General features: G+C 39.0%; 13 protein-coding genes across 35 annotated transcripts in view; 6 read left to right on the top strand and 7 right to left on the bottom strand.

Annotated features, from left to right (window-relative positions):
• The window catches only part of LOC131957201 (uncharacterized), a 14,138-nt gene extending 8,376 nt beyond the window's left edge, over positions 1–5,762 (bottom strand). The window contains exons 1-3 of one of the 3 annotated variants that reach the window (XM_059321932.1): positions 5,705–5,762; positions 4,227–4,425; positions 2,988–3,035 (exon numbers count right to left, since the gene is read on the bottom strand). In XM_059321932.1, the coding sequence (XP_059177915.1) occupies positions 2,988–3,035; positions 4,227–4,401 (223 nt within the window). In that variant the 5' untranslated portion in view covers positions 4,402–4,425; positions 5,705–5,762. Of the gene's footprint in view, positions 1–2,987; positions 3,036–4,178; positions 4,426–5,631 lie in introns of all 3 variants that reach the window. The other 2 variants (XM_059321930.1, XM_059321931.1) reach the window with 2 other exon arrangements.
• A 1,609-nt stretch (positions 5,763–7,371) lies between these two features.
• On the bottom strand, positions 7,372–23,313 carry LOC131957199 (E3 ubiquitin-protein ligase mind-bomb). Its single transcript, XM_059321929.1, has 14 exons — positions 23,182–23,313; positions 22,919–23,039; positions 20,909–21,144; positions 18,995–19,166; positions 18,572–18,687; positions 18,104–18,283; positions 17,221–17,360; positions 12,766–13,030; positions 11,688–11,859; positions 11,325–11,437; positions 10,285–10,476; positions 9,957–10,072; positions 9,464–9,574; positions 7,372–8,592 (listed from the first exon to the last, which is right to left on the bottom strand). The coding sequence occupies exons 3-14, from the start codon at positions 21,129–21,131 to the stop codon at positions 8,200–8,202; spliced, it is 2,193 nt and encodes a 730-aa protein (XP_059177912.1). The 5' UTR covers positions 21,132–21,144; positions 22,919–23,039; positions 23,182–23,313; the 3' UTR covers positions 7,372–8,199.
• Positions 23,314–26,093: 2,780 nt separating this feature from the next.
• LOC131957209 (uncharacterized) lies at positions 26,094–35,124 on the top strand. Its single transcript, XM_059321953.1, has 8 exons — positions 26,094–26,188; positions 26,934–27,101; positions 27,228–27,360; positions 28,569–28,683; positions 31,452–31,587; positions 32,227–32,407; positions 32,640–32,769; positions 33,352–35,124. Exons 2-8 carry the CDS (start codon positions 26,972–26,974, stop codon positions 33,493–33,495), a joined length of 969 nt encoding a protein of 322 aa, XP_059177936.1. The 5' UTR covers positions 26,094–26,188; positions 26,934–26,971; the 3' UTR covers positions 33,496–35,124.
• LOC131957210 (surfeit locus protein 2-like) lies at positions 35,114–41,346 on the bottom strand. Of its 4 annotated transcripts, none has more exons than XM_059321954.1 (5): positions 41,181–41,346; positions 37,199–37,356; positions 36,224–36,327; positions 35,943–36,116; positions 35,114–35,415 (listed from the first exon to the last, which is right to left on the bottom strand). In XM_059321954.1, the coding sequence occupies exons 1-5, from the start codon at positions 41,250–41,252 to the stop codon at positions 35,129–35,131; spliced, it is 795 nt and encodes a 264-aa protein (XP_059177937.1). In that variant the 5' UTR covers positions 41,253–41,346; the 3' UTR covers positions 35,114–35,128. The 4 variants fall into 4 exon arrangements, with proteins under 4 accessions (XP_059177937.1, XP_059177938.1, XP_059177940.1 ...); XM_059321955.1 differs by having other exon boundaries at positions 35,114–35,418; positions 35,946–36,116; XM_059321957.1 differs by lacking the exon at positions 41,181–41,346 and adding an exon at positions 40,876–40,897.
• Positions 41,347–41,386: 40 nt separating this feature from the next.
• Positions 41,387–63,433, top strand: LOC131957208 (axonemal dynein light chain domain-containing protein 1). 2 transcript variants are annotated; one of them, XM_059321951.1, is made up of 29 exons: positions 41,387–41,463; positions 46,740–46,912; positions 47,047–47,219; positions 47,402–47,502; positions 47,779–47,887; positions 48,102–48,187; positions 48,366–48,422; positions 48,684–48,789; positions 49,648–49,722; positions 49,958–50,052; positions 50,222–50,314; positions 50,502–50,568; positions 50,784–50,942; positions 51,316–51,444; positions 51,682–51,821; positions 52,248–52,329; positions 52,643–52,825; positions 53,526–53,577; positions 54,043–54,259; positions 55,509–55,538; positions 56,482–56,575; positions 56,912–57,102; positions 57,509–57,605; positions 58,099–58,287; positions 58,998–59,069; positions 59,182–59,340; positions 60,036–60,139; positions 60,522–60,642; positions 61,140–63,433. In XM_059321951.1, the coding sequence occupies exons 2-29, from the start codon at positions 46,807–46,809 to the stop codon at positions 61,284–61,286; spliced, it is 3,234 nt and encodes a 1,077-aa protein (XP_059177934.1). In that variant the 5' UTR covers positions 41,387–41,463; positions 46,740–46,806; the 3' UTR covers positions 61,287–63,433. The 2 variants fall into 2 exon arrangements, with proteins under 2 accessions (XP_059177934.1, XP_059177935.1); XM_059321952.1 differs by lacking the exon at positions 55,509–55,538.
• Positions 63,434–63,890: 457 nt separating this feature from the next.
• On the bottom strand, positions 63,891–74,594 carry LOC131957215 (uncharacterized). Its single transcript, XM_059321967.1, has 14 exons — positions 74,529–74,594; positions 71,937–72,169; positions 69,543–69,804; positions 68,151–68,292; positions 67,565–67,852; positions 67,034–67,242; positions 66,709–66,727; positions 66,399–66,509; positions 66,148–66,218; positions 65,291–65,933; positions 64,904–65,116; positions 64,653–64,714; positions 64,334–64,390; positions 63,891–64,199 (listed from the first exon to the last, which is right to left on the bottom strand). The coding sequence occupies exons 2-14, from the start codon at positions 72,161–72,163 to the stop codon at positions 63,924–63,926; spliced, it is 2,580 nt and encodes an 859-aa protein (XP_059177950.1). The 5' UTR covers positions 72,164–72,169; positions 74,529–74,594; the 3' UTR covers positions 63,891–63,923.
• A 14,892-nt stretch (positions 74,595–89,486) lies between these two features.
• Positions 89,487–100,121, top strand: LOC131957212 (uncharacterized). Of its 2 annotated transcripts, XM_059321958.1 has the most exons (3): positions 89,643–89,655; positions 92,535–92,580; positions 93,147–100,121. In XM_059321958.1, exon 3 carries the CDS (start codon positions 93,227–93,229, stop codon positions 97,958–97,960), a length of 4,734 nt encoding a protein of 1,577 aa, XP_059177941.1. In that variant the 5' UTR covers positions 89,643–89,655; positions 92,535–92,580; positions 93,147–93,226; the 3' UTR covers positions 97,961–100,121. The 2 variants fall into 2 exon arrangements, with proteins under 2 accessions (XP_059177942.1, XP_059177941.1); XM_059321959.1 differs by lacking the exon at positions 92,535–92,580 and having other exon boundaries at positions 89,487–89,655.
• Positions 100,122–101,678: 1,557 nt separating this feature from the next.
• LOC131957204 (GDP-fucose protein O-fucosyltransferase 1) lies at positions 101,679–107,314 on the bottom strand. Of its 7 annotated transcripts, none has more exons than XM_059321939.1 (10): positions 107,140–107,314; positions 105,987–106,059; positions 104,912–105,050; positions 104,680–104,795; positions 104,284–104,407; positions 103,583–103,760; positions 103,147–103,342; positions 102,930–103,061; positions 102,542–102,637; positions 101,679–102,442 (listed from the first exon to the last, which is right to left on the bottom strand). In XM_059321939.1, exons 3-10 carry the CDS (start codon positions 105,036–105,038, stop codon positions 102,254–102,256), a joined length of 1,158 nt encoding a protein of 385 aa, XP_059177922.1. In that variant the 5' UTR covers positions 105,039–105,050; positions 105,987–106,059; positions 107,140–107,314; the 3' UTR covers positions 101,679–102,253. The 7 variants fall into 7 exon arrangements, with proteins under 7 accessions (XP_059177922.1, XP_059177923.1, XP_059177921.1 ...); XM_059321940.1 differs by having other exon boundaries at positions 107,144–107,314; XM_059321938.1 differs by lacking the exon at positions 105,987–106,059.
• Positions 107,315–109,142: 1,828 nt separating this feature from the next.
• On the bottom strand, positions 109,143–125,031 carry LOC131957203 (uncharacterized). Of its 3 annotated transcripts, none has more exons than XR_009389039.1 (10): positions 124,846–125,031; positions 121,928–123,131; positions 121,279–121,412; positions 120,981–121,173; positions 120,609–120,735; positions 120,138–120,257; positions 118,962–119,049; positions 118,411–118,603; positions 110,707–117,799; positions 109,143–110,659 (listed from the first exon to the last, which is right to left on the bottom strand). XR_009389039.1 is itself a non-coding variant. In XM_059321936.1 (9 exons), the coding sequence occupies exons 1-9, from the start codon at positions 124,876–124,878 to the stop codon at positions 111,636–111,638; spliced, it is 8,256 nt and encodes a 2,751-aa protein (XP_059177919.1). In that variant the 5' UTR covers positions 124,879–125,031; the 3' UTR covers positions 109,143–111,635. The 3 variants fall into 3 exon arrangements, 1 of the variants encoding a protein (XP_059177919.1); XR_009389040.1 differs by having other exon boundaries at positions 109,143–110,903; positions 111,067–117,799; XM_059321936.1 differs by having other exon boundaries at positions 109,143–117,799.
• A 3,198-nt stretch (positions 125,032–128,229) lies between these two features.
• On the top strand, positions 128,230–190,390 carry LOC131957213 (sushi domain-containing protein 2). Of its 3 annotated transcripts, none has more exons than XM_059321962.1 (20): positions 128,230–128,377; positions 129,523–130,336; positions 168,387–168,569; positions 173,242–173,361; positions 176,722–176,865; positions 178,796–178,955; positions 179,264–179,518; positions 179,722–179,858; positions 180,033–180,184; positions 180,557–180,823; positions 181,119–181,396; positions 181,941–182,084; positions 182,428–182,577; positions 182,783–182,926; positions 183,464–183,589; positions 184,197–184,460; positions 184,971–185,150; positions 185,299–185,455; positions 185,618–185,710; positions 185,858–190,390. In XM_059321962.1, the coding sequence occupies exons 2-20, from the start codon at positions 130,064–130,066 to the stop codon at positions 185,940–185,942; spliced, it is 3,312 nt and encodes a 1,103-aa protein (XP_059177945.1). In that variant the 5' UTR covers positions 128,230–128,377; positions 129,523–130,063; the 3' UTR covers positions 185,943–190,390. The 3 variants fall into 3 exon arrangements, with proteins under 3 accessions (XP_059177945.1, XP_059177943.1, XP_059177946.1); XM_059321960.1 differs by having other exon boundaries at positions 129,407–130,336; XM_059321963.1 differs by lacking the exon at positions 128,230–128,377 and adding an exon at positions 128,398–128,492 and having other exon boundaries at positions 129,407–130,336.
• Positions 190,391–200,938: 10,548 nt separating this feature from the next.
• Positions 200,939–205,965, top strand: LOC131957207 (E3 ubiquitin-protein ligase PPP1R11). Of its 3 annotated transcripts, none has more exons than XM_059321948.1 (5): positions 200,939–200,998; positions 201,431–201,707; positions 202,530–202,635; positions 203,632–203,817; positions 204,964–205,965. In XM_059321948.1, the coding sequence occupies exons 2-5, from the start codon at positions 201,609–201,611 to the stop codon at positions 205,008–205,010; spliced, it is 438 nt and encodes a 145-aa protein (XP_059177931.1). In that variant the 5' UTR covers positions 200,939–200,998; positions 201,431–201,608; the 3' UTR covers positions 205,011–205,965. The 3 variants fall into 3 exon arrangements, with proteins under 3 accessions (XP_059177931.1, XP_059177933.1, XP_059177932.1); XM_059321950.1 differs by having other exon boundaries at positions 203,632–203,846; XM_059321949.1 differs by lacking the exon at positions 200,939–200,998 and adding an exon at positions 201,028–201,072.
• On the bottom strand, positions 205,732–231,082 carry LOC131957206 (abnormal spindle-like microcephaly-associated protein homolog). 2 transcript variants are annotated; one of them, XM_059321945.1, is made up of 24 exons: positions 231,021–231,082; positions 226,112–226,500; positions 225,780–225,942; positions 221,077–225,460; positions 220,784–220,876; positions 220,114–220,263; positions 219,653–219,889; positions 219,465–219,532; positions 219,190–219,331; positions 218,514–218,644; positions 218,180–218,355; positions 217,901–218,046; positions 217,461–217,546; positions 217,209–217,326; positions 216,981–217,081; positions 215,407–215,611; positions 215,216–215,286; positions 214,638–214,838; positions 210,179–214,501; positions 209,830–209,913; positions 208,504–208,696; positions 207,740–207,894; positions 207,179–207,328; positions 205,732–207,029 (listed from the first exon to the last, which is right to left on the bottom strand). In XM_059321945.1, exons 2-24 carry the CDS (start codon positions 226,429–226,431, stop codon positions 206,748–206,750), a joined length of 11,979 nt encoding a protein of 3,992 aa, XP_059177928.1. In that variant the 5' UTR covers positions 226,432–226,500; positions 231,021–231,082; the 3' UTR covers positions 205,732–206,747. The 2 variants fall into 2 exon arrangements, with proteins under 2 accessions (XP_059177928.1, XP_059177929.1); XM_059321946.1 differs by having other exon boundaries at positions 209,830–209,901.
• A 140-nt stretch (positions 231,083–231,222) lies between these two features.
• LOC131957214 (torsin-1A-like) lies at positions 231,223–241,762 on the top strand. Of its 3 annotated transcripts, none has more exons than XM_059321966.1 (3): positions 231,223–231,388; positions 238,145–239,700; positions 240,522–241,762. In XM_059321966.1, the coding sequence occupies exon 2, from the start codon at positions 238,191–238,193 to the stop codon at positions 239,697–239,699; it is 1,509 nt and encodes a 502-aa protein (XP_059177949.1). In that variant the 5' UTR covers positions 231,223–231,388; positions 238,145–238,190; the 3' UTR covers position 239,700; positions 240,522–241,762. The 3 variants fall into 3 exon arrangements, with proteins under 3 accessions (XP_059177949.1, XP_059177948.1, XP_059177947.1); XM_059321965.1 differs by having other exon boundaries at positions 240,057–241,762; XM_059321964.1 differs by having other exon boundaries at positions 238,145–241,762.
• The last annotated feature ends 5,738 nt before the right edge of the window (positions 241,763–247,500 follow it).

The raw sequence follows: 247,500 nt of genomic DNA, 5'->3' as shown, positions 1-247,500 counted from the left end.
CAATGCACATCATTCTCACATGTATAGTTACACCATAAAATGAATAATGAAAAAGTACACCAAGTTTCAAGACATTATCTCTGCAAACAGCTAAAACATTAGAGTTACAATAAGCAAAAATCTTGAAAAAACAAGTTTTGAGAAAATTAACTTTTAAACATTTAAAGTGCCATAAAAAAAATCTATCAGCAATATCAGGAAGAAACTTTTAGTATTCAAAGTTCAACATAAGCAGTTGAAAAATAAACCATTGCCAACTATAGTTTGCACATTCTTCTGAAGTTTTACCACTTATAATCTTATAGTGGTTTAGTTTGCACAATTCCGCAGTTTACTTGCACTAAAAGTTAAACCTTTCTGATCAACTATTGACATGTGTATTTGCTATTGTCTTTTTCCCAGACTAACACAAGCTTGATATAGTACATTTAGCATATTTGAACTATAGTTTAATACAAATTTGACAAATAATGTACTAATAATATTCACATACAACTTTAGCTTATGACGACCTTCACAATTCTGCTTGAAGAGGGTGAGCTCAATAACTTGACATCATAAGTTATTTATAGTAGATGGGCACTTTGCTGCTGTATTGCTCTTAAGTTCTAGTACAAACAGCATTTATCTTGCTAATAAAAACATAAGCAGCTTTAGTGGACTTACTTAGTAGTATCGCAGCAAAACTTTGCGCAACAGTATGTAAAATGATGAGAGATTCATTGTTTGTTTTTCAAATCCATTCACCAAGTAAACATCTGAATTTTGAGAAACTAACACCACTGTCTTTATAGATAACATGGCTCTAACATTGACATTATGATGTAGGTGTATCTAAAGTGAGCTTCTTGTAAACCATGAGGTCAAATTTACATTTCACGACATTAAATTTCCTTGCGGAAAGCCCAAAGTTTTATCCACAATGCTTGCACAGTCCTAATTGTGGCATATCTTCTGGATATGTAGATGTCAGCAAGCAAATAATGTAAGGGACAGTTATATTTCTTGATTCTTGTTTGCAGTCAAAACTGATTTGGGTTCACACACAACCAGCTTTTTTTGGCATTCATTGTAGGAATTGTTGGACTGTAAAATAAAAATAAAAGAACAACTTTTATTTAATTTTAAAAAGTTAATAATATACATAACTAGAATGACTAATATTAGCAGTAACTCATCCTATTGTAACAACCTAATAATGTCATAGTCAACAAAATTGTATTTTGAAAAACTAATCATAATGAGAAGTCAATAGGGCTTATATTATTATACTGACCATAGATCAAAACACAAGGAATAAATCTAACCATAAATTTAGAAAACTGCTTATACTAAAATTTAACCAATATTTATATTTTAGTCAATACTCAGCAAACACAGATGTTAATTTCTAAATATAAAACTACTATCAACTAGAATCTAGATCTAGAGTTCTAGACTATTCTAGACTAGATCTAGAAAATTCTAGATCTAGGTCTACTACAGTACTAGATTCGTGGGTCGTTATGACTGGGTTCTACAGTTTCATTTATTTAAAAATAGTAATTGACAAGCGTGTTTAACATTGGTAAATAGTTAACTAAATTAATTCTTATAAAGGAATTAAGCTGTACTAGACAACATATTAGTAGATTTAGAAACTAATGTCAGCGCGTCAGTCAGTGAAGTCAGTGAGATATCGCTGTGTGGTGGCATGGCGACTACACTAGATCTAGATTTAGCGTCTAGTTATTAAAAAAAAATTACCTTCAAATTTCTTTCGCTGAACAAAGTACTCCTGTCATGGTATCTGTTATTTCGAGCAATAACTGCATTATTTACACGTCATGTTGAAAACAAATGGTTTGTTATTGCAAAAATTGATGTGAAGACAATCACGTAGCCATGTTTGTTTGTTGACAAAAATCCGTCGAACTCGATCACTGCGCATGCGCAGAAAGGTCATTACTAAGGTACGGCTTGAGAATACAAATCGGACCAATGAAATCGCTTGATTTGCGAAATCTTTTATTGAAATATCACATTTGCAAGTAAAATAACTGTATTCGAATGTAGAGTATCGTTTACGGCTCAAACAGACGAAAAAAATGATATATAATATACTATATTTTTCTTTATAGTTGCTTTATAAAAATCAACTCAAAATTTCAGATATTTGATTAAAAAGTTGATTTTTTAAGCAGAGGGTGGTGTCTTTAAAATTATAATTAAAATAGAAAAATGTATCGTACAAGTATACTTGAAACTGTTTTCGATTCTAGGAATATGAAATTTATTAAAACATCAATTTCCTAAAAATATTTTTTTCCAAGTTTAATTAGCATTTTTTACATGTAGAGGCCCCTTAAATAGCATTGAATTTAAATGTTAAAGGGCTAGAACTCCGGAGGACTTTTGTTAGCAGGAACTTTAAACATGGTTGCTTCCCTTACACTGTAATATGTAAGAAGTCGAGCAAAAAAATTTGCTTTTTAAATGTTATTTTTTAAAATTGTGTTTATTCTGACAATTTTAAATTTTTTTTGTAAATTTTTTTAAATATTATATGGTGAATTTTGTTGCTTTACATATACATATGGTATTTATCATTGATAATAACTGTTTTAAGTCCAAAAATGAATTAAAGATTTAAAATTTAATTTTGTTATTAAATCTTTCATATTGCTTGATATTTTCATTCACCAAACACCATCAACCATCAACCAACGGTCAACACCAACTCACCAAACACCATCAACCAACTCACCAAACACCATCAACCAACCCACCAAACACCATCAACCATCAACCAACACCAACCCACCAAACACCATCAACCATCAGCCAACACCAACTCACCAAACACCATCAACCAACCCACCAAACACCATCAACCATCAACCAACACCAACCCACCAAACACCATCAACCAACACCAACCCACCAAACACCATCAACCATCAACCAACTCACCACACACCATCAACTATCAGCCAACAGCAACTCACCACACTGGGCATTGTCCAAGACCAGCAGATCAAACGCCCCCTGGAAACCTGCCCGCACCAAACACCATCAACCAACCCACCAAACACCATCAACCATCAACCAACTCACCACACACCACCAACCATCACCCAACACCAACCCACCATCAACCACCAACCATCAACCAACTCACCACACTGGGCATTGTCCAAGACCAGCAGATCAAACGCCCCCTGGAAACCTGCCCGCACCAAAACACCATCAACCAACTCACCAAACACCATCAACCATCAACCAACACCAACCCACCAAACACCACCAACCAACAGCAACTCACCAAACACCACCAAACACCACCAACCACCACCAACCATCACCCAACACCAACCCACCAAACACCATCAACCAATCGACCAAACACCATCAACCATCAACCAACACCAACTCACCAAACACCATCAACCAACACCAACCCACCAAACACCATCAACCAACCCACCAAACACCACCAACCAACCCACCAAACACCATCAACCATCAACCATCAGCCAACAGCAACCCACCAAACACCATCAACCAACTCACCAAACACCATCAACCAACTCACCAAACACCATCAACCAACCCACCATCAACCATCAACCAACCCACCAAACACCACCAACCAACCCACCAAACACCATCAACCAACCCACCAAACACCACCAACCAACCCACCAAACACCATCAACCAACCCACCAAACACCACCAACCAACCCACCAAACACCATCAACCATCAACCATCAGCCAACAGCAACCCACCAAACACCACCAACCAACCCACCAAACACCATCAACCATCAACCATCAGCCAACAGCAACCCACCAAACACCATCAACCAACCCACCAAACACCACCAACCAACCCACCAAACACCATCAACCAACCCACCAAACACCACCAACCAACCCACCAAACACCATCAACCATCAACCATCAGCCAACAGCAACCCACCAAACACCACCAACCAACCCACCAAACACCATCAACCATCAACCATCACCCAACACCAACCCACCATCAACCACCAACCATCAACCAACTCACCACACTGGGCATTGTCCAAGACCAGCAGATCAAACGCCCCCTGGAAACCTGCCCGCGCCAAATACCATCAACCAACAGCAACTCACCAAACACCATCAACCATCAACCAACACCAACTCACCACACTGGGCATTGTCCAAGACTAGCAGATCAAACGCCCCCTGGAAACCTGCCCGCACATTTTTCACCGTGCCAGCATCCCAGACGACCGTGACACACTTGTCTGGAACTGTCGTCTGCTGACCTCCTCCAATGTCCACCACGGTCCCCACGTGACCTTCACCTCCATCAGCGTCCTCCCACCTCCAGTCTGGTCCCCTGACCACCCTCAGGCCGACCTGCATCCTCCCCTAGGTCCTGGTCTTAATCTGGAAACAACATCACACACTTAGAAACAACATCACACACTTGAAAACATCACACACTTAAAAACAACATCACCCATTTGAAAACATCACCCATTTGAAAACATCACACACTTGAAAACAACATCACACACTTGAAAGCAACATCACACACTTGAAAACATCACACACTTAAAAACAACATCACCCATTTGAAAACATCACACACTTGAAAACAACATCACACACTTGAAAGCAACATCATACACTTGAAAACAACATCACACACTTGAAAACAATATCACACACTTGAAAACAACATCACACACTTGAAAACATCACCCATTTGAAAACATCACACACTTGAAAACAACATCATACACTTGAAAACAACACTACACACGTAAAAACAACACACAGTTGAATGTTCTAAATTCCAAAATTTAGACCCATTCATAACTTCTAAAAGATGAAAATAATGTTTAAAATCACAACGATGAACTAGATCAACTGCTCTAATTTTTGTGAATTCCACCTAGATCTAGAACTGCCACCTAGATCTAAAACTGCCACCTAGATCTAGAAATGCCACTAGATCTAGAACTGCCATCTAGATCTAAAACTGCCACCTAGATTCTAGATCTAGAACTGCCACCTAGATCTAGAACTGTCACCTAGATCTAGAACTGCCACCTAGATCTAGAAATACCATCTCCATAAGCCGTAAAATGACGAGTGTAACTGTGTCAAAGTTCGTGACCTCTGACCTTAATATTTCTGGATACAATCAACACATCGTATCGATTTGTAATCTATCGATTTATCGATCAGTTCGATACGTGTTGTATCTAATCAAGCGATACACACTAGCAATATAAACAAAAGGTGTTTGTAGAAATACTACAAAAGTAGTGTATGTAGAAATACTACAAAAGTAGTGTATGAATGCTACAAAAGTAGCGTATGTAGAAATACTACAAAAGTAGTGTTTATAGTGATACTACAAAAGTAGTGTATGTCACAGTCACACAATGCCTACATTTAACCACATTCTACACGAATAAACACCGCTGTCTGATGTTGGAGGTTCCGGGTTTTTAAAAAAAAAAATGAAAACTTACCAGAAATGTTGTTGCTGTTGTTTTTATTCGTCTCTTTATTGTCTTACAGTGAACAAAAACAGCAAAAAAATAAATTGTAATTGTAATCCTTATGTTTGGTACAACCTACCTAGAAATAAATGGAAATAAATCAAACACAGGCAGCACTGTCAAAAATAGATCTAGCGACACAGCGAACCTACCAGGAAGATTTCAGCGAAGAAAGTTTTACAAGTTTCAGTTTCCCGTAAAGGCGTAATCCAGTTCACAATTACTAATCGGCTAAAAATAGAATCGGGTATATCCCATAGTTTACCGCGTACGTACTGACGTATCCTGTTGTACAACAGCTTGCTACCGGGAAAATCCAATAAATGTTAGCGACTAGATAAGTGGTTCTTAATCTCGATTAAACCTCAGGGGTTCGGAGTCAGTCTTAGGGGTTCGGTGAGTCAATCTCAGGGGTTCGAAGAAGGTCAAGACACACACCCGACTCACATGATTCACGGTCGGATTTTATCAGTGTGGACGATAGAACTATTAAGAAGGGTTCGGTGAATGGGCATATAAAACTGATGGGGTTCGGTACTCCATAAAGTTTTAGAACCACTGTATTAGATCTACTGAGTTCTCGAAACCTCCTGTTTGACAGGATGTGGCTGGGTTTTTTTTTCAAGATAATTTATTTAAAAGCTAAAGAGTTACAAAAAGCTGCTGAATACAATCAGTGTTTTTTTTTTCAGACTTTTTTCTCCGGGGGGCACTTGAAATTTTCGAGGGGGCGGTAGACTTTCTTCGGGGGGGGGGGGGGGCGGACACTGTTAAAAGTATATATTTTCATTTCGTTCGGGGGGGAAGTAGAATTTATTCGAGGGGGGGGGGGGGGGCGGGCTTTACCCGCCCCCCCCCCTCCCCCGAAGAGATGCCTGGAAGAAACTCTGAATACAATTTGACAGTCAACGACACATGTAATACACAATGGAATGGCCGAAGATTAATGTTTTGTTTGATTGACAAAAAATTACATCATTCAAATAATCAAATCGGTTTGAGGGGGAAGTTCAGTGGGTCTGAATTGTTGACAAACATTTTCGCTTTTTTTTTTAATTAAAAAAAATAATTGTGAAAATAATAATTTTGGTTACAGCTATTGAATGGGGTGTGGAGGGGGGGGGGGGGGCAGAGGCGTCGCGAGGCGGGGGCGGGGGGCGGACCGCACCAGGTGACACCATTTAGGGGTGGGGGTGACACCATGACGTAAACATTCAAACTATAGAGAAAACAATGCTACACCCAATGCTACCCATACGTCACAGTATGGAGTGCCCTTTTCTCAACTCGACGTATGACTGTTACTGGTGGGGGGGGGGGGGGGTAGTTTAAATTTCGTGACCTCATTACATTAATGGTAATGACCTCTTTCTAAAAGAGTTTCAGTTCTATAAAAAGATGTCAATAAAGTGCCCATGTACACACTTGTTCATGCAGTAGTCACGGTCAAGTTGTCTAACCTTTCGTCCGACTTATCACTACAAATTGCTGGTTCACACCCTAGGGTAGCTTTTGTCGTTGAGAAATTTAAGAACAGCATTAAAAACAGATCGTTGTTGTATATGTACTGGTGACTGCTTTAAAAAAAAATTTAAATAATTCTGAAAATTTAAAAACAACTTTTTTTGTTTATTAGAAAACGTTACATAAACATCACAAAATAAATTTTTAAAAATGTTACATTAGTAAACTATCGTCATCAACAGCATCACCCCAACTGTTGCCGAACAAATCAGCCGGTGGGCCTGGGGAACATTAAAAGACAGGGGGGTGGGGCCTTACCCCCGAGACATTCGCAAGTTATTGCGGTAGGTTGACGTAAGTTTGCGGACATGAAATTGATTTTAAAAAATCGCATAATACACCTCCGACAACTAAATTACACTCGACGTTGAAACTGGAAAACCTCGTTAGATATAAAATTATCTTGCTCGATTTAGACATTGTACTTTAATTAACCTTTAAACTTTAATTAGTTGATGTTTATAAAACATTTTGTTTACTGTACCTCAATCAGATTGTTACGTTTTTAAAGTTTTTTTTTGTTTTACAAGATATCATCTAGATCACATCTGAGATCACTAATACTAGTTCTTTGGGACCTTTGGGGACCTGAGACCTCTGGGGACCTGGGACCTTTGGGGACCGTGTTTGTTACGCCACTTCACCACACTATGACACTATAAACCCCACCCCTATCGTCTAGCCACCCGTACCATCATTAAACAACAATATCAACTAGTTATCGTTTGTCACAGATAAACCAATACAAATGTTACAAAAAATGTATGTACATAATTTGTTGTCATAAATGTCATGTGACATCCAGGAGAACGTAACAGTCAAAGTTGTAAGTCTTCAAAACATTACATATAAAAACAACAAAAACCAACAACCATTTGTTGTTTTATTTTGTACAAGCTACTCTATAGGAAATGGACAAATGGAAGCACGAGTTAAAAAAAGAGATTATGAAAAAAATTTTTGTCTTAAAACATAAGCTGCTAGTAAAAGAGATCAGTTCATACATGACGTGGGTTTGTTAGGGGATGTATGTGCGTACATGACGTCAGTTTGTTAGGGGATGTATGTGCGTACATGACGTCAGTTTGTTAGGGGATGTATGTGCGTACATGACGTCAGTTTGTTAGGGGATGTATGTTCGTACATGCAGCTGTATAGGTGTTCCACAAACAGGACATGACGTCAGAGCCTCGCTGCACGGACCGCAGCAGACGATATGCCCGCAGGGGACGAAAGCGGTGTTGGCCTCGCTCATCTGACAAACGCTGCAGCTGCTCTTCTTGTGTTGACCCTGCGTGACCTCAACCTTGACCTCACCGCTGGCTGCCGGCGTGACGTCATCACACGCGGCCACGGCCTGCGTGACGTCATCGACAGACGTGAAGGCCAGTCCTGTGAAGGCCAGACGTTCCTCCACCACCCGCCTCACCCTCTCCGTGGACAGCCCAAGCTTCATGGCCTCCTGCACGGCAGGGCTGTCGACGGCTGTCTGCAGGTCAGCCTCACTGTACTTGACCTGCATAAAGGTGAGGACATTATAAGATCAGCGTCGCTCTACTACACCTGCACAAACATGAGGACATTATAAGATCAACGTCGCTCTACTTGACCTGCACAAAGGTGAGGACATTATAAGATCAGCGTCGCTCTATTTCACCTACACAAACATGAGGACATTATAATATCAGCGTCGCTCTACTTGACCTGCACAAACATGAGGACATTATAAGATCAGCGTCGCTCTACTTCACCTACACAAACGTGAGGACATTATAAGATCAGCGTCGCTCTACTTGACCTGCACAAAGGTGAGGACATTATAAGATCAGCGTCGCTCTACTTCACCTACACAAACATGAGGACATTATAATATCAGCGTCACTCTACTTCACCTGCACAAACATGAGGACATTATAAGATCAGCGTTGCTCTACTCCACCTGCACAAAGGTGAGGACATTATAAGATCAGCGTCACTCTACTTCACCTGTACAAACATGAGGACATTATAATATCAGCGTCACTCTACTTCACCTGTACAAACATGAGGACATTATAAGATCAGCGTAGCTCTACTTTTGTCCAGGATTTTCTAGATTTTGGCCAAATTTAGTCCAGCTTTTGCTAGATTTTGGCCAAATTTAGTCCAGCTTTTGCCAAATTTAGTCCAGCTTTTGCTAGATTTTGGCCAAATTTAGTCCAGCTTTTGCTAGATTTTGGCCAAATTTAGTCCAGCTTTTGCTAGATTTTGGCCAAATTTAGTCCAGCTTTTGCTAGATTTTGGCCAAATTTAGTCCAGCTTTTGCTAGATTTTGGCCAAATTTAGTCCAGCTTTTGCTAGATTTTGGCCAAATTTCGACCAGATCTACACACAAAAAACAACTTGACCTTGACTAGGATCTCTGGACTGAAGTTCTGTGTGTGACCGCTGGCTGGAAACTCCACCTCCACGTCGCCATCTTCTAGAACCTTCCGGACGATTCCAACTTTGTTCAGGCACTGTGGGAATATGGTGACGTAATGTGTGGGAATGTGTGGGAATGTGGTGACGTAATGTGTGGCATACATGTGGCAAAACGCAAAAATACCACAACGTAACACAATAATACGACGCCATTCCACGATAATATCAAAATTCCACACTAATAAGACACCATACCACGGTAATACCACACCATACCACAGTAATACCACCCACACCACAGTGATACCACACCATACAACAGACCTCACTCAAAACGACTAGCTTCAGTCTTGTGAAAGTTGCGAAAACACAACTGGACACCATCATTGTACCCTCACCTTTGTCCCGTTCGTGATTTATAAAAGAATTAATTCACGTGTCCTGGGACCATTTTTCCAATACATGTTGGGTACTTACTTTAGCTGCGTCTTCGATCCACTTGAACCGTTGTTTCTGTGTCCTGATTAAAGTCTTAAGGTCGGCCCTACAGAAAGTTTTGTCCCCGGGCTTCAGATAAGGCTCGTCAACTTTACCTGGGGGTGAAGTTTGAGTTTTGAGATGGGTTATTTATGTGATCACACCAAGTGAGAACACACACCCTTTGTACGAATGAACACCCCATGTGAGAATACACACTCCATGTAAGAATTATCACACCGTGTGGGAATACACACTCCATGTAAGAATTATCACACCGTGTGGGAATACACACCCCATTCATCAGACACGTGACACATTGACCTACCTAGAACGTGCAGGTGATTCCTGTAGTAAACCCCACCGGTTGCCGGCGTGACACACTTCAAATCTTGCCGGCCTCTGTGTCCGACACGGCAGATGCTGTCATAGCCGGACTTCCACTGAACTTTGACCCCGCTCCTGTAGGACCCAGCGGCGTAGTTTCTCACCTGCACTACCTCCCCCTCCTCACCCTCCCCTGTAACGAGATGGGGTAGGGGTGAGTGGTTGTTAACATTGTTAACGAGATGTTTACACATTTTTCTCGGCGAATTCACGAGGTAAAATCTGAGATGCTATAAATAGACACTCACCATTTAGGTGTAAAATCTGAGATGCTATAAATAGACACTCACCATTGAGGTCGTGCTATAAATAGACACTCACCATTGAGGTGTAAAATCTGAGATGCTATAAATAGACACTCACCATTGAGGTCGTGCTATAGACACTCACCATTGAGGTCGTGCTATAAATAGACTCACCATTGAGGTCGTGCTATTAATAGACACTCACCATTGAGGTGTAAAATCTGAGATGCTATAAATAGACACTCACCATTGAGGTCGTGCTATAAATAGACACTCACCATTGAGGTCGTGCTATAAATAGACACCATTGAGGTCGTGCTATAAATAGACACTCACCATTGAGGTCGTGCTATAAATAGACACCATTGAGGTCGTGCTATAAATAGACACTCACCATTGAGGTCGTGCTATAAATAGACACTCACGATTGAGGTCGTGCTATAAATAGACACTCACCATTGAGGTCGTGCTATAAATAGAAACTCACCATTGAGGTCGTGCTATAAATAGACTCACCATTGAGTTCGTGCTATTAATAGACACTCACCATTGAGGTGTAAAATCTGAGATGCTATAAATAGACACTCACCATTGAGGTCGTGCTATAAATAGACTCACCATTGAGTTCGTGCTATAAATAGACTCACCATTGAGGTCGTGCTATAAATAGACACTCACCATTGAGTTCGTGCTATAAATAGACTCACCATTGAGTTCGTGCTATAAATAGACTCACCATTGAGGTCGTCCCATTTCCAGTCGACTCCCCGGGTCACGTGAGCTCCCAGAAAAATTCCTTTGGCCTCGACCTTCGTCTCCTGGCTCAGGGCGCGGGCTGGCACCAGGACCCTACACGCACACACACACACACATGCACATACACACAAACACACACACAAACACACAATCACACACACAAACACACAAACACACAATCACACACAAACAGGGAGAGAGAAAATGGTATGGACCGTTTAGCTGAATAAAATTTACTTCTCATGGCCCGTCTAGCTTACAAATGTCAACCTGTCATGGCCCGTCTAGCCGTATAAAAACGTACCTGGCCATAGATGGCCCGTCTAGCCGTATAAAAACGTACCTAGCGTTAGATGGCCCGTCTATTCTGACAAAGGCGTGGCCCAAGTCGTGTTGGCCACCCATGTAGCACTGAGTACAAAGATCGTAGTCCATGCACTCAGTGCATCTCCATCTGATGCCAAGAATGTTTTTGCCAGTTTTACATTCGTCACAGTTAAAACTGTGTCGGACACCTGGGATAAAACGTGGATAAGTTCAAACTATGTCTGACACATGGAAATGTAAAAACTGTCTGACACATGGAAATGTAAAAACTGTGTCTGACACCTTAGATAAAAACATGGGGAAAAAATGTGTCTTGACACCTGAGCTGATTGTTAAAAAAAAATTAAAGTTTAATAATGTCTTAGTTGTGTGATTGTAAAAATAAAAATAAAACTACGAAGCTAGTGTAGATGATGTTTTATTTTTACCAAATGATGTTTTATCTTTACCTGATGACGTTCTATCTTTACCTGATTATGTTTTAACTTTACTTTATGTTGTTTTATCTTATGGTGTTTCATCCTTACCTGCTGATGCTTTATCTTTACCTGATGTTGTTTTATCTTTACCTGATGTTGTTTTATCTTTACCTGATGTTGTTTTATCTTTACCTGATGTTGTTTTATCTTTACCTGATGGTGTTTTATCTTTACCTGATGGTGTTTTATCTTTACCTGATGGTGTTTTATCTTTACCTGATGGTGTTTTATCTTTAACTGATGGTGTTCTATCCTTACCTGATGGTGTTTTATCTTTACCTGATGGTGTTTTATCTTTACCTGATGGTGTTTTATCTTTACCTGATGGTGTTTTATTTTTACCTGATGGTGTTTTATCTTTACCTGATGGTGTTTTATCTTTACCTGATGGTGTTTTATCTTTACCTGCAGGTGTTTTATCTTTACCTGATGGTGTTCTATCCTTACCTGATGGTGTTTTATCTTTACCTGATGGTGTTTTATCTTTACCTGATGGTGTTTTATCTTTACCTGCAGGTGTTTTATCTTTACCTGATGGTGTTCTATCCTTACCTGATGGTGTTTTATCTTTACCTGATGGTGTTTTATCTTTACCTGATGTTGTTTTATCTTTACCTGCAGGTGCCGTGTCCAAGACACGGAGATCGTAACTTCCGCTGGCGCCGACACGACAGCTGGTCATTATCCCATTATCCCAGACCACGCGCACGGCTCTGACTGGTATACCAAACAATCCCACCTCCATCTCCTGGACGGTACCCACGTGACCTTCACCTCCGTCAAATGTGTCGTCCACAAGGTCGGGGCCCCTCACGACCCTGTACCCGATGCAGGTTTTGGCGGGAGTTTGGTTGTCGTCTGTTGGCCGCTCGTGTTGTACCTACAATGGGAAATATTTGTGCGGGGGTGGTGGGGTGGGGAGGGGGGGGGGGGTAAATAAGTGAGGCGACGGATAAACGTGACTTCAAAGGTCTGGGGCTTTAAATAACAGGGCTACATGTATGCAGTGCCGGCGCCAGGTTATTTAACGCCCTAGGCAAAACTTATTAAAACGCCCCCTTTCACACAAATTAATTACTAAAACATATGTATAAGAAAACAATTAACTGGAAGCGACATATTGATTTATTAACAATTGCATACACGTTATAAGTAGACATGAAAATCAAATTTTACTTGCCTCTTTCGTCACAAAAGTTTGTACTAATTCCTTCAATTACAGTCTACGGGTCTACTCTGTACTTTACGACAATGCCCCCCCCCCTTTTTGCCCTTCCTTTCCCCCCCCCCCCCCCCCCCCCCGCTCTCCCGGGAGAAAAAAAAGTCTGTAAAAAAAATCTGTAAAAAAGGATAGTTCTCGTAGTGTTGGACTCTCTGTAGTCCTCCCAAGGTGAGTTCCAGAACGGAACTTACCTGTTTTAAGCTTGACTGTCTTTAGTTATATTTGTAAAATGTCTGTATTGTGTGATTATGTAACGATTTTTTTTTGAAAAATAAAAGGTTATTAATGTTATAGATTTTAGCCTACAATTGTTATATATGAATCCTTTAGGAGAGGGCAAAAAAAAAATATGAAAAAGACACATAATTAATTAGATTATTAATTTGCGAGTAAGACGGTTTTAGACGCATTTGTTGCATTCATGCTGTATGTCTACTAATATTAAGTATTGCAATCTACAACAGCTACAGATGTGTTTGTTTTTCAACTAGATAATGCTAAAAAACGTACCAAACTATTTAGTTTAAATCTTCTGTTCTATATAATTATTACAATAGCAAATAATATCTTAAAGTTGTATTTATAAGTAAGCGGTCAACCTAAGGTGCAGGAATTTGAAATTAATGTAAAGTTAAGCAACGAATTATCTCCCATTTGGAAGTTCAAAAACCAAAATTTTGTTCAAGGGAAATAACTTTCACAATAGTAGCTAAATTAACCTAGTGTAACTAAGATATTCTTGAAAAAACAGAGTAAAACTATTTAAATTGCATTACGTGATAATAAGAATCAATATTTTATATTATTTATATAAGCGTGTCAAAAGAATATATTCTGCTAATCGACTAGTTAACTGTAGCTTTTTTTGAAAGTCTAAACACGCTAGCATTATTTTAACATACTTCTAGTCAGTTTTGATGACATGCAACTAAGTGTAGGGATGTTAACTTGAAATAAAGACAAATTTTGGATCCCCGAAATAAAGGGACGCCTTTCAAGAAATTCAAATACGGTTAACTGTTTAAGACGTTGCTATAATTATCGATTATGTGTAAAAACAAATATTATTTGGAAAAACAAAATTTACGGTTACTTACAAATTCCAGCCTATTTAATATTATATATTAATACTTTAATAGTGATAATTAAGATTCCTAAAAAAAAAAAAAACTAAAGATTTCAGCTAGAAAACGCCTAACTTTCTTTGTTGTGTGATCAAATAAAAAATACGACACTTTAACACCTCGATACTTTATACCTACGAAACCATTATCAGCAGCCTTCCACCGTTACTCCCAAATCTAAACGATTCATCAAAACTTACCAAACAAGTACAATATTTTTAACATCCCGTCATTACAAAACACTATACACCAGAACAGATTTCTAATTCAAAGTAAAAGAAAACGAGACTTACAAGCCCTATTTAAAACCCAAAATCGCACGTGTTTTGGAACGCCCCGTCATGCGCTGGAGCGATCACTAAATCAACATTAAATACAGATACAGTTTGAAATGTTCGAAATTTAAATTACGAACATATTTAATCGTTTTCTACATCAATTATGTGACACCAAAATAAAAAGGCAAAATGACTAGTAAAAAGCGCCCCGTCCTTACTAAATTTAGGAGGTGGGGTTTCATTTTCAACATCGCGAATAAATGTAGGCCTGTATAGACCTAATTTTGGGGTGGGGGCGCAAAATTGTTAGTTCGTCCTAGGCGCCGAAATAGATCGCTACTCCTTTGTATATTACCATCTATAGTTTATAAAAGATAATCAAAGTTATAAATCATTAGGTACTTTTTGATAATAGCGATTAAACCTTTTTGCGCCCCCCTAGGGATGGCGCCCAAGGCGACCGCCTAGTTCGCCTTTTAGGTAGCGCCGGCCTACATGTATGAGGGGCGACATATATATGGGGTTACATATATATGTGGTTACAGATATATGGGGTTACAGATATATAGGGCTACAGCCTCACCCAACAGACTTTACCTCACCCAACACGACAGACTTTACCTCACCCAACAGACTTTACCTCACCCAACATGGCAGACTTTACCTCACACAACAGATTTTACCTCACCCAACAGACTTAACCTCACCCAACACGACAGACTTTACCTCACCCAACAGACTTTACCTCACCCAACAGACTTTACCTCACCCAACAGACTTTACCTCACCCAACAGACTTTACCTCACCCAACACGACAGACTTTACCTCACCCAACAGACTTTACCTCACCCAACACGGCAGACTTTACCTCACTCAACACGACAGACTTTACCTCACCCAACAGACTTTACCTCACCCAACAGACTTTACCTCACCCAACAGACTTTACCTCACCCAACAGACTTTACCTCACCCAACACGGCAGACTTTACCTCACCCAACACGACAGACTTTACCTCACCCAACAGACTTTACCTCACCCAACAGACTTTACCTCACCCAACACGACAGACTTTACCTCACCCAACACGACAGACTTTACCTCACCCAACAGACTTTACCTCACTCAACACGACAGATTTTACCTCACCCAACAGACTTTACCTCACCCAACAGACTTTACCTCACCCAACAGACTTTACCTCACCCAACACGACAGACTTTACCTCACCCAACACGACAGACTTTACCTCACCCACCACGACAGACTTTACCTCACCCAACAGACTTTACCTCAACCACCACGACAGTCTTTACCTCACCCAACACGACAGACTTTACCTCACCCAACAGACTTTACCGCACCCAACACGGCAGACTTTACCTCACTTAACACGACAGACTTTACCTCACCCAACAGACTTTACCTCACCCAACAGACTTTACCTCACCCAACAGACTTTACCTCACCCAACAGACTTTACCTCACCCAACAGACTTAACCTCACTCAACACGACAGACTTTACCTCACCCAACACACTTTACCTCACCCAACAGACTTTACCTCACCCAACAGACTTTACCTCACCCAACACGACAGACTTTACCTCACCCAACAGACTTTACCTCACCCAACACGACAGACTTTACCTCACCCAACAGACTTTACCTCACCCAACAGACTTTACCTCACTCAACACGACAGATTTTACCTCACCCAACAGACTTTACCTCACCCAACAGATTTTACCTCACCCAACAGACTTTACCTCACTCAACACGGCAGACTTTACCTCACCCAACAGACTTTACCTCACCCAACACGGCAGACTTTACCTCACCCAACAGACTTTACCTCATCCAACAGACTTTACCTCACCCAACACGGCAGACTTTACCTCACCCAACACGGCAGACTTTACCTCACCCAACACGACAGACTTTACCTCACCCAACTTTACCTCACCCAACAGACTTTACCTCACCCAACACGACAGACTTTACCTCACCCTACAGACTTTACCTCACCCAACAGACTATACCTCACCCAACACGACAGACTTTACCTCACCAAACATGGCAGACTTTACCTCACCCAACACGGCAGACTTTACCTCACCCAACAGACTTTACCTCACCCAACAGACTTTACCTCACCCAACACGGCAGACTTTACCTCACCCAACACGGCAGACTTTACCTCACCCAACAGACTTTACCTCACCCAACAGACTTTACCTCACCCAACACGGCAGACTTTACCTCACCCATCACGGCAGACTTTACCTCACCCAACACGGCAGACTTTACCTCACCCAACACGACAGACTTTACCTCACCCAACAGACTTTACCTCACCCAACACGGCAGACTTTACCTCACCCAACAGACTATACCTCACCCAACATGACAGACTTTACCTCACCCAACATGGCAGACTTTACCTGTAGCGGCATGAATAGACCAGGGGGAGGTAACAACAGGTTCATCAAGGCCGCTCGTTCTAGGCTGCGGTGTAGGTCATCTCCCATCTCAATGTCGGGCACTCCGGCAGGTGGCACCACAGACGGGGCATCAGACTGACCTAAACATACAACACCATTAGGGGTACGACAGGTGGGGCATCAGACTGACCTAAACATACAACACCATTAGGGGTACCACAGGTGGGGCATCAGACTGACCTAAACACACAACACCATTAGGGGTACCACAGGTGGGGCATCAGACTGACCTAAACACACAACACCATTAGGGGCACCACAGGTGGGGCATCAGACTGACCTAAACACACAACACTATTAGAGGGCAGCACAGATGGGGCATCAGACTGACCTAAACGTACAACAACATTAGAGGGCAGCACATATGCGGCTGTGCTAAACAAACAACATTGTGGTACAGTCTCAGTACACGAATGGTGCGACAGTGGACACTGTGAGACTGGTCCACAGGGAGATGTACTGGTGTACTTTACAGGGAGATAACTACACTACAGGGAGATAACTACACTACAGGGAGATAACTGGTGAACAATACATGGAGATCACTGGTAAATAATACAGGGGGATAACTACAATACAGTGAGGTAACTGGTGTACATTACAGGGAGATAACTACACTACAGGGAGATAACTGGTGAACAATACATGGAGATCACTGGTAAATAATACAGGGGGATAACTACAATACAGGGAGATAACTGGTGTACATAAAGGGGGGATAACTGATGAACAGTAGAGGGAGATAGCTGGTGTACAATAGAGAGAGATAATTACAATACAGTGAAATAACTACGATACAGGGAGATAACTACTATACACAAACCTAAGACCAGGAGATGATTCTTGTAGTAGAATCCACCACTGGCATCTTTCAGACATTTCAGGTGAACTTTGCCCCCTCGACCCACCTGGTGTGCGGTCCTCTGCCCTGTGGTCCAGGTAACCATGGCAACAGATCTGCCATGGGTCAGCTCTGTCACGGTGCCTTCATCTCCCACCCCCACTGGAACATCAAGAATTACAGAATCTGTACAGACGGTTGTACATGCCTTGCTAAACCAGTACAACTGGTTTTCATGTACAGCTACATTTTGTTGTCCATTTCCAGCTGAAGTGAATGTGATCTAACAACTACATTGTGTACTTCACTTTAATGCTAAACATCAACACAGAACTCGCACGAAGTGACGTTACAAAACCTACACAACTTTCAATAGTTGTACTAAGATGACCCCAGATAACATGAGCCTAATTAACAAGATGAACGCTAAAATTGTAATCAACGACTTACCCTCTGACGGCAGCGGTGACACCCAGTCCCTCCCCCTCCCCACGGTAGCGCCCACAAAAATGCCCAGCGCCTGCCTCCTCATCACGTGACTCTCACTTCTCTCAGGGACGGCAACACTGCAATCACATGACCTTCAACTTTAGCACGTGATGTATACTATGACATAACATGATGTACACTAACATATGACATAACATGATGTACACTAACATATGACATACACAGATGTACACTGACATATGACATAACCTGATGTACACTAACATATGACATAACATGATGTACACTAACATATGACATAACATGATGTACACTAACATATGACATAACATGATGTACACTGACATATGACATAACATAATGTGTACAGTCATTTGACCATACCACGTGACCTTTGACCTTCCTGTGTAAAATCTGACCTACCCTTCACTGGCCGGGGTGTCTAGTCGACAAAACTCATGGTCAAGGTCGTGTCTATCTGCCATGTAACAGGGCGTGCACAGGTTCACATCCGGGCACTCGCTGCACCGCCATCTTATGCCCTCTATGCCCAGCTGCAGGCACTCACTGCACATCACATCGGGATGTCTCACACCTGAGACAACATCAGTGATGTTACGGTTATGTGGTTAAATAAACCATGCGACAACATCAATGATGTTACTGTTGTGTCGTTAAATGAACCATGAGACAACATCAATGATGTTATGGTTGTGTGGTTAAATAAACGATGAAAGAACATCAATGATGTTACAGTTGTGTTGTTAAATAAACCATGAGACAACATCAATGATGTTACGGTTGTGTTGTTAAATAAACCATGAGACAACATCAATGTTACAGTTGTGTTGTTAAATAAACCATGAGACAACATCAATGATGTTACGGTTGTGTGGTTAAATAAACCATGAGACAACATCAATGATGTTACGGTTGTGTGGTTAAATAAACCATGAGACAACATCAATGATGTTACGGTTGTGTGGTTAAATAAACCATGAGACATCAATGACTGAAAGGCAGAAAGGTCAGATATGATTAAATGAAATTAAAAATTTGAAATTTGAATCGCTTGTGCTAATAGGAATACAAAAACTCACCAAACACCATCAACCAACTCACCAAACACCATCAACCAACCCACCAAACACCATCAACCAACCCACCAAACACCATCAACCAACACCAACTCACCAAACACCATCAACCAACCCACCAAACACCATCAACCAACGGCCAACACCAACTCACCAAACACCATCAACTAACTCACCAAACACCATCAACCAACCCACCAAACACCATCAACCAACCCACCAAACACCATCAACCAACTCACCAAACACCATCAACCAACCCACCAAACACCATCAACCAACCCACCAAACACCATCAACCAACCCACCAAACACTATCAACCAACACCAACCCACCAAACACTATCAACCAACACCAACTCACCAAACACCATCAACCAACCCACCAAACACCATCAACCAACACCAACTCACCAAACACCATCAACCAACCCACCAAACACCATCAACCAACTCACCAAACACCATCAACCAACCCACCAAACACCATCAACCAACCCACCAAACACCATCAACCAACCCACCAAACACCATCAACCAACTCACCAAACACCATCAACCAACCCACCAAACACCATCAACCAACCCACCAAACACCATCAACCAACTCACCAAACACCATCAACCAACCCACCAAACACCATCAACCAACCCACCAAACACCATCAACCAACTCACCAAACACCATCAACAAACCCACCAAACACCATCAACCAACCCACCAAACACCATCAACCAACCCACCAAACACCATCAACCAACCCACCAAACACCATCAACCAACCCACCAAACACCATCAACCAACCCAGCAAACACCATCAACCAACCCACCAAACACCATCAACCAACCCACCAAACACCATCAACCAACCCACCAAACACCATCAACCAACTCACCAACTCACCAAACACCATCTCACCAAACACCATCAACCATCAACCAACCCACCAAACACCATCAACCAACAACCAACACCAACCCACCAAACACCATCAACCAACTCACCATCAACCACCAACCATCAACCAACCCACCAAACACCATCAACCAACCCACCAAACACCATCAACCAACCCACCAAACACCATCAACCAACCCACCAAACACCATCAACCAACCCACCAAACACCATCAACCAACCCACCAAACACCATCAACCAACCCACCAAACACCATCAACCAACCCACCAAACACCATCAACCAACCCACCAAACACCATCAACCAACAGCAACTCACCACACTGGGCATTGTCCAAGACCAGCAGATCAAACGCCCCCTGGAAACCTGCCCGCACATTTTTCACCGTCCCAGCATCCCAGACGACCGTGACACACTTGTCTGGAACTGTCGTCTGCTGACCTCCTCCAATGTCCACCACGGTCCCCACGTGACCTTCACCTCCATCAGCGTCCTCCCACCTCCAGTCTGGTCCTCTGACCACCCTCAGGCCGACCTGCATCCTCCCCTAGGTCCTAGGTTTAAATAAAAACATAAAAAATTTAAAACCATAATTTTTTACTTTCTCGTAGGCTATATACGAAGTATAGAGAAAGTATTGTAATCGTGCAAAAAAAAAATCGAGATTTTTACAAATCTCGACGTTTTACACCTCACTGATACGGAAAAACATAATTTTGCAATCTTGTCCGTATGTCTGTGTGTCTGTCTGTGTGTCTGTGTGTCTGTGTGTCTGTCCGTGTGTAAACACGATAACTTGAGTACCGTTACAGCTAGGTTGATGAAATTTCATATATGTATTTTATCAAAATCGTAGATCCGTATCAACTTTTGAGCGATTTCCGATAACCGGAAGTGGTACTTTTCCTACTTTGAATTTTTCAAAAGCCTATAACTTGAGTACTATTTCAGATAGATAAATGAAATTTCACATGTAAGTAAAAGATCTAATTCTCTACCTTCTGTTAAATTTTGAGTAATTTCCGTTGACCGGAAGTAGTAATTTACGCTATTTCCGATTTCTCAAAAAACTAATGTAAATTTTAAAAGTACTAATAATATTGCGCACTATTATGCGCTTTTTTATAAGGCGTTCACTTGGTGTGCAATTAATTTGTCTACGAGATTTTATTCTATTTTTAAAACTTTAAGTATTTAAAATGGATTAAAAATCATGTCTATAGCCCGAGTTCCCATCCCCTGTTATTTTATATAAGAATATTCGAGAAAGTTTAGGGGAGATCACTCCCGGTTTATTTTAAATTGAAGTTATTGAAAGCTTTTATTAAAAATGCCAACTTCTGAGTGGGTTTTATAATTAGCTGTAAATCATCGTATTACAGCAACACTGTCTAAAGATATTTTCCCCGTGATATTCTTCGTTTTGATGTTCTCGTCTTGGTTTGTTATAAATAAATATCCACCCAGTTGTTCTGTCCATCCATATTTGCTAACCCACACACTTGAATGGGCGTCTGATATATTCCCAAGAAGCTGGCGGAATTTGCCTTTCCTGATTGTTTGGTATATAGATGCAACAACATGGCAAACAAATTTACGAATTGAGTCCTCAAACCCCACAATTCCAATAATAATTAGAAGGCTTGGATCATACTCCAAATTTTAAAACCATAATTATCAATTTTTAAACAAATTTAAATGAACGATTAAAACTATAATGATATTGAGTTGATTTATTTTATTCCATTTCTAGCTTTACTTAACTGAGTGACGCATTATTTTTGCAGCTTTTAGACGACTCTATTAAAATATTTTTTTAAAGAATTAAAGGAATTACAGTAAATAAATTATTTTGGTGAATTTCCCCTTTTAATATAAACAAATAGTTTAACTTCCGGGCAATAATATTAAGTGAGATCTGTATGTGCCATCCACTCAGACGTTTTATATCAAGGGTTCCCTCCCTTTCTATAACTACAAACACATCGCAAACCCAGGACGTAAATATGTTACAGGACATTTGTAGGTTAGATTAGAATAGGCTAGAATAGACTAGAACGTAGGGGAGAAGTGTATGTGTGAGTTGAGTTAACCCCGGGGTGTTTAGGTATTGTTATCCCAAGGTCGAGTCGGGTATAAAAGCAGAAGTGAACGATTGTTAGGGGCCATTTCGGTAAACACCAGCGTATAGGGCAGTACCGTGTAATGTGTGAACACGAGAACAAATAAAATACTAACATCGTCCTGCACCGTGTTTTGTATTGAATAAAAGCTGGTCTCGACAAAAGACAACACAAAAACTGATTGGATGAAATGTTGAGCACATACCTGGGTTGTAGACAACAGCTAGACGTCTGTACGTCCTGTGACAAAAACAGACGCCTGTACGTCCTGTGACAACAGCTAGACGTCTGTACGTCCTGTGACAACAGCTAGACGTCTGTACGTCCTGTTACAAACACAAACTCTGGGTTATGAGTCAACAACTAGAGAACGTCTGTTACGTCCTGTACCGAACACCAAGTCATAAAACACAGCGTACCGATAAAATCACTAAAAGTTATTTTAATATTTAAACCCCGAGATTTTACCTTTAAATTTTATTCTCCTGCTTACGTAACACGCCAAAATCTCCAGAAGTCCAACCGTCAAACATTCAATACTTTCTAGACTTTTCTATCCTGTGGAGTGAGTTACTAAACTTGTAGCCTATTCAACTTTCCACGAAGTATCGGGAAAACCCATAATTATTTTTTTTAAAAGACGAAATGTTAATTTCACGTTTCAATGAAATGGCTTATATCGCTTACGTGGGTTGTATATTTCATTGTTAGGTTAAATCAATCTTGTTACTATCTATTTCAGGTGTGACGATATATATATATATATATATATATATATATATATATATATATATATATATATATATATATATATGCAAATATGCGTGCGTGTGTGTTTCGTGTGTGTGTGTGTGTGTGTGTGTGTGTCTATGGGTCTATACACGTTAAAGTTAAGAAATAAATCAAATATTAAAACCTTTAAAATAACAATCTTTCAAACTCAACTGATTACTAAATTCAATACAAACATGGGTAGATAACTAGATGAAATACTGGCCCATGACGGTGAACAGTTGGTCATGGGTGGCTGGTTTCATGTCTGGGACTAGTCAGACCCCCACCACTTGACTTACTTGACTTAGTCCTCTTTGCTCCTTATGGAGCATAGGGCCTCCACCATTTCCTTCCATTTCTTCCTATCCTCGGCTATTAATTTTGACATCTCCCAAGACATCCCTATTGGCTTCAGTTCTTCAAGAAGACTCCGCCTCCAGGTCTGTCTTGGGCGCCCTCTCTTCCGCTTTCCCTGGGGGTTCCACTCAAGCGCTTGGCGTGTAACATTTGTGTGAGCCTTTCGCAGTGTGTGACCCACCCAGCGCCACTTCCTCCTTCTTATTTGCACACATATAGGCTCCTGCCTAGCTTTCCTCCATAGTTCCAAGTTCGGCACTTTGTCCTGCCATCTCAGTTTCAGTATCTGTCTAAGGCATCTATTCATGAAGGTCTGTATCTTTGCTGTGCTTGCCTTGGAGACTCTCCATGTCTCTGCTCCATACAGCAGAACTGCCTTGACATTAGAGTTAAATATCCTAATTTTTGTGGTAATGGAGATGGCCGAACTTTTCCATATGGGTCGCAGGACTGTGAAAGCGCAGCGGGCTTTATTAACTCTAGCGCGTATGTCCTCCTCTGTGCCTCCCGTTTTGCTGATCTTGCTGCCAAGGTAGACAAACTCTTGCACATCATTTACCTGTCTTCCGTCTATTGACACTGGAGCCTCCTGTTTATTGTTAATTCTCATCATTTCCGTCTTTTCTTTGTTGATCTTCAGACCTACGCGCTGCGAGATGGCTCCCAATGCATCAACTTTTTCTTGCATGTCCTGTAGCCTGTGCGAGAGTAAGGCAAGAACCCCCACCACTAAGAAGGTGAAAAAAAAAAATCAAGTCAATTTCAAATTTGAATTTTGCCACCAACCCAAAGATGACATTGAGAAGTGCATCAACTGGCCCTTTAAATGTCACCTTCGAATGACATACATGTCACAACATGAAATACACTTGGTAGAGGCATCGGTTAAACAACAGCATCCCATAAACTCTGGGCCCATAAGGACATTGTGTTCTATGTCAGGTCGAACTGTGGTTATCTAATGTATGGCCAGGGGTCCTAAAGTTTGGGCGTGTTTACAAGCTTTCACTTTGTTCACAATGTTCGTTTGTTTGTAGGTTTGTGGAAAATCTTGTTACTCATTTTTGGACATTTTCTAATGCACTTTCCAAATATGTTCTTCTTCGCTGTCAATGCAAGGATATCTATTTTGTTTTCTAATTAGACATTAGGTTGTCATTAAAATATAATTAAATAATTACTATGAGTCGACCCGCGGCGTATCATACGCCGCTATTTAGTTGTTTTATTTTCTACTTTTCAGTAATTCATAATTTGTGAATTCGACAGTATCAATGCTGCCACTGAAAATATTTGCTTTAAAACACTATCAGTTGGTCGTTAAGGACGATACCCCCCTCCTTTCCCCCAACCCAATCCTTACCCCCCTTCCCCCGGTGAAAGCAGCCTCCTCTTAGTTACCTCCTCTAAGTTTAAAATCGTTTCAAACTAAATTATCTGCCCTTAATAGCCGTCACTAAACCCGGCTTTACAAATGTAAACATTTAGCGTTAACCACAGTTCACCAGACCATGTAGGGGTGGGGGTGGTAGGGAGCGCGCTTACAGCTTGGTGTTTTCTATAGTCTCCAAGAAGAGAATTATATATACAGATATTCAATGATACAAGGGGAGATAACAAGATTAGATACTAGCGATGGCGGAATCAGCTGAACTGTTTGCCTCGGTTGGTTGATTTTTGCAACCACAGAGATAACGGTCGTCTAGCCAGCTACTAGCCGGGTTTTGAAGCAGATATTTTTAGTCCTATCCTATGTAGATCTTGGGACTTTTTCATTTAGAACCAATTACTAAAAAGTGGAGAGAAAAACACATATACAAATCTTTATAATACCAAGCTTTTAAAAGTAAAGAACATAAGAAAATATAACAAACTTTCTTTCTTTAATAAAAGGTTTTGGTCGCAAAAATTACACTACAATACTTAAGAGATCTCGTAAGCGACCAAAGCAATATTTTTTCTCCTATTTTCAGTGCATTTAAAAGCTTGTTTTTGTAAATATTTTTAAGTGCTTTCTTAACAATATAATTTGCATGTTAAAGTGTATCGCCGGTGCATAACTGGCTCATTCTCAAGATGTGTACAAAAAGATCGTATTAATGTATATGATGTATTGTCTATATCTTGCTTGCTAAACTTAAATTAAATTGGTCTACCACTTTGCGTATACATTAGTGGGCTTTTAAAATGTGTTCGTTTCGGTTTTGGTTTGAATTCTCGGAATAGTTAACGCCCCCCTCGTATGATATACAGAAGTAAAGTAAGGTCCATACAATAGCGTCGCCAGGTCACACATCCACTTGCTGGTTATCTCATGGAGTTTAATTGTCTCAAGGCTTGAAAAGTAAGTACGTAATGCTAACAATTATATCAGCAATTTGATATATAAGTATGTATGTATATATATATATATATATATATATATATATATATATATATATATATATATATATGTGTGTGTCTGTGTGTGTATATATATACATATATACACTAGCGTATTCATTTTTTGCATGTTTATGCGTATATCCAAGCTTCAGTGGCTTAGACAATACTGAGAGAGCCACCTAATACAAAAGCTAACGTGTATAAATTATTTTGCTAAATCCCCATCGTTGACTTTTTTTTGTCCTATCTTGGAATACTAGCGTATTTTCATTAGCATTTGTTTACTTATTGTTTTTCGTTTCATTTCACACACACACACACACATATATATATATATATATATATATATATATATATATATATATATATATATATATATATATATATATATATATATATATATATATATATATATATATATATATATAGTATGGGGGCATCTTCCTCTTGAGTTGGCCCCGGGCATCTACATAGGTCTGCACGCCACTGATTAAATTTAAAAGACTACAGTAACTGTACCTTCAAAGAAAAAATTTCTCGCCCCTTCTAAATTTATCGCTAAAGGGAGGGAATAGAAATATGTCGTGTCAAATTGAATACGTTTTACGCTTTTAATTAAACATTTTTCATTGCAGCGTGTGATAAAAATGTTTGAATCTTACAATATTTCAGTAGGCTATTTGTTATTGTTTTTCTACCTAAAGGTGTCTGATGATTTCGGCCCAAAAGTAAACAATACGCCATGTACAACGCAGATCGGCGCCAGTCATGGGATACGGAGCGAACTAATCGTGACGTCATCCAGATGTTACAGTATGGAGATATCATACGTTTTACCGGGCCCTACGTCACCCACTGGGCTGTTTACGTCGGTAAACTATTATGTTTCACTGATTATATAAATATAAATATATATATATATATATATATATATATATATATATATATATATATATATATATATATATATATATATATATATATATATATATATATAGGAAATAGTGTAGTGGTACATGTTGGACGCTTTGATGAGAAATCTGAACTCGGGGAGATAATGAAAGAAACAATCACAAATGTAGTTGGAGACTACCAGATGGAAATATGTAATGACTGGGATGGAATTCACCGGTAAGTTGGCCGTACAAACAGTGATCATCTCTCAAAGCTAACTTTTTTGTCCTGGTGGTGTATTCTATTTTTTTTTCTTTCTTGTATTTTAATTATCTTTTAAGCTATAGCCTTATATATATATATATATATATATATATATATATATATATATATATATATATATATATATATATATATATATATATATATATATATATTGATCATATAATCGTTGATCCTTCTTTTATCAACTCTATTAGGGTTAGCTGGCTAGTTAATGTAAAAAAAACCGGGAGTGATCTCCCCTAAACTTTCTCGAATATTCTTATATAAAATAACAGGGGATGGGAACTCGGGCTATAGACATGATTTTTAATCCATTTTAAATACTTAAAGTTTTAAAAATAGAATAAAATCTCGTAGACAAAAGAATTGCACACAAAGTTAACGCCAAATAAAAAAGTGCATAATAGTGCGCAATATTATTAGTACTTTAAAAATTTACATTAGTTTTTTGAGAAATCGGAAATAGCGTAAATTACTACTTCCGGTCAACGGAAATTACTCAAAATTTAACAGAAGGTAGAGAATTAGATCTTTTTACTTACTTGTGAAATTTCATTTATCTATCTGAAATAGTACTCAAGTTATAGGCTTTTGAAAAATTCAAAGTAGGAAAAGTACCACTTCCGGTTATCGGAAATCGCTCAAAAGTTGATACGGATCTACGATTTTGATAAAATACTCATATATAAAATTTAATCAACCTAGCTGTAACGGTACTCAAGTTATCGTGTTTACACACAGACAGACACACAGACACATAGACATACGGACAGAATTGCAAAGTCCAGTTTTTACGACTCGATAATGCATAAAACGCCAAAACGTTTATATATTTGTATTTATAATTTTTGCCTGATTAAAATAAGTCCTCTATACTCCGGATGTGATGAAGGACTGAGGAGTAAAACGGTGAAAACTGTCAAAATTTCATGCTATTTTTGTGCACGATTACAATACTTTCTCTATACTTCGTATACACGAGAAAGTAAAAAAAGTTCCAGGTTTTCAACATTTGGTATAGTAAAATACCCTTAAGATTAATTGGTAAATATATCAAAACACTGTACAGACCCTTGAAACTTCAAAGTGGGTTGTTTTGAGCTGCCAATGTTTTTACTACTGTTGTTATCAAGTGCTAAATGATTTTCTTGTAATGACAGAGCAAGTCCAAAAGAGGACATCGTGAAAAGGGCTCTAGAAAATCTTGGTCCCACAATGGACGATGCTCAACAGTTCGTCATGTTTTGTCGCTATGGTATACAAAGTACTCACCAGGTTTGTTGATATACAGAGCAGTGGTGGTGTCACCCCTCCCCCCCGTAAGAAATATATATATATATATATATATATATATATATATATATATATATATATATATATATATATATATATATATATATATATCACTCTAATTAATCATTTAATAAAGTGAAATTATCATTTTTCTGAATATATATTGCAATTTTTTGCCTTGGTGTCACCCTTCCCTAAATGGTGTCACCCGGTGCGGTCCGCACCCCCCCCCCTCTCGCAAATTCTCTGATACAGAGTACTATCCATGTTTGTTGACAGAGTACTCACTAGCTTTGTATCCACAAGGTTTGGTTGCTGTAAAAAAAACTGTGAATTTTAGACATGAAAAAATGTGTATTTACTTAGATTATAGTTTACATGTACAGGAAATGCGAGTTAGGTCTTGAAAAATAGTAAAAATGGGGTTTTAACTGTGTCGATGTAGAAGTGTGTTTGAGACTGAGGGTCAGTAGCATAGCGAGGGAGGGGGGGCGGGGGGGGGGCGGGGGGACATATGTCCCCGGGCGCCAACCTTAGGGGGCGCCAAAATGGGTTGGAAAAATAAATTGAAAGGTCGAGGGGGGTACAAATTGAAAGTTTGAGGGGGGGGGTGCAAATCGAAATCTTGGGGGTGGGGGTGCAAATCGAAAGTTTACGGGGGTGCAAATCGAATTCTTGAGAGGAGGGGGTGCAAATCGAAAGTTTAGGGGGGTGCAAATCGAATTCTTGAGAGGAGGGGGTGCCAATCGAAAGTTTGAGGGGGGTGCAAATCAAAATCTTGAAGGGTGGTGCAAATCGAAAAGTCTGTCCCCGGTCGCCGGGAAGAGTCGCTACGCCCCTGCTGTGGGTCCAGATGTTTCTAATTCTGTGTGAACAAAAATATATTGAGATTCATTATTAACCTTTTGACCTGTATTCTGTGTGAACAAAAATATATTGAGATTCATTATTAACCTTTTGACCTGTATTCTGTGTGAACAAAAATATATTGAGATTCATTATTAACCTTTTGACCTGTATTCTGTGTGAACAAAAATATATTGAGATTCATTATTAACCTTTTGACCTGTATTCTGTGTGAACAAAAATATATTGAGATTCATTATTAACCTTTTGACCTGTATTCTGTATGAACAAAAATATATTGAGAATCATTATTAACCTTTTGACCTGTATTCTGTGTGAACAAAAATATATTGAGATTCATTATTAACCTTTTGACCTGTATTCTGTGTGAACAAAAATATATTGAGATTCATTATTAACCTTTTGACCTGTATTCTGTGTGAACAAAAATATATTGAGATTCATTATTAACCTTTTGACCTGTATTCTGTGTGAACAAAAATATATTGAGATTCATTATTAACCTTTTGACCTGTATTCTGTGTGAACAAAAATATATTGAGATTCATTATTAACCTTTTGACCTGTATTCTGTGTGAACAAAAATATATTGAGATTCATTATTAACCTTTTGACCTGTATTCTGTGTGAACAAAAATATATTGAGATTCATTATTAACCTTTTGACCTGTATTCTGTGTGAACAAAAATATATTGAGAATCATTATTAACCTTTTGACCTGTATTCTGTGTGAACAAAAATATATTGAGATTCATTATTAACCTTTTGACCTGTATTCTGTGTGAACAAAAATATATTGAGATTCATTATTAACCTTTTGACCTGTATTCTGTGTGAACAAAAATATATTGAGATTCATTATTAACCTTTTGACCTGTATTCTGAGTGAACAAAAATATATTGAGATTCATTATTAACCTTTTGGCCTGTATTCTGTGTGAACAAAAATATATTGAGATTCATTATTAACCTTTTGACCTGTATTCTGTGTGAACAAAAATATATTGAGATTCATTATTAACCTTTTGACCTGTATTCTGTGTGAACAAAAATATATTGAGATTCATTATTAACCTTTTGACCTGTATTCTGTGTGAACGAAAATATATTGAGATTCATTATTAACCTTTTGACCTGTATTCTGTGTGAACGAAAATATATTGAGATTCATTATTAACCTTTTGACCTGTATTCTGTGTGAACAAAAATATATTAAGATTCATTATTAACCTTTTGACCTGTATTCTGTGTGAACAAAAATATATTGAGATTCATTATTAACCTTTTGACCTGTATTCTGTGTGAACAAAAATATATTGAGATTCATTATTAACCTTTTGACCTGTATTCTGTGTGAACAAAAATATATTGAGATTCATTATTAACCTTTTGACCTGTATTCTGTGTGAACAAAAATATATTGAGATTCATTATTAACCTTTTGACCTGTATTCTGTGTGAACAAAAATATATTGAGATTTATTATTAACCTTTTGACCTGTATTCTGTGTGAACAAAAATATATTGAGACTCATTATTAACCTTTTGACCTGTATTCTGTGTGAACAAAAATATATTGAGATTCATTATTAACCTTTTGACCTGTATTCTGTGTGAACAAAAATATATTGAGATTCATTATTAACCTTTTGACCTGTATTCTGGGTGAACAAAAATATATTGAGATTCATTATTAACCTTTTGACCTGTATTCTGTGTGAACAAAAATATATTGAGATTCATTATTAACCTTTTGACCTGTATTCTGTGTGAACAAAAATATATTGAGACTCATTATTAACCTTTTGACCTGTATTCTGTGTGAACAAAAATATATTGAGATTCATTATTAACCTTTTGACCTGTATTTCAAAACCAACAGAGGCCGCTGACTCACTCAGAAATGTGGTATATAAAGGCATTAGGAGATAAAAACAAACAGGTCTTCTTCCAGTTGAAACCTGGAGATCTCATAAAAATAAAACGTTCGATGTTTTATCATTGGGCCGTTTATATAGGTAAGCTGCAAATGAGTCTAGATCAGGGGTCGGCAACCTTTTGAGACGGGAGAGCCAAAAGCTACAATTTACAAAATGTCCCAGTTTATAAAGAGCCACATTATTATTTCAATAATAAGGTGTTTTGGGGGTGATGGGGTGGGGCGGAGCCTGAAGGAAACTCTAAATGCGACTTTTGTCAGGATTGAGATTAGGTGCATTGTTTAGGGGTATGGATACGACTATATTTAGTATCAATGTGCGGTAACTACGTGTAGATCAAGCCTAAATTTTATTAAAATGCTGATTCTGGATAAAAATGCGTTTTCAATGTCATTTTTCGTTTCCGGTTCAATTTGAGGTTAAGGAGGTGGCTTTGGTTTTGGTTTAGAGTAAAGAGACTACACTATTAACCTAGCGCCCGTTGTATTTCTCCCTTAACGGGCCATTTATCTCGTATTTTAATATTTGTGCAAGGAGCTGGAGAGCCGAATTTTGACATCAAATGAGCCGCATGTGGCTCCCGAGCCGCAGGTTGCCGACCCCTGGTTTAAATATAGAGCACATATCACATATTAATACTTAATATATACTATACACTCATATAGGCCAATATATATATATATATATATATATATATATATATATATATATAAACAGGTGGTGGCGATGTAATACACGTTGATGGTGAAGACGCAACTGGACGCAGCGGTGGTAGCGGAACAATTTCTGGACTTTGGAGCGGATACAAGAACAGTCGAGTAAAAAAAGAGAAAATCTGGGATGTTGTCCGAAAGGATACAATGGAACTGGATAATGGAATGGATAAAGATTCTTCTAAGTAGGTCGTTGTTTTCTTTTAGACATGGATCGGATTATCTTTCAGCGAATACATTTAGAAATTCCACCACGTACAAAGATATTGAAAGGGAATACATTAGGAAAAAACATTATTTTTAGGAAATCAGAATGGCCTATCAAAAGGATGTTGTTTTAATGAATTACTTTTTGAATGAAGACCTGAAGACCGATTGTTTTTTATGACTTTGCTACTGTTTATCTGACATTCACAGACCATTGGATGGTGCTGAAGTAGTCAGACGTGCAGTAAGGAAGCTCGGCCCAATCCAGTACCATCCGGCCTTAAAGAACTGCGAACATTTCGCTAAATGGTGCCGCTATGATGCAGAGAATTGTTCACAGGTAGGCTTTTGTAACGTTTCTTAACATCGTAGGGGTCGTCCATTTTCGGACGGAGGGTGGGGAAGATCTCTCTAGACGTCCACAAGCTAAATTTAAAATCATTGAGGTCAAATCAGTTTTCAAAAAAAAAACTTTTTTTATCACGCAAACATACTATAAGTGTATAAGGCCTATGAATGTAAAGAGATCGCGGGAAATTTTTTTCGAAGAAATGCCTGGAAGAAACACTGTTAGCACCTCCCAATTGAAAATGCTCTTAATTACAAACGCAATTTGTTTCTACAGTAGCCTTTTTCCTTTTACAAAGGAGATAGGGTTAGACCTAGTATAACCAGCTACTGTTTAATACAACTAGTCAATTTTTGCTAAAAACGTGGCGAACACCTTTCAATACTGGCAATGTTTCTTTCTGTAATACTAGTCAATATTATGTTAGTTGATTTTTTTTTAATTAAATATTTAGTCATTTTAGAATTTTGTGTGTGATGTCATTTTAACCCCCCACCCACTTTCTCATCGTTACAAAAATCCGACACCTTCCTCCCTGTTGTGTTTCATGTTTGAATGTTTTGTTTGTTTCAGAGTAAACCATATATGGTTGTTGGTGCCGCCTTAGGTGGGATGTTGCTGGGAGGGCCTATGTTTGGCCTACTGAGCGGGTTGTCCGTGGCTGCTAAGATGGCTTACAATAACAACCAAGAGAAAAAACGCTCGTTTGATAACTAAATCAAAATTTTTCTCTGGGTAGAAAATGCATTTCAATTTTGTAAACGCCTTAAAGAGAGGTGCCACCATAAAGCTACCAGTATTTTAGTATTTTACCAGAAAATGGTTTTCATCTCATCTTTTAGAAATGTTTCTTTACATAGCATGAAATAAGTTTGTTGCATATAAGAATGTTGAACGCCTGTTTACTACAGGCTTACGCAGAAGGGGGGGGGTCTTTTCAGGGATGAATTCAAATAAAATTGATCACAAGTTCCAGCTACGAGATCAAATCTTGACAGGAACTACCAAATGTGGTTACAACAGTCAGCACTGTGACATAAAATCTTTTCACATTCAGTGATATTAAAATTTGTTTGACATGGATTACAAAGTTAGTTTTGTTGTATTTGTATCATTTGTGTGACATGGATTACAAAGTTAGTTTTATTGTATTTGTATCATTTGTTTGACATGAATTACAAAGTTTTGTTGTATTTGTATCATTTGTTTGACATGGATTACAAAGTTAGTTTTGTTGTATTTGTATCATTTGTTTGACATGAATTACAAAGTTTTGTTGTATTTGTATCATTTGTTTGACATGGATTACAAAGTTAGTTTTGTTGTATTTGTATCGTTTGTTTGACATGGATTACAAAGCATGTTTTGTTGTATTCATATCATTACATTTTTACATTGTATCGAAGCATGGCTATACAGCTAGTATTTATTTATATACCTCAAGAAACTACCTGTTTGTACAGTTACCTTGTTAGAATGTCAATAAGCTCACATCACAAAGCAACTTCCCATTGAAATTTATTTGAAATGCCGTTAACCTATTCCACCTGCAAGCTACCACATCGTTTTTTGTTATTATGTGGTTTTTAAATAAGAGAAATGTATGGATAAATGACAAATATTGTATAAAAATATAATAAAAACAAATGTAAAGAAATAATCAGAGTTTATGAGAGTATTTACCTAGGAAATCAGCGTACTTACAGTATATGATAAACTAGGTGTAGGGTGAAGGAGATAGGCAGAGGCGCTTCAATTACTTAACCACGGTCCATCAAATGTTTCTTTCTTTTTTTTTCATGTTCATGCCCAAGACACATGGAGCAGATGAAGTAGAGTTCATCTGTTTCAGATCAAACAGAAGGGATAGTGTGGTCGCACTATGCCTAGCCACTTTTGTTTTCCCTAACGTGAGTTAGGTACCCATCAGAGCTGGGTGAACTCAGGGACGTTCTACTAACTTGGACCAGGATTCTAACTCGAGACTAACAGGTTAGCAGTCAAGCTCTCTACAACTAGGCCACGCCATCCCATACAGTTAATCACGCAGCCACGTTTTAACTACACCATAGCCAAATGCCAAGCTATGCTAGGTGCCTTTATGTGGCAACTACACCATAGCCAAATGCCAAGCTATGCTAGGTGCCTGCATGTATCAACTACACCATAGCCAAGCTATGCTAGGTGCCTTTATGTGGCAACTACACCATAGCCAAATGCCAAGCTATGCTAAGTGCCTGCATGTAGCCACATATAAATATCGCTAGCAACATATGTTGCTAGTTAAGTTGCTGTTTTAAATTAATTAGCATTTAGAGAAAAAAATGAATAAAAATAAGTCACAAGTTATTTAATTTTTTTTCTTTTTTTGTTTTTTAACACTGTGTTCTTTAACCTGTTCTCCACTTTTTCGTTTCTTTTTTTTCTGTCCTTGAACTTGATCCTCTAACTTCTGCAGCTTCCCTGTGCTACCTGCCACAGGGTGGTCAGTGCCATTGTCCAACACACTCATGTCATAATCTGATCCCTCCTCTACATCATCATACTCTTGTTTTACTTCCCCTGGTGGCTGGTTTTCTGAGGATTCTGTCCCTTTGACTCTCACCTCTTCATCATCAGAAACATCAAAATCTTTGGCTGGTTGATAGAGAAAAAAAGTAAAGCAACATTATTCTACACAATTCAGTTGACAACTGTAATGAAAATGTTTCCTGGCATAGTATAATTCAAAGTATTCAGGTGAGAGTGAACTAGCAAGAGAGAAATCTCTTTATAACAACAAGAAGTTTGAGACAAATAGAAACATCTGGAAGCTGATGGTGAAACAGACAAGATACAAGTAATAGAAGTAGAGCATGAAAATAGTGGCTTCAGTAAGGCTAACATGTGAAGATGAAGATAGGACACCCCAACACAATGCTGTGGTAGACAGACAGAACTAGCAGCCTCAAAACCCAGAGTCTAAACAAATCAGCTGTAACTGTCCTTATATTGTAACAGTCTTTACATTGTGACTGTCTTTATATTGTAACTGTCTTTATATTGTAACTGTCTTTACATTATAACAGTCCTTATACTGTAATAGTCCTTATATTGTAACAGTCCTTACATTGTAAGGTTTTCAATTTTTAGACCTGCTACCATATGTTTTTTAGAAGACATACCAGGGTAAAGGTCGCTTAGGTCATCATGACCCTGAGCGTCCATGCCGTCCGAGCTGTCTTCAGACCAGAACTGCTCCCCCCCACTGACACTGTCGTTGTCTGACGTCACCATCTTCTTCTTCCTCCCACCACTCCTGGGAACAAATTTCTCACCTGTCTCTTGGCACTTGTGCCCTGCAACCAACAAGAAATGTTACATAAGTTCCTTACAAATTACATCCAGGTCCACTATAAAAAAAATGTTTTAATTTATTTTGGAAAGATGAAAATATGAGACTAACATCTAGCAAGCGCTCTCTTGAATTTTTTCCCATTAATATGCCTCTCTACGTCCTGGGGTGTTTTACCAATGTGGCGTAAAGTTAAAGTACAAAACAGCTCATGTCTGAAAATAAAAAGATTTTAAATGAATTTATGAAGTGTCGTAAACAATTTTAGGTTGTAGTTTCTTGTAATCTTGTAAACTCTGTGTTTTGAAGTTTATGAAGTGTCTTAAACAATTTTAGATTTTAGTTTCTTGTAATCTTGTAAACTCTGTGTTTTGAAGTTTATGAAGTGTCTTAAACAATTTTAGGTTGTAGTTTCTTGTAATCTTGTAAACTCTGTGTTTTGAAGTTTATGAAGTGTCTTAAACAATTTTAGATTTTAGTTTCTTGTAATCTTGTAAACTCTGTCTTTTGAAGTTTATGAAGTGTCTTAAACTTAAACAATATTAGGCTTTAGTTTCTTGTAATCTTGTAAACTCTATGTTTTGAAGTTTATGAAGTGTCTTAAACAACAATTTTAGCTTTTAGTTTCTTGCTACTTTGTAAACTCTGTGTTTTGAAGTTTATGAGAATGTTATCAACTTAAACCTCAAGGAACAGATTTATCTGATCTACTGTGATATCTACAAGGTCAAGTCACAACACTGGGGTCAGTGAGCCACACATTACAGGCAGATGAGCCACACACTACAGGCAGATGAGCCACACACTACAGGCAGATGAGCCACACATTACAGGCAGATGATTGTTTACTTACAAAATGAGCCACACATTACAGGCAGAAGAGCCACACACTACAGGCAGATGATTGTTTACTTACAAAATGAGCCACACATTACAGGCAGAAGAGCCACACACTACAGGCAGATGATTGTTTACTTACAAAATGAGCCACACATTACAGGCAGATGAGCCACACACTACAGGCAGATGAGCCACACACTACAGGCAGATGAGCCACACATTACAGGCAGATAATTGTTTACTTACAAGTGTTTCTTCTTGGAGCTGGGAACAATGTGTGGTTTGTGCTGGTTGTAGTCGTAGGTCTGAAGACATCTGGCTTTCTTGTATTTTTTCCCTTCAACATAGGATTTAATAGCATCTGCCTGGGCTGGCATTTCATGGTTTGTTAGCTTACACTTTACCTTGATTTTTAAAAATAAATGACTTTAACAATGTGTACACTGGCATTTCATGGTTTGTTAGCTTACACTTTACCTTGATTTTTAAAAATAAATGACTTTAACAATGACACTGGCATTTCATGGTTTGTTAGTTTACACTTTACCTTGATTTTTAAAAATAAATGACTTTAACAATGTGTACACTGGCATTTCATGGTTTGTTAGTTTACATTTTACCTTGATTTTTAAAAATAAATGACTTTAACAATGTGTACACTGGCATTTCATGGTTTGTTAGTTTACACTTTACCTTGATTTTTAAAAATAAATGACTTTAACAGTGTGTACATTGGCATTTCATGGTTTGTTAGCTTACACTTTACCTTGATTTTAAAAAATAAATGACTTTAACAGTGTGTACACTGGCATTTCATGGTTCGGTAGTTTACTCTTTACGTTGATTTTAAAAAATAAATGACTTATCCCACTTGCTGCCTCTCATTGCCATACTAATTTCCCTGTCTTATAGATTTTTACAGTCTGTATCTTATTCTTTGTAACGAGCCGGCCCGCGGCATAACATTTTTTTTCTGTTTCAAAAAAAAAATTTTTATTTATTTTGTAATTCATGGTTTCACTAGTTTAGTGAACTGAAAGTAATTTTAAGTCTGGAGTTTAAAGTTTATAGTTTATAGCCTACGAGCCGGCCCGCGGCATAACATACGCCGCTATTTAGTTGTTGTTTTTTCTACTTTTCAGTAATTCAAAATTTGTGAATTCGACAGTACCAACGCTGCCACTGAAAATATTTCTTTAAAACACTATAAGTAGCTCGTTAAGGACCATAACCCCCCCCTCCCTTCCTTCCCCCTCCCCCCCCCCCCTACGTTTAAAATCGTTGGCTCTGCTTGTAAACATTTAGAGTGAACACAGCTCACTAAAACCATGTAGGGGTGGGGAGGTAGGGAGCGCGTTTACAGCTTGTTTTCTAGTCGCGTTTGCAGCTTGTTTTCTAGCGGCTCCCAGAAGAGAATTATATATATAGATAATTGATGTGAAAAACGTTTTTTAATTGATCCATTTCATTAATTTAAAAAATAGGGCCTATCTATAAGCCATAAAAAACATTGTGGGGCGGCATGGTTGGGTTGTCTTGTTGATGAACTGTAGACAGCAGAGATGTCTTGGGAAGCTGCATAATCAACAGCCAGGACCGGACAAAATGGTAGGTTAAGGTTGAGGCCCTATGCATCACAAGGAGTATCTTTTATCTCCGTATTAACTCTCAAAATTTAAATCTAGGCCACTTCCTTATAAAAATTTATAGGCCTAGAGCCTAGTGAATACATTACATTTCATTATATATCATTAGTCAATAGTCTCATAGACATAGTAAAGTTAAGAAGACATCAACTGATCAAGTACTTAACTTTAGTATTAGTTTACTATTTTGTATAGTAGGCCTATTTTAGTAACTACTAATTACGTTGTTAGTAATAGTAGTTAATAAGTTTGTAGGTCTACTTTTGTTTTGTGATAGAATAGAACTCAAGTAATGTAATGTTTTCACCAATTGTAGTATTCTACCAAATGATGAAGTCAAGTTGCAAAATATGGTTCCCAACTTCTTTAATGATTTACAGCGATTCTAAGAGAGTTGTCTGCATAGTGTGCATCTAAGTTAGACTATAACATAACAGCTCTCTGTAAATGTGTAGTAAATATTACCCTTGACCGTGTCCCACTAACTCATTGCCCCTGGTTCCTGGCCCAATATATAAGTCTAGACTACCCAACCCTTATCTGTTTATCATTTAATTTAACAGGAGTCAAACGATCATGAATCAGTCCCTGTCCAGTCACTCAATGTTAGAGATAACGTACGGCCACTCTGACCTCTCAATAACCAACCAGATGGGTTAACCCCTTCAGGTCCCCAAAATATCTCTCAATAACCAACCAGATGGGTTAACCCCTTCAGGTCCCCAAAATATCTCCCAATAACCTACCAGATGGGCTAACCCCTTCAGGTCCCCAAAATGTCTCTTGCCTAATGATCCTGATGAGTATTACAGTTAGCAATGTCTCACTACAGTCATCTGAATCATGTCCAAATTCACCTGCGTGTCATGAACAATGATACTATTGTGTCATGAACAATGATACTATTGTGTCATGAACAATGATCCTATTGTGTCATGAACAATGATCCTATTGTGTCATGAACAATGATCCTATTGTGTCATGAACAATGATCCTATTGTGTCATGAACAATGATACTATTGTGTCATGAACAATGATCCTATTGTGTCATGAACAATGATCCTATTGTGCTGTCTTATCTCTTAGTTCTCTTGCAATCCTCATCTACAGCAAACTCACTTTACTCTTTGCAGTGTATGATATAATTATAATATAGATCTAGGCCCTAGAGCACAGGCCATACATTTTATGTTATTATTATAGCATGGCTCAGTGGTTCTTAACTATATTAAACTAATCAATAATAAAAAAAATTCACTGCAGTAGTACTTGACTTTCAACAGTACTAGATCTAGATCTAAGTGCTTCTAAATTCAGTTAAAATTCTAAGTGCAGCCTAAAAATTAAAAACTAAAATTTAAGGCCTACTAGATCTAGATTCTAGATCTAAACCTAGATTCTACAATCTTCACTTCCAGCTTTGGCCAGAAGATAAATCTATCTTATAATCAAATATAATCTAGATCTAGTGATTTTTTTTTGGCTCCACTCGCTAGTGATACTGAATGGAGAATGTTTTGGTTAAGTTAAGGCACAGAACTGTGCATGTGTGTGATATGTGGCTTGATCCCTTGAAAGGAGAATGTTTATAATTATTAATTATATTATTGTTTTGAGTGAATATTTAATTTTAAGTTTAATGTAGGCGTAGGCCTAACTAAAAAAATATTATCACTGTCACTGTCAAAGATTCAAAGTTAGATCTAGATCTAGATTTAGATCTAGACTAGATCTAAGTCTAACTTTGTAGTAAAGAACTAGACTAGATCTACTAGATTACTAGATCTAGAATCTCTAGATCTACTTCATCTAGATCTAGATTCTAGATCTAGACTAGATCTAGATTCGGTAATCCCTTAGTTTAGCGTCGGAAATTATCGGGTAATGTTTGTTGAGTCTCGGTAACTAGAGTTACGGTAAACCATGGTTTATTTGACCATTGAAATATAAATAAATTGAAAGTCGATTGTAGTAAATTAATGTTTTAATTTTTTAAGTTTAATCGACAAAAGGAAACAAGAATAAATATAATATTAGATTTAAATTAGTAGATCTAAAAATAAAAAAAACATATATTAATATAAATATAAATAATGAAGTCAAATGTAGGCTAATAATTATTAATTTAATGTTTTTTGCTTGCAGCGGATTTGCTACCATTAATTAATTAGATCTAGATCTAGCTAGATATCTAGCTGCTAGGCCAAGTAAAAAAATCTAGATTACGAAAATAGTAAAAATGATTACAAAATGTAAAAATGATTACAAAAATAAACCTAGATCTATCTAAATTTTAAACATTCTGTATAAAAATAAAAGATGACACCAAATAAAGTATGGTTTACAGTACTTCCGGTGAATTCCGGAAGTGTGTGACAGACTTTGGCATTGTTTTACTGTTTTTTACTGCTATACGATTCCGGAATAATAACCGACGCTAAACTAAGGGATTACCCTAGATTCTAGTCTAGAATCTAGATTTTCTAGAATCTAGATCTAGACTCAATCTAGAGTCTAGACTAGTCTAGAGTAATCTACTAAATCTAGAGACTATTCTAGACTAGAACTAATTCTAAGTTACCTTATTTTTCTCTTCGATGTATTCTAGAGAAGAATGCGATTTCAAAAACTTTTTTATCTCTTTAGAAGCCATAATGTTAAAAAAATAACATTAATAAATAAATAATCCAGACACTAAATTAACAGTGAAATAATTCTTGACTCGATAACTAAACCATGTGTTTTGATGCGTGTATTTTGTTTTGAAATTTCCATTTCCGTATCCGCTTTCCATGACAACGTAAAAAGCAATATGGAAGACCAAGTATTTGAAACTGTATAGATCTAGATCTGGATCTAGACTAGTAAGTAGTGTAGCCTTTAAAAAAATTGCAACTTAAATATATCTAGATCTAAATCTAGGTTGGTTAAATCTAAATCTAGAGTCTAGATCTAAATCTTAGAGAAGATCCAACGTATTTCTAAATTTTGCAAATTATTTAGATCTATACTCTATAGTATAGTATTCTATAGTTAGGGCTAGGCCAATAGCAGGCTAATAAATATAGCCAACAACGTTACAACGTATGTAGCCCAAAAATATTAATAATACCTAATGCTTAATACCTAGTGATTAGATAGTTAGATAGTTAGTTAGTAGATGGAATTAATTTAATACTAGTAATCTAGTATAGACCCGAGCGAGAAAAGTCTCAAAGGTATATGAGAGGCCCATTAAATAATAAATATTTTGAAAATCATGCATGCCATGCAGCATGGCCTAGTTAAAAATCCTGTCTTGGGGTTTTTGGACTTTAATAAATTTGATGTTTTGGTAATCTATTGTTTTAGGTGCATACAATTGGCAGAGGCTAGTAATATGCGATAAAATTGCCTCTTTGTTGAGGCTTTAAATAGAAGTATATTGATTGTAGGTAATCTATCGTTTTGGGTACGTAAAATCGCCCGCGGCTATTAATGTACGAAAACGTTACCTCATTGTCAAGGCTTTAAGGGGCCTCTACATGTAAAAAATGCTAATTTAACTTGGAAAAAAATATTTTTAGGAAATTAATGTTTTAATAAATTTCATATTCCTAGAATCGAAAACAGTTTGAAGTATACTTGTACGATACATTTTTCTATTTTAATTATAATTTTAAAGACACCACCCTCTGCTTAAAAAATCAACTTTTTAATCAAATATCTGAAATTTTGAGTTGATTTTTATAAAGCAACTATAAAGAAAAATATAGTATATTATATATCATTTTTTTCGTCTGTTTGAGCCGTAAACGATACTCTACATTCGAATACAGTTATTTTACTTGCAAATGTGATATTTCAATAAAAGATTTCGCAAATCAAGCAATTTCATTGGTCCGATTTGTATTCTCAAGCCGTACCTTAGTAATGACCTTTCTGCGCATGCGCAGTGATCGAGTTCGACGGATTTTTGTCAACAAACAAACATGGCTACGTGATTGTCTTCACATCAATTTTTGCAATAACAAACCATTTGTTTTCAACATGGCGTGTAAATAATGCAGTTATTGCTCGAAATAACAGATACCATGACAGGAGTACATTGTTCAGCGAAAGAAATTTGAAGGTAATTTTTTTTTAATAACTAGACGCTAAATCTAGATCTAGTGAAGTCGCCATGCCACCACACAGCGATATCTCACTGACTTCACTGACTGACGCGCTGACATTAGTTTCTAAATCTACTAATATGTTGTCTAGTACAGCTTAATTCCTTTATAAGAATTAATTTAGTTAACTCTTTACCAATGTTAAACACGCTTGTCAATTACTATTTTTAAATAAATGAAACTGTAGAACCCAGTCATAACGACCCACGAATCTAGTAGACCTAGAATTCTAGATCTAGAATTTTCTAGATCTAGTCTAGAATAGTCTAGATCTAGATTCTAGTTGATAGTAGTTGTATATTTAGAAATTAACATCTGTGTTTGCTGAGTATTGACTAAAATATAAATATTGGTTAAATTTTAGTATAAGCAGTTTTCTAAATTTATGGTTAGATTTATTCCTTGTGTTTTGATCTATGGTCAGTATAATAATATAAGCCCTATTGACTATTCATTATGATTAGTTTTTCAAAATACAATTTTGTTGACTATGACATTATTAGGTTGTTACAATAGGATGAGTTACTGCTAATATTAGTCATTCTAGTTATGTATATTATTAACTTTTTAAAATTAAATAAAAGTTGTTCTTTTATTTTTATTTTACAGTCCAACAATTCCTACAATGAATGCCAAAAAAGCTGGATGTGTTGAACCCAAATCAGTTTTGACTGCAAACAAGAATCAAGAAATATAACTGTCCCTTACATTATTTGCTTGCTGACATCTACATATCCAGAAGATATGCCACAATTAGGACTGTGCAAGCATTGTGGAAAAAACTTTGGGCTTTCCGCAAGGAAATTTGATGTCGTGAAATGTAAATTTGACCTCATGGTTTACAAGAAGCTCACTTTAGATACACCTACATCATAATGTCAATATTAGAGCCATGTTATCTATAAAGACAGTGGTGTTAGTTTCTCAAAATTCAGATGTTTACTTGGTGAATGGATTTGAAAAAAAACCAATGAATCTCTCATCATTTTACATACTGTTGCGCAAAGTTTTGCTGCGATACTACTAAGTAAGTACACTAAAGCTGCTTATGTTTTTATTAGCAAGATAAATGCTGTTTGTACTAGAACTTAAGAGCAATACAGCAGCAAAGTGCCCATCTACTATAAATAACTTATGATGTCAAGTTATTGAGCTCACCCTCTTCAAGCAGAATTGTGAATGTCGTCATAAGCTAAAGTTGTATGTGAATATTATTAGTACATTATTTGTCAAATTTGTATTAAACTATAGTTCAAATATGCTAAAATGTACTATATCAAGCTTGTGTTAGTCTGGGAAAAAGACAATAGCAACTACACATGTCAATAGTTGATCAGAAAGGTTTAACTTTTAGTGCAAGTAAACTGCGGAATTGTGCAAACTAAACCACTATAAGATTATAAGTGGTAAAACTTCAGAAGAATGTGCAAACTATAGTTGGCAATGGTTTATTTTTCAACTGCTTATGTTGAACTTTGAATACTAAAAGTTTCTTCCTGATATTGCTGATAGATTTTTTTTTATGGCAATTTAAATGTTTAAAAGTTAATTTTCTCAAAACTTGTTTTTTCAAGATTTTTGCTTATTGTAACTCTAATGTTTTAGCTGTTTGCAGAGATAATGTCTTGAAACTTGGTGTACTTTTTCATTATTCATTTTATGGTGTAACTATGCATGTGAGAATGATGTGCATTGTGTACATTTTTATTTTTAAGAAATTTCATAACTTGTATGCCTTGTTTTGAATGATACATTTTTTATAAAAATTGAAAAAAATGTTTCTTTTACATTTTAATGAAAACAAACTGCTACTGTACACTCTAGAATGGTTCTAGTTAAATAAACAGAAATAAAACCATCATTATTTGTTCACATTATTGAAACATTAGATTTGTAAAAAAGGTGTTTTTTTCAAGATGGCCGCCGTTACCATGGCAACCATGCATAATTAGGTCCTGAGAATGTGGAATTTTTATTTACAGTTGCTAACTATTAATAATAGTATATTGTTACTTGCTTATCTCTGCTGTGGGCTAGTTTGGTTTACAGGGTGTAGTGGCCCCTTAATAGAGGTGTATTGTGATATGTTTGTGTCAAATATTATAGATAAATGGATAATAAACCTAAATCAATGGCTAAATATATCAATATATTGTCATTATTGAATATAGGCCAGAAATTAACTTTAAACAGCAGTGTCTGCGAGCAAGATTTGCTAGATATAAACAGCAGCCATGTGTAAAATAAAGTGGCTTCCCCCTGAATCTTATAAAAATAAAACTTAAGCAAGATGGCTGCTATAGTAAATGAGCATGGTTGCATCTTTTGGAAACATAGCTAGTCTTCATTTATTACGGAAAAGTTTTAATTCAATTGTTTAAAAACAGATACATAAATGAAACAAGGAAACATTTTTGTATTTTAAAAAACATAAATCCTCCTCAAAATGTGAAATAATTATTAAAATTTAAGGAGTCACCTGTTTTTCACATTACAAGTCGCGGGCGATTTTACGTACCTAAAACGATAGATTACCTGATTGTAATATATTTTTGTCATTTATTAAAGATAACTGAATAATAAACCAAAATCAATGGCTAAATTTATCAATACTGACGAATTTAATTTTAAACAGCAGTGTTTGCAAGCAAGATTTGCAAACATCTGTAAGTTAGAGTGGTTTCCCCTGAATATCTAACTATAATTTACCAAAAAAAAACTTAAACAAGATGGCTGCTAAAGTAAATGAGCTTGGTTGCATCTGATGAAAACATCTGTAGTCTTTATTTTTTTTTACTGCAAAGGTTTTATACAAATACTTAAAAACAGGTACATTAATAAAACTTTTAAAGAATTTTGTAATTTTGAAAACATAAATCCTCCTAAAAATGAAATAATTACAAAAAAAAAACCATTTTACTTTTTGCTTGTAATGGCGATATAAACAATGGCATCCTGCTATTTGATAGACTAGCATAAATTTTATTGTAAACAAAAAATGGCAGAACTAGACAGTGGAGTAGCGAGGTCGGTGTCACCCTGTGCGGCACTTAATGGTGTCACCCCTCAGAGGCGTAGCGACCCTTTCTCTATATATTTTGCTATTTTTTGCCTTGGTGTCACCCCCATAAATGGTGTCACATGGTGCGGTCCGCACCCCCCCCCCCCACTACGCCACTGGAACTAGATCATATGGTTTAAAGTTGCATTGTTATTTAACATTTCTAGATCTAAATCTAGGTTGGTTAAATCTAAATCTTAGAGAAGACCCAACATATTTCTAAATTTTGCAAATTATTTAGATCTAGGCCAATTTTTAAAAACGCTTGGCGTGTCACATTTAGGTGAGCCTTTTGCAGCGTGTTAGGCTAGATTAGTATTACTTTTATCATGCCTAGTTTAGCCTATAGGCTTACTATGTAGAACAAGACTATACACTAAAACTTACTATATAGCTATAGTCATTTAAAATAGGACTAATAAACTGTATTTTTTAATTTTAGGTAACTAAAGAAAAGTGTTAACTGCTCACATCTGCTCTTATACATTATATAAGGGGGGGGGGGGCTTACATTAACGACACCATGCTTTTTTACCTCCCACTCGCCCATCATCAGACATGTCTACAAATAGTTAATCCCTCCACCCCACCAAAATTGACATAATACTCACTACACCTCAGCAGTTTGTTAAACAGCTGTTTCTTTTTATTAACTGAACTGGGTCACTACTAGGTTTATTGATAAATTTTTACCACAATTTGTAAATTTCTTTTTAAATTACAAATATTTGATATCCTTTCACAGAACCCATTCCCCTGAGAGTGTGATGTTAAATTACCATTCCCCAGTCTGATGTTAACTTATAGATGACCCCCAAATCATTTTGATTTTCATCAGAAAATATAATATTTAATAATTAAATATTGTAATATAAATTACTTTATTTAATAGAAGACTGTTTGACACTTTTGTATTATACTTCAGTCCCAGGTTAACATAAAGTAAGTTCAGCTACGGAGAAAACATAAAGTAAGTTCAGCTACAGAGAAAAATGATGAATTCTGATGGTTGTTTGCAAGTGTCTGTCCCAAGTCCTACCTTTGTCTCCCAGCACAATGAAGACAGGATTTTGGTTTTGAGCGAACAAACCAAAAATGGTGAGTAAAAATTTTTGAACATCCATTTATTATTTTTGTAATTTATGTGCTGATTAAAAAAAAATTTCAAGCAAAATCAGACTTTGTTCTGTAAGTTGTTCTAATAACTTATATTACAAAAATAAATGTTCCAGGAATTCTGCCAGAACTTCGATCCAGTGCCAGTATTGACAAGAGGAAGCCACTACCAACGTCCTTACAAAGTGATTTTATACCAGAGGACATACTGTTTGCCTTGACACAACCCCCACCCAGCAAAAACAAACTTGGCCCTGTGACGTTAACCAGAAACCTGAACACATCTAATGTATACACAATGCTTATATCATTTTTTTTTTCATTTTAATTTTTAACCTATGATAAAGTTATCTTTTTACTTCTCAGTATTTAATAACTTATTTTTATCCACAAAACTCATGCATAATAAGTATAGATGAGGGTTCACTTACAGGTTTCTAGTATGTAAATATAACCCTGGTCATATTTTAGGGATTGTCTAGACCCCCGCCAGCTAATGTTTGGAATCACAAACGGAAAGAAAGACTCAAACATCTGGTGGAGAACACACCCTGTGCCTGTGGTGCAGGAAAGTAAGCAGCCTATAAATAACTTTTTGTTCAGTCTTTCAAAAGTTAATGAAGAAAAGTCAGTTAGCTGAAATTTTTATTTTTCTACACTTAAAAAATTTGTTGCACTTATTTAAAAATCAAAGTCAAGCTAAAAATGTAGCTTTATAGAGTATCAAAGTCAAGCTAAAAATGTAGCATTGTCAAAGTGTTTGTTAGACACACATTATTTTTCTATAGAGTAACAAAAAAATTGTCACTGTGAGAAATTGTCAAATGTGTGTTCAAAATTATTTTTAGAGACATCTCATTTTTGTATGATGTGCCACAGCCAAAACCCCACCCAACCCCACCAGACCGTATTGATAAGAGCGCAGTTAGAAAAGTAGATGACCCAGCTGCTAGCAAGGTAAAATTCATTAGTTGATAACTACAGCTTTGATATGATGTAGGTAATTTTATAGGCAGTATGAAATGACAAGAAAATATTTATCAAAACTGCCCGTTTTAAGTTTTTTAGATATGAAATATTCCAAAAATAAATTATGACAAAAATTGAATTGATTAATGTAAAATGGTAAAATTTGTTTTATAAAATCTATTTTAAACTTTTTCATCAACAGCCTCTTCATCTTCCCGACACACTTATACCGGATGAATACCACATTGTGAAAAATAAAGGTGTCATTGGCTTACAGTATCATGAAGAGTTAGTAGCCTTGATTCCCTCTTAGTGACATCAATGACTTCATTTCTCAACTGAGTTCCTGTTCTTGATGCTTTACCAATTGAATATTTTAGCATTTAAAAGTTTAATTAATCTTTTTATGGTTTTTAAAGACTACATAGATCGTAACATGGAATTTTTGTTTTGTTTTAAATCACAGTATATACAGCACAAAGCCAGAAGACCATGAGAAACATTTGGTAGTTTTCCCATCACTGTAAGTAGCTTTAGATAGATTGTTTTTGTTTTTTTAAATCTTACCCACAGGATCTGTTGTTTGGGAGGGGTTAGCCATGAACGTAGATCTCATCTTGACCAATGGCTGTCCATGCATGGTTTTGTTTTCATCATATAGGCCAACAGGGTTTTAACTTTTATTTTGGTAAATTAAAATTTAATGAATTTTTTAAAGCATGAGCAATCAAATAGTAAATTCTTGAGCCGTTAGCTAAGCTGTGTATTGTATCTGTTGGCACAGGAAACCTGCCAGTAGATTTGAGGTGATGCAGCTAAAGGCAGCTCTCAACAACATGCTGGACAAAATTGGAGCTAATGATTTGGAAACAGGAAGTGGTCCAACACAGGTGAGATAATTACATAGGAAGTGGCCCTACACAGGTGTGTTGCTTACATAGGAAGTGGCCAAACACAGGTGTGTTGCTTACATAGGAAGTGGCCAAACACAGGTGTGTTGCTTACATAGGAAGTGGCCCTACACAGGTGTGTTGCTTACATAGGAAGTGGTCATATACAGGTGTGTTGCTTACATAGGAAGTGGTCAAACAGGTGTGTTGCTTACATATGAAGTGGCCCTACACAGGTGTGTTGCTTACATATGAAGTGGCCCTACACAGGTGTGTTGCTTACATAGGAAGTGGTCATATACAGGTGTGTTGCTTACATAGGAAGTGGTCAAACAGGTGTGTTGCTTACATATGAAGTGGCCCTACACAGGTGTGTTGCTTACATATGAAGTGGCCCTACACAGGTGTGTTGCTTACATAGGAAGTGGCCAAACACAGGTGTGTTGCCTACATGTTCATGAATTGTCATTATGGGAGCTTAAAGAAACCAGTATCTTAATGACTTGTTTGAATAGGAGCTTAAAAAAACAGTATCTTAATGACTTGTTAGAAGCTCATATTCACCCATATCTTAATGATTTCTTAGAATTAGATGAGCTTAAAGAAACCAATTATAGAAAATAAATGATGATGTACATAAAAGTGTATTGTAATTGTAGCCTTATGAGACTAATTTATATTACTCTTTCATCTTCAACATTCAAAAACAGATTGTAATAAATCGTAAAATTCTGAACATTTAATCAATATAAACATGTAATCACTTATTTTTGAGTTGTAATAGAGGTATTTTGTTCACTTGTTGCAAAATTCCAAAACTGCTAGATCATATCAAATGTAAATTTGTGTCATTTGCAGATGCATAACTTGTTAGAGCTGATCAAAAAAGAACAAAATATTTATAATGTTGTGTTCCATGAGCTTATTCGCCAGGTAAGTCAAACATTAAGAAAACAATGGGAGAAAAATATTTCGTACATTTTAAAAAATATCTTTATCATAATAAGTGAAACTAAAGCTGTTATTTAGGTACAGTATTAGACATGTTTCAAACTGTTGTAATTTAAGTACTGTAACAGAAGTGCTGTTCTAATCACAGATTAATAAAAGTTTTTTAAAAAGTGTAATGTTTAAGTAGATAATAACAGAAATGCTGTTTAAATGACAGACAACTGTTGAGTGTGTGGAGAGGGGCGAGCTGCTTGCAGATTTAAGGAACAGATACAGTGACCTGCTCAACAAAATACCCCAGCAAATTATGAGGTCAGAGTTTTAAACATGTTTGATAGCTTTATACAAATTATGAGGTCAGAATTATAAATGTGTTTGATAGCTTTATACTCTGGAACTATGTAATGTACCTTTGTCAGTGTTAAAAGAACACTTGATGTGATATTGCTATAGCCTGTAAGCATTATCTTTTGTTCTCTAGTCTCCACGAGGAAGTGATGGCACAGAGGGCTCTAGACAGGAGACTTACAGAAGAGCTCATGAGGTTTAAGGGGACCATCGCATACCTCACCAGGTACCTCACTTTTTTTAGTCACTGATCTCTAGGATAAATTATGTTGCTTAAACTTACTATTTTATTTGAGTACCATTTTTTTCCTTGTTCAGAAAGAAGTCTTTCGTCTCTTCTGCATAAAGTTAAAATTTAGTTAAATGTTATTAGCGTAATTTATCATCATTCAATTGTGTGTTACTCTCTTCAGTGAACTGACAGATGTGAAGGAGCATGACATGACAGTCACTAATGAGGCACAAAAAGCACAAGAAGATGTATGTAGATCTAGTTATGTTGTTAACATAGTGCTATTATTATTTTAATTACTAATGACAAAATAGCAACTTAAATGCAATTTAAAGGGTTGACATTTGTTGTTACTGTAAAATATGATTGTAACAAAAATGGACTAAAATGAATTTTTTAAAGTATTTATGTTCTGGTTACATTTATTTTATATTTTACCCCCAACAAAAACTCCATTTTCTAGCTACGGAGTGCCTTGGCAGAATCCCAGAAAAATGCCAGTCTTCTGGCTGAGTATCATGAACTGTACGAGCTTCAACGCCAGAGACTGGAGAGGCAGGTCTTCATGCTGTCAGAGGAAAAGGAAATCTGGAGCACAGCAGCTTATAGTCTGGCACTCAAGGTGAGTACACACAGATATGTGGCACACAGCACACAATTCACTTAAGGTGAGTACAAACAGAGATGTAGCACTCAATTATATGGGTGAGTACACATACACATAGACATGTAGCACACAATTATAACAATATTAAGGTGAGGACACACAGAGATGACACACAATTATACATTTTAAAACTTTTTACCTTTTGATAAAAGTATGTTGTAATGCAGTGGTAAAGTTAAAGCCTGGAGAATTATCTGTTAAAATACATAAACATGATAAAGGCATTGAGTTTTTACTTAAAATTTTTATTCCAAAGTATCTTCATCTCTATTAGCCATATGAAATTATTGCTGGTATTTATTCATTATTTGAATGCACCTCTCACCAGCTAACTGAAGAATATCAACTGAGCACGGCCAAACGTCTGCAACTGAGTGAGAAAGGTTGGGTCAAAATGGCCAACCACTTCACCATTTTGTTGAGCGACCGGGACACGGACATGCTGACTAAAATTCAGGTGTTTTTAATTTGTTTCAGCTTTTACATACATTCAAATTACTAACTCATTTAGCTCAAATAGCCAAATCATTTAGCTCAAATAACCAACTCATTTAGCTCAAATAACCAACTCATTTAGCTTAAATAACCAACTCATTTAGCTCAAATAACCAACTCATTTAGCTCAGTGTATCAAGAGAATGCAGTTATTGTGACTAGGCTGATAGCTTGAATATTTTAACAATGTTTGTCGCAGGGGTTTGTGGAGAACTGGAGGGACATGATAGAGGACTTCAACATTACACTCAAACACAGGGAGGACAGTATGAAGGAGAGCTTCAAAAAGATTAAAATTGGGATTGAAAATTGCGGCAAGACCTTTCAGCAAAAATTTATGTAATAATTGCTTCAACTCTAGATTCAATAGTTAAGAAGACCCACTGATTAAAACATTAGATAATTCAAAGATTTAATGTAAAAAAGCAGACATCACTATTTTTTACTTGTCTTAACATCTATTTTTTTTATATTTTTTCTCTTGTTTATCAAGTAACTAAAAATTTTAAATTGCTAAATAATTGAAAAGAAATAGTTGTATAAAGTTTATTGCTACTTACTATGTTGCGCTTAACATTATATTTAAAATGTGATTAATTTATGTTTATATTGATTATGTTTAAATAAACAAAAAGATATCAATACATTAGAAATTTCAATTTTTTTAGTTCAGTAAAAATCCCTTTTACATAAATTAATTTGCATTTTATTTTTACGTTGAAATATTAGATGTAAATATTTCTGTTTCCTGTTTTGGTTTAAAAGTGATTTAGAAAATGGAGTTGTTAAGAAACCTGATGAGGAGTATGTGCATTCTTTGGTTGGGATTGTTAAAAAGTGGGATGATGTAAGTTTGAAATTGTCAATCTATAATGTTTCTTTCTATTTCTTAAAATTCAGAAATTTGAGAAAGTATTTATAAATCTTATATAATAAACCCTCTTAAAATTTCTCTAAAACTGTGCATAAAAATGTATTTATTTTAAATCAAACCCCAAGAAATTGTGTACTGTAAACAATTAAAGGCCATATCCTTAAAATTGCATTTTGGAATTGGAACAAAACATATAAATTTTATTTGCATTTAAATTGAATATGTAAAATTAGAAGTTAATTTTATTTTAGTTGGTCAAATGATTAAATTCTTTTTTTTTTCTAAGCTAATTATCAAAGAAACTGAAATGTATGGGGGAGATAACCTACTCAACACGCAAGATGAGTTGTCTAGAATACAAAGAGAAATGGAAGGTTGGACAGATTGTGCCCTTAAAGTATTTCGTCGTCATCGCAGGAATGATGGGAAGACTCATCCAGATCAGGAAAATATGATCGCTTTAAATGAGGTAGGCTTGTGTGTTAGTTTGATTTTTATTTCATCTAGATCAGGAAAATATGATAGCTTTAAATGAGGTAGGCATAGGTGTTAGTTTGATTTTTATTTCATCTAGATCAGGAAAATATGATAGCTTTAAATGAGGTAGGCATGGGTGTTAGTTTGATTTTATTTCATCTAGATCAGGAAAATATGAGGTAGGTGTAAACTTTACTGGACTATCATTAGGGAAGAGGGCAACATTATACTTATTCCATGCACACCAATAAGACACATTAATGATAGACAGTTCTACCCAATACTTTAGACAAATTAATGATGGACAGTTCTACCCAATACTTTAGACTCATTAATGATGGACAGTTCTACCCCATACTTTAGACAAATTAATGATAGGCAGTTCTACCCAATTCTTTAGACACATTAATGATGGACAGTTCTATCCAATACTTTAAACTTATTAATAATGGATAATTCTACCTAATACTTTAATTATTATACAGATATAACTTGACTAATACTCAACTACCTCAAACAAAGTCTTGTCTACACTCTCAATACACACATTCTATCAAACAAAGCTCCCTCTTGCCACTATTCTATGCTCCAACTGTCTTAAGACTTGTCTAATACATCATTCTTTACTTGCCAATATTCTATTCACCAACTTTCTCAACAAAATTTCTAGTGAGCATATAATTTTTTTGTAGGAAGTTGAACAGTTGCTTTCACAGTTCAAACATAGGATCACTGGAGAGAATGGTAAATTTCATTCTGTTGTTTCATATTCTTTGTATGTTGGCTTTTTCACAGAAATGGTAAATTTTATTCTTTAATTTCACATTCTTTGTCGGTTGGCTGTATCAAAAAATCCTGAATGTTGTCCTGTTTTATTCTTTTTTCACAACACTATTATTTCACAAATCTCACAGTTTTAAAAAAATGTGTTGTTGCACTGACACCTTTTAAAAAAAAATTAGAACACAATATTAAATTGTCTGTAAAATAAATTATGTCCACTATTGTATTTCTCACCACTAACATTTTACAAGTTTCAAGTTTTTGTTGGAAAGCAAATGTCAACTAATACTTTTAATGAGTAAAGTCAAGCCAGTTTTACAAAAGTGAATTGTTTGTAACAATTTGTCACCTAATGGAAACTAAAGCTCATGCTTAGTGCATAGAACAGAATTTTTTCTTGCCGTTAACCAATTAAAAAAATTTCAGGTGTGGCAGCTTTAACAATCCAGTTCCAGAGTTCTTTAGAAATTTGGGAGGCTCGTCTGGTCTCCAATTCTCACGGAGTTCTGGCACTGCAGGAGTCAGACTGGGGCAACTTCTACCAGGCTCTAGAGGACTGGGCTGCCCTCCTAAAGCAGGCCATAGACCTTGTTGGCACTACACAGAGAGATGAGGACAGGCGCGACGATAAGCCACACACCAGGTACAATACAATATTTAACTATAGCACACACACACACCAGGTACAATACAATATTTAACTATAGCACACACACACACACCAGGTACAATACAATATTTAACTATAGCACACACACACACACCAGGTACAATACAATATTTAACTAAATCACACACACACACACACACACCAGGTACAATACAATATTTAACCAAAGCACACACACACACACACACACTAGGTACAATACAATATTTAACTAAAGCATATAAGTTAAGTAGAGCTACGATAAAATATTTAAATCAGAAAAACTAAACAAAAATACAATTAGAAGTATTTTTAAAAGCTTTTTTCTTTATGATAGATTTTTTAAAACTAAATTAAGTTGATCTTAGTTCATCAGCCAAGCTGTGTGGCTAATTGCCTCCATTTTTGTTTCATCTTTCACAATTATCATCAGATAACACCCTCTTGCTGCTCTTGTGTGTTGTGCTTGAATTTATATCATGCCAAAACATATTGTTTTACAAAAACCAAATCTTTTCTTAGCTATATTTTTAAAACTATATGTATGTTAAGTATGTGTTTATAAACTAAAAGATATGTGTATATTTTAAACAGCATGACATATTTGCAAGCTTATTATAGTAGTTTATTTTTTTTTCAAAATATTTAATCTTTTATGAAAAAAAATATTAATTAAAATAAATAGCTAATACAATGGGTAAAAGAAACCTCAAAAATACTCCATCAGGGGCGTAGCGAGGGGGGGGGGGGCGGGGGGTGCGGACCGCACCGGGTGACACCATTTAGGGGGGTGACACCAAGGCAAAAAATAGCAAAATATATAGAGAAAAACTTGAGGCAAATCGAAAACTTGAGGGGGGGGGGGGGGTGCAAATCGAAAGTTCGAGGGGGGGTGCAATCGAAAATTTGAAAGTTTGTCCCCGGGAAGGGTCGCTACGCCTCTGGGGGGGTGACACCATTAACCATTAAGTGCCGCACCGGGTGACACCCGACCTCGCTACGCCACTGTACTCCATACTACCTTGTTGTTGTTTTACAACCAGTAACACTACTTACTGAAGGAAACATTCAAATGTTATTTAATTTCTTGAAACACTTGATGTCTTTTCCTTGGACTACAGAAGATGGTGACTTTACAATGTGTTAGTTTTCATGTTTCAGGACAATCTCCTAAAGACCAGTTAACAACCAAACTTTCTACTTTTTTGTTCTAATCTCACTATGCTAATGGTTTACTTTTCAGTCCAAGAAAAGCAAAAGGATTTCAGAATATGTAACTAATATATAGTTGTTTTTTTTCTCTTCAGATATTTTGTTCTTAAAAATGTTTTGATTATCAATGTTTTATTTTGATAATATTAGTACAGTAGTAGTCCATTTTGAGCCCTATATTTTTAGTTAATTACACACTAATTTGTTGTTTAATGTTGTTGTTTTTCTGAAAGATACTTCTTTTATTTGTTTCATGATATTAAAAAATGTAGGCCTACTAAAAAATAAATTATCATAACTATGTTAATTACATTAACAAAACATGCATGCTTCTTGAAAATCTAGTGATTTTAATTCTATTGAAATTTTCAGCTGTCAGCTTATAGCTGTGAAATATTTACTAGTTCCTTAAAAAATGTTTAACATAAATTAATTATTAATTAATTCATCACTTGATGTTTTTGTTTTTTTTAATCAGATTTACTAATATTGTTTAATTTAATTTAATTTTTTTTAATTTTTAAAACTTTTTTAATACTTTTAAATCTTTCCTTTTCTCTCCTTAAGTTAAAGTATCTAATCATGAAAAGCAAAATGTATCTATCGGTATTTTAAAAAGAAGTTTAATCACAATTTCTAACAAGAAAAGCAGTAGTAAAAACTGTTAGGAGACATCATCAACAACAGCAGCATATAAAGAGATTATGTTCATTGATAAATATAGGCTGAATAGAATCTGAGCTAAACAAATATAAATACTTTATTGGATGAAGAAAGCATTGTTTAACATTAATGGTTCATTTTGACAAATATTCTGAGTTTTTTTTTAACAATGTGACTTTGTGCCTAATGTATTATTCATTATATATAATCAGGAGTTAAATACTTCAAATACATTTACTTAACATTCAAAGTTATTTAAAGCATTAGATGATTTGTTGAAATCATCAAAAAATCTAATTAATGTAAATTAATGTTTAATTACTTCTAAATGTTTCTCATAGAGTGGACATCCATAATGTTGTCCGTAAAACACAAAAATGGGCAACAACTGCAAGCAACTCCATCGACAGTGAAGATGCCAAAATGGTAGACCAGGTACGGCCTGCCTTCACTTTTTTAAATGAGTTTCTGGATGAGGTTAAAGGTTAATTGTTTATTGGCTTGTAAATCTTCCTGTCATGGGTCACTGTCTTCCCTCCTGGTGCAGGTGTCCACCCTCCATAATCTTCCTGTCATGGGTCACTGTCTTCCCACCTGGTGCAGGTGTCCTCCCTCCATAATCTTCCTGTCATGGGTCACTGTCTTCCCACCTGGTGCAGGTGTCCTCCCTCCATAATCTTCCTGTCATGGGTCACTGTCTTCCCACCTGGTGCAGGTGTCCACCCTCCATAATCTTCCTGTCATGGGTCACTGTCTTCCCTCCTGGTGCAGGTGTCCGCCCTCCATGCCGACATGGTCAAGTGGATGGTGCAGATTCTGCTCCGTCTGGCCCCAGACAAGGAAGGCAACTCTAAGGAAGCTGGCGAGATGGCCCTGCTGGGCAGCGCTTCCATCCCACAGCTGACTGAGGTGGCTAAAACTTTGTTTGAGGCCTTAGAAAATTTCTCTAACTCGGTAACACTGTAAGTTCTAAATGTGTGACAATTATTTTTTGTCATACATTGTAAGTAAAGCTAGTAGATCAAACTGTGACTATGGATGTGTTGTGATGTTGTTTTATTGTGTTTTGTGCTGTGTTCATGATTTTAGCATTTTAATGCTATAAATTAGGACTCTTTTGTTACAAGAATTTAAAACCAGTTTTTCAGCCTTTTGTGTTGTTGTTTTTATATAACAAATTGGCATGTTTTCACTAAAACAATGTAGGTTTCTAGTTATAAATAATGGGATAAAATATTCACCACTATTTCCATTTGTGATGTAAAATTAGATAAAATGTTGGCTAATGTTGCAGTTGTGATGTTATAAAATGTTGACTTAAGTTGACTATTGTTGACTGATGTTGACTAAAGTTGACTACTGTTGCAGCTGTTGTAATGGGATTGTGATGGAGAACACACAGAGAAGGCTGGAGAACAACGAAGACAACGCTGACCATGAGCAGAAGGACCTCAAGAGACTCAAGGTAGTGGTTAGATCCTACATGTCATATTTAGGTCCTACATAAGTCATGTGTCAGGTCCTACATAAGTCATGTATTAGGTCAGGTCCTACATAAGTCATGTGTTAGGTCAGGTCCTACATAAATCATGTGTTAGGTCCTACATAAGTCATGTAAAAGGTCAGGTCCTACATAAGTCATGTATTAGGTCAGGTCCTACATAAGTCATGTGTTAGCATCATTTAAGTGCAAATATTAATTTAAAAATAAAATATTTTACATAAAGAAATACAGCTTATCATTTTAAAAGTTGTATTGATATGCAGCATTCTAATTTTACTTGCCCCATATGGTTTTCATAAAACCAGGTTGATTTTTTTTTAAATATAAGTAGTAATAACTCCAGTATCACTAATATGTAATGTTTTAAATGCCATGGTTCCCCCACCTGAAGTTTTTCTTGTCTTTTGAATGGTTCCCCCACCTGAAGTTTTTCTTGTCTTTCTAATGAAACCAGACAGAGTGTGATGACTGGATACACACGGCTAAAATGTTAATCTCTGAACTGACTGGGGAAACTATTGGGGACCTTTTCCCTGTTAGGATGGCCACCAGCCTGTCCAAGGAGTCTGAAGCTTCACCGCAGGAAGATGCTGGCACCATGAGTTTACCTGAACCAATCATGGTGCGGGATACCAAAGATGAGGTACTCATTTTTTTTAAAGTTTTCTTTTAGACCAGATGGCCCATGGTGCAGACAAAGCTTCTTCTCTGGCCACAGTGTGGTGATGTAGTGTGTATGACAACTGTGTACATGGGGCCAATCACTGCATGTGTCTGTGTGTGTGTATACAGTAGTAGTGTGCAAGGCCGGGTTTGTTGGTGTGGATCTGTTACATGTAAAATATGAAATCTTTAAAGTCAAATTACAATGGAATTACATTTATTTTAAATGGAAAGGTTACAAGTTGTAGTAAAAATATAACCCAATAACATGTTTTTTTTTTGCCTGTTATGTGTTGTGTTGAATAACATGTGCATCTGTTTCAAACCTTTTAATAATAAACTACGGTCAATTAGTGTTGTAATTTAAGGACATGGATTAGCTAACAGATTAAGGACATGATTTAGCTAACAGATTAAGGACATGGTTTAGCTAACAGATTAAGGACATGGTTTAGCTAACAGATTAAGGACATGGTTTAGCTAACAGATTAAGGACATGGTTTAGCTAACAGATTAAGGACATGGTTTAGCTAACAGATTAAGGACATGGTTTAGCTAACAGATTAAGGACATGGTTTAGCTAACAGATTAAGGACATGGTTTAGCTAACAGATTAAGGACATGGTTTAGCTAACAGATTAAGGACATGGTTTAGCTAACAGATTCTCACCACATTTTATAACTACCCAGGGCTTGACTCCTGAAAAAACAATTAGCAAAGTAGAAGAAAGGGAGACAACTCAGTCTGCATCATTGGATCAGGTAGTTTTAAATTACTTCCCTTGTATAAGCGAAACTTTTTAAAAAGATTTTATTCTGTAAACATAGTTTCCAATTGTAAAAGATTGAAAAATGTTATCAAAAAAATTCCTAGTCAGAAGACAGGAAACAAACAGCTCTAGTTGAACCAGGTGAAGCTAAGACAGGTGAAGCTAAGACAGGGGAGGTGAAGACACCAAAACTTGACAACATTGAAATCTTGGGCCAAGACGCCAACACCCACAGACTCAGCATAGAGAACGAGAAGGCTCAGGTAAAAACATTTTTACCCACTAACCTGTCTTATCACATTTTTACCCACTAACCTGTCTTGTCACATTTTTACCCACTAACCTGTCTTGTCACATTTTTACCCACTAACCTGTCTTGTCACATTTTTACCCACTAACCTGTCTTGTCACATGTTTACCCACTAACCTGTCTTGTCACATTTTTACCCACTAACCTGTCTTGTCACATTTTTACCCACTAACCTGTCTTGTCACATGTTTACCCACTAACCTGTCTTGTCACATTTTTACCCACTAACCTGTCTTGTCACATGTTTACCCACTAACCTGTCTTGTCATATTTTTACCCACTAACCTGTCTTGTCACATGTTTACCCACTAACCTGTCTTGTCACATGTTTACCCACTAACCTGTCTTGTCACATTTTTACCCACTAACCTGTCTTGTCACATTTTTACCCACTAACCTGTCTTGTCACATGTTTACCCACTAACCTGTCTTGTCACATTTTTACCCACTAACCTGTCTTGTCACATGTTTACCCACTAACCTGTCTTGTCATATTTTTACCCACTAACCTGTCTTGTCACATGTTTACCCACTAACCTGTCTTGTCACATGTTTACCCACTAACCTGTCTTGTCATATTTTTACCCACTAACCTGTCTTGTCACATGTTTACCCACTAACCTGTTGTAAAATATTTTGTCCCTACAGGCATTGGGTCAGGTTCCTGTCAAACCTGAGGTGGACGGAGCGCCGGACACAAAGAAAGCGTTTGAAGCTCTAGCAGCTGTACAGACACTTCAGACCCAGCTCATGTGAGAAGTTTATTTATCATCACACATTACATGCTAGCTAGTCACACATTACATGCTAGCTAGTCACACATTACATGCTAGCTAGTCACACATTATATGCTAGCTAGTCACACATTACATGCTAGCTAGTCACACATCACATGCTAGCTAGTCACACATCACATGCTAGCTAGTCACACATCACATGCTAGCCAATCATTCATCATACATCACACACTAGCCAGACATTGATCATACATTACACCTCTTCTGTAAGAAAGATTAACTATCACCTACACCTCTTCTGTAAGAAAGATTAACTTTCACCCCCACTTCTTCTGTAAGAAAGATTAACTATGACCCCTAGCTCTTCTGTAAGAAAGATTAACTATCACCTCCACAGATCAGCTGAGCTGAGAGCACAGGGAGCAGAAGAGAGAGCTTTTCAAGCCGAGGCCAACATTGTAGCACTGGAAGAAAAGATCAGGGCATTAGAAAAACTCATTCAAAAACAGCAGGAGACGGTGAGCATTTTCTTATGGATTTTTTTTTAACTGATCATTTTAATAGTTTAGATTTAATTTTAATTTTTTTAAAGTTTTTATTCAACCTGTACCTGAGTGAGTACCTGTTATTGAGTGAGAGGTCAAATGTAATATTAAATAAGTGCTGCAGCTCAGAAGACTAATGTATAAAGTACAACACACTAGGTCTCCACTGCCTCTTATAGATTTCTCCCACACCTAGTTACTGTCTCACCCAAATCAAGAGCACTAGTAACAAACAAGGGTTAGGTTTGTGTTTGTTATATAAGCAGCTACAATACTATTGTTATCCAAGTTGTTGTTTTTTTAGTTTTGCTCAAAAAAAAGACATTTTCAGTCAATGTAAAGCCATTGTGTAGTTGTCCTTGCTTTAGCTGTACCAGTCCTATACTTCTCACACCTTTGGAAACACACCTGCTCAAGAGGCTATTCAAACCTTGTGAAATATTTTAACACCTGCTTATTCCATCCAACAGCCAACCCCTGAAGCAGGACCCCCCCAGACCCAAGTGACAGCCACCCCCACCCCAGCACTGACCCCCACCACAACAGCTGGGGGTAAAGATGAGAAGAGTCCCAGGAAATCAGGGAAGGCTAGCAGTAAATCCACAAAAAAGAAATAATTAATTAACTCAAAAAAATTAACCCAAAAAATTAACTCAAAAAACTTTTATTGAACAAAATTGAAACTAGTGTTAAAAATACTTCATAGCAAACCATAATCAACAAACATAGTTTATAGTATTGTCTTCAGAATGTACATGTACAGTGGTTTTTTTTTCATTTAAAGCACTTAACCCTTTACAACCTACATTTAATACAACAATGTTATTGTTAACAACACATTCTTATCACAAGCCTTCACAAAAATCTAGAAGTGAAGAATAAAAAGTTACATAAGACTTTGTGATCTGTAAATTGGAAATGTCAGTAAAAAATATTGAAAGACTTTTAAATAAATGATAGCATTGCACATAGTTTAAATACTGGACGATTAAACAAGTTACAAGAGCACTGTGGTATAATGTGAATGCTACAATTTGAATGGACAAATAAGGAATGATATAAATATGGAGTATTTAATATGATCACATTGACAGATTTTTCTAGTATGTTATACTGCCAACATCATGGCTATTGAATTGACATTGAAAGATTTCTACACTGAAAGTTGGCTAAGGAAGTACCTGGCATAGGAAAACATCTTTAGTTTGTTTTAAATTTATTACTGTGTATGTTTGTTGATGTATGGGGGCATAAGCTTTGGCTGATACAGAAACCTAAGTGTGATAAATGTGACAGAAATAAGAACATTCCTGTTGTCAAATATTAAAAAGTTACTTACAAATGTACACAAGTAAAATTGTTAAAAATGAATTTTTTTTTATTTGCTTAGCAAATTTTCTTTAAAAAAGCAAGAGATTTTCAGTCCTCACAAAAGGATAGGGTAATATATTTTTTCTAAAAATTGTTGTTAGCATTGCAATTGCTGAGCTTGAAATTGTTTCCAAAATTACTATATTGAATCCAGGTTGCTAAATTAGGTACATTTTTTAACACATAAAACAAAGTAGCTTTTTTCATGTTAAAATTATTTATTTATAAGTGTTATTGTTAAAATTAAGTTAACAATTGCAACTGCTGATTTTTTGTTTATACATCATTTAGATTTTATAATTACAGATTAAAAATGTATGTATGTAACTTATGTTGTATGTATATACAGGTCAAAACTGCTGAAACAAGAAGCTACAGCATTGATTTTATATTCTTATCTTTCTTGAACTAGTTTACATAGTTATCTATATGTGATATGTACATTGTTTCCTGAGAATTTTATTTATATACAAATATACATGAGTTTTTTGTTATGTGTAAATGTTTTAATGTTTTACTTTTTTTTAAATAAAGAAATATTTACAAGGTTACTTTGTTATATGTAAGTTTTAAGATTTTACATTTTTTTTGTAAAAAAGTATTTACAAGCTTACTTTGTTCTTTTGTAAGTTTAAAGGTAAAGAAATATATACAAGCAATTTCCCAGACTGAAGTTTTGATCTATCATACATATAAAATATAATTTTTATTTACATCAATGAAATTCAACTTTCTTTGAAAAAATGTGTTTAGATAATGTTGTACTAAATAGTACTAATAGGAAATATGCAGAATAAAGCAAGATTATTTATTATAAATAAATTTCTTTGTCTAGTATCTTTAAAAAAAAGAAATGTGCTTATAATAAAAGTTTCTTATGCTGTAAGTTTGTCTAATCCCTGTATTATGCCCTAGATTACATTATTATAATGTACAGCCTCAGAGGCATTCAGTTTCCTCTATCTACTGTTAACAAAATGTACAGAAAAAAATTTCTCTAAATGCCTCTTGACACAAAAAACTTAAGTATGTACATGGAGGACAAAGAAATGTTGATGTAAAATTTTATACAAATGTTTGACATGGAGTAATGTGCAAACATATATGACCCACATCAGAAGTTAACTATTTCATTTGTCATGTCAATATTTAACTTTGTGTAAGTAAACAATTTTTAAAATAACATCACTTTTGTAAGCGTTTAACTTAGTGTCAGTTAAATATTTTAAAAATAAAATATTTTGTAAGCGTTTAACTTGGTGTAAGTGATTCCTTTGAAAATAAAATATTTTGTAAGCGTTTAACTTGGTGTAAGTGATTCCTTTGAAAATAAAATAGTTTTTATACTGTCTTGCCAAAACTAGTTGCAATAAAATTCAAATACGGACATTGATCTAAAGTGTTTTTTTTATATTTACAGATATATTTCACTTATCTTTTTATTAAAAACCTAAAATGTGTTCTTCCTTTAAAACAAATTTTATGATATTTGGTCCAACTTAAAAAAACTTTAAATCTTTAAAATTCCTAAAATATGAATTTAAAATATTTGAAAGCTAAAACAAAATTTAAACCCTTTACCAGTTGATAAAGAGACATTACGCCCTTTTTATTTTAATTTACTTATCCATATGTTATAACAAAAGAAAGACAAACCAGTCAAAACCAACCTCACATCTTATAACCTAGGCCCAGCTACTTACAACAATGATCTAAAGCCAACTTCACATCTTATAACCTAGGCCCAGCTACTTACAACAATGATCTAAAGCCAACTTCACATCTTATAACCTAGGCCCAGCTATTTACAACAATGATCTAAAGCCAACTTCACATCTTATAACCTAGGCCCAGCTACTTACAACAATGATCTAAAACCAACTTCACATCTTAGTTACATGATCTCTGCTAGCCCTGTACTGCTTCTTGCCAAAGGAGAGTTTGGAAGACAAAGCAGAAAATATTGATGGTGACTTAACATGTGTTTCATCTGACTGAGTGGATGAAGATGATGCTGTGGATGATGCCATTGATGATGCTGTGGATGGTGTTGATGAGGATGTAGATGAAACTTGCATGGAAGTTTTGGAATCAAGTTCTGCCTGTTTCACTGTCTCGTCTGCTAAAGCTGACTCCAGTATAGCACGCCTGCGGTGTGACTGGCGATACAAACAAAATTAAAGATTATTTCTATGTACTCTTGATTAATATCTCAACTCTTGGGTTTAAATACAATATTTACTTAAGAAATTGTCACAAATAATGTCTTTAGGAATGTCAAAGCTGTCAATACCTGTCGGCCTCTTGAGGTCCTGTTACGTAGAAAATTGTCATGTAAGTTGCCGTTCATCTAAAATTGAATCAAAAATAAGTTTCAACTACACTATTTGAAACATGATGATGTGATCAAAATAGTTTCAAATACAATGTTTGAAACATGATGACATAACCAAGTTAAGAAAAGTCAATTTTAAAAAGCTAATTTTAGGATCAAAATTAATTGGGTTATTTTTGCTTTGATTTCTATAAACAAAATGTATATTTTTAAACCCTTATAATTCATTCTCTAGAAACAGAAACTTTGAATGTCTATAGTGAATCAAAAGACTGACCTTTGCCAAATTGTCAACATCCTCATATATAGCTTCATCAAGGCCTTCATGATTTGCACAACCTGCAACACAATAGTTTTATGTATAGTCTATTTTTACATTTAGCTTATAAAGATAATCTATGCAGGTCTATTCTTACATTTAGTTTATAAAGATAATCTATGCAGATATTTCTGCACAAAAGATTTACATCTAGTTTAAACAAGACAGTAAATAAACTTTAACTGATGCTGACTTAAAAAATGGTTTACCAATCTTGCTTTTTGATCCAACTGTTTCCTCAAAATACATGTTGATTGGCTGGGAATGGTCAGGTGACTTGACTGCTGCAAGCTGAAGGGGTGTGGCGTCTGCTTTACTTGAAGGGGAGACAACTGGTACATTTTTGTTGCTGTTCTTTCTTGGCAGAGGGGGTGGGGCTAGGTTTAAGGTTGAAGGCCTCTCTGGGAACCTAGGAGAGACCCCTGAAGGTAAGGGTGTGGTTTGTGGGGTGGAGGCAGCAACAGGAGGGGAGGGAAGGGGTGGGGGAGTGGATGGAAGGGGTGGGGGTGTGGATGGAAGCTGGGGTGGGGGTAGTGGCAGCTTTGGCCGCTGCATGTAAGGGGGACTCAGGACTGGCAGTGGAACATCATGCAAACACTTGACCTGAGAGGCCTTGCGCGCTATTTCCTCAACCAGCCAGGTCATACTCTGGCTAGTTGTCAGCCTGGAGTCATCAACTAGCTCTGTCACGCTAGATCTCCTAGACTTGGATGGGGCAGAAATATTCTGAACAGAGTAGGCCCTTGACAGCGGGTTGGCGAATGATATTTCTTTTTTCTTAGATTTCTTTTGAGATTCTTGTGATTGCTCAGGATCTTTTTTTCTACCCTGCGCCATGAAGAGCTTCAAATTTTGGGCCAACCTGGGAGGTGTGCCTGGCCTACCAGAAGATTCATTAGAAGACCTCGATGATTTGGACGTGCTTCTGTCTAATGTTGCTCTCTGTTGGGAGGACAACTTATCTGTGGTGCTGGGAGACCCTGACGAGGATGTGGAGGGGGGATCAGAGTCCAAGCTATGATATCTGTGATGGACTACCGTCTTGGCCGAGACCCTGATTCCATTGGATAGGGGAGAGAATGCTGATTGTTCCAGCAGGTTGCTGGGTGTAGATTCAGTTGCTCCACCCTCTGGTGACTTGAGAGTTGTCTGCCCATAGGTAGTTTTATCAACTGGTGTTGGTGCCAGTTTTCTTTGAATAAACACAGGTGGTGGAGAAAGGCTTGAACTCTCTTTTTCCTGCAGGAATGGCAAACATTATTTGATTTAAATTATATTAATTAGAATTTTTTACTTGTTTTTTAAGGTTTTAATTTTTTCAAAGAAGTAGTTTGTTCATCTAATAAAGCTAGTTTTCTCATCTACCAATTAACAAAGCTAGTTTGTTCATCTACCAATGAGAATGAAGCTATAGTTTTTTCATGAAACAATAAGAATAAAGCTATGATCTCACCAAACTGTTGCTTTCTTCTCCAATAGAACTCATGGAATTCTGACTCTGTTTTCTTGTTTTTCTGCTAGTATCTATAAAATAACATTTTTAAAATTTTTGTTAATTTTTATTTTCAATTTTCAATATTTTTTCAGTAAAGTGTCATCAGTGGTCCCTAGCTGATGCAGAGCTAGGCTTGTCAAAAACAAGGATCACACAATGAAAAAGTTTGTTGCCAAATGAACTATTACTTATACAGTTATGTTCCCTACCTTGGGCCATATCAAGAAGAATTGTATGGCTAGGTCCTCTTAATCCACGGAATAATAATTCGGTAGGGTTGGAGTATTCTGCAGACATTGTCATGTACATCTCATCATCGTCTGCAATAGAAACAAACTTTTACTAAAACTATTTTTTTAAATAATAAAATTTTGTAAGTTTTTTCAACACTATTTAAAAAACATTTTTCACCAAACAAAAAAAACTAAAACTTTAAAATTGGGTAAAAGATTTAAGAAAATTAAATGACACTGTACTTAATTTCATAAGAAAAATTTGCAAGTGACACCAAGTACTTACATGAAGCTGTCTGTAAAAACTAAGGAGAAAAAAAAATTTACCATCAATTTTTGTATTCCTTTTATTTGATTACTAGTTACAAATCTCAAAATATGATTTTTTTTCTATTGATAGTCTTTAAATTACTTTCAACGGTAAAATTTAAAATGCAATACCTCTATCTTAGTCCTAAAATTTTAACTGTAATAGCTCTATCTTATTCCTAAAATTTAAAATTTAATACTTCTATCTTAGTCTTAAAATTTAACATGTAATACCTCTACCTTATTCCTAAAATTTAACATGTAATACCTCTACCTTATTCCTAAAATTTAACATGTATTACCTCTATCTCAGACCTGAACAGCTGCGCCAAGTTTTGATGATTATAATTTGCAGCAATTTCTTCTGGCGTAAAGCCATCCTTGTTACGTATCCCTAAAGCCATGGAGGCCCACGGATGTCTGAGAAGGTTTTCAGCCACAGCGTACAGGTTGAACTTGGCTGACATATGAAGCAGTGTAGGCAGCTCTTGGTAGGAATTCAGCATAGAGCCTGTTACAAGTTCAATGTCAAGTGGGGTTTTTCAAATGTTACTTTAAATAATTACTATAATACATTTATTAAGTTTTAAAATGTGATTTTTTAAAATCTATAGATTAATCTAGCATAAAATTAAGATCAAAATTAAGATCATTATTTAAAAAATTATATACTGATTAATTCTGACATGACTTGTGAACTGATGTTTACAACTAGTATTTAAATACAATCATACACATAAATATGTATGTAATTACAACTTGTAACGATTGATTACATTGTTATCTATGTAATTACAACAATTAACAATGAATTGATTCATGTATTTACTGACCACTCTCACAGCTAATGGACTCGATCCAGCCCATCATGATACGCTGAGCTTCAGACATGGTCTTGACGTGGACCTTGAACTTGAACCAGCTGGCCAGCTTCTCGTCCAGGGCCTCGGCGGAGATCTCATCCAGCTGCAGGGCTTGACACATGAACTCTATGGGGTTAATCAGGTCCAGCAGGAGGGACGACAGCAGGTGCGCTTTGTTGCGGTAATTTATTTCATCTGTTCCTAATGATGCTCCTTCGTTTGTGAATATCTCAATGGCGACTGAATTCTGGGAACTTGCTGGAACATTTTTAACACACACAAAATTATTACTCCATTAGTATTTAATAAGTATTTAATAATTTAATAAGTATTTAATAATTCTGAATGTTAGTAAACTTTAATTTGAATTATTCTGTATAAATTAAAATTTTATATATTAAAAAGTTGAGATACAGAATTTTATAGAAAATAAATCCTTAAACATGAGCAGGAACAATTTGCAGTGGAAATTTAGCTGTATTGTAAACATTTTAAAATTATGTGCGTGTAATGTAGTTCTACTCTATAGAACACAAAATGTGCTTTAAAAACCTACCTGGGACATTAAATTCATAAAGACATTCAGAAAACTTGTGGGCGATAATCTCATGTCCGTTCTCCAAACGTAGAGTGAGTTTAGATCCATCAACATTCTCAGGTAGCTTGTCCTCTAGTAGGATAAATCTGACGTCGCCAGCCTGTCAAGTTTGGTTACATTAGCGTCAGATGTAGTTGTTGACTTAATGTGTCAGATGGACAGTTGTTGACTTAATGTGTCAGATGGACAGTTGTTGACTTAATGTGTCAGATGTACAGTTGTTGACTTTATGTATTAGATGTACAGTTGTTGACTTAATGTGTCAGATGTAGTTGTTGACTTAATGTATCAGATAGACAGTTGTTGACTTAATGTGTCAGATGGACAGTTTGTTGACTTAATGTATCATATAAATAGTTGTTAACTTTATGTATTAGAAGTACAGTTGTTGACTTAATGTATCAGATAGACAGTTGTTGACTTAATGTATCAGATGGACAGTTCTTGACTTAATGTATCAGATGGACATTTGTTGACTTAATGTGTCAGATGTAGTTGTTGACTTAATGTGTCAGATGGACAGTTGTTGACTTAATGTGTCAGATGTAGTTGTTGACTTAATGTGTCAGATGTAGTTGTTGACTTCATGCGTCAGATGGACAGTTGTTGACTTAATGTGTCAGATGTAGTTGTTGACTTAATGTGTCAGATGTAGTTGTTGACTTAATGTATCAGATGGACAGTTGTTGACTTAATGTGTCAGATGGACAGTTGTTGACTTAATGTATCAGATGGACAGTTGCTGACTTCATGCGTCAGATGGACAGTTGCTGACTTCATGCGTCAGATGGACAGTTGTTGACTTAATGTGTCAGATGTAGTTGTTGACTTAATGTGTCAGATGGACAGTTGTTGACTTAATGTGTCAGATGTAGTTGTTGACTTCATGCGTCAGATGGACAGTTGTTGACTTAATGTGTCAGATGTAGTTGTTGACTTAATGTGTCAGATGTAGTTGTTGACTTAATGTATCAGATGGACAGTTGTTGACTTAATGTATCAGATGGACAGTTGTTGACTTAATGTATCAGATGGACAGTTGTTGACTTAATGTGTCAGATGGACAGTTGTGACTTCATGTATCAGATGGACAGTTTTTGACTTAATGTGTCAGATGTAGTTGTTGACTTAATGTATTAGATGGACAGTTGTTGATTTAATGTGTCAGATGTAGTTGTTGGCTTAATGTGTCAGATGGACAGTTGTTGACTTAATGTATTAGATGTACAGTTGTTGACTTAATGTATTAGATGTACAGTTGTTGAATTAAACCTAAAGTATAGCTGATTTTACCACTAGGCTTAATCATGTGTTTAAAACTTCGCTATTGATAAGAAAAGATGTACATACCAAAACTGGCTTGTTGGGCAAAATGTGACACTTCTTTAACTTTGGTATGGGCATGTACACATGCTCTTCCTCCAGCGCTGATATCAAACTGATCATGCATTGGTTGAATGATTCACGGGTCTCCCCCACCTCCAGGTAGCGCCAGGTGAGGTCACTGTTGTTAAATATGATGGAGACTTGCTTTTGGATTTCTTCAACTGCCACAAAGCAGCCAACAGCGACAGGCTTGCTGCCAGCACCCAGGTGTGTGGTGAAAGAGGGCCTGAAATGGTGATATACAATTGTTATAATGAGCTTCTGATGATATAGAATTGTTATAATGAGCTTCTGATGAGGATATACAATTGTTATAATGAGCTTCTGATGAGGATATACAATTGTTATAATGAGCTTCTGATGATGATATACAATTGTTATAATGAGCTTCTGATGAGGATATACAATTGTTATAATGAGCTTCTGATGATGATATACCATTGTTATAATGAGCTTCTGATGAGGATATACAATTGTTATAATGAGCTTCTGATGAGGATATACAATTGTTATAATGAGCTTCTGATGAGGATATACAATTGTTATAATGAGCTTCTGATGAGGATATACAATTGTTATAATGAGCTTCTGATGAGGATATACAATTGTTATAATGAGCTTCTGATGAGGATATACAATTGTTATAATGAGCTTCTGATGAGGATTTACAATTGTTATAATGAGCTTCTGATGAGGATATACAATTGTTATAATGAGCTTCTGATGAGGATATACAATTGTTATAATGAGCTTCTGATGATATAGAATTGTTATAATGAGCTTCTGATGAGGATATACAATTGTTATAATGAGCTTCTGATGAGGATATACAATTGTTATAATGAGCTTCTGATGATGATATACAATTGTTATAATGAGCTTCTGATGAGGATATACAATTGTTATAATGAGCTTCTGATGATGATATACCATTGTTATAATGAGCTTCTGATGAGGATATACAATTGTTATAATGAGCTTCTGATGAGGATATACAATTGTTATAATGAGCTTCTGATGAGGATATACAATTGTTATAATGAGCTTCTGATGAGGATATACAATTGTTATAATGAGCTTCTGATGATATAGAATTGTTATAATGAGCTTCTGATGAGGATATACAATTGTTATAATGAGCTTCTGATGAGGATATACAATTGTTATAATGAGCTTCTGATGAGGATATACAATTGTTATAATGAGCTTCTGATGAGGATATACAATTGTTATAATGAGCTTCTAATGATGATATACCATTGTTATAATGAGCTTCTGATGAGGATATACAATTGTTATAATGAGCTTCTGATGAGGATATACAATTGTTATAATGAGCTTCTGATGATGATATACAATTGTTATAATGAGCTTCTGATGATGATATACAATTGTTATAATGAGCTTCTGATGATGATATACAATTGTTAATGAGCTTCTGATGATGATATACAATTGTTATAATGAGCTTCTGATGATATAGAATTGTTATATGAGCTTATGATGATATACAATTGTTATAATGAGCTTCTGATGATGATATAGAATTGTTATAATGAGCTTCTGATGATGATATAGAATTGTTATAATGAGCTTCTGATTATATAAAATTGTTTTAATGAGCTTATGATGATAATATAGGCTTGTTTTAATGAGCTTCTATTATGCTGAAGTGCTTGTACAGTAATACTGCTCATTATGCTTATAGTACATCATGGCCATTATTTATAGAACAATAAACCATGAAAACATATCTCCCTGGCTTAAATTAAGGTATAATGTAAGAAAGAAAGTTAACAAAAGCAAGTATAAAATTGAGTAGTAAAGTAAATATTTAGGTTTTATCTTTTTGGATAACCAAAAGTGTTGAATGGGTCAGCGAAGTGGAAACTAAAAGAATCAACCTTAAGGGTTTATTTATTAAACCAAAGCACTACAACAAGAGTTAAGATGTAAAGATATTTGCCAAAATGGCAGATGTAGTATCATGCAGCAAATCATAATAAGCTCATTAACAACTTTAAAGGGCTATCAACATGTAAATGACATTTTGTAATGTATTACTTCCCTTTTTAACTAAAAAAAAACGTAAAAAATAGTTTTAAAAATGATAGTATCTGTAAGTAAGTACTAGATCTAAGTATTAATCTTTGGTGTATCATTCAAACAAAAAAGCACATATATTATTAGTCATAATATAACTTGTCTAGTTTTAATTTATAAACAGTCCTTTTAATTTTATTGACACAATTACCCCCCCCCCCCCCCCCCCATCATCCCCACCACCATTGCCTCCTGACACCATTGTTTGTAGGAAACTGATCTACTGCCTCACACACATCCGATATTTAGACTGACCTCTCGTCCTCCGTGGTTGTGTTCAAGTACTTGAGCATGCCAGGGGTGACCAGGAGCACCGAGATGTCCGCTTTTGTCATGTTGGCCAGGCTGGTCTGGGAAGACGAGCGGCGCTGTAGGTCGTACAGGTCCACCGTCAGGTTGTACCGGTCTCCGGAAAATTTGGTGATCATTGACTCGGCCACGGGGATACCGTCACTGACGTGAAAGATTCGGAAGTCAGGCATTGTGGTCTGAGGAATAAAACACGTATTGTAGGCTTAGGAATAATCAGGCATTTAGGCTGAGAAATAAATAGGCATTATATGCTGCAGTGGCGTCGCTTGGTCGCGTGTCACCCGGCGCGGCACCTCATGGTGTCATCCCCCCCCCCCTAAAATATATAGGCATACGTAGGCCTAAAGATATATATAGTTGCCATTGATGTCACCCCTTCCCCGATGGTTGATTGATTTGCACAATACTTCATCAAGTGCTTAATTAAGAAAACAGAAGTTAATACATTGTAGACAGATAAAACAAATATACAGAAATGATTTAAATGTATCCGGTCCAGGCAGGTACTTGGGCTAGGAGAGGATATTTAATTTATCGCTTGTGGAAACCATTTGTCACTCTGAACATTACATTTTTTTTAAATATAGGGGGATGCATTGTAAAAAAAAATTATAACTGTAAAATACTAAGTGAAAATGAATACTAATACTATGTTTATTCTTCATTACAATTGGAATTCCTCAAATACTAAAATAGAACCATGACTTCCAGAGTCGCGTGTTTCCGACCATTTCTATTGGCAGTTGATTGGTCGTTGAGTTCACGTGGTCACAACATATGAAATTATGTGGCCTGTAGTGGGCCAAGCTTCATTTCTTTTTAATATGTGAGGCACCTTCCGGAGCTGGAAGGGCCAAAAAAACATTTCTACACCAACACACGTGTGTGTGCACACCAACACAACACACGTGTGTGTAAAAACCAACACACAACACACGTGTGTGTAAAAACCAACACACAACACACGTGTGTGTAGACACCAACACACAACACACGTGTGTGTAGACACCAACACAACACACGTGTGTGTTACTGTGTAGACTCCAACACAACACACGTGTGTAGACCCCAACACAACACGTGTGTGCGTAGACACCAACACAACACACGTGTAGACACCAACAAAACACACGTGTAGACACCAACACAACACACGTGTGTGTAGACCACAACACGTGTGTGCGTAGACACCAAAACAACACGTGTGTAGACACCAACACAACACACGTGTGTACACACCAACACAACACACGTGTAGACAGTAACACAGTTTTAGTTTAGAAATGTGCTTTAAAAACATGTACATTTCGATAATTCACAAAATATGTTTGTATGCCTATAACACTGAAGGAATGGTCCAACTGCAGGCTATAGAGGATACATTATTCTGGTAATTGGCACACGCCCTACGTAAGAAGTTTTGGGAATCAGCCTAGTAGCAAGGCCTTTTGTGACAACAGAAGTAAGACCCACAACAAAAGTACGGAGTACCTTGACTTGAAAGCCTGTCTGTGTGACCAAATCAACAATGTGTAGTTAACATTGTTTTGTGAACTGTCACGTGACCGATACCTTGCGCAATGTGTCCCAGTGTAAGACAGTAGCACCGGGACTGTACGATAGAAGGGGGGGGTCAATGACCTTGAGTACACTCCAGAAATACCATTGGGTGTTTTGAAAAGGATAATTGGAATTAATTGTAACTATTGGCGTGTAAGAAGAAATTAACTGGGGTACGGCTCAACTTTGGGAAATCTTAACACAGATTTCTATATTTAATATTAGGTAGGCCTATAACACGTAGATAATGGATGGTTTGAAATTGACCAGTGGTCTGTTATCGCGGAATGTTTAGAGATCCAACACAAACTGATATGGTGACCAGTTTTGACCGATCAAAACACCCGCTATGTGTGGAGAAAGCTAGAGTTGGACAAGATGTTTGGCTTGTGAGTCTATTCACACGTTTTGTTATTTTTATTTTGCGTGCCTAAAAAGCCTGCCAAATAAGATAGTTTCCTATAGCCTATACCAAGGGAGGGGCCTTAAGAATGGTTTTCGCGACACTGCTGGTTCTTGTGGGTTATCAGTGCTTCTTTAAGGCATCTCTGGGGTGGGGGGAGGGGCTTTTCCTAATGGAGCACCCCAAAATACTAAATAGTAACAAATAGCCTATAAGGGGGCCTATACAATTATACCATGGGAACTTTCATGTGCCCCCCCCCCCTTACGAAGATAAAATGTTTGAAACACACCCTAGTTGGGATAAACCTTCGGAAAATAAAAGTCAATAACCTCTAGCATAACATACAAGACAAATTACTACCTGCAGTTTCTTTTAAATTTAAAAGCACTTAACTTGTAGGCACAGTTAAGCTTCTTTTAAATAAGACTAAAACTAAAACTGCCTAAAATTGAACGATTATTATATAGTCCCGGAACAGCGCATTTTGAAAATACGAATTTTCACTTTGTGTGTGGTCAAGTTTGATTTAGTTTAATATTTTAAAAATAGAAATAACATAAAGTACTTACCTTTCCTTTAGTATCCCAGTAATGTTAAAATAAATAAATAAATAATCCGCTGTACCCCTCGGAGGTCAGTCACAGCTCCATGTGTGCAGAGAAATAAAAGTTTGGCTTCTTAAACGTAAAAACACCAGCAAAGTATTCCAAATGTTTACAAAGTTTCGAATGTAACCAGTGATGAAACGGTCAGCACATAAAGCTCAGAAATATTTGTGTATCCAGAGATTAGAAATGAAGGTATCCCTCTTGCGATACCACAAGTAGGTCTGTTTAAGTGTTGTCAATCAGGGATAGATCTGAAATGACTGGATGGCTTGCGTGCTGAGCGGTCAAACCCGCCACCCCTATTCATCCACGAAGGGTGATCCAAAACGAGGCCACGACGCGCGTACTGTCCGATCAAAACAACACAACAAGCGAGTGAAAGCTGAGTGACGTTGTTGACAAACTGAGTTTGGGAGATTATGTGGCGTTGGCTGTCCTATCTTGCCGGATTTCGTTCAAGCGTCGATTCACCCAGTCCACCCCCACCCAACCCCTCCCTCCCCCGTCGATTCACCCAGTCCACCCCCACCCCCACCACCCCCCCCCCTCCCCAAGATGCTGAAGTCCCTCACCCCCACCCCCTCACCAAGATGCTGAATTCATTGTGTCCACCACCCCTCCCCAAGTTGCCTATCTTTTACAGCTTACACAATGTTAGGCAAAGTGTGTTCCTGACCCGTACACCCGCAAACCTTGAGCCAAGCCCCCGGGGGTAGGGCAAGCCTATACGTCCTTGGCTAGGGCGACTTGAAATTTGTTCTAGAAATAAAGCTTCAGTATTATAAAGAAATAATGGTAGTGGCCTTTATCGCAAATTGGGGGGGGGGGGGGATTGTTTCAGAAATAGGCATACTTTGTAGGTGAACGGAAAAAAGTCACAGGAAAAAAAAAAACACAGAAAAAAAGTCAAATATATATTTGTGACTTTTTTCCTTTGACTTTTTTCCCTGTGTTTTTTTTTCCTGTGACTTTTTTTCCTATAAACACTTTGTAAATCTATTTTTGAAATAATAAGTCACTGGAAAACTAGTCAAAATGTGTATTTGCATGGAATTTGTTAATACGTTTAATAAGTAATTACAAAGTAGAAATCAATATATGATTAATTAAGTTAATCTAAACATTGTATATGTATGTGCGTAGGCTATATTTACAAATCACGGGAAAATATTTAGTTTGAAGTCTGAGAGCTTTACTTCAGTTATAGAACTGAATAGAATGTTCCATGATATTTAGTTTGTGTTCAAGTTTAGTGCCCACGTAACAAAACACAGGATCTAGACACAGTACTGAGGGCGTCAACAAAAGACACAGTACTGAGGGCGTCATTGATGCATGACGTCAACAAAACACAAAGTGGAAGGACGGGGCCGGCCGTGGATACATACGTAACATTTCTTCTATAGTTAATTTTTGTTATAATAATATGCAACAAAACTATAGCGTGCTGTACAAATTATATTTGAGTATATTTTTCTTGAGAAGTTGAGATGAAAGTCGAATTATTATCGTAAACCATAATGTCTTTAAACTAAAAAAAAAAACACCTCCCACTACTAAATCTACATGAAACACATCGTGCTCATACATATAAAATACATTGAGAAAAAACTGCAATAAAATATCAGCCATTTCTGGTCAGGTGATTTGAAACAAAAAACAAGCTCATCGGTTGTGTTAAAAACAGGATCAAAAAATCTTTATTTGGGTTGTGTTCTAGTCAATTCATGACAGAGAATTTTGAACAAGTAAATAATGTATTGGGCTAAAAATTAAAGTTGGACATTTTAAATTAAAAATGTATCTCTTAAGACATGTCGATCTAGTTTCTTAGAGTATCTATTATCTGACAAATGTCCTCTTGCTCTCATTATCTCTATTGACGTCAGAACAAAGATTGTACTCGACTGGCGACAAATTAGAAGTGAAGGGCGACAACTGGGGGGGGGGGGGTGGCAACAATTCCTGACAAAACCTTACCACATGTACACGCCATCCTGATGGTACCTCTTGTTCCATTTTGTTTGTGTCCGTCCTTGTGTCAGCTTTAAACCATCCGTCCACTTACCGGGGCATTGTCCTGCTTGACCGGATATTACGACATAATGGGATTAAGGTTGGTTTAAACCTCGCTACACCTGGGTAAACTTACAAGTCGGGGAGATCAAAGGACTATCTACAACTGCTGTTCGCACATTTCATTTTCCAGGGGAAGTAATTCGCGTGTGAGATAACTCTTGTTTATATCTACAGATACCACTGACCGCCTCCCCCCCCCCCCTACAGCTCTTATATCGTATCAGCTGTAATCAATTTAGCGATGCTTTGTCTTGACGTTTTCTTTACCAAAACAAGACGAGAGATGTTTGTGTACTGACACTTGAATTATTTATTTACTGATTTAAAACCACGCTAGTCAGGGCACTTATACAACCATAGACAGACTGGCAAACAAGTTTTACAAATGACATCAGTGTTTCTTCCAGGCAAGGCCCCTCACCCAAAGAAAGTCTACTCCCCCCCCCCCCCCCCCCGAGCGAAATGGAATTTATATAGAAAATATATACTTTCAAGAGTATAACCTCACCCCAAGAGCCTAACCTAGCCCAGACCAAGGACTAGTCTACTTGCAGCCCATACAACTCAATATACTCCAATGGCGTGTGTATCCCCCCCCCCCCCCCCCCACACTTGTCGTCTTCTCGTTTTACATTCAAATTTCCCCTCAGTAATACATTTAGTTTTTTTAGACTCTAAATGTCTAAATCTAAAAAAATTAGACTCTAAATGTCTAAATCTAAAAAATGTAGACTCTAAATGTCTAAATCTAAAAAATTTAGACTCTAAATGTCTAAAGCTAAAAAATTTAGACTCTAAATGTCTAAATCTAAAAACATGAAAAAAAAATCTGCGTTATATTAATATTAATTAAATTTAAGAACACACGGACGTTAGACGTTGTCTTTTTTTAAAACAGGCAACCAATCGATCTAAAATTGATTGATTAATGAGCAGGCTGTGGTGTATGTTTAGTGCAATTATCTCCCCTACACAAACAAAACGTTTCATCCACTGAGATCTGTAGGTGAGGGGGAGGGGGGTGAATGGGGGTGGATGGGGCATTGCACACAAAGAAAAATTGACATCGCCATATCTTTGTTAAATATATTGAAGTCTACTTTTTAAATTTTTTAAAAATATTTTGAATAGAAATGTGAATAAATCAATTTCTATTTCCTCTGTGAATCAATTCCTCTTCATAACGAATGCAACTCTGTTTGAAATAACTTCAGTAGCTACGACAGGGTTAGATTTGTCTACATATTATTTAGATTTGTCTACATATTATATAGATTTGTCTACATATTATTTAGATATGTCTACATAGTATCTAGATATGTCTACATGGTATCTAGATATGTCTACATATTATTTAGACCTTCATATCATGATTAAATGGGTACGGTGTAGTGAATAGTGTGTGTTTGTGAAGATGTGGGACCCTAATGTGTTAGTGATGATGTGGGGCCCTGTTGTATGTGGGACCTGGTATGTTTGTGAAGATGTGGGACCTGGTATGTTTGTGAAGATGTGGGACCTGGTAGGTTTTGTGATGATGTGGGACCTGGTATGTTTGTGAAGATGTGGGACCTGGTAGGTTTTGTGATGATGTGGGGCCCTGGTATATTTGTGATGATGTGGGGACCTGGTATGTTTGTGATGATGTGAGGCCTGGTGTGTTTGTGATGATGTATGTGGGGCCTGGTATGTTTGTGATGATGTGGGACCTGGTATGTTTGTGATGATGTGGGACCTGGTATGTTTGTGATGATGTGGGGCCCTGGTATATTTGTGATGATGTGGGACCTGGTATGTTTGTGATGATGTGGGGCCCTGGTGTGTTTATGATGATGTGGGACCTGGTATGTTTGTGATGATGTGGGACCCTGGTGTGTTTGTGAAGATGTGAGGCCTGGTATGTTTGTGATGATGTTGGGCCCTGGTATGCTTGTGATGATGTGGGGCCCTGTTGTATGTGGGACCTGGTATGTTTGTGATGATGTGGGACCCTGGTATGTTTGTGATGATGTGGGGCCCTTGTGTGTTTGTGATGATGTTGGGCCCTGGTATGCTTGTGATGATGTGGGGCCCTGTTGTATGTGGGACCTGGTAGGTTTTGTGATGATGTGGGGCCCTGGTATATTTGTGATGATGTGGGACCTGGTATGTTTGTGAAGATGTGGGACCTGGTAGGTTTTGTGATGATGTGGGACCTGGTATGTTTGTGATGATGTGGGACCTGGTATGTTTGTGATGATGTGGGGCCCTGGTATATTTGTGATGATGTGGGACCTGGTATGTTTGTGATGATGTGGGGCCCTGGTATGTTTGTGATGATGTGGGGCCCTGGTGTGTTTGTGATGATGTGGGACCTGGTATGTTTGTGATGATGTGGGACCTTGTATGTTTGTGATGATGTGGGACCTGGTATGTTTGTGATGATGTGGGACCCTGGTATGTTTGTGATGATGTGGGGCCCTAGTGTGTTTGTGATGATGTGGGGCCCTGGTGTGTTTGTGATGATGTGGCACCCTGGTATGTTTGTGATAATGTGGGATCCTGGTAAGTTTGTGATGATGTGGGGCCCTGGTATGTTTGTGATGATGTGGGACCCTGGTATGTTTGTGATGATGTGGGGCCCTGGTGTGTTTGTGATGATGTGGGACCCTGGTATGTTTGTGATGATGTGGGACCTGGTGTGTTTGTGATGATGTGGGACCCCGTTGTGTTTGTGAACCCAGTGTAGACAGAACAAAAAAATTAACACAGAACACCCCTTAGAAACTTTAAATGTATTCATGTGACGCCTAGCTGTGAAACCAGGGCGGATATGACGCAGTGATTTGACTCGGACAATAGTTGTAAAAATAGAAGCAAGTCATTGATGTTTTTATCTAATGAAAAGATGGAAGAAGTTGAGTCTAACATCTGTTACCCCCATCTCTTTATCCTCCCTTAACCCTAATATTGTCCAATGGTTAATATTTAGACGACAACGGGTAATGCCTACATTAATGTTGTGTGGGCCAAACTCAGGATGCCTACATTAAAGTGTGGACATACGGTGGTTGAAACATCTGGTTTCTCCACCCAACCTGTGTTGTGTCCAGCACTAGCAGGCCTGCAGTCAGGCAGGATGAGACTCCAGGATGAAAATGACGCTGTAAATATTTTCCAGACTAAGTTTGTATGTAGACCAACGCCTCGTGTTGATGTTATCTGCTCTTCTACCTCGTCTAGCGGTGAGTCGCTGTCTCGTTTCGACATCTGATTAACTCAAGTTTTAACTCCCCAGACATCTGATTTACTCAAGGTTTAACGCGTTAGACATTGTCTAATTAACTAAAGGTTGAACGCGTTAGACATCTGATCAACTAAAGGTTTAACGCATTAGACATTATTTGATTAACTAAAGGTTTAGCGCATTAGACATTATCTAAGCTTCAATCGACATATTTTATCAATTACAGAGACCATCTTTCTTTGTGTCTACCGGTATTACAAACAGCCCCACCCTCACCCCGCCTCACGACATATTTTGCAAAACATCCTTAATGAAATAACTAAGTAGGTTTAGACGTATGCCCGCGAGAAAAACGTTTCGGTTCGATTTTCCATCCTCTGTAATTGACCGTCCCCTCAAACAAAGAGACAAAGAACTGTGACTTACTACAGGCTAGAAAAGCGCATCCAATCTTTGCTTCGCGGAGGTTCTCTAGTCCTGGCGACAGATGTGTTTGTGGGATTGGCGTTTGAATTTAGCTTCATAGAACTTACTGATGTTGCCAGATTCTAAAAGTTGTGATCACTTTAGTGACGTTAAATATCGTGATGAAAGGAATATGTTCCGTGTTTTATTGACGTGCTATAGAGGCTGTGTGTAGGCTTTAATATATGTTGTTATGAAAAATGTAACTGTAGGCATTCAAGTCAGACTTTCGTTTCATATATACTCGACATATGTTGGTGTTTTTTTTCTGGCAAATTCCATTAAGCTGTGGGTATGTAGCACCTTTTGCATTTTATGTACGTAATGAGGATGTGTTCAATTCAAATCTAACTTGTACACACCACTTTACTTACACACGAGTATTTAAGCACACTTTGAATGGTGTTGATGGGGTTCGATTCTAGTGTTGAATGGGTCCCCAGCTTTTGAATGACCCCCGCCCCGAGCTAGAGCCTTTGGATGAAAGCAAATCCTTGGCTAGCTTGTGGCGGCCTCCCTCAATCGAGCTAATCTAACACAGGGGGCAGGAGATAAAAGACTGGCGGGGAAGCAAAGACTTCATTGCCCATGTCATAAAACAAATGGCCGAAATGATGTCAAGGTCACATACGGGTGTCAAACGCCCGGGGCTGTGTCGACGTCACAACAAAAGTCGGGTGGCGGGAAAAGGTAGACAAAAGCGTTAATGAGGCGCCTTTCAGCAGACGTGGGCCCGTGGGGCGCGTCGAATTTCTGACCTATTTATTCGGAAATTGTTACACAACACGACCTTGGGTATGCCTACTTCTATAGGGTACTGGGAGAAACAGCTTGTGAAAACCTATTGTGGCGCCGCCTAGATCCGGTTTGAGGCATATTAACCCTAAATGACATTACATAACGCAAGCAATTTAACCCAAAATAAACTAGCGGGTAATCAAATAAAATATCGAAAGGCAACTTTCGAGCGTCTAGGAATAGATTGAAGCTCTAAAGATAGCACTCTCTGCATTGGTTGGTTCATCTCTGGTCACGTGACCGTTCAAAATCTTGTCAGCTCTAGTGATGTCAGTCCTAGAGGAAAGCCGTCCATTCCTGCTCTAAACGCTTTCTTTCAAGCACCTCTTCGGGGGGGGGGGGGACTACCCTCCATACTATATATATATATATATATATATATATATATATATATATATATATATATATATATATATATATATATATATATATATATATATATATATATATATATATATATATATATATATATACTTCAACAAGTGTCAGCCCCTTCGAAAGTTTTAAGCGACCTCTCACCCCCCTGTGAAAATATCTGAAAGAAACACGGACGTCTAAAGTAGGACCCTCTTGATCCAAAGCAGGACTGTCCAGTTTTCCGACTGCCACGGGCCGGACAGTCCTGAGTTTGGTGAACTCACAACAGCTGTACCAAATACATGCACGCACGCACGCACACGCACACACACACACACGTGACTGTCAGACAAAAAAGTAGTTTTTTTTTGTCTTTCCAAACATTTTGATCACGCGACCAGGGCGCTTCCTGTGCCAGGCAAGTATTCACATTGTGAAGTCAATTAGAAATATGAGTTTCAGTTAATACCGGTAGATAGTTTTCAAACATTCTACTGGCAATGTTGCATGTTGTAATAAAGCTTGAAGGTATTGTATGGGGAATTTATTGAACATATAAATGCCTACTCGCTACTCCCATTCAAAAACGAGCATGACGCTCGAAGCAACTCCAGCTAGTAGAGTTATGACCCTTTGCTCCGAGTTATGCCCTTTGGACGTAACTCGGCCTCTGAATTCTCTAATCCAAATCCGCGCATCATGAGTGACTTCGACCCAGATATTGGTCTTGGCTTAGGGTGACGATAACACCCATCAGGGTAAAGGTGAATGGGGAGGGGGTGGGAGAGAGTTCATGTGTACTTTGTGATATGAACTAGCCTACGTGTAATGAGTCTTACGTCACTGGCAGCTGCCCAGTTCATTAGGGCACGTCGACTACCAGATAAAACATTGTATAACACTTGAAAAAACTGACCGTCCTAAATATGGTACTGACCATCCTATATATAATACTGACCGTCCTAAATATAGTTCTGACATCCTATATATAATACTGACCGTCCTAAATATTGCAGTACTGACCGTTCTATATATCATAGTACTGACCGTCCTAAATATCATAGTACTGACCATCTTATATTTAATACTGACCGTCTTAAATATGGTACTGACAGTACTAAATATAATATTGACCGTCCTATTCATGGAACTGACCGTCCTAAATATGGTACAGTGTTACGCAATATTGTTAAGGATAGTCTATATGTTGTAGGGTGGTTGTAACAATATGAGGTAGAACTGAGGTCACCACAACTCACATAAAATTGAAGAGTTATCTGATCATATCATGAGGGTTCGAGAACAATATAGGGGTCATCCATAAATTACGTCACGCTTTTTTTGGATGATTTTTACCCCTCCCCCTCCCCTCCGTCACACGTCTTCACAAAAAGCCAGACCCCCCCCCCTAAATGACGTCACACCTCAGCCTACAACCCACCTCAAAATTGCAGTTGAATTTTTTAAACAGCTATATTTTTCCAAAATCTTGTCTGAACTCTGTCAAAATAGAGTATTTTAATCAATTGTTATTACAATTTATTAAAACAGTTTTCTAAAACGCAAAATAAAGTCTAAAATTCGTTTTCTAACATTGCTTTTTTATAATGCAAAAGTGTGACGTCGCACCATCTGACCCCCCCCCCCCCTCATCATACACCGTCACAAAATTGCGGACCCCCCCCCTACAAGTGTGACGTCATTTATGGACGACCCCATACCACATCAAGGAGTGGGTGGTGTATCATTGTGTTTATGTGTTGTGAGGGTGGGGTTGTGGGCAAAAGCCATGTTTATATATATATATATATATATATATATATATATATATATATATATATATATATATATATATATATATATATATATATATATATATATATATATATATATATATCGCGTATAACAAAACGTGAGAGCGGCCAGTGCACTATCCCAAGCACAATGTGTACATTCTTAAAGCCTACAAGGATGTAAACAAATAAAGACCTGTTTTATCAGTCCATATCTTTATCAACTTTTTTCCGACAAGGTATCTTGGGTTATCTCCCTGTATGTGATACTTAGGACACAGGTCAAGTCAGCCTTGTGGTTTCACGTTTTTTATTTCACGGTCGTCCTGGGTTAGTTCAATACTTGGATGATTAATTTTATAAGATCTCGTAAATATTTGATCACGTGCCCCAAACTAGGGTTATTTCATTGGTTGGTCAAAGTTTAACTGTCATGTCTTTATATCTGATCGAGGTTTAGCTGTATCTGCTTTATATCTGATGGAGGTTTAGCGGTATCTGCTTTATATCCGATGGAGGTTTAGCTGTATCTGCTTTATATCCGATTGAGATTTAACTGTCTTGTATTTATATCTGATGGAGGTTTAGCTGTATCTGCTTTATATCTGATGGAGGTTTAGCTGTATCTGCTTTATATCTGATCGAGGTTTAGCTGTATCTGCTTTATATCCGATTGAGATTTAACTGTCTTGTATTTATATCTGATGGTGTTTTAGCTGTATCTGCTTTATATCTGATGGAGGTTTAGCTGTATCTGCTTTATATCTCACCGAGGTTTAGCTGTATCTGCTTTATATCTGATGGAGGTTTAGCTGTATCTGCTTTATATCTGATCGAAGATCTGTAACTTACACGGCTACTCTACTGCATCACACGAAGACAAGGATGTGTCTGCTGTAGCCTACATCCCGTCTGTTACATGACGTATGCCCACAATCCTCCACATAGAAATTATGCCCACAATCCTCCACATAGAAATTACTGGGCCTCCAGTAAAACTATTTTCTATTTTTTTTGGGGGGGGGGGGGGGGCGCTCCAAAATACATTTTCTTTTGTCGCCAAACTTATTTTTAACATTAATTTAAAATTTACTTTTTTTCTTGTTTTTTTTTTTAAACCATTGTGCAGGTCGAATTATCTTGAACTTATATAGTTATTAAACACACATTTTTGTTTTTTTTTCGGCTAACTTCGTTAAAAAAATAGTAGCAAGTTCATAGCACCGAGTGTTGGACTTACGATGGGCTCCATATAGATAATAACTTATTAGGTCCTTATCAAAACATTAATCCATTCATGTATGTGAGATCATAATTTATGAATGGCCTTGCCTCCAATGTTTATTTACCTTGTCGTCGCTGCTTCTATTCTCGAGAGAAACTAGCAAGTGGATGGGTGGACGGACACAGCAGTCGGACAACCCTCATACATTCCAACACAGTGCATGAGGGAATGGTGAAGGACCGTCCTACATTCCAACACAGTGCATGAGGGAATGGTGAAGGACCGTCCTACCATCCAGATGTTATCCAGCGGAGAATGGATGATATGGATGAACATCAACAGGTCAGACAAATTCTTTTCTTTTTCCGTCTAGTCCCAGGGGACATTATGTGTGGGCAGAGGCGTAGCGACCCTTCCCGGCGCCCGGTACAAACTTTCAATTTGGCGCCCCCTCGGGAGCAATTTTTTTATTTGAATCCCCTCCCCTAAAACTTTCGATTTGCACCCCCTCAATCTTTCCATTTGCACCCCCCCCCTTCCAAAAATTATTTATAAATTATTTTTCTTAACCATTTTGGCGCCCCCTGAGGTCGGCGCCCGGGGACATATGTCCCCCCGTCCCCCCCCCCCCCCTTCGCTACGCCTCTGTGTGTGGGACTGGGGCATGTGAGGTAATGTGAGGGTCGAGGATGACATTTGTGACTTGAGCATTGAGCATGACATTTGTGACTTGAGCATTGAGCATGACATTTGTGACTTGAGGATTGAGCATGACATTTATGATTTGAGCATTGAGCATGACATTTATGATTTGAGCATTGAGCATGACATTTATGATTTGAGCATTGAGCATGACATTTGTGATTTGAGCATTGAGCATGACATTTGTGATTTGAGCATTGAGCATGACATTTGTGACTTGAGCATTGAGCATGACATTTGTGATTTGAGCATTGAGCATGACATTTATGATTTGAGCATTGAGCATGACATTTGTGATTTGAGCATTGAGCATGACATTTGTGACTTGAGCATTGAGCATGACATTTGTGATTTGAGCATTGAGCATGACATTTGTGATTTGAGCATTGAGCATGACATTTATGATTTGAGCATTGAGCATGACATTTGTGATTTGAGCATTGAGCATGACATTTGTGATTTGAGCATTGAGCATGACATTTATGATTTGAGCATTGAGCATGACATTTGTGATTTGAGCATTGAGCATGACATTTGTGACTTGAGCATTGAGCATGACATTTATGATTTGAGCATTGAGCATGACATTTGTGATTTGAGCATTGAGCATGACATTTGTGACTTGAGCATTGAGCATGACATTTGTGATTTGAGCATTGAGCATGACATTTGTGATTTGAGCATTGAGCATGACATTTGTGACTTGAGCATTGAGCATGACATTTGTGATTTGAGCATTGAGCATGACATTTGTGATTTGAGCATTGAGCATGACATTTATGATTTGAGCATTGAGCATGACATTTGTGATTTGAGCATTGAGCATGACATTTGTGACTTGAGCATTGAGCATGACATTTGTGATTTGAGCATTGAGCATGACATTTGTGATTTGAGCATTGAGCATGACATTTGTGATTTGAGCATTGAGCATGACATTTGTGATTTGAGCATTGAGCATGACATTTGTGATTTGAGCATTGAGCATGACATTTATGATTTGAGCATTGAGCATGACATTTATGATTTGAGCATTGAGCATGACATTTGTGATTTGAGCATTGAGCATGACATTTGTGATTTGAGCATTGAGCATGACATTTGTGATTTGAGCATTGAGCATGACATTTGTGATTTGAGCATTGAGCATGACATTTGTGATTTGAGCATTGAGCATGACATTTGTGATTTGAGCATTGAGCATGACATTTGTGACTTGAGCATTGAGCATGACTTTGGTTCGATGAGGATTGAGCATGACTTTGGTGATGACTTCTCCCCTGACACTTCTCCCCTGACAATACACCCCTGACTCTTCTCCCCTGACTCTTCTCCCCTGACACTACACCCATGACACTACTCCCCTGACACTACACCCCTGAATTACACTTTTCTTTAAATGTACTGTACAAGAGTTTAATTAACTTTAAATGTACTGTACAAGAGTTTAATTAACTTTAAATGTACTGTACAAGAGTTTAATTAACTTTAAATGTACTGTACAAGAGTTTAATTAACTTTAAATGTTCTGTACAAGAGTTTAATTAACTTTAAATGTACTGTACAAGAGTTTAATTAACTTTAAATGTTCTATATAATACAAGAGTTTAATTAACTTTAAATGTTCTATATAATACAAGAGTTTAATTAACTTTAATGTGGGGAAAGAGTTTAGTGACTTACAGAGTTTCTTCCAGGCATCTCTTCGGGGGGGGCTAAGCCCCCCCGAAAAATTTTTACCGCCCCCCCGAACGAAATGAAATTTATATAATTTATATAGAAAATATATACTTTTAACAGTGTCCGCCCCCCCGAAGAAAGTTTACCGCCCCCCCCCCCCGAAAATTTCAATTGCCCCCCCCCCGGAGAAAAAAGTCTGGAAGAAACACTGGTGACTTAGTGTGCGATAGGAGATTTGGAACAAGGATAACTTGACTTTTCAATGAAAGTCGCTGCCAGATAAACCTTATTTTAGTTCCCTCCTGGTCCCAAATCCATCTGCCAGGTTGTACGAGAGCGATCATTATAGTTGACCTAGATAAAACGGTTTTTTAAAAAAACACAATTTGTTGTCTGAGTAAACTTTAACTTTAAAAGAATATTTAAAATTTAAAAGCTTGAAAAATAGAAATTTAATTTTAAAAAATCTATGCCATAAAATTCGTTGGGGATCGGTCAAATTGGAAGATAATTGTTTTATTAAAAACTATTGTAATTTTATATGTAGGCTAATCCGAAACAAGTGAAAAGGTCAACATACTGAAGAGCAACGACCTTGACTAGGCCTAAAATATTTAGTAGTCTACATGTTTTTTAAATAGGTCATTCGATGATATTCGATCCATTTAGTACTTTCAGATTATTGTTTAAAAGAATTCGCTCCTAAGATAAGAGATAGCAGTTATCATACTATCAGTGTTACAGCTATTCGCCTAGCTGTGTAGTGGGGATGGGTGGGGTGTAGAGAGAAGGTTCGACAATATCATAAATATGGGATGCTGAATGTTCATAAGGTTTAATTTTACTAAAGGCTTTTTAAAAAAGAGCGGCGCATGTAGATCTTCTAGATCTAGTCTAGTTCCGGCGCCACAAAAAGTCACCGAAAAACTAAACTTGGCTTGTTTCAATGACGATAAGATCTATGGTAATAAATACAATTATGAAAAGAGCCATGCACGGACAGTAAAATGAAATTAAAAATATCGAAATATCTTTGAACCTTTAGATATAGATTTTTGGTGAGATAGGGAAAAAATAACGAATGAAGTTTTAAAATTAATTATCAATAACTTGACTTACTAGACTTAGACTTAGTATACTATGTAGAATCTATTTACCAGAATCTAGTCTAGATCAATATACTATATAGATCTACGTTATGGTTGCTTTATAAGTAGGCCTATAAAGTTAAACATGGTTTTAATTTTGTCTATGGCTGTTGCGGAAACTTAGCCTTTGACGCTGGCTGACAGAGATACTAAACTTAACTAAACTAACTAAATGAAACCGTCAAAAATTATGGTCTTAATGGTTGGATATTTAGATTATAAATTTAATTAAAGTATTTCTTTTCAACATTGTCCAAGTAGTTACCAGCTGGGGCGTAGCGGGGGGGGGGTGCGGACCGCACCTGGTGACACTATTAAGGGGGTGGCAAAAAATAACCAAATATATACAGAAAAATGATAATTCCACTTTAAGAAGTGGTTAATTAGAGTGTTAAATAGTCTTTTAATAGCAAATTTGATAAATCCCGGCATGGGTGGAAAGGGGGGGGGGGGTGGAGGGGGTGACACCATGACGTAAACCTGCTAATGATAGAGAAAACATGCTACATCAAGCTGTATTTATAACCGCTGTATTTATAACCGATATAGATAGTTTTATATCTGAGCATAGTTACATTAACTGAACGTTTCAAAATATGCCTGAGGTAAACGGTTTGGCTGAGTATCGTAATAACTTACATGTTAATCCATGTATAGGGGAGAGGGGAGGTAAAAAAATTTAACACATTAAAAAATATGTTAATACATACACATGCGTATATACATACTTATATAAATTCAAATTTGGCAGGCAATTGAACACGGGGGCCGGTACCGGTTGGCTGCAATGTCCACGAAGAAAGGGTCAAACTGACCTCGACTGACCGGCTTTTTTTTACCCCCTTTGATATTTTGTGAGGTCGTAGACCTACCCTGGAGGGTAACAGAAAACATTATTCCCGTCGGATAACCCCCTTTTCTGTCCAGATACCGTATTTTCTTATATAAACAAATGTTTGTGAAAAAGTAAACAAAGACTACATCATTTGGTATGTGTACAGAGGAGGTAACCTTTTAAGTAATAATTTTAAAATAATGTTTTTACTATTTTAAAGAAAAAAAAAACATCACAAAGTATAGCATTTGTTTGAATAAAGATTTCGTTATAAATTAAATTATGTATTGTACTGAAATTTAAAAAAAAAGTTAATTCCAAAAGTGAATCAATTAATTAATCATTCAATTTCTTACACGTTTTTTTTTTTTTTGAAAAAAAAACCGCACCGGGTGACACCCAACCTCGCTACGCCCAGAGTTTCTTCCAGGCATCTCTTCGGGGGGCTCCGTCCTCCCCCCTGGGAAATTTTAGCCCCCTCTCCGAAAATTTCAAGTGCACCCCTGGAGAAAAAACTCTGGAAAAAACACTGGCTACGCCACTGGATACCAGATATTTTTAGCTTTCTTTCTAAAGAAACCGGAAATCAACTTTAGTTGTTAGGCCTATCTAACTTCTCGATGATGTAAAAATGAAGACTAGGGGAGAAAATCTGACCCTTCTTTAAATTTTTAATACTAGATTCTAGATTTAGATCTAGATCTAGATATCTAGATCTAGCTTCTAAAGTCTAGTTACATTCTAGATTTAGTTTAACTAAATGGTTTATAATTTTTGTAGGTATGTTAAGAACTTAAGATCTAGTCTAGATTCTAGATTCTAGATTAGATCTAGAATCGGTAATCTATCGTTTTAGGTACGTAAAATCGCCCGCGACTAGTAATGTGAAAAACAGGTGACTCCTTGCATTTTAATAATTATTTCACATTTTGAGGAGGATTTATGTTTTGAAAAATACAAAAATGTTTCCTTGTTTCATTTATGTACCTGTTTTTAAACAATCGAATTAAAACTTTTCAGTAATAAATGAACACCGGCGATGTTTCCAACAGATGCAACCATGCTCATTTACTATAGCAGCCATCTTGTTAAAGTTTTATTTTTATTGACTTATAGCGCAAGATTCAGGCGGAAGTCACTCTATTTTACAAATGGCCGCTTTTTATATAGCAAATCTTGCTTGCAGACACTGCTGTTTAAAGTTAATTTCTGGTCTATATTGATATATTTAGCCATTGATTTATGTTTATTATTCATTTATCTATAATATTTGACACAAACATATCACAATATACTTCTATTACAGCCTTGACAATGAGGTAACGTTTTCGTACATTAATAGCCGCGGGCGATTTTACGTACCCAAAACGATAGATTACCCTAGAATCTAGTTCTAGATCTAGATCTAGATCTAGCTAGATTCTAGATCTAGAATAACACTACTTACTAAGTACTAAGATTATGTAGTTGCATTAGATTAGAATTAGTGAGTTTTATAGTTTTATACCTTATAAACCTGTTAATTAGAAGCTGAGAAATCATTTTTTTTGTTTTTTAATGAGGCGACAACACAAAATATTGTAAAAGGGAGATAACACATAAAACAAAACAAAAACAGAAAAATGATTTTAAAAAAATTGTGTTTGGAAATATCATATCACAATTTATCACAAATAGGCCTAAAATTTTTAATTTACAATAATATCGGCACCTGAAATAATAGGCCTACAGAAAATTTAATTAGGCCTAGGCTACAGCATAATAATTAGGCCGATTCTAGCCGGAATAAGATACGCATGCGCAATGGAGAGAAACTACGACTTGCCTTAGCGGCGATGTTTTCGATGGTACTGCGCATGCGTGTGTTTACAACCGCAGAACCCTAACACCAACCCTAATCCTATCCTTAACCCTATCCCTAATCCTAACCCTAGCCCTAATCCTAACCCTATCCCAAACCCTAACCCTACCCCTAACCCTCATTCTAGCCCTAACCCTAGCCATAGGTCACTGCGCATGCACAGAGCTATCTTTTGCCGACTAAGTGGAGACGTTGGGGAGAAAAATCTTCTTCCGAGTAGACACTTCGTAATAATTAGGCCTAAAAAATTTAATTTGCTATTATTTTGCGCATAATTACAAATTCTATAGGCCCTAGGGCCTACAAAATATTTAATATTAGGCTGTTCTTTCAAAATTTAAATTGTTGCAGAGCAGTATTTAAAAAAAAACTTAAAACTAATTATAAACATTACAAATATAAAAATATGTGCCCTGAAATGCAAAGAATAATAGTTAGGCCTTAATTAGGCTATAATTAGGCCTAATGAAAATCTGCTATAATTTGTGCATCAAAATATTTGAATGAATTCAATAGGCCTAAATAATTTTTCAAAATTTGTATTGCTAGAGAGCCTATTTTTATTAACTTAAAACTACTTTTACAAATATACACATTTCTTGAAAATGCATTAGGCTATTTACTGCTATAATTTGCACATCAAAATAATAAATTAATAACTTTTGAAATTTGTATTATTTGCGAGCCCTATTTTTACTAGCATAAAATTGTTGCTATAAATATCAATACTAATATACAAACATGCGCCCTCTAAATGCAACAAAGAAGAATTACTTAGGCTATAATTACTGAAAAATGTCAAACTTCAAAATTTAGTAGTAAGACATTTTTAAAAAGTTCGAATCCGGGTTCAAGTCAGTAGACCATCCCTGGTTCCACCCAACTCTGATGGGTACCTAACTCACGTTAGGGAAAGTAAAGATGGCTGGGCATAGTGCTGACCACACTATCTCTTCATAATATGTATAATAAAATGAATAACTCATCTCTAACTATTAATCAAAACTGAGGCCACTGTCCACAAGATCCACAATTAGAGAATTTAGAGGAATCTCACAGTCTTCCGAACTGTCCTCATCTCCTTCCCAGTAGCTGATGACAAAGTGATCTGGCTTGTTTTTGCTTGCTGGTAGCCTATCCAAAACCCTTCCTAGTTGACTAGATCTAGAATTCTAGATCTGCTGATCTAGAATCTACTACATAATACTTGTGACTTGACTGCATGTTGCTGTACGTTGTACACTGTACAGTTTTAGTACTGTGCACTGCAGAGAGAGAGACTGTAGACTAGTGTAGAGATTGTACTTGTAGTATTATTAGTCTTAAATTTAAATAGTCTTTAAAAACTTGAGTTATCTAGAATCTAGATCAGATCTAGGTCTACACACTGTACTGTACTGCCTGTTGCTGTACAGTGTACTGTTACTGGCCTAGATCTAATTTATAATTTAATATTTAGGTCTAAATATAGAATAGGACCTATTATTACTTAATAACTTTTACTATATTAATATTATTAAGCTTACATTACAGCTTATAACATCTGACTCTTCAAGAAAAATGTAATTAAGAATTCTACATTTTACTTAGGACCTTCTGGATCTAGAAATCTACATACTTTTTAAAAATAATTGTTAAAGTAAAAGGAGTTTTTGTATAAGTACTTTGTTAGGCCTATATGTTTATTTTTTCTTAGGGCCTAAATGATAGATTTACTTATATGATGCCTTTTAGTTTGAAACCTTTTCAAAATATATTAAAATGTAGCCTAATAAATGTATTTAATCTGTTGTTTTAGGTATGTAAAACTTAAACTCAACCTTGGTTTAAATGCTGTGAGAGAGGTAACCTACACATTGTCAATTAAATAACCAGTTTTAATTTTTAAATTAAAAGTGATTACTTGAATTTCAAGTTAGCGTAAAATTAAACACAATGTTTTGGGAATTCTATAGGCCAACATTTAACACTACAGAATTGTGCAGTTGTGTTACTTCAAAATCAGCTCTTGGAATATTTTCTTATAACTATTAGAACACCCTAACAACTCCTTAATTAATCATTAGGAATAATGTTAATAATTCTGAAAAAAGAAAATAAAGATAAGTCTATTTTAAACATTTAACACTTTGTTTTGTGTAGGCTTTCCCTCTGAGCAAAGTGCTGCAAAGTGACAAAGGGAAGCAATTCAAATAACTCTTTATCAATACATGGTGCTCAATACCATAATGCACTAGCTCATGATTTAGTATTACCCTCTTTAGTATTATACATTTTATAAAGATATTTTTTTGTATATCTCTTTGTACACATGACTGGCTTGGGACTAGCAATGAGTTAATTTACTTATTTTAAAATGCTGAGGGTAAGTAGGCCTAACTATCTAAAATATTATTGCATATATTTTCAGGGGAAATAACTACTACAATAAAATATAGTCACCCTGTTTCCTCATCATAATATGTAAGCTGGTTTCAAAGAGAGCTAAAAATGGACCACTTTGACTCTTATGAAACCCAGTATAAGCTGTACTTACAGAAAAATAGCCATATTATGAGGGAACCCCACCTGGATCCCCAGAATGGGCTGTTCCTACAGAACAATAGCCATATTATGAGGGAACCCCACCCAGATCCCCAGAATGGGCTCTTCCTACAGAACAATAGCAACATAATGATGACACCATACCCTGAAATAGCGAAAATCCTTGTTGCAGATCACAGTTTGTACCAAAGTGACTATCTTTATGGTCCCACACCACTTGAGGACCTGCAAGAAGCATTTCAGTCTCAAGTCTGCGACTCTGAACTTTGGGACACAGCTTCGTGTGAGCAATGGGAAACACCCTCAAATAACTATATGAAATATCCGGATTTTATGGAGGAAAATTACCCAGAGTGTATCATTTCAAGTGAATCAGAGGATGAAATGTTAACAGTCCATTTTGAGCAGCAGAAAAGTTTTAGGTGTAATCTTTGCACATTCTCAGCTGTACACCATTCTGGATTAAAAAGACACATGGCAGTTCATTCTGATGAACGTCCTTTCAAATGTCACATATGTACCTACGCTTCTAAACACAAAGATTACTTAATCAAGCACATAAAAAGGCATTTAGAGAAAGAAACAAAAAAGTCAGAGAAAAACTCTGGCGACCAGCATCTTGAACTGACCAAAATTCTCTCCATTTTGAAAAATTACAAAAAAGAAAAGAAGGAAGAAAAACATGTGAGTAATGTGAGTACATCTTCAGCTCATTTAAAAGCAGGAGCAGCACTTGCCCAGGAGCTCATAAAAAGAAAAGTGCGGGTGGTATTGACACGCCTCGAGTTGCCTTACAAGTGTGACACCTGTCATCTGTCATTCTTGACCCCTGCTGATCTAGGCCAGCATAACAAGCGTGACCATGTCAGCAGGGTGGAGGAGAATGTAGCCAGCTTTTCCTGCACTCAGTGCGCTGCAGTTTTGATCAACTTTGATGAGATGAATGCTCACATCCATGCTCATATTACAAATGAGTGGAACCAGATGTCTCAAGATGATCAGCTCAAAGAACAACTGTCTCCTGCAGGGTCTACTACTGTGCCAGAAACTCAGATGTCAGATGTAGAACCTGCTGTCCCGACAAAAGTAAACATGTCACCTACTATCCTGCCAAACATTCAAATGTCACCAGCTGAAGCAACAGTCGTGCCAGAAACTCAAATGTCAGATACAGAACCTGTAATCATACCAAACACACAAATGTCACCAGCTGAACTTACAACCCTGCCTCAAACTCAAATGTCACATATGGAATCGGTGAGCCTGCCTAAGTTTGAAATGTCACCTGTAGAAACTATTTCTGCACCGGTAGCTATCCTGTCTACAGCGCAGATGTCACCTACTCCCCTGCTTGAAGTAGAAATGTCTCCTATTGAACCGGTTATTCTGCCTAAAGTTAAAATGTCATCACTAGCACCTGCTAACTTACCTGCCACAAAAATGATATCTCTAACACCTGCTAACTTACCTGCAACAAAAATTTCTACAAAACAAGTTGCCCCACCCAAAATGAGCCTCAGGAAGAAAACTAGCATGAAGTCCCAGCCAGTGAGAAAGCCGAGCCTGAGGCCCACTTCCAAACACAACTCTTGTACTTTATGTCACTTCCAGTTTTCCTCTCCCACAAAGCTTAAGCTGCATGGGAAGTCTCATCTAGAAGCAAACCAGGATCAAAGTCAACTGTATAAGAATCTCATCACCAAGTCTCTGAGAGTCACAATAGAGAGATTAAAATTTCCACTCAACTATATGACAAGTGATCCCAACAACATGACGCATGATCCCAACACTGTGACTCCCAGCAACGTGATGAGTGATCCCAGCAACGTGATGAGTGATCCCAGCAACGTGATGAGTGATCCCAGCAACGTGATGAGTGATCCCAGCAACATGATGAGTGATCCCAGCAACGTGATGAGTGATCCCAGCAACGTGATGAGTGATCCCAGCAACGTGATGAGTGATCCCAGCAACGTGATGAGTGATCCCAGCAACGTGATGAGTGATCCCAACAATGTGGTGAGTGATCCTAGCAACGTGATGAGTGGTCCTAGCAATGTTGTGAGTGATCCCAGCAACGTGATGAGTGATCCCAGCAACATGATGAGTGATCCCAGCAACGTGATGAGTGATCCCAGCAACGTGATGAGTGATCCCAACAATGTGGTGAGTGATCCTAGCAACGTGATGAGTGGTCCTAGCAATGTTGTGAGTGATCCCAGCAACGTGATGAGTGATCGCAACAATGCGTTGAGTGATCCTAGCAATGTGGTGAGTGATCCTAACAATGTGGTGAGTGATCCTAGCAATGTTGTGAGTGATCCCAGCAACGTGATGAGTGATCCCAACAACGTGATGAGTGATCCCAGCAACGTGATGAGTGATCCCAACAATGTGGTGAGTGATCCAAACAATGTGGTGAGTGATCCTAGCAACGTGGTGAGTGATCCTAGCAACATAATGAGTGATCCCAACAACGTGATGAGTGATCCTAGCAATGTGGTGAGTGATCCCAACACTATGATGAGTGATCTAGTCCATTTTGCTCACCATAAGCTGTCAGAATGCAAACAACGTCCAAGGAAAAAGACTTATAGCTGTGTACACTGTGATTCAATCTTTAAAACTCTGGTAACATTGAGACACCACACAAAATTTGAGTGTCAAAATAAGTTGCAGATGACAGAAGCACATCCTGACCCTGTCATACAGATGACAGAAGCACAACCTGACCCTGTCATACAGACGACAGAAGCACATCCTGACCCTGTTATACAGATTACAGAAGCACAACCTGACCCTGTCATACAGATGACAGAAGCACAACTTGACCCTGTCATACAGATGACAGAAGCACAACCTGACCCTGTCATACAGATGACAGAAGCACAACTTGACCCTGACTTAGAAATGACAGAAGCACAACCTGACCCTGTCATACAGATGACAGAAGCACAACCTGACCCTGTCATACAGATGACAGAAGCACATCCTGACCCTGTCATACAGATGACAGAAGCACAACTTGACCCTGACTTAGAAATGACAGAAGCACATTCTGACCCTGTCATACAGATGACAGAAGCACAACTTGACCCTGACTTAGAAATGACAGAAGCACAACCTGACCCTGTCATACATATGACAGAAGCACAACTTGACCCTGACTCAGAATTGACAGAAGCACAAGCTGACCTTGACTTTGAAATGACAGAAGCACAACCAGACCCTGTCATACAGATGACAGAAGCACAACCAGATCAGGATTTGAATGTGGCTGGGCCGACTTTGAAAACATTGGAAATACGTTTGTCACCATTGAAACCAACATTTACGTGTCAGCAATGTCATTTGTCTTATTTCACAAACTGGGAGTTGCAAAAGCACAACAATACCCAGCATATCATACGGGAGCTTCAAGAACACAATACCCAGCATATCATACGGGAGCTTCAAGAACACAATACCCAGCATGCCATGCATGAGGACGGAGAATATGTTTGCACCCTTTGCAATGTCAGATTTCATGCTTTACAGGACCTAACCCAGCATGTGACCTCTCATGAGCAGGTGAGTGCAACATTTGAGTGCGCACATTGTCATTCAAAGTTTCATACTTTTAACCAGCTCAGTGAGCATATGCAAGACCATTTTAAAAATATACTTCCTAGTATTCCAAACCAAACTGATTCAACCACCCACAAGCAGGCAAAGAAGAAAAAAGAAAAAGCCATTGAATGTCTGCACTGTCATTTAAAATTAAATAGTTTCAAGCGCTTAAAAAAACATATCTTAGATCATATGGAGAAAAATGACATAGTTGAAAACAAAGTTTCAGTTACTTTAAATCTCCAGAGTTTAAAGAAGAAAAGTCATTCTAAAACCCAAAAGATATTCCAGTGTGATCAGTGCTCCATGGTGTTTAAGTCTTCAAAAAAGTTAAAGAAACATGCTGTGAAAAATCACAAACCAAATAAGAAACCTTTAAAGGTAGAAATGAAGTTGAAAAAGCCTGTACCAGTAGAGAAACCATTGAATAAAATACGTAAGCCCCAAAAGTGGGAAAAAATCCATGAGTGTCTACAGTGTCATAAGAAGCTTACCTCCCCCAAAAGATTGCAAAATCATATGTCAATACATGTTGGAAAGGAAAATGTCAACCGAGGTAATCTGCCCGCTGCTGAGAAGACACAAACCCAGATGCCAAATGAAATAGAGTGTGCACACTGTCATTCCAAGTTTATTACTTTGGAAGAATTAGAAGAGCATTTTCAAAATCATTCAGTCTGCATTATGAAACAGGCAACAGTGTCAGGAGGTGAGCAGAAAGTAGCCAGTTGCAGCAGGCAGTCTGCTGCTAATCAAGTCTTGGAGTGTAATCAATGTAAACAGCAGTTCAGAAATCAGAAGGATCTAACAAACCATTATCAGACTCATTTTAACTACCCAACCCATAATGGACCTAGCCACTTGAGTGTTGGACCTTCAGTTAACACAACAGCAAACAACAGATTTGAATGCACGCTGTGTCGTCTTAGATTTGAAAGCTTCAAGAGACTGGGAGAACATTTCCAATCACACATGACCAGGGAGAACCCAAACAGGTCAAATCTAGACACACCAAAAAACCTGACTCAAAGAGCAGCAGAGAGAAAGACTGTAAGAATTGAGGAAGTTTAAATGACACCAGGCCATCTGTATAAGTATTTGAAATCATATCCGACTTGTCTTGTGAGGTGAGGTGAATGATTGATTTCCCAGAAATATGTGGCCAATTCTTCTACTTTTTAAATGACTGATATATTATATTAATGTTCATATTGATATAATTTAAATTACTTTCATTTTTATTGTACTTGTTGAAAAGGAATATGTTATAATACTGTAGATCTAAAATTGTACCTGTAGAATAGTTTTGCTTCATACGTCCAACTAATCCATGGAGGATTATATTTGATGGTACTGTAATATTTATGTTAATCAGGTCCAAATAATTGAGGTTTTTTTAACATGATACTGTAATAATTATGATGTGTGCCTTGGCGCTCTAGACATGTGCTGATCATATGTCAAATTTAATTTAAAAATTAAAGTTTTTAACCTTTTTTTTTATAACAACCAGATATCTATTTACTAAAAAAAAACAATTTCTCGTTATTTATGTAAAGTGAAGAAAAAACAATTTTAGCATAGAAACAGGTTTGTTTTCAGAAAACCTAAAATTTTTGTAATTAAATAGCTAATTATTATCTTTAATAAACAATTTTGTTGGGCAATTTGGCCATCTGGGTGTTTGGCTGTTAAGGAAATTTTGCAGACCTGTCCTGCAATAATTAATTATGGAATTTGTGTTGATTAAATGTAGTAGCCTTTTAAAACAATGCATGTTGGGTGAATCATGGGCTACCCTGGGGGATTGTTTTATTCCTTAATCTGTATGGTTTTTGTTTACCCTTGATATTCTAACAGTTAAGATTCAAAGCCCTTGATTCCCTACAGTACTTGATGCACAACAATTATTTGCACACCTGATTATTTTAACCTAGAAAAAGCTTTTTAGGGTTTTTTAAATGCAATTTCTAAGTAATGTTATGTACTTCAGGCTAATTACTTAATTACTGAAGTACTTAAATACTTACACAGATAAGAGAAAGGAAACATGAGCCTTACATTAGGAAAGAACCCTATGATTAAAATTGGAGTCCCAGTGATCTTTTAAAACTCACACTTTAGTTTTTTAAAACCTACACATGCCTATCGGGGAAGGTTAATTAATTTTTATTTAGCAATAAGATTAACTGACTGCTGATCATTTATTATTTTTATCCAACACATGATTAGGAATTATAAACAGAGGGCCATATTCTAAAGGCTTTAAAAATTGAATCCTTACCTCTTGAACAATGTTCACATGCATTTTACTTTGAAAAAGCAAAAATTAAAATTTCAATGACATTCAGTGCTCCATATCAGAAAGTTTGAATTCTGAACCTCAAATGAGTAGAAACAGCAAATTTTGTAACTTTTTAGAGAAAATATAGGACAACAGCATCTAATTATATATCTATTCATTGTATTGGTTGACAGTAGTAGACCACTTAGGTTTATAAAGTAAATTTGTTAAAAGTAATTTTTTAAGTTCTGTATGCTGATTCTGATAGTATAAACATTAATATCAGATAGTTATTTACTTATTATCATTGTATTATTTTAAAAAATAGTCATATATCAGTAGTTGAATATGTTTTAGTTTGTTAAAAAAATAATGATGGATTTTTTAATGTGTTGATCCAGATTTTTAATGTTCTGTTACTTGAAATTTTATGTTTGCAAAGTTTCATGTGTTTAATCACTTGCCAATTTCTTTTGGTTAAGATAGAACTTAGCAGCATTTTTCAGATAGCTGTAAAGTTGCAAAACATTTTCAAACGTGTGCTGATGTGTTAATATACAATGGGGAAACATTTAATTTCTTACAGACTTTAAAAAAATAAATTAACATAGACTTACCCAAACCTAAAAGTTTACCCAAATCAAGGATGTTTGCTGTGTCAAAAATAGACCACTCATCACATCTGACTTTTTTTAGATGCCACTTACAAATGTTTCTCATCTTATGTTGTAGACCACATAGTTACACTTGTTGTATCATTTGAGTTGTAGGTTGTTCAAATAAACCTTAAGAGAAACTTATACTGCTCTAATATCTAAGGTTACATCAAGTTGTTAAAATCAGCACTAAGAGAAACCCTTGCTATCCTAGTTCTATTATGATTTAAAGAATCTATTAACATGTTACTGTTTGATGATTAACTGTTCAATAAATTGTTTTGATATTTGCTTTATCTGAGTTCAGGTGTTCTTAAATTCAGTGTTAAACAGTTTTTCAGAGCCTGGTAGTGGTTGGATGCACCACTTGAGCTTAATAGCCATGATTACAGGATTAAAGCCTCTGTTGATCTATGGCTTGAGGATTAAAGCCCCTGTTGATCTATGACTTGAGGATTAAAGCCTCTGTTGATCTATGACTTGAGGATTAAAGCCCCTGTTGATCTATGACTTGAGGATTAAAGCTCCTGTTGATCTATGACTTGAGGATTAAAGCCCCTGTTGATTTATGGCTTGAGGATTAAAGCCCCTGTTGATCTATGGCTTGAGGATTAAAGATCCTGTTGATCTATGGCTTGAGGATTAAAGATCCTGTTGATCTGTGGCTGGTACATAGCAACAATTAACAAAAGAAGTTGGAGGCAAAACAAGAACATAAAATATAGAATACAGAGCTACTACTTGTTTATTTCAACAACTCCATACTATTTTTTGTATTATTTGATATCAAGTTATAAAGAATTAAAAATACAAGCAAAATATCAAAACACAGGGACAATCTTTTCCCCAATTCATTAACATAAATTACAAGTAGAAGCAATATCCACAATACATTATTATCTTTTAATACTGACATTATAAATCAAAGCCGTCTCCATAGTTCATAGAATAAAAAAGAAAAAAAGCAGATAGTTAAAGATTGCATATGTATGAGTATAAACAAAAACACCAGTATATTATGCCTGCATTTGCAGCAATCTCCAAAGTTGATATCCCACAATTACAAAACCAATTCATGACCAGCATTTCCAACTGCTATACGAGGATGGTCAAAATTTGATCAAGTTAAAAAAAAATTTCACAGGGAAATATGAAACCACGAGGTTGCTACAGTATTAATTTGTTCCTTGTAAGATTTTAAAGTTTCAATCTCTCAAAATAATTTATAATACTCCAGTCTCTAAAACAATGGTATCAAATAGTTTATTCTAGGGAATCATTTTTTTTACAGATGCTACACGTATTTACGACAATGATACATCATAAAATGGATACTTTCAGTGAGTTAGATACTAACAACAAAGTATTAAATGTAAAGTAAATGTGTACTGGTCTTTCAACTGACAGACAAAAATTATTCAAGTTACCATCTACTGGTTAACTTGTGCACTATTTACAATGACTAAAGTTGAGGCAGCCGTTTTTTTATAAATATTATCTACAATTACAATTAAAGGGCATTGAGTTTGTGCTGAGTTAAATACTAATCTATGAAATGAAAATGAGTTTCTTATATTCATTTTATTTTTTAGTTACCAAATATACATTACATTCTAAGCTAACTTTATGGAACTTCACAGTTTAAAAAGTAAACCAAGGCATCCATAATTGAAAATCACCAACACAGTATTTGTAAAAACTTTATTTAAGGACTAATGTTTTGGGGTCACCCTTAAGATGTCATGCATTTTTTTATACATACCTTCCCACATGCTAACAGTAAGTCAAACCCCAACCCTTAAAATGAACCCCCCCCCCCCCCCAATTAAAAATTGTTTATTTCACGATTATTATTATTAAAGTATTTTCCCTTTAACAAACATCTCCACTATTTAATATTGAAAAGTTTAACAATTTGGGTTAAGAACAAATAAATTTTGATCAAAATGTATAACAGAGTCTATAAATTAAAAGCTAAGACTTAAAAGCCCACACCACACATTCATCAATTAAGTTCACTTAATACCCCCCCCCCCCCTCTCCAGGAGTATGATCAACGTTTTGGATGACATTTTAGAAACCTGAAATGCTGTGAAATGAGGACCCTACAAGCAATGATCTTTACAATAAATAAATGCTCAATAAAACAGAATTAAATGCATGATCAACATCTGCCCTATAATATGGACAATTACACTTAAAACAATTTCAAGTATGAAGCATAGTGCATGAAGAGAAAAATCATCATGCAGATTTGTGTAAACTACTAGTACTACTAGTCATAAAAATTAAACAACTTATGGAAAATATTATCTTTAAACCCATAACAAAATGGGAAACACCTCTAAAAAAATATTTTTAATAAGAGGCACTTAAGAGGTATAACTAAAAAAGCATGAGCGCAGTGTCAGCATATAAAACATGTCACAACTCAATCCTTTTCTTGTTCTTTTGGAAGGCCCAGAAGGATGATGGTAAATTAAGGGCATCTCTCTCCCTTTTAACAAACGCAGTAAACGTTGAGACACAATTTCCAATGAAGTGGTCTGACCGCCCCAGGATGGCCAAGTCCAAAAGGGGGGAGGCGGGCTCGGGTTGTTTCACCAACTTCACCTAGTACAAATTGTGTGACAGATTAAAGCATGAGTCAAGCAAAATATTTAGTAGGTCAGAAAAAGTAGTTGACATACAGCACTAAATGAATAAACTCACGTTTTTGAGAACTTTTGAAAGCTCTGGTATCAAATCATTGTAATCTGTAGCAATAAAAACTGTTTTGGCACCAATTCTTGCAACCTCTTTCTTTACCTAAACAAAAAAAAGAGAATCAACAAGTTAAGTTACATTTTTAGAGACTAATATAACAAGTAAGACTACAAATACTTAATTTTTTTAAATTATCGCAATAAAATAACTAATTGTAATTTAATTTTCCTAAATAAAACTAAACAAAACAGGAAAATATTTCTATTGTTCTATTATCTCCCTTTTACTTACAAGTAAAAGAGTAGGCACTTTTCATTTGGAGCCAATGCAAATAAATTGTTTGGTGAGAGTTATTTGATCAAAAAAGAAATGAAAGCTGGTAATTTTTTTTTACCTTTTCTGTAATTGTCTTTACTGAAGGAAAACACATTTCTGTTGTGGTTGTCCCATACTCCCCCCGCTCCCCTGTACATTGTTTTGATGCAAACATATTGGGCGTTGAAGGTACATGTTCACAGGCCCGTTCCTGGGGAAAAATTTTAGAATACAACTTCTGGTACCTTTATGTTAGTTGTCAAACTAATATATGTTTCTGATGGTAGCTTACTCACAAAATCTGGCCCATTTCTGAGATGTATTCCAATAAACGGACTGTCAGGTATATTGGCTGCGATGAAATCACGAGCCATCTTGTCATACTCTTCTGACCATTTCATGTATTTATGCAGCTTGGCATTGTACCTCGTCACAGGGAAGCTGGCTGGTGGCCCAACAAAGGCCAGAACTGGGTAGCTTTTACTGGGGTACCTACAGTGGTTGTAAAAAGTATAATTTAATCCAAGCCAGACAAGAAACAATTAACTTTTGAATAAAACATGTCATGGAAATATTTTTAAAAAAAAACAATATATGACTCAGGTCTGGTAAAAAAAAAAAGTACTGAAAGTTCAATTTCTCTTTAAAACACAAATTCATGAACCAGTTAAAATAGATCAAATTGCTATTTTACCAAAAGTTAAATAACAAAATGTAAACCCTGCAACTTACTTTTTATTCCACTCTGACATAATGCCAGGACTATCAGTGTCATAGAATAGAGGTCCAAAAATAACCGACTCATCAAAGTCTATGTTAAACCAATCCCAGAAGGGGCCAAATGGGCTGCCTTCTTTAGCATTGCAATCACTTTCTTTACTGGACCCATGTCTGGCTGAATAACAGAAAACTGAAAGAGAATGTTAAACTTTTAAGATAAAAATATAATAAAATAATTCTTCTAACTGGAAACTGAAAGAAAATGTAAAATTTTAAAAATAAAATACAATAAAATAATTCATCTAATTGTTGCAGTCTAATAATTTTAACAAAAAACTGAAAGAAAATATAAAACTTTTTAAAGATTGTAAAATAATCTATTGCTAGAATTTCCTATTTTATTTTTTTAGACTGATACCAGCTTCAAATTTACCCAGTAACTTTATATGTGTGTGCTTAAGTAAACAAATCTTGTAAAATAATGTAAGATAATTATAGTTATCAAAATTGTAACAGAGGAAGCTATAAACTCATTTAACAAAAGCATCTGACGTTTTCATAAAATCTGACAAAAAAATCAGAAATAGATTAAATAAGTATTTATATAAATATATCCTAAAATTTGGATCCTGCTGAGTGTGAGTAACATTGTCTAGAGAATAACAGCAAGCTACTGATACCTTTTCTAGAGAATAACAGCAAGCTACTGATACCTTTTCTAGAGCCAGGTGGCCATACTGTAGGAGCCAGTTCTTTCATGAAAACTTCCATTGTAATCACTCTGTGGTATTCTAAAAATGGATCTACTTGAAAATATGTGTCAAAGGGCTCCATCACCTAAACAAAGCAACCAAATAACTAGCTCAATAAATTTAAAACTTTCAAATGCCAAAAAAAATTTCAGTTTCCACCTTAATTAAATATAAGATTAGGAAACAATCATGAGCAGGATCTTCATCCCATGTTAATGACATCTTTGACATTCCCCACTGCCTATTACCCTGGATCAGTTGTCCCTCCCATCCCTGTTAAATTCCCCATGTGGTAACGTCGTCGACCTTTAAAAAGCTATCAGCATAATTAATTAAGATAAATAGGGGCCTACTTACAGCCTTGTGGTCATTTCTTCTATACTCAACCCATGGTGGCAGAATGAGGGTCCTGTCTAGAGCTTTAGCAAATGCCAGAGCCCCCAGGAACTGATCTGCTTGATTCCCAAATCTCCCTGTTAGTGAGACAATTTTGTAATGAAAAAACAACTACATTGGAAATGAATAAAAAAAAATATTTATTAATCAACATATTTTCACTAATGATTGTAAATATTTGAAGCTTTTTTACCCATGCATGGACAATAGACCACATATCCATTTGGGTCTACAGCATTTGAAGAAGTTGATACAAGCAGCACTTGAAGCAAGGCCAGTAGAAAAAATACCTCACTATTTAAAAAAGATGTATGGGACATTCTCAGGATTACCTAAAAAAAAAAAAACAATAGTAATTGCAATGCAGTTGCTCAGTTTTTTATCTAAATTTGGGTGTTGATTTTTTAAAGTAGACTGAACTAGAGGTAAGGGTTGAAACTATAATTTATTCAATAAATCATCATGAGTTTGTGAAATTAATTACAAGTTTGCTATAAAGATATCCCCATTTATAGGGAGTTACCAGTGTTAGTTCACAAAAGCAGCCCTATAAAACATTCACATTATGTTGGCCAAGGGTAAAAGAGTTGGGCGGTGTTGAGTTATGCTTGACAGAGGCATAGGGTTGTAAGAAAACTTTTATTTCATGATAACCAATGTGTTTAAATGGGTAGGCACCAGAGATAAAAGCTGAGCAATAACAAATGACGTTATTTACCAATTCAAAATAATAGATCCTAAGATGTGTTTTCTTCTCAACCCTCCTTGGAACAGTTGTTAGTGCGACTAATCACTAATAGACTAATAGTTAGCGAAAAGAAATATTATTTCAAAGTTCCTTCAGCACAAGTAGTAGTAGGCCCTATAGTCTAGGAGTATAATAGATCTAGATCTACATACTTTTTAAATGTCCACATATATAGATCGATTAGATACTTTTTTTGCTTAGATTTAGAACTAGAATCTATGTTGCTTTGTATGTAGATCAAATTCTATTAAAAACTAAGTAAATTTAGATCTAACAGTTTGCTGTGGGTAGTAGTATAGATAGAACTAGAACAGTGGTTCTTAACCTGCGTTTGATCAAACCCCAAGGGTTTGCTGAGTCAGTCTCAGGGGTCTAACAGAGGTCAAGACAAACACCAGACTCATATTATTTGCAATTGGATTTTGTCAGTATGTATGACAGAACTTGACAAAAACATTTCAAATAAGACAGTGCGAAATAGTAATGTGCATCAGAACAAGATAACACTTTTAGTCTTAACCTTTTTGAAATTATACAGGTACCGAACCCCACCAGCTTCATATCATATTTCACGTATCCACGATACCTGTGGCCTGTGATAGAAGCAGAATCTAGTTTCAAGTAGTTTGAATTTATAGTAATCTATCGTTTTGGGTACGTAAAATCGCCCGCGGCTATTAATGTACGAAAACGTTACCTCATTGTCAAGGCTTTAATAGAGTTGTATTATCATATGTTTGTGTCAAATATTATAGAGAAATGAATAATAAACCTAAATCAATGGCTAAATATATCGATATAGGCCAGAAATTAACTTTAAACAGCAGTGTCTGCAAGCAAGATTTGCTATATAAACAGCAGCCATTTGTAAAATAGAGTGACTTCCGCCTGAATCTTGCGCTATAAGTCTTTAAAAATAAAACTTTAACAAGATGGCTGCTATAGTAAATGAGCATGGTTGCATCTGTTGGAAACATCGCTAGTGTTCATTTATTACTGAAAAGTTTTAATTCAATTGTTTAAAAACAGGTACATAAATGAAACAAGAAAACATTTTTGTATTTTAAAAAACATAAATCCTCCTCAAAATGTGAAATAATTATTAAAATGTAAGGAGTCACCTGTTTTTCACATTACTAGTCGCGGGCGATTTTACGTACCTAAAACGATAGATTACCGAATTTATAGTTTATTAACATAAAATAAATATATAGATCTATATTACTAAATCACTATGGCGGATGATGATAGAGTCTGATAATATAATAATATAAATAGAATCTTCTATAGAAAAGGGGTGTTGGGTTGTTAGTACAAATACTTATACTAGATCTAGACGTCTAGATCTAGTAAAGTAGTAATAGTAGTAGTATGATAAGTAAAGTATGTATTGTAATCTCAACTAATTTTAATAATTAATTTTATGGTTAGCAATTAGGGCAGGGATAGGCATATGGTAGGACCAGGGTTAGGATTGATTGGCTAATTAATTACTTATTACTTTTATTAGTTAACAATTAACAACTACCAGTGAGTAACCTAACACCCCCTTTTTAAAGAAGATTCCATTATCATTATCACAGACGACACCGGTGTAAAAATTCTCCCAATGCCCAACTATTTACTAGGCCTAATAATATTTAATACAATAATAATATTATTTAATATATCACCAACGATGTTCTAAACCATTGGATAATGTCCTAGATCTAGAAATCTAGATCTAGACTAGAGTCTAGTATTAACGTTGAACAAAGACACAGGTGTTTGAGAGCTGACTGTAAGTGAGAGCCAATGAAATATTGGGAAATAGGCATTTATTTAGTAAATAAAAACAGCTGCCATCATTCAAAAATATTAGAGTAGTTTCCCTTGAGCATTTTCTATGCGGAATTCGCATATTTAATTTTTATTTATTATATTTATCGATCAGGTTTTGTGGTTAATTATTTTTAAATATAGTTGTCTTGTTTAATTTAAAGTGTTTAATTTTTAATGAGGTGTAGGTAGCTAAGTGTTGTTACGTCATTCAAGGGTAATGGGGTCTGACTTTTTAAGACTGAGTTTCACAAAGAGAGAACAGGATTGCAGGTCGAATCTTTATTATGTAGATCTAGCTTATTTTTGCGTGGTGTATAACACCCTTATAGTTAATAGTTTATAGGCAAATTATTAGGGGATTGGAAAACACAAAACAGACGAAGCGTCTGTGATTGATTGGAGCTTGTCCAGATAAGTCCCACCACCAATTAAAAAATGCACTGGCGAAAAGTTAAGCCCCGCCACTTTTTGCCAGCTCAAATTTAATACACGCAACCTTGACCTATTTCTGGTGTCTAGACATTTAAATTTTAAATGTTGAAACGCACGCCACGAAAACAACTCATCCGCCTCTAGGGTTAGGGTTAAAAACCAAAAGTTCAAGTTTCATAATATTCTCTTTTGTAGAATCTTTTTTCTTTTGGAGTGGCGGGGGGCTAACGTTTTGGTGGGGCCCATCTGGACAAGCTCTGATTGATTTGCCTCTTCAAAAACTATCTCCACTACATGCTACGATGGTAACTTCTCACACCCCCCCCCCCCCATTTTATGTTATCACAAAAGTCCATCAATTAATTGCGATGCCAAGTTTAGCAACTCTAGCACTGTCTAAAATAAGAGAACATTTCCTTATGCTGCATGGGCATTGTGACATCAATTGGATGTGGCCTATTTTTTTAGCAGTTCAACGTTTTCAATTAGACCAAGGGTCAGTTAAATTACCTGTATTCTTTTTAGTCTTGTAATATAGATTAAGCCTCCTAGTCTGCACACTAAAATTTCTGAGGCAATGAAAGTCATTACTCATGCAATGAAAATCTTAACAAAAAAGCCAGCTCACCATTTTCAATATTTGCTCCATGAATGAATGACTTGTTTTGTTTCTTATGCTCCTAAGGTGAATACTTAGTTAACTTTATAAGAATTTTCAAAGTTTAACTTTTGAATAACAAAATCCTTTTGTGTGAGTCCCCCCTGTCAACTCATCACCATTTAAAACTGAATGGCATGCTTAGAAACAAATGCAAGACAAAAATTAAATTTCCTGACATTTTAATTCAGAAAACAAATCATATGCTTAAATCAAAAGCATAATACACTCATAAACAAATAAATAAAGGAATTTTTTTTAGTTTGAGTATAACACAATCCAAAAAATCCATGTATCAAACATTTGGAACATTATAAGAAATGACAATACATAAAAACAAAACAGGTTGTGCCCTCCTTTAGAACATACATATCAGAGCAAGCCAATGGAAGACTTGAATACACAAGAATGTTTCAAGTGTCCAGTCTGGTTACAGCTCTCAATCAAATGTGGGGATGGTCTGGATATTAGTGCCATAATTGGTAATAGACTGACATAACTGGTAATAGACTGACATTACTGGTAATAGACTGACATAACTGGTAATAGACTGACATAACTGGTAATAGACTGACATAACTGGTAATAGACTGAATTGTTAAGGGAGTATTCCATGGGCCAGTAACATTGACAACTCATAACTTATTTTATTTTATGAGAATTACTGGTTTAGCTAGAGTGAACATTTTTTGGAGAAGCTAGACAAGTTGTATACATCAACCCCCCCCCCCCCCCCCCCCCCCCCCCCAACAGTATGGTTAAAAATAATATTTCACTTTACATTGACAAAAATCAGTAAAAACCAATTCATGTCTGACAGACAACAGCAGTAACTAACAGAAAGAAGAATAATATACCAGTCCTGTCACATACAAATAAAAAATGAGCAAAGTTTAAATTTGATAAACAAAACAGAAAAATCCAGAAATTTGTTAAAAAGATTACACAGCAGGAAATTTGAAATCAAAAGAAAACAAGAGGGATAACTCCGCCTCCCAAATTTAACAAAAATATTACATATGACCAACAATAACATCTTTGTTGTGGGAAGAGTTATACTCAAATTTAATTTAAAGCATCGTCAATAATTAACGTTTCCTGAGACCTGTATGGTAATAAAGCAGCTGAAATACTCATGTACACTCAAACTCATTAATTTTTTAATTCGGTTTCAAAATTTTGATCTCTGCTACATTACAGTGAAGAAGTGGCTACACTGAATACTCTTTTCAACAACTAAATTTAAAACATTGTATGTTTGGATTGTACATAATCAATTAAATTTTGGTCAATTAAGAAACCTCTGGAATTAAAGATCTTTAACCAGGGTATGTTCGGTTAATCAACCACATAAAATAAAGATCTTCAACCAGATCATGCCAACTGGCTGGAGCGTGCCCAACATCATTTGTGTAGGATTTCAAAGAGAAATTTTTAGACTAGCATTATAACCATTGGCAATTAATAAACAGGAATTGGTACATGTATTTCATAATCATTGTCTGTAAGGCCATTTAAAAAATATTTGTAATGATTGTATTAAAATAATGCTGTAAACTAATCTCTATAACTGTCACAGCCAAAAATAAAGATAAAATTAAGGACATTTTAAAATGTGGCTAAAATCTCCATTTGATCTATTTTGATGTCTTTTGTCTATGCTGACACATAGGTTTCTATTTTACTCACTTCCTTGAGGACAAGTTATATGGGAACATGGTTCAGTCTAAACACATGACAACTCAAACTTACAACTTTTGTCACATCTCAACCTTACAACATTTGTCACATCTCAACCTTACAACTTTTGTCACATCTCAACCTTACAACTTTTGTCACAACTCAAACTTACAACTTTTGTCACAACTCAACCTTACTTTTGTCACATCTCAACCTTACAACTTTTGTCACAACTCAGCCTTACTTTTGTCACATCTCAACCTTACAACTTTTGTCACAACTCAAACTTACAACTTTTGTCACAACTCAACCTTACAACTTTTGTCACAACTCAACCTTACTTTTGTCACATCTCAACCTTACAACTTTTGTCACAACTCAAACTTACAACTTTTGTCACAACTCAACCTTACTTTTGTCACAACTCAACTGTACAACTTTTTTCACATCACAACCTTACAACTTTTGTCACATCTCAACCTTACAACTTTTGTCACATCTCAACCTTACAACTTTTGTCACAACTCAACCTTACTTTTGTCACATCTCAACCTTACAACTTTTGTCACATCTCAACCTTACAACTTTTGTCACATCTCAACCTTACAACTTTTGTCACAACTCAACCTTACTTTTGTCACATCTCAACCTTACAACTTTTGTCACATCTCAACCTTACAACTTTTGTCACAACTCAACCTTACTTTTGTCACATCACAACCTTACAACTTTTGTCACATCTCAACCTTACAACTTATGTCACATATCAACCTTACAACTTTTGTCACAACTCAACCTTACAACGTTTGTCACAAATCAACCTTACAACTTTTGTCACATCTCAACCTTACAACTTTTGTCACATCTCAACCGTACAACTTTTGTCACATCTTACAACTTTTGTCAGAACTCAGCCTTACAACTTTTGTCACATCTCAACCGTACAACTTTTGTCACATCTCGACCGTACAACTTTTGTCACATCTTACAACTTTTGTCACATTTCAACCTCACAAGTACACTACAAAATGAATGTTCTGTCAGTCATTTAAAAAAGTAGTGAGCCAAAATTTGTCTGGCCCCATTCAACACTGGCATCCAAGCATCTGGACTGTCACTTACAACTAGGGGATATGTACATGTGTGTCATCTTACTTACATCATGGATCACAAGCTTTCTATCATACACAACATGGACCACAAAATGAGCTAAAGATCTGTCACATGGTATAGGGAATCTGTACAAACTAATTTACAATATAACATGTACCAAACAAATATTAAACACTGTGTGTGTATATATCTAGATTTTATAAAATAAATATTCAATATCTCGCTGAAAAAAGAACCTGTGTCGCAGAAATGAGCAAAAGATTAACAATAAACTCTTTCAAGAAAAATCAGGTTTAGGTATTGTTAATAACTTGAATGATTTTTTAAAAATTTAATAGGCACATCTTGAGTTAATCTGCCAGTAGAGAAAATCAGGAATTAAGTGTTTTGTTTCAGCTAACAGTGGACACAGTCACATGCCACTGGTTGTTTTATCCATCAATAAATAAGGTGAAGACACCTGGACTAGTCCGAGTCGGAAAGCACAATGACATCTCCACTTTTCTTCTTACTGACAACTCTAGCGTCAGGTCTGTCACTGTGTTTACTGACAACTCTAGCATCAGGTCTGTCATTGTGTTTACTGACAACTCTAGCGTCAGGTCTGTCATTGTGTTTACTGACAACTCTAGCGTCAGGTCTGTCATTGTGTTTACTGACAACTCTAGCGTCAGGTCTGTCACTATGTTTACTGACAACTCTAGTGTCAGGTCTGTCACTGTGTTTTGATGAGGCCGGACTTAGACTGGTCACAGAAAGTATCCGAGGGGAGGGAAACTTCTCACTTTGATTCTTGCTGCCATGTCTGACTGGCGTTGTGCTTTGTTTTGTCCTGGAACCCCCCTCATCCTCACCATCAGAATCATCCAGAATTATTTCAGTGCCATCCAGATTTTTAACTGGAGTTCTGGAAGAGGGGACTGTTGTACCACCTCTAGGTCTGTAGGGTGGGGGTTGCGGGCCAGGCCGAGCAGAGTTTCTGTAAGATGACGGCCCCTGCCTTTGTTGAGTGTAAGGTGGGATGACGTGTGAAGCGGGACTCTGCCTACTTGATTGAGCATGGAACACCTGGCCCCGTCTATCAAAGTTCTTCTGCCTGTAGGACAAGCTCTCTGTATTCGAGTTGATCTTGGGTATGGGCACCCTGGGGTTGAGGCTGGGAATTGTGTGAGATGATGGGGCTGAGGGTTGGTGTCTGGGCCGTGAACCCAAAGAACTTGGAGCAAACGGAGAAAAGCTGGAAGTTGCAGGCTTGATGCTGCCAGGGAAGTTATTCAAGCGAGAAGAATTATTGACAAACCCGCCTTGTGTTGACCTGAAGGGACGCATCACAGATGTACTGTTTTTAAACCTCAATATGTTGGAGTTATTACCTCGGTTACTTATGGGGGTAGAGGTGACCATTGGTTTAAACTTTAAACCTTGTGTGGGGGACAGGAGGCCTGATGGGCCTCTGTTGGCCAGAGCCCTGTTGGATGGGCCCATGCGTAATGCCGCTCCTGAGGTTGAGGGTTTCAAGTTTTCAGCCACCACCAACACGTCATCATCTTCAGCAGCTGATGGCTTGGCTGGCAGCTTCCCACCTGCTGGGATCTCTTTGTAAACTGAGCTGATCAGGTCCTTGATGAAATCATCAGTAACCAGTTCCTTCAGCCTTTTGGCAGAAGGTTCCTTTAGTTCAACTTCAGTTTTTTTCAACTCGTTGACCTTCTTGTTTTCAGAGGTCCCACTGGCAGAAGTTTCGCGGTGTCGTTTAACACCTTTACCAGAGTGAAGAGAGTTAGGTGGTGATGGGCTGAGCTGTGCTACAGCGAGACCGTGACCATCCAGCTTCTGACGTTTAGGGAGAGGTTCTGCCGCTTCTGTGTTTATTATCTCAAGCTCAGGGCTCTCGTCATCAGCATTGTTTGATTCAACTGGTGCGTCTGTCTCCTCCACATCACTCTCAATGTCTTTGTGATTTCGCTTGGAAACTTGTCCATACTTGACAGAATGGGAACCAGGACTAGAAGGCAATGAGTTAGCTGGAGAGGTGGTTTTTTCTACAGTCTCACATTCCATGTCCAGGGGAGCCAAGTCTTCAGGGGTCTTGGCTTCATCATTGTTTACATCCAAGTTGCTCTTCACTGTGTCGTCTTCTTTAAGCACTTTAGGGGAGGTGTTGGCAGTTTTAATGGCCCCAAGCATGGCGGGATCTTTGAGAAAATTGTCCACTAATTTTCTGTCATCTTCTTTAGTTTTCACACTTAATCTGGTACCCCTGGCGGAACATAATTCTTCCACTATTTCTACTTCATCTTCATCACTCTCATCTACTTTATTACTTTCTTTATTTATTTCCTTGTCTTTGGAATGTAGAGAAACACTATCCTCAGTGTTGACAACGTTCTCTGTGTCCTTATTCACATCTCTGCCTGGTGACTGACTGCTCCCCCTGACAACCTCTCCCTCCTTGCTTAGACCAGTTACAGCTGATTCTATCTCTGGACTTGCTGCCTGCTCAACATCTGCTGGTGTTGTCTGTAATGCTGTGTCTTCTTGCCTTGATCCTATTGGACTGTCATCAACAGGGGGTGTGGCTGTTGGACTGTCACCTACAGGGGGTGTGTCTGTTGGACTGCCACCAACAGGGGGTGTGGCTGTTGGACTGTCATCTACAGGGGGTGTGTCTGTTGGACTGACAGAAGCTGGGGGTGTGTCTGGGGAAACTTGGTCTGCAACAGAGTCCCCGTTCTGAAGTATTTGTTCACAGATCTGGCTGATAGATTTAAAGATATCCTCCACACTAACTTCCTCCACCTGCCTGGAACTCTTGGACTCAGCAGGGCTGTGACCAGTGCCAGAAGGTGCTTGACTTCCAACATCAGAGGCAACACACGGTGATGCTGGCTTGAGTTCACTAGAAGGTTGGACCTGTCTTTCTTTTCCTCTGTTGTCATCTATTGGAGAACTGGTATCCACCTCCAGCACGGTACGACTAAGTTGGGTTTCTTCAGTACAGGCTATGTCTTTCTCAGACTGGGCGTTCAGGTGACTGTTTGCACTGTCCTCAACCAAAGAGAATAAGGAGGGGAAAGATTCCACTTCATCAGCTGGGCTCTCATTAGTTGGCTCATTCTCATTAGTTGGCTCATTCTCATTAGCTGGCTCATTCTCATTAGTTGGCTCATTCTCATTAGCTGGCTCATTCTCATTAGTTGGCTCATCAACTGGGCTCTTATTAGTTGGCTCATTCTCATTAATTGGCTCATTAACTGGACTCTCATTAGTTGGCTCATTAACTGGGCTCTCATTAGTTGTCTCATTCTCATCAGTTGGCTCATCAAGTGGGTTCTTGTTAGTTGGCTCATCAACTGGGCTCTTGTTAGTTGGCTCATCAACTGGGCTTATGTTAGTTGGCTCATCAAGTGGGCTCTTGTTAGTTGGTTCATCAAGTGGGCTCTTGTTAGTTGGCTCATCAAGTGGGCTCATGTTAGTTGGCTCATCAAGTGGGCTCTTGTTAGTTGGCTCATCAAGAGGGCTATCTTTAGTTGGCTCATCAACTAGGCTTGTGTTAGTTGGCTCATCAAGTGGGCTCTTGTTAGTTGGCTCATCAAGTGAGCTCTTGTTAGTTGCCTTATCAAGCGGGCTCTTGTTAGTTGGCTCATTAAGTGGGCCCTTGTTAGTTGGCTCATCAACTGGGCTCTTGTTAGTTGGCTCATCAAGTGGGTTCTTGTTAGTTGGCTCATTAAGTGGGCCCTTGTTAGTTGGCTCATCAACTGGGCTCTTGTTAGTTGGCTCATCAACTAGGCTCTTGTTAGTTGGCTCATCTACTGGGCTTTTATCAGATGGCTCATCAAGTAATCCGTCCAGGGATTCTTCTATCTCAATAACTGGCACTGATGGAGCTTTGACTTGGGTTGTTTTGATGACAGGGTTGCCAGTGTGGCTGTCAGATTCTTCAATCTCCTTAGCAGATGATCTTTCTGTTAACTGTTCAAGGGCAATAACTGTGTTACACCCAGCAGTTACCTCCCCTGCACACACAGGTTTTATTCCAGCTTCCTCAGGAAAATCAACCTTACAGGTTTCCACTTCATCCACCTTTTTTTCAACATCAGGTGAGTCAACGTTATAGATTTCAACCTCTTTTTCAACATTGGTACAATTTTCAACAACTGCCATTTCAACATTTGATGTGTTAGTACAGCTTTCAACTGCCTTCTTTTCTTCAGCGTTCAGTGTGTCATTACAACTTTCAACAGTTTCCTTTTCAGCTTCAGGTGAATCAACACAAATACTTTCAACATTTGTTTCAACACTAGTTGCGTCAGTACAGCTTACAACAGCCAGGGGAGGGCTGTCGTCAAACAGGTCTGGTGTTTTTGGAGAATCAACAAACACATTATGTTGAACCCTCTCAGATGCCTTCATTCTGTCCTTTGGTGGATTCAGACTTCCACCTCTGTCTTCATCCTCCCTGCTTGTCTGAGCCTGGCCGCCCCTATAGCTGGCACTTCCATTCTGAGCCTGGCCATCCCTGTAGCTGGCACTACCATTAGCGCCTGCCCCCACCACTGAGCTGAGCTTACAACACAGACCAGCATTCTCCTGAGCCACAGCATCTTTCACACTGTTTATTATGTCAAGCTGCATCAAATCATCAGCCTCAGCACAGTCTATTTCAATAATATCCTCACTCAACATGTCCTCCCCTTCATGCTGTGCATCAGCACTGGCTAAGTTATCCAGCACCGCTTTCTCTCTGACAGCCACACTGGATCTGCTGGCCAAGTTATCCAGCGCAACTTTCTCACTGGATCTGCTGGCTTTCTTCCCCTGGTTTCTCTCTTCAGGCTGGTGAGCCACACTTTTAAAAAACCCATTACGCGCTGGATGAGCAAGACTAGCAGATGGCACATCCTGGCTGCCTTCATCAATAACAATGACACAATCATCAGTGTCCTTGCCAGATTTAGCAGCGGGTGTGGGTGGGGCTTTGATGCTTGCTGGCCTGGTTTCCTCTAGCACGTCATCTATCTCTATAACTGAGTCATCATTTGCTATGGTCAGCTTGGGGGTTGAGACCATTTTTTGCTCTGGACTTTTCCCAGAAACATGACCCTGAAGATCCACTTTGCAACTTTCAGCATGCTGCTCATGGACAAGTTTATCCGCATGTGGTATCATGGCTTTAGGATATTGTTTACTAGGGGATGTACTGATGGATTTTCCTTTCACAGATGGGTTTTCAATTTTCTCAGAAGAGTTACAAGAAAGTGAAGTAGACTGTTCATGTTCCACAGCTGTGGCCTTGTCTTTGGCATGGTCAGGTGTTAAACAAGGTGCATCTGGTGCGGAGACCACAATACAGTCAGCATCTGTGCTGGAACTGCGTGTGGCATTGTCTTTGGTATGGTCAGGTGTTAAACAAGGTGCATCTGGTGCGGAGACCACAATACAGTCAGCATCTGTGCTGGAACTGCGTGTGGCATTGTCTTTGGTATGGTCAGGTGTTAAACAAGGTGCATCTGGTGCGGAGACCACAATACAATCTGCATCTGTACTGGAACTCCGAACAGATTTTTTGGGACCATCACTAACACTAACAGTCTTTGAAGGGTTTCTTCCAGCTGACTTTTCATGCACTGCCAAGTCCAAAAATTCAGTGCTTTTCCTAATATCTTTAGACTTGTGTACTGTTTGAGGTTTGACTTTAGATTTGCTAGCACTCGCCAGATCCAAGACCCTGGAGATGGATGAAGCGGTGTGGTCAGAAAATTGAGGATGCCCTTTGAAGTGGGTGGGGGTCAGCACATCTAGTCCACTGGGGTTGTGGTCTGGCCATTGAGCCTGTTTTGGGCTTTTAGGAGAAGTCTTAATGTTAAACTTGGAGACCGGGCGATCGGCATCTGACTCTCTGTCAGAGTCATCAAAGCTACTTCCTAATGAGATGACGCTTACAGGGGAGGGCAGGTTTGAGCCTTCGGAGTCACTCTCCGAAACACTGCTCTCTATCACCATGATGTCCTCATCATCTTCATCATCGTCTTCATGGCTGGAATCACTCGACTGGTCGTCTGTGTCTTCAGCATTTTCCTTGGCAATCTCCTCATAACTTATTATGGACACGTCGTCATCATCCTGCCCTGTGGTCAGGTCGTCATCATCATGAATCCTCTCAGCCTTGGGTTTAACAGCAGGGAGAGGCAGCACTTTGCGCGCCGTAAACTTCAAGTTGGGCTTACTTCTCAACAGCGCTAACTTTTTCTCCTCCTCTTCACAAAGTTTTTTAACATCCAAGGTAGGAATGGAACCCAGTTCTTTATTAAAAGAATTCAGTAAGCTTCTTCTAGTGTCGTGGGCCTCTAACTTTGCTGGACTATCCTCAATAGTAATGACATCTTTTTCAAGAGTTCCATGCTGGTTTATGCTTGATGCAAAAGGGCTCAGCCCCAGAGCTTTAACAAAGGAATCAACAGCTGGGGGTTCACTGTCTCCCAGGTACAGGTTTTCCCCCAGCTTCAAGTCATAGGGGTTGTACTTTGGCTTGCTGGTACCAAGTGATGCTGGTACCTCACCTGATTCTTGGGGTACAACATTCTTTTCTTTTGAAAGCTTTTCTTCTTCCACAGCCACTTTGCTAGTGCCTAGTACAAAAAAAGAAAATATGTATGACTGAGTTGAGTTATAATTAGAACTGGTGCTTAGAGTAGCTGTATTAGATATGGAGTTAATGATGATGTATAATGGCTATAGTGCTGGTGGAGATTACAGAACACAAGAAATATGATTGAAAAGTTCAGGGATTTTTTAGGGACTTGTTACAAATGTTTAAAAGGAAGAACAATCTTTAAAAAAACTTCTTTTAACATTTCATCAATGAAATCAAAGCCAGTTTACAAATGTAGTGTCAAAGATCCCCTTTGTTAGAAACAAATAGCCACCTCATGCAACATGGTTTGACAGGCACATCAAAACTGCAAATCAAACAACTTCATTATAAGACAACTGATAGGCTGAAGAGCTCAATCAAGATTAGATAGGTGCTAAGATCATGACTTATTCCAAGTTGTACATGAGCAATCACCTAATTTATTCAAATTTTTTTGCCTGGTTCAAACATGGATAAAAGTTAACATTAAAATATAAGCACATTATGGAAAATTATGAAACCACTGAGACAGTAATTGACTGTATTTTATGCTTGTCCTGTGTGTGTTCACTTTGAACTATAAAAGAAAATGATAAGCTTACTTACTGTCAGGAGAATGAGTTCTGTGAAACTTTCTTTTTAGTTTGCCCTCATCATCCTCACCCTCAGAACAATCCCTGTATTTATCTTTATTTACAGTTTCTTCCACAGCCTCATCATTGCTATCCTCATCTTCTTTATCATCCTCATCTTCTTCATCTTCCCTCTCATATTGCAATTTGGTGTATTTGGCAATCACCTGAAAAGGTAAGACACATGGGAATAGAGTTTAGCTTTAGCTGTGTGCGATGTCATGCCAAAATTTTAAAATTAGAATTGTGCTGACTGGGTCTTCTCTTCAACTGTCCATCTTTTAAATGTGTAACAACAAACTAGGGCAGCAGATGTCGACTAGGAACAAAACGACTTAATAACTTAAGCCAGCCATTACCATTGTACCCTAAACCAGAATATGTTATTTATTTGACGTCATTTGGGCTTTCAAATTGCATTAACAAAGTTGGTGGGGAAGGGGAGGGAGAATGAAATATGTACATAAAGTCTCATGGCAGAGTGCAACTGGTTGATGGAACAAATTTGCTATGGGCGGTACCAACCTGGTCCAAATTGGAGCGAGCTATTTTCCTGTTGCTGTCCAATTTTCTTCTAAGCTCTTGGTCAGTCAGATATGGGTCAACACCACTCCTGTACAATGTAACAAAAGTGTAAATCAAGTTTTAACATCATGCTAAATTTAACTGAAATAATTTAGCTCTTCTCTTGTTTTCAATTTTAAATTATGCCTTATAAAATTATATTCTTTTAAAGATGTGCTTCATAATAATGTACGTCTTCAACTGTAAAGAGCCGAGATTTAGATTAATTGTAATTGTTCATGTGAAATGAAATCAAACAGATTAGCTGGAATTAGAAAGAGCCTTATATAAAGTGTTTTAGAATAAATACTGGCAAAAATATTTGAACCAAACTTAACTATTTTGACAGCCAAGCCACATTGCTATTTATGCTTTTGGAATAGAAGTAGCTTGTTATAAAAAATAAGTCAGTATCATATTTTTTTCCACAAACAAGACATGGTCCGAGTCACCTTGAGTTTACTGTTACACTCAGCTGTCCAATTATTTTTGTGGCCAGGTGTAACACCACATTAGCTTTTAAATCAGTTGACCTAGAGCATATATCAAAGCAGGAACAAAGCTATTTGAGATTGGCTGTGATATTATTTTTGTTTTTCCCCAAACAAGCAGTACGTGGTGTGATAATGAGGTCACAAGAGTTGCTACAAGGAGGGGCGGGTTAGTCTAGTCCTAATAGTCGCCTATGCAAGGATGCCAATACTACTTTGAGGTTGCAAAATAAAATAGGAACAGATAGAAACGGTAGATTTCTGTGTGTTATAATACCGAAAAGAAATGCGAATATACTGATTGTACGTTGGACATAATTTCTGTACTGTAGATAAGCATAATACTCAATTTAAATAGGACTGTGTGGCATGCGCATGTGGGTTGTTTGGTGAGAGGTTACTCCCATTTCTTCGCTAATTTTTAAAACTTCTTAAAAAATCAACACAGCCATAACTGAAAATTGACGGAAAATTCATGAGAAACTGAAATTAACTGAAGTAAATTGCAGCTGAAACTGAAAAATTGGATTTCCATTCAAAATCTGAAAAAGTCACATCCCTGAAATAAACATCTTTAAGCTTAAATTAGTATTTATACTTAGGTAAATAGGAATGATTGTGTAACTTAGCTGTTTACAAAGCTGACCTTAATGAATCAGTATGGCGATTGCCAAATGTGGCAATAAAGTCTTGATGGCGCCTCGTCTGAAGCATTTCACCAATGTCAACAAAAGCTTCTCTGGCTGTGTCATTGATCATCATAGCGCTGAAAGAAGAAAAAATACACGTCTTGTTATTTCAAGTTTGTCAGACAAAGCAATTTGAAAGTCATGAATGAAAAAAACTTCAGCAGAAGGAGTATATAAATAATTTCTTTTCTGAACAATGAATTTGTTTTATGATCATATGAACAATGTATAGGGTGGGTTGACTCCATGAGATGACTCATCAACTTGACCCATCATGAAAATGTTAATATCAGCATACTTAAAATAAACTATATGTTTGGGTCTGTAGCTTCATTTATTATGTGATATTGTCATTTTTGATAAGCTTATTGGTTGGCTTGGTACTATATAACAAATACACATGACAGCTACAGGGCTATTAGAATTACCTCATATTCATCTTGTACTTTTTATTGGTGAGTTTTATGATATTTTTTACATCGTAGAAATCAGGAAAGACTTTCTTTCTGTTCAGAAATCTCTCCAGGCGGCGATTGATTTCTTTGTATCGTGTTCCTGCAATACCAAACATTTTAAATCAATAACATAAGAAAGCAATGCTGTAATTTAAATTTGGTAAAAATAAATTGAATAATTAACATGTTAAGAAATTATTAATGACTGATTTTAGCATATTGAATTTTAAATTCTTTGGGATATATTTTGTGTCTTTAACAATTTAATTTAATATTACCTTAATAATGGTGATGAACAATCTTTATAGTTCAGGTTGAATTTAAACTAAAAATATTCATGCTTACCATTAAATTTGATAGTTCTTTCAGTGGGCCTGCCTGTAGAGACAGATCTACTAGTAATTTCACACAATTTGTTCCACGCAGCCACAAACTTTTTCTTCAATTTATCTTCATAGATGTATGAGGATGTTTCATCTTCTAGATCATCAAGAGTCATCTCCCTTGCCTGACATTTTTCTATCTCATTTCTAAGTGACTGTAGGAATAATATATTATTTTCATATTATTTATTTGTTAAGGTTGAAAAATGTATGAGTAGTTCAAAAATATAGTAGCTACACACGAGTAAATGTAGAAATACCTCAAGTAAATGCTCCAGCTTTCTAACATGTCTTTGATTTGGAAGGCCTTTTTCTTTGTCACCTTTGGAGTCTTGGAATTCATCTTCTGAGGGCACCTCACTAGCCATAATCCTGGGAGGACCTTGTTTGTCATCTACTCATTTAAACAAATACTTCTAAGTTACTTCATCATATGATAAGCAAACAGCATGTAATTTATTATTTAGAAAGTGGCTCAAATCCTTGTAATAAATCAGTCTTGACCTATGGGAGTAGTAAAGGTGGCTAGCCACTGTACATGTCCCACTTCACAATGTGCATAGAACTGTGAACTCTAGATAACATTTAACAAAGGTGTTGCCATACAACTTTTCAGTTCCACCTTCTGTAAACATGGTTGAAATATGGTAGCAGGTGTTCACTACTATTGTTGCCACCAACATCTGGTAGAGTACGCCAGGTTGAAAATCCTAGCCTATTATCTTGTCATTTTTAAAGAGGACTCAAACTGTTTCAAAGTATGGTCACAGCGATGAAAAATAGGATGCATTACAGTTGGTTGAAATATAACGTATCACAGTATGGTACCATTTGATATGAGGCTGACTAAACTAAATTAGCAGATCAATATATTTAAATTAAATAATGCTCTAAGATACAATTACTTACCGCTAACAGAGCCCATCTCTCTTTTTTTACTGGGAAACAGTTCGCTGAATCTCCCACTCCCTGTAGCCTTGCTAGTCTCCACAGGGAGAAGTGTACCACGCTTAGGTTCCTTAACGCTGTCACTCTTAACACTGTCCGTCACAGCAGAGGGTGGTACCTGAGTCTCACCATTGGGCTGTTGTGACATTTTATCTAGCCCAGGATTTGGGTCTGGCTGCAGTACATGTTCCTGGTCCTGATTCACTTTTCTTGGATTATGAGAATCTTCATCTGGCTTTACATCACTCAAAGGTTCAGAGTGCAGTATATTAGAATGACTCACACATTTTTCATCCTGAATTTTTAACACAGTACTATCAAGTGTATCTGGGCATGTGTGTGCATCACTTACTTTACCTGGAAACTCATTATTTGAGCTATCTTTTTCTAAGCCATTGCTTACACCAGAGTTTTCTTCAATACTATTTAAGTTTGTTAATTCATCTTTTTCACAAGGAGATATGGCTGAGATGGAGTTGGTAGATGAGGCTTCATTAAGTAAAAAAGCTTCAGATTTCTCTTCCAAGTTTTTTGGTTTATGTGAGAAAGAGCTGTCATCAGTGAGTCTGGATGAGGCTTGAATCACCTGAATATCCGGTGAGCCTGAACAATCAACAAAAAATGTTGACAATTTTCTTCTACCTGCTTCAACACAGCTATCCCTTTTTGCACTTGAAATATCTGAATGAGCATCAGTTTCACTATCAGCAATGTGAATTTCCATTGCATTGTTTACATTGCCATCACTGATAGAACACGAGTTGTCTCTAGCTGTATCCAAATAAACATCCACTGGTGAGGAATAACCATCTGAATCATCAGCCTTAGTGAGGATAACACTGCAGTTCATTATCTTAGGAGGCCTTGGATTGCAGTCAACTTTAGTTCCACTATCAGGGGAAAATGATCTCTTCTTATGCTCAGACAGCTTCTGTGTTTTAAAATATTTGGAAGATGAACTAGCCTTAAGTTCTGTCAGCAGATCTTTTAAATGCACAAACATCCTTGACATTTCGTTCTCCATATTAGTTTGTGTTTCTTTTAACAGCCTCACCATTTTTTCTGAGTTACGGAATTCTTCACTGCAAGCTCTAAATCTTTTTTTGATTAATTCCAAAAATTTCGGATCTTCTCCTTTCAAAGCTTGAGAACAGAAGTTCAGGAACTGAAATAAAAAATGTATTTAACTATAGTTCTGTAAGCTTGTTTTTGTGTTCATTTTGACTCAATGTTTCTTCAAATAAATGGCGAAACTTGAACCAATCAACTGATAGCTAAAAGGTTAAGCAAAAAGTAGTGTGTGTATGTATATATATATATATATATATGCCTGTATATATACATTACAACAATATATATGATAGCCGTTATCATCTAGGCTTTGCTCCAGCCATTTTTATAGCCATGTCTAAATTCAAATAACTGAAACATGAATGCCTGTTTAAATAAATCACTTTATTTATAAAGTAACTTCAAAACAATAATATAAACAATCTCATTTAAATAGGTCAGGCCATATATCACGCATACAGTGTGAGTGTGGCAAAACAAAAAAAGTAAAGAATCCCATTTAGCCTCCACGATCTATTGGGCAGCACAATGCCCAGCTGCCTTTACTTTCTTTAATGTGAGTTAAGTACCCATCAGAGCTGGGCTTAGGGACATTCTACTGACTTAGACCCAGATTTGAACTTGAGGCTTTTGGGTTAGCAGCCTAGTGCTCTAGTGTTTAGGCCATCCCGTCTCATATTGTGTGTCGTAACTTAGCAAAATAAAACTAATAAACTAAGTAGGCCTAAATAAACTACCCTTTTATTTTCATTAGCGATATTTATTTAACTAATTAATTAATAAAGGAATGAAATTACATATTTCCTGCATATTTTATTTTTACTATCAAAGAAACAGCTTTGTTGTTTCAATACCATTCACTCTCCTTCTTGAATCAAAGGTTACACTTCCAACCTTGTTAGTAATATTTGTTTAAGAAATGGGATATGAGATTTATTATTGGACAGTAGTAGTACACTCTGTCGGTAGGCTACTAATAATATGTTTTGATTTTAATGGACACTATTTGTCTATTTTGTCAATCTTTCAACCGGACTGTAGGATGCTAGAAATTTATTATGACACTTAGGCCTACTTAAAATCCCCGAACCACAATTTTGTGTTGATCACTGGAAATTAATGAGAGTTGGCTTACTACAATTAGACTTAGCCAACTTATTAATTACTAATACATGTGAATAGGCCTAGGCCTATATAATTAGGCCTAATTACTATTAATTAGCATAATTAAAATTCATCAAATTAGTCAATAAGAATCAACAAACAATTAGACTGAAAATTAAAAGCATGATACATAATTAAATAAGTAAATGTAGTAATTCATTGATAGATAAGATATATATGTATATATATATATATGTACACGGTTATTGTTTATATGATTTAGATTCAATAGGCCTGGTTAATTTGTTTTGATTTCCGTCACTGTGGTGGTACTCTAAAAAAGTTTGTAATGGTGTAAAGTAGAGGACTGTTGTAGCAGGAGTAGTGTAGGCCTATGTCACGACAGGATATTTTAACTCTTTAAGACAGTAACAACGTTAGCATTTTCAATCACAAGACGGCAAATCCAACCTGCGAGATGCGTAGTCACTTCGTTATTTTGATAAAATTTTGATAGCATCGCACATGATTTTAAAAATATTTTATGATTAATCGGCCTTTTAAATACTTCTGAGACTTCACTATTCTCAGCTTAGAGACTAGAATCTAGAGATCTAGGTCTAGAATCTAGTAAATTCACTATTCTCGTTTGAGTCCATTGTTTCGTTGTAGGCCCCCTATTGAAATTTTAAAAATTACCATACCTCAAGATATGCTTCTTCTGGTGAAAAATCCATTCTTGAAAGTAAATTATAAATCGAAATCTAAATGCTTGATAGAGCCAAGTCTCTAAGTTATTTGATTTTATTCATCTAAAAATATTCATTACAAATAATAGATCTAGATCTAAATATGTAAACATTTCCCACAGCAGAGGAAAACATACAGCGCCATTTTTAGACAACGATACTTTTTCCGGTGCAAAATATATAGATATCTATATTAAAAAATGAACGCAATAAGCTAGCGAAACAAATATTTTAAAGAGCGCGCGACGGAGCGGAGGTCCAAGTACAAATATCATTAGACAATAATTTTATAGGCCCTTGTGTGACGGTATTTATTTATTGAGCGCTTTTCTTTTGTTGACAATCTTTTGAGGAAAAAAAAGACCTTATAGAATTAGGTCAAGAATTATATAGCCCCTGGCAGGGCCGGCGCTACCTATAAGGCGAACAAGGCGGTCGCCTAGGGCGCTATCCATGGGGGGGGGGGGGGGGCGCAAAAATGTGTAATTTCCAATAGTACCTAATAATGAATAACTGGAAGAAACTCTGGCTACTGTAAAGCTAGCGTAAGCAAGGCATAGGGGCCCAAGGAAAATAGGGGCCCTTTTTCCCTCTTTAAAGAAAATAATTTATTATAACTTTTACACTGTAACTTTTATAGTTCTTTTATTAAAATAATTTTAAAAAGAAAATGAAAATCCAGTTTCTTTTCTACAAAAGTTCCAAAAAGGCCCCCAGACCTTTCTAACTGTAGAGGTAGTGACATTCAGTGTATGAGGGGGGGGGGGGGTGTTCGCATTGGGCTCATCGTCGGTATTAATAACACTTACAGGCCGGAAAAGCCGTTGAAAGAATTAGAATATATATAAACTTGACCATTGACTTTTGTGAGATGAGCATCCTCTCCCCCCCCCCCCCCCCCCCCCCCCCCGCTGTGGACAGTGTTTTCACACCAAGCTAAGTCCAACATTTGTCAATGTTTTTCTACTAGTTTTAATCTTAATGAGAATTTTTTTTTGCTGATCTAATTTATTTTTAATAAAGTTTCTCAGCACCTGGGGTCAGTTGATTGGGCTTCCTGCAATGGCCAAACTGCACAGGTGCACCAGCCGACGCCCCGGGTTCTCCCGTGAGCACTACGGCACATATACTTGTTTTAATGAGCGCCATGCCATAGGGATACGGAGGGCTACAATAATCAATGACAATAAAATAAAGGGTGTCCTCCAGCGCCCCGACAATAGTAGCCTATTCGGGCGCCCCATTATGATGGTGTTATGAAACAAATTGTAGATATGCCCTTTGGTCTGTAACTTAGCCATTCTTATTATCGAGCATACAAAAGCAGCTAAAATGGATCTCAAGGAAAATATTAATCATTGCAAACTTGAAAGAAAGATAACAACAAATCGAAATAAATCATCAGCAACTTTTTAAAAATTGTGTTTGGTTAGTGCCGTCCCAAGGATCGGTATCACCCTGTACGTTTAGTGAGTGTCACCCACCCCCACCCCTCCAAAGATTTGGCATTTCCGGTGGAGTGTTACCCCCTCTGCTTAATATTTTATTATTTTAACTGGATAAAACATAGTTATGACATTAAATTTTACGAGTTTCGTCATGTTGTCACTCCCAAATAGTGACACCTCCGCCACCGCCTTGTGATGTTACTGTGTTAGGTTAATTAAATGTTAAGTTGTTAGTTTGCTTTAACATAAACGTGATATACAATTAAAGGTGTTTTACGTTACGGGGTACTGCATAATAACATCGTATAACTATACAGGACGTATAACATACATATTTTACAGATTGACGTAGGAGCCCAATAATAATTTTTACATAGGGGCCCGAAAATCCTAGCTACGCCACTGTCATTTTAGATGGGACTGCGGCTTTTTGTGACGATGTGTGACGGATGGGATGGGGGAGGTAAAAATCGTCCAAAAAAAAACGTGACGTCATTTATGAATGACCCCCTAAATATCATATTTTTAACAATTCATCGCAAATTGATATATATATATATATATATATATATATATATATATATATATATATATATATATATATATATATATATATATATATATATATATATATATATATATATATATATATCCTACTTTTTGGCTCACTGGCCCCTTATAGCTCAGAGCCAGGCATGTGAGAGCCGTTTTTTTTTTTTTTGCCTCAAGGTCTATCCACTTCCGCTTCTGTACATCTGCTGTTATTCCTGGTGCATATAGACTGTCAACAGAGTTTCTTCCAGGCTTAACAGTGTCCGCCGTCCGCCCCCCCCAAAAAAAAATTTGAGTCTGCCCCCCCCCCCCCCGCCCTCGAAAATTTCAAGTGCCCCCCCCCCCCCCCCACCCCACCTCCAAGATAAAAAAAAAGTGTGGAAGAAACACTGACTGACAACCACCTACAGATCGATCTTAACTCACAAGTGTGCCCCCGTAGAATACGATTTTGCTTATCTTTGATATGTCAATACTATCAGTATCAGGAAGGGAAACGCGGGTCTCTTGTCTGTCAGCAGGATATAGAACATTTTTCATTTTTCCGCGGGTAAATTTAGTTTAGAAAAACACTGTGGATAAGAGTAAAACTGACACCAAAAGATGAATGAGCAAAATTCAAGTGGTTTATTTTACATTACAATCAGATTCATGGCTTTTGAAAAAGGAATTAATTGCTCTATGAAACGTGTTTTTGCAGTTACCAGTAAAGAGGTGTGTGAGCAATACAGTGATCTGACCCATACCTTATCGTTATGATAAAAAATCTTTTAAGAACACAAAAAGCAGTAGATAATTAAACATTGCTATGATTTGTGAAATATATTTAATTCTCATTAGGCCTACAGACAATAAGTTACTATATTATTGGTTGGTAATGGGAGAATTATTAAAACAAATAATATATGTATTTATTCCTAGATCTATATTCCTACTTATTTTTCTCACTACACTTTGGATTCTGCTTTTAATTTGTAAGCCTAAAAATAAACATTCCTGAAAATAGTATATCCACAGATAAGTTAATGCATGAAATTGTAAATAATATTTGAGAGTCAGTGAGAGGCATACTAACGTTTTGTGGAAGTCCACATCGGAGGGGGTGTTTGGTTAGTCGAAACTAGACGCGTGCGGAGTAGGGGAGGGAGGTCTAAAATGTTATAATGGGATACCCCTTATATCCGTGGTGAAAAATAAATAAGGGAAATAATGGTGCTGGTTAACATTTTTCGTAAGAGTTAAACAGAATAGCGTCCCTTTGACCCTGTATGACCCTCGAGTAACTGGAGTAACTCAGGCTTTGGTCTACTTCGTGACGTCAGCATTGACCTCAACACAGGATAACACATGGGGGTATTCGTCAGTCACGGATCAACAGAGAGGCTAGGATTAAAAGTCAGTCTTGGAGTATACGAACCGTGTCAAGTTTTAAAATTATTATCAGACGATTCCAAAAAGGACATTTTTTGATTGTGACTAATAAAATTGTGAGTTCTTTGTGCCAAATTTGAAATAATGTGACCACACCTACAAAAAGAGGTGTGACCTACATTACAAGTGTAATAGGATTTTTACTGTAGAATGTAGAAAACGCTAGTTTGTGTAAGTTTTGGGGGTTAGTGATGTAGTGTGTTCCAGCGGTTTGAAGTGCAAGCAACGGCCGTAGTGTTATTTTAACTTTTTATCACCCTACAATCGCTGTTCTTGAAATCCGAATCTTAAACTTTCGTAGATTAAAAATAAAAATTGCATGTGTTAAAAACTGTTATCTAGAAATTCAGTAATTAAAATTAGCCTCTGTAAAATATTTAAATCTAAAACTAAAAGTTATGCTAAATTACTAAATTAGTAGGCCTAAATTTTTCTTTTAATTTAGATCTAGAATCTAGATCTAGATTCTAGATCTAGAAATCTAGAATCTAGATCTAGATCTAGATAGATCTAGATTTTCTAGATCTAGATCTATAGGCCTACATACTACATACATTATTATACTCTTCTTTCTAAATCTCTATAAAATCTCTATAAACTAGATCTATAAACTTATTGTTTTACATGGTTTTTCTAGTCCAGGTCTTAAGTTCTAGTGTTCTAGTGATGTGTTTTTAATTATTTACTATTTAGGGCCTAATTAATTAGGATTAAGCCATCCATGGCCTAGGCCTAATTATAAATTAATTAACATTAGGCCTAAGTATTTAAATCTTAAATCTAGTCTAGATTTCTAGATTAACTGTCTAACTCTATATTAAATCTAGCTAGAATCTATAGATGTATTATAATTAGGCCTAATTATAATGATTAATGTAGGCCTACATTTAAAAAAAAATTAAAATTATGTGATAACATCAAAAGTGTCTCTGCTACTAGGGACTATCTAGATCTAATTAGTTTTAGTATGTTACACTAGTCACTAGGTTAATAAACCATAACACAGTAGGCTATATTTTTTTTAATTCGTCTAGTCAGACTCGTTATAATAATGTCATTAAATATTTCTATTTCTAATGTGACAGGCCTGTTAATACATTTAAACTGAAGTGATATCATTAATAGTGCTAGTGCTATTTAACAACAGTGGAAATTCAAGTTATATATTTATAAAAAATTAATTCATAATTTCATAATGCAGGATTACATAAAGTGTTGTTCATTCATGGATACCTGGCTGACTGGATTGGCACTGAAAGTTGGATTAATGCGGCTTTTAAATTCACATTTTTGTTGAAGAATGGATATATGTTGAGCATAAAGTATTGTGGCTTCAGAAATTAAAAATTATTTGGAATTTCTCATCAAAGTTTGATGAAACATAGGACTATGGTTGGCTGATTTTTCTTTTACACCAGTAAAACAGCTCCCATCATTCTCTTGTGATTTGGGACATGCATTTATGCCAGTCCTCCATATATCACGCCTTGACGTCACCTTGTGAGTCGTGTCCTTCCGGTTTGTCGCCACCATCAGCACATCTAGTACCACTGTGCAGGGCATTTTCAAAACTGACTGCGAGCAACGACCCAACATCACTCGGTCCTTTGACCACGAAGCATCCGACATGAGTCCCCCAAATTGTAATCCAGACCCTCTCAGCTCTAATCACCTTCAGTCGCAGCTATCAGATTGCTTTAAACACAATACAACACCTTATCCCTTGATGCCCGCTGAATATAATGTGTGCATGTCTAGGGTCTACCCATTTAGTCACTCCACAAGCTGCCACAAGTGCGCCTCTACAGATTTTCATTCGCTTGTTTGCCCTGAGCCTGTGCACGTTGTTGGTCAAGAGTCCATGCCTGGCGGTGTGTGTGGATGTGTCCAAATTCTTTCCTTTTGGAGCAGCAGTAGGTGACAGAATGACGCCTAGGACAGACGATGGGAGCTCTGGCGCCATCAACCTCACTGTTCATTTCCCATTCTTCGGCTGGTCGCATGATAAGCTTTATGTGAGTAGCTTTATTTCATGTAACTTCAATACTGTCAATATTTCATATATCTAGTGTTCAATAGAATAACTTAAACTTTGATGTATGCACAGACTAGATACACATTCTATTAGTGAACTGCTAAATAATATGAACATTTTAAAAATGTGCACTTTTTGTTATAAAAGCTTAATTTAGTTGCGCACCATTTATTACTAACATCTAAATCAACTTGTTGAATAAAAGTGTTGGCCTACATAATCAATATGGACACTGACTCAAAAGCAGGAGCTCTTAAAATAATTTATAAAAATAATATCTGAAAGATAAACTACACAATTTTCTTCAAATAGTTAATTTCAGTGATATGTCTTTCCTAAAATAAAATGTATTTGTAACTGCATCTAAACTAATACTTAGAAATAGTTTCCATGCAGTCATATCAGCTTCACTAGTGTGCTGGGTGTTTAAAATGTTTGGGAAAATGAGCTAAAAATTTTTTTTCTATATTATAAGACTAGCAGACACTTTTTTATTTCCATCTCCCTTTTATTTAGAAAAATCCTTTTATCAAATTATCATGTGGGGAAATTAAATATGATATTCCCTGCAATTTAAAAAAAAAGGGGAAATAATCGTAGCTGAAAAGGATTAAATAAAAAAATAAAAACCATAGTTAAAGTGTGTAGAATTTTAATTGTTCATCTACCAAACCAACTAATGACCAGGACACATATTGACCAACTAATGACCAGGACACATAATGACCCACTAATGACCAGGACACATAGTGACCCACTAATGACCAGGACACATAATGACCAACTAATGACCAGGACACATAATGACCCACTAATGACCAGGACACATAATGACCCACTAATGACCAGGACACATAATGACCAATTAATGACCAGGACACATAATGACCAACTAATGACCAGGACACATAATGACCCACTAATGACCAGGACACATAATGACCCACTAATGACCAGGACACATAATATTCCGGTCTCACCCAGGAAACGGTGGAAACAAAAACTGTGGGGAGGGGCTGGGGAATTAACATTTAGCTCCGAGCTAAATTGTGAAGGCTCGTTAATGTAAGACCACGCCCTGCTCGCCGTAACAAAGATTTCAAAACGTATGGGCAAGTAATTGCCGGAGAGGGAGGATCGCTTTGTTTCGTTATTAGAACACGCTGGCCTGTGAACGGTTCAAGTTTTAGAAAATTACATTGCCTGCCTGATTGTTTTTTTTAGTGTATAGTATTTATATATTTTTTTTTAACAATTAGCATAATTGGTGCTGATGTCAATACGCGACTATTAAATCACAGTACATAATGTAATTAAACCATACTACTATATAAATAATTTCAGTATTCTCCAAAGAGCACACGACTATTTCTATGATCTGTATAGTTTTTGCCATCTTTTAAAATAAAGTAGAGCTAGATGTGTCTCGCGAGTATAGAGCGAGTGCTTTTACAATTGACATGCTTGTGAACATGTTGATAGGCCTGTTTTTAATTACACCGGCTTGCTATTGAGGGACTGGGCTGGCTCGGACATTGACCAGGGAAGAACCAGTCAACACATAGATAGTGTGCTCTAAACAACATCAGACCTCATACAGTAGTCTGCTCATCTTTTCCTACTGGCCTAGCCAGTTACACCCCTCCCCCCACTCCCCCATGATCATGTGAAGCTGCGTTGATTGGAAGTCAGGGTTTAATGACCGTTACTTCTAAACTGCCGTTATATTTTCTACCGGCCCCTTCCCGCCAGTTGCCGTGACCCAGCACTGCTGCTCCATACCGATGTCTTGAAGGGGAATTTCCGGAATCGATTCCACCTGAAGGTGAGTTGGGCCGTGTTCATGTAGCTGGGCCGTGTTCATGTAGCTGGGCCGTGTTCATGTAGCTGGGCCGTGTTCATGTAGCTGGGCCGTGTTCATGTAGCTGGGCCGTGTTCATGTAGCTGGGCCGTGTTCATGTAGCTGGGCCGTGTTCATGTAGCTGGGCCGTGTTCATGTAGCTGGGCCGTGTTCATGTAGCTGGGCCGTGTTTATGTAGCTGGGCCGTGTTCATGTAGCTGGGCCGTGTTCATGTAGCTGGGCCGTGTTCATGTAGCTGGGCCGTGTTCATGTAGCTGGGCCGTGTTCATGTAGCTGGGCCGTGTTCATGTAGCTGGGCCTTGTTCATGTAGCTGGGCCGTGTTCATGTAGCTGGGCCGTGTTCATGTAGCTGGGCCGTGTTCATGTAGCTGGGCCGTGTTCATGTACTAGCTTGGCCGTGTTCATGTAGCTGGGCCGTGTTCATGTACTAGCTGGGCCGTGTTCATGTACTAGTTGGGCCGTGTTCATGTAGCTGGGCCGTGTTCATGTAGCTGGGCCGTGTTCATGTAGCTGGGCCGTGTTCATGTAGCTGGGCCGTGTTCATGTACTAGCTGGGCCGTGTTCATGTAGCTGGGCCGTGTTCATGTAGCTGTGCTATGTTCATGTAGCTGGGCCGTGTTCATGTAGCTGGGCCGTGTTCATGTAGCTGTGCTATGTTCATGTAGCTGGGCCGTGTTCATGTAGCTGGGCCGTGTTCATGTAGCTGTGCTATGTTCATGTAGCTGGGCCGTGTTCATGTAGCTGGGCCGTGTTCATGTAGCTGTGCTATGTTCATGTAGCTGTGCTATGTTCATGTAGCTGGGCCGTGTTCATGTAGCTGGGCCGTGTTCATGTAGCTGGGCCGTGTTCATGTAGCTGGGCCGTGTTCATGTACTAGCTGGGCCGTGTTCATGTAGCTGGGCCGTGTTCATGTAGCTGGGCCGTGTTCATGTAGCTGGGCCGTGTTCATGTAGCTGGGCCGTGTTCATGTAGCTGGGCCGTGTTTATGTAGCTGTGCTATGTTCATGTAGCTGGGCCGTGTTCATGTAGCTGGGCCGTGTTCATGTAGCTGGGCCGTGTTCATGTAGCTGGGCCGTGTTCATGTAGCTGGGCCGTGTTCATGTAGCTGGGCCGTGTTCATGTACTAGCTGGGCCGTGTTCATGTAGCTGGGCCGTGTTCATGTAGCTGGGCCGTGTTCATGTAGCTGGGCCGTGTTCATGTAGCTGGGCCGTGTTCATGTAGCTGGGCCGTGTTTATGTAGCTGTGCTATGTTCATGTAGCTGGGCCGTGTTCATGTAGCTGGGCCGTGTTCATGTAGCTGGGCCGTGTTCATGTAGCTGGGCCGTGTTCATGTAGCTGGGCCGTGTTCATGTAGCTGGGTCGTGTTCATGTAGCTGGGCCGTGTTCATGTAGCTGGGCCGTGTTCATGTAGCTGGGCCGTGTTCATGTACTAGCTGTGCTATGTTCATGTAGCTGGGCCGTGTTCATGTAGCTGGGCTATGTTCATGTAGCTGGGCCGTGTTCATGTAGCTGGGCCTCACACAGTGGAGGCTGTCTTTGAATCTCTCCTCTGGTATTTGCCTCAACATAATATCGCCCTTTACCAAACCAGATAAAGGACACGCCCACAGTCCTGCTATGATAAATAATCCAGCAAATCAAGCTACACCCTCCCTTTCATTCTTCCAAGCTCTACCACCTTCAAGTTTTTTCATTCTTTCAAGCTCTACCACCTTCAAGTTTTTTCATTATAAAAATTACGTTTTTAACCTGATGTGCATGACTTATGGTATTTAGAAAATAATTCTCTTATTTTTATTTTTAGTCCGATAATAACACGGTAATACTTTCAACCAATTATATCTAAAATTGTACAGGCTTACGCTACAAATTATTTCTTTGTTAGTAAATTTTTGTAATCACACAAATATGGAGATCAACTTGATTAACTATTGTAATACTAGATTAATGCTTCTCAATTGCAATGTAGTCTACATTCAAGTTGTAATTTAAAGATTGTTTTTTTCAAGCGATATTTTTCCCAGTGTGCCATTTGTGATTCGAATGTTGATGTGTACATAACGACGCTAAGACAGGCGTACATGTATTTTTAGGCTGAGAAAGACGTACACGTGTGTACATGTACACCAGTAAAGTGAGACAAAAGGGCGTAACAGCGAGAGTCGGCGTTGAGCTGTGTACTGTCTAAACACACCCCTAGAAAACCCCGCTCTTGTTCCACTCAAAGCCCCCTCTGTCTGGTCTATTTTTACACCAGCCTCCACGGTTCTGACATAAAGGCTTCTTCTCTACGGGGTAACGAAGTCTTCATCAGCGGTCCCTGATGGTGTCGACCACAAGCGCGGCATCTGATTGGAGTTGACCCGAGTGTGTGCTCGCTCGCGACAAAGCTGCAGCAACGCTCGTATCTACTTCCGGTCTGTTGGCTACATCGCCTTTCCCTTTTCATATCAAGTTCCCAAGAATGTTTCCTTACGCCGATAAACAAATATAAATCCCGACACACTAGCGCGAATGTGGAATGTCAACATTATAGACGTATCCCACATCTTACGTTAAGTTTTCATTCATGTGCGGGTTTAGTCAAATAATGACTTGATCTAGATCTAGTTTGGTTTATTACACAGTGCTGAAGTTTGTGGGCCCCATGTGTATGTTTCATTGTCTCATAGTCCCGCCCATATTTAGAACCCATCAGTGGCCCCGCCCATCCAACTCGTATCCCGCCCATGTTGAGAATGTACCACTTTTCAGTGCTCATATACCTGGACACTAGCAAGCCAACGTATCACAAGAGGGGGGGGGGAGATAATGGCACGAGATGAATGCTCTCGTTGGTTACATAATATGACACGATCTTATCTCCTGTGGCATAATTGCTTGGAGTAATGCCTAGATTATGTTCTTTTGTTTAGAATTACTTCCCTTTTACCAATAGATCCGTGCCGTTTTATCTCAGCTCTCATTAGCAACCTATATCGCTACAGACGTCTTTATGAGAGGGCTTCTCACAGTCTGGCAAATCTGATACCCTGTTACTTCCATTTAAAATTAGATTTTTTATATTGTTCAATCAATATTTTGCCCTCCATCTTGGATAACCCTGCCCTTATACTAGAGAATGTTTGCCCGCCAGGTTTTCATGCCCTCCGCCCATGCCCTTTGATGCCCAGGTGTATTATAAAGCGCGGCACGAGGACGAGGTGTTTGCTCATGCCTGCAGTAACGTTACCCTTGAGTCAGCTGATGGAGTTGACACAACAGGCGTTGGTTGTGTTTTTTTAAAGCCAGTAGGTATGAGCCGTACGGCGTACAACTAGGGATGCTGTGCTAGCTGTACGGCTTACATCGAGGGATGCCGTGCTAGACGTACGGCTTACATCGAGGGATGCCGTGCTAGATGTACGGCTTACATGTGGGGGGGGGGGAGGGGGGAAGGACTGTGCTAGCATGTATGAACCCTACTACTTACACCCGGGGATGCTGTGCTAGCCGTACGGCTTACATACAGATCTGATGTGCGTACTGAATACGGACGAATACATTAGTGCCCCTCCAGGAAAAACGCCTGTACTTTGTCCTTAATTCCGAAAATGCAAATCTGCTAATTGATCTTTTCGTCTGATTTAGTAGCCATTCCTGCTGGCGTCATTCAGTACCAACCCCCCCCCCCCCCCCCCCCAGCTGACGTGATTCAGTACCACCACCCCCCCACCCCCCCCCCCGGTGCCGGCGTGATTCAGTACCCCCCCCCCCCATTGTCGTGATTCAGTTGCTCATCCCCCTGCTGGTGTGATTCTGTACCACCCCCCCCCCCCCCCCCCCAGCTGACGTGATTCAGTACCACCACCCCCCCCCCCCCGGTGCCGGCGTGATTCAGTACCCCCCCCCCCCCCATTGTCGTGATTCAGTTGCTCATCCCCCTGCTGGTGTGATTCTGTACCACCCCCCCCCCAGCTGGCGTGATTCAGTACCCCCCCCTTGTCGTGATTCAGTTGCTCATCCCCCCCTGCTGGTGTGATTCTGTACCCCTCCCCCCAGCTGGCGTGATTATGTGCCCCCCCTGCTGGTGTGATTCTGTACCACCCCCCCCCCCCAGCTGGCGTGATTCAGTACCCCCCCCCCCCCTTGTCGTGATTCAGTTGCTCATCCCCCCCTGCTGGTGTGATTCTGTACCACCCCCCCCAGCTGGCGTGATTATGTGCCCCCCTGCTGGCGTGATACTGTACGCCATACCCCCCCCCCCCTCAAGATCTTTGAAGTTTACCTGTAAAAACCAACCTGTAGATTTGATCCCTTCGGGAAGCTGGTCTAAATATTTGCGACACATCACACGATAAGACGACACACAATGTCGTGCACCTTTCTGTTTATTTTCCTTGTTTTACCCGTGTCCAATTTTAATAAACAGCTACCGGAAGCGGACTGAGTTATCTCTGGCTGATGACGTAGTTTGAGGAAAATGTCGCGGAAGTGTTGTGTGAAGATCACGTTAGAAGTGTTGTAAATAGAAGAGTTAACGCACTTGGAACTTTCTAGAGCACAGCATTAGAGGCACTTGTTCGTACATTCTCAACCCGGATATTGTACACTGCTCATCAAATCTTGCGCAGTCTCTTCGTTCTACTTGAGGTCACTCCTGTCATACCCGGCTAAAGAGTGGCCTACCTTTGTGAAGCTTCATTACGTGTTAAAGATGGCAAACCTAGCTCTAAACCTAATCTACACAACTCTCTAGAATGATAGGTCACGACTTCCTACGTATAGGCCCGAAATATCATCAGTATGAAGTTAGGCACAGAGTTTTATCAACTTGAAATAAGACCCAAAGTCTAATCATCATGAAATAAGCCGTTAGATCCAGTCTAATCATCATGAAATAAGACCCAAAGTCTAATCATCATGAAATAAGACCCAAAGTCTAATCATCATGAAATAAGACCCAGTCTAATTATCAAGAAATAAGACCCAGTCTAATTATCATGAAATAAGACCCAGTCTAATCATCATGAAATAAGACCCAAATGTCTAATCATCATGAAATAAGACCCAATGTCTAATCATCATGAAATAAGACCCAGTCTAATCATCATGAAATAAGACCCAGTCTAATCATCATGAAATAAGTCCCAATGTCTAATCATCATGAAATAAGACCCAAAGTCTCATGAAATAAGACCCAATGTCTAATTATCATGAAATAAGACCCAGTCTAATTATCATGAAATAAGTCCCAATGTCTAATCATCATGAAATAAGACCCAAAGTCTCATGAAATAAGACCCAATGTCTAATTATCATGAAATAAGACCCAGTCTAATTATCATGAAATAAGACCCAATCATCATGAAATAAGACCCAGTCTAATCATCATGAAATAAGACCCAAATGTCTAATCATCATGAAATAAGACCCAGTCTAATCATCATGAAATAAGACCCAGTCTAATCATCATGAAATAAGACCCAAAGTCTAATCATCATGAAATAAGACCCAGTCTAATCATCATGAAATAAGACCCAGTCTAATCATCATGAAATAAGACCCAGTCTAATCATCATGAAATAAGACCCAGTCTAATCATCGTGAAATAAGACCCAGTCTAATCATCGTGAAATAAGACCCAGTCTAATCATCGTGAAATAAGACCCAGTCTAATCATCGTGAAATAAGACCCAGTCTAATCATCATGAAATAAGACCCAAAGTCTCATGAAATAAGACGGCCTGGATCAACATTCGCGTGGCTCCACTAGACCGAAACAACGTCAAGTTCTTGATCTCGATCAAGTAGGAAGGGGGGGGGGGGGAGGGTATTTTTTTCCTGGCTTTCAAACTTAATTCTTTTCAAAGCCTTCCATTGAAATTTTGCTTTAGCAAATAATAATTCAAACGAGACGAATGCATATTTCAATGGCAATAACGGTTTGCCCCTGAAAAAGGGTGGAACTGTTTTTGTTCTCTCCCCTGCAAGAGACAAATGTAAACAGACCGAGAGTTTTTTCCCCTTTTAAAAAACCGGCTTGGAGTAGGTAGGTATTGACGTCATAGCCTTGCAGCGCGTGACGCCGTTTTGTCAAAGGTTTGCTAACCTGCACAGAATGTAATATCAAATATTTACCTACCCCCACCCCCTCGTCTTACCTTCTCCGTCTTCCCCCCGCTTCCTTATCTTCTGCTTGAATCAAGCGCTAGGGAGAGAAAAGTATTTGAACAAACGACGATTGGTTCGAAGGTTTGAAATGAAATGCACGTCGTCTTTGTCAAGGGGGTGGTTGTGAAAGAAATCGGTGTATTGCAACAGATATACCTCTAGCGCCAACACTAGATCTAGATCGGTCTCTTTGCTTCTTTCATATGTATTGATTTTCAAGTTAGTTTTTTTAAAAATTAAATGGTAGATATCTGTCGGCTTTAGCATTAGTGCAGATAGTGTAATCGGCTTAACGTGGGGAATAGAAGTATAGACTTGAAAGTTGGTTCCAAATGGTTCCAAATTTTTGTTGACAGAAAGTATATTTTTCAACCTAAATTGAATAATTTATAACATTTGTGTAATAAGTACAAAATTACTTCCGGTTTTGATTAAAGCTATATATAGTCGAAGAAATAATTACTAGTAATTTAATATTAATTTAGCAAGACTTTTATTTTTAATTTGGATTAGTATAGTCAGGGTGTTGTGGTAATTGGGGATGTTATATTATTTAATATAAATTCTACGCTATACACCATAGATCACTATTGAGTATTTTTATCATGGAAAACAATTGTTCTGACTTTTGTTTCTCTGGCCATTCCGGTTGACTTCAATGAGAGGTTGTGGGCAGTTTTTGAAAATAATCTGAAGTAATACAATAATTCTAAACGGCTTTTCAACGGCTTATATTCGATACAAAAATATTAAAATGAGTGTAATCGATGGTATCCAAATGGCTTTGATTTGCACGAATTTAACCATAATTTTATCGCTTGCCATATTTTAAAAAAAAAATATTTTTTTTGGTATGATTACATAGACTTTTCATGCGAATTTTTGCCTTCAAAATTATAGCGAGTCGTTGTTTTTTTTTTATTCTACCAAACCGTGCTGTGTACTGATTAGAGCTGAGTGTGCTACTACGGCTGTACAGACAACAGCTACAGCCTACAGCTGTGCTAAAGGGTGTACAGACAACAGCTACAGCTGTACAGACAACAGCTACAGCCTACAGCTGTGCTAAAGGGTGTACAGACAACAGCTACAACTGTACATACCAGCTACAGCTGTACATACCAGCTACAGCTGTACATACAGCGAGTACAGCTGTACAGACAACAGCTACAGATCTTCTCACGAAAGCCTGTGATATTTGAATGCTAAACAGATGCAGATTGTTTAACTAGCAAGCTCATTAAGCCTGTCCAAAATTGGGCTACAACAAACGACTCATTAATTATACAGTCATCAATGGCTATAGACCTGCTCAACACCCCCCCCCCTCCCTCCATAAACCAGACTTGGTCTGTCTGGCTTGCTGGCGAGATACTCTTACATCCCCCCCCCCCCCCAATCCTTTCCCTCACCACAAGATTTCAGAAACCTTTCTCCAGACGTGTGGTTATATTTGTATTCTCTTGTTATTTACAATACCCGTGGTACAATTAAGCTATTACAGATCTCCCCCCCCCCCCCACACACACATCACAATAAAAGTGAGTGACTATTTATGGAACTTAATTTGTCCATTACGTCATGCCTAGGTGTCTAGGTGTTTGCTGATTCCCCCCCCCCCCCCCCCCCCCACCAACCATCCGTCCACATAGCGTGCCCGCCGCTGCTCGCAGTTTATTTTACATCTCAATATATCAACACGCGATGGGTGTGGTTGGCTTGTCCTTTCGAGTAGTCCAAAAAAAGTGTGTTCGGGTCTTCTCCCCTTCCTCAACAAGCCTTTCTCTTATCTTGGCTGGCTCAAAATTGGGGCTAACGAAAGGGAAGTAACTGCCTAAATCTTAATTACCTTGCACTGTTGTCGGCGGTTGGTTTATAAAAATAGAGAATCACAAACACGTAACTCGGCTACTTATTTTAACACAATTTTATTTTTAAAATAGAGAATCACAAATACTTAACTTTGCTACTTATTTTAACTTATTTTTATTTTTAAAATAGAGAATCACAAATACTTAACTCGGCTACTTATTTTAACACAATTTTATTCTTTTTTAAATGAGACATGATTTTAAAAAAATATTTGAGATGTATCCAAAGGTGTGTTCACTGGCTGAAATAGTGGGTTCCCTTTAGACCCAATATGTTGGGCCCCAACAGACCCAATATGTGGGCCCCCACCAGACCCAATATGTGGGTCCCCACCAGACCCAATATGTGGGTCCCCACCAGACCCAATATGTGGGTCCCCACCAGACCCAATATGTGGGTCCCCACCAGACCCAATATGTGGGTCCCCACCAGACCCAATATGTGGGTCCCCACCAGACCCAATATGTGGGTCCCCACCAGACCCAATATGTTGGGTCCCCACCAGACCCAATATGTGGGTCCCCAACAGACCCAATATGTGGGTCCCCAACAGACCCAATATGTGGGTCCCCACCAGACCCAATATGTGGGTCCCCAACAGACCCAATATGTGGGTCCCCAACAGACCCAATATGTGGGTCCCCACCAGATCCAACAGACCCAATATGTTGGTCCCCTATATGGCGTCATATGGCGTGTGGTACTGTTACACCTATATTTTGTGGATCTGGCTAAGGATTAGGGTCAGGGTTAAACCTTGACATAGTTTGACAAAGATTCTAAACATTACGATTTTTTTCTACGTGTAAGTCGCTCGACTTTCTATTCTACCCTACACTGACCTTCCAAAAAGTAGTTGTTTGGTTTATTTACGTGAAACACTAATTACATATTTTTTACGAACCGTATCAAGGGTGTCAAAAGTTTTTTGGATGATTAGGTTCGCTGTTATAATTTTCTCAAGTAAAAAATTGCTGGCTTGTATTGTTAACTTACATTCGAGGTCTGCTAAATTAGCTCTCCTATTTCTGTGAGCTGAATTCAGCAGAGACGAATGCTAATGTGGATTAGTTTTGGGTGTGAACGTCGTTAAGGGCTTGAGGGCGGCGGGTTAATGGGCAGGCAACAGAGAGTTGTCTGAGCATGCTAGTTAACAATGCGTATTTTTGGCGAAAACAAGAACCGTAATTCTGTTAACTAATATGATAATTGGCTTGGGCGATTGTCGTTCTTTGTTGTCAGATTTTTCAGCGTCTGCGTGTAGAAGCTAGTCTATTTCCATGCATTATATCAGGGGTCTCCAAACTTTTCAGTCCGAGGGCCGCATAAACTATCCAATTTCAGTTCGGGGGCCAGTTTCTTCCAGGCATGTCTTTAATTTTTATGGGCAAAGTTCCTCAGCCATCACCAACAAACGTTTTTTCCGTTGACAAAAAGATCTCCGCGGGCCGGATAAGAGGACCTCGCGGGCCGCATCCGGCCCGCGGGCCGTAGTTTGGAGACCCCTGCATTATATGGACGAACGTAGACTGAACTGCAGCTGATATTGGTGTGGTTTTGTCTGATTGTCATTTCCCCAGGGTTAAACCAATCACTACCACAATTTCGGGTTGTCAATTAACAACCTCATGTTTAACATAATGAACAAAAAACATCTCAGTGAGTTATATTTCACTAGCCCTTGCCCACATTTCGCTAACCCCGCCAACATTTTACCATCCCTACCCACCCTTCATGCTCAGCTATATTTAATAAATCGGGTGATATCTGTACATATCAAAACAAGTAGCCAGCCACTAAAGGTGTTCTGTAGTTGGTCCTACGCCCCACGTCACAAATTTAACAAGTACACATCATTAACACAGACCTAAGCATCTCTCCATCTCTCACACACAGCCACACACATATACACAGCAGCACACACACACACACATCATCACACACACACACAGCATCACACACACACATTCACAGCATCACACACCACACACACATACACAGCATCACACACATACACACACATATACACAGCATCACACACACACATACACACACATCATCACACACACAGCATCACACACACACATTCACAGCATCACACACCACACACACACATACACAGCATCACACACATACACACACATATACACAGCATCACACACACACATACACAGCATCACACACACATACACAGCATCACACACATACACACACATATACACAGCATCACACACACACATACACAGCATCACACACACATACACAGCATCACACACACACACATACATAGCATCACACACACACACACAATTTCACGAGGCGTACATTAGGTGAAAGTTGTTTGGGCCACGCCCAGCCAACGCTTGGATTACTTCCTTTTGTTTTATCACCCGGCTCTCGGCTTAGCAGAACGATAAGCCTCAACATTCCTCACTGTAACCCCATTATGCCCTCACTGTAACCCCATTATGCCCTCACTGTAACCCCATTATGCCCCCACTGTAACCCCATTATGCCCTCACTCTAATCCAACTATGCCCTCACTGTAACCCCATTATGCCCCCACTGTAACCCCATTATGCCCCCACTGTAACCCCATTATGCCCTCACTGTAACCCCATTATGCCCTCACTCTAATCCAACTATGCCCTCACTGTAACCCCATTATGCCCCCACTGTAACCCCATTATGCCCTCACTCTAATCCAACTATGCCCTCACTGTAACCCCATTATGCCCTCATTGTAACCCCATTATGCCCTCACTGTAACCCCATTATGCCCTCACTGTAACCCCATTATGCCCTCACTGTAACCCCATTATGTCCTCACTGTAACCCCATTATGCCCCCACTGTAACCCCATTATGCCCTCACTATAACCCCGCTATGCCCTCACTACGCCCCCCCCCCCCCATGTTCTGGCTGAACTAGTGCCTCTATGTGGTCAAGTTTTACCAGCTGAGATATGTTTGGCCTTAGATGTGATTTTTGTACTGGCTGGGAGCTGGGCTCGAAGCTGTGTACACTTTATTTATCCCCCACTTCTAAACTCACCTAAAACACTGATAGCTCCCTCAGCCATTTCTGCTGACCCAGCTCCGCTCTATAAACTTAAAAAAAATGTTTTTAAACTGTTTCATTTCAACGCGTGTGTTTATTAGACAGCAATCTTTGTTATCAAATAGCTGGCCAGGTCCTTGAACCTGAGCGAGGCTACAGCGAGGGTTGTTTAGCGCTACGTGTGGGGTGACATGCGCACTCGCCGCTTTCAAATTCCTGGTTTTTTTCCCAGCGAGTGGACAGGACTGTGATCATTAATTATCTGTGTCGAGTCGCCGTTGTCCTAAATTAATGAAGTGTCCTGCAGTCACACCCATTCCGCCTTGAAGTAGGAGGGGTGGGGGGATGCTGGTGGGACGAGGAAGTGGTGAAACAATTTGAACTAGTGTTAAGGACATTGTTGATGTTGACCGTTGGTGTACCTGGCCATCCGATTATGTTCTGGGCCATCATTAGCTGCATCGGGCCACCAGAATGTGCCCACTGTTGTGATTCCTATAAACGTATCACAGATCTATTGGACAAAAACAATTGGGGTTTTCATCAGCTTTTCGTATCACAGCAGTCTTGTTCTCACCCCATCTTAGCTTTCCACGGTCCATGAATATCACCAAATGTAACTCGACCAAGTTACTCACTTGATCAACTCTCAGCATAATAAACGCACACGTCCACAGATTAATTGCTCTCATTTTTTTTCAAACCAATAAAACAAAATTATTCTTGGACATGTTTCACCTTTCACGTTGTACGGAGCAAGGCTAGACGTTGACCATCTTGTAGCAAATCGTGAAACATGCACGAATAGAGTCAGCTAGAGAGCAGGTAAACAAGGACATGTTTCTCCTTAAGTTCCAGAAATGTCAGGACTTCTTGCACCTGTGACCTTTTCTAGCTCGGTCTTGGGAGCCTGTGGGCCAGGTCTTGGGAGCCTGTGGGCCAGGTCTTGGTCTTGGGAGCCTGTGGGCCAGGTCTTGGGAGTCTGTGGGCCAGGTCTTGGGAGCCTGTGGGCCAGGTCTTGGGAGTGTGGGCCAGGTCTTGGTCTTGGGAGCCTGTGGGCCAGGCCTTGGGAGTCTGTGGGCCAGGTCTTGGGAGTCTGTGGGCCAGGCCTTGGGAGTCTGTGGGCCAGGTCTTGGGAGCCTGTGGGCCAGGACTTGGGAGCCTGTGGGCCAGGTCTTCGGGGCCTGTGGGCCAGGCCTTGGGAGCCTGTGGGCCAGGTCTTGGGAGTCTGTGGGCCAGGTCTTCGGGGCCTGTGGGCCAGGTCTTGGGAGCCTGTGGGCCAGGTCTTGGGAGCCTGTGGGCCAGGTCTTGGGAGTCTGTGGGCCAGGTCTTGGGAGCCTGTGGGCCAGGTCTTGGGAGCCTGTGGGCCAGGTCTTGGGAGCCTGTGGGCCAGGTCTTGGGAGCCTGTGGGCCAGGTCTTGGTCTTGGGAGCCTGTGGGCCAGGTCTTGGTCTTGGGAGCCTGTGGGCCAGGTCTTGGGAGCCTGTGGGCCAGGTCTTGGGAGCCTGTGGGCCAGGCCTTGGGAGTCTGTGGGCCAGGTCTTGGGAGTCTGTGGGCCAGGTCTTGGGAGTCTGTGGGCCAGGTCTTGGGAGCCTGTGGGCCAGGTCTTCGGGGCCTGTGGGCCAGGTCTTGGGAGCCTGTGGGCCAGGTCTTGGGAGCCTGTGGGCCAGGTCTTGGGAGCCTGTGGGCCAGGTCTTGGGAGCCTGTGGGCCAGGTCTTGGGAGCCTGTGGGCCAGGTCTTGGGAGCCTGTGGGCCAGGCCTTGGGAGTCTGTGGGCCAGGCCTTGGGAGTCTGTGGGCCAGGTCTTGGGAGCCTGTGGGCCAGGTCTTGGGAGCCTGTGGGCCAGGTCTTGGGAGCCTGTGGGCCAGGTCTTGGGAGTCTGTGGGCCAGGTCTTGGGAGCCTGTGGGCCAGGTCTTGGGAGCCTGTGGGCCAGGTCTTGGGAGCCTGTGGGCCAGGTCTTGGGAGTCTGTGGGCCAGGCTCTAGAGCAGGGCGTTCTGGACACAAACAGGGGCTGGTCTTATGAAGGTCAAGGTGGAACCAATCGAGGACAGTTCATGGGGGGTCAAGGTGGATACAACCAGGGACAGGTCATGGGAGGTCAAGGTGACTAACCGATGCATTTGTATTACAAATACCCGCCCACGTTTGTCCACATTGACCCAAAGGTCGTATAGCCCCCCCCCCCTCCCCCCCCCCCCCCCCCCCCCGCGACATCCCCCATCTGATACCTGTCCTCTAATATTAGAACCAGCCCACAAGTTGTCCGCTCACCTCCTACATTCCATCAGCACATTTTATCGTTTGATTTTCCCCTCTCACCTTGGGTTCTACCCCCCCCCCCCCCCTTTCACACACACGTGTCAGATCACATTCCCAGGTAAGTTTGCTCCTCCTGCACGTCCACACACACACACGCGCGCACACACACGCTCACACACAGTGGGGACACGCCCATGGGGAACTTGTAAACAGCGCGTCTGTCTAAAGGTCGTTTCTCATATTGGCACTAGTCGTGTATGAGAATTCACATAGATCTTTTAAACTGATGGACACGAAGAAAACCTACATTTTATACCAACTCTTTGTTAACACTCAAACTATGTGAAGGAATAGGGATCAACACCCCCCCCCCCAACACTAAATGGACCATTCGTAGCTTTTAAAAAGTAGACTTTAGTTGAAGGATTTTTTCGTCCCGAGAAGGCACCAAGTTTTTGTACCGTGTGCGTTGTGTGCGGAGGTTTTTGTAACGTGTGCGTTGTGTGCGGATGTTTCTGTAACGTGTGTGTTGTGTGCGGAGGTTTTTGTAACGTGTGTGCGGAGGTTTTTGTAACTTGTGCGTTGTGTGCGGAGGTTTTTGTAACGTGTGCGTTGAGTGCGGAGGTTTTTGTAACGTGTGTGCGGAGGTTTTTGTAACTTGTGCGTTGTGTGCGGAGGTTTTTGTAACGTGTGCGTTGAGTGCGGAGGTTTTTGTAACGTGTGTGTGAATCTATTATAACGGGGGGTGGAGGTGGCCCAGTGGAAGTATAAAGACTGGCTTTATTTGGGGGTTCAAGGTTCGGGGTTCAGGGGGTGGGGGGGGGGGGGGGGGGGTTCAAGGATCGGGGCAACGAGTACTAGAACAATCCGAGTTTATTATGTCGGGTCATGTCGATCTTATCAGCCGACACACAATTGCTACTTGTTAACAAGGAAGTCAAGTCATACATATTGTTATCGTTCTGTTGGGCAGAATATGTCGGTCTGTTGGGCAGAATATGTCGTTCTGTTGGGCAGAATATGTCGTTCTGTCGGGCAGAATATATCATATCGTATGTCGTTCTGTTGGGCAGAATATGTCGTTCTGTTGGGCAGAATATGTCGTTCTGTTGGGCAGAATATGTCGTTCTGTTGGGCAGAATATGTCGTTCTGTTGGGCAGAATATATCATATCGTATGTCGTTCTGTTGGGCAGAATATGTCGTTCTGTTGGGCAGAATATATCATATCGTATGTCATTCTGTTGGGCAGAATATGTCATATGGCATGTCATTCTGTTGGGCAGAATATGTCATATCGTATATCATTTTATTAGGCCCGCTGCGCTATTGATACCAAACATTACGTTTTTGACCTTTTATAGGAAACCCAAGTTTCTGGAAAGTGTGAAGTGGGCGGTTGTGTGGGCTTTGGTGTGGACTTTGGTGTGGGCTTTGAGTGTCCTGAATAGACTAACTGTCAATGACTGAGGACTGATTTAACTCCACTTCACCCAGCTCTGCTAGGTGCTAATATCTGCACGACTTGAAGTTTCGCTACTTGTTTTTGCTGTTTGATTTATGCCTGTTGTAATTTATTTATGATGTACGTTAAAATGTTTATGGTGTAGATGTATGCATGATGTAGATTTAATTATTTATGATGTAGATGTTTATGGTGTTTGTTAAATTGTTTATGGTGTAGATGTATGTATGGTGTAGATTTATTGGTACGATTGTTTTTGACTGTTTGGTGTTTGCGCAGACTATTTGGTGTTTGTGTGTTTGTGTTTGTGTTTGCGTGGACTGTTTGGTGTTTGTGTTTGTGTGGACTGTTTGTGTTTGCGTGGACTGTTTAGTGTTTGTGTGTTTGTGTTTGCGTGGACTGTATGGTGTTTATGTTTGCGTGGACTGTATGGTGTTTGTGTTTGCGTGGACTGTTTGGTGTTTGTGTAGACTGTTTGTGTTTGTGTGGACTGTTTGGTGTTTGTGTAGACTGTTTGTGTTTGTGTGGACTGTTTAGTGTTAGTCTTATCCAACTTTGATCGGTCGGCTCATGAATCAGCGACAAGACCAGCCTATGGTCTGTTATTGGAACTCTTCCAGCAGAAAAAGTTTACGGTGTTGGTCTGACACCGCCATGTTTCTGTTCAATTAGTTCCGCCGTTTGTAATACCCTTCCCCCCCCCCCCTCCCCCCAGGTGGTTGCCGGTAAAATAAGTTGTGTTAGCGACCTGTAAGGGAAGAATTGACTTAATTGTCAACCTAGCCAGATACTCATTAATTATGTAGACTAATCCAAGTCATGATTTTCCCACCCACCTCACCCATTCCTCAGCCTTCCTTGGTAGTTTCATTACTAAAATAAAATTATAACTCGCATGTCTATGAGGCCCACTACATTGAGTTAACAGCGTTAGATATTGCCTCAGTGTATTTGAAATTCTCCGCCCCGTGGCTTTATGCTACAGTCATATAGCGTGGAATGGAACCGGCTTGGTCAATAGTTGTCTCAATGCCTTGCCGTTGTTCCAGTTTATTTTCGGCACTTACCAGCCGGCGTCTTCCGTACGGCTCGTGTGTCGATGTGACGTCAACACAAGGGGCCGTCTATAGACAAGTCTGCTGGCCGTCTATAGACAAGTCTGCTGGCCGTCTATAGACAGGTCTGCTGGCCGTCTATAGACAAGTCTGCTGGCCGTCTATAGTCAAGTCTGCTGGCCGTCTATAGACAAGTCTGCTGGCCGTCTATAGACAAGTCTGCTGGCCGTCTATAGACAACTCTGCCAATGGACAATCTACGGGGCGTCCTATTATCCTTTAACCGCAGGTGTCGATAGCTTGAACTGGATTTTAAAAAAAAAACATTTGGGATTACATTGCAAACGTTGTTCCCGATATACCGTTAAAGAGAGCGATTGTGTTGGCTGATAAAGCTCTGCTGCCTCGCTTCAACTCGGTGGACGCCTTGTGTCGTCCTTCAATGGCGTGGAGTGTCTTCCCTTAGTTGTGGTTGTCTTCCCCTGCTCTTCCATAACATTGTGGCTGTATCCCCTGGCTTCCCTTAACTCTTGTTGTCTTCTCTTGTCTGCTATGGTTGCCTACCCGTATCGGTTGTTGTTATCTCCCCTATCTATTGTGGTTGTTTCCCCCCCCCCCCCTACCTGTTGATTGTCTCCCCTCTAGCCAGCGATGGAAGGCGTCATGTGGTATTAAAGCCATTCACCGTCGCGGGTGACCTGTTTTCTTCAACACCACAACTCACCGAGATCACACCCCCCCCCCCGGCTTAACTAAATTTCACACTTGTTGCTTCCCTTATTTTGAGACAAAGCAACCCGCAGTCCATACTCAGTTTGATCCCCTAGAAGCCACAACACCCGCCCCCAGGACTACTATAAGATCGTAGGGTTACATTTCCAAAGTGTACACGTTAATTTTGGATTGACGTCAAGTGACACTACTGCCGTCTAGTTTGACCCTACGCTTTTCTGTTTAAAATACTTTCTTTAAGATGTTTTTGTACAATACTTGCCTACCATTATTGTATAGTGTTTATAAAGAAAGGTCCAGCAAACTCCACTAAAACCACAACACTTGACAAACTACTACAACATCTAGGCCAACACTGTCAATTATAGGATCAAGTGCTTTCCAATTTCAGATGTGTTTTCATTTAATGCTGCAGGGGGTCCATCTTCAAAACTGTAGTGTCTTTTGGGAGCTTTTGTGACAGAGAGAATCGTGAATGTGATACTGGAGTAGTCTGCCCGTGACTGGATGACTGGAGTAGTCTGCCCATGGCTAGGATATTGTGGCCGTGCCTATGTCTTTAGTCTGTGTCCCATGTATTCAGGTGTTTGCTCTCTCCATGCCCACATGTTAGATGCACGTGTTACTGAGCAGTGAGCACCTTGGTGACGCAGGTCCCCACCTGCGGCATGGAACAAGTTAAACAATGCCAGGCATCACTTAGTCACGTGTCAGCGAGATTTACGGTGTATGCACAGGTCCGGTCTAAACGGGCCGTCCATGTATAGATCCGGTCTAAACTGGCCGTCCATGCATAGGTCCGGTATAAACGGGCCGTCCATTCATAGGTCTGGTCTAAACTAGCCTTCCATTCATAGGTCCGGTATAAACTAGCCGTCCATTCATAGGTCCGGTCTAAACTGGCCGTCCATTCATAGGTCCGGTATAAACTGGCCGTCCATTCATAGGTCCGGTCTAAACTGGCCGTCCATTCATAGGTCCGATATAAACTGGCCGTCCATTCATAGGTCCGGTCTAAGCTGGCCGTCCATGTATAGGTCCTGTCTAAACTAGCCGTCCATGCATAGGTCCGGTCTAAACTGGCCGTCCATGTATAGGTCCGGTCTAAACTAGCCGTCCATGTATAGGTCCGGTCTAAGTTGACCGTCCATGTACGGGTACTTATCATACAACTTCTAGCTGGTGTTTGAAGACGGCGACATGCAGACAGTGATCAGATGAGCACACATTGTTTCCTCTCAACTCTACAACTAGCAGTAGATAGTATAAACACTGGGGGGGGGGGAGGGGGGGGGGTTGACACACCCTCTAATAGTGACCAATGCACTTTTCTATGAATAGATGGTATATAAAGGAGAGATGAACTGTAAACATCAACACACAGCCTTGTGAATCTCGCGGATGTAACACATACCTGCACACTTGAAAACATAAACAATGTAGCCTTCGTTTTGGGCGTGGCTCTTTACCTTGTAGCCATCGACAAAAGGGGACCGAATTAGAGTGCCATCCAACATCTCTGCTATGTATAGTCAGTTTTATGCCAGGGGACGTTAGAAACCTATCTGATTTATTTCTGCTGGGGACACAAAACATGGCCGTGACGACACAGCCAGCTAACGCCCTCGGCAGTTGATGTCTTGTTTCGCCTCGTTTGACGGGAACAGCTTATTTTACTCGCTCGTCGTGGTCTGGCATGTCCTTCAGTAGATGGTGTCATGTCCTGCACTAGATGGTGTCATGCCCTTCTGTAGATGGTGTCATGTCCTGCACTAGATGGTGTCATGTCCTGCACTAGATGGTGTCATGTCCTGCACTAGATGGTGTCATGCCCTTCTGTAGATGGTGTCATGTCCTGCACTAGATGGTGTCATGTCCTGCACTAGATGGTGTCATGTCCTGCACTAGATGGTGTCATGTCCTGCACTAGATGGTGTCATGTCCTGCACTAGATGGTGTCATGTCCTGCACTAGAGGGTGTCATGCCCTTCTGTAGATGGTGTCATGTCCTGCACTAGATGGTGTCATGTCCTGCACTAGATGGTGTCATGTCCTGCACTAGAGGGTGTCATGCCCTTCTGTAGATGGTGTCATGCCCTTCTGTAGATGGTGTCATGTCCTTCTGTAGATGGTGTCATGTCCTTCTGTAGATGGTGTCATGTCCTGCACTAGATGGTGTCATGCCCTTCTGTAGATGGTGTCATGTCCTGCACTAGATGGTGTCATGTCCTGCACTAGATGGTGTCATGTCCTGCACTAGAGGGTGTCATGCCCTTCTGTAGATGGTGTCATGTCCTGCACTAGATGGTGTCATGTCCTTCAGTAGATGGTGTCATGTCCTTCAGTAGATGGTGTCATGTCCTCTATTTGGTGGTGTCGTGTCATTCACTAGATGGTGTCATGTCCTGCACTACAGGGTGTCATGTCCTCTATTTGGTGGTGTCGTGTCCTAAACTAGATGGTGTCATGTCCTTCTCTAGATGGTGTCATTTCCTCTATTTGGTGTCATGTCCTGCACTAGAGGGTGTCATGTCCTCTATTTGGTGGTGTCGTGTCATTCACTAGATGGTGTCATGTCCTTCACTAAATAGTGTCATGTCCTTCTCTAGATGGTGTCATGTCCTTCTCTAGATGGTGTCATGTCCTTCTCTAGATGGTGTCATGTCCTTCATTAGATGGTGTCATGTCCTTCATTAGATGGTGTCGTGTCCTCTATATTGTGTCATGTCCTGTATTGATGGTGTCATGTCCTCTAATTGATGGCGTGATGTCCGTCCTCTACTGTATGGTATCATGTCCTCTATTTCATGGTATCGTCCTCTACACCCCCCCCCCCCCCCACACACACACCCACACACAACAAACACACACACCCACACAGTGTCCAACTTTCTACTACGTGCTCTAGAAAATGTGAAAGTCTGAATGGGCCGTGGTTGCCGAGTGGCCGATGTGTGAAGTAAATATGTCTGTCTTATCTCCAGTATAGGATTCTTGTCTCTGTTCTCACCCCCGACATTTGTCGCGCCACACGCCCTGTTTTTGTCCAACATTTGTCGCGCCCACGCCCTGTTTTTGTCCAACATTTGTCGCGCCCCACGCCCTGTTTTTGTCCAACATTTGTCGCGCCCCACGCCCTGTTTTTGTCCAACATTTGTCGCGCCCCACGCCCTGTTTTTGTCCAACATTTGTCGCGCCCTACGCCCTATTTTTGTCCAACATTTGTCGCGCCCTACGCCCTATTTTTGTCCAACATTTGTCGCGCCCCACGCCATGTTTTTGTCCAACATTTGTCGCGCCCCACGTCCTGTTTTTGTCCAACATTTGTCGCGCCCCACGCCCTGTTTTTGTCCAACATTTGTCGCGCCCCACGCCCTGTTTTTGTCCAACATTTGTCGCGCTGGGCATATGTGTACGTGTAATTATGCCAAGAGTATGTTACACGACCGTAAACTCCTAACTTCTCGGCTAGAGATAATCCGTGTGGCGATTATTACAAATGACCTCGGCTATTTGATGTGGATTATTTTGATACCAGCCATGTTTTCAGTGCGAGTGTACTCTCGCTGCTCTTTTGTAAGTGGTGATAGACTCGTGCTAGATAAAAGGCGCGGGGGTGGGGCAGTGCTGGATGGAGGTGGGGCAGTGCTGGATGGAGGTGGGGCAGTGCTGGGGTGGGGCAGTGCTGGATGGAGGTGGGGCAGTGCTGGATGGAGGTGGGGCAGTGCTGGATGAGGCTGGGCAGTGCTGGGGTGGGGGAGTGCTGGGGTGGGGTGGGGCAGTGCTGGGCTGGGGTGGGGTGGGGCAGTGCTGGGGTGGGGTGGGGCAGTGCTGGGCTGGGGTGGGGCAGTGCTGGGCTGGGGTGGGGCAGTGCTGGGGTGGGGTGGGGCAGTGCTTGGGTGGGGTGGGGCAGTGCTGGATGGGGGTGGGGCAGTGCTGGGGTGGGGTGGGGTGGTGCTGGGGTGGGGTGGGGCAGTGCTGGGGTGGGGCAGTGCTGGGGTGGGGTAGTGCTGGGGTGGGGTGGGGCAGTGCTGGATGGAGGTGGGGCAGTGCTGGGGTGGGGTGGGGCAGTGCTGGGGTGGGGTGGGGCAGTGCTGGGGTTCGTCTTGTGACACCAGCTGATGACATAAAAATGGCCGTCAACCACACAGCCAGGGGCAGATAATCGCTCACGTTACGGCCCTAGAGTGTTTACTTCTTGGGCGATAGTATTTATCTTCCCTTGGCCTTGTTTTCGGCATCGTAATCTGGCCAACGTCGCGTCGCAATCTGGCAAACGTCGCGTCACTAACGTAAGCCACACGGAGCAGTGAGTGATTTCCCCCACACCCAAGTTTAAATAGCCTCAAGTCTTGATGGAAGGGGAGTAACCACTTACAATAGTCTAACCAAAGGGAGACAATACAAATAGTACCCGCACCCCCGCGACCAACCGCGTTGACATATGGAAAGAGTGGTGATACTGTCATGTCACCATGTATCTTTCACCAGTGTATACGTTTACATACTTACATCACATACAATGATATATTGTACATACAGAGGTTTCAGTTTGTATGATGCGTGTATAAAATAATCCTGTGATAACGAGGTTCTGTTAATCACTGATTTAACTGACATTTTATAACTGACAAATTGGCTAATCAACAACGTGCATAGGCAAAACCCACACAACGACCGTCACACGTCGACTGTCACACAACGACCGTCACACAACGACCGTCACACAACGACCGTCACACCCACACAACGACCGTCACACAACGACCGTCACACAACGACCGTCACACAACGATGGTTACCCGTGCTACCTGCACATACAAACTGACCATAAGGCACTGGATGTTTCAAGAAACTGGCCACAGGGCAGTTAAACCAAACAATTCATGCCTGAAACATGAAAGAACTACCATTGGTCTTGCCAAATGTATTTACAGCATGGTGACCTTAAACCATATTTGTACGCATAAAACAAGCATAAAACAAGAATAAAACAAGCTTCAAACAATCATAAAACAAGCATAAAACTAGACTTGAAGGGACTCAGTGATCCGTATAACTTCAACTCATGATCAAATTAGAATTGGGAGGTACTTCACATTTTATGTTTTAAAGATCAATTGTCGGTGTCTGAAGGGGGGAAATAGTCATAATGTTTAAATAAATCGATTCTTTCTTCTAGATTTAATTTTTTCAAATCACAATCTTTATGAGGTTAGAACTTTTTTCTTTATGGCGTAGTTCAGTTTTTCACATCTAAGCACTAGTTGTTTTTCACCTTACATGCTATCTAGATCACCACCTGGACTTGACTTCAGAGTACCACACAACACCACATCGCCCCACAACACCACACAGCACTACACCGCCCCACACCACTACACCGCCCCACACCACTACACAGCACCACACACCGCCACACAGCACCACACCGCCCCACACCGCCACACCACCACACAGCACTACACCACCACACAGCACTACACCACCAGTCTACAGCACCACACCTCCAGTCTACAGCACCACAGCACCACACACCGCCACACAGCACCACACCGCCAGTCTACAGCACCACACAGCACCACACCACCAATCTACAGCACAACACTGCCACCAACAGATTTATGGGTTCCATTCTAGACTCCTAATCGCCTTACTTCAACCCGGCGAGTTTACTGTTGATCCACTTTATTTTCTGACGGATTAGAGTGGATTAAACAACTTGACACAAATCCCTTCTCCGCGATCGCCTATTGACAAAGGGCGAACATTGAAACACTGAGTAATCTGGTACTCAAAATTTTACCTGTAGTCTGACCTTGGCTTACCCAAATGTACCTGTAGTCTGACCTTGACTTACCCAAACGTACCTGTAGTCTGACCTTGGCTTACCCAAATGTACCTGTAGTTTGACCTTGGCTTACCCAAATGTACCTGTAGTCTGACCTTGGCTTACCCAAATGTACCTGTAGTCTGACCTTGGCTTACCCAAATGTACCTGTAGTCTGACCTTGGCTTACCCAAATGTACCTGTAGTCTGACCTTGGCTTACCCAAATGTACCTGTAGTTTGACCTTGGCTTACCCAAATGTACCTGTAGTCTGACCTTGGCTTACCCAAATGTACCTGTAGTTTGACCTTGGCTTACCCAAATGTACCTGTAGTCTGACCTTGGCTTACCCAAATGTACCTGTAGTCTGACCTTGGCCTACCCAAACGTACCTGTAGTCTGACCTTGGCTTACCCAAATGTACCTGTAGTCTGACCTTGGCTTACCCAAATGTACTTGTAGTCTGACCTTGGCCTACCCAAATGTACCTGTAGTCTGACCTTGGCCTACCCAAACGTACCTGTAGTCTGACCTTGGCTTACCCAAATGTACATGTAGTCTGACCTTGACTTACCCAAATGTACCTGTAGTCTGACCTTGGCTTACCCAAACGTACCTGTAGTCTGACCTTGGCCTACCCAAATGTACCTGTAGTCTGACCTTGGCTTACCCAAATGTACCTCTAGTCTGACCTTGGCTTACCCAAATGTACCCTTAACCTGACCTTGAAACAGGTACTCATCTGACTGTTAAACAGCATGACTTGATGTTAGCCAGCGTGACGTAGTGAATGGACGCATGTGACCAACACTACCAAACCCAGGATGTTGCTAGCTAACCCATGAACACCCGCCTTGACCCCTGACCTTTCCCTCTGTGTTTTGGTTTGTGTACCCGACTCGAGAACATAATTTCCCCCCTTGGATCTCACGAACAAGGTCATACAGCATACGGACACCACGTGACATGCATTAGGCGAAGGTCAAGTATCCATACAACATAATACACGGTTATACCCTGACAAAACTGACCAACTGTTTGTCAAATATTACTTTAAAACCGTCAGTTATATCTAGAAAACACTTGTTTCAAGACATGTATATGACCAGCACGTAAATGTAATGTAATGTCTTTATTGTAGCTGTCTTTAAATAAAATTAAAATATTGAATAGACCGAGAGGACTAGATTAAATGAGCCACAATGAGGCATCTTTGAGACACAATGAGCCACATGGAGCCACAATGAGCCACAATGACTAGCTCTGCAGCGTCCACAGCCTTGCCCCCCCCCCCATCACACGGTATGGGGGCGTTGTGGGGTACGCCCTAACTCACCGAGTTCCTGGCCAGCTTGTACAAGTACGCGATGCTTCAGACACGGCGTACAGCGTCCCCGCTCTCGTCTGCTGAGGTTATCTTAACACGACTCAAACATTTTTACACTAACAAAAATTCGAATTTTTTTTTCTTAGCTCAAAAAATTCATCATAAATACAAAAAAAGAATTCGTTTAAGTGAGCCGAGATTTTAAAATAGCAATGTCTGTTGATGTAACAGCGGGGAACTCAGAAATCAAAAGGGTGTACATGGCAATTAGCGCTGCTGATAAGTACTGTATTCTTTTACAAAAATAGTAACGTTCCCCTTTCGGACCTGGCGATGGTGCAGATGAAGTAGAGTGAAGCTGTTTCTGCTTCGCTGGTATTTGTCCTGACTTGGTAGCCATCTCCTGCAAACTTTGGTAGCTGTCCTGATTTGGTAGCCCTCTCCTGCTAGCTTTGGTAGCTGTCCTGATTTGGTAGCCCTCTCCTGCTAGCTTTGGTAGCTGTCCTGATTTGGTAGCCATCTGCTGCTAGCTTTGGTAGCTGTCCTGACTTGGTAGCCATCTCCTGCAAACTTTGGTAGCTGTCCTGATTTGGTAGCCATCTGCTGCTAGCTTTGGTAGCTGTCCTGATTTGGTAGCCATCTGCTGCTAGCTTTGGTAGCTGTCCTGATTTGGTAGCCCTCTCCTGCTAGCTTTGGTAGCTGTCCTGACTTGGTAGCCATCTGCTGCTAGCTTTGGTAGCTGTCCTGACTTGGTAGCCATCTGCTGCTAGCTTTGGTAGCTGTCCTGATTTGGTAGCCATCTGCTGCTAGCTTTGGTAGCTGTCCTGATTTGGTAGCCATCTGCTGCTAGCTTTGGTAGCTGTCCTGATTTGGTAGCCCTCTCCTGCTAGCTTTGGTAGCTGTCCTGACTTGGTAGCCATCTGCTGCTAGCTTTGGTAGCTGTCCTGACTTGGTAGCCATCTGCTGCTTGCTTTGGTAGCTGTCCTGATTTGGTAGCCATCTGCTGCTAGCTTTGGTAGCTGTCCTGACTTGGTAGCCATCTGCTGCTAGCTTTGGTAGCTGTCCTGATTTGGTAGCCATCTGCTGCTAGCTTTGGTAGCTGTCCTGACTTGGTAGCCATCTCCTGCTAGCTTTGGTAGCTGTCCTGACTTGGTAGCCATCTGCTGCTAGCTTTGGTAGCTGTCCTGATTTGGTAGCCATCTGCTGCTAGCTTTGGTAGCTGTCCTGACTTGGTAGCCATCTCCTGCTCGCTTTGGTAGCTGTCCTGACTTGGTAGCCATCTCCTGCTCGCTTTGGTAGCTGTCCTGTGACGTCTTGACGGAGCTGATGGCCATTTTCTTTTAGTTCGTTGATGTCTGTTGTCTTCATATTTCACTGCCTCTAGTGCCATATGCCTTCATCACCAAAATAGCCTTCATCACCAAAGTAGCTTTCAGATTTGCTGCCCTCAGCAAATGTAGACACGCAGGTGGTCGCTGAAAAAATGTTTGCTTGTTTCAATTTTTTATATTCCCTCATGTAGGTTTCCATTCATTCATGCCGCGGAGCAAACGTCTCACTTTAAAGGGAAAACAACACAAAAAACTTTACACACTTGAAAAAATGTGGGATTTCCGAGCGTCTTTAAGACATGGCTTTCTCCATCATGCCACGGTCGGTTTGTCTCTGGTGGGGTACAGCTGGAGGTCCCTGGTGGGGTAAGGCTAGAGGTCCCTGGTGGGGTACAGCTGGAGGTCTCTGGTGGGGTACAGCTGGAGGTCTCTGGTGGGGTACAGCTGGAGGTCCCTGGTGGGGTACAGCTGGAGGTCCCTGGTGGGGTACAGCTGGAGGTCCCTGGTGGGGTACAGCTGGAGGTCTCTGGTGGGGTACAGCTGGAGGTCTCTGGTGGGGTACAGCTGGAGGTCCCTGGTGGGGTACAGCTGGAGGTCTCTGGTGGGGTACAGCTGGAGGTCTCTGGTGGGGTACAGCTGGAGGTCTCTGGTGGGGTACAGCTGGAGGTCCCTGGTGGGGTAAGGCTAGAGGTCCCTTCTGGGGTACAGCTGGAGGTCCCTGGTGGGGTACAGCTAGAGGTCTCTGGTGGGGTACAGCTGGAGGTCCCTGGTGGGGTACAGCTGGAGGTCTCTGGTGGGGTACAGCTGGAGGTCCCTGGTGGGGTACAGCTAGAGGTCTCTGGTGGGGTACAGCTGGAGGTCTCTGGTGGGGTACAGCTGGAGGTCCCTGGTGGGGTACAGCTAGAGGTCTCTGGTGGGGTACAGCTGGAGGTCTCTGGTGGGGTAAGGCTAGAGGTCCCTTCTGGGGTACAGCTGGAGGTCCCTGGTGGGGTAAGGCTAGAGGTCCCTTCTGGGGTACAGCTGGAGGTCCCTGGTGGGGTACAGCTGGAGGTCCCTGGTGGGGTACAGCTAGAGGTCTCTGGTGGGGTACAGCTGGAGGTCCCTGGTGGGGTACAGCTAGAGGTCTCTGGTGGGGTACAGCTGGAGGTCCCTGGTGGGGTACAGCTGGAGGTCCCTGGTGGGGTACAGCTAGAGGTCTCTGGTGGGGTACAGCTGGAGGTCTCTGGTGGGGTACAGCTGGAGGTCCCTGGTGGGGTAAGGCTAGAGGTCCCTTCTGGGGTACAGCTGGAGGTCTCTGGTGGGGTACAGCTGGAGGTCTCTGGTGGGGTAAGGCTAGAGGTCCCTTCTGGGGTACAGCTGGAGGTCCCTGGTGGGGTAAGGCTAGAGGTCCCTTCTGGGGTACAGCTGGAGGTCCCTGGTGGGGTACAGCTGGAGGTCTCTGGTGGGGTAAGGCTAGAGGTCCCTTCTGGGGTACGGCTGGAGGTCCCTTGTCCGTGGTTGTCACATTCGTGAAACGTTATAGGCCCTTGTTGTCAAATGAAAAGATCTCTACATAGTAGAAGATATTCACTAGATTGTGAGCGATACTTTGAAAATCACATTGCTGAGTTTGGCTTCTTGATTTGGTTATATATTGTAGCCTGCTAATATGCAGTCAATACAGTTCACCTTAACGCCTTAGGCCCTAATTTGTCTTTGTTTATAAAGCACCACACGACTGTGCACTGCGTCAAGGCGTTTACGTCATGCGCAACTGCACTTCGTCATCAGTATCTGAGCTCACGTCATGGCTGTAGCGACTGCGTGTCTGAGCGGGTTGACAGGATCAAGATGTTCCTGCTGGGCGTCAGAGTCGAGTTATCTGCCCCACCATGTCGTATAGAGACACGGTCAATATCTGGCGTCAGAGTCGAGTTATCTGCCCCACCATGTCGCACAGACGCACGGTCAATATCTGGCGTCAGAGTCGAGTTATCTGCCCCACCATGTCGCACAGACTCACGGTCAATATCTGGCGTCACTGTCGAGTTATCTGCCCCACCATGTCGCACAGACTCACGGTCAATATCTGGCGTCAGAGTCGAGTTATCTGCCCCACCATGTCGCACAGACGCACGGTCAATATCTGGCGTCAGAGTCGAGTTATCTGCCCCACCATGTCGCCTAGACGCACGGTCAATATCTGGCGTCAGAGTCGAGTTATCTGCCCCACCATGTCGCCTAGAGACACGGTCAATATCTGGCGTCAGAGTCGAGTTATCTGCCCCACCATGTCGCACTGACGAACGGTCAATATCTGGCGTCAGAGTCGAGTTATCTGCCCCACCATGTCGCACAGACGCACGGTCAATATCTGGCGTCAGAGTCGAGTTATCTGCCCCACCATGTCGCACAGACGCACGGTCAATATCTGGCGTCAGAGTCGAGTTATCTGCCCCACCATGTCGCCTAAACGCACGGTCAATATCTGGCGTCAGAGTCGAGTTATCTGCCCCACCATGTCGCCTAGAGACACGGTCAATATCTGGCGTCAGAGTCGAGTTATCTGCCCCACCATGTCGCACAGACGCACGGTCAATATCTGGCGTCAGAGTCGAGTTATCTGCCCCACCATGTCGCACTGACGAACGGTCAATATCTGGCGTCAGGCCACAGTCGATAGTCTGTCCTTGGTTCAATTCTCCTTATCACCCCGTGACACCAGCCACCCCATGACATCATCCACCCATATTATTAGAGTGCATCATTACCAACCCGCAAATCTCTAGTTTTGTATACGAGTTCGAGTTCTAACCGTAACCCAATTCTGGCGGGTACCTGATTGGAGTCAAGAAAGTAACAGCGGCTGGACACATGCTGACCACACAAGCGCTACGTACCGAGGTTAGGGCGAAAGATCAACTCTACTTCATCTTCCTCGTGAACCTTGAAAAAGTGCTTTTTTTTTACATATTTTTTACCTTTCTGCCGTGAAGATTTTCCGAGCCACAAAAAAAGTGCACGAATTCCAGGCTTCACCACCGAGAAAAGTTGCACAAGTTTGCATCAACTTGTAAGCCTATCTAAACAAATCATCGCCTTTTACCCCTACTTAAAAACGTCCTTACCTTTTTATATTCCTAGCCTGTGGCGATGTTCGTGTTGGGAACAATCGCGTCTTTTTTTTACATCACCGGATCTTCCCGATGTATATTTTTAGCTTTTTGTTATTACGTTACCGATTAGCGTGTTGTGTAGAGAGTGCTAGCTCAGGTAATAGTGCGTCATGTGGACCCAAAGGTGTCTGCTCAACATTTCTGTTTGCTGCTCAAATAGGTGTTAGTATGGCCACCCCGGCCACGCCCTTTCTTGGCAGTTTAAAAAAGTATTCCCCCCCCCCACCGTGCTCTCACAGCTGAAACTACATCTTGTTCGCGACCAACACGTGCATTGCACGTGGCGCGTGTTTACAACTAAGAAATGTTGTTGTTGTGTATTTATAGCTTGATTTATTTGACTGCACGCCCCTGGTTTAGTTTTTGGGCCAGAATTGACGTTAAGACAATCTTCTGTCACTCTGGTTAATCACCTCACTTTCTAATTAGCTCCTGTCGTTATTTGCCCCCAATGTGCACATCCCAAGTGTACCTCTGAGCGAATCCTCAGGGCCTTTCACACCGATGACGTGCGTGTTTCCTGACCCAAACCTGAACCCACAGATCTCCTGAATATCTAAGCGTCTTTACACAACCAATACCATTTGCATTACACGATACACTTGCGTCTTGTAACTTGTGAAAACGGTTTATAATGAACAGATGGAAGTTTAAATTAAAAAAAAATATTCCCCCCCCCCCCCCCCCCCCAAAAAAAAAAGGAAATAAAATTCGTCTCGTGTAGTTTTAAAATTGCTCTTGGAGAAAAAATCTAGTATTGACTGGAATTTAAAATATTTTTTCTCTAAAATGTTTCCGTGTTGACAGTTTGTACACTTTAACTTGATCGTATAGCTGGGCCCCAGCTGCTGGGGCATACAATTTCTGGTAGCTGTTGTCTTTGAGAGATCTAAATAAAGTGAGAGCCAATGACACAGAAAGAGCATAACTATTGACATGACCTCCACATAACTTTAGAACCCCTGGCACAGAACGTGAGCACTGTAACAGACAGCTGACACGACCCCACGGTCCTTATAACTTTAGAACCCCTGGCACAGAGCGTGAGTACTGTAACAGACAGCTGACACGACCCCCGGTCCTTACAACTTTAGAACCCCTGGCACAGAACGTTAGCACTGTAACAGCTGACACGACCCCCGGTCCTTATAACTTTAGAACCCCTGGCACAGAACGTGAGCACTGTAACAGCTGACACGACCCCCGGTCCTTATAACTTTAGAACCCCTGGAACAGAACGTGAGTACTGTAACAGACAGCTGACACGACCCCGGTCCTTATAACTTTCGAACCCCTGGCACAGAACGTGAGCACTGTAACAGCTGACACGAACCCTGGTCCTTATAACTTTAGAACCCCTGGCACAGAACGTGAGTACTGTAACAGCTGGCACGACCCCCGGTCCTTATAACTTTAGAACCCCTGGCACAGAACGTGAGTACTGTAACAGCTGACACGACCCCCGGTCCTTATAACTTTAGAACCCCTGGCACAGAACGTGAGCACTGTAACAGACAGCTGACACGACCCCTGGTCCTTATAACTTTAGAACCCCTGGCACAGAACGTGAGTACTGTAACAGACAGCTGAGCTATTTCGACCACGCCCGCCTGTGTGCGCATCTTGACCTATCTCCCGCCGTACGGCGAGTCAAAAATGTGCCGCTTCACCGTTTCTAACCTGTTTATGTCCTGCTGTTTACAGCCGCCTCATCCCGCCTCCCTGCCTGCCTGCACTCTGGCCCTGATTGTTTGAAGGGTTTTTAAATGGTGGCCAGTAGTTAATGGTGGATGGGGTGGGGTAGGTTTGTTGAGGTGGGGTTTGGTGGGGTGGGGTTTGGTGGGGTGGGGTTTGGTGGGGTGGGGTTTGGTGGGGTGGGGTTTGGTGGGGTGGGGTTTGGTGGGGTTTGGTGAGGTGTGTTTGGTGAGGTAGGGTAGGGTTTGGTGAGTTGGGGTTTGGTGAGAAGGGTTGGGGTACTTTTGTTCTGTTGGTAACGGGGGTCTCTTATGTACTCTCTTAACTAAAATAAAATGTAAACTGGCCACGTTCAATGTGTGCTCTTGTGGGTTGTTGTGCCTTGTGTGACGCTAGTTTGGTGTATAATGGCGTGACACTAGGTTGGTGTGTAATGGCGTGACACTAGGTTGGTGTATAATGGCGTGACACTAGGTTGGTGTATAATGGCGTGACACTAGGTTGGTGTGTAATGGCGTGAAACTATGTACTAGGTTGGCGTGTAATGGCGTGAAACTAGGTACTAGGTTGGTGTGTATTGGCGTGACACTAGGTTGGTGTGTAATGGCGTGACACTAGGTACTAGGTTGGCGTGTAATGGCGTGACACTAGGTTGGTGTGTAATGGCGTGAAACTAGGTACTAGGTTGGCGTGTAATGGCGTGAAACTAGGTACTAGGTTGGTGTGTATTGGCGTGACACTAGGTCGGCGTGTAATGGCGTGACACTAGGTTGGTGTATAATGGCGTGACACTAGATTGGTGTATAATGGCGTGACACTAGGTTGGTGTATAATGGCGTGACACTAGGTTGGTGTATAATGGCGTGACACTAGCTTGGCATGACACTAGGTTGGCGTGTAATGGCGTGACACTAGGTTGGTGTATAATGGCGTGACACTAGGTTGGTGTATAATGACGTGACACTAGGTTGGTGTGTAATGGCGTGATACTAGGTTGGTGTGTAATGGCGTGACACTAGGTTGGCGTGACACTAGGTCGGCGTGTAATGGCGTGACACTAGGTACTATGTTGGTGTGTAATGGCGTGACACTAGGTTGGTGTGTAATGGCGTGACACTTGGTTGGTGTATAATGGCGTGACACTAGGTTGGCGTGACACTAGGTCGGCGTGTAATGGCGTGACACTATGTACTAGGTTGGTGTATAATGACGTGACACTAGGTTGGCGTGTAATGGCGTGACACTAGGTTGGTGTGTAATGGCGTGACACTAGGTTGGCGTGTAATGGCGTGACACTAGGTTGGTGTGTAATGGCGTGACACTAGGTTGGCGTGTAATGGCGTGACACTAGGTTGGTGTGTAATGACATGACACTAGGTTGGTGTGTAATGGCGTGACACTAGGTTGGTGTGTAATGGCGTGACACTAGGTTGGTGTGTAATGGCGTGACACTAGGTTGGCGTGTAATGGCGTGACACTAGGTTGGTGTGTAATGACATGACACTAGGTTGGTGTGTAATGGCGTGACACTAGGTTGGTGTGTAATGGCGTGACACTAGGTTGGGTGTAATAAAGTTTGGTCATCTAATGCATAAGAATATTACGCGGGGTAAAAAGTCACATATAGATAGAAAAAATTCTAATAACGCTTTCAATGACAACATGTTTAACTGGGCGATTGGTTTCCTGTAGCCACGCCCATATTCGTACAGATGGCAGTAAACTCTAGTCCAACTCTCAATATGTTTAGTTTATAGCCATTTCTGTTTTGGAGAGTTAGGGTTTGGCTTAAAGTTGATAATGTCAAATATGAAGTTTTGTAGGGTTAGGGTTGGAGTTGATATAGTCAGATAAGAAGTAGCTTTTGTTTTGTGGGGTCAGGTGTAGGGTTAGAGATGATGTGATGGCATGTAAAGCTGTTGTGTGCGAACTGTGATTCTGAACAAAACTGTGTGAGCCATCAATCGTGGATACCTAGCCCCAAGTAATCACCCCCCCCCCCTTTCTCCTCAACACGATGCATAGTGTTTATTTGTTTGCCCGTCCCCGCTCTGTTTGAAGTCATCTCAATCACAACAACCGGAGATAGAAAATAAAACAAGACATTGGGAAAACCCGAACACGCAAAGGGCAAATATTAAAGAACCGTAACTCTTTTTTAAAGAACCGTAACTCCTTTTTAAATGCTAAAGATTTCTGAGATAATCCGAAACTGCAATAGTGATGTTTTATTAACCTACTCTATTTAATATATGTAGAGTTGATAATTGTCCTAAATTATGTTAAACTAAGAAGAGATCTTGGAAGACAATTTCTAAAAATCGCTGTTGATAAAAATCACGCTATCTCTAGAGCGTATAATTGAGGTAACGGCGTTAATTTGTGTCGGTACGTGACAGATGTTTAGTGTGGATGGCCAATAGTGGGTGTGGTCCAACGGTCGAATTCAAGATGTTACTGTGTGGGGGAGGGGCAAGTCTAGGGGGCATCCTGAGGGCGAAATACTTCGCTGGAGTTGTCACACCCCAGTTAGGGTTGTCACATCCCAGATAGGGTTGTCATATCCATCTAGGGTTGTCATATCCCAGCTAGGGTTGTCAAATCCCAGCTAGGGTTGTCCCTCACCAGCTAGGGTCGTTGTCACATCCCAGTTAGGGTTGTCACATCCTAGCTAGGGTTGCCACATCCTAGCTAGGGTTGTTGTCACATCCCAGCTAGGCTTGTTGTCACATTCCAACTAGGGTTGTTGTCACATCCTAGCTAGGGTTTTCATATCCCAGTTAGGGTTGTCACATCCCAGCTAGGGTTGTCACATCCTAGCGAGGGTTGTTGTCACATCCCAGCTAGGCTTGTTGTCACATTCCAACTAGGGTTGTTGTCACATCCTAGCTAGGGTTTTCATATCCCAGTTAGGGTTGTCACATCCCAGCTAGGGTTGTCACATCCTAGCTAGGGTTGTTGTCACATTCCAACTAGGGCTGTTGTCACATCCCAGCTAGGGTTTTCATATCCCAGCTAGGGTTGTCATATCCCAGCTAGGGTTGTCATATCCCAGATAGGGTTGTAGTCACATCCCAGTTGTCACATCCCAGATAGGGTTGTCATATCCCAGCTAGGGTTGTCACATCCTAGCTAGGGTTGTTGTCACATCCCAGCTAGGCTTGTTGTCACATTCCAACTAGGGTTGTTGTCACATCCCAGCTAGGGTTTTCATATCCCAACTAGGGTTGTCATAAGCTAGGGTTGTCATATCCCAGATAGGGTTGTAGTCACATCCCAGTTGTCACATCCCAGATAGGGTTGTCATATCCCAGCTAGGGTTGTCACATCCTAGCTAGGGTTGTTGTCACATCCCAGCTAGGGTTTTCATATCCCAACTAGGGTTGTCATATCCCAGCTAGGGTTGTCATATCCCAGATAGGGTTGTAGTCACATCCCAGTTGTCACATCCCAGAGAGGGTTGTCATATCCCAGCTAGGGTTGTCATATCCATCTAGGGTTGTTGTCATATCCCAGCTAGGGTTGTTGTCATATCCCAGCTAGGGTTGTTGTCACATCCCAGTTAGGGTTGTCATATCCCAGCTAGGGTTGTCATATCCCAGCTAGGGTTGTCATATCCCAGCTAGGGTTGTTGTCACATCCCAGCTAGGGTTGTCATATCCCAGCTAGGGTTTGTCATATCCCAGCTAGGGTTGTCATATCCCAGCTAGGGCTGTTGTCACATCCCAACTAGGGTTGTTGTCACATCCCAGCTAGGGTTGTTGTCATATCCCAGCTAGGGTTGTCACATTACACTTTATAGCTGTAACTTATAATGTAACTTAGGTGGGGTGGGGGTTACATTCATTAAAATTTTAAATGCAATTATTGATGAAAAGATAATTTGATTCTAGTGTGCAATCCAGTGCGACCATTAATCAGTGTAATTGTTAGTGTGCAGTCAGTGTAAACTAGGCCTACACACTTAATACCGACAGCTAGTTGATTCGCCCCCCCCCCCCCCCGCTCAGCTTTCTCCAGTGCACACACACAGCTGACGTCATTGCGGCGATGGGCGTGGCTGGACTAGCCTTATCTCTACTAAATAACAGTACCATCGTCTGTACAATCTCTACTAAATAACAGTACCATCGTCTGTACAATAACAGTACCATCGTCTGTACAATCTCTACTAAATAACAGTCAGTACCATCGTCTGTACAATCTCTACCAAATAACAGTACCATCGTCTGTGCAATAACAGCACCATCGTCTGTAAATATCGCATCCCCCCCCTACTATAGCTATAACATAGCATCTCCCTCTACTGTAGCTACATTATCGCAGGCCTCCCTAGGACCCTATTTGCCTGCATTCACCCCCCCCCCCCCTCCCACCTCCGTACAGTCTGACTTACACTTGGAGATGAGAGGCGAGTTACTTGTTTTGTCTTACCTTTTACTTTTTAACACTTCTAGGCGTAGTCCTAGTTAATTAAAAAAAACCGAAACGGACATAGACTGGGAAAGTTGTTTAATTTATTCTTTACCGACTTAAAGAAAACACGTCTGAAATGTCGGTGGCATGGTCAGTGTTGGCAGACGACAAAATGTGGGTGTGGCTGGTGAAGTTTGACGTTTGTTCATGAACCTGCTCCGTACATCATAAGCCAGTTGGTGTCCTGCTCCGTACATCATAAGCCAGTTGGTGTCCTGCTCCGTACATCATATGCCAGTTGGTGTTTTTAAAAGAAGTTTCATGGAATTTGCGCTGCACGCTGCTAGTTTACTAATTACTTGTACAAACTACATTTCCGTTCATTTTTTAAGTCAATGATGTCTTCGGTTTAGAGTTTCTTTCAAGCACACCCCGGGACGAAATAGATATGTAATTTATTTTAAAATTGTATACTTGAACCAGTGCTCCCCCCCTTCTGAAAGAAACCCTGCTGACAATCATAAGCTACTGATATTTTTCCTGTCTTAAGTTTGCGATACTTCCGTCACCTGCCTATATAGTGTCACCCCCCCCCCCCCCACACACACACCCACATTGTAACGCTTGTGTTATTGTTTTATTAATTAAAATACGTTTGGAGAAGCCACTGTCAGAACTGTTCCCAAGGTCACGGCTGCTTTTTAAAAGGTCTACCAATGACCCAAAACATGCATGATGACCCAAAACATTCATGCACCAATGCGTCACATCCCACTTTTACTTCCGCAAATAAAAATAAATAAATAAGGGAGTTAACCTTTTCATATTTTAAAGCACTTCAACTATCGAAAAGGTTGACCTCCCTTTGGTGCAGCGTCCTTGAAGCACAAAAGATTGCTGCTTGCACTAATAAAATTGGAAAGGAAGTGTGGGAGCGTAGATAAGCTTTTGTATAATTTACAGACTACCTGCAATGGAAACTAGTTTTATATCTGGACACAACCTAAGGGCTTTCTGGAACTTTGTAAATTTGTAATGGTGGATGTCATGTGACTAGATGTCATGTGATGTCTGCCAACCGGTAGATCTAAAGTATTCTCAAGTAAATAGTTTAATAGGGGTGGTAATCTAAAATTCTAAAAATCTAGTCTAAATGTTGTCTTAGACTCTAACTCTAGTCTAGATCTAGATAAAATATTAAAAATCAAAATGATCTAGATTCTATCATTCTAGCTGCTAAATCTAGATTCCATTTCATTTGATAATCATTTACTTTGCTTATTGAAATGTAGGCCTATAGTCTACTATATATACTATATATAGGTCTAGTAGTACTATTAAATTAAATTAAAATCACACCTAACACTGCACAACAGTGAGTAAGCCTACTTTTAACTTTAAGTATTAAGTAAGGGTACTTTAAAAAATACAGTTGGCCAATATTCCCATCATTCAATTTTTGGCTTGCGACAATAATGATCTAGTCCAGATCAAGAATCTAGATCTATCTCTAGAGTATAGAAAGATCTGTATTATTCTAGAATAGATATGCCATGCCGACATGTTTAGAAGTAAAAAGCAGTAGCACTACATTTTAAAAAAATTATTGTTACTAGAATCTATGTAAATTTAAGAGGTTATGAACTATGCATCATAACCTTGACCTCCAGACTTTGTATATCTCCAAGCTATAGTTGCTCACTAGAGTTTCTTCCAGGCATCTCTTTGGCAAATGTATGTGACAAATGCCCACTGTCCCCACGCTATAATTATATGTGACCTATGCTAATATCTAATTATCTTTGTCCAACCTTTCAGGTAAATAACAATGGTGTGGTTTCGTTCAAGAAGGAGCTTGTTGATTTCAAACCTTTGAGGTTTCCTCTGGAAGATGAGACGCCCCTTATTGCTCCCTTCTGGGCTGATGTTGACATCTCTCCTGATGGAGACAATGGCACTGTTTGGTATAGGGAGTCCAAGGATCCAGAAATTTTAGCCAAGGTAAGTTGCAACATAACAAAACATTTTTACCTGGCTATTTACATCAACTTATTTAACTGAAGCAAGATATTTTTTAAAAACTACAACTATTTATAAATAACAAATTAAAGTTAATAAAAAGTCTAGTGACAATTTAAGCGCAATTTCCTTAATTAATTTTTTGTGACCGAACGAAAGGATATTTTTGAAAACCTTTTTCGGCAATATTGTACTAAATTATGGCAGGAATCAATTGGTAAATGTTTCAAGTCGCTAAGTGGTCTGGTTGCCGAGATATGGGCCAAAAACTGCATTTTTTTCGAGGTTTTTTGGCTTTTACGGGAAATCCAGGAAGGAATTCCGGGAATTTTTTTGGCCCACAATCATCCTCGGAACTTGCTTAACATATTTGCTTTTGGAACTAGTCCTCGATATTGCTTCATTGAGGAGGAGATACGACTTAAAGCTACGGACACACATCCATCCATCACCAGAAATGACGAGTTAATAATCGCAATTGTCCAGTATGGAAATTGCGCTAAAAAATAATTATAGCTCTGTTACAATTTATTTAAAGTTGAATTAACTTACTATAAAATAATTGTAATACTAAAGTATTTGCTGTCTGAGGCAGTTGAGAAAGTGCAGAACTCTTCAGTTTTCTCTGGGAGATAAAGTTTAAAAAAAAAAAGGTTCCCGGAGATACAATGTTTAAATTAACTTTAAAGTAGTCAACGGCTAGTTTCTTTCTTGTACTAGTTAGCAGCCCATCATGTTAGTTCCTGGCAAACATGCAGATATGTGAGGCACACATCACAAGCTTTCTAATTGATTTTAGTTTTCACTGACTTGTTACAATGGTCTTATCATTCAGTGACATTAAACTAACCAGAAACTTTGTATCATTCAGTGACTTTAACCAGAAACTTTGTATCATTCAGTGACTTTGACCAGAAACTTTATATCATTCAGTGACATTAAACTATCCAGAAACTTTGTATCATTCAGTGACTTTAACCAGAAACTTTGTATCATTCAGTGACATTAAACTAACCAGAAACTTTATATCATTCAGTGACTTTAACCAGAAACTTTATATCATTCAGTGACATTAAACTAACTAGAAACTTTATATCATTCAGTGACTTTAACCAGAAACTTTATATCATTCAGTGACATTAAACTAACTAGAAACTTTATATCATTCAGTGACTTTAACCAGAAACTTTATATCATTCAGTGACATTAAACTAACTAGAAACTTTATATCATTCAGTGACTTTAACCAGAAACTTTATATCATTCAGTGACATTAAACTAACTAGAAACTTTATAACATTCAGTGACTTTAACCAGAAACTTTATATCATTCAGTGACATTAAACTAACTAGAAACTTTATATCATTCAGTGACTTTAACCAGAAACTTTATATCATTCAGTGACATTAAACTAACTAGAAACTTTATATCATTCAGTGACTTTAACCAGAAACTTTATATCATTCAGTGACATTAAACTAACTAGAAACTTTATATCATTCAGTGACTTTAACCAGAAACTTTATATCATTCAGTGACATTAAACTAACTAGAAACTTTATAACATTCAGTGACTTTAACCAGAAACTTTGTATCATTCAGTGACATTAAACTAACTAGAAACTTTATATCATTCAGTGACTTTAACCAGAAACTTTATATCATTCAGTGACATTAAACTAACTAGAAACTTTATAACATTCAGTGACTTTAACCAGAAACTTTGTATCATTCAGTGACATTAAACTAACTAGAAACTTTATATCATTCAGTGACTTTAACCAGAAACTTTATATCATTCAGTGACATTAAACTAACCAGAAACTTTATATCATTCAGTGACTTTAACCAGAAACTTTATATCATTCAGTGACATTAAACTAACTAGAAACTTTATATCATTCAGTGACTTTAACCAGAAACTTTATATCATTCAGTGACATTAAACTAACTAGAAACTTTATAACATTCAGTGACTTTAACCAGAAACTTTGTATCATTCAGTGACATTAAACTAACTAGAAACTTTATATCATTCAGTGACTTTAACCAGAAACTTTATATCATTCAGTGACATTAAACTAACTAGAAACTTTATAACATTCAGTGACTTTAACCAGAAACTTTGTATCATTCAGTGACATTAAACTAACTAGAAACTTTATATCATTCAGTGACTTTAACCAGAAACTTTATATCATTCAGTGACATTAAACTAACCAGAAACTTTATATCATTCAGTGACTTTAACCAGAAACTTTATATCATTCAGTGACATTAAACTAACTAGAAACTTTATAACATTCAGTGACTTTAACCAGAAACTTTATATCATTCAGTGACATTAAACTAACTAGAAACTTTATATCATTCAGTGACTTTAACCAGAAACTTTATATCATTCAGTGACATTAAACTAACTAGAAACTTTATATCATTCAGTGACTTTAACCAGAAACTTTATATCATTCAGTGACATTAAACTAACTAGAAACTTTATATCATTCAGTGACTTTAACCAGAAACTTTATATCATTCAGTGACATTAAACTAACTAGAAACTTTATAACATTCAGTGACTTTAACCAGAAACTTTGTATCATTCAGTGACATTAAACTAACTAGAAACTTTATATCATTCAGTGACTTTAACCAGAAACTTTATATCATTCAGTGACATTAAACTAACTAGAAACTTTATAACATTCAGTGACTTTAACCAGAAACTTTGTATCATTCAGTGACATTAAACTAACTAGAAACTTTATATCATTCAGTGACTTTAACCAGAAACTTTATATCATTCAGTGACATTAAACTAACCAGAAACTTTATATCATTCAGTGACTTTAACCAGAAACTTTATATCATTCAGTGACATTAAACTAACTAGAAACTTTATATCATTCAGTGACTTTAACCAGAAACTTTATATCATTCAGTGACATTAAACTAACTAGAAACTTTATAACATTCAGTGACTTTAACCAGAAACTTTGTATCATTCAGTGACATTAAACTAACTAGAAACTTTATATCATTCAGTGACTTTAACCAGAAACTTTATATCATTCAGTGACATTAAACTAACTAGAAACTTTATAACATTCAGTGACTTTAACCAGAAACTTTGTATCATTCAGTGACATTAAACTAACTAGAAACTTTATATCATTCAGTGACTTTAACCAGAAACTTTATATCATTCAGTGACATTAAACTAACCAGAAACTTTATATCATTCAGTGACTTTAACCAGAAACTTTATATCATTCAGTGACATTAAACTAACTAGAAACTTTATATCATTCAGTGACTTTAACCAGAAACTTTATATCATTCAGTGACATTAAACTAACTAGAAACTTTATAACATTCAGTGACTTTAACCAGAAACTTTGTATCATTCAGTGACATTAAACTAACTAGAAACTTTATATCATTCAGTGACTTTAACCAGAAACTTTATATCATTCAGTGACATTAAACTAACCAGAAACTTTATATCATTCAGTGACTTTAACCAGAAACTTTATATCATTCAGTGACATTAAACTAACTAGAAACTTTATATCATTCAGTGACTTTAACCAGAAACTTTATATCATTCAGTGACATTAAACTAACTAGAAACTTTATAACATTCAGTGACTTTAACCAGAAACTTTGTATCATTCAGTGACATTAAACTAACTAGAAACTTTATAACATTCAGTGACTTTAACCAGAAACTTTGTATCATTCAGTGACATTAAACTAACTAGAAACTTTATATCATTCAGTGACTTTAACCAGAAACTTTATATCATTCAGTGACATTAAACTAACTAGAAACTTTATAACATTCAGTGACTTTAACCAGAAACTTTGTATCATTCAGTGACATTAAACTAACTAGAAACTTTATATCATTCAGTGACTTTAACCAGAAACTTTATATCATTCAGTGACATTAAACTAACCAGAAACTTTATATCATTCAGTGACTTTAACCAGAAACTTTATATCATTCAGTGACATTAAACTAACTAGAAACTTTATATCATTCAGTGACTTTAACCAGAAACTTTATATCATTCAGTGACATTAAACTAACTAGAAACTTTATAACATTCAGTGACTTTAACCAGAAACTTTGTATCATTCAGTGACATTAAACTAACTAGAAACTTTATATCATTCAGTGACTTTAACCAGAAACTTTAAATCATTCAGTGACATTAAACTAACCAGAAACTTTATATCATTCAGTGACTTTAACCAGAAACTTTATATCATTCAGTGACATTAAACTAACTAGAAACTTTATATCATTCAGTGACTTTAACCAGAAACTTTATATCATTCAGTGACATTAAACTAACTAGAAACTTTATAACATTCAGTGACTTTAACCAGAAACTTTGTATCATTCAGTGACATTAAACTAACTAGAAACTTTATATCATTCAGTGACTTTAACCAGAAACTTTATATCATTCAGTGACATTAAACTAACTAGAAACTTTATATCATTCATTGACTTTAACCAGAAACTTTATATCATTCAGTGACATTAAACTAACTAGAAACTTTATATCATTCAGTGAATTTAACCAGAAACTTTGTATCTTTCAGTAAATTTAAACTAAGCAGAAAAATATTTTTTTGCAGGCCACTCAAGAAATAAGGCAGTACCACTCAGCCTTCAAAAATTTTCGAGCTTTTTGGGTATTTATTGCTACATGGGAGGAGGTTGGATTTTTTGGGGCAGAAAGTCTAGGTCGTTTAAAGGTAGGTTGAGTGTTCTTATTCCTCTTTTTTGGGGCAGAAAGTCTAGGTCGTTTAAAGGTAGGTTGAGTGTTCTTATTCCTCTTTTTTGGGGCAGAAAGTCTAGGTCGTTTAAAGGTAGGTTGAGTGTTCTTATTCCTCTTTTTTGGGGCAGAAAGTCTAGGTCGTTTAAAGGTAGGTTGAGTGTTCTTATTCCTCTTTTTTGGGGCAGAAAGTCTAGGTCGTTTAAAGGTAGGTTGAGTGTTCTTATTCCTCTTTTTTGGGGCAGAAAGTCTAGGTCGTTTAAAGGTAGGTTGAGTGTTCTTATTCCTCTTTTTTGGGGCAGAAAGTCTAGGTCGTTTAAAGGTAGGTTGAGTGTTCTTATTCCTCTTTTTTGGGGCAGAAAGTCTAGGTCGTTTAAAGGTAGGTTGAGTGTTCTTATTCCTCTTTTTTGGGGCAGAAAGTCTAGGTCGTTTAAAGGTAGGTTGAGTGTTCTTATTCCTCTTTTTTGGGGCAGAAAGTCTAGGTCGTTTAAAGGTAGGTTGAGTGTTCTTATTCCTCTTTTTTGGGGCAGAAAGTCTAGGTCGTTTAAAGGTAGGTTGAGTGTTCTTATTCCTCTTTTTTGGGGCAGAAAGTCTAGGTCGTTTAAAGGTAGGTTGAGTGTTCTTATTCCTCTTTTTTGGGGCAGAAAGTCTAGGTCGTTTAAAGGTAGGTTGAGTGTTCTTATTCCTCTTTTTTGGGGCAGAAAGTCTAGGTCGTTTAAAGGTAGGTTGAGTGTTCTTATTCCTCTTTTTTGGGGCAGAAAGTCTAGGTCGTTTAAAGGTAGGTTGAGTGTTCTTATTCCTCTTTTTTGGGGCAGAAAGTCTAGGTCGTTTAAAGGTAGGTTGAGTGTTCTTATTCCTCTTTTTTGGGGCAGAAAGTCTAGGTCGTTTAAAGGTAGGTTGAGTGTTCTTATTCCTCTTTTTTGGGGCAGAAAGTCTAGGTCGTTTAAAGGTAGGTTGAGTGTTCTTATTCCTCTTTTTTGGGGCAGAAAGTCTAGGTCGTTTAAAGGTAGGTTGAGTGTTCTTATTCCTCTTTTTTGGGGCAGAAAGTCTAGGTCGTTTAAAGGTAGGTTGAGTGTTCTTATTCCTCTTTTTTGGGGCAGAAAGTCTAGGTCGTTTAAAGGTAGGTTGAGTGTTCTTATTCCTCTTTTTTGGGGCAGAAAGTCTAGGTCGTTTAAAGGTAGGTTGAGTGTTCTTATTCCTCTTTTTTGGGGCAGAAAGTCTAGGTCGTTTAAAGGTAGGTTGAGTGTTCTTATTCCTCTTTTTTGGGGCAGAAAGTCTAGGTCGTTTAAAGGTAGGTTGAGTGTTCTTATTCCTCTTTTTTGGGGCAGAAAGTCTAGGTCGTTTAAAGGTAGGTTGAGTGTTCTTATTCCTCTTTTTTGGGGCAGAAAGTCTAGGTCGTTTAAAGGTAGGTTGAGTGTTCTTATTCCTCTTTTTTGGGGCAGAAAGTCTAGGTCGTTTAAAGGTAGGTTGAGTGTTCTTATTCCTCTTTTTTGGGGCAGAAAATCTAGGTCGTTTAAAGGTAGGTTGAGTGTTCTTATTCCTCTTTTTTGGGGCAGAAAGTCTAGGTCGTTTAAAGGTAGGTTGAGTGTTCTTATTCCTCTTTTTTGGGGCAGAAAGTCTAGGTCGTTTAAAGGTAGGTTGAGTGTTCTTATTCCTCTTTTTTGGGGCAGAAAGTCTAGGTCGTTTAAAGGTAGGTTGAGTGTTCTTATTCCTCTTTTTTGGGGCAGAAAGTCTAGGTCGTTTAAAGGTAGGTTGAGTGTTCTTATTCCTCTTTTTTGGGGCAGAAAGTCTAGGTCGTTTAAAGGTAGGTTGAGTGTTCTTATTCCTCTTTTTTGGGGCAGAAAGTCTAGGTCGTTTAAAGGTAGGTTGAGTGTTCTTATTCCTCTTTTTTGGGGCAGAAAGTCTAGGTCGTTTAAAGGTAGGTTGAGTGTTCTTATTCCTCTTTTTTGGGGCAGAAAGTCTAGGTCGTTTAAAGGTAGGTTGAGTGTTCTTATTCCTCTTTTTTGGGGCAGAAAGTCTAGGTCGTTTAAAGGTAGGTTGAGTGTTCTTATTCCTCTTTTTTGGGGCAGAAAGTCTAGGTCGTTTAAAGGTAGGTTGAGTGTTCTTATTCCTCTTTTTTGGGGCAGAAAGTCTAGGTCGTTTAAAGGTAGGTTGAGTGTTCTTATTCCTCTTTTTTGGGGCAGAAAGTCTAGGTCGTTTAAAGGTAGGTTGAGTGTTCTTATTCCTCTTTTTTGGGGCAGAAAGTCTAGGTCGTTTAAAGGTAGGTTGAGTGTTCTTATTCCTCTTTTTTGGGGCAGAAAGTCTAGGTCGTTTAAAGGTAGGTTGAGTGTTCTTATTCCTCTTTTTTGGGGCAGAAAGTCTAGGTCGTTTAAAGGTAGGTTGAGTGTTCTTATTCCTCTTTTTTGGGGCAGAAAGTCTAGGTCGTTTAAAGGTAGGTTGAGTGTTCTTATTCCTCTTTTTTGGGGCAGAAAGTCTAGGTCGTTTAAAGGTAGGTTGAGTGTTCTTATTCCTCTTTTTTGGGGCAGAAAGTCTAGGTCGTTTAAAGGTAGGTTGAGTGTTCTTATTCCTCTTTTTTGGGGCAGAAAGTCTAGGTCGTTTAAAGGTAGGTTGAGTGTTCTTATTCCTCTTTTTTGGGGCAGAAAGTCTAGGTCGTTTAAAGGTAGGTTGAGTGTTCTTATTCCTCTTTTTTGGGGCAGAAAGTCTAGGTCGTTTAAAGGTAGGTTGAGTGTTCTTATTCCTCTTTTTTGGGGCAGAAAGTCTAGGTCGTTTAAAGGTAGGTTGAGTGTTCTTATTCCTCTTTTTTGGGGCAGAAAGTCTAGGTCGTTTAAAGGTAGGTTGAGTGTTCTTATTCCTCTTTTTTGGGGCAGAAAGTCTAGGTCGTTTAAAGGTAGGTTGAGTGTTCTTATTCCTCTTTTTTGGGGCAGAAAGTCTAGGTCGTTTAAAGGTAGGTTGAGTGTTCTTATTCCTCTTTTTTGGGGCAGAAAGTCTAGGTCGTTTAAAGGTAGGTTGAGTGTTCTTATTCCTCTTTTTTGGGGCAGAAAGTCTAGGTCGTTTAAAGGTAGGTTGAGTGTTCTTATTCCTCTTTTTTGGGGCAGAAAGTCTAGGTCGTTTAAAGGTAGGTTGAGTGTTCTTATTCCTCTTTGGCTATTGGTCTGATTATATTCTTTTACTACCAACCGCCCCCTCCCCCACATATTTGCTAACTTTTGCAATGCTTTACATTTTTATTTTTCTAGATCTCAAAACTGCCAGATGATTTTATCATGTAGCTAATTGTTTTATTTTGATACAAATTCTTGTAGTCTTTATTAACACACCCACATTTTTAAAAATGTTTCAGAGAAACACATTCCAGGCTGTCCTTGTTCTTGATGCGACTGGCCGGCAGTCTTTTATTATCCTGAACTATGCCAAGATTGAATGGACGACAGGATCCAACAGTGGGGCAGACGTACATATTGGCCTTGGCGGGATCCCCGCCCAGGTATGGCAGGTAGCTACAGTGTAAGGCTTGGTTGTCTCCCCCTCTACAGTTTTTAAAAAATATTTTTTAGGGACATTTTAAAATAACATTTTTGAAAATATTATTCAGGGACATTTTATAAATAAAATTGTACAATTGTAGACATGGGTCATTTTTGCCCAGCATTAAAAAATAAAATCAAATTTTTAAAATCAGCTGGTAAATTTAGCTGGGTTCACAGCTCTTTGGAAGTGCTGCATCTGATATTTATGTGCATTTCACACATACTTCATAGAAATATTACGTCCCTGGAAACATTACTTCACTGTTAATATTACATAGCTGTAAAACTTAAAAACTTACATCATTTTAAAAATTAGAGTGCTGTCAAAAATTTCATCACTATAAAAATTACATCACCTTAAAAATTACATCACCATAAAAATTACCTCACGTAAAAATTACGGCACTATAAAAATAACATCATTGTACTTGGTTGTATCATTGATATGTTAAAAGACTATTTAGTTTGAGTAATAATTTTACAAGTGCATTGAAGCTAGTCATTTATTGGTCATGTAGAACTGATCTGTGTAACTATTGGTTTGTTTAAACAGAAAACAACCAATCAAATCTTTGCACTTGAAATGGGTTTTTTTATTCTTCACTATGATGCACATTGCCAGTTGTAGACTAAGACTGCACTATTAAAAAACTATAATTTTTTTTTACTGTCATGTTATCTTAGAATGCACACCATTCCCTAGCACAGAAACTATAAATAAACCATTGCACCAATTTGCTGCATGTGTAGATATAAATGATCTCCCAAAGAGCAGGTGCACTCACAACACCACACACAATGTCTGCAGTTTGTGTAGCATCCTCTCATTCACACATTCCCACACCAAGATAAAATTCATATCTCCCCACATCTTGTGAATGCTAGTATTTCACCTTGTGTTACACCCATTGGAAAATGCACATGGATACCTTATGCAAATGAAGCGTAGAACTTTGATTTTCTGTTTTAGTAGTGCATCCATTTTTTCTCTGATACATTTCAGTTAATCAGCTTCCATATTATCAGACATGTTTATTCTAGCTTTTTAGTATTGAGTATTTTATAATTCTATCCCATCCTTCTTTCTTGGAGACACCAGTCTTATGCATGTTATTCTACCAAATTTTTTATCTCTTCATATTTTTTGTAAAGAAAGTTATTCTTTTTTTTTTTTAATTTAAAATTGGTTTTGGTATTAAATTTCATTCAGTGTAAGTATACCATATTAAGTTTTAAATAAAGAAATTTACTAAATATTTGATTTTCCATACAAGCTGCAATCCTGCTTTATTTCTTTAGGTACTTGATGCAAGAACAATAAGCTGTTGAATGATAGCTTGTTAGATAGTTGCCTCCCCTTTTTCTTGTTATTTCTCTAGCTAACTGAGCATTTTTACTGGCTTTGAGTAGACAGCTTGATTGAAAATAAAATGAAATCATAAACAATTATTTTTTTAATTAAATAAAAACTTATCAGCTTAAAAAGTTCACGCCAGGGATGGATTATTTCTATTAGCTCACCACTGACGGATCTCTACACTTCACAAAAGTAGAATTTTTAAGAAAAACAGCTTTTTAGTACCGACAATCTCACCCTAATAAATGTAACCAACCCTGACTTTAAAATCTAGGCTGTGACACCTTAGACACATTCTGAAGCAGAGCTTTAGATTGCTGGAAACTACTAGTGGGTTCTGTCAGTCAGCCACACCACTCACAAATCTTATAGACTGAATTTAGTTCTTCTTGCTATTACAGAAACTTAGAAACATTTCTAAAATGAAACAAGGAAATTCAAATTTCTTGATATTCAGAACCTGTCAAGAAATAGGGTCACCAATGACTGTGTCTTAAAATTGACCAAATATTTCATGTCTCTGCTTGTAGGCTGGCTTCAACGCTGGGGACAGGACCAACTTCTATGAGATAGATGGTGCCAACACTGAGGCTGTCATCAACCTGACAGAAACATCAAACCTGGGCATCCCAGGGAAGTGGATCTTCCGCATTGACTCCAGTCATATAGAAACTGGTTGTTCTCTCTCAAGTAAGGAAATATTTTTGTTGAGAAACTACCAACACAATGTCACAACACCACAACACACTTGCAACACCACAGCATGTAAACTAAACACCATGGCAAATAGTCTAAACATCACAGTACTTACAGCAGCACATTGCCATGCATCAAAATACCACATCACACAGGCCAAACACTTAACAAAACTTGAATGGTATTCTAAAGATACAGACCAAAAACTCCCACAAACAATTAGAAAATGAATGAATAATTTTAAAAAATCTGTAACAGTTATCTAACGTAACCATGAGCTAAACGTTGTCCCATGTCCACAGCATCAGGCGAGGTGTACCCACAGCCAGCGTACAGTTCAATGCTGGGTGGGGTGACCATTGGCATCTCAGGACCTTGTCTTAACTCCACGTCTGACATCCAAGGTCAGCTCCAGCAGCTGGGGCAAGATCTCTGTTGTTATGTTGAGGGTGAGCAGGCCAGGTGCATCCTTCCACCTGTCTTTGACACAGGTGTACTCACCATCTTGCTGAACGTGGATGGAAGGGGATGGAATTATTCAGGCAAATTTGAAATCAGTGAGTGCTAATGTAGACTGTTGAATGGGCATGGAAGGGGATGGAATTATTCGGGCAAATTTGAAATCAGTGAGTGCTAATGTAGACTGATGAATTGGGATATATTTTTTTAAACAATGATTGATGGATTAGTTTAAAAATGTTATGTTCTATTGTGCCTTTTCTTACCTGGATTAAAAGTTCTTTGAAATTGTTTCCACTAGAAAATGTCATGGATGTACCAGCAGAAATCACAAGAAAGAACCCTGAAGACTGGAGAACAGGGGTGAAGGTTTCTGTCAATTGGTCAGAGCCTTACTTCAACGCCAGCGAGTACCTCATTGAAATCTTAGTTTTTAAAGTAAGATAACCTACACTTTTTTTTATGGTTTACATGTTTAAAGTTAAATATTCCCATAGGCCACAAGCGTTCATGTCATTGACCTCAGATAAATTTAAGGTTTTTCTCAAAGTTTTGATTATTAACCTAATCCCAGTATTTTTATTGACTCTTTATGCCTTAATTCTACCCCAGAATGACAATGCATCATTGATATCTGTGTACAACAAAAGTTTTGAGCCACCCAGCAGTCGAGAATATGAGCTAGAAATGCCACCCAGCTCTGTGTTTTCAGGCTTCACAGTGGCTGTTGTTAGAATATCTGCTGCCAGTCTCTACTGCAACAAGTGAGATTTTGTTTTCTTGATATTTTGTTGTTTTCTTGATATTTTGTTGTTTTCTTGATATCTTGTTGTTTTCTTGATATTTTGTTGTTTTCTTGATATTTTGTTGTTTTCTTGATATTTTGTTGTTTTCTTGATATTTTGTTGTTTTCTTGATATTTTGTTGTTTTCTTGATATTTTGTTTCTCATATACTTGACACAACAAGAAACTAAATTGGTTTTCTGTTTTGTCCATTTTATCATTGCCTATTTGATTTCTAGGTCCAATTAGTTTCTTGTTGTGTTCATTAAACAAACAGCATTTTTTAACAGACTTATATTTTTTATACATCCTTTTTCTTTATATATTGTTGTAAAAATGTTTTAAATTTCAGCACTAGACCTGCCATCTACTCTGATGTTTTCCCTGTACGGTTCTCAAGGCGAGATTCAGAGAAGCTTTGCTCTGATTGGCTGTTGAAGCAGTCTTCATTGCCCCCACTTGACTTGACTGGGATTTGTCCGTGCACCCTGAGACAAGCAGAAGGAGACACCGCCCAGTTCAGCACTGATCCATTTTGTTACTCTTGGTCAAGCTCGCCACTCAACTGCCAGTATAGGTCAAAGGCAGCCGTCCAGTGTATTAGCCCAAATCATGTCAGGTATGTCTGGCCATGCTCTTTGCTACATCATCTTTTAACAAATCATTAAAAAAAAATTTATTGAAGGAAACTTTTACGTTAATAGTTTTTATAGATTAAAATTGAAAACCATCACTGCTTGCCTTTTGTATAAATATTTTACTAAAAATATCATTGGTGGAGGATTGTCAAGTTTTGAAGATAGCCAACCAATGAAATAAAGTGGGTGAAGCTATTATTTTTATGAATTAGAAATGTATCCACAAGTCAGTCAAATAAAGAGAGCATGTTTTGACCTTTCATATTTCTCCAACAGTGAGTACTCCTCTACATATCTCTGCTGCTATGACAAAAAGAGCAGTGAGCTGCTGAATGCCTTTGCTGGGAATGGTGGGGGTACTGTCCAGCTCTACAACTACCGCCAGAGGAGGACTGTTGATGATGACAGTATTGTCCCCTACTTCACCTACATGGAGATGGATTTAGTCCCCTATCTGCATTGCTGTGATTTCTCGTCTAACCAGACCCTGTGCAATCAATACCTAGGCTACAGGCAGCCTGTTGGCTGTAAGGGCTATGCACCTCCAGCTGCAGGTAATTTTAAATGTTGAATTATTACATTTTGAAGGAAGAACATTTTTTTTTTAAACTTAATTTTTTATAATAGTTTTAAACAAAAATAATATTTTTTAAAACCCTAAGTCATTTGCGTACATGGCAAAATAATGACTGGGCAGAAGGAACTGATTGTAAAATAATTTGTGGAGCTGATGGAATAGAGGGCAGAAAGAAAGTCAGGGTTGAAAGGGTTAAATGTTATTCTGCTTACATTTTTAGACTAACATTTATGATTGCCCCAATAAGTTGTGTACTCCAGCTAAACTAAGATTTCTGATTGCCCCAATAAGTTGTGTACTCCAGCTAAACTAAGATTTCTGATTGCCCCAATAAGTTGTGTACTCCAGCTAAACTAAGATTTCTGATTGCCCCAATAAGTTGTGTACTCCAGCTAAACTAAGATTTCTGATTGCCCCAATTAGTTGTGTCCAGCTAAACTAAGATTTCTGATTGCCCTAATAAGTTGTGTTGAACTAAACTAAGATATCTGATTGCCCCAATAAACTTTGCCCCTCAACAGCCCAAGCAGCTGGTGACCCACACATTGAAACCCTGGACCGTCTGAGCTACACCTTCAATGGGGTTGGTGAATACATCTTGCTGAGGGTCAAGGACACGGACACTGTTGTCCAGGTGAAGGCATCACAGGCCTTGGATGAGAAAGGTTTGTTTACTTTATCCTCATTCATTTATTTCTCATTCCTCTATACAACAGCTGACAAGTCAACAAACCCTCTATACAACAGGCATCACAGGCCTTGGATGAGAAAGGTTGGTTTACTTTATTCTCATTCATTCAACTCCTTCGTTTGAAACATTGGATCTTCTTGGTACTGCCTCCTGGTCTGTTGTATGGTTCTAATAACATCTTTCTAACCTTCAGGTGTAGAACAAAATGCGAGTGTGTTTACTGTATGGTTCTAATAACATCTTTCTAACCTTCAGGTGTAGAACAAAATGCGAGTGTGTTTACTGTATGGTTCTAATAAAATCTTTCTAACCTTCAGGTGTAGAACAAAATGCGACTGTGTTTACTGCGATGGCCTTGAACTCAAGTGGTCAGAGACTAGAGATCAGAGCAGAGAGCCTGGACCTAGTGGCTCTCTATGTCAACACTGTGGCCTTTGATTTAAGCACACCCATGGCTGTCTTGGAAGGTGAGAGCCTTATGCAGATGATTAGTAATCTTTAATTAGTCCAATGGTCACTTGATTGGGGAAATGTGTGCAAATATTGCTATGTAAACCTGTAGAGTAAAACAAAAGGACACCTAGATACCCTCTATGACAAACACCTTCAAAATTCTATAAAACCAAAGCCATAATTTAAGACAACCACTAACAGCATTGCAATTGATTTCAGGGATGACCATCTACAAAAATCAGACCCAGAATGACAGTGTGGAGTTGACCATTGTCCTAGAACAGACGGGGTTGTCTCTCCTTGTTGAAGCAACCACTGAAAAACTGTTGAACATCATGGTGATGGCTGGCTCCCAGCTTAAAGGTAAACACTTGTCAAACAATGTTAACATCAGCCATGTCATGTTAACACTTGTCAATGTTACATTAGCCATGCCATGTTAACACTTGTCAAACATTGTTAACATTAGCCATGTCATGTTAACACAAGTCAAACATTGTTAGCAATAGCCATGTCATGTTAACACTAGTCAAACATGGTTAACATTAGCCATGTCATGTTAACACAAGTCAAACATTGTTAGCAATAGCCATGTCATGTTAACACTAGTCAAACATTGTTAGCAATAGCCATGTCATGTTAACACTAACCAAACCGCATTAACCATGCAACAGCAAATACCTAGAAATCTAGTTTGAACAATGTAAACAATATCTATAACATTGTAGAATAAAACAGCACATACCTAGAAATCTAGTTTGAATGATGTAAACAATATCTATAACATTGTAGAATAAAACTTAAGGATGTGAATTGCTTAGCTGAGGGTATCAACACAACAACTTGCTGGAAGAATAAAACTTTTAATGTTAAGAAGAAAATACCTGGCTTTATCTACAGGTAAACTGGAGGGACTGCTGGGAAACTTCAATGGCGACCCAGCGGATGATCTGATGGCCAGTGATGGTAGACTGCTCTCCCCTGAGGCAAACATGCGAGACATCCACTTCAACTTTGGCCTGACATGTAGGTTGCTACTTCACCTCCTGGCACAAACTTTCTTTATTGCTGCTTCTATAGACCATAGGCAAAATAAACTGGCGCAAACATTCTTTACTGCTGCTTCTATAGACCATAGACAAAATAAACTGGCGCAAACTTTCTTTATTGCTGCTTCTATAGACCATAGGCAAAATAAACTGGCGCAAACATTCTTTACTGCTGCTTCTATAGACCATAGACAAAATAAACTGGCGCAAACTTTCTTTATTGCTGCTTCTATAGACCATAGGCAAAATAAACTGGCTCAAACTTTCTTTACTGCTGATTCTATAGACCATAGACAAAATAAACTGGCTCAAACTTTCTTTACTGCTGCTTCTATAGACCATAGACAAAACATACTGTCACAAACATTCTTTACTGCTGCTTCTATAGACCATAGACAAAATATACTGTCACAAACATTCTTTACTGCTGCTTCTATAGACCATAGGCAAAATAAACTGTCACAAACATTCTTTACTGCTGCTTCTCTATAACATACACAAAGTAACATGTTTTCTTGGTTTTCTGAAATGAATGTACTGATGTGGTCAATTTATTTTCTGTAACAAATAATTTTTCCTTGTAGGGGAAGTGCCAGCAAATACAAGTCTGTTTACCCGACTAGCATCAGACATGGAGGAGTCCAACTTAGCTGACGCTGCAACCAACCAGAGTTATGTCCCTGTATTTGTTGATGAAATAGTTCCCAGGCGCAATGATACATCTGTGCTATGTGGAAAAAATTTGCAATGCATGTACGACTATGAGTTGACAGGAAAGAAAAGTATTGCAATGTCAACTCTGAAGTTTAATGAGAGATATGAAGAAAGATTGAAAGAAATAGAACCAGGTTTGTCCAAGTTTTTTTAAATAATTTTTTTTTCTTTATGAATAACTTTGTAAAAGAATTATTTAAGTTAAATGCTTATATTTAAAAGGTAACTACTAGCTGATTATGTTTTTAAAATGTCTAGCTCTTTGAACAAATGTAGTTATAGAAGATAGAAAATCAATGTTTGTCTTCAGTAGGTTACTTTAGCACATAAGTAAAGCACTAATCTCACAAATTCTAAAGATCACATTTTTAATACTGTCAAATAAATAGCTAATAGATTTGTGCAATCATTGAAATTGTCAGTTTCAAATTATATTGTTGACACTTATCAGTTGTACACACCATTCCTGACATTTGAAAAGTTCAATAAAAAGTCTGTTAAAAAAGAATAAATATATTTGTTGAGCTGCCAACATTTTGGTTATGTAGTTGGTGCATCATCTTTTCAAAATTACCACTGCTAATTTTTTTACGTTATTGTCCACTGTGAATTTTTTTTTTAACTCCCATTTTTCTTATTGCCAGTTACCCGATGTGACTATGTTCCTGGAGTAGAAAATGGCAATTTTAACATAAGTGGCCAGAAGGTCAACGACACCGTTGTTGTGGAGTGTGACGAGGGTTTTGTCGTAAATGGGACAGTAACAGTTCTCAAGTGTCTGCCCAATGGACAGTGGAGCAGCTCACTTCCTTCTTGCTACAGAGGTTCTTTTCTTTATGACTTGGTTAATCTGTTCTTCTCACAGAATTCATTCTTTAATAACTGATTTATTTTTTTTAAAAGTGTCAGTGTTGTCATGGCAACTTGAGACAACTACTCAGATGATTGTACTAGTAATTTTGTTTTCAACAGTTCCAATAAAAGCAGAAGAAACATTTCCTTTGATTTATATTGCTGTTGGAGCTGCTTCTGGGGGCTTTGTTCTAGTCGTGTTGGTGGTGTTTGCTGTACGGCTCACGTGGGGGCGCAACAAACCAAAGCCAGGGAAAGATAACCAGACAGATCAAAGGTCAGATTAATTTGCATATTTTCTAAGAGCTTCACAGATTTCCAATTTTTGTTAACTTTAACTGAGTATGTTTTTGTAGAGAATGGTTTGAAAAAGTTTATTCTTTCAAATATTGTTTAGTTTCACATAGAATTTGAATTTTTCGTCATATTATTCTTGCAGCTCTGATTGTGGACACAGTATAGAGCTGCCAACCATTTTCCCCATATCTGACATTCCGTCTCCTGTATTTGAGAACCCGCTATTTTTGTCAAGGTCTGACCATTTCCTCTTGATTTACTTTGTAATGTATTTAAAGTGTAAATAAATGTTGCCTTGAATGTCCAGTACATAATGCAAGATTAAATAAGGAGGCTCAAAACAAACAACATTGTAATACTGTTTTTCTGTTCTTACTTACAGCCTACAGAAACTGAGTGAAAAAGGAAGCTTCCACATACCAAGGCCAACTTATGTAGACCCAAATATATACTCGGAGTACTTTTAAAAGACACTAGTGTTGGGTTACACTGACTTGATAGAATCAGCTAACACTTCCAACCTCAATTGTCAACCAGTGTCACCAAGCCCTCTCCATACCTTTGTACAACAGCTGACATCAAACCCTCTATACAACAGCTGAAAAGTCAACAAACCCTCTATACAACAGCTGACAAGTCAACAAACCCTCTATACATCTGACAAGTCAACAAACCCTATATACATCAGCTGAGAAGTCAACAAACCCTCTATACAACAGCTGACAAGTCAACAAACCCTCTATACATCTGACAAGTCAACAAACCCTCTATACAACAGCTGACAAGTCAACAAACCCTCTATACATTTGTACAACAGCTGACAAGGAAACTGGTAGGGGAAAGAAAAGTTTACAAAGACAGAAAAATGTGTGCCTTTACTTGAATGCACACGATAAAACTTCCAAGCATTCAAAAATAAAACAACGTAATGGCCATTTGGGAAGGTAATTGTGCAAGTCAGCAGGACTGACTTACATGGCCAACATGATTTACATTTATTATTCTAAGCATGCAAGAGAATTTATTGTTCCAGTGCCTATTTCATGATTCAGGAGAAAGCAAGCACATTATGGCATATCAACATCATCATCCATCTCTGAAGTGTATTTTATTTTCAGTGCACCAACTCTCAGCTAATTAACATCACACTTAAATGACCTTAGTGCTCTGAACTTGAGCAGACACATCTAAGTGCTGGTCTTAAGCACGCATTCCTTACACAATGTATTTGGCTCTGATTAAAATTATCTCCAGTGATGAGTGAAGAAAGTACAAAAATTGTTTATCTGACTTCTTGGGCGTACCACTGAGAAATTGAGGACAGTTGAATATTTTGGTGGGAACATTTGTTGTGCTTGCTCAAGCCATACATCAGGAATATCATGATACTGTATCTACTTCGCAGCAATTTCAAACATGGAACAGTCACATGAACTTTTATAAAACAAATACTTGAATTATGATTCAGTCGTCAACATAGGCCTGTAAACTCACAACATGTTTGTTGAGCTGAGGATTAAACCAGAAAAACAATGCAGCAGAGTGATGATAAAATCACAATACATGCACCCCTTGTTTGTTTATGGATTTCATCCTATGGGGATTGATACAGTCTCATGTGTGAGGATTGGTACAGTCTCATGTGTGAGGATTGGTACAGTCTCATGTGTAGGGATTGGTACAGTCTCATGTGTGATTATCAAAATACAGTAAAGACTTGTTTGAGCCAAAAAAAACAGATCACATGATTGACAGAGCCAACTTTAAAACCACAGTGTCCAGTTTTGGTACAGAAATAATGTCTAGCACTCAGACCAAATCTTGGACAACACAATATTTCTCTCTGTTGGTTGGCGTTTGTAAATTGAATGTAAGAAAAGATACCTCCTTTATATTTAGTCAACACATTTAAAATTTCTGTGCATAATGTTTTATTTGGATGTTATTCTTCATTAATTTTTTTATCGCAAAAAAAAAAGAATATTAACATATTTATTAAACATGTTAAAATATGAACTAATTAAACATGCTAAAGTGTTAAAAAGTTAACATTTTCATCATAAACATTTGAACATTAAAAATATGAAATGATTAACTAAACGTGTTAAAATATTAATGAACGGGGGAAAAATTGTCAGCTTTTCCAATATTTATCTGCTGCTGAAAGTATTTCTATATGTTTGATACCTACCCCAAAAAACAGTCATTCAAATTATGCTTGGCAAAGTTTCTAACAACTGTCCAATCCAACTAGAAATCTAATCCAATTTTTTTACTACTGGGTATGTGCTAATGTAGTACAAGGAAACTAGTTTCAGTTTATATGTCTACACAGTTGCTAATAAATAACAATCAATCTACTTCTAAAATTGGAGAATAGATTTGTTTAACTTTGTAGTATGTTGTAACACACTATTATACTCCAACAAGACTTAGTCATAATTAGTCATTTTATTTTTTGTACCTATATCTATTTGTGAATGTGTCCATGTAGTTGTATGGACTTGAGAAGGCATGCAAATCTTCATAGTGTGCTTTACTATGTAGTTAATGAGTTAACTAAGTCTCAGATTGGTAGCAGTTAGCATTTTGTTGATCACAGCACATTTGTACTATACATTTGAAAAAATCTGGCTAAAAGTTTGAGTGAATCAGGAACATTAAAATGTGAGCTGAACTTTGTGCCATATGTCACTGTAAATGTGCATCAATAATATAGCACACAAATATTTTCTATATAATTATCATCCTTTTGTTTGAGTGTCCTCCTCTGCACATTTAATGATACCTATATAATGAGATGCATAATTTTTTTATACTAGTTCTACAAGTTTGAGTATAGCAGGGCTATCTAATATTGTAGATGCTTCAACTTTAGATAAGTTCATTTTTGACATTTATTTACTCATGTTAAATGTAGTTGTCTTAAAATTGAATCATTTTCCGACAATACCCAATCAATGTCTGTAGCATAACCCAGCTCATTATCTTTTGTTTCCTTTATTTTTACCAAGAAAAATCAGGAGCCTGTTTTTAATGTGTGGTAGACTCCATTATTGTCTATAATTACATTTACTGACTTTTAATTTTTTATGAACAGGAACAGAATAAATCATTAAAATGCTTTTTAATTTAAAAAATAATTCTTAAAACTAGATTTTTTTTAAAATTGTGATTTTTAATTAACTCTTTTTACAGAATGTTATTTTAATAGTCAAATTTTTATCATAACAAAATTCTTATTTAAAAATGTATTCCAAAGGTGCCATTGAAAAAATGTTATCAAATGTTACTTTTAAAATGCTTAAATCATCTACTTAATGTTTTTTTTTAAAACTATACTGCTAGTTCGCTAGTACTTTTTGTACATTAGAAAATAAATAACTTCATAATTTTCTGTTTAGCTAGAAGTACTTGAGTAATTAGCAAATAATATCCACCAGGGACATTAACAATCAGCCAATATGTATAATTTATCTAGTTTTTTCTTCTTCTAATTTTAGTATGGAAATGTATTTTGTAGCTATTTATAAAATAGAGTTTTGTGTTTCTTTAATGCTCTTTGATGTATGAATAGTTTAATCAAAATATGTTAACAAGTGAATGCATAAGTAATAAAAGTATATGTGTGTGTATATATATATATAGATACATACATAGATAAAAGTGTGTGATTCACAGAATACAAGCTTCCTATTGTTATCATTATCTTCTATCTAGTCAAACCTGTTAATATTACTTCTGATCAATTGTTTGTTTTACTTGCTACGAGAACCTGAACTCATGTATCTGCCATTTTTAAACCTGTAGATAATGGGTTTTTAATTTGTTGTTGTATCATACCTACAGATAACCATGAGTGTAGCATAATTCTATATTAATTATGTCACAGGCAGATCGTTATAAATTATTATTTGATCTGAGATGAGACGTTAATTAGCAATATTTTCAGGTGTTTTTCCGCAAAGTCAGTTTGTGAAATTTCAAATGTTTGTACCGGTGCCTTTGTATTTTCTACATTACAACCATATTTACTTAAAGCTAATTCGAATGCTAATATTTATTTTTAAAGTTCACGTGTCTTATGGGCGATATGTTTTCTGCTTACTTATTTTTTGTTTGTTTGAAAAGTGTTTTCAAATAACTTAATATTGCACTTATTCATTAACTTATTTTAAACTGTATATTTCTTATAAAAATGTATATAGTAGTGGATAAATTTCATGTATCCCTGCCCCACTTAAAACAAGAGCCTGTCAAGCATGGGGGGGGGGGGAGAGAGATTCTGAACTGGTTTTTTTTGTTTAAATAAGATCTTTATTCGCATTTGTCATGAAGTTGTCCTGTTCTTTTTTCAATTTTGAAACTTTTTCTGTCTGACCTTGTTTACTAGAATCAGAATTTTTTTGTCACATGCATGTTTGCCTACACCTATTTTTATCCTCAGCAATAACAACATATTCCCAACAGCAACCTGTCTACAACACCAACCTGTCCACAACACCAACCTGTCTACAACACCAATCTGTCTACAACACCAACCTGTCTACAACACCAACCTGTCCTCAACACCAACCTGCCCCCAACACCAACCTGCCCCCAACCTGTCCCCAACACCAACCTGCCCCCAACACCAACCTGTCTACAACACCAACCTGTCTACAACACCAACCTGTCCCCAACACCAACCTGTCTACAACACCAACCTGTCCCCAACACCAACCTGTCCCCAACACCAACCTGTCTACAACACCAACCTGTCTACAACACCAACCTATCCCCAACACCAACCTGTCTACAACACCAACCTGTCCCCAACACCAACCTGTCCCAACCTGCCCCCAACACCAACCTGTCTACAACACCAACCTGCCCCCAACACCAACCTGTCCCCAACACCAACCTGCCCCCAACACCAACCTGCCCCAACACCAACCTGCCACCAACCTGTCCCCAACACCAACCTGTCTACAACACCAACTTGTCTACAACACCAACCTGTCTACAACACCAACCTGCCCCCAACACCAACCTGTCTACAACACCAACCTGTCCCCAACACCAACCTGTCTACAACACCAACCTGTCCCCAACACCAACCTGCCCCCAACACCAACCTGCCCCCAACAACAACCTGCCCCAACACCAACCTGCCACCAACCTGTCCCCAACACCAACCTGTCTACAACACCAACCTGTCTACAACACCAACTTGTCTACAACACCAACCTGTCTACAACACCAACCTGCCCCCAACACCAACCTGTCTACAACACCAACCTGTCCCCAACACCAACCTGTCTCCAACACCAACCTGTCTACAACACCAACCTGTCCCCAACACCAACCTGCCCCCAACACCAACCTGTCTACAACACCAACCTATCCCCAACACCAACCTTTCCCCAACACCAACCTGTCTACAACACCAACCTGTCTACAACCTGCCACTAACACCAACCTGTCCCCAACACCAACTTGTCTACAACACCAACCTGCCCCCAACACCAACCTGTCTACAACACCAACCTGCCCCGAACACCAACCTGTCTACAACACCAACCTGTCTACAACACCAACCTGTCCCCAACACCAACCTGCCCCCAACACCAACCTGCCCCCAACAACAACCTGTCTACAACACCAACCTGCCCCCAACACCAACCTGCCCCCAACACCAACCTGTCCCCAACACCAACCTGCCCCCAACACCAACTTGTCTACAACACCAACCTGTCTACAACACCAACCTGCCCCCAACACCAACCTGTCTACAACACCAACCTGTCTACAACACCAACCTGTCTACAACACCAACCTGCCCCCAACACCAACTTGTCTACAACACCAACCTGTCCCCAACACCAACCTGTCTCCAACACCAACCTGTCTACAACACCAACCTGTCCCCAACACCAACCTGTCTACAACACCAACCTATCCCCAACACCAACCTGTGCCCAACACCAACCTGCCACCAACCTGTCCCAAACACCAACCTGCCCCCAACACCAACCTGTCTACAACACCAACCTGTCCCCAACACCAACCTTTCCCCAACACCAACCTGTCTCCAACACCAACCTGTCTACAACACCAACCTGTCTACAACACCAACCTGCCCCCAACACCAACCTGCCCCCCAACACCACCTGTCTACAACACCAACCTGCCCCCAACACCAACCTGCCCCCAACACCAACCTGCCCCCAACACCAACCTGTCTACAACACCAACCTGCCCCCAACACCAACCTGCCCCCAACACCAACCTGCCCCCAACACCAACCTGCCCCCAACACCACCTGTCTACAACACCAACCTGCCCCCAACACCAACCTGCCCCCAACACCAACCTGCCCCCAACACCAACCTGTCTATAACACCAACCTGCCCCCAACACCAACCTGCCACCAACCTGTCCCCAACACCAACCTGCCCCCAACACCACCTGTCTACAACACCAACCTGTCTACAATACCAACCTGTCTATAACACCAACCTGCCCCCAACACCAACCTGCCACCAACCTGTCCCCAACACCAACCTGCCCCCAACACCAACCTGTCTACAACACCAACCTGTCTACAACACCAACCTGCCCCCAACACCACATGTCTACAACACCAACCTGCCCCCAACACCAACCTGCCCCCAACACCAACCTGTCTACAACACCAACCTGTCCCAAACACCAACCTGTCTACAACACCAACCTGCCCCCAACACCACCTGTCTACAACACCAACCTGTCTACAATACCAACCTGTCTATAACACCAACCTGCCCCCAACACCAACCTGCCACCAACCTGTCCCCAACACCAACCTGCCCCCAACACCACCTGTCTACAACACCAACCTGTCTACAATACCAACCTGTCTATAACACCAACCTGCCCCCAACACCAACCTGCCACCAACCTGTCCCCAACACCAACCTGTCCCCAACACCAACCTGTCTACAACACCAACCTGTCCCCAACACCAACCTGCCCCCAACACCAACCTGCCCCCAACAACAACCTGCCCCAACACCAACCTGCCACCAACCTGTCCCCAACACCAACCTGTCTACAACACCAACCTGTCTACAACACCAACTTGTCTACAACACCAACCTGTCTACAACACCAACCTGCCCCCAACACCAACCTGTCTACAACACCAACCTGTCCCCAACACCAACCTGTCTCCAACACCAACCTGTCTACAACACCAACCTGTCCCCAACATCAACCTGCCCCCAACACCAACCTGTCTACAACACCAACCTATCCCCAACACCAACCTTTCCCCAACACCAACCTGTCTACAACACCAACCTGTCTACAACCTGCCACTAACACCAACCTGTCCCCAACACCAACTTGTCTACAACACCAACCTGCCCCCAACACCAACCTGTCTACAACACCAACCTGCCCCGAACACCAACCTGTCTACAACACCAACCTGTCTACAACACCAACCTGTCCCCAACACCAACCTGCCCCCAACACCAACCTGCCCCCAACAACAACCTGTCTACAACACCAACCTGCCCCCAACACCAACCTGCCCCCAACACCAACCTGTCCCCAACACCAACCTGCCCCCAACACCAACTTGTCTACAACACCAACCTGTCTACAACACCAACCTGCCCCCAACACCAACCTGTCTACAACACCAACCTGTCTACAACACCAACCTGTCTACAACACCAACCTGCCCCCAACACCAACCTGTCTACAACACCAACCTGTCCCCAACACCAACCTGTCTCCAACACCAACCTGTCTACAACACCAACCTGTCCCCAACACCAACCTGTCTACAACACCAACCTATCCCCAACACCAACCTGTCCCCAACACCAACCTGCCACCAACCTGTCCCAAACACCAACCTGCCCCCAACACCAACCTGTCTACAACACCAACCTGTCCCCAACACCAACCTTTCCCCAACACCAACCTGTCTCCAACACCAACCTGTCCCCAACACCAACCTGTCTACAACACCAACCTGTCTACAACACCAACTTGTCTACAACACCAACCTGTCTACAACACCAACCTGCCCCCAACACCAACCTGTCTACAACACCAACCTGCCCCCAACACCAACCTGCCCCCAACACCAACCTGCCCCCAACACCAACCTGTCTACAACACCAACCTGCCCCCAACACCAACCTGCCCCCAACACCAACCTGCCCCCAACACCAACCTGCCCCCAACACCAACCTGCCCCCAACACCAACCTGCCCCCAACACCAACCTGTCTACAACACCAACCTGCCCCCAACACCAACCTGCCCCCAACACCAACCTGCCCCCAACACCAACCTGCCCCCAACACCAACCTGCCCCCAACACCAACCTGCCCCCAACACCACCTGTCTACAACACCAACCTGCCCCCAACACCAACCTGCCCCCAACACCAACCTGCCCCCAACACCAACCTGCCCCCAACACCAACCTGTCTATAACACCAACCTGCCCCCAACACCAACCTGCCACCAACCTGTCCCCAACACCAACCTGCCCCCAACACCACCTGTCTACAACACCAACCTGTCTACAATACCAACCTGTCTATAACACCAACCTGCCCCCAACACCAACCTGCCACCAACCTGTCCCCAACACCAACCTGCCCTCAACACCAACCTGTCTACAACACCAACCTGTCTACAACACCAACCTGTCTACAACACCAACCTGCCCCCAACACCACATGTCTACAACACCAACCTGCCCCCAACACCAACCTGCCCCCAACACCAACCTGTCTACAACACCAACCTGTCCCAAACACCAACCTGTCTACAACACCAACCTGCCCCCAACACCACCTGTCTACAACACCAACCTGTCTACAATACCAACCTGCCCCCAACACCAACCTGCCACCAACCTGTCCCCAACACCAACCTGCCCCCAACACCAACCTGCCCCCAACACCAACCTGCCCCCAACACCAACCTGTCTATAACACCAACCTGCCCCCAACACCAACCTGCCACCAACCTGTCCCCAACACCAACCTGCCCCCAACACCACCTGTCTACAACACCAACCTGTCTACAATACCAACCTGTCTATAACACCAACCTGCCCCCAACACCAACCTGCCACCAACCTGTCCCCAACACCAACCTGCCCCCAACACCAACCTGTCTACAACACCAACCTGTCTACAACACCAACCTGTCTACAACACCAACCTGCCCCCAACACCACATGTCTACAACACCAACCTGCCCCCAACACCAACCTGCCCCCAACACCAACCTGTCTACAACACCAACCTGTCCCAAACACCAACCTGTCTACAACACCAACCTGCCCCCAACACCACCTGTCTACAACACCAACCTGTCTACAATACCAACCTGCCCCCAACACCAACCTGCCACCAACCTGTCCCCAACACCAACCTGCCCCCAACACCACCTGTCTACAACACCAACCTGTCTACAATACCAACCTGTCTATAACACCAACCTGCCCCCAACACCAACCTGCCACCAACCTGTCCCCAACACCAACCTGCCCCCAACACCAACCTGTCTACAACACCAACCTGTCTACAACACCAACCTGCCCCCAACACCAACCTGCCCCCAACACCAACCTGCCCCCAACACCAACCTGCCCCCAACACCAACCTGGCCCCAACACCAACCTGTCCCTAACAACACCACCTGTCTTAAATATCACCACTTGTATCTGACATGAACATCCATGTATGTTTAATAAAAGGGAGCCTTCTTGTATAAGGCCTATCCATTTTAATACTGATTGATCCTAATTTATAAAAACTACCCGATGAAGCATGACTTGGTAATATGGGAATCATGAACTATATTCAACAGGCATTGATTTTTACCACAACCTAATACAAATTGTTGTACTGATAAATTACCACAACAGAGATACCTTTGAAAAAAATGTACATAAGTCATTTAGAGTGCCATCTCATTTAGGTCTGTTTGAAATTTGCTTTAATAAATATTACTGTAAGACTGTTTTTAAAATATGTATTTAAAATGTTTTTTAATTTTTAAAAAATTAGCTGGCATGCATAGAACTAACATTTTAAAATTTAGGTTATAAAAATGATATATCCTTTGTAGATAACTTGACTTCCTCTATAGATGGCCTGTAAAGCAATTTAGGCAGTTTTTAATGTAAATTTTGTTTTGTTTTCCTGCTGTGTAATTGTGACTAATTTATTTGTAGCTAATAACCATTTGTTATTGTGATATATTGTAATGTTTTTGCATTGTATGTATATTTTAAACTTTAAAAAAATGTAAAAGTTGTTACTGTAGTCTTTTGTTTTGTTATAGTTATCTTACATGTTGCATTGATTAGCATTTTTGTTCAGCAAAACCAAACACTACTTTGTAAAATTATGGGATTGAGAGTATGAATAACTTATGCTAATGAGCTGACTGGCTGTATCTTGTACAGAGTTTGTTGTGTGTTGGGAGCGTGCAGATTTCATCTCAGGTGCATTTTTTGTTGAGAGTGGCTGAGAAATGTTTTCGGTTGATTTTCCAGCTTCTCCCGTGCATGTAGTGTGTAGTCCAGTTGGAGCATGCCCTCAGACGGTGTGTTCAATGTTGAATGTGCTGTGGCCGTTTGTCCACACACAATCTAGGCAGTCATATTATTCTATTCATCATTGTTGTTGACCTGCTTGTTCACTGATTGGTCCATTCATTGTTAATATCATTGTAGCCTCGTTTTGACCCTGACTCCTGCAACTCATTTGTTTCATCAATTAAAAAAAAAAGAAATACAATAAGAAATATCGCTGGTCTCATTGTTTTCTTCTTTTGATTTAAATGAATTTGTGAAGAAATATATGTATGTGCATGTAAAACAGGTAAGACAGGGCGAACTTTGAACAACAAATGTGATAGTATCAGGTAAATATCGCAGTCCAAAAGTATTCCCGCCCTACATCGCCCATTGGATTTTTACTTTCTCGTATATACGAAGTATAGAGAAAGTCGTGTAATCGTGCAAAAAAAAAATAAATAAATCAAGATACGTTTTACTCCTCCCTGAGTCGGAAAAACATAGTTTTGTAATCTTGTCTGTGTGTGTGTGTGTAAACACGATACCTTGAGTACCGTTACAGCTAGGTTGATGAAATTTCATATGTACGTATTATATCAAAATCGTAGATCCGTATCAACATTTGAGCGATTTCCGATAACCGGAAGTGGAACTTTTTCTACTATGAACTTTTTAAAAGAGTACTATTTCAGATAAAACTCCCGTTTATTTTTTTTTAAAAGGTAGCGGTATAACTACCCAAACATACAAAAGCGCTATGCCTACAGCAACACTAGTTACAAATGTATTGAGACAAGCTCTAACATTTTGTTAAAAGAATCAGATTTCATTTCCAATAGTCAGGTTTTTAAAATTTTCTAGATATCTAACTCAAGCAGTAGTATGAGTACATGGGCGCCAACTTATCAATTTGAAAAAAAATTAGTACCCATCCTGCAAGATGGTAGTTGTTTGAATACGATTGTCCCATGCTATACTATACACCAGATACCATCATCTTATATTTTCACTGGATCTTTGAAGACATCAAACTTAAAACATAGATCTAATAATGCATGTATACACGATTCGAGACCGACCGCAGTAAATCTACTCATTATCTTCTTACTTAGACTTTGGCCGGTCGTCCCTAGCCAGTTCGCGAACTGGCGACCGGAGGTTACGTAGGCGTCTGAACCAAATGTCGGACAACAAAAGGGAGAAATCAAGTAGACCAATCACCGAGCCTTGGTCGGACTTCATGATAAATGCTGACAAAACTAATCGTATTCCACTTGTTCGTACTCTGCGCACTACTTGACATTTTTATGCAAGTTTAACATAACATTTGCTTGTTTGTCAAGTTACATATGCCAACATTACTAAGATACAAAGACTAGAAATCATGGACAAATAGCCTATACCAGTAGCGTAGCGAGGGGGGGGGGGGGCGGGGGGGGTACATATGTCCCCGGGCGCCGACCTTAGGGGGGGCGCCAAATTGAAAGTTTGAGGGGGGGGGGTGCAAATGAAAAGTTCGAGGGGTGGGTGCAAATCGAAAGTTTGAGGGGGGGGGGGTGCAAATGAAAAGTTCGAGGGGGGGGGGGGTGCAAATCGAAAGTTTGAGGGGGGGGTGCAAATGAAAAGTTCGAGGGGGGGGGGGTGCAAATCGAAAATTTGCTCTCGAGGGGGCGCCAAATTGGAAGTATGTCCCCGGGCGCCGGGAAGGGTCGCTACGCCTCTGGCCTATACCACAAAGCTGCCCCCAGCCCTGTAAACATTGAATAATTAGCGCGCCCCCCCCCCCCCAACACACACAAATCCATTTCTGAGAAAGGATCTAGGAATTCCCTCTGCCGACCCCTCACCCCATGTTATTACTGAGTTACTCCCTTCTTGAAAATACATTATTCGTTATATTTGGTAAGCAGGTGTTCTTTGAGGTATTTCTAATGGGAGGGGGGGGGGTATAGGTGAGAATAATTTGCAGGTTAAATGTAAAAATGACAAACGGCTGTGTAATCCAAGTTTTCAAAATTTTCATCTTGTAACAAGGTATCGAAATTATTGATTTTAGGCTAATACATTGAAGTAACTTGACTGATTTTGTTATTTACCTTAATTAACAATCAACATCGGCCTAATTTCACGATCATAACAGTTTAAAGTTCACAACTAGACTACCTGAAATCTGTTCAAGACCAGTTAGTCGTAAGGTAGAGTAAAATTGGGTAAGATGAGTTTGGGAAGAGAAGGTTGATTAAGGGGTGAGCGGAAAAAAAGTCACAGGAAAAAAAACACAGAAAAAAGTCACAGTTTTTGCTAGGAAAAAAAGTCACAGAAAAAAAGACTCAGTGGAAAAATTTTATCGGAAAAAAAGTCACAGAAATAAAGTCACAGAAAAAAAGTCACAAAAATCTTTTTAGAAATCTTTTTATTAATTTGATCAAAATTGTAAAATTTTGTATGTTTATTGTTGTGGGTTGTATTTTTTTTATAGCATTAATTATTTATAGACGTTAAAAGCATTATGATTTATAACAATTGTAAGTAACAATACTCTAAGATAATAACACAACAATCTCAACATTTGTTACGTATTTAGTTAAATACGCGGTAGAAAAGTTAATTATAAAAGAAATTTAGGCACATTTTGCCGTAGGCTATTCTCTGGTCGGCCTCTCCTCAGTAGGCATGGTCCGAACATATTTTGTGTTGTTGACGTTATGCGTCATCGACAGTCTTTGAACCTTGTCGGCTTTCCGTTTTGATCCTAATTTTTGTTATGTAATGAGCGTGATAAATGTGGGTAGTAAAGGTGGTTGAACTAAACATAACTATTGTAGCCATGAGTTGAGGGCAGCAAGTCAGATGAACTCACCATTTCACGGTAATTTAATATTGGTATTTTAAAAAGAAACACGATGACAAACATGGACTTTGGAGCATTCTATTAAATGCTACTAATCTTAAGTTTAAAATAATTACAATCTACATACTTTATTATAAATATTTTTAGATGAATTATAAAAATTCCTATGCGTATACAGCCTACACTCATTACATTACATGTAATTAATCCTAAGTTAATTTGCACTCTCTAAATATTTAATACATAAAAGTATTAACAAATATCATTCAAATATATATTTGTGACTTTTTTTCCTGTGACTTTTTTTCCTGTGACTTTTTTTCCTGTGACTTTTTTTCTGTGTTTTTTTTTCCTGTGTTTTTTTTTTTTCCTGTGACTTTTTTTCCTACAATCGATCAAGGAGGGGAGGGTAGGGGAGAATAAATTAGAATGGGTAGAATCTAGGATAGAATAGAAGAATGTAATAAAGTAGAATTAAGTAAAACAGTAGAATCTTGTAGACTAAATTAGAATAGAACACAATAAGTTAACGTTTTGTGTCTAGTTATAGTTATTATCATTAATGGTTTTTTAAAAATGATTCTTTTATTACAACTAAAATCCTTCCATTAAATAAAAAGATAATATATACTGTAATGGATTGACGATAGAAGCATGTGGTTGTATATAAAACGTTTATTGGCCTTCAACTACATGATGATAACGAGAGAGGGCGGAAGTGACGAGAGACAAAGATATATATACATGTAAGGGACATCACTCAAGATAACAGTATAAATATAATACTAATACAAGAAGAGTGAGTTCCCTTGACTTCACAAGTCTCACTATATTACATATACTAAATCAATTTTTTAATATAAAATATTCCACGAAACAGCCCCCTCTTACTTATCAGACCTATTTCTTTTAACATAAAATTAAATCGTCGTCTTAATTTACCATTCCCATATACAACTTTTTTCCAAAAACATAGCTTCGCCTGCTCTGGTTCTAATTTGTGGAACAATCTTCCAAATAAAATAAAGCTATCTAGATCTGAAAATATATTCAAATCTATAATATACTACTAAAACTCAAGTTTGTTTACATGTTTGAATATTTATTTATTTGTTTGTCTGATTTGGAATAGTTTTTCTTTTAAAAATACAAACAAGTCTGAGACTTGGCGGGGCACTGGGCAGGTGAAGTAGAGTTTAGTAGAGTTTTTAAAATATAAAAAAACGTCTTTTTGAATGTGGGGGTCTGGTTATTTTGGGATGATAAGTGCTGGCAGACGTGATGTCATTTATGGATGACCCCCCCCCCCGAAACCCACAGTTATCTAACTAGATAACGGGTAGTCTAGTCGACTACACTAAAACTACAATTATTTAATGACCTCTCTAACTGACTCATTGTAACATTTCTCATTCATCTATTATATTCTCTTTTTTTTATCTCATTTTGTATTATAACTATGTAACATTATTTCTTTATTCTACATTTTAGTGCTATGTTACTGCTATGTGTTATTGGATTGTTTTATTTGTTTAAACGGCCAATGTGAAAAAAAGGCCTTCGTGCCTACAATTGTAACAGTGTTTTTAATAAATTTGAAATTTGAATACAGTTATTTGTTTATTCGTCCAATTATGGTGTAGGGTATTATTTTATAATTTTAGTTAAAAGTAACGGAAAGGTGAATGATGTTTTTAATGCTTTTAGTTTTTTTCTACGATTGGGTTGTCACTTCTGCTAAGATTTTACTAGACTAGATCTAGATTTCGATAGATTCTTCTCTAGACCTAGATCTCTAGATAGATTAGATTTAAAAAATATAATTCTGGAACATGAGTTGGTTGTAAGCGTATCAATTTTTTCTTTATCAGCTTTTAACACTGATCAGTTAGTTACCAAATGTTTTATCATTAAAAATAAAAGCTTTGCCTCGATGTAGAAAGGGGTTGGGAAGAGGGAGGAAAGGCTCATTGCACCCCAGAAAGACCGCCCCTGAAATAAAGGGAAGTGTTTGGGAAAGGAAAATGAGCAGATAACTCTAAATGCACAGTTACCGTAACACCAGAAAAAAGTTTTCAATAACCAAGACTAGGTTAGAATAGATCATAGTCTAAGTTAGCTGTATTTATTAGAATTTGTAATACTGCAGCCAGATCTAGAATTCTAGTATTATTTTAATAAATATATGTATTTTTAACTAGTCTATATTTATATATTAGCCTAGGCCTAATCTAATGATATTTATTTCGATTCCTAGTCATAGCATCAGAATTATTTCAGAATTAATAATTCTCTAGAAACTAGAAATCTAGTCACATTCACAATTTATTAATTAGATCTAGATCTAGATCTAGTAGTGAGTGCTGAAATAAAAATATAATCTAGATCTAGAAAATATAGAATAAATACTGGACTGGTACTAGATTCTACTGTAAAATGTGTAAACTGTTGTAAAGTAATGTAAAGGAGTAAAGGCTGTATCTGTATTGTAACTATTATTCTCTAAATTATTCTTTATTCTCAGGATTCTCAATACATTCTAGAATCTAGATCTAGAATCTATTCTGTTCTGTGTAGTTGTAGGGTCTGTGTTGGCCTGCAATACACTCTACACTGTAGAGTCTACAGTAGTCTACAGTCTTACATCTTACACTGAGTACAGCTGAGTGACAGTGAGGTGAAGTGAACTGTGAAGAGAGAGAATGGCAGAGTCAAATCAATCATCTCCCAATTTATCTCAACAAAATCAAACTCCAAGTACTGTAACAGAAACAGTTCAAGAAGAAGAAGAAGCCACACCGGTCAGTTTTCAATTTAAAAAAAAAATAATAGGCCTGTAGCCTAATTTATTATATTATTAGGCCTAATTGCTTTTCTTTTTAAATCTGAAATTTAGAATTCTCTAATTTCTCTTAATAAACAATTAAATAGTAGGCCTTATTCCTGAATAGTTTAAATAGAAAAAAAGCCAACTAGTACTACTTTACTCAACTTTACTTATTACCGTTAATAGTTGACTAAATTTCTATAATGATAGTTATGCTATTTTGTCTGTTTGTCGGGAACGCTCTAGACAAGCAAAATAAAAAGATGCAGAGTGAAAAACCATGTCGTCACATGGAACGTCTAGGAAGATTTCGAAATGAAGCGAAATGTGTACTGTTCTAAAGCCGGAAGAGTCCCGCCTGTTCTCCCACCCCAAATAAAATACAATTTTTGTACAAAAAAAATATACTTTTACTTTTTAATACTTATATTTAAAGTGTCACCCTTTAGCAGTGTCACCTGGTGTGGTCTGCACTTCCTGCCCCCTCCTTTTGATGCTTCTCTTTGAGGATAGCTTCTGTTTGAGGATAGCTTCTGTTTGAGGATAGCTTCTGTTTGAGGATAGCTTCTGTTTGAGGATAGCTTCTGTTTGAGGATAGCTTCTGTTTGAGGATAGCTTCTGTTTGAGGATAGCTTCTGTTTGAGGATAGCTTCTGTTTGAGGATAGCTTCTGTTTGAGGATAGCTTCTTTATCTACCATTAGTAGCTGCCAGTCTCTAAAATATAATGTGCGGAAATAATTTATGCAAAAATATTTTTTAAAAAATTTGTTAATATATCTAAAATATTAATTTCAGAGTCCCCCAGTACTTCAACTTCGATTACAAGCAAAAAATGGACACAAAGTGAAATGGGCTACAGATACAGTGGACAACGAATTTATGGGGAAGAAGAAATCTAAATGTAAGCACAAATTTTGAGCTGCCAATACAATCTGAAATTTAAAGTTGATCTTCCTCACATGACGTGTTTAGTTTTTGTTGATATACTGTAACGGACACCTATCTACCAGCCAGATAGATGGTGAACGCCCCCGGATTCTTTCTTGGGGTTATATGCAAATGACCTAAAGCCTAAGTGAATGAAAACTAACTCAACAACTCACTAGGGCTCGATTTCGAGGTCTAGGGAAAACTAGTGAAACTATTGAAGTTAACAACTCATTCAATCTGCATACAACCTTTAATAAGTGAACACAGTTGTGGCAGAACACAAGGTTAAACAAGATAAAATATTTAGTTTAGAAAATAACAAAACCCAACTTACGAAGCGTAAGAAAAAATACTATCACAGATTCTAACACTTTATAAAAATAGCCACAGGTCACATAACACTGCTATAGCATCAAGAATCACTTGGCCACAAGTAATATAATACTAGAATACTTAAACAACTTAAGAATGCATAGCACACTCAGGACTTAAGCTCTCTCACGTTCAAATGGTCAGAATGGACTGCCGGTCAAAATGGACGGCCTGGTCATAATGGACTGCCTTGGTGTGTTACCAAGTACTTAAGTCATACGACCACACAGGTCGAGGGCCACCCTGAGGGTCATGGGATCTACGCCACCTTGGGCGAGCGTGATCCAGGCCACTGCGTAACAGTGCCACCCTACTCGGCTCCGAACCGAGGAATTGAACCTCGGCCGCCGCCGTGGCGCGCCGAGATTCTAACCATCAGGCCACTAATGGTATTCCTAACCACTGTGCCACACCACAGACTGGTGAGCTACCATTCTCGGTTTCCCTCCGAGGAATGGAACCTCGGCCGCCGCCGTGGCGCGCCGGGATCCTAGCCACTAGACCACATATGGTGTTATAACAATGTCAAACTAAAACATTACTAGACCTCAGTAGGTCACAATACCAGTCTAAAACTGATGTTACTGTGTTGCAGGTTGTTGCATATATGAAAAGCCCAAAGTGTTTGGAGAGTCAGATACATCGTCTGATGAAGATGACAATGAAGGGTGCACCCCACATTGCAGGGGCCATAAGAAGAAGTGCTACAGGCACCACAAGCCCCATAGCTCAGACACTGGGAAAGATGAACACAATGACCAGGATAGTCTCCATAAAGATGGTGAAAATTAACAAATGTTGATAGTTTTGGTATTTATATTTGTATAGCTTTTTAAAATTATTTTTCTGTTGGGTTGTCCTTCGTACATTATAATTGTTGTTACAGTATTCAAGTTTTTTGTTTACAATTTATTCTGTATATATTCAAATTGGCTTGGATGAAATGACCAAATCAAAAAGAAGTAAAATTATTTTAATGAAGGTCATTTTGGTTTATTTAATTCTAGCAAGTCATTTTTATACCTATTTTTATATGTGAACCTAGTATATATTGATGTTTTTGACAGTTTACCTAACTTGTAGACAAGCAGATAAGAGCTTAAATAGCTGGGGGTGTTTGGAGCTACAGGCTAGGGGTTGGGGGTATTTTCAGCTACAGGCTAGGGGTTAGGGGTGTTTGCAGCTACAAGCTAGGGGTTGAGTAATATTTCTTGTCAAACATCTTTTATAAATGTACACATATTTTTTACTCAGTATGTTCATTGCTTCGGTTGTTTACTTTAATGAACTCACTGACAGATTTGTTTTTCTAATATCAAGTTTGCTAAAACTGAATGGAGCAATAGCTATTGCTATTTCCATAAAGAATTTTTTTTTTATTGTCATCATTGCTGTATCAGTATATGGACTCAAGTGAAGCAAAAAAACACACACGATATATTTACCCTCAATTGTAAAAAAAAAACATTTTTAAATTTATTTTTCTTATGTTCTCAGTTTGATTTATTGTTTTACTGTGGGGGGGTTTCTATAATTTGAAGTAAAATGTTATTGCTTGGTCTTGGAATTTTGTGGGTTTCTATATTTTAATGTAAAATGTCGTTGCTATGTCGTGAAATTGATAGGTTAGTCTCAAAAAATATTTTTATTTAGCAAAGCGTTAGCTAAATCATGTAAATGTGGATAGAATGTTTGTCTGTGTAAAAATCCTTTTCTACATTTTTCTGTCAACTTGTATTAAAAGTTTGATTTTGTAATAAACATGTAAATTTGAAAGAAATGTACATTTCAGCATTAATTTTAAAATAACTGTCAGAAACATTTTGTGTCAATGTATTGGGCCTATCCAAGAAAAATTGTTCTGGCTACTGTAAAAAGTCTTTCACACTTGTTGATAGTTTGTAGCTGTCATGTTTTCTCTCTCCAGGTCCAAGCCCAGGGCCTAGTAGGTCTGATGATGCAAGTCCCACTTGATGTGTTATGTGCTTGCTTTTGCCCTGACAGCAGTTCATCTACAATTGTGATAAACAATTTCTACCGACCATTAGACTGAAATGATTTGACGTTTTTAAATGGCTCCTGTAATTATGTGTAGCACTTGGTAAATTTGTCAGAATCCTATATTAGCTGAACTAGCCCTATGTTTTTCTAAGTCATGCAACTACTTTGTTACTTCCATAATAGAATTATTGTTTGATACATACTATATAAGTGATAGTATATATTTCTTTGTTACAATTTGAAAAAAAAACATGACATTACTTTATCGAATGTTGCTACCAAAAAAAAGAGATAAGAATGTTTAAATTTTGCTCCATTTTTTACTTGAAATATAAGAAATGTTTTGCTAGAATTTAGTAGGTAACTAGTTGGCCAACAGTAGAAGATTACTGGCTGAGACACTGAAAACATCAGCTTGTTGTAACCTCTCCTAATGTTTTTGCTTACCAATGCACAGTGACTTTGTAAATATATTGTGATTGTATAGACTATTCATCTCTATATAAAATCTAGACAAAAATTGTTAGATGTTCATGTCTTTTAATGTGTACATGTGTATCCTATACTACTAGTATATACAACATACAGAATGAAGACATCCATATGTATGATAAAGTTAGTTGAGTGTCTTAATAAAAGATTTTACATACCACATTTACATGACAAGGGGAGTCAACAAGCTCAAACAAAAATCAATAAAACAAAAAGTTTATTCAACTCAGAGGCAGAAACGATTAATGCTGCAAAAGATGTTGAAAAAGTCTAAGGCACATTAAAATGCAACAAGTGAATTAAAAAGACCAGATAGTTATTCCAAAAAAAGTATTTACAAACATTAAATATTTTTGTTTGGTATGAATGTATGCGTTTTTTAACTTGCTAATTGTGCCAGCCTCATCATTCTAATAAAACAATAATGAATAAAAGATATCATTTGTTATCATGTACACTTACAAAAAGTTTGAGACAAGTTTTTACAAAGATAAGACAGTCAGGTGAAAGAGTAGGCAAGAAAGAGATGAGGCACGTAGTCCACAGCATAATTTGAACAAAAAACTGGAAACATGAATACATCTACCGTAAAGAGGTAATGATGGGTTTCTAAATATGATTCCCTATGATTCTTTATCTTGTTTCTCTAATTTCTCAATTTAAATACAGCTAACAACAGTCTACAATTGTACTTTAAGAGCTGAAATGCAAAAGGAGAGAAAAGTATAAAAATTATTTTGGTAAGATTGCTCTGAGAATGTATACTGGGTTTAACTGTACAATTATTTACACAAAGCACCAATTAAAACTTTTATAGTTTTGATTTTGGTTCACTTGAAAGCACCATTTAAAATGTATATATTAATAACAGTGTCAGAATTCTTTCACGCCTAAATGGATGTCCACCTCTCTATAGTATAAGTTAAACACAGTTATAAAATTTACATTAGGTAAAGTTACTTGTTTATATGCTTGATTACATTTTTATGTAAGTTAAGAAATATTTGAATGATATACATAATTTTATTTAGTAATATATGGGGAATTATTGCATAAATAAATATTTTCCTACTTCTAACTAAAATTGTGACAACTTCAAGTCAGGCCAGCAAATGTACTTAACATTTACCCTTGCTGAATTCAACTATTTAAGTCCACACATCAAAATGGCCATTACTTAAGTCAAAAGTAACAAAGAAAAAAGCACAAGTCAAGATATTACATTTTGGGCCCAATGTGTAGAACATCCATAACAAAGGTAACAGCTGCCAAGGGATCTTCAAAGTCCTTAATGTTATCCCTGGACAGGACCCACGCTGGCTGAATCTTGCGCCGTTTGGATTTGCAAGGTGTCATTACTGGAAGAGTGTAGTTGCAGGATTTCATGGCTGCCAGTTTGGCTTTGGTTACCTGCCTGGTTTGGTTGGCCCGTTGTTTGCGCAGCGTAAGGGCATGAACACTCTGTAGTCTTTCAACAATGTGGGGGTGTTGCATTATTTGCTGAGGACCAACCAATTTAAAATTTGATGAATTTAATTGAGATAACTCCATGTTGTAAGCTCATGTAATAATTAATTTATTAATAAAATGAGCCACCAACGCTATCAGCTCATCGCATAGATGTAAAGTTCTACTTCTATAAGACTTACCACTCTGCATCCTTCCTTCAAGCCCAGGATTCCCAACAGCATGCAGCTGTTGAAGAAGATGAGACCTTTCTCTCTGAAGATCTGCAGCAGCTCAAGAATAGTGGCAATGCTCTCTTCTGGCTCTATCACAGCCTCCACCGTTTTATCATACTAAAAAATTGTTGGTTAAATATTGGTTTACTAAATCGTTGATTGTTAAGTATTGGTTTACTGAAACATCATTATTTGTTGAATATTGATTTACTAAAAAATTGTTGGTTAAACATTGGTTTACTACAAAAATGGTTAAATAATGATTCACTAAAAATTGTTGGTTAAATATTGGTTTACTAAAACAGTTTTAGTTGTTTTACTAAAACGTTAAGTATTTTTTAATTAAAACATTTGTTAAATATTGATTTACTAAAACATCTTAAGTTAAATATTGACTTACAAAAATTGTTAAATATTGTGTTACAAAAATTGATAATTATATATTTTCTAAAACAACCCCCAAAAAATAACAGTATAAGGGAAACTACTCTGGTTGTAAAAAAATAAACCAACTAAAAGTGTTCCCACCTTTGACAAATTCAGTAGAATGTTGACTGCATATTTTATAAGCTCCATGTGGGGGACACTGCGGTTGCAGCTGTTGATCAGGCGATACAGCACAGAAACAGCATTCACCTCCACCATTTTTAAACAGCACACAGGTGAGAGTCGAGTGGAGACCTCTGGCAGAGTTCAAGAAAATAATAACTGACAGAGTTTACATCACTACAGTGGAGACCTCTGGCGGAGTTCAAGAAAACAATAACTGACAGAGTTAACATCACTACAGTGGAGACCTCTGGCAGAGTTCAAGAAAACAATAACTGACAGAGTTTACATCACTACAGTGGAGACCTCTGGCAGAGTTCTAGAAAATAATAACTGACAGAGTTTACATCACTACAGTGGAGACCTCTGGCAGAGTTCTAGAAAATAATAACTGAGTTTACATCACTACAGGATCTTTAACAACATCTGCTAGTACTTACATAAGTAACCATCTAATAAAATTACCAAATAAGAAATCATAATGGGCTATAGAGAGAACAAATATTTTACCACAATTTATAATACAATTTTTTTTTTTTCAATTATAAAACCACCAGTTTAGATTTTTTAAAAACAAAAACATAAGTTAAAAGTACTTAAATTAAAAAAAAAAAGCAGATTTTAGAAAGAGAAAAGTAATTCCTGCACAGCCAGTGAGCTGATTTTGTAGAGATGACTATGCTAATAACTTTAACAGCAGTCTAAAATTAATTTGTTTTTGTCAATGTTGGCACTAGCCTTACCTAAATGCATTAAAGCCTCCAGAATATAAGCCAGGTCTTTTTCTTTCAAGAGATAGTCCAAGGCAGATGATGTACGTGAGCCTAGGGTTTGCTCATAGGTGGCAGCGCGGGTTGCCTCTTGCAGACGCCTTCTGGTCAGGGCAAGCTTTTTATTCTTTGAGTCTCTGCGAGCCACATAACCACGCCACAAAGCCTACAACAAACCATTTAAACAGCATTTAAAAATAAAACACAATTTCACAAACCCACGTAACCACGCCACAAAGCCTACACCAAACCATTTAAACAGCATTTAAAAATAAAACACAATTTCACAAACCCACGTAACCACACCACAAAGCCTACACCAAACCATTTAAACAGCATTTAAAAATAAAACACAATTTCACAAACCCACGTAACCACGCCACAAAGCCTACACCAAACCATTTAAACAGCATTTAAAAATAAAACACAATTTCACAAACCCACGTAACCACACCACAAAGCCTACACCAAACCATTTAAACAGCATTTAAAAATAAAACACAATTTCACAAACCCACGTAACCACGCCACAAAGCCTACACCAAACCATTTAAACAGCATTTAAAAATAAAACACAATTTCACAAACCCACGTAACCACGCCACAAAGCCTACACCAAACCATTTAAACAGCATTTAAAAATAAAACACAATTTCACAAACCCACGTAACCACGCCACAAAGCCTGCACCAAACCACTTAAACAGCATTTAAAAATAAAACACAATTTCACAAACCCACGTAACCACACCACAAAGCCTACACCAAACCATTTAAACAGCATTTAAAAATAAAACACAATTTCACAAACCCACGTAACCACGCCACAAAGCCTGCACCAAACCATTTAAACAGCATTTAAAAATAAAACACAATTTCACAAACCCACGTAACCACACCACAAAGCCTACACCAAACCATTTAAACAGCATTTAAAAATAAAACACAATTTCACAAACCCACGTAACCACGCCACAAAGCCTACAACAAACCATTTAAACAGCATTTAAACATAAAACACTATTTCATAAATCCACATAACCACGCCACAAAGCCTGCAACAAACCATTTAAACAGCATTTAAAAATAAAACACAATTTCACAAACCCACGTAACCACACCACAAAGCCTACACCAAACCATTTGAACAGCATTTAAAAATAAAACACAATTTCACAAACCCATGTAACCACACCACAAAGCCTACAACAAACCATTTAAACAGCATTTAAAAATACAATATGATTATACAAGCCCACTTATCCCACCTCTAGAAAGCCTGATTCATTAAAAAACTCACCTGAAGTTTGACAGATGCCTTTTGTCTCGTCCTTTCTTCATGAAGAATATTTAATCTCTCATTTAATTCAGCCTGGAAAAAATACTGGAATTTAATGGCAAGCTAACACATTGTTTTTTTAGAAATGAATAAAATGGATTTTAAAATTTTGTCCAGGTGCTGTTATTATAAAAAGTTGAATCTGTATTGGTTTCTCAACAGGACAAAATTTTAAAAGGTTAATGCATAAAAATACCTATATAAATATGAAAACAAAAGTAAAAGTTAACTTCCATCTTTCTATTTTTTCAAGAGTGTTAAAAACTACAAATATGCAGGTCCTACACTGTGAAAAAAACTTTTTACTCACTGAATACTTTTTCCTCACAAGGAACCCTCTCACAGCTGCCTGCACCAAGGTCAAGGCTTTTTGCTTCTTCCTCATCTCTTCCACTTCCTGTCTAGCCTTCTTCCCTCTGACTAAAGACTGAAGCAGGATCACAGAGTGACGGAATGCTAGGTAGCGCTTTCTGGCAGCATACATTCTATACACAGACTGAATAATGGCAGCGGACGAGGACAGCTTTTTCTGAACAAGGAGAGCGGCAAACTCTCTCTTCGCCTTTTGGTTTGCTACAAATTTCTGGAATGTTCTCTGGATGACTCTGGCTGCTGAAGCTTCCACCTGGTGTTGTTTATGTCTGTAGAGACGATAAGCTCTTTGGATGATTCTAGCTGCGGTGTGCTGAACTTTGTTCTCCATCTTCCGGTGTTTGGTGAACATAAAACTTGTCAGAGTTTGACTACAACACTGAGTGTTGGTCACTGTTTCTTGATAGACTGACCAGTGGGTGTAAACATAAACAGCTGATTTGTCTCTCGTCAACTCCCTGACCTTCCTCCAAGCACGCACAACTGTCTGAATTTTGACAACAGCCTGACGTACCTTCAAAAACCTGTCCCTGTCCCTTCTCATCAGCTGTTTCTGCCTGACCTGCCTCTGCACCCACACCACACAGCGTCTGGTTGAAGAAAATCTTTTCCTGGCAATAAACCTCCTCACACAGCTTTGTATCACAGTCACAGCAGTCAAAAGTCTCACAAATTTCTCTCTCTCCCGTTTCATTCTCACGAGGCTCTGAATTTTCAAAGCTGCAGCCTGATAGGTTAAAAATTCTCTCCTAAGTTTTCTCCCCTCTAAGATTTCTCTCCACCTCACCTGGATGATCCTGCTAGCCAGACGCATCCTCTCAAATCTCCTACGGTAAGCAAACCCTTTCACTAGGCGCTGCAGCAACAAAACTTGTTGCATGCTTCTCTTAAACTTCTGCTGGGCCAAGAAAGATCGTACAAATTTTTGTATGGTTGTAGCAGCTGCCTGCCTTTTTTTCTTCCTCTTCTTTTCTAAATAATTTCTCATATTCCTTTGTAAAACAAATGCACATTTCTCTCGCTTTATTCTTTCAGCTTCTCTCAATTCTTCAATTAAGCGCAGTTTATTTTTTCTTTCAATCTCCAACAACTCTGCTTCTCGTTGTCTGGCTATCTCTCTTTCAACTTCCTTTCTCCTGTCTGCTACAACTTTCTTGGCTTCACGGATCTGCTTTAAGCTGAGCCTGCTCCTCTCAATCAGGCAGACGGCGGCCTTCATTCTTTCCACATCTCTCCTGACACACCTGCCCTCTTGAAGGGCGCGGAAACGCCTTTGAATACAGACTGTTGCAGCACGTAATAACAAGAAATCTTGGCGCTGGCTCCACCCACGATAGATGGACTGGATTTTAGTAGCAGCCAAATTCTGGAGGTCAATGTCCTGCTGAGCCAGCCTGCGAGACCTGACAGATCTGTAGAATCTCTGGATGACAACACTAGACTTTCTGATGAGGACAAACGCCTCCCTGAAAACTTGGCCTAGAACAAAAGCTCTGTAATGTCTCTGAATGACAATGGCGGCAGATCTCATGGTCTTGTATTTTTTTACTGCTAGTCTACATCTCACCAGGGCTTGAATTTTGACAACCGCATGACAGACATGGAGGTATTCTTTTTTCAGCCTGTAGACCCTGTAAGCTGATTGGATAGTTTTTGCTGCCTGTTTCTGCTGTAGGAATCTCTGGCGTATTTGTTTTGCCAATCTGACCTCTCTCAGTCTGGTCTGAATGACTAAAGCAGCTTTCTTTTTTAACAGGAATTTTTTACGAGCTGTAACTCTTCTAAAAGCTGTCTGTAAAACTTTGGCAGCAGCAACTCTCTTCTCCAACCTCTGACCTAAAATTTCCCGCCACCTCCTCTGCACCAAGATGGTGGCTTGCTTGAGCTGTTTACCTGCCAAGTTCTCACACCGCTTCTGGAGGGTGAGGGCTTCCAGCTGCTGCGCCAGGTACTTCTGTCTGCAGGTGAACCGCCTGTAACCGGCCTGTAGAACCAGCACAGCCTGCCTTGTTTTAAAAAACTCTTGTCTCTGGTACCTGCTCCTCCACCAGCTTTGAATAGAAACAGCAGCTTTTCTCTGACCTATGAACTCTGACCTGCAATGTTTTGCCAACACATTGGCTCTGTGCCAGCTTTGTATGATCAGTGTGGCCTCTCTTACACGAGTGTAGCTCTGTCTCTGTGTGTACATTCTCCAACATGACTGCAGAGTAATGGCAGCATCTTTCATTTTGTTAAATCTCTTCAAACAAGTAAAACCTTTCCAAGTCTTCTGAATGAGAACTGCGCACTTGTTTTGTCTCTGTGATTGTAGAACCAGCATCAGCCTACGTGCTTGCACCATCTTCCAGTGTGACTGTAGGACAAGCGCTGATTTTTTCAGACAGCTAAACCTCTTCCTGCATCGCCAGCCTCTGGAGTATTTCTGCAAGGTAACCACGGCAGTCAACATTTTTTCTTGTCTGAGTTTTCTCTCTCTCTGTGCCTGTCTCCAGTACCTCTGTATCTGGACTGTAGAGGCTCTCACCTGCAAGTATTGCCTCCTTGCCTTCATACCTCTCACGTGCTTCTGAATTTTAACTGCAGCTCTTTCCATTTTCTCTAACTTAAGTGTCTTCAATTTTCTTTTTGATTGCTTTACGCGCCAGTAGTTTTGTAAGGTAATGACAGCAGATTTATATTTGTGATATTCCTTCTGACATTTGTATGCTCTAAAAGATTTTTGTATGAGTATTGCACATTGCTCCCTGCGAACCAATTTTAGTCTTTCCATTTCTGTTTTTGCTAGCAGCATTCTCCAAAAGCTTTGAATGACGACAGCAGCTTTCCTCAGTGAAATGAATCTCCTCTGCATCATTCGGCCTCTCCAAACCTTCTGAAGAACCAAGACGGCCTGTGTGTGTCTGCTGAGTTTCAGCCCAGCAAGTTCCCTCTCAGCCAGAACACTCCGCCAGTGTTTCTGTAAGACAACCACCGCTGATCTCTTCAACAAAAATTTCCTGCGCTGGATGCCAGCTTGAAGCACACTCTGAACAATCACGGCAGATTTAGCTCTTCTCTCAAGCTGAAGCTCTCTCAGCTGTCTCTGGGCCAAACATCTCCTCCAGTGTTTCTGCAATACAGTGGCAGCACTTTTCTTGCGCAGGTACATCTTGCGCCCTCTAACAGCCCTGACAACACTTTGGACAATGACAGCAGCCCTGTTGTCCCTGGCCTGCTGTAGCTGTGCAAACAGCTTCAGCGCCTGGTGCTTTCTCCAGTGTTTTTGGAGCACGACCACGGCATTCTTCTGTCTGATGAAGGCCTGGCGCTGGGCCACACACCTGACAACACTCTGCACCACAACAGCAGCGCGGACAGTTCTCTCACGCCTCAGCCTCACCAGCTCCCTCTCTGCTAGACACCTCCTCCAGGTTTTCTGTACAACCACGGCAGCTTTTTTCTTTTTCTCAAACAATCTAGCCAAGATCCAACTTTTTAAGATGCTCTGAATCAAGATGGCCGCTCTGTTCTCTCTCTCAGTTCTCAGTCTCTTCAGCTCAGCTCTGGCAAGTTTACGCCTCCAACAACACTGAACAGTGACGCAAGCTTTCTTCATTTCTTTATATTTTCTCTCACACAGTCGCCTGCGCACAAATTTCTGGATTGTTGTTGCAGCACAATGTAGACGAGCCTCTCTCAAAGCTCGCAGCTGCTGTTTGGCATGGAACATTCTCCAGTTTTTCTGTATAGCTACAGCGGCTACCCTCAACTTGTTGAACCTGTTCCTACAAATCTGGCGCCTCATGTATTTCTGTATGACAACAGCGGAGTTTTTCATCAGCTCAACTTTCAACATGGCCACCTTTCTCCTGGCTAGTTGCCTTCTCCATAAGGATTGTATTTTAACGGCCGCAGCACGCTGCCTCAGGAAGTCTTGACGACACTTGAGACCCCTCAAGTGTTTCTGTAACACAGTGGCCGCCAGCTCTTGTCTGTCCAGCAAGGTTTTTGTCTGCTGCTCCTCCCTCAGCTTAGCGGTCAGTCTGCGGGCAGCGTGTGCACGCCACAAGCTCTGTATGACCACAGCTGACCTGGTTTCCTTCTTCAACGTTTCAGCTGCCAGTCGCTCCTGTCTGAGGTTGTTGGCTGCTCTTCTTGCTAGCTGACTCCTCCACACAGCCTGTATACAGACGGCAGCTTTGGCTTGCTCGGTCAGAAGTTTTTTAGCAAGAAATGGTCGAATCCAGCGCTGGATTGTTACAGCAGCCTTTGTCCTTATCTGTTAATTGATAACAAAGGATAAAAAAAATAATTAATTTAACCTCCATATAAAGGACAATTTTGGCCACAGGTAAATTTAAAACCTCAAGGTACTATTTAAAATATAAAATAATTCAGAGCAAATTGACAGGTACCTGTCTCTTTTTGATGGCACGCCCCAACTGGCGCCTCCGCCAGACCATCTGAATAATTCTGGCAGCTCTCACTTCCTCTCTGATGTCTAGAAGCCTGGCACACAAGTAGGCCGTGTAGGTCGAAACGACCTTTTCATCAGGGATGGTGTTGGACATGTCAGCAGACTTGAGCATCAAAGGTACACCTCCAAGCTCTGACACCTGAGGCAACAAACACATTTTTTTTTTGGGTGTGGAATATTTAATTTAAGCTACATCTGCTACTTTATAAAAGTATCACATGCTTTTTTATATCAGAAAAATACTACATTTTGTAAAAGTAAAGTTCCCTTTTCAAACCTGACAGTCCATGGGGCAAGTGAAAGAGAGTTCACCTGTTTCTGTGACCTCGGCATATGAAGGGATAGTGTGGTCAGCACTATGCCCAGCTGCCTTTACTTTCCTTAACATGAGAAAGGTATCCATCAAAGTTGGGTGTATTCAATGAGGTTCTACTGAATCGAACTCTAGACTTTCGGGTTAGCAGTCTAGCGCTCTAGTGCTAGACCATAACTAATTTGTATAAAACTTAAAATTACCTTTTCATACAACGTTTTAAAGTTGGTTTTCTCATTGGTCAACAGTCTCTCAAACAATTCTGGATCATTTTCTGTGGGACAAACAAAAATTTACTCAAAATCAATAATAAAACATATTAAGATGTGCCTAAAACCAACTGAAACAAACTGTTAAATTACATTAATATATGGATTTATAAATGCAGACTGACCATTAGGGACCAGGCCACCCCCATGACCCCAGTCCATGCTGGCGTCAGGGTCCATCTCCACCTCACACTGTCTCTCAGCAGCCTCCTGGAAGCTGACCGAGGTCTGGAACCTGATGTCTGAGAGAGGCAGCAGGGCGGGGTGGTAGTGGTGGATCAGGCAACACAGGGCTCGGCCGTCAGAGAAGGAGACCGTGAAATTTTCAACCTGTTGATAAAAACAGAGGAGACGGTGACATTTTCAACCTGTTGATAAAAACAGAGGAGACGGTGAAATTTTCAACCTGTTGATAAAAACAGAGAAGGAGACGGTGAAATTTTCAACCTGTTGATAAAAACAGAGGAGACGGTGAAATTTTCAACCTGTTGATAAAAACAGAGGAGACAGTGAAATTTTCAACCTGTTGATAAAAACAGAGAAGGAGACGGTGAAATTTTCAACCTGTTGATAAAAACAGAGGAGACGGTGAAATTTTCAACCTGTTGATAAAAACAGAGGAGACGGTGAAATTTTCAACCTGTTGATAAAAACAGAGGAGACGGTGAAATTTTCAACCTGTTGATAAAAACAGAGAAGGAGACGGTGAAATTTTCAACCTGTTGATAAAAACAGAGGAGACGGTGAAATTTTCAACCTGTTGATAAAAACAGAGGAGACAGTGAAATTTTCAACCTGTTGATAAAAACAGAGACAGTGAAATTTTCAACCTGTTGATAAAAACAGAGACAGTGAAATTTTCAACCTGTTGATAAAAACAGAGACAGTGAAATTTTCAACCTGTTGATAAAAACAGAGACAGTGAAATTTTCAACCTGTTGATAAAAACAGAGACAGTGAAATTTTCAACCTGTTGATAAAAACAGAGACGGTGAAATTTTCAACCTGTTGATAAAAACAGTGGAGACGGTGAAATTTTCAACCTGTTGATAAAAACAGAGAAGGAGACTGAAATTTTCAACCTGTTGATAAAAACAGAGACAGTGAAATTTTCAACCTGTTGATAAAAACAGAGGAGAAGGTGAAATTTTCAACCTGTTGATAAAAACAGAGGAGACGGTGAAATAGGGGTCGGCGTGGTCAAGTCGGTAAAGCTCATGGTTGCTAAACCGAAAAGTCTCGAGTTCGAACCCTCAGGCAGATGAGGCTCATTAGCTGGGGACAGCCACTCTTCTAGAAGAGATAACTCCAAAATTAAACAACTGCTGCCTTGTAGTTTGTTCTTGGTTGGACAAAGGCTATGGAAGCAAATCCAAAAAGAAAAGCAGGCTGAAATCGGAGTCAATGGCCTCAATGGCGCAAAACCAGTTGACACGTAACGCTTAATTGTGTTGGAGGCGTGGTCGAGTCGGCAAAAAGTTCATGGTTGATACATTTGAACAGTCTCGAGTTCAAACCCACTGGCAGATAAATCTCGATCCCCTTCAACACTAATAATTAAGAACGAAGAAGAAGAAGGTGAAATTTTCAACCCGTTGATAAATCCAACTATTAATTTAATCAACTACTTGCAACTTATTAAAACAGAAATGTGCCTAGCTGAAGTTTTTGAGAACTTAAAAAACAAAAAAGTTTTTACCTTGACCCCATAATGTAGACAAACAAGTCGACACCACTGAAAAATGAGCTGCAATCTTTCATTGTCCATCAGGAACTTTGTATCTCCGGAGTCTCGTCTTGCTGTAAGCAGAAGGTTTTTTAAAAGTTATAATTGGTTTAAGATTAATGAAACAAGAATGACACTATTTGGACTAGAATAAAAAACAAGGGACGTTTTAATGAAACAAAACAATGTGAAATGTTTGACCTTGACATTCTTCTGAAGATAAAACTCCAACTTTTTGCATTGCCAGCTTTAGCTGCAGAGACTTGAGGAGCAGGTCAATCTCTTCCTTCAGCTGCTCCAAGTTTACCTGGATGGAGCTCTGGAATACATACAAACATTAGGACTCAATGACAGAAGAGTGGTTCAAGTATATCTAGCAGCAATGTTGTTCAAATATTCAATGATAAAATATTAAAAAAAAAAAACCCCAGCTGTGTGAAAACTGAGTGTTACCTGGAAGTGGATAATGAGGTGCCACAACAACATGAGCGTTTTCTCTCGGTGTCCATCCACCACGTCCCTAGGGGTGATTGGGTTACCTGGGATAGCAAGAGGTGACCAATATAGGAGCTAAAGACAGGTTACTGACCAGAGTGGACATGGTCACACAGTGGCTACAAGTTCACTTAGAGGCAGAAATTATAGGAAGTATTAGTGACACCTTCTGACTTATATAAAAAAAATTTATCTTCTGACCAAGCAGGCTGTTGTTGCTAAGATACCACACCTATAAAAGTTTTATCAAACATGGCAAAAGTAAACTATGCTCATACTAGCTAAAATGTATCAGTTAAAAAAAAGTACAACGCCTATCTTCCCTACGGCCACATACAATATAAATAATTATCTATTGACAAACTAAAAATCTGACGAGGTGAATGTCCAGCACATACTTTGAATGGTGGAAAAGTCCAAACTCCTCTCACACATGGCCTTAAAGAAAGCCTCCATGTTGTGAATCTTCTGCAAGCGACTGATAGCTGGGGCTCGCAGCTTTCCCATAATGCTCTGATTGCCAGCCAAAAGCTCCAAGACACGACTACAGATGGAAGGAAAACAAAAAACTCATCAGGTTGATAAACTGTCACTGGATTTAAGGCAAGCTTTAAAAAATTAGACCAACACTGAGTAAGATATTAGGTCAAGATTGAGTTAGCAACCAAAGAAGGTACCTGAGTCGCAGACCATCCCTAAGATCAGCACTCAATGTCTTCACAGCAAAATCAAACTCATCGATTGGCTTCTGGGTCTGGTTGACCATGTAGCCAAGATAGGCCAGATGGCGAGTCAAGTCTCCCTCACCACTCAACACCTCGCGGGAAAACTGGATCAAAATTTCTTTGCTCGACTGAAAAATTTATTTTTTATAAAAAAATTTTGGTTAAATTCTTGTTTATTTTACAGCAAAGGGACAAATACAATCTCAACTTGACTAGGTAATTTCATTATGTTCAAGTTAAAATGATTGGTAGCCTAATGAATGGAAAAGATGAATGTTTTCTTTACCTTAATTTCTGCATCTTTGCAGAAAAGGCAAGGGTCATGGTCAATCAGACGAGAAGATTTGGCCTGGTCAAGGAAGTAGACCAGCAGTAGGAACTTCTTGATGGTGTGTCTGGACACAGCTGCAGCATAGCCTGGGGGTCAATACAGGGGGTCAATACAGGGGTCAAAACTGGGGGTCAATACAGGGGTCAAAACTGGGGGTCAATACAGGGGTCAAAACTGGGGGTCAATACAGGGGTCAAAACTGGGTGTCAATACAGGGGTCAAAACTGGGGGTCAATACAGGGGTCAAAACTGGGTGTCAATACAGGGGTCAAAACTGGGGGTCAATACAGGGGTCAAAACTGGGTGTCAATACAGGGGTCAAAACTGGGGGTCAATACAGTGGTCAAAACTGGGGGTCAAGAATACAGTGGTCAAAACTGGTTGTCAAGAATACAGTGGTCAAAACTGGGTGTCAAGAATACAGTGCTCAAAACTAGATTCAAAACTTTTTCAACAATATTTTTGTTACTGTCTTTAATTATATTAAATGCATGCACTTGAAGAGTAAGAAAGAACAAAAATGGTGTGATAAAGTATTCAACTATACCCATATAATCTTATTTTATTACAGAATTCTGTTACAATTATCAACTGCAGACAAAATGTGTGTTTATTTAATTATATTTTTTACCTTCCTTGTACAAATGGGGAACAGTTGGGTGTGCAAACTCTGCTGCTATATCTGGTGATGCTAAAAGTCTGGTGACAATAAATCTGGACAGACCTACAATATCTGTGTTAGACTGTAGCATTACCACCTCACCAAAGACTGTCTAAGAAAATAGGAAAATTCTTTTTAAACAAATGTAGGTGAAACATTTAATAAGATAAAATCTTTGAAAAAGCTGTTAAAGCATATAATTAAATACTTTTCATATACTGATAAAAAAAAAAGAGTATCATTACCTCTAATCCAATCCTCAGCCACAAAGAGCTATAATGTAGCAGCAAATCTAGAAGCCGTTGTTTTATACCTACAAAATAATATATAGATCACTACATTAATTTTACTAATTTTTCAATAGAAAAATTAATTACTTCATTATTCTTTTATAAAAAAATTGTATAGCCCAGTATCGTCAAAATGAGTTTACCAAGGTCAGCATGGATCATCTTGTCCTTGCGAGCAGCCAGCCTTCTGCTTTCCACCTCCACCTCAATCTTACAGATAATGTTCACCATGGCGTCTGACTGGTAGAGCTCACAAGCTGAGCGGCGCAGACGGTTGAGCCTTCTGCGAGCAGCGTACGACCTAAATGACAATATTTCTTTAGTGGGAGCCAGTCTTGCAGCTACTTGCCGATTCTCCAGAGATAACGAGCCAGCATCCACTGAAATAAAAAGATTACTAGAAAGTTTAGGCTAAATGACCAGGTAATGATTTGGCTTAACCTTAATTTTTGTTTAGTTTTTAGTTGATGAATTCACAAGAAATAAATTAAAAAATTATTGTTTAACTCTATATACTGGGTATTTCTACATCATTCCCTTCAGGTAAACCGACAGCAGTTTATGCTTAAGATTACGCCGCATACATTGGTACAACTTGACTCACCTTTTTGCTTACATGTAACAGCCACATACTCATCCGGAGGAGTCAAGACAAAGTTGAGCCACTGGATGAAGCCCCTCTCCTGTTTCTCTATCCACCTCTCATCATAATACATGTTGCGTGCAGCAAAAGGCATCGGATGGCGTGGAGCTCCTGCAGGACAAAATTTACAATCTGATAACTTGTTTATTTACAATCTGATAACTTGTTTATTTACAATCTGATAACTTGTTTATTTACAATCTGATAACTTGTTTATTTACAATCTGATAACTTGTTTATTTACAATCTGATAACTTGTTTATTTACAATCTGATAACTTGTTTATTTACAATCTGATAACTTGTTTATTTACAATCTGATAACTTGTTTATTTACAATCTGATAACTTGTTTATTTACAATCTGATAACTTGTTTATTTACAATCTGATAACTTGTTTATTTACAATCTGATAACTTTCTTGTTTAAGGAAGCCATGCTCAGTCAGTTTATACAACTGCTCCTTTATGCTCAAGTAACTAATATGTAAGCACAGAAAGGAATGTCTATTGAAGCCAGTTTTTTTAAATTAAAGGGTTTTTTTTAAAGTAGAATATTATTGTCTAAGATGTTATAGTATGCTAACAATGGTAAAAAAAAACATGATCAACAATTCCATGTAATCAACAAACCTGTTTTAGGTTTTTTAACCAGTATAAGTCTGCTTTGTGCCACCCCTTTGGCTGGGGCCTTTGTTTTCATCAGGTTTTTGTTGACAATGGAGGCTGCAAAAAGAGAAATTTTTTCATAATGGAGGAAATTATTTTACCCAATTCTAAACTGATTCTTAAAAAAAAATTTCAATCAATTCTAACCTGGTTTTAAAAAAAAATATTTCAGTCAATTCTAACCTGGTTTTAAAAACAAAAATATTTCAGTCAATTCTAACCTGGTTTTTAAAAAAAATATTTCAATCAATTCTAACCTGGTTTTACTGGTTCTTTCTTCACCAAGGATTCTGTGACTGTCTTTTTAGGGGACTTTTTCTTCTCAGTCTGTGACAACAAGTTTGTCATACTTTGGCTTCTCATTTTTAAATTTGGGCCAGGGCGCTCTAAAGATTTTTGACGGCCCACTGCAGCAGTTCTAGAATCTATCTTGTTAGCACCCACAGTTGGCTTTTTAAATTTAGAAGGGCTGAATGGCTGTCTGGCGCTAATTTTATCACCTGCCATGTTTTCTCCAAACTTGACCCTTGAGCTTTTTTGTAAATCAGAGACTTGGGCAGCAGCAGGCAAGATGGTGTCTGCTGAAACAGATCTGCGCAGTTTTTTCCTGTCTGTCAAGTTAACCAGCTCCTGTGTGCTTCTGTCTGTCAAGTTAACCAAATCTACCGTGGTTCTGTCTGACAAGTTAACCAAATCTCCCATGGTTCTGCCTGTCAAGTTAACCAAATCTCCCGTGGTTCTGTCTGACAAGTTAACCAAATCTCCTGTGGTAATCAGCTCCTGTTTGGTTCTGTTAGTAACAAAATCTCCTGTGGTTATTTCTTCTGGTTGAGGTTTTTGGAATTCAAGCATTTCTGTTTCCATGACAACAAAGCATTCCAAGCGGTCAATGCAGTTTTCAGCTTTAATATTATCTTCATTGTGTGAACATTGTTCATCATTTTGGCATCGGACAGGACTCAAGTTTGTTGAAGAGATCTCATTCAAACTATGGGGAGATACCTCACAGTGAACAGACATAGTTTTATCTTCACCAGTAGCACTTCCTGTTGCAGATTGTAATTTCAATTCACTAGTACAAGAAGTTATTTCTGATGTGGATTTTAAATTTGCTTCATTTATGATTTCAGCCTCATCACTGATGAGTTTGGCATCTTTTCTGTCATTTAAATTTTCAAAGTAAGTCTCACTGAGTGTGTCATAATAGACGTCATCTCCACTGTCAGCGTCTGACCTGTGGTCATCTCCAGCCTCAGACCTGTGGTCATCTCCAGTCTTAGACCGCTGGTCAGCTGGCCACACTAGCTGTTGGGAGACGTTGCAGTGGTCAAGCACAGAGTTTTCATCATGACTGCACTCTGGGGAATTAGCTGTTGAGTAATACTCAGACACTGTCATAACAGAGGACTGGCTCATGCTATTTTTTAGTTCAGCGTTTTTACTGTCACTGACAATTCTGCTTTCTACTTTGTCTGTCACAGCGTCACACGTGGTGCTCTTGTTCAGGGAGTCGGAGGACTGAGTTGTTTCTAAAGAGTCTCTGGTGACATCAGCACTGCCTTCCTCTGATGCTACATCATATTCCACAAGCCTAGGGGACATAACACAGACAGATGTGATTGGAGCCTGATCTCCCTTGAAACTTACAAATTTTACCTCTGCTGGTGAAAGTAAGATGGTTGGTTCCTTGTCAAAAGTGTCAGACTTGATGGATGAACTATCAGCTGGTTTGGATTCTTCTGTCAGCGAGGGATCTTTTTCCTCAGGAATCTCATTGTTGGATTGACTTTCTTCACTAACAAACAAGCGTCTTTTGTCAACCTCGTTTTTATTTAAAACTTTTGGACTGCGAACGACGTGTGTAGATCTTCTGGACTGGTAGGGGTCAGGGCTGCTGGGAAGTCTGCCTGGAGTCTGGAAATGTTTGGGGCTGACACCCAGCTGTTCCATGTAGGTTTCTGTGGTGGACTTGACCACGTCTGTGATCTCCTTGACCACCACGTACATCTTCCCATCCACCTCCTCGTAGTGCTCCTCAACACGGACCCTGATGTCCTCCTTGGTAACTGTGCCATCCTCGTCCATGCTGTAGCCAGCTGCTTTCAGTGGTGACGCTGAGAACAGCTTTTTCCTGTTGCTCATGGCAGTGAGGAGAGCGTCTGACGGCCTTGATTTGGTCACCGTCAGAGTTCCCCGTCTGGACAGCTCAAACCCCTGGCCAGGGCTGGTGGGCAGGGTGCTGGGAGACACCGGCAGAAATTTCTGTGGGGACATGGATTTCTCTGCCGCCATCACAACCCTCTGCAGACAAGTGGATCTAGGGGGATGAGCTGTCAGGAGGTTCTCAGGATCAACCTGTGGCTTGACATCAGCTTGGGCCACACAATCCACATCCACCTCTGTATCCACAGTCTGACCATCACATAGATCTGGAACCTGGATGTCTGGGAATAGCTTCCCTTGTCTTGTCACAGACACATTTCTCAGGGAACTGTTCCCCTCACCTGCCAGCAAGTCATCAAAGTATCTCAAGCTTTCATTGTCTTTCACTGGTGTGCTTAGACCAAGAGTTTCAACACCGGTGTCTTCCCCTTCAGTTGTGTTGTCTCCCTTATAGACCTCCACGCCATCGGTTCCCTGCACATTCACCCCAGTAGGAACATCATCACTTCTAGGGTCAACAATGGGAAACGGGCAACTTTCTAGGGAGAAGATGTTTTCTTTCCCAACTTTACTTTTGACTCGCTTCATGGCCAATTCTTGAGTAGATCTTTTAGGAGATTTTTTGAATGGTGAACATCTTTTTGGCGACTTCTTTTGTAATCTCTTGGACAAGCTTCTTTTCAGAGATGGAGATTTTCTGGGGGATTTTTTAGCCAGTGCCAACTTCCTAGCCTCCATCTCAGCTTTCTTCAGTATGAAAGTGCCTCTTCTTGGACTTGGCATTTCTGTGGAAAGTGGCCTGGAACCTGCGGAACTTTTTTTGTGAATCTCTTTCATGGTGGTAGTCCTGGTTAAAACCTGCGCATCCTTGGTGACAGCAGAAGCTGCGATGGCGATTTTCTTTAATTGTTGTTTGTTAAATTGTGAGGTGATTGACCTGCGCATGGGAGCCGCCTTCATGGCAGGTTTAGAGATGTCCTTGACACACCTGGTTGACTCGGACTGGTGCAGCGCCATCACTGGCGAGTTGAGTGAGGATTTGATATTTTTTAGATGGTTGACCATCACACTGTGGGGGATGGAGTTGTTTAAAACAGACAGGGGGCTGGGGATCAGCGGGGTGCTGGTGTTCCTGGAACTCTCACAGCGCATGCTCTTCATGTCTTCCATAAAAGAGTTAGGGCTGACGGCGCCCTGGCCTAGAGATATCAAGCTACAGTTCATACTCTGGTTGGCGTCCTGAGGAGAGCCTAGAGAGGACCTTGGGAACTTCATCTGTGATATCATGGACAAGGACTGGTTCAGCATGGTTCTGGGCGAGGCCGGACTGGAGTTACCGACCCCTAAACTATTGCCAGGTGACATCTTCACACCAGTGTGTCTATTTTTCTGCTCATCGCAAGAAATTTTTGCTTGCACACACTGAGTCTCGTCAGTTCTACAGACCTGGGGAGGGATGGGCACATCTCTGGTGATAAACAGGTTAGATCCTGTCATGTGACTAGTTCTATCCTCAGCGCAGTCCAGTTTCTTCCTCTTGATCTGGGTGAAACTTTCAGGCTCAGATGGCAACATGGGTACGACAAATGTCTTTTTAAGATCCCCTGACAGTTTTTTTGTTTGACGGGGCATGTCCGTCTCCTCATTTGGCCGGGCCTTGATTGACACATCCACGCCAGTCTCGTTGGGTTGATAATAAGAATCAACAATAATTCCATTGTCGTTGCCCTCAGTCCGAGGTATGGGGCTCATAGTGTTGAGTGTAGGGGAGGTAATACCTGTGATGTTCCTCCACTGCCTTCTATTCTTCTGATTTGCTTGCCCTTTATCCTGTAAGCTTGTGATTGTGGTTGACTCAAGAGGTGTGGGTGACTTCAAAATTTCCTCCTCAGCGCTAACCTTATTTTTGGCAACAAATTCTTCAAGACATTTGCCCTCAATGCAGGACTGTGTTGACAGCGTGATCACAGATCCCTGCTCTAAAAATTTGTTCTCAGATTCAATGGTTAACACACCACGACTATTCTTTTTCTTCATAGATTCACTGGCTAACACGCCAAGACTATTCTCCTTCTTCATAGATTCACTGACTAACACACCACGACTATTCTCCCTCTTCATAGATTCACTTGTTAACACACCTTGACTATTCTCCTTGTTCATAGATTCACTTGTTAACACACCACGACTATTCTCCTTGTTCATAGATTCACTGGCTAACACACCATGGCTATTCTCCCTCTTCATAGATTCACTGGCTAACACACCACGACTATTCTCCTTCTTCATTGATTCACTTGTTAACACACCTTGGCTATTCTCCTTGTTCTCAGATTTAGAAATCCGTGACAGGTCTTCCAACATATCCAACACCTCCTGACTGCGCCTGGGACTGTAACTTGATTGAATGCTAGTGAGTGCAGACGTCTGAACAACTGTTGGTGGTTCCTTGATACGAGGAGCCAACTGGTGTCTTCTCTACAATTGATTTAAAAGGTCATTATTACAGCAATAAAAAATACTAACAAACAGAAGAGTTAAAAGACAATAGCTTTAAAGTAATCAGAATGAAATAGAAGAACAGCTGTAATAAATTAAATCGATAATTCCTTTATAAACATCCACACAAAAATTTAGTAATAAATTCTGCTACTGAAAACTAAATTCTGTTAAAAAAACTTAAGAGGAAGTGGAGCATTCTTTCATCAGGGGTGACAGGTTATGTTCTGAACCAGAGTATTCAGGAAACAGTAACAATGTTAGAAATGTATGTTAGAAACTTATGTTAGAAACTCACCATCTTTCTTTGAGGCTTGGGTTTCTCTGCAGTACCAAACATGAAAGCCTGGAGCCTGTAGCACTCATTGATGTGAAATTGAATCATCTCTCTGAAGCCTCCATCTTCATCAGGAGTCCATGTAATTTCAAGGCTAAATATTTCCTCTGGTGCCACAGTAAATCTTTAAAATACAAAATACTAGTTGTTTGAAATAGTCAACATTATTAAGTAACTTAAACTACACAACTAAGATCTAAGTATTCAGCTACTTGAGTTATTTACATTAATTTGTTTATTTATTACAATAGAGATTAACTTTTTAAGACCAATATTGATTTGTTTACACTTGCCTAGTCTGATTAACCATGAACTTCTTTTTGAAAGGAAATCTTTCCACAATGACTTCTTGTTCATAGTCATGAGGGTTCCTGAGAAGTAGGGTTCTCAGCTTAGTCTTCCCCACTAAAATCTTTCCAAAGCTGATCCTTGGAGGGTTGGTGAAATGGGTCAAAATAAGAGTTTCAATGGAATCATTACTCCGTCTTTTAGCTTTTAAATCTGTCCTTTCTAAAGTGGGTGGATCTAAAGTTGTGAGAGGAGGAGCATCAAACCATGACCTTCTTGAGCGGCGAGATGGTGTGCCTGGAGGTTCTGCTGCTTGGTAAGCCATTACTTATTTATTACTTACAGCATGCCACCTTTTAAAATTCAGAACTTTTAACACAGAATCTGTAATTACCTGAAAAATATATTATGGGCCAATATTAATTTATTTAGATCTAGCTAGATCTAGCTTAATGTTAACTTTAAAATAATTTGATATCCAAGTCTAAGAATCTATTATAGTCTATCTAGATCATAGGTAATCTATCGTTTTAGCGTAATCAATTCGGCTGCAGTAGTAATGTGCGGGAGAGGTAACTGATGAATATATTTGTTTAAATAAGTATATTTAAGTCAAATTTTACAAAATATAACAGATAATTGATTAAAAATAACAATCAGTGACCAAAACAATTTAAAATATCATGAAACTAACTTTAAACTAGGTCTTTGAGATAAATATTAGTAGATAAAAACAGCGGCCATCTTTCCAAATAAAATTTAGAGTAGTTTCCCTTGATACAAATGTCTATTCGTATGTGTATTGTGTTGACTTTGTTGTTGAATATACATAGTTGTCTTGTTTAATATAAGTAGGGCAGAGGGCCATATTCTTATCTTTAATTTCAATTGAAATGAAGGCTATGTATGTATGTACATCCAAGATCTCAAAACCTTTTGGGAGGTCCATCATTTATTAAACCCTTTTGTACTGATGAACTTGTCAATTATTAGGTCGTCCATATTCTTCATAAATGACGTTGGACTCAAAATATGGGACGGGGTAAAATATTTTTTTTTTTAAAAATGATGAAGAATATATTCGTTTTCGTTAGAAATTGTGATTACGCGTTCGGGTATAGTAGAACTGCGATATGATATTAAATCATCATTTTGCTTTTAGTGACGATTGGGGGAAAGGGAATTCATCGGGAAAAGTATGACGTCATTTATGGACAGGACCGGCGCTACCTATAATGCGAACTAGGCTGTCGCCTAGGGTGCTGTCCGTAGGCGGGGACGGGGGGGGGGGGGGGGGGGGGGGGCGCCAAAATGGGTTGGAAAAACAAATTGAAAGTTTGAGGGGGGGTACAAATCGTAAGCTTGTCCCCGGGAGCCGGGAAGGGTCGCTACGCCTCTGATAATACGGGGGCATGAAAAAAATTGCAGAGGGGGGGGGGGGGGGCGCTTTTATTAACTAAATAACCTGGCGCCGGCACTGTTTATGGGTGATCCATTTAAGCCTAGTTGTTTATTTTGTCTGTGGACATTAGTCTTTGGCCTACACTTTTTCTGAATTAAGATTATTGTGTTTATAAAAATAGTTTTAAATTTTAATTAGTTACATCTGAATACCACATGGGTTTTTTTCTTTGCCTTCTGCTTTCATCAGTTTTTTTATTTGTTCAATAGTCGATGTTTACCCATCCCCACCATCCTTTATTACAAAAACAAAAAACACCCACTATGTAGTGATATCTCCCCCTAGAAAAAAAAACTAGATCAACCTATAGTTCGTAGGAAAATTAGAATCTATCACTTATTCGTCTGTTTAAAAAAAGAAATTCGTCATTTTTCTCGACCCCGCCGTTTCATCCCCCACTAAGCACAACGTCACCAAGTTCTCGGCGCGCGTGACGTCATTTGTCATTAGGCTAATGTTAAAGAAAGAGATACCGCGTAATTAAAAAAGTCAAAACAGGCAGTATTGCGTTGAGACTTTAGCGACGTTTAGTCTGACGAATAGATCTAAATGACTTTAGTACGGTAAATTATATTGGTGTTTAATTTATTACAGAGGCACGATGTTCTCCCTCTACTATACGAATTCACGTGCTTTTAATTTCTGCAACCTGCTGCCCTGAGACGATCGGCTGTAAAATGCCTGTGACACAGCGGCTTCCGTAAATACATTTAGACTCCCGGTCCCACATATAAACTTCGTCTGTCCATTAAGCTCCACGCAAAACTTGTGATTGATATGTGGACATAAGCAGCGCTAGTGGTGGTGTCAACAGGGACCCCCTCCCCCTCCCCAAGCTCAGCTCTTAAAGGTGCTCCGCACTTCATAAAAGACAAACTTGATGTTCAGACATCGTCGGACTCGGGCGTTTAGCCGACTGCCGTATTCCTAATGCACCATCCACTGCTAACACTATTTCTATATTAAACTCAAGCCTATACTGAGCTCTGGCTTTTTACATTAGCTGTTGTCGTATTAAGGGTTGATCTTTTGTTATGCCCCATGTCGCGAAACTTCTGTTTTGTCCAATTTTACCTGCAAGCCAATAATTGACTTGGATTCTTGTCGAATATCGTTGCCAGGAGCTAGTTGGTTTGAGTCTTATTGTCAGAAGTTATTTCATTTGGAGTCAATGTAGTGCGGCCTATTTTCGCCGGTAGGCATTTAGTGGCAGGCCCTTTTTGGCGGGGATGATGTGCTGAGGTTGTTTACACCTCTAAAGACAACAGGCTTGCAATAGTTATGATCATTCGTTATGAGCAAAGGTATGCATGAAAACGAACGCTTTATGTTCCTCATTTTCATTGAGCACAGCTTTATAGAAGTCTTCTGTAATTGACGTCACTCATCCCCCCCCCCCCCCGATCACCCCTTCATTATAGGTCATAAATTGCAGTCCTGCGTAAATTGACGTCACATTAGAATAGCATATGTGACATCGTTTATGGACAACCCCATATAACTCATTTTGGGTATTTGGTATCAACATTTTGACAACAAAGGTTGTTCAAAATGTGTATTGGAGGTTAGGACGACTTCTACCATAAATGACATCACGCACTTAAGGGGTGGAGTAACTGATTTTGAGACGACGTTTTACGCGGGAAAGGGGAGGGGTAAGAAACGTGAAACATTATGTATTTCGCCTAATACAAAAAGGCCGAAAAAATTCTTTTTCGTTTGAATTATGGCTTAACTTAACAGGCAGGGCAAAAAGGTAATGTTCGACATTATGACTATTTCGTGACGGCGAAAATGGGGGGAGGGGTGGGGGGTTTAAGGTGAAGAGAGGTAAAAAAAACGTGAAGTCATTTATGATTAAATCACTAATTAAAGGAAAAAAGCATGAAAATAGCAAACAAACAATAACACAAGCAATAACAATTAACTCAAACTAATATTTAAATAAACATTAGATATGTAGTGGTAGCTCTATAAAAATAGGGAGTTTTTTAATGTATAAAATTGCATCTCATAATAATAATTCTAGAACTGATGTTTATTGTCAGTCAATTAAATTGTTTAAAGGTCAGAAAAAAAAACAACGCATGCTTTGTATTTAAACACAAGACAAACGTATTTAATAGCAAACATCAATACATTTCTATACAAATAGAAATGAAAGGGAAATGACTCAAAATAATATTTTCTTAAGATGGCCGCTGTTTTTAATAGCAATTTTAGTATCTGGAACATCGTTGTTAAACCTTAATTTCAAGACATTTTTATTGATTTAACCTTTAAATGTGGTTTAATATTCAATTATCTTTAGTATTTTAGTAGAATATACTAAAATATATTCATATTTAAGCCATATATTTATTAGTTACCTTATCCCTACATTACTAGTGGCGACCGAATTGATTACGCTAAAACGATAGATTACCGATCAGGTAAAACTCCATTTTAGCGTATTTTATTCTCCGCTGTTTGTTTACCTCCATTTGAGCGTATTTTATAATAATTATAATAACCGAAACACACCAAAACATTAGGAAAACACGATTTATTTATTTGTATTGTATTTTTGTTTTAACAAATGAATAAAAAAACAAAGAGAATGACTTTGTTTTAGATTTTGATAATTTACAAAATTTGAGAAAAATCCAAATTTAGAATATTGAATGTGCTATGTTTGTCAGTTAGAATTTTCATGGCAATGGGTGAAGTACGTAAACGAAACGTAACTCACGTCAATTGCAAGACGGTTTAAGTTTGTATTGTTACAAGTATCTCCCAGGCATGATACTATAAATAAACATTTACGAACTTACAATGACCCCAAAACTGAGGCCAACATAATTTCAAACAGCTATTGTCCGAGCTATGACGTATGCTGATAATTATTAATAATTAAAGTCAATGTGAACTCACGGTGAACCCGCGATCGTGTAAGGATTTTTCTCCCGCTGACAGTCACACGATATTTAATTGGAACAGTTCTAATGCTTTTTTATGTTGTTTTTTTTTTACCTTTTCTAATTAAAAATAACATTCATAAAAAAATAAGTAGATATACTCTAGTGTTTCCCTAACGTTTTAGTGTGTTACGGTTGTGTTTATAATAAAATACGCTCAACTGGAGGTGAACGTGAAGCGGGGGAATAAAATACGTTAAAATGGAGTTTTACCTACCGATCATATATAGATCTATGATATAGATCTAGATCTAGACCTACAAATATTATTAGTGTTGTGCCGATACCGATTGGATAGATCTAGCTAGATCTATCTAGAATCTAGATCTAGAATTCTAGGCGTCGGCGTGACGGTGTGTTTAGGAGTTTAGATTTTTATATCTGATCTAGATTCTAGTCTAAATCGATACCTTAAACATTCACACAAACAGTTTATATTTAGATAATTAGACTTCACAACTAGATCTAGAATCTAAATATTATCCTAAAACTTACATATTTGATTATTTGAATTAATAAATGTCGGCAAGGTTTGTAAACTTTCAACTTTGTTTATGTTGGTTTCAAAATTTGAACTCGGAACGAAATCAACCAATAGAAAGTAACCATCTGATAATAACAGAATCAAAGTCGCAAATTTTCTGTTGTCGTAAAAGTTTTCTCTCGACCAAACGTAAACTTCAGTCAATGTCTTGTTTCGGTTTCAAATAACAACAAAAAAGTGTTAGGCTCTACTAACATGACGTGTTACTTTTAAATTCTTAGAATACAAGCTTTGCCTAAAATAACACAATAGTACACGCACATAGACATAGATCTAGATCTACATTCTACACGCCTATGGGCAATGAATTAATATTTTGGTTAGAATTCATTTCTTAGTTCTTTAGTTATTTAGTTAATAATTAAATAATAAATATAGGGTAAAATCACGATATAGCGTCGGTTATTATTCCGGAACTGTACAGCAGTAAAAAACAATAAAACCATGGCGTTCGGTGTCGAGCCGTTCCGGAAACCACCGGAAATACTGTAAACCATCATTTATTTGCCGCCATATTATTTTTAATACATTATGTTTAAAAATGTGCAAGGATTGATTTTAGTTGCATTTTAAATACTGTTTTGCTAATTATTTTGTATTTCTAATTATTTTAAGTGTATGTGCTAATTATTGCTGCTACTAAACATTATTCTAGTTCTTCTTACTACTTTTAACTTTAGTAAATCTAATCGTCTTATTTTACTAATAGAACTAGAGCTGGTTGTCGCAAATCTTCTGCAGGTTTTTTCTGTTTTTCTTAAAAAAACATTAATTACTACACTCGACTTTATTAATAATATTTAGATTTACTAATTGTTGCTAATTTTGTCAGTTAAACATTAAATTAAGTTAAAACATTAATTTAATGCACTTGACTTTATTTTTTTTCCAACGGTCAAATAAACTATGGTTTACAGTAACGAATGTTACCGAAACTCAACGAACATTACCCAATAATTTCCGACGCTATATCGTGATTTTACCAAATATAGTATTTGGCATCATATCATCATCATTTGTTTTGTTGTTGGAATGGACACGAGCGAGAAAACTCTCAAAGGTATTTGAGAGGTGTATAAATTAGTTTAAAAATCAGGCACGGCGTAGTTACAATTAATAATATAATATGGTTATAAAATCCTGTCTGTCTGGTTTATTTCGGACTTATGTCACTTTACTAAAGATTGGGTCTATTTGATGTTTTAAAAATTTTCGGTAACTAATTGAAAATTTAAAAACAAGCCAAAACAATTTGGTTTTCACGTGTAATGGCGACATAAACAATGGCATCCTGCTATTGGATAGGCCGACATTGATTTTATTGTACACATTGTAAGTTTAAGCTAAAAATAGAAAACTAGGTCATGGGGTTTTTAATTTGCATTGTTATTTAAAAACTTGATCTGCAAAGTTTTGTAAACAAATAGTTATCGATCACTAAGTTACTGTACAGCCAATCAATATTTGTCTTACGAAAGTGAAACATCCGGTTTTAACTTAGGCTTGATGAAAATAAATAGAAATGTAGCCTTAAACTCAACAAATTATTTTCAAGTTCTCTGGATTTGCAACTTTTATAGCATTTATTCTAAAAATATAAAATTTCTAAATTAATTTTAGGCTTAAGTTTTTATTTTTTATTTTTTTTTACGGTCTAAATCTAAAAAGCACGTTTTTATTCCATGTCAACAATATTATGGAAGGAATCTCGTCAACTCGCTCGCCTCCATTCATACCATGATTTTTTTTAAAGTTAATTTTAGTGTGAGTGTTAAAGTTTAGTTATAGTTATTAGTTAAGTTTAGTTTTAGTTTTACCATGGCAAAAAAAAAAAAAATGGCATAGTTTTAGTTTAGTTAGTTACTAACAGGTGGAGGGTGATGGAGAGATGGTGGATACTTGGTAATGGTATACTCAATACTGGTAATCTATCGTTTTGGGTACGTAAAATCGCCCGCGACTTGTAATGTGAAAAACAGGTGACTCCTTAAATTTTAATAATTATTTCACATTTTGAGGAGGATTTATGTTTTTTAAAATACAAAATTCATCAAAATTGTTTCTTTGTTTAATTTATGTACCTGTTTTTAAACAATTGAATTAAACTTTTTCCGTAATAAATGAAGACTAGCGATGTTTCCAACAGATGCAACCATGCTCATTTACTATAGCAGCCATCTTGTTTAAGTTTTATTTTTATAAGCTTATAGCGCGAGATTCAGGCGGAAGCCACTCTATTTTACAAATGGCTGCTGTTTATATAGCAAATCTTGCTCTCAGACACTGCTGTTTAAAGTTAATTTCTGGCCTATATCGATATATTTAGCCATTGATTTAGGTTTATTATTCATTTATCTATAATATTTGACACAAACATATGACAATATACTTCTATTAAAGCCTTGACAATGAGGTAACGTTTTCGTACATTAATAGCCACAGGCGATTTTACGTACCCAAAACGATAGATTACCGGTATACTTATACTATGAGTCATGAGTTTCTGACAGATACGGCTTCAGGAGTAAGCCTTGAGAAAAATTACGGAGTGGAGCCCCGTAGGCGATTGGATTACCAACACTGGCTTCTCTTCAGTAGCTTCTGAAACTGAACTGGTACCCAATGTTTTGACTAGTATTCATTAGGACCATACTGATACAGACTAGGTTGAGAGAGGGATCATGGTGTATGGGTATCTCTTCATCTGCCCAGAAAGCTCACAAGCGCTGCCTACAATTACAATGAATCCTGGAAATCTCATGAGAAGACCATGTATCAAACCAGGACATCTTGAAACAAGTCACTGAGCAGGGATTGCTAATAGGCAGAAGAATGCGTTGGCATGTTTGCATCTGCCGCATGCTTAACAGACAAATCCCACAGGTCATCAATTGTACCAGATCCAAGTGATGACCCTTGCTGTACTACAGAGATATTTGAAAACAGGAACTGATGTCCGCAGACATCACTGACCATCTTTACTCTATGGGCTCAAGTACACACACTGCCCCTGGAGAAGAAGAAAACAATCTGCCCACTTAGTACCAACAGTGACCTGCTAGAGCAATGGTAGAAATGATCAAACCCTGCAACCACAACACTGAACAGTGACCTGCTAGAGCTATGGTAGAAATGATCAAACCCTACAACCACAACACTGAACTGTGACCTGCTAGAGCTATGGTAGAAATGATCAAACCCTACAACCACAACACTGAACTGTGACCTGCTAGAGCTATGGTAGAAGTGATCAAACCCTGCAACCACAACACTGAACTGTGACCTGCTAGAGCTATGGTAGAAATGATCAAACCCTACAACCACAACACTGAACTGTGACCTGCTAGAGCTATGGTAGAAGTGATCAAACCCTGCAACCACAACACTGAACAGTGACCTGCTAGAGCTATGGTAGAAGTGATCAAACCCTACAACCACAACACTGAACAGTGACATGCTAGAGCTATGGTAGAAATGATCAAACCCTACAACCACAACACTGAACTGTGACCTGCTAGAGCTATGGTAGAAATGATCAAACCCTGCAACCACAACACTGAACTGTGACCTGCTAGAGCTATGGTAGAAATGATCAAACCCTGCAACCACAACACTGAACAGTGACCTGCTAGAGCTATGGTAGAAATGATCAAACCCTACAACCACAACACTGAACAGTGACCTGCTAGAGCTATGGTAGAAATGATCAAACCCTACAACCACAACACTGAACAGTGACCTGCTAGAGCTATGGTAGAAGTGATCAAACCCTACAACCACAACACTGAACAGTGACCTGCTAGAGCTATGGTAGAAATGATCAAACCCTACAACCACAACACTGAACAGTGACCTGCTAGAGCTATGGTAGAAATGATCAAACCCTACAACCACAACACTGAACAGTGACCTGCTAGAGCAATGGTAGAAGTGATCAAACCCTACAACCACAACACTGAACAGTGACATGCTAGAGCTATGGTAGAAGTGATCAAACCCTGCAACCACAACACTGAACAGTGACCTGCTAGAGCTATGGTAGAAATGATCAAACCCTACAACCACAACACTGAACAGTGACCTGCTAGAGCTATGGTAGAAATGATCAAACCCTACAACCACAACACTGAACAGTGACCTGCTAGAGCAATGGTAGAAATGATCAAACCCTACAACCACAACACTGAACAGTGACCTGCTAGAGCTATGGTAGAAATGATCAAACCCTACAACCACAACACTGAACAGTGACCTGCTAGAGCTATGGTAGAAGTGATCAAACCCTACAACCACAACACTGAACAGTGACCTGCTAGAGCTATGGTAGAAGTGATCAAACCCTACAACCACAACACTGAACTGTGACCTGCTAGAGCTATGGTAGAAGTGATCAAACCCTACAACCACAACACTGAACAGTGACCTGCTAGAGCAATGGTAGAAGTGATCAAACCCTGCAACCACAACACTGAACAGTGACATGCTAGAGCTATGGTAGAAATGATCAAACCCTACAACCACAACACTGAACAGTGACATGCTAGAGCTATGGTAGAAGTGATCAAACCCTACAACCACAACACTGAACAGTGACCTGCTAGAGCTATGGTAGAAGTGATCAAACCCTACAACCACAACACTGAACAGTGACCTGCTAGAGCTATGGTAGAAGTGATCAAACCCTACAACCACAACACTGAACAGTGACCTGCTAGAGCTATGGTAGAAGTGATCAAACCCTACAACCACAACACTGAACAGTGACCTGCTAGAGCTATGGTAGAAGTGATCAAACCCTACAACCACAACACTGAACAGTGACCTGCTAGAGCTATGGTAGAAGTGATCAAACCCTACAACCACAACACTGAACAGTGACCTGCTAGAGCTATGGTAGAAATGATCAAACCCTACAACCACAACACTGAACAGTGACCTGCTAGAGCTATGGTAGAAATGATCAAACCCTACAACCACAACACTGAACAGTGACCTGCTAGAGCTATGGTAGAAGTGATCAAACCCTACAACCACAACACTGAACAGTGACCTGCTAGAGCTATGGTAGAAGTGATCAAACCCTACAACCACAACACTGAACTGTGACATGCTAGAGCTATGGTAGAAGTGATCAAACCCTACAACCACAACACTGAACTGTGACCTGCTAGAGCTATGGTAGAAATGATCAAACCCTACAACCACAACACTGAACAGTGACCTGCTAGAGCTATGGTAGAAGTGATCAAACCCTACAACCACAACACTGAACAGTGACCTGCTAGAGCTATGGTAGAAATGATCAAACCCTACAACCACAACACTGAACAGTGACCTGCTAGAGCTATGGTAGAAGTGATCAAACCCTACAACCACAACACTGAACAGTGACCTGCTAGAGCTATGGTAGAAGTGATCAAACCCTACAACCACAACACTGAACAGTGACCTGCTAGAGCTATGGTAGAAATGATCAAACCCTACAACCACAACACTGAACAGTGACCTGCTAGAGCTATGGTAGAAATGATCAAACCCTACAACCACAACACTGAACAGTGACCTGCTAGAGCTATGGTAGAAGTGATCAAACCCTACAACCACAACACTGAACAGTGACCTGCTAGAGCTATGGTAGAAATGATCAAACCCTACAACCACAACACTGAACAGTGACCTGCTAGAGCTATGGTAGAAATGATCAAACCCTACAACCACAACACTGAACAGTGACCTGCTAGAGCTATGGTAGAAGTGATCAAACCCTACAACCACAACACTGAACTGTGACCTGCTAGAGCTATGGTAGAAGTGATCAAACCCTACAACCACAACACTGAACAGTGACCTGCTAGAGCTATGGTAGAAATGATCAAACCCTACAACCACAACACTGAACTGTGACCTGCTAGAGCTATGGTAGAAATGATCAAACCCTACAACCACAACACTGAACAGTGACCTGCTAGAGCTATGGTAGAAATGATCAAACCCTACAACCACAACACTGAACAGTGACATGCTAGAGCAATGGTAGAAGTGATCAAACCCTACAACCACAACACTGAACAGTGACCTGCTAGAGCTATGGTAGAAATGATCAAACCCTACAACCACAACACTGAACAGTGACCTGCTAGAGCTATGGTAGAAGTGATCAAACCCTACAACCACAACACTGAGCTGAGCAAATTTTACTGCTCTGGTCATGCATTCATTGATCAATAGAAGCCATATAAGATATCAAGGTTATTGTAGTATCATAGTTGATAGTAGTGTAGTAAAAGAAAAATATTTGCGGATTTATTAACCTACTCAATAGAACTGTTTAATATAATATTTTTCATGTGCTCTTTTTAAAGGATTGACTTTTTGTTTAAGTTAGACTTTGTAATATAGACCAGAACCTTCAAATTAATTGGATCAATGGAGCCAAGTCATCTTGAGAATGTTTATTATGGTTTGGTTAAATCTAGACTTGTTTTTAAGTCAAACACATAAATCTGTTTTATGTAGCTTCTGATCTCACACTGCCTTAATAAAACCATTCTTATGAACAAGTAATGTAATTAATACACACACAAAACATTATTAGTAATATTTTGAGTTATTATTATTACTAATCATTCTGAGTTGGTTTTAAATTAACAGAAACAGTAACTGCAAACTTTTAATACACTATATAAAAAAGCAATGATTACCTCCCCTTGTAAAATGTATATGTTAATAATTGTTAACCCCCCTTTACAAGGAATCTAAGAGATCTAATAATGTCAAATGTTTTTGACACTTGGATTTGACACAAAAGAAGATGAAAGTGGTTTATTGAGATACATTGGACCTCTAAACAAAACAGCAATGTTTATTGCTATGCCCAACTTTCCCTAATATTAAGTAGCAACCAGAGCTGGGCAGACTTAAAATTGAAACTAGATACTTTAGTTTTGTGACGGTCAACATATAAAGATTAAACTGTGATGTGTTAGGCCCTACATTTCATGGTGGTTGAGGGCTGCACTTTTTATGCTAAATATTAAAAAGTTTTACTAAAATCATTGTTTTTAATCTGCCACAGGAAGTGAGATAGAAGTCAAGCACAGGAAGTTGAGCCTACATTCCTAATGGAGCCCATGGATTTGGACAGTGATGGAGACACCAGCTACAGACACAGAGGTCTCCGCTGGTACCCAGAGCCCACATCTCCACCAGATTCCAAAAACAACTCTAATCTGTCTGACATGGATGTTGACATCAACTCACCAGGTTATGCCAATCAAACATCAAATACAGAGGCTGACTTTTTAAGCAGCGCTATGAGCTCTGCCATGTCCTTGATGCAGAACAATGATGTCACCGTCTTCCAGCCACAGGCTAACACTTCAAGTCGATCCAGTCGGTTTGGAAACTCCAGAAGTTATTCAACTCCTGCCATCTTCAAGACTGAAGCATCCACCACTGCTGCCTTAGCTTCCTCAGCCTACGACAAGGTTCGGAAACTTGGTTTTGGTATTCCTGATAGCGACAGTACATTTGATCATTTCCCTAAGGAGGACAGCTCTCATTCCTCCCTCAGGCAGCGTCCTGTCAGCACACCAAGCTCCACCAGTCTGAAAGACCTAACAAAAAAATCTAATCTTCAACAGTCAGCTCAAGAACATTTTGTTAAGCAAAACAAAGGCTCCTCTTGCTGTAAGTGTGTCTTACTTCTGCAAGTTGTTTTAATACTTGCTGTAGCACTGGTGATATGGAACTCAATGGATGTTCAACATGATTGTCAGCCCAATAGGTATTTTAAAAGAAAAGTTTTAAAGATGGATCTGGAATCAAACGTTTTTGGCCAGCCAATTGCCACGAAGTTAATCCCCGTAAAAATTGAGGAATATTTGAACAAACTAGACAAGTACAAAAACACGACCACGGAGGTCACATGCAAGCCACTGGTTCTTTCATTTCATGGCTGGACTGGTGTGGGCAAGAACTACATCAGTAAGATCACAGCAGACTCGGTACAGAGTGCTAACATTTTAAATTTGATCGTGCCCTACCATTTTCCCCATGGTGCTCTTGAAGCTGAGTACAGAGAACAAATCCACCAGTGGATCACTAGCAACAGCAGCAAATGTGCCATCAATGTTGTTGTCATTGATGAAATGGACAAGGCCTTTGAGGGGGTGGTTGAAGGCATATCCAGTGCCATCGGGGCGCTGACGCAGCCGTGCAACACAGCCAACGCCACCCTCATCTTCCTGCTGTCCAACTCACATGCTGTAGAAATCAACCAAGCCTTTGTCAAATTTAGCTTAGAAAAACCTGACAGGAACAGAGAGGATTTCAGCATGGAGTTAGCCAGTTCCCTTTTTACAACAAGCACCAAGCTGTGGTACACCCAGCTGTTGGAGGAGACTTTGATTGACGCCTTTGTTCCATTTCTGCCCCTGGAGAAGAGACACGTGGTACAGTGTATAATGAGAGACCTGGTGGCCAAGAAGTTTTCTACAGACTCAGGGAGCGTGGATAAAATTCTGGGAGAGCTGAGCTTCACTGAGGTGGAGAGGTTGGTGCTGTCTAACACTGGGTGTAAGAGGGTTGCGGACAAGGTGGACTTGGTGATGTTGGGAAGACATCATTGAGGTGATGATAGGCAGACATCATTGAGGACATGATGGTGGGAAGACATCATTGTTGTGAAGTTGGGCAGACATCATTCAGGTGATGTTGGGCAGACATCATTCAGGTGATGTTGGGCAGACATCATTGTGGTGATGTTGGACAGACATTATTGTGGTGATGTTGGACAGACATTATTGTGGTGATGTTGGGCAGACATCATTGATGTGATGTTGGGAAGACACTGAGGGGATGTTAGGCAGACATCATTGAGGGAGGGGATGTTGGACAGACATCCATCGTGGTGATGTTGGGCAGACATGATTGATGTGATGTTGGGCAGACATTGAGGGGATGTTAGGCAGACATCATTGAGGGAGGTGATGTTAGGCAGACATCATTGTGGTGATGTTGGACAGACATCATTGTGGTGATGTTGGACAGACATCATTGTGGTGATGTTGGGCAGACATCATTGAGGGAGGGATGTTGGGCAGACATCATTGAGGGAGGTGATGTTAGGCAGACATCATTGTGGTGATGTTAGGCAGACATCATTGTGGTGATGTTGGACAGACATCATTGTGGTGATGTTAGGCAGACATCATTGAGGGAGGTGATGTTAGGCAGACATCATTGTGGTGATGTTGGGCAGACATCATTGTGGTGATGTTAGGCAGACATCATTGTGGTGATGTTAGGCAGACATCATTGTGGTGATGTTGGGCAGACATCATTGTGGTGATGTTGGGCAGACATCATTGTGGTGATGTTGGGCAGACATCATTGTGGTGATGTTGGGCAGACATCATTGTGGTGATGTTAGGCAGACATCATTGAGGGAGGTGATGTTAGGCAGACATCATTGTGGGAGGGGATGTTGGGCAGACATCATTGAGGGAGGGGATGTTGGACAGACATCCATTGTGGTGATGTTGGGCAGACATCATTGATGTGATGTTGGGCAGACATTGAGGGGATGATAGGCAGACATCATTGAGGGAGGTGATGTTAGGCAGACATCATTGTGGTGATGTTGGACAGACATCATTGTGGTGATGTTGGGTAGACATCACTGAGGGAGGGGATGTTCAGCAGACAATAGAGAGTTGATGCTGATGAATGCAATTATATTATTATTTCAAATGTTAAACAGCATCATAATATTATATTAAATATTGAATGCCATCAAAATATGTTAAAATATGTTGAAAGCCATCGAATGTCCATACTAAAAAAACATTTTGTTTTAAATATATGGTTAACAAGTGATTTTTGAAAGTGTTCACAATTTATTAACTTGTGTGTTTGGTTATCTATTGATTAATTTTTGTTTTGTTTTATATTTAAGAGAAAATATACTTAGATGTTTTCTTTATTAACGGAGACACTAGTCATGTATGTACGTTTTTTTTTCTAATTGAAAAAGTTTAGGGGGAGGGGGAGACATGTTGGATGAATTAAGCATCGTTATTCTTTATAACCATAAAATTTTGACAGAAAATTTGCCGCATCACATCATGGTAGAAGTGGTTGGCCAGGTACAGTTAGATATTTGACCAGGTAATGGTCACATGATTGGCCAGATATTTGGTCACATGATTGGCCAGATATTTGGTCACATGATTGGCCAGATATTTGGTCACATGATTGGCCAGATATTTGGTCACATGATTGGCCAGATATTTGGTCACATGATTGGCCAGATATTTGGTCACATGATTGGCCAGATATTTGGTCACATGATTGGCCAGATATTTGGTCACATGATTGGCCAGATATTTGGTCACATGATTGGCCAGATTGTTGGTCACATTATTTGCCAAATAGGGCCTCCTAATTCATACCACTTTGCCTGCAATTACAGGAAAATGATGGGTCGTACTTTATTGTGTAAAATGTTGGTCAAATGATTCTGAATTGTATTAAAATGTGACTGAAAATTTGGGTAACACTAAATTGAAAATATACAACAATAGCATAGACTATCTAATAGATCCTTTTAAATTATAATAATATGTCATATGCTAAACTGTTTTTTCACAACAACGTTTACCCATCTATACTGGACCACTTCCGTCTCTACTGGCGCTTTCAGACCCCCCCCCCCTTCCTGGAGAAAAATATATTTTAAGTGTGTCCTTTCCCCCCCCCCCCCCCCCCCACTTCTTACGTTTCAAATCCCCCCCCCCCGCCCCCGCCCGGGAGAAAAAATGTCTGAAAGAAACCTCGGTTCTGTTCTTCCATTGCTCTTCTCATTCGATATTATTTTATGATCTGTCTACGTTTAGAGAAATTTACTAATGACCTTTTTTTTGTCATCTTTACACATATTCATAATGTCCTTTTGTGGTTCTTTTCACATGAATTAAAAACAATATCAAACCTTGGTTATTTAATATTTATTGAATTAAATTGTTTGATTATTTATTGATATCTTAGTGAAACAATAAAAGAACTCCCAATCATGGTGCTTGTTTTAAATCACATTTATAGTTTCAAGAAATAAAAAAAGTCCATAGGCGATTTATAGGCCGCCAATTGACATGTTTTTCTTAGGGCTCCAGCGGGCAAAACTTCACTCGCAGGTTTCAAAGGAAACCAAATGCTGGCAGTGACGTAGCAGATTATAGTAGTTTCCCTTATCAAGCCCTCAGAATTTATGTGTGTACGATCGGCGGATAGCCACACAGCTGTAGATGGATAGAGTTGGTCAGCCTCACAGTTTTAGGGCTGCTAGCCACACAGCTGAAGGGCCACTAGCCACACAGCTGTAGGGCCACTAGCCACACAGCTGTAGGACCACTAGCCACACAGCTGTAGGGCCACTAGCCACACAGCTGTAGGGCCACTAGCCACACAGCTGTAGGGCCACTAGCCACACAGCTGTAGGGCCACTAGCCACACAATTGTATAACTCACTAGCCACACAGCTGTAATGCCGGCCACTAGCCATACAGCTGTAAGGCCACTAGCCATACAGCTGTAGGACCACTAGCCACACAGCTGTAGGGCCACTAGCCACACAGCTGTAGGGCCACTAGCCACACAGCTGTAGGGCCACTAGCTACACAGCTGTAGGGCCACTAGCCATACAGCTGTAAGGCCACTAGCCATACAGCTGTAGGACCACTAGCCACACAGCTGTAAGGCCACTAGCCTTACAGCTGTAGGACCACTAGCCACACAGCTGTAGGGCCACACGGCTGTAGGCCCACACAGCTGTAGGGCCACTAGCCATACAGCTATAGGGCCACTAGCCACACAGCTGTAGGGCCACTAGCCACACAGCTGTAGGGCCACTAGCCACACAGCTGTAGGGCCACACGGCTGTAGGGCCAGCTGCTAGAGGGGCAGTAATTTAACGAGGGAGATGGTAGCGAAGGCAAGCTCTCGTCGTCTGCGGGTTGTAAAACGACGCGATAGCGGTTTATCGGCGACTGATCGAACTGTGATCGAACTGTTTGTGTACTAAAACAAGATTTAATGGTGGCTATCAACAAGTTACTGAAACAGGGTTATGTGGGGGGGGGGGATAGAGATTTAATGTGGGCTATTAATATGCTACTGAAACAAGGTCATGTGGAGGGGGGGGGGGTAAAGATTTAATTTGGGTTATCAACAAGCTACTAAAATAATTTTTTCGGAGTATGTGGGGGGGGGGGGGGGGAGTTATAATATATTGTTTAATCGACACTCATAAAATATTTTACAAGCTTTTATTTAATTTGATCTTTCGTGCTTAATGCTCCATCGTGGGTCGAAAATAGTGGACAAAATTTTATTATCTCTACCGAACCCATCTGTTTTAAGCTTGACGCATGAAAGACTGCCATTTTATAAATTAGGACTGCTAATCTTATCACGACCCATATCTTTTTACCGGCTGATTTGAAACCCACACATTAAAATGAAAATTAATCGTAATTCAATGTCCTACATACTAATATAAATTAATTGTAATTGGATGTCTACACACTAATATAAATTTTAAGTAATTATTTATTTATTGAAGAAAGATAATTACTTTGTTTTAAAGAAGAAAAAGTAGAGTTGAATTTTTCGGGCAAAAAAATACGCTTCTGTCGGGAAAATTAATGATAAGAATCTATATGTATAATTCTCTTTTTGGAGACGTTAGAAAACACCAAGCTGTAAGAGGCGCTCCCTCCCACCCCCACCCCTACATGGTCAGGTGAGCTGTGGTTTACGCTCAGTGTTTCTTCCAGACTTTTTTCTCCGGGGGGGGGGCACTTGAAATTTTCGGGGGGGGGGGGGCGGTAAACTTTCTTCGGGGGGGGGGGGGGGGCGGACAATGTTAAAAAGTATATATTTTCTATATAAATTATATAAATTTCATTTCGTTCGGGGGGCGAAGCCCCCCCCCCCCCCCCCCCCCCGAAGAGATGCCTGGAAGAAACTCTGTTTACGCTAAATGTTTACAATCGTAGAGCCGGGTTTAGTGACGGCTATTAGGGGCAGATAATTTAGTTTGAAACGATTTTAAACTTAGGGGAGGTAACTAAGAGGAGTTTACTTTCGACGGGGGGGGGGGGGGGGGGGAAGGAGGGGGGTTATCGTCCTTAACGAGCTACTGATAGTGTTTTAAAGCAAATATTTTCAGTGGCAGCGTTGGTATGTCGAATTAACAAATTATGAATTACTGAAAAGTAGAAAATAAAACAACTAAATAGCGGCGTATAATATGCCGCGGGTCGGCTCGTTACTTTTAATGAGTTCTTATTCATAAAAAACAAAAGTACGACCATTTCTCTACAAAAATAATGGATTGGATTAGTCTTACCATATATACTTTAATTTTTTTATAATGCGGCTAAACGTATAGGGACTTATTTATATGTTAATATGCAAAAACATGTACGTGTTGTGAACCCAACATGGGGGGGGGGGGGTGGTCTGTCCACACTGAAGGTAAAATCAACAGTAATGTCCATAAACTAGTGGTCAATAAAAGCGTTCCCAACGTCCACACAGATGAGTCTCAGACACGAGAGTAACCTCGCTTAGCTTATACACATGTTTTTGCTTACATAACTTTAACAGGTGCCTCAAATCGGGTCCAAAGAGCACGTAACTGCGTCCTTCACCTTGACCAACTTGTAAAACAATGCAAAAGCCTGTCTCACTGTCTGTGAGAGTGGGAATGTGGAGACAACTTTCTGTGTCTGCGGTTGATTAATGAATGGCCTCTTGTGTTCCCGTGTTGTGTTTGTCAGGTTTCGTGAGTCATGACTCGAGAGAAGTGAGGTCAAATGTCGGAGGTTTGTCAAGGTCGAATTCATTAAAATTTGGACGAGAAAAGCAGACTTTAAAATGTTTTATCTTGGTGTCTGTAGCTTGGATGGTGTCGGCACCCCCCGGCCGCACCCCCCTGCCACACCCCCGGCCCCATCGCTGCCTTGTGCGTTACTCACATTATCGACGCCACTTTTTATTTTAAAATATACGAAATAGATTCCCCATCAAAGTCTGCAGATAATAATGTGAATTCTTATTTTCCATCAACTTCTGCACATAATACTGTGAATCTGCTTACTTCAATGTTTTCTGTCAATTTAAAAATAGTAACGTGAAATTATTTTACAAAGAACCCATGAGGCTATTCCTATAGATCCACCTACATTTCCGATCAATTGATTATTCTTAGTTCTATGTTTTCTCCGTTTAAAGGCTATTTACCATAGCCGATTGAAGGAACGCCTACGTGCTTTGTAGCCCTTTGCATTGCTGAGTACGTATGAAAAGACAGCTTGTCTATTTACACGGAGCCGTTTTGTAAAAAATCTTGTGTACATTACATACGAGACGGACATTTTTTTTAGAACCGTTCTTTTAGAAACTTTGACTTGCAAGGGAATGCTCTTGTAAAAAAAAAAAAAACTCGTTGCTGTGTTTAATCTTTGATTCTTTTCTTTTGGAAAATTTAAACTTCATATCTTTGATTCCTTCGTTTGGGAGAGTTTTTTAATTCCCCATTTCTGGATATAATTCGTGGATTGTTTTTTGTGTGTGGGCAACATCAGGTAGGTTTTGTGGTTCTGTTCATCTGGTCGACTGGGTCCACATGTAGCTGTTGGACCCTACTGTAGCTCTTGGACCCACTGTAGCCATTGACGACAGGAACCAAGTTATCAGAACCTTGTTTCTTGGTATACTCTTGACACTGTTCGGTATGTTGACATCAGAAAGTTGTTTTGTTGTTGTCTACCGAGCTAGATCTATAAGTTGTCAACAAACAGCTACTTTGTTTGTCTACATTGATCTACACCTTTACAGTAGAAAGTTGTTTTGACCAATGGTGTACTTCTAAATTAACGAAGAAAATAAAACCTAACCCTTGAAATAAAAACTACTGCTACTAACATGGACTGGGACATTTATTGGGTGGAGCTTCTTGGGAAAAGGATATTGTCCTTAAAGGACGTCACGCAGTTTTAAACCGGTTAATACCCCCCCCCCCCCATTCACACACCGCCTATAGTCCACGATCTTTAGTCATCGCTGTAATATCTTAGTAACCTGTAGTATTTAAACATTTTCTAATCAATAATGTATCCCTAAATACTTGTATCAAAATGTTTAAATTTTTTGGACTATGACTGTATGGTGAAAAACTCAACACTATCTTACTTTCTATGTTCCCCCCCCCCCCCACACACACACCAACCGTAGCATGTGTTGGTCTGTCGGCCTTTTAGATGTCGGTATTTATTCAGGAGTCGAGGAAAACATTACTTATAATCAAACCACTGACAGAATAACGAAAACGCTATCACACCCGAACCGACATCGTATACAGGCCAGGGATTTCCCTTTTGGACTATGACTGTATGGTGAAAAACTCAACACTATCTTACTTTCTATGTTCCCCCCCCCCCCCCCCCCACACACACACCAACCGTAGCATGTGTTGGTCTGTCGGCCTTTTAGATGTCGGTATTTATTCAGGAGTCGAGGAAAACATTACTTATAATCAAACCACTGACAGAATAACGAAAACGCCATCACACCCGAACCGACATCGTATACAGGCCAGGGATTTCCCGGCACTTCACGAACTGGCCGGCCAAAGTAAAACAATAAACAGCGCATCGGACATTGGCCAAAACAACCCGGCGACTCCCGAAATGGCCGATCTAATCGCGAACTGGCCTTATATTATTTTATCGTCCACACAGAAGAATTGAATAAAAAACACATAAAACAAACATGCGAACAAAATCAAACAGTTTTAGCAGGCTGTAAAAACTGGAACTAAATAATCCTGCCTTTCATGGCGCGGTGTATCCATTCAGACAGGATTTTATGATTCACTGAACTTGTCTTTCACTAACTTTTTTGTTACATTTTACTTTATTCGATTTTTTTCTTGTTTTTCGACTACACCCAATATTAAGCCCAACACGTAAATGTCCATTCGGTTCTCGCGACATTTGCCGTGCCTTCCACCAAGATTTACACCCCCCCCCCCCCCAATTTATGTCCGTTTCTCGCCGCGAACAAACACTCCAGGGCCCAATAAATTTTTGTACGCGGCGGGAAAAGTTTGAAAACAACTTGCACTCAAATCGTCGATCGCTGAAGCATAAAAAAAAAAATGACCGGTTACTGCAAATCAATATGTGATTTGTTGCCGCTGTAAAAGTGTAGGTGTATGTCGCATATTGACTCGTGCGGTATGTCATGTATGTCATAAACATTATGTTTGACAGCTTATTCTATCAACACTACCACCAACTTGACTCATGTCAGGTTCAGCTCACCCCCCCCCCCCCCCCCCATCACCGTTTTTATAAGGGAATT

This window comes from Physella acuta, unplaced genomic scaffold, assembly GCF_028476545.2.
Source record: "Physella acuta isolate Inbredline_101_S28 unplaced genomic scaffold, ASM2847654v3 ptg001221l, whole genome shotgun sequence".
Classification (NCBI taxonomy): Eukaryota; Metazoa; Mollusca; class Gastropoda; family Physidae; genus Physella; species Physella acuta.
Note: the sequence above shows the minus strand (reverse complement) of the source record. Positions and strands in the feature narration are given on the sequence as shown.

Coding starts and splice junctions, on each gene's coding strand:
- LOC131957199 (XM_059321929.1), bottom strand. CDS start 21,131: ATGCAGGTCGGCCTGAGGGTGGTCAGAGGACCAGACTGGAGGTGGGAG. Junction 18,284..18,571: donor GTCACCGCTGCCGTCAGAGG/GTAAGTCGTTGA, acceptor TTGATGTTCCAG/TGGGGGTGGGAGATGAAGGC. Junction 10,477..11,324: donor GAAATGGGACGACCTCAATG/GTGAGTCTATTT, acceptor ATCTCGTTACAG/GGGAGGGTGAGGAGGGGGAG.
- LOC131957209 (XM_059321953.1), top strand. CDS start 26,972: ATGTACAACGCAGATCGGCGCCAGTCATGGGATACGGAGCGAACTAAT. Junction 27,361..28,568: donor GACTGGGATGGAATTCACCG/GTAAGTTGGCCG, acceptor TTGTAATGACAG/AGCAAGTCCAAAAGAGGACA. Junction 31,588..32,226: donor TCATTGGGCCGTTTATATAG/GTAAGCTGCAAA, acceptor ATATATAAACAG/GTGGTGGCGATGTAATACAC.
- LOC131957210 (XM_059321954.1), bottom strand. CDS start 41,252: ATGGCTTCTAAAGAGATAAAAAAGTTTTTGAAATCGCATTCTTCTCTA. Junction 37,357..41,180: donor ACATCGAAGAGAAAAATAAG/GTAACTTAGAAT, acceptor TTAAAAATCAAG/GTAAAGTGTAAGCTAACAAA. Junction 36,328..37,198: donor AGCTCCAAGAAGAAACACTT/GTAAGTAAACAA, acceptor TTTTATTTTCAG/ACATGAGCTGTTTTGTACTT.
- LOC131957208 (XM_059321951.1), top strand. CDS start 46,807: ATGATGAATTCTGATGGTTGTTTGCAAGTGTCTGTCCCAAGTCCTACC. Junction 48,790..49,647: donor CAGGAAGTGGTCCAACACAG/GTGAGATAATTA, acceptor TGTCATTTGCAG/ATGCATAACTTGTTAGAGCT. Junction 51,822..52,247: donor ACCTTTCAGCAAAAATTTAT/GTAATAATTGCT, acceptor TTGGTTTAAAAG/TGATTTAGAAAATGGAGTTG.
- LOC131957215 (XM_059321967.1), bottom strand. CDS start 72,163: ATGCCTGACTTCCGAATCTTTCACGTCAGTGACGGTATCCCCGTGGCC. Junction 68,293..69,542: donor TGCCCAACAAGCCAGTTTTG/GTATGTACATCT, acceptor CAAACTTGACAG/GCTGGCGACGTCAGATTTAT. Junction 64,200..64,333: donor GGACCTCAAGAGGCCGACAG/GTATTGACAGCT, acceptor TTGTATCGCCAG/TCACACCGCAGGCGTGCTAT.
- LOC131957212 (XM_059321959.1), top strand. CDS start 93,227: ATGGACCACTTTGACTCTTATGAAACCCAGTATAAGCTGTACTTACAG.
- LOC131957204 (XM_059321939.1), bottom strand. CDS start 105,038: ATGTCCCATACATCTTTTTTAAATAGTGAGGTATTTTTTCTACTGGCC. Junction 104,796..104,911: donor GGTCTATTGTCCATGCATGG/GTAAAAAAGCTT, acceptor TCTCACTAACAG/GGAGATTTGGGAATCAAGCA. Junction 103,761..104,283: donor GCCACCTGGCTCTAGAAAAG/GTATCAGTAGCT, acceptor ATTCTCTTTCAG/TTTTCTGTTATTCAGCCAGA.
- LOC131957203 (XM_059321936.1), bottom strand. CDS start 124,878: ATGGATTTTTCACCAGAAGAAGCATATCTTGAG. Junction 120,736..120,980: donor AAGAACTATCAAATTTAATG/GTAAGCATGAAT, acceptor TTGGTATTGCAG/GAACACGATACAAAGAAATC. Junction 119,050..120,137: donor CGCCATACTGATTCATTAAG/GTCAGCTTTGTA, acceptor TACATTGTACAG/GAGTGGTGTTGACCCATATC.
- LOC131957213 (XM_059321962.1), top strand. CDS start 130,064: ATGTGTGCATGTCTAGGGTCTACCCATTTAGTCACTCCACAAGCTGCC. Junction 168,570..173,241: donor ATCCAGAAATTTTAGCCAAG/GTAAGTTGCAAC, acceptor ATTTTTTTGCAG/GCCACTCAAGAAATAAGGCA. Junction 184,461..184,970: donor ATTGAAAGAAATAGAACCAG/GTTTGTCCAAGT, acceptor TCTTATTGCCAG/TTACCCGATGTGACTATGTT.
- LOC131957207 (XM_059321948.1), top strand. CDS start 201,609: ATGGCAGAGTCAAATCAATCATCTCCCAATTTATCTCAACAAAATCAA. Junction 201,708..202,529: donor AAGAAGAAGAAGCCACACCG/GTCAGTTTTCAA, acceptor TATTAATTTCAG/AGTCCCCCAGTACTTCAACT. Junction 203,818..204,963: donor GGATAGTCTCCATAAAGATG/GTGAAAATTAAC, acceptor TTCTCTCTCCAG/GTCCAAGCCCAGGGCCTAGT.
- LOC131957206 (XM_059321945.1), bottom strand. CDS start 226,431: ATGGCTTACCAAGCAGCAGAACCTCCAGGCACACCATCTCGCCGCTCA. Junction 220,264..220,783: donor GGTTAAAAAACCTAAAACAG/GTTTGTTGATTA, acceptor TTTGTCCTGCAG/GAGCTCCACGCCATCCGATG. Junction 209,914..210,178: donor TTGTGAGGAAAAAGTATTCA/GTGAGTAAAAAG, acceptor ATTAAATTCCAG/TATTTTTTCCAGGCTGAATT.
- LOC131957214 (XM_059321966.1), top strand. CDS start 238,191: ATGGAGCCCATGGATTTGGACAGTGATGGAGACACCAGCTACAGACAC.